General features: G+C 32.4%; 44 protein-coding genes and 1 non-coding gene across 70 annotated transcripts in view; 25 read left to right on the top strand and 20 right to left on the bottom strand.

The window, feature by feature from the left end:
* The window catches only part of LOC114174122 (aspartic proteinase CDR1-like), a 1,443-nt gene extending 3 nt beyond the window's left edge, over positions 1-1,440 (bottom strand). The window contains exon 1 of the mRNA XM_028058883.1: positions 1-1,440. This exon is cut by the window's left edge and continues 3 nt beyond it. Coding sequence (XP_027914684.1) covers positions 139-1,401 — 1,263 coding nt within the window. The 5' untranslated portion in view covers positions 1,402-1,440 and the 3' untranslated portion in view covers positions 1-138.
* Positions 1,441-4,078: 2,638 nt separating this feature from the next.
* On the bottom strand, positions 4,079-5,556 carry LOC114173291 (aspartic proteinase CDR1-like). The gene has a single exon (XM_028057580.1). It carries the CDS (start codon positions 5,512-5,514, stop codon positions 4,267-4,269), a length of 1,248 nt encoding a protein of 415 aa, XP_027913381.1. The 5' UTR covers positions 5,515-5,556; the 3' UTR covers positions 4,079-4,266.
* A 2,304-nt stretch (positions 5,557-7,860) lies between these two features.
* On the bottom strand, positions 7,861-9,405 carry LOC114173188 (aspartic proteinase CDR1-like). The gene has a single exon (XM_028057444.1). It carries the CDS (start codon positions 9,239-9,241, stop codon positions 7,991-7,993), a length of 1,251 nt encoding a protein of 416 aa, XP_027913245.1. The 5' UTR covers positions 9,242-9,405; the 3' UTR covers positions 7,861-7,990.
* A 6,947-nt stretch (positions 9,406-16,352) lies between these two features.
* LOC114173384 (late embryogenesis abundant protein At5g17165-like) lies at positions 16,353-19,865 on the top strand. 2 transcript variants are annotated; one of them, XM_028057742.1, is made up of 2 exons: positions 16,353-16,609; positions 19,278-19,865. In XM_028057742.1, exons 1-2 carry the CDS (start codon positions 16,413-16,415, stop codon positions 19,573-19,575), a joined length of 495 nt encoding a protein of 164 aa, XP_027913543.1. In that variant the 5' UTR covers positions 16,353-16,412; the 3' UTR covers positions 19,576-19,865. The 2 variants fall into 2 exon arrangements, with proteins under 2 accessions (XP_027913543.1, XP_027913542.1); XM_028057741.1 differs by having other exon boundaries at positions 16,387-16,609; positions 19,275-19,865.
* A 2,301-nt stretch (positions 19,866-22,166) lies between these two features.
* Positions 22,167-24,257, bottom strand: LOC114171074. The gene is made up of 5 exons (XM_028056330.1): positions 23,841-24,257; positions 23,676-23,755; positions 23,161-23,236; positions 22,805-22,930; positions 22,167-22,716 (listed from the first exon to the last, which is right to left on the bottom strand). Exons 1-5 carry the CDS (start codon positions 24,156-24,158, stop codon positions 22,567-22,569), a joined length of 750 nt encoding a protein of 249 aa, XP_027912131.1. The 5' UTR covers positions 24,159-24,257; the 3' UTR covers positions 22,167-22,566.
* Positions 24,258-26,029: 1,772 nt separating this feature from the next.
* Positions 26,030-29,094, top strand: LOC114169620 (protein PLANT CADMIUM RESISTANCE 10). The gene is made up of 4 exons (XM_028054858.1): positions 26,030-26,157; positions 26,572-26,759; positions 28,099-28,325; positions 28,659-29,094. The coding sequence occupies exons 2-4, from the start codon at positions 26,579-26,581 to the stop codon at positions 28,827-28,829; spliced, it is 579 nt and encodes a 192-aa protein (XP_027910659.1). The 5' UTR covers positions 26,030-26,157; positions 26,572-26,578; the 3' UTR covers positions 28,830-29,094.
* An 879-nt stretch (positions 29,095-29,973) lies between these two features.
* Positions 29,974-32,809, bottom strand: LOC114173219 (pentatricopeptide repeat-containing protein At1g71420). Its single transcript, XM_028057484.1, has one exon. It carries the CDS (start codon positions 32,673-32,675, stop codon positions 30,372-30,374), a length of 2,304 nt encoding a protein of 767 aa, XP_027913285.1. The 5' UTR covers positions 32,676-32,809; the 3' UTR covers positions 29,974-30,371.
* Positions 32,810-32,924: 115 nt separating this feature from the next.
* Positions 32,925-38,283, top strand: LOC114173787 (pentatricopeptide repeat-containing protein At3g18110, chloroplastic). The gene is made up of 4 exons (XM_028058388.1): positions 32,925-36,788; positions 36,859-37,059; positions 37,166-37,256; positions 37,487-38,283. Exons 1-4 carry the CDS (start codon positions 33,214-33,216, stop codon positions 38,072-38,074), a joined length of 4,455 nt encoding a protein of 1,484 aa, XP_027914189.1. The 5' UTR covers positions 32,925-33,213; the 3' UTR covers positions 38,075-38,283.
* A 646-nt stretch (positions 38,284-38,929) lies between these two features.
* LOC114173992 (succinate dehydrogenase assembly factor 1, mitochondrial) lies at positions 38,930-39,859 on the top strand. The gene is made up of 2 exons (XM_028058710.1): positions 38,930-39,109; positions 39,316-39,859. Exon 2 carries the CDS (start codon positions 39,363-39,365, stop codon positions 39,672-39,674), a length of 312 nt encoding a protein of 103 aa, XP_027914511.1. The 5' UTR covers positions 38,930-39,109; positions 39,316-39,362; the 3' UTR covers positions 39,675-39,859.
* Positions 39,860-40,699: 840 nt separating this feature from the next.
* On the bottom strand, positions 40,700-49,689 carry LOC114173803 (far upstream element-binding protein 2-like). Of its 2 annotated transcripts, none has more exons than XM_028058415.1 (8): positions 49,331-49,689; positions 48,630-48,940; positions 48,386-48,466; positions 45,835-46,020; positions 45,640-45,741; positions 45,466-45,540; positions 44,532-44,648; positions 40,700-42,178 (listed from the first exon to the last, which is right to left on the bottom strand). In XM_028058415.1, exons 1-8 carry the CDS (start codon positions 49,530-49,532, stop codon positions 40,904-40,906), a joined length of 2,349 nt encoding a protein of 782 aa, XP_027914216.1. In that variant the 5' UTR covers positions 49,533-49,689; the 3' UTR covers positions 40,700-40,903. The 2 variants fall into 2 exon arrangements, with proteins under 2 accessions (XP_027914216.1, XP_027914217.1); XM_028058416.1 differs by having other exon boundaries at positions 45,469-45,540.
* Positions 49,690-56,078: 6,389 nt separating this feature from the next.
* On the top strand, positions 56,079-62,164 carry LOC114173680 (protein phosphatase methylesterase 1-like). 4 transcript variants are annotated; one of them, XM_028058201.1, is made up of 7 exons: positions 56,079-56,161; positions 57,305-57,399; positions 57,557-57,607; positions 58,012-58,090; positions 59,132-59,204; positions 59,299-59,376; positions 61,834-62,164. In XM_028058201.1, the coding sequence occupies exons 2-7, from the start codon at positions 57,381-57,383 to the stop codon at positions 62,146-62,148; spliced, it is 615 nt and encodes a 204-aa protein (XP_027914002.1). In that variant the 5' UTR covers positions 56,079-56,161; positions 57,305-57,380; the 3' UTR covers positions 62,149-62,164. The 4 variants fall into 4 exon arrangements, with proteins under 4 accessions (XP_027914002.1, XP_027914004.1, XP_027914005.1 ...); XM_028058203.1 differs by lacking the exon at positions 61,834-62,164 and adding an exon at positions 61,669-61,799; XM_028058204.1 differs by lacking the exon at positions 61,834-62,164 and adding an exon at positions 60,659-60,855.
* Positions 62,165-65,263: 3,099 nt separating this feature from the next.
* Positions 65,264-68,129, top strand: LOC114173682 (cytochrome c). Of its 2 annotated transcripts, XM_028058205.1 has the most exons (3): positions 65,324-65,566; positions 66,742-66,875; positions 67,638-68,129. In XM_028058205.1, the coding sequence occupies exons 1-3, from the start codon at positions 65,455-65,457 to the stop codon at positions 67,731-67,733; spliced, it is 342 nt and encodes a 113-aa protein (XP_027914006.1). In that variant the 5' UTR covers positions 65,324-65,454; the 3' UTR covers positions 67,734-68,129. The 2 variants fall into 2 exon arrangements, with proteins under 2 accessions (XP_027914007.1, XP_027914006.1); XM_028058206.1 differs by lacking the exons at positions 66,742-66,875; positions 67,638-68,129 and adding an exon at positions 65,779-66,061 and having other exon boundaries at positions 65,264-65,566.
* Positions 68,130-70,032: 1,903 nt separating this feature from the next.
* Positions 70,033-71,039, bottom strand: LOC114173164 (ethylene-responsive transcription factor ERF021-like). The gene has a single exon (XM_028057411.1). It carries the CDS (start codon positions 70,933-70,935, stop codon positions 70,282-70,284), a length of 654 nt encoding a protein of 217 aa, XP_027913212.1. The 5' UTR covers positions 70,936-71,039; the 3' UTR covers positions 70,033-70,281.
* A 17,817-nt stretch (positions 71,040-88,856) lies between these two features.
* On the top strand, positions 88,857-90,271 carry LOC114170752 (ethylene-responsive transcription factor ERF021-like). The gene has a single exon (XM_028056307.1). The coding sequence runs from the start codon at positions 89,120-89,122 to the stop codon at positions 89,669-89,671; it is 552 nt and encodes a 183-aa protein (XP_027912108.1). The 5' UTR covers positions 88,857-89,119; the 3' UTR covers positions 89,672-90,271.
* A 191-nt stretch (positions 90,272-90,462) lies between these two features.
* LOC114170738 lies at positions 90,463-91,839 on the top strand. Of its 2 annotated transcripts, none has more exons than XM_028056297.1 (5): positions 90,463-90,971; positions 91,062-91,176; positions 91,255-91,336; positions 91,474-91,525; positions 91,705-91,758. In XM_028056297.1, the coding sequence occupies exons 1-5, from the start codon at positions 90,561-90,563 to the stop codon at positions 91,732-91,734; spliced, it is 690 nt and encodes a 229-aa protein (XP_027912098.1). In that variant the 5' UTR covers positions 90,463-90,560; the 3' UTR covers positions 91,735-91,758. The 2 variants fall into 2 exon arrangements, with proteins under 2 accessions (XP_027912098.1, XP_027912091.1); XM_028056290.1 differs by having other exon boundaries at positions 90,464-90,971; positions 91,672-91,839.
* Positions 91,255-114,536, top strand: LOC114170714 (abhydrolase domain-containing protein C22H12.03-like). Of its 2 annotated transcripts, none has more exons than XM_028056269.1 (13): positions 91,255-91,336; positions 107,046-107,180; positions 107,470-107,496; positions 108,393-108,483; positions 109,666-109,709; positions 110,076-110,174; positions 110,699-110,756; positions 110,832-110,884; positions 112,027-112,128; positions 112,686-112,751; positions 113,524-113,645; positions 113,887-114,058; positions 114,236-114,516. In XM_028056269.1, the coding sequence occupies exons 2-13, from the start codon at positions 107,118-107,120 to the stop codon at positions 114,302-114,304; spliced, it is 966 nt and encodes a 321-aa protein (XP_027912070.1). In that variant the 5' UTR covers positions 91,255-91,336; positions 107,046-107,117; the 3' UTR covers positions 114,305-114,516. The 2 variants fall into 2 exon arrangements, with proteins under 2 accessions (XP_027912070.1, XP_027912062.1); XM_028056261.1 differs by lacking the exon at positions 91,255-91,336 and adding an exon at positions 106,337-106,737 and having other exon boundaries at positions 114,236-114,536.
* On the top strand, positions 92,701-96,954 carry LOC114170706 (peptidyl-prolyl cis-trans isomerase FKBP53). The gene is made up of 11 exons (XM_028056249.1): positions 92,701-92,830; positions 93,038-93,111; positions 93,502-93,737; positions 93,885-94,024; positions 94,621-94,978; positions 95,129-95,320; positions 95,731-95,977; positions 96,101-96,188; positions 96,269-96,310; positions 96,388-96,436; positions 96,656-96,954. Exons 1-11 carry the CDS (start codon positions 92,818-92,820, stop codon positions 96,735-96,737), a joined length of 1,521 nt encoding a protein of 506 aa, XP_027912050.1. The 5' UTR covers positions 92,701-92,817; the 3' UTR covers positions 96,738-96,954.
* Positions 98,664-101,710, bottom strand: LOC114170728 (succinate dehydrogenase [ubiquinone] iron-sulfur subunit 2, mitochondrial-like). Its single transcript, XM_028056279.1, has 2 exons — positions 100,925-101,710; positions 98,664-99,099 (listed from the first exon to the last, which is right to left on the bottom strand). Exons 1-2 carry the CDS (start codon positions 101,590-101,592, stop codon positions 98,928-98,930), a joined length of 840 nt encoding a protein of 279 aa, XP_027912080.1. The 5' UTR covers positions 101,593-101,710; the 3' UTR covers positions 98,664-98,927.
* Positions 102,782-105,394, bottom strand: LOC114170701 (pentatricopeptide repeat-containing protein At1g71490). The gene has a single exon (XM_028056237.1). It carries the CDS (start codon positions 105,088-105,090, stop codon positions 102,913-102,915), a length of 2,178 nt encoding a protein of 725 aa, XP_027912038.1. The 5' UTR covers positions 105,091-105,394; the 3' UTR covers positions 102,782-102,912.
* Positions 114,537-116,556: 2,020 nt separating the features above from the next.
* On the top strand, positions 116,557-123,425 carry LOC114173459 (light-mediated development protein DET1). Of its 5 annotated transcripts, none has more exons than XM_028057888.1 (13): positions 116,557-116,712; positions 117,621-117,724; positions 118,269-118,696; positions 118,813-118,843; positions 118,952-119,041; positions 119,771-119,914; positions 120,631-120,699; positions 120,782-120,838; positions 121,457-121,543; positions 121,633-121,797; positions 121,899-121,994; positions 122,735-122,834; positions 123,034-123,425. In XM_028057888.1, the coding sequence occupies exons 2-13, from the start codon at positions 117,653-117,655 to the stop codon at positions 123,171-123,173; spliced, it is 1,479 nt and encodes a 492-aa protein (XP_027913689.1). In that variant the 5' UTR covers positions 116,557-116,712; positions 117,621-117,652; the 3' UTR covers positions 123,174-123,425. The 5 variants fall into 5 exon arrangements, with proteins under 5 accessions (XP_027913689.1, XP_027913688.1, XP_027913687.1 ...); XM_028057887.1 differs by having other exon boundaries at positions 119,741-119,914; XM_028057886.1 differs by having other exon boundaries at positions 118,813-119,041.
* A 379-nt stretch (positions 123,426-123,804) lies between these two features.
* On the bottom strand, positions 123,805-125,144 carry LOC114173460. The gene is made up of 2 exons (XM_028057889.1): positions 124,815-125,144; positions 123,805-124,653 (listed from the first exon to the last, which is right to left on the bottom strand). The coding sequence occupies exons 1-2, from the start codon at positions 125,043-125,045 to the stop codon at positions 124,039-124,041; spliced, it is 846 nt and encodes a 281-aa protein (XP_027913690.1). The 5' UTR covers positions 125,046-125,144; the 3' UTR covers positions 123,805-124,038.
* Positions 125,145-126,933: 1,789 nt separating this feature from the next.
* Positions 126,934-130,203, top strand: LOC114174318. Its single transcript, XM_028059150.1, is given in 4 exon segments — positions 126,934-127,425; positions 129,426-129,683; positions 129,784-129,804; positions 129,806-130,203. Coding segments are annotated over 4 exon segments (708 nt in total). The 5' UTR covers positions 126,934-127,035; the 3' UTR covers positions 129,845-130,203.
* LOC114174317 (probable acyl-activating enzyme 1, peroxisomal) lies at positions 127,307-137,138 on the bottom strand. 5 transcript variants are annotated; one of them, XM_028059148.1, is made up of 6 exons: positions 136,867-137,138; positions 135,223-136,702; positions 135,049-135,134; positions 134,203-134,452; positions 132,141-132,326; positions 127,307-127,457 (listed from the first exon to the last, which is right to left on the bottom strand). In XM_028059148.1, exons 1-2 carry the CDS (start codon positions 137,107-137,109, stop codon positions 135,248-135,250), a joined length of 1,698 nt encoding a protein of 565 aa, XP_027914949.1. In that variant the 5' UTR covers positions 137,110-137,138; the 3' UTR covers positions 127,307-127,457; positions 132,141-132,326; positions 134,203-134,452; positions 135,049-135,134; positions 135,223-135,247. The 5 variants fall into 5 exon arrangements, with proteins under 5 accessions (XP_027914949.1, XP_027914946.1, XP_027914947.1 ...); XM_028059145.1 differs by having other exon boundaries at positions 132,141-132,310; XM_028059146.1 differs by lacking the exon at positions 127,307-127,457 and adding an exon at positions 129,356-129,555.
* On the top strand, positions 133,009-134,196 carry LOC114174319 (ethylene-responsive transcription factor ERF020-like). The gene has a single exon (XM_028059151.1). It carries the CDS (start codon positions 133,062-133,064, stop codon positions 133,590-133,592), a length of 531 nt encoding a protein of 176 aa, XP_027914952.1. The 5' UTR covers positions 133,009-133,061; the 3' UTR covers positions 133,593-134,196.
* Positions 137,139-140,895: 3,757 nt separating the features above from the next.
* Positions 140,896-145,055, top strand: LOC114174202 (probable serine/threonine-protein kinase At1g54610). The gene is made up of 8 exons (XM_028058993.1): positions 140,896-142,122; positions 142,212-142,496; positions 142,632-142,949; positions 143,238-143,465; positions 143,679-143,779; positions 143,996-144,110; positions 144,208-144,483; positions 144,781-145,055. Exons 1-8 carry the CDS (start codon positions 141,670-141,672, stop codon positions 144,916-144,918), a joined length of 1,914 nt encoding a protein of 637 aa, XP_027914794.1. The 5' UTR covers positions 140,896-141,669; the 3' UTR covers positions 144,919-145,055.
* An 894-nt stretch (positions 145,056-145,949) lies between these two features.
* On the top strand, positions 145,950-148,815 carry LOC114166703 (exosome complex component RRP45A-like). The gene is made up of 5 exons (XM_028051477.1): positions 145,950-146,677; positions 146,760-146,948; positions 147,059-147,315; positions 147,984-148,042; positions 148,274-148,815. The coding sequence occupies exons 1-5, from the start codon at positions 146,039-146,041 to the stop codon at positions 148,477-148,479; spliced, it is 1,350 nt and encodes a 449-aa protein (XP_027907278.1). The 5' UTR covers positions 145,950-146,038; the 3' UTR covers positions 148,480-148,815.
* Positions 148,816-150,618: 1,803 nt separating this feature from the next.
* Positions 150,619-156,169, bottom strand: LOC114173757. 2 transcript variants are annotated; one of them, XM_028058341.1, is made up of 10 exons: positions 154,967-156,169; positions 154,708-154,817; positions 154,546-154,611; positions 154,336-154,422; positions 153,874-154,039; positions 153,417-153,609; positions 152,169-152,980; positions 151,364-151,945; positions 151,194-151,259; positions 150,619-150,913 (listed from the first exon to the last, which is right to left on the bottom strand). In XM_028058341.1, the coding sequence occupies exons 1-10, from the start codon at positions 155,525-155,527 to the stop codon at positions 150,797-150,799; spliced, it is 2,760 nt and encodes a 919-aa protein (XP_027914142.1). In that variant the 5' UTR covers positions 155,528-156,169; the 3' UTR covers positions 150,619-150,796. The 2 variants fall into 2 exon arrangements, with proteins under 2 accessions (XP_027914142.1, XP_027914143.1); XM_028058342.1 differs by having other exon boundaries at positions 154,546-154,608; positions 154,967-156,166.
* A 2,920-nt stretch (positions 156,170-159,089) lies between these two features.
* Positions 159,090-162,693, bottom strand: LOC114174697 (porphobilinogen deaminase, chloroplastic-like). 2 transcript variants are annotated; one of them, XM_028059524.1, is made up of 5 exons: positions 162,459-162,693; positions 161,245-161,650; positions 160,025-160,231; positions 159,587-159,764; positions 159,090-159,485 (listed from the first exon to the last, which is right to left on the bottom strand). In XM_028059524.1, exons 1-5 carry the CDS (start codon positions 162,626-162,628, stop codon positions 159,373-159,375), a joined length of 1,074 nt encoding a protein of 357 aa, XP_027915325.1. In that variant the 5' UTR covers positions 162,629-162,693; the 3' UTR covers positions 159,090-159,372. The 2 variants fall into 2 exon arrangements, with proteins under 2 accessions (XP_027915325.1, XP_027915326.1); XM_028059525.1 differs by having other exon boundaries at positions 161,245-161,655; positions 162,459-162,660.
* Positions 162,694-168,656: 5,963 nt separating this feature from the next.
* On the top strand, positions 168,657-171,825 carry LOC114173816 (RNA-binding protein Y14). The gene is made up of 4 exons (XM_028058442.1): positions 168,657-169,010; positions 169,106-169,242; positions 170,678-170,829; positions 171,381-171,825. The coding sequence occupies exons 1-4, from the start codon at positions 168,737-168,739 to the stop codon at positions 171,424-171,426; spliced, it is 609 nt and encodes a 202-aa protein (XP_027914243.1). The 5' UTR covers positions 168,657-168,736; the 3' UTR covers positions 171,427-171,825.
* A 2,832-nt stretch (positions 171,826-174,657) lies between these two features.
* On the top strand, positions 174,658-179,999 carry LOC114174072 (zinc finger CCCH domain-containing protein 55-like). Of its 3 annotated transcripts, XM_028058818.1 has the most exons (10): positions 174,658-174,919; positions 175,048-175,949; positions 176,048-176,227; positions 177,593-177,772; positions 177,850-177,947; positions 178,548-178,802; positions 178,885-179,029; positions 179,192-179,387; positions 179,491-179,548; positions 179,664-179,999. In XM_028058818.1, the coding sequence occupies exons 2-8, from the start codon at positions 175,060-175,062 to the stop codon at positions 179,367-179,369; spliced, it is 1,926 nt and encodes a 641-aa protein (XP_027914619.1). In that variant the 5' UTR covers positions 174,658-174,919; positions 175,048-175,059; the 3' UTR covers positions 179,370-179,387; positions 179,491-179,548; positions 179,664-179,999. The 3 variants fall into 3 exon arrangements, with proteins under 3 accessions (XP_027914619.1, XP_027914621.1, XP_027914618.1); XM_028058820.1 differs by having other exon boundaries at positions 174,690-175,949; positions 178,548-178,766; XM_028058817.1 differs by having other exon boundaries at positions 174,697-175,949.
* Positions 180,000-184,858: 4,859 nt separating this feature from the next.
* On the top strand, positions 184,859-190,801 carry LOC114174071 (dnaJ homolog subfamily C member 7-like). Of its 2 annotated transcripts, XM_028058815.1 has the most exons (11): positions 184,861-186,124; positions 186,346-186,582; positions 187,368-187,497; positions 187,602-187,754; positions 187,867-188,111; positions 188,260-188,329; positions 188,642-188,848; positions 189,198-189,433; positions 189,795-189,873; positions 189,952-190,089; positions 190,173-190,801. In XM_028058815.1, exons 1-11 carry the CDS (start codon positions 185,190-185,192, stop codon positions 190,356-190,358), a joined length of 2,616 nt encoding a protein of 871 aa, XP_027914616.1. In that variant the 5' UTR covers positions 184,861-185,189; the 3' UTR covers positions 190,359-190,801. The 2 variants fall into 2 exon arrangements, with proteins under 2 accessions (XP_027914617.1, XP_027914616.1); XM_028058816.1 differs by lacking the exons at positions 189,952-190,089; positions 190,173-190,801 and having other exon boundaries at positions 184,859-186,124; positions 189,782-189,826.
* A 1,046-nt stretch (positions 190,802-191,847) lies between these two features.
* TRNAA-CGC lies at positions 191,848-191,920 on the top strand. The gene has a single exon. It is a non-coding gene; the product is annotated as a tRNA-Ala (tRNA).
* A 604-nt stretch (positions 191,921-192,524) lies between these two features.
* LOC114171309 (GDSL esterase/lipase At4g10955-like) lies at positions 192,525-195,452 on the top strand. Of its 3 annotated transcripts, none has more exons than XM_028056430.1 (3): positions 192,525-192,678; positions 193,220-193,287; positions 194,177-195,452. In XM_028056430.1, the coding sequence occupies exons 2-3, from the start codon at positions 193,226-193,228 to the stop codon at positions 195,144-195,146; spliced, it is 1,032 nt and encodes a 343-aa protein (XP_027912231.1). In that variant the 5' UTR covers positions 192,525-192,678; positions 193,220-193,225; the 3' UTR covers positions 195,147-195,452. The 3 variants fall into 3 exon arrangements, with proteins under 3 accessions (XP_027912231.1, XP_027912233.1, XP_027912237.1); XM_028056432.1 differs by having other exon boundaries at positions 192,530-192,678; positions 194,158-195,452; XM_028056436.1 differs by having other exon boundaries at positions 192,531-192,678; positions 194,151-195,452.
* Positions 195,453-195,537: 85 nt separating this feature from the next.
* LOC114171322 lies at positions 195,538-196,511 on the bottom strand. Its single transcript, XM_028056437.1, has one exon. The coding sequence runs from the start codon at positions 196,310-196,312 to the stop codon at positions 195,698-195,700; it is 615 nt and encodes a 204-aa protein (XP_027912238.1). The 5' UTR covers positions 196,313-196,511; the 3' UTR covers positions 195,538-195,697.
* A 1,288-nt stretch (positions 196,512-197,799) lies between these two features.
* Positions 197,800-200,591, bottom strand: LOC114171306 (phosphatidylinositol 4-kinase gamma 4-like). 2 transcript variants are annotated; one of them, XM_028056428.1, is made up of 3 exons: positions 200,377-200,591; positions 198,690-200,109; positions 197,800-198,554 (listed from the first exon to the last, which is right to left on the bottom strand). In XM_028056428.1, exons 2-3 carry the CDS (start codon positions 200,001-200,003, stop codon positions 198,177-198,179), a joined length of 1,692 nt encoding a protein of 563 aa, XP_027912229.1. In that variant the 5' UTR covers positions 200,004-200,109; positions 200,377-200,591; the 3' UTR covers positions 197,800-198,176. The 2 variants fall into 2 exon arrangements, with proteins under 2 accessions (XP_027912229.1, XP_027912228.1); XM_028056427.1 differs by having other exon boundaries at positions 198,690-200,591.
* A 1,604-nt stretch (positions 200,592-202,195) lies between these two features.
* On the top strand, positions 202,196-204,491 carry LOC114174645 (GDSL esterase/lipase At5g08460). The gene is made up of 5 exons (XM_028059473.1): positions 202,196-202,508; positions 202,660-202,787; positions 202,894-203,133; positions 203,723-203,978; positions 204,073-204,491. Exons 1-5 carry the CDS (start codon positions 202,196-202,198, stop codon positions 204,303-204,305), a joined length of 1,170 nt encoding a protein of 389 aa, XP_027915274.1. The 3' UTR covers positions 204,306-204,491.
* Positions 204,492-204,629: 138 nt separating this feature from the next.
* On the bottom strand, positions 204,630-207,082 carry LOC114171302 (SUN domain-containing protein 5). Its single transcript, XM_028056425.1, has 4 exons — positions 206,859-207,082; positions 205,377-206,593; positions 205,219-205,304; positions 204,630-204,990 (listed from the first exon to the last, which is right to left on the bottom strand). Exons 1-4 carry the CDS (start codon positions 207,013-207,015, stop codon positions 204,756-204,758), a joined length of 1,695 nt encoding a protein of 564 aa, XP_027912226.1. The 5' UTR covers positions 207,016-207,082; the 3' UTR covers positions 204,630-204,755.
* Positions 207,083-210,485: 3,403 nt separating this feature from the next.
* LOC114174237 (cytochrome P450 97B2, chloroplastic) lies at positions 210,486-219,243 on the top strand. The gene is made up of 14 exons (XM_028059033.1): positions 210,486-210,679; positions 211,179-211,359; positions 211,670-211,777; positions 212,884-212,968; positions 214,242-214,480; positions 214,901-215,074; positions 215,197-215,244; positions 215,360-215,419; positions 215,578-215,664; positions 215,789-215,877; positions 216,226-216,317; positions 218,046-218,107; positions 218,563-218,712; positions 218,790-219,243. The coding sequence occupies exons 1-14, from the start codon at positions 210,549-210,551 to the stop codon at positions 219,012-219,014; spliced, it is 1,731 nt and encodes a 576-aa protein (XP_027914834.1). The 5' UTR covers positions 210,486-210,548; the 3' UTR covers positions 219,015-219,243.
* Positions 219,244-224,331: 5,088 nt separating this feature from the next.
* On the top strand, positions 224,332-227,058 carry LOC114174232 (scarecrow-like protein 3). Its single transcript, XM_028059026.1, has one exon. The coding sequence runs from the start codon at positions 225,270-225,272 to the stop codon at positions 226,719-226,721; it is 1,452 nt and encodes a 483-aa protein (XP_027914827.1). The 5' UTR covers positions 224,332-225,269; the 3' UTR covers positions 226,722-227,058.
* A 2,947-nt stretch (positions 227,059-230,005) lies between these two features.
* Positions 230,006-241,560, top strand: LOC114173886 (magnesium-chelatase subunit ChlD, chloroplastic). The gene is made up of 15 exons (XM_028058546.1): positions 230,006-230,312; positions 230,851-231,029; positions 231,584-231,668; positions 231,792-232,108; positions 232,578-232,701; positions 234,553-234,645; positions 235,591-235,686; positions 236,949-237,086; positions 237,740-237,940; positions 238,204-238,359; positions 238,829-238,936; positions 239,393-239,527; positions 239,938-240,099; positions 240,990-241,110; positions 241,186-241,560. Exons 1-15 carry the CDS (start codon positions 230,064-230,066, stop codon positions 241,269-241,271), a joined length of 2,250 nt encoding a protein of 749 aa, XP_027914347.1. The 5' UTR covers positions 230,006-230,063; the 3' UTR covers positions 241,272-241,560.
* An 829-nt stretch (positions 241,561-242,389) lies between these two features.
* Positions 242,390-246,877, bottom strand: LOC114169000 (THUMP domain-containing protein 1 homolog). The gene is made up of 7 exons (XM_028054009.1): positions 246,738-246,877; positions 246,526-246,642; positions 245,655-246,101; positions 244,846-244,985; positions 244,639-244,759; positions 243,218-243,358; positions 242,390-242,718 (listed from the first exon to the last, which is right to left on the bottom strand). Exons 1-7 carry the CDS (start codon positions 246,813-246,815, stop codon positions 242,644-242,646), a joined length of 1,119 nt encoding a protein of 372 aa, XP_027909810.1. The 5' UTR covers positions 246,816-246,877; the 3' UTR covers positions 242,390-242,643.
* Positions 246,878-248,807: 1,930 nt separating this feature from the next.
* Positions 248,808-252,991, bottom strand: LOC114174675 (hexokinase-3-like). The gene is made up of 9 exons (XM_028059502.1): positions 252,444-252,991; positions 251,503-251,653; positions 251,231-251,410; positions 250,752-250,826; positions 250,238-250,393; positions 250,061-250,159; positions 249,862-249,989; positions 249,430-249,511; positions 248,808-249,355 (listed from the first exon to the last, which is right to left on the bottom strand). Exons 1-9 carry the CDS (start codon positions 252,713-252,715, stop codon positions 249,002-249,004), a joined length of 1,497 nt encoding a protein of 498 aa, XP_027915303.1. The 5' UTR covers positions 252,716-252,991; the 3' UTR covers positions 248,808-249,001.
* Positions 252,992-260,366: 7,375 nt separating this feature from the next.
* On the top strand, positions 260,367-267,589 carry LOC114173345 (beta-adaptin-like protein C). Its single transcript, XM_028057666.1, has 15 exons — positions 260,367-260,453; positions 261,573-261,770; positions 262,083-262,196; positions 262,352-262,602; positions 262,788-262,923; positions 263,015-263,194; positions 263,318-263,410; positions 263,777-263,988; positions 264,108-264,171; positions 264,256-264,435; positions 265,202-265,294; positions 265,518-265,915; positions 266,173-266,362; positions 266,438-266,641; positions 266,848-267,589. The coding sequence occupies exons 1-15, from the start codon at positions 260,367-260,369 to the stop codon at positions 267,145-267,147; spliced, it is 2,700 nt and encodes an 899-aa protein (XP_027913467.1). The 3' UTR covers positions 267,148-267,589.
* Positions 267,590-267,858: 269 nt separating this feature from the next.
* Positions 267,859-273,800, bottom strand: LOC114168774 (dynamin-related protein 5A-like). Of its 2 annotated transcripts, XM_028053715.1 has the most exons (16): positions 273,555-273,798; positions 273,386-273,449; positions 273,177-273,284; positions 272,950-273,051; positions 272,799-272,849; positions 272,600-272,661; positions 272,019-272,109; positions 271,750-271,814; positions 271,311-271,505; positions 271,040-271,159; positions 270,817-270,887; positions 270,459-270,684; positions 269,836-269,886; positions 268,525-268,753; positions 268,319-268,458; positions 267,859-268,210 (listed from the first exon to the last, which is right to left on the bottom strand). In XM_028053715.1, exons 1-16 carry the CDS (start codon positions 273,681-273,683, stop codon positions 268,082-268,084), a joined length of 1,833 nt encoding a protein of 610 aa, XP_027909516.1. In that variant the 5' UTR covers positions 273,684-273,798; the 3' UTR covers positions 267,859-268,081. The 2 variants fall into 2 exon arrangements, with proteins under 2 accessions (XP_027909516.1, XP_027909524.1); XM_028053723.1 differs by lacking the exon at positions 269,836-269,886 and having other exon boundaries at positions 273,555-273,800.
* Positions 273,801-275,620: 1,820 nt separating this feature from the next.
* LOC114173779 (UDP-glucose 4-epimerase GEPI48) lies at positions 275,621-279,697 on the bottom strand. The gene is made up of 9 exons (XM_028058372.1): positions 279,268-279,697; positions 278,688-278,737; positions 278,373-278,508; positions 277,685-277,786; positions 277,253-277,480; positions 276,844-276,922; positions 276,632-276,714; positions 276,084-276,175; positions 275,621-275,976 (listed from the first exon to the last, which is right to left on the bottom strand). The coding sequence occupies exons 1-9, from the start codon at positions 279,592-279,594 to the stop codon at positions 275,880-275,882; spliced, it is 1,194 nt and encodes a 397-aa protein (XP_027914173.1). The 5' UTR covers positions 279,595-279,697; the 3' UTR covers positions 275,621-275,879.
* Positions 279,698-279,924: the final 227 nt, after the last annotated feature.

Raw genomic sequence — 279,924 nt, 5'->3', positions numbered from 1 at the left:
AATGAAAATAGTACATAACATTGCAGATTCAATATTACACGCATACTAATAGTCTAACTGATATGTTCTTACTCTAACCTTACATCACACTTCAAATCACATATAAATATCAGAATTACAATAAGATGAGATGATGGTCTACTGATTAGCGCAATCAGTTGGTTTAAAAGAGACTAACTTCTTATCTAAATCAAATCCAATCAAAATGTTTGATTGAGCAAAGTTGCCAAATATATATTCTCCGTCGGTAGTGGCAGCCATTGCAAAGCAAAATACTCCATCTTTTGGTGGGATGAAGGTTTGTATTGGCATCAATGGCACATCTGCCCCTTGAAAATGAGCGATCAAGGTTGGCCCTTTTAAGTTTGTCTCACTTCTATAGCAAAGTTGTGTGTCCAAGTCTGGGTCATCATCAATGGGTAACATGTCACTCTGCACCTTCAATTCCCCCACTAGACTGTCATAAAGTTCTTGTGGTAAATATGTTGCTGGTGTACCTGAATCAATCATTATATTTCCCTTGGCAAGCATTTCTGAGGAATTAAAGGGCATAAATGTGTCTCCAACACTTATGCCTTCAAGTGTGACCAGATAAGAGGACTCACCTTCCTCAGATACCAAAGGAGTTGTCACTACTCCTTCACCAGAAACATCACTGGCATCACCAAAACTAATGGTACCAGAAGTCAGAGGATCTGCATGAAAAGGAACCAGACACTGAGAAAACCTTCTACTCCCATAAATGCTACCAATCTGTGACACGAGTGACAAAGGCCCCCCACCTAGACCAATGATCCCCATGTCGTTTTCATTGAAAATTCCAGAGTTACTGTGTCCACACCCAAATACAATGTCTCCAACAACAACCGGTTCTTCATCGGTGGAACTGAATGTGATGGTTTCCCTTGCAAGAACCCCTTTTGTTACTGAAGAATCAGCATAACCATAGCTATATGCACACAGTTTTTTAGGAGAGCACGAATGACCAAAGAGTGAATTACACTCTTCTGAATTGCATGGAACAGGGGTGTATGTTTTGGACCTTAGAGGTTCAAACATTGGACTTTTTTGCTTATAACATCCTCGGCAAGGTGTACATTGTGCCCACACGAGGTCGCTGCCTGTGTCAACCAAACCATATACATCCACTGGTGGTGTTCCCAATGTGAGCTTCATGAGATAGTCACCATTGTTGGATGTGACTCTAGTGAAGGGACCATTTGGGGTATATGATTTCTTCGGAACTTGGTAAAATGAGCCATGTTTATGCATATGAATCACACTCTTCTGATTTGGTGAGTTGTGGCGGATTAGTTGAACACTGAACCCAGAGTTGTAAGCTCCTGTTAATGTTTGACATAAGAATGTATACAGTACAAAAAAGCATAGAATGTTGGCCATGAATGAAGCTTTTAGCAAGAGACAAAATCATGTGAAAAGTAGATGAATTCATTTCATATATATATATATATATATATGAAATGCATTTATAAGTGTAACATTCATGTGAATGAGAAAGTTGGTGAGGGTTAGTCACAAGAAATGGATAGTAGCAGCATGTGAGTGATTTCTGTGACGAGTTCTAGAATGGTCCGTGAGTCACTAATGTATAAATGATTTGATTTAATGTAAAGAGATAAAATTCAACAAAATCTCGAAAAATTCAATTGTCTCCGCACACATATTTATTTCAATGGATTGATTTTAATGAATTATGTTAAAATAGTATAAGTTTATGCATAAATATATAATTTATATGTATACATTGAAAAAATATGTTTTTAATTAATTTATGGAAAAAATTCAAATAAACAAGTATTTAACTCAAAACATTTGATTTATTAATTAATTGAGATAATAGAATTACTGTAATAAGAAATGTCAACAATAATAAATTTGTAGACGCCTTGCAATTTATTTTTAAAGATATTGTAAAAAGTAGTAATAATAATATTATTTTCATAAATAATCAAAAATGAAAATAAAATAATCAACCGTCAATTAATCCAAATCAATTTATCTAATTGAGATATTGAACCTAACTAAATGATTTAGTGATATACTAATTTATTATAAATCATAGAATTAGGTTGAATGATTTTATTTTTTTGTTAAATTCTAAACTATTTGAGTTTTTATATTTTGAGTCTTTTAAGATTATTCGGTAGGTAGGAATTAAGAAATATGTTTTTATTATAATAAAATAGAGGTGTAATTTCCTATTTCACACGTTTTTCTTTTCATCTAACACTTGAAAATTATTTTAATGAAAATAATAATAATAATAAACATGTTATTGAAATTAAAAAAAAAACATATGAAAAGGAATAATCTTTTCAAAGTTGAGAGAAATAAAAAAGAATAGATGAATTATCATTTATTTACTTATTAATTAGCAATTAAAGTTTTATTATGAACATGCATATTAAGTACCTACTTTAATATGATATCATTTTTAAAATGTTATTAATCTAATTTGGAATGATGTTTATGATAATCATCTCCCAAAACAAATTCTTTGGCATAGAAATACATTAACATGATATTCAAATTTATACACCTTCACTTTAGTTCTTAAATAAAAATAAATACAAAATACTTCTCTTTAGATTAAGATATAAAAGTGGGTTATGATTCACATGCTATAACCTATTATCCATAGGTTATGATTCACATGCTATAACCTATTATCCATCAAAATTCGATGGATTGAGTTGAAGTTTTAAATCCACCATTTTATTTTGTTTTATTCTCTTAAATTAAAAATTAAAATAAAAAATAATTTAACAGATTACCTTTTATATATAATAATATTGTAATTTAAATTATTAAATATTTACAAATTAAATTTTAATTATTAATCATAATAAAATAATTTAAGATGTAAAAGTAATAATTATTTTAGTTTATTCAATTAAAAATATTAATTAATCTATTAAAAATATATAAAATATTTATATGATAAAATATATATATATATATATATATATATATATATATATATAAATTTAAAGAAAATAAGAAAAAAAGTAATGAACTGGTCCATTCATTATTCATTAACAAAACGGGTGAAAATTTTCAATCCGTTTTACTAGGTAAGTCAACCCTATCGGTCTTATTTTTTACACACCAATAACGGAAGGGTAAATATCACACTAAAAATGATAAATAGTGAAAATCACGGTTTTTTATTGTTACGACGCATCATTTAATTTTGATTTCATTGAGTCAAAAAAAAAAAAAAAACTTCATATAGTGCTGTATTTAGTTTTTGGAAGATAAATATTTATTGCAGTCTTTAATTAACTTTAATGTTATAATTAATCTCGCTTATTGTAAAAATTAATTAGACCTCTTTATTAATTACAATGAGTATTATTCTGTTTTATACTTATTTTTTGAGCAGGATGAGATCACTTATTCTGAACCTCTTATTTAATTTCAAATTAATTAATAATAATGAAATGTATTTAATTTTCTCTTTTATGAAATAAATAACATTCCTTAAATATGTGTATCATCAAGGGTATATATTGCAATTTAATATTTTTTTTCTACTTGCCTAATTGATATATATATATATATATATATATATATAATTTTTCAAAAAAATATAGAAGAGTTGAAAAGATGAAATTTTCATTGACATATGTAACAATTATAAAAATAAAAAATTATATTACATAGGAAAATAGAAAGTTCATTACCATGAAGAAACATATAAAACAATTTTCCTTCATTCATTTTGCAAATTTTTTCTCATATTTTTTTATTCACATCTCACAAACCTTTTTAATAAATTGTTACTATTTTAAAATAAATACTTTAATTCCTTCTAATACTGAATAATAACTTTACATATATGTAAATTACCTATATTTTATGAATTAAGAAAAATAATTATATATATATATGACATATTATTTATAGATAATATAAATAATTTTTTTTCTAAAAAGTCCTGGTATGTTTTTCATATTTTTTTTTCTTTTTTACTGTTGACTTATGGTTTTAAAACGGTCATTTAAAATTAATTCAGCTTAGCTATTAAAACAAACTACTAGAAACAATTTAAAAATACTAAATAATAACTCCTAAAGAGTTTCATTGATATCGCTGACCAAACAAGGGTTGACTCTGTCGTTGACTTAGGAAACAGCAATCCAGTTTTACAATTTCGCTTTCTACAGAAAACGAACACAAAAATTTATTTTCTTCACTGTAATTTGTATACAAAGAAGCAAACTGAAACTTCTGTTTGAGATTCTATGTGTTTTTGGTACAATCTCTTGCCTTGAAAGAGACCATTTTTGCTTCAAGATCGAACCCAATCAAATAATTTGACTGAACAAAGTTCCCATAAATCCCCACATCGCTGCTGGTGTTGGTGAACCCCAAGCAGAAAACACCATCTTTTGGTGGAATAAAGGTCTGAATCGGTTCCAGTTTCACATCTGCACCTTCAAAATGTGCAGTTAAAACAGGACCACCAAGATTGTTCTTCGTTCGATAGCAAAGTTGGGTTCCCAAAGAAGGATCATCCACCACAGGTTTCATCGGAACCTGGTTCTTCACTTCCGCCACCACTCGATCGTAAAACTCTGTCGGCAAGATCGTTGGAGGTGTTCCTGAATCAAGAAACACGTTACCCTTCGCAACGTTCTGTGAAGAACCACCACTATAGGGCAAATACTTGTTTCCGACACTGATACCTAGTAGCGTCACAAAATACGGTGTTTTGTCTTCCTTTGTAACCAACGGTGTCGAAACCACTCCACTCCCAGATACCTTGCTCCCTCTGCCAAAACTCATTTTGCTGGAAACTCTCTCGTCGGTGTGGAAAGGGACCAAACACTGCGAAAACATTTTGCCACCAAACGATGAACCCATCTGAGAAATCAATGATGCCGGTCCTCCTCCTAGGCCTATGAGACCCATCTCGTGGTCGTTGAAACCGTTTTTTGAGTCGTTGTGTCCGCAGCCAAAGACGATGCCTTTAAGGGGGACGCTTGCCCCTGTGGTTGAGGTGAATGTCACTGTTTCTTGCGCCAACACTCCTTGCGTCATGGACCCGTCTCCGTAGGCGTAGGTGTAGTTGCATTCCTTCTGGGGAGAACACACACCCGTGTCGAGAAGATGGCACAGGTTTGAGCTGCATGGTACGTTTGTGTACGAGGAGGATTTTGTGGGATCGAACATGGGGTTGATTTGTTTGTAGCAGTCGTTGCATGGGACACACTGGGTCCACATGAGGTCGCTGCCCGTGTCTGCAATGGCGTAGATTTTGAACGGTGGAGTTCCGATGGAGAGTTCCATGAGATATTCGCCGAGGTAAGCACTCACTGGGGATTGTGGAATCGTTGACATGGCTGAGAAACCTTGAGGGAATGAGGGTTGGAGAGAGGTTTTTCGAATTAGGTTAATGGTGAAACCTTCTTCTGTGTTGCCATGGATGAGTGAGAAATGTAGAGGAAGAAGAAACAGCACACAAATGGTGAGATAATAAGAAGCCATTGTTAGAGTTATTATTGATGGAGTGTTTTTGTAAAGGGTGAATATATGCTTAATTTATAGGAAAAAAAAAAGGATGATTGACAACGTTTTAGAATGGTTATAAAAAAAAGATAAATTTTTGTATTTATAAAAGATGAAGAAAGTGAAATTAATGTGTAGAAAATTAGTGTTAAATAGAAGTAAAAAAGTTAGTTCTGAATGTTTTTAGGTTGTGTTCATAGTGGTGGGTTTAAGAAGTTGTGATTGTGATGGGTTAGAAAAATTAATTCAGGAATTCAGTTACGAGTGAGTCAAGAAATTAAGTAATTAATGTGATATTAAATTTTGAAAAGAACAGTTAAGTAAAATGATATTTTAGAGAGTGTAATTAATGTTTTTTTTTTCTATAACATTAACTTTTATATTTATTAGCTTTAAATATTTCAAGGCTGGGTTTATTCAATAAATTCTATATTTATTGAATAATTTAAGAAATTTATGTAAATAAAAACAATTGTAATTAATACAAATACATGAACAAAATTAACATTAAATTACACATTTACATCACAAGAGTAAGGGTTAAGTATGTTTTTAATCATTCAATTTCGATGTCAGATTAGGATTTGTTATTATCCTAAACTTACTACATTTAATCTATGAACTTTACAAATAAATAGTTATAATCCTCTAAATTACCTATTTAACTCAATTACGTAAAATTGTTGTGATGTGTGATGTGTTAAATACGTTTTTTAGCAAATAGTAAGACAAGAATGTGTTAGATTGTAAACAATTCAAATGATAGCATGAAATGTGTTTGACACTTTAAAAACATATTTGGGTTAAAAAGACTACATTCATTTATTTTTTAAATTTGGAAACAAAAATTTATTTAAATTTTTAATATGAACAAATGCAAAATAAATATATAAAACTTTTGAAGATATCAAATGCATAAAATACATTAAAATTGAATATATATATATATATATATATATATATATATATATATATATATAAAGAAAACAAATTGGGGATGGGGCCGGTGCTCTAAGGTCCACCCCTTGTCTATATATATATTTGACTAAATTTGTATTTAAATTGATTATTAATGGAGCAAATTTAGTATCTAATTTTATTTTTTTTTAAACTTTCATAGTTAATGTTACTAGCAAATTTAAACATTAATTGGAAAATTTAAACATTGTTTCACTATATGATCAATTTAGAAACTATTTTAGTTATCAATCATTTTTAATTTATAAATTGGTATTTAAATTGATCATTATAGTGACTAATTATTTTTTATCACTAATATTAGTCATTAATTAGATATTTTGTTATAGTGTTAATACTTTGAGTGACTAATTTTTAAAAAGATTAAATTTAGGTAACCCAAATCAATTGCTTATTAGTTAATACATTATATACTTTTACATAATGTAAATTATAAAATATACAAATAGATAGAAGTTGATTTTTTTTTATTTCATTAGAATTTTATATTTTAAAAAAACTGGGTTTGTCTTAATTATATCTAAGTTTTAAAGATGATTAAGATAATGTTGTGTTGTTAAACTACACTTTTGAGGTGGGAACAATCGAGTTTGACCAACAAATTTGTATTTAGGTAAATAGTTTAATCTTTACTAATGATTTGGGTGTTGAAACCCCAAAAGAAAGTCCGTGTGATTTTATTGGGCTTCTAAAATTTTATCAGGGCATTTCTTTTTGTACCTCCTTAATTTCTTCCTCACCTCCGTAGATAGACTGAAAATACACAGTGATAATGTTTTTTCTAATATTAATAAAGAGTGTAAATTTTTGTTGTGGTGTTTATATTTCATTATTTACCTTTATTAATATAAATCATTTTATTCTTTAAATTTTATAATTATTTTTAAAAAGTTAATTAACTACTTATTATAAAATTATAAAATTATTTATTTCTTCAACAATATTGATAAAAATTAATTTTATTTTTATCTTTGAAAAATTGAATACACATGTGACTATGGACATGTGTTTGCATTAGTTAGTTATAAATAAAAGAAATCCTCAAAAACTAAGGTTCAAATAGAGTATAATTATATTAAAAATATTATGAACAATAACTCATAATGAGTTTCATGGTTAGAAAACCTGTCTCCGACAAAGTTCAAAATAACAATTACAAATAAAATTTGCATTTAAAAAGAATGTTAAAAATCGTGTGTGTGTATATATATATTTTTTATTTTTTTATTTTTTTTCAATCATAAATGTATTTCCTTTCTCCTTTTTTCAGACAATTTTATTTCCAAAAGAAATCATTCACAAAATTTTGATCTTGAATGTATATTCCTTTGAAATACTCACTTCCTAATGAAACAAAGACTTTTTTTTTTTTTCAGTTGCTATTTGTTTGTTTAGGTATAGTAAAGCAAATACATATCTTAGAACTTTTGAAAACCTTTTCTTTAAGCAAAATCCACACACATTGATCAAGCAAAATCTACGCGTTTTTGGTACAATCTAGTGGCTTGAAAGAGACCACTTGTGCTTCTAGATCAAACCCAATCAAGTAATTTGACTGAGCAAAGTTACCATAAATCCCCACATCACTACTGGTGTTGGTGAACCCCAAGCAGAAAACACCATCTTTTGCTGAAATCAACGTTTGAATCGGTTCCAATGTTACATTTGCACCTTCAAAATGAAAAATTAGCATAGGACCACGAAGATTGTGCTTTGTTCCATAGCAGAGTTGGGAACCCAGATCAGGGTCATCCACAGTAGGTTCCATCGCAACCTGGTTCTTCACCTCAGCCACCACTCGATCATACAACTGTGTCGGTAAGATCGTTGGAGGTGTTCCCGAATCAAGGAACATGTTACCTTTCTCGACAACATTGTCCGAAGAACCATTATAGTGCAAATACGTGTTTCCCACACTGATACCTAGTAAGGTCACGAAATAAGGTGTTTTGTCATCTTTTGCAACCAAAGGCGTTGAAACCACTCCTTCCCCTGATACCTCACTCCCTTTGCCAAAACTCATTCTGCTATAAACGCTCACATCAGTGTGGAAAGGGACCAAGCACTGTGAAAACCTTTTGCCTCCAAAGGAGTGACCCATTTGAGAAACGAACGACGCTGGTCCTCCTCCTAGGCCTATGATACCCATCTCATGGTCGTTGAAACCACCTTTGTTGTCGTGTCCACAACCAAACACGACACCTTTAAGGAGAACACTTGTCCCTGCGGTTGAGGACAGTGTCACTGTTTCCTGTGCCAAAACTCCTTGTGTTATGGAGGCAGATGCGTAGGCGTAGGTGTAGTTGCATTGCTTCTGAGGAGAACACACGCCGGTTTCAAGTAGATGACACAGGTTTGAGTCGCATGATATGGTTGTGTACGAGGAGGATTTTGTAGGATCAAACATGGGGTTAAGTTGGTTGTAGCAGTTGTTGCATGGCACACATTGTGTCCATGTGAGATCACTGCCCGTGTCTGCAATACCATAGATTTTGAATGGTGGAGTTCCGATGGAGAGCTCCATGAGATAGTGGCCAAGGTTAGCACCCACTGGGGATTGTGGAGTTTCTGACATGGCTGATAAACCTCTTGAACGTTGAGGGAAGGTTTTTCGAATAAGGTTAATGCTGAATCCCACATCGGTGTTGCCTTGGATGGATGAGACGTATAAAAGAAGAAAAATATGGAAGATGTTAATAACTACAATGATTGAATAAAATGAAGCCATTGGATCAATGTTTGATGAAGAATCCTTGTGAAGGATTGGTGCTAATTTATACAAGTGTTAGCTGGTCTATGTTTATCGTTGGTTAGGTGTATCTGTGTCTTAGTGTTGATGACCTAATATGATTAATCATTCATATGTTATTCATTCCACTTTTGTATTAGTTTTTAATGTAATAAAATTATAAATGTATACTTAATAATATTACTGTAAAAAGTTAGATCCAACACCGTTGATGATTTAGTAAGCAAATTTAACCCGGCTTATTTTCTAGCGAACAAAAAAAATTCAAATCCAGTCTGGTTTACCACGGATTAAACGAGTTGGCTCACGGATTTATTTAATTAAAAAATATTATTTTTTATTTATTTTTCAATCAAAACTAAATTGTAATTTTAATAAAAATCTAAATAAACTTTAATACGATCCAAATACAAATCAAAATAAAAAAAAATACAAATTAGTTATATATTGGATAAAAAAGAACTTAACGTGACTCAAATATAAAACCTAACTTAATAAAAAAATAAGAACACTTGTATGACCTTTTTATCTGCGGGTTGGTGAGCTAACTCGGTTCACTACGGGTTCAACCCGGATGAGCCGGGTCAAAAATCAACCCGTATTGAAATTTGTAAAAAAATTTCAACTCAATCCGACTCGAACCCGTGGTGAACTGGGTTGGCTCGTGGGTTCCAACCCATTTTGACAGCCGTAAATATTAATAGTTATTCAAATGTATATTTACTTTTTTTTTTCCTCTCTCTTGTTAAGAAATTTTCTATCAAATTAAATGAAATTGCTTTTTTTTAATTGGTTAACTCACTTTTTAAGGTTCAAACTTACTTGGTGGTCTTAAATACTACCTCTTTCTAAGCTTTTGGCCCAATTAACGACATTGGATCGATCTGAAAATTATTCAAGAAAAGTTTTTATATTCCAGAAGTCACCTTCACAAAAATAAAATGGTTATTTTAAAAAGTTTAGGACACGCACGAAGAAATTGTGTGGTTGCAGGAAGTAAAAAGCCCATTGGATATTTTTCGACGCTTCAAGGTTCAAATAGCGTGGCTTTTGCCATCGTTATAAGTTGTTCATACAAAAAATTATATATATATATATATATATATATATATATATATATATATATATTACATTTTTTTTCTTAAATTAGTATTTTACAATGTAAAATACATTTCTAAATGTTTAATTTAAAATGAAAAAGGTTGGAGGAGATTTTTATTTTCATGTGTAGGAGAAACAAATATCAGAAAATTTCATTTTTATTTCGTATGGCTTCTCCATCCAACTCCTTAGTTGGTGGTTGGTAGTTGGAAAGTCAAGTTGTGGAAATAGCACATTCTCCTATATTCATTAATAATTAATCATAAAAATAAAATAAAAAAGCATTATCCTATGAAGATTAGTTTGAGTGAACAAAACGGAAAAACAGAGAATTTTGTGTGACTTTCTGTTATCCTCTTTGAATTCCAAACAAGTCTTAATAATTAATTCCTTTCAAACATTTTGAATCAATTAATATATACTTTTGCATTTAACTCACAAATATAGAAGGAGATGAAGTCATGAAGAAAGGGACTTACAATACTTTTTCTTTTTTTTAAAAAAAATCTTGACATTTATTTGCTCAAATATATTAATGCAAAACTGCCTCAATTTGCTTAGCCTCAACGCTGAAACTGAAAAATGATGGTCTGTTTGGTGCAAACGCACTTTTCATTGCACTTTTTAAATCTTGCGTTATTGTTCTTCTACAACGTTCCTTAAAATTTAGGTTAAATATCTTTTTTGTTTTTGTGAATTTTGAAATTAGTCAATTTTGAAATTTTGAACTAAATTAGTAATTTATTTTTTAAAATACGTAAATTTAATCATTTTAATCAAATTTTGTTATATTTATTTGATGTTTCGGACTTATTTCAAGATTTTATTTGAGTTATTTATACGATTTGACACATTTTCGCTTTAATGTTAAGTCAAATACTATTATGAAACGTATTTAAAATATTGAATAAACATAACAAAATTTGATTAAAAATACTAAATCCACGTTTTTAAAAAATAAATAATTAAATTCATTCAAAATTTTAAAATAGATTAATTTTAAAATTTACTTGATATTACGAGAAAAAAACATATATATCGCCGTCAAATTTTGATAAGTGTTACAGTTTGATTTAACATAGTTTTTAATTACTCTATAAGAGATAATTATATAATTTTTCTAATAAATATTATTGAATAAATTCTGAATAATGGTAGCGTCTAACAGTTATGCACTCTTTTTTATTAACCGATAACTAATTCACGGAGTACAAATTCGCGAAACGTGTTTTTATTTTCTTTGATTCCGTTTGGGAATGAATGTTCAACGGTCTTTATCTCTCTCTCACACGTACCGTACGTTCGTACTTACACGTGGCAGGAAAAACTCGAATCAAACACACGTGAAATTTTGAAAATTTAATTTTAATTACAAAGTTGTGTTAGAATTTATTTTTTTAAAGTTTAAAACAAATAATAGAGAAAGAGAAAGAAGACACTAATGAGGAAAAGAAATGCGAAAGGATATTCCATTATTCCTTTCAACGGTCCGTGTCTGATACGCGTTATTCTTTTCTAATAATACTGCTTATTATAGTAAAAAATAATTCACTTAACATTATAGATAAATCTAATTAATTTAGTTGGCAAAGTTATTATTTTTTAAATAAAACATATAAAATCAATAAAAACTTAACATTCACAGATTTGAATTAAAAGAAACATCACTTGAACGATAATTTACACATTTTATGATTTTAATTTTAAATATTGACTTTACAAAATCAATCAGATGAAAATGAAAGTATCTTAAATAAAAATTTTAAAATTATTTATTATAAGAGTGAGCAGTTATCAATTGCATGATAATTCCTAATTTAATCATAATTTGTTAACTTGCCATTAGCATATTTTAATTAAAATCGAATTTTACGTTGTGTTTGTTATAATTTTTTTATTTTGTTATGGTAAAAAATTAATGTCCTAAATATTTGAAATATATAAATTGTTCATGTAAAAAAATTTGACACTATTTTAATATCATATAGTAATTGATATTTGTGAGTTTTTTTTTTGTTTAAATTTTATTATATTTACTTGATGTGAAATTTTTAATCTATACTTCTAATAATATTAAAATCATTTAAATGAAATTTTCAATATAACAGTATACCAAGTGATCTATACATGATTTTTCTTACATGATAAAATACTTAAATAATTCATTGACAAGTTATGAATAAGAAAAAATAAAAAGAGAAAAACATTCTTATAATATATAGTAACTATTTATACATGATATTACTTAATAGAAGAGTCTTCTTTTAATTTTTAGAATTTATTTTCTTCACAATGTTAGGTGTAAATAATAATTGTAGGATTGAATTGAATTTTTTGAAGCTATGAAAGTAAGACTCACCGACAAAAAATGAACGAGGATTATAATTCAAGTGCAAACACAAACAATAGGTATATTAGATAAAAAATAAGTCAAAAGGAGACATGAAAAACATGATTTTCAAAGATAATGAAAACATGAACATGACTTCCACCTTTTGAAGAATACATTTTATTTTAAAAATTATTCTTTTTATCTATTTTGAAATTTTGGCTAAATATAGTTTACAATCGAGACGTACATTTCATTTAAGATTTATTATGTTTCGTAAATTTAATTTGAAATTTCTAATAACTTACCTTCAATTCTTTATTTTGTAATTCAATTTTCAGTTTTATATAAACTTTGAGAACTTTTAAGACATTTGAGAACTTTTTTCTTCTTTTGTCTTGTATTGAAGATGAAAATGATGTTCGATCTTGGATAGGGTGTCTTATTTTTCCCTATGTCCTTTTATATATATATTTTTTTTCTTTGATTCATGTTATTATATTAATTTTAGGACTTAATTAATAATTTGATTCGATTTTGTCTTCATATTTATTTTTTTATTTCTATCAATGATTTGAAAGTTTGAACATTTCAATATAATAAAAAGAAGTAATTAGTATTTTATTTTTTATATTTCTTTCTTTGAATTTAATTAAATTCTTATATTTTTTCCATAGAGATAATGTAGTTTTTATTTGTTGAATTCATTATTTATAAAATTTGGGATCAAATCTAAAAGTTACAATATTATACGTATTTTTAATAATGTATTTCTTGATCCAGTAATAATATTATATTTTCATCAAACATGGAACTGCAAAAGCAACAAAAGTAGTTATTTTGGACCACTTGACAAATAAAATAAATGTCAACGAGTAAAACGTGCATATATATGTAAATTATTACTAACAATTTATGTTAATTGTTTTATATGTATTTAACACTGTTTGACAAAAGAAAGTTACACCTTAGTAATACCAATTAATGAAACAATGTTAGATTCAATCTATAACTATTTCAACACATTATATTTATTTAATTTTAAAACAATAACTTAATTTGACTGAAACCTCTTAAATTTAACCAAAAACACCACTTTAATTGGAATGCATTTATTATAGGTGTTTCATTTTACTTTTCATAAAAATGTACACGGGTAATAATTACAAGTAATTTTTCATGAGTTCCAAAAATAGTCATCTGCTTTTTGGATTTTTTTTTTTTAACAGTTGAAAGTATTATTTTATCATGCATAAAGAACATTTTAATTTGTTATTATTCACATGCACGATCCATTAAAAAATAAATAAAATCAACACATGCAATAAAAGTTGACTCAGAGTTTAACACACTTGAATTGCTTAATTAGGGTTTGAGTTTCAATTATGGTTGGGAATATTCGTTTTAAAAATTCATATATATAACTCAATTTTGTTTCTATTGTCAATATTTTTTGAGTTTTTATTAATTTAATCTTTTTCTTTTTTATAATTTGGTTGTTTATTATACTAATTGAGGATTAATGATAGTTCTTATTGTGGGACACTAATAAAGTTTTAAATAGAAAATAATTTACGTAATGAACCCAAACTTTTCCGATAAGAGTAAAAGTTTAGGTAATAAAATTTATCAGTTTTAGTTAACCTTTTTAAAATAGAATATTCTATGTAAAAATCTTGTTTGTTTGCATTTAAGGTTAGAAAATTGATGAAAATATAATGTTTTAGAGCTACTTGATAGAACTAAATAACATCAATGCTTAGAAAATTGAAGATGCAAATTCGAGATAACAGTTGTGTGTGTGTTTAATATTCTTTGTGATCATGTTAATTGCTTATAGAATTAGAGTTTCTTCTTTTGCCTAAATTAATGCCTTAATTTGTTTTAACTTGAGGTTTAGGCATGATCGTTTCCATATTTGAAATGAATAGTTATATCAAAATGAAATTACTTTTTAAAATGCGTAGAAAGGTAGTTACATCTAAGTGTCAATGTGTTAATATAACAAGTTTTGTCTGAATTGTTAATTGAATTTATAGTATGAGTCACTTTAGCAAATGTATATGTTAGTTATATGTAGAAATCACTAAATTATATGCTTCAATGGTTATTGTTTTACTTTTTGTGTGTGTGATTTTTACATAACAAATTTGGAATAAAATATAAGAATATACTTTAAATTTATCCAAATCTATTTAGTTGATGTTTACGATCCTAAATTACTACAATTTATGATGCACCGATACTTCAACTTGGATCACGTATCTGTGTCTGACACGTAGTGTGTTTGATAGTTTAAGATATTTTATCGATACTTATAAATGAAGTATCTAATTTATAAAGTCATAATACACTACAAGAAAATATTTGAATAATGACCAATTTTAGTGACAAAAAAAATTGGTCATTATACAGTGACCAAATTAACAACTAAAATAGTTTCAAAAAATTATAATTGGTCTCTAAATTGATAATTAAAATAGTTTCAATTACGAATTGGTTTCTAAAATGGTGACTAACATTAAATATCAGGTTTTGGTTATCAAAATAATTGGTCTCTAATAAGAAAATTTAGATTTACACAATAACAATTATATAATAATTATATTTTTTAAATAATTATTGTATATTATTTAATATTCATATATAACGTATTTATCACATATTGTATCTTATTATTTTAGACATAAACATATTAACGTATTATATACGTATCATATCGTATATGTGCATCGTATGTTACAATGAATGATGTTTTACTTATAAAAACTTAAAGTTTGTGAAATTATTGTAATTCATGGGGAGAGTTTGTGCATAATAATTTGTTGAGAATATAAGGGAAAATTTTGAGCATTATTTATCTTTCATGATTGCAAAAGACACTCTTTAAACTATTTATGAGATTTTATGTGAGGAATGTCACAATACATATGCAAAATAATACTTTGATATGCTTCAAAAAAAACCTACCCGCCTTACAACTGACTGTAATAATATAATAATGCGCATTAAACTTTTAATTAAAAATTAAAATTAAATATAATTAAAATATCATTATTTTGTGATGTGAAATGAGTATATTTTATTTGGTATATACTAAAATATTACCTGTATATATTCCTTCTCCTATTAAAATAGTTCAATAATTTTATTACATAATATTTATAAAATGATTATAAAGTTATTCCACTTTAATTCATTTTTTATCTCGTCTTTAAATCAGTCATGCCACTACAATTAAATTATTCGTGTAAAGCTATGCATTTTAGAAGTTGTACTGAAGAGGTAATAAAATAAGATGTGGTTAAGTACGACTACTATTATTATTATAATAATTACAAGTATGGTGTGACGTATGCGAACATTTTTTTTAATTCAACTAAAAAAATAACCTAAAAATATTTTAGTTATTTTAAGAGAGGGAATTATATCACAATTGTATAATTATGTTTTTATAAAATAAAAAATTGTTTTAATAAAATTAAAAATGATGGTGAAGAATAGTTTATTATGTTTATACGATGTGAATAACGGCGTGAATGGTATCTAAAATAGTAACGGCGTGGGCGAGGAAATGAACGGGATTAAGGAACACTGTTACGTTGTGCGTACGTGTTAGGTACGAAAAGTTGAAGCGGCATTGGCACCATCTTTCTTGTGTTGTGTGTGTCTACCTTCTCGTTATTATTATTATTTAATTTAATTTTTGTGTATAAATATATGCATCCTCAACTACCACACAAACCAAGCTCAAGCTACTACTGCACACACCCTTTCTCTTTCTCTTTCGTTTTTTCTCTCTGTTCTTCTCATTGTATGGCCGCCAATTCGAGTAGCCGAGGGATCACCGCCTTGGGGAAGCGCGTCGCCAACAGGATCTGGACCTCAAAATCCCCTTCACCTCCTCCATCTTCCAGGTACTTTTTTTTTTAAATTTTTCTCTCTTTTTTCCATGCTGAATTGCTCTCATTATTTAGATTATGATGCTTAATTAAGTACAAATTAAACCTCAAACGGTGATTATGAGAAAATTTTGTGATCTGAGTTGTGGATGCTGGTGATTATTGATTTGCAGTTGGTAGTGTTTTTACTGTGTTGAGTAATCCGTGAATCTTTTGGAGATCGCTGTGTCATTTTCTAATATTCTCATGTTTTTGGAGTAAAAAATTAGTAGTATATTATTCTGGAAATCTCTGGATGAAACGCCTATTTTGTACTCCGTGTATATAATTTCCCCCTTTTGGTGGAAGATTTTTTTGTAGGCGACCGTGCAAAGAAGAGTTCCGTTTGGAAACTGTTACTGTCTTACCCCTACGTCTAGAATTGCTTTTTCTTGATCCCTATCACTGGTTTTCACTTTTTCATTGTTCTGTTCATAATCTTTCCCATTCCTTATCTGGTTCCTTCCCAAACTTTTTTTGGGTGACATCATATCTAGCCTTCTGGGTTTGTGTGCTGCCAATTTCTATATAATAATAATAATAATATTATTATTATTATTATTATTTTTATTATTATTATTATTATAATATTTTTAGTGGAATGTCTATATCTCCTTCCATCTTGGGTTGTCCTGTACTGAGATGATCTATCTTCCTTCCCCTTGTTCATAATTTTTTTTTTTTACGTTCCCCCTTCTGTGGCATTCAGCATAATATGAAAGGAACAAAAGTGAAAGGCATCTTCATCCATGGTCGCTATTATCTTTTATCTTTCTGGATGTGTACGAAACGTATGATTTGACAACGGAAAATATCAAGTCCATGGAGGCCAAAGACAAAGCAAAGAAAAGTGGATGAGGATAATTGTTTTCCAACTCATCCCCCTCAATCCCCCCACCATGTCCCTTTCCGTGAGTGTTTGTACCCTGGGAAACTATCAACTTGATTGCTTCTTTTCACTTTTCAACATTTTGCCAACGTTTTTTTTTTTTTTAATTATTATTATTATTATTATTTATGTTGTAAGTATATATTAATTATTTTTATTAAATCTACATTATATGAACTTTTCTAAATTATCTACCTTTAGCTTTCAAAAAAACTATGACTTGCAATTGGTTTAATGAAGGGCCTATCCTAACTAAGTCATACCCATATGATAATTGTTGTTGAGATAGACATTTTGGTCTATCATGGTTTTAATTTAACTTGAATGGAAAATATATCGACGTGGAAAATATATAAGATAAGATAAGGTTAGCCTCTGTGGGGTCTGATTTTTTAATTATTATTAATTGATGATGGAAAATTAGAAAAGGGGACCTGGGTTGTTTCTATCTGGCCAGGAACTTTTTTATCTTTTGTGTAAAAGGCCGTTCTATTCGTACTACTTATTAGTATTTTTAAGTATGCCCTTAAGATTGCAAAACCTGTTTTTTAACAATCTGAACGTCAATTCTTAATTAGGGGGAGTAGTTTTCTGATTAGATGGAGCTTTGGAATCTCAGTACATAGTGAGGGTAACTTTCAATTAATTTGAACTTTGTGATGTGTATTTTATTTAAACAAACACACACTTCAAAGTTTTGTATTCGTGCGACTAAAAAAATTAAAATAGCTCTAAATATTTTTGTCGTTATTACTTATGGTTCTATATTTTTGCAACTTTCATTTTCTTTTATATTCGGGGCCTTTTCCACTAAGTAATGTCTGTTGTATTTGTACCTTAGGTATTGGTATGTCTACACTGTCTGCCACTGTTATTTATGCACGCATATTTTGACACACAAGCTCAATTTTTATGTTTGGTCTTTTAATTCAATGGGTAATATTTGCTATCTAAAAGTGATACTTATTCTGATATACAACCACTATCTAAAAGAACTTTGAACTTTTTCTCTTTTTCTTTTCCCTTTCTTCATTAGAGATTGGTTTAAACACAAATTCGTAATTAATTAATTTTTGAATTATTTAGCTGTAAGAGCAGCTTAGCTGTAGTTTCCACGTACACATCAGACGCGAGTTCCATGCTTCAATAATTTTATGTTTTTTATTTTTATATGATGCCATTGTACTGCCTGCTAAAAAAAACATTTTTGATGGTGTTACTATTATCTGTATCAACCTGTCCAACTCTTACCTTCGGGTTGAATGATCTATAATTCGAAGCGTGTTTTTTTAATATCTATTTTTTCTTTATTCACCTACCAGCATGTAAAATTTATTTTACTTATCATGCATTTTTTATATTATTTTTTTTGTTTAAATTTACGAGTCATGTCCTACATTACAATTATGATAAAAGTTTAGAATGGGTCTTGAAGAAGAAGGCGTGGAAAATGCGTGGTGAATACTTTAATCGGGTCGGTTGGTGGTCCAAATCTTGATAGGCTCATATATACCCATCACGTGCTTCTCCACCTTTTTGTTTCGACACCTAACCATCGTCTACATACCATTACTGCCACGTGCTGCCTAATGTACTTAATGTACATTTACTACGCTGCTATGTTTCAAAACTGTATTTGTTTTATAAATTTAGTCACATTTATCATTCATTATTTTAAAAAATATTATAAAAAAAATCATTTGATACTAAATAACGTAATTTACGTAATTTGTATATTGTAATGCATGGAAGCAGGAAAGCAGGTGGAGGAGCAGCATACAGCAGCAGCTCACTATACGACAAAAACCCTGATGATCAGATCCAGTCTGGACCTGTTCCAGACGATGTGATCCACGCCACTCAATCCGGCAAGTACTGGGCCCCACACCCACAAACTGGGGTATTTGGGCCTCCCGGCGACCACCTTGCTACTCCTCCGACCTCCACCACCGGCGGCGGAGAACGCCCCTTCCACTCTGATGTGCTGGAGGAGAAGGCCTGGTTCCGCCCCACCAGTCTGGAGGACTTGGAGAAGCCTCACACTCTTCCTTGAACACCAACTGCACTCAACCGACCAACCAACCAAAACCTTTGTTTAAGACATTATATTATTAGTAATACAAAATAAATAAAAGACAGACACAACACAACACTTGTCAAGGTTGTGTGAGTGAGTGAGTAAGTGGTTGGTTTTGTAAATTTACCCACTACCTTCTATCTAGCTACCCATGAACCACCTTATGCATAATCATGTATGTTTCTTCTCTCTGTTTTCATGCTACTTTATATATCACACTTATGCCTATGCTTTTACTCATAAATATATCGTCTCATTTCCTCTTCTTCTTTTACAATATATATATTTTTTTCCACATCAAAGATAACATGAATTATGCTTCTTCGAACCTGTAACTTTTTCTTTTTTTAGCTAAATAATACACTTTATAAAATTGTTATATGAGAAAATTTTAGTTTATAAATGTAATAATCAATGTTGTATGTACCGAGTTGAAATAAAAGTTTGGAAGAGGAAGCATTTAAAGATTTTGTTGAAAATCTAGGTATCATTTAAAACCATAAAAGGTCAACGTTATCGGTTTTTGTTGGTTATCACATTTTGCATTAGAGTTACCTGTAACTTTCTCGGTTATCATTATAATAAATGGAGTTGAGAAGTCGAATCCCAAGGACCGAATAGAAAAACATCAACATAATATTATTACTCTCCAGTGTCCCCATTAAACAAACAAAAAATATGTTTGTAAGTAAATTTTAACTACTTTTTATTTTATGTAATAATTTTTCTAAAGTAGCCCAATTTTAACTAATCTTTGACCTTTGGTTACAACATTTTTCGACAATGACAGTTTAGAAAAAGAAAATATAGGGACCAGCAGCAAACTTTAATGAAATTAGTTAATGTTTCAATTTGTATATTGATTATGCATTTATTTCTTACTCTTATACTATTTTCTTTTCAATTTTGTCCTATTATTTTATAGGTTCTCAATTTGTTTTTTTTTTTTTTTATAGTATGTATTTTTTTTGTCAAATTATGTCATTTATTAGTATAGTATTAATATAATTTCTTGGGATATATAGTGGTTAAAATAGTCAAGATATAACTACTGCATGCTTGCTATAATTATAATTAATGGCTGTAAACAAGCCTAGGTTCCATTTTTACCTTAAATCCTATAACTTCAGTTAGCCACTGTAATAGTTCTAGGACTTTTAGTCCATAAAATGTGAAGAATAAAATTATTTGAAAAATGCTTTTTATTAAATTTATCTCTAAAATATTTTTTAACTTAGTTTAGATAATCAATATTGGTTAAAGTATGTTCAACTTTGTTTAATTTTTTTTGCAAGGTCTTATTTAGAGTTACTTCACTCCAATTTTAATGAAAACATCTTCAAGAAGGTTTCAAGGGAACACCTTCTATTTCACTTTAATAAGAATATATTCAACTCAGTTTTTGGTTAAATATATTTACTTCTGGTTTTCATCAAAGCATTGACCAAGACACTCTTAATTAGGGCATCTTATATATAGACTCAGCTAATTCTCTTTTAGCTTGTAAAAAATAAGTTCTTTATTCATTAAATCATTTTTTATAAAAAGAAAAAATATTAGACTAAGTTCTTATGTTAAAGACAAAAATTGGTTTCAATGACATTTTATGCCCTTAGCAAAAAGGAAATATAAATCTAATTTTGAAGGTTGGTCTGGGAAGTAGCACTACGTCGTCATCAACAATTTAATTTATCAATTGCTATCAATGGTGCTGTCATGCCAATTGTCTCATTCAAATTCATTCCCAATTTCTTATTCTGTACGTAAATTAAATATGGTGATTTTTTATTGGACATAATATTTTTATTTTAGATAAAAAAAATCATTAAACTAATGAATGAATGATTTAAATTTAAATTTAATTTTTAATATAATATAAAAGTCATTAAAAATTTATTTTAATTTAATTTTAAACTTATCGATAAGATTCGATCGATTTACCTTTGTTTTAAGAAGTTTAGATATCTTGATTTACATTTGTTTTGTAAGAATAAAATACGTTTATTCTCACTTTCTATTCTTTCTACTGTAATTTTTAACAAACTTTTTTCAATCATATTATTATAATTATTTATATGGAAACAATTATTAACACTATCTTAAACAGTCAAGATATTTTCATGCTAGATTACTTTTCACGCTAGATTAATTTTCATGCAAATACGAGATGAAAGGATTGAAAAATGAGAATGAAGCCAAAATTTGTCTGGTGGTTTTTTGTAAAATAACTTTACACTCAATTACGAAATTGACACAATCCATCATGAGTCTATTTTTCTAATTTTTCAAATATTTTTAAATATAACAATACTAATAATAATCTATAATATTATAACATAATCTACAACTAACTAAAGTCAAACACATTACACATCCAATGTTCACACTTAGTAAACTCTTGAGCTATAGCAAGATTAATAAAATTTAGATTTATTTAGTTTAGATCTGGACCCCAAATATTAAACCAAATGAAATCAACTACTTAGTTTCAATCGGATTTTCTTGCTCTGACAGATTGATACAAACCAATGGAAACCGCAATTATAACAGCTGGATATAGGATATAGTTGCAGTAGAAGAAAAGTACACGGCTTTTCCAATGCATAATCTCTGACATAGTATTATGTAGTCATCACAATAAATTCAACTGTTCATCACAATAAATTCTACAAAAAGAAAACTGTAAAAGACATCACCGAATTAATGAGACGAAAGAAAGGAAAAATTTTTGAGAAAAAGTGAGGTGGAAGAAGAATAAGTATACAATATTCTTGTTGTCTATATATGGCACCTTCAATATCATCCAGTAAAACCAGCCATGAAAGAATTCATCTCATGATGCCAACATGAAAACTGAGCAACATAAATTAAGACAATGCTATAGTTTCATTGAAACGCCTCAAAAAACTAAACAAACAGCTCAGGGGTACCAGAACTTGGCTTGATACTTGACTGAATTTTCCAAGTTCAGTGCTTGCTTCTTTCTTTGTCATCATCGTCCAAGTCTTCATTCAAGTGCTGACGGGGTTGCAAAGGTATCTGTGAATCTTCCCAACCTCCAATATCTCTTGATCGTTCTTGGGTATGTGGCAGGTTCTTCTTTTCCTTCTTGCTTCCCTTAATTCAGAACAATTGCAATCAATGTCAGTGAAAAATACACAACTTATTTGCAAAAAGTTACTATGTTAACACAGAAAAAGAGCACCTCCTCAGTCATTTCTTGATGCTGATTCACATGACTTTTTTTCCTATTATTTGATGATAGCTGATCTGCGACATTCCTGAATAGCTGAAACCCCTGAATATCTCCATTTCTAATGCTTGCTTCCAGCTGCAATGTTAATTATTCTAATCAATATGAAAACAACATGAGCTACAACATGGTTGGTATAAGCCAGAGTTTTAGCACTAGATATTTTCAAGTCTAGTCAAGTTCTAAAACAAATTTTTGCGGCCAAAATTTCAATTGTGAAATCAAATTTCAGTCGAGAAATCCAAGACTTGTAACTGGCATGGCGTGGGAAATGTACATAAAATAAAAGCATGATGATGAGCTCGAACCTGAATGTGAACGATGCAGAATAAAATGCTAGCAATAGGCAACCAACTTTCTTCAGGCGACAGTGATAGGTTTGACCTGATGAATTACAACCATTATCAAGTAAAATCAAAACCTCGCATAGAAGTAACACTACAAATCAAAGTAACACTACTAATCAAATGCTCTTTGGGGATACTAATTGTTCTCTGGCCATGCATCAAGTGAATAATACAAATATCCTGTTCGGATAAGAAGAGAAAAAAACAAGATAAAAATGAATTTAACTTCTTGCATAACCCGAATAAACTTATCATCTCAATTGTTTAACATAATTTAAATAATTTAAATTTGAAAGAGAAACTCAATTTCATTTTACCTTGTTATTTTTCTTCTTTAATAAAAGAGAAGTTAATCCACACAGAACCATAGAGTAAATGGTTAAAAGTTCTAATTAGCATTTGATAGCAATTGTAAAGAACAGAGTACGCGCAGTGTAAGAGAAAGAAATACAAGTTACAAGAAATGAGAAAGGAACCTGAGATAAGGAATCATATAAACAAGTGCGTAGACAGCATAACGTCGTTTGCCAGTATCGAGCCACGCGAAAACCCAACTCTGCAAAAAAAGTGAAGATTGTGATGACAGTATCACTGATAACGAAAAATGGAAGAATTGAGAAAGAAGAAAGAAGAGTGCATACGAGCCAATTGAAATAAGGGATGAAACTTAGAATCCCCATGACGGCGAGCCTTGCGTCGGTTGTGGTGGCGGCGGAGTCGGCGTCTTCGTCATCTTCCGGGGAAGCAGCGACGGGAAGAAGCAGAGAGGTGAACATGCAGGCGCCGATTGCGGCGGCGAAGGGGGCATCGTCGGTGAAGAGCGCCTTGCAGGTGTGGTTGGTGTTCCTGAAATTGGAAATGGGTGGGTAGGGTTTGAGGGGAATTGCGTGAGAAGGGTGTTTGAGAAAAGGGTGAAATTTGAAAGAGGGGTATGAGTGAAGAATGGTGGAAGAAATCATGGTGATGGATGATTCAAAATGATGCAGGTAGAACAAAGGAATAAAAGTAGAAGAACTACATAACTTTAGCGATTACAGTGAATGAATAAAATCCGAAAATATATTGATTTGAGGAAGATTTATAGAACTAAATGATACTATTTATTTATAATTCATGATTATTTATAGAAATGTATTATACCTATTAACTATCAACGCCATAAATAAAAATATGTTAATGGAATAATTAAAATTAATTCTGATTATCAATCAGGATTAAATCGATAGATTTAGGCTGTGTTTAGTTAAATAGATGGATTTGAGAGAGAAAGAGGAGATGAATTTGAATAGATTTGAGAGTGAATTTTGTATTGTTTTTTTTTTTAAGATATTTAGAGGTGATAGTGAGTAGATTTAATTGTAAAGTTTGTGAGTAATTTGATTGATGCGATAAATTAAAAAGAATGTTTTAATACAAGTAATAGATAAATTATTATATTGTCCTTTGTATAATAAATAATATAAATTGATATTTGTATAAGTTATAATTATTTTGTTATTTTTTACCATTAAGATTGAAAAATTTAATTATATAAATTAATAAAATAATATTTTTTGATATTATTTTTTAATAATGTTTGAAAACAATGAGGATCAAATTTTCGTAAAAATAGGATCGAATCCCTCTTTACTTTACACAGAGTCGATCCAATAAATATGGGATTTGATCCCTTCTAATGGTATGTACCTCATGGACTATTAGATTTGCAATACACCAAAGTAGTCTTCAAACATTCTCCCTCTGAATTCCGTAATCTTTTGTACTGCCAATACACAGTAAAGCAAGGTATGTAAAAATAAAAGAGTAAAGGTTAATTTAGTAACTGCAAGATGTTTATATTCAAATCTATTCAACTAGGAGGATGAAGATTTGGGTATCTCTCCCAAATCCATCGCAACATATGAACAATAATCTGTAGAAACGAATATGAGTATCACTCGCTCTCCCATCTGCGTCTATAGTAAGTCTTTAGAAGCGAACAGAGCGTTAGTGCGCTTATTCTGATTTGGTCGCGCAATTCACTCAAGCTTACTTCACCAACTGTTTGTTAAATCTCTACAAATTAGAACCGTAAAAATGGATATTTCGACCCCCGACTTGGCTCGATTCCTCAGGAGTTATCACTTAGGAAGTTAATTCAACTTGGCTTATTTATTAACGAGCCAACAAAATTTGAATCCGATCTGGTTTACCACAGATTGGTGAATTAAACGAGTTGGCTCACGTGTTCACTTAATTAAAAAAATACATTTTTTTTATTTTTTTGGTCAAAACTAAAATATAATTATAATTAAAATCAAAATAAATTTTAATACAATCCAAATACAAACTAAAATTACAAAAATACAAATTATCTATATGTTGGTTAAAAAAAACAACCTAATCTGACACAAGTGCAGAGTCTAATTTAAAAAAAAAAATATTTGTGTGATCCTTTATTTGCGGATTGGTGAACCAATAAAGCTCACCACGAGTTCAATCCGGGTGAATCGAGTTCTAGGTGGGTCGGGTCAAAAATCAACCCATATTTAAATTTGTAAAAAAGTTTCAACCCAACCAGATCTGAATGCATGATGAGCTAAATTGACTATCAAATTCTAAACCATTTTGGGAGCTCTACCAAAAATTAACATTTTGTATAAGAGAACTAGAAAAAAATAACTTTATAATGAATGAGATTTTGCATGTGTAAGTACACTTTTTATGATGATAAAAAATAGTAATGTAATTAAAAAATTGATATATCTATTATTACAATAAAAACCTAAATTAGACATTTACGTCAATTACACTTTCCTGGTACTTCTTTTAATGATAGTTTGTTTTATATACAAAGAAAAGAAAAAAAAACCATGCGGGTGTGAAGAAAAGACAGAAAGATTTGGGTTTTATCATCCCTGCAAGAAAAACTCACTATTTTAGTTCTACTCGATTGCTTCTCTTTCTCAACCTTCCAAGGTAAACCTATTTCTTTTTTTCTTCGTCAACGATTCACCCTTCCTTAGATTACCGATGTCTGTGTTTTGTAAGAACGAACATTTGGGTCAGATCTGATTTCGCCCAATTTTATGCCTTTGCTTTAAAATCACAATGAAAACTCAGCTTACAGTGTTTGTTCATTGTTGAGGTGCTATAAATCTGCAATGAGAACTAACGGGGCGCATTTTTTAATCTTTTATCGAAGATAATTTGAATTTCAACTGGGTTGATGCTAAATTTGTCTTTTTAATCAAATTTTGGAGCTTTTCGTCCTGGGTTGGATGCGATCGAGCTGGGGTTTATCGGTTTCACGCTGTCTTACCTAATTTATGTTGATAAAATGCTTTTAGAGAATTATTGGAAGAAATTTGATTGATTTGTTGATTTTTATAGAAGCAATATGAAGAACCAGCACGGTTATGTGCCACCTGCTTACATACCTTTGGGGCAGTCAGATTCAGAGGTAGTTCATGTCTCTCCGCTTCAGCGTGATGAACAACATCCTGATAGCAATGGATCAAACCAAATGCAGCCTCAGTGGTCTTCTGGAATCTGTGCTTGTTTCGATGATACGCAGAGTTGTATGCTACTTCCTTACCCTGTGACCTCATTTAATACAAAGGTGCCTCTTGACTATGTTTTGAGGAAATTTGGTTGTGTCTGTGTTCCTTTGATCGTAATCATGATAAGTATCATTTATTTTAAATATTAGAGAGTTCATTAGGTGGAGACTATTTTTTGCGTATCTTAACCATAAAATTAAAATGGAGTTGTGTAGTTAATACCACATAAGGCTGCTTTCTGTAACTAGCACATAGCATGAACTTCACAACATCATGTTTCTGTTGTTCTCTATGACAAATAAAAGGATCACAGCTGTTCTGTTACATAGTTCTAATTTCAAAATGCTGGTTTTGGGTTTTAACTTTGTATCATACTAGTATTTTGACCCATGCAATACACAGGATTTTTTAGGAAAATATTAAGTAAATGTTGATTGATATGGAAATTAGAACTAATTTAGTAATTATAAAATCTATATTGTACTTTTTGCAATGAATGAACAATTTTATTATCACAACATGGATAATAAATAACAAAACTTAATATTTGAAGATGTTGTCTACAATGATTTGTTGATAATGTATAAAAGACATCTATCTTCTAGTTTCAAAATGCTGGTTTTGGGTTTTAACTTTGTATCATATTCATTTTATTACACCCTCCCTTTGTTTTACTCTGTATATGTTCTCTGAATATGGAAATTTCTCTTTATTCTGTGATAAAATCATTTTCTGTATAGCTGGATAGTATTCTTTCTTCAAAACCCTGAGAGGATTATTTTAGGCTACATTATTAAGCTTTTATTTTCTATCTTTATTGGATTATTTTCATGTTATTTTTGTAGGTGTTCAGTTAAACTACTATAAATGTATAACAGCTTAACTGTTGAAAATTTTGACTAAAGGTAGAAAACATAAAAGGAATATTGAAGGAGGTTGAAGGTCGTATTAGGATACAATAATGAGATCAGTTACGGTTGGTTTATGAAATTATGACACATGATCTTAATTTTTGTTAGTGTATTGTCAATGATAGAAGGTTAATACTATTGTTGCTGCTTGTGATGATGGTTCTAACCAGGATGAGGGATTATGTCAATGAAATCTTAGCATCCAACTGAGAAATTAAGAACAGCACACAGGAAACAATGAGGATCATGATGAAAAAGCTCTTAATTTTTTTTGTTTGTAGCACAATGTTAACCTTTATATTGTGTTTGTTGTCTTGCCCACACTAAACATCATAATTATGTGAACTTTTAGTGTTGTCTTGCTCTTCATGAACTTTTTTGTACATTCATGATAATGCTATTTATCATCTAAATTGATTGGCTGCAAACATTTATCATCTGTGCAGGTTGTATAGGTTGTCTTTGTCCTTGCTTTCTCTTTGGGAAGAATGCTGAAATTCTGGGTTCTGGAACTTTCCTGGGATCATGTGTTACGCACTGTATATTATGGAGTGTGGTTAATACAGCCTGCTGCTTATTAACTGATGGCTTGTTTTTGGGTTTACCGGGATGCCTTGTTTCGTGTTATGCCTGTGGCTATCGCAAGGCCTTAAGATCAAAGTATAATTTACCGGTAATGCTATTACAACTGTGCTTTACATGAATTCTTATTACATTTTCTCCCATTGTTGTTAGTGTTTGAAACTTTTGACAATTCTCTGCAACCTCTGGCCTGGAATTTGTATTTAACTATATTAACTAGAGATCAGGCAGCGGTTGCAAATCTCACCGGTGGTCGCAAATCTTACCTTAAAAGTTGATTTTATAGAATTGAGTTATTGAATTAGGTTTAAAATTTACTTTTTAACACTTTTTGAAGAGACTGATGATTGAACATTTGGTTGTCTCATAAAACTAATGGCAGTGATGATTGTATATGCTATAATGATGTTCTTGCCTTGTGCAGGAAGCACCATGTGGTGATTTTGTTACCCATTTTTGCTGTCATCCCTGTGCCATTTGTCAAGAGTATCGTGAGATATGCGAAAGATCTGGGAATAGTGAATCCACAAACTTGAAGCTAGCTGTAGTTACAGCTCCACCAATCCAGACAATGCAACCTGATTCCAAACAGTGATGAAGTTATACACTATCGTGTTTCTTCTCAGTTTTACCTTCTTAGTTCTCTTCTGGAAAAAAAAAAAAACTAGAACAATAGCATATAGCCATTTGTATATAAAAATTGAGTGCTTGTGATGCTTAGTTACATTACTCTTTTTGTGTCATATGTACCCTTTTTACACATTGAAAGACCAGTGAAACAACATATGCCATGGCATTACCTTATTTGTCAATATTGTAATCATTCTTACTTACAATGGAGTGTGTTTTAATTTGTACCCTTCTGGATCTTGATTTGTGGTTTTGATTTACGTTATTCATAATTGCTATGTCTTTTTGTGGGTAAGTTAATGATGATTGCTGCTATACAATTTGTTTTCTAGTTGGGATTCAAGAAACCCCAAACCATAGTTTGTGTTAGAATGCATTCACCGCACCAATATTTCTTTGGTTTAGTTAGTAAACATGCATTGAAAGATGTTATCCGTCAAGATTGCGGTGGAAAAAAAAGTTAGACATAAAATTATTTTTCTAAACTATTTTTTCCCTCTCTATCTACAATATTTATTGTTAGTATTATAATGTAATACTAATAAAACAAAAAGGTATAGTTTAACAATAAATAGTAAATGATATTATAACGTTATGTATACGAGATGAAAAGTTTAAAATTAATAATAAATAAAATTTCACTATTTATAAGAAAATTTTAGTATTTTCTATACACTTAAAGGGAGAGATAATTAACAATTTGTTCTTTGTCCATTTTTCTCAATCATTTGCATGATTTTTCCCGAATATTTTCATTTTACATGTTTTCTCTTTTTTTTTAACTCATTTTTTACTCTATGTTTCCATCCATTTTAATATTTATTTGTCTGTTTAAATTTTCTACTCATTTGAATTTTTTTTACTGATTTTTCCACTTATTTTCAAGATTTTTCTACATTTCGTTCTTGCTCATGTGTGTTGGTTTTGATTTCTCGCACAAAGTTGTGCGTGTGATCATTCAAATAAAATTTATATTTTGATAGTGTTTTGATTGCAGTACTCACTACACTAGCAATTAAGGTTCAACAAACAATCATTAAAAAGTAATCAATAAAGTTAAATAGATGGTTATACCCCAGAAATGTACAACACGTAAAAAGTCTGCGTGTTAGCAATTTAAACAATTTACATTTGTTTTATATTTATTATTACAATATCTACAATTGAAAATCAGAAAGCAGCAAATAGGCACGTTTTGCCCATATGCTGCTGAGATCAATAATGTTCTAATAAATACACAACAAAACATCACTCTATTAAGATATTTATGACATTATTCGATTAAAAACTCAGAATAATCACCTTATGTAATTACTCCGTTCTGATAAATATGAGGAATGAAGAACTGTTTTTCGATGTTCTCCATACAATTGCATTGATTGCTTCCTCAACTAAAGAAACTAGACCCAAAGTTTCCACCATTCAGACACAGTTGGATCTAGCTGAAAAATGCAGGTATTGAGCTACAAATAGTTATATCAGTCATTGGGAAAATGCAGGCCGTATTTTACCAATAGTCATTGCAAGAACATGTTGCATATTTGAAGTGGTGAAATCGGTTTGAATCTCTAACAACAATCTCCTTCTGAAATAGATGTGATGCTAATTTCATGAAGTTGTGGCAGTCAACACAAATACGAATATTCTTCATTATCTTAATGACATTCCCACCACAAGGCAAACTTCCTTCATTCATTATGGCAAATACCAATGCCATCTTCTCACTGTGATGAAGCAACTGGTTTTCTTTGTGCTCAACTTCGGTGTCATATAAGGCTAAGCTAAGCTCCGGCACATAACCCATCTCTTTCATTTTTCCAATCAATATCTCAAGCTGGCTTAATATGGCCCCTTTATGCGGATGGTATTGAGCACCAGAGCCAAATTCATGAACCTGCTTCCCAATCTCAACCCAACTTAATCCTGGTTCTTTTCTTACTTTATAGTTACTCATTTCCTTCCTAATCAAACAAGCTTCTGTAAAACTACCGGCAGAGGAATATACGTTTGACATTTGCACATACCCCATTGAATTGTTTGGTTCCAACTCTTGAAATTTCTCAGCTGCTAATTTGGCTAAGAGAGTCTCACCATGCTTCCGGCAAGATCCAAGTAATGAACTCCAAATCACAGAATCAGGTTTCATTGGCATTTTACGTATCAACTCCTCAGCCTCAATTATCTTTCCAGCTCTTCCATAAAGGTCAACCATGCAGGAATAGTGATCTAGTTGAGGAGCAACACAGTGATCAACAGACATAGAGTTAAACAATGTCACTCCTTCATCAACCAGTCCAACGTGACTACAAGCTGAGAGAAGGGCAACGAAGGTAGCTGAATCAGGACAGACATCCATTTGCTGGAAGAGCTCCAATGCATCTTTAGCTTTCCCATGTATGGCATAAGACTTGAGCATTGAATTCCAAGAAACCAAATCACGGTAGCCCATTTCATCAAATACTTGTTCAGACAAAGCTAACGAGCCACACCTCGCATAAGCATGTATCAAGGCATTACAAAGGACAGTATCTTCCTGAAACCCTTTTTTAATTATTTGTGAGTGAACGGACATGGCATGTTGTTCTGTAACAAAATATGCACAAGCTTTTAAGGCAATGGAGAATGTATACCAGTCTGGAAAATAATTTTTACGATGAAGCTGACAAAAAAGAAGGAAAGCCTGCTCAGGATCACGTTCTGCAAACACAGAAATAAGTGCAGTCCATGACACAATATCCAGTTGGGTACTTGTATCATTGAAGATCCTATAACAGTCAGAAATGGGACCTCCAAGATTTGCATAGGATTTTATCAATGCAGTTATCACTTCAATTTCTGTAATGAGACCGCTTTTAACAGCCAGACAGTGCAATTGAAAACATTTCCTGAGATTCACGTTAATGTTGTCAAAAGCACCACATTGATTCAGTGAAGAAAAGACACTGAGCAGCGTGGCACGATCAAACCCAATTCCATTGCAGTACATGTGTGTAAACAGGCGAATGGCTTTGTCCCCAAGTCCACGAAGTTGAAAACCTGCAATCATTGAATTCCAAGATATAAGATTTCGGAATTCCATTGACTTGAACATGGTCCACGCATCATCCGCTCTCCCATCATAACCTGCGGTGGAGCCAGAGTGCTTGCTATACATTGCAATAAGAGCATTTGCAACATATACATTGGCATCCAAAGAAATTTTCAAAGCAACTGCATGTACCTGTGTGCCATATTCAATGTTACGCTCCTCACAGGCGCTAAGCAAACTTGCAAAAGCAAATTCGTTGGGGCGAAAGTGAGCCAGCAAACCAGAGAAGAGAGAGAAACACTCTCTGATTAGGCCAGATTGGGCATACCCGGAAATGAGAACAGTCCAGGAAACAATGTTTCTGCGAGACATTTGGTCAAACACGTAGCGGGCATAGGATAAGTGGCCACACTTGCAGTACATGTTTAGGATGTGATTGGTGAGAAAAAGGTCATTTTGAATTGTGGGGTATTTCTGCAGCATGTAATGGTGCAGAGCCATGCCATGTTGGAGGCACTTCTTCTGAGCACAAGCATGTAACAGAGAGGCATAGGTTTGAAGGGACAGAGAACTGTGTGTGTAAAGAAGTGAAAGAGCTTCTTCAATGTTGCCTTGTGTGGTAAGAGCACGTATCTTTGCATCAATTTTACTGGGTAAGATTTCTGGTTCTGCATTTGAAGTACAAAGATTCCGCAACAGACAACGTTTGAAAAACAAATAACGCACGACCTTTCTGGAGCATAACATCAATGCAGAGAGGTTGCTGGCACCAACAAAGACCATCGTGCTTAGTGTTGCATTGTTAGTTGTTTTTCTAATAATCTTTTTGGTGAATTCCTATCAATTTCATTTTTTTGGGTTAGAACTCATCTTCAATCTATTGTAAATGATAATAGTTCCGAAATTCAATTAGCAAATAACTAATGAACATTTTTTCATAATATTTAGATTTTTTATTTGATTAATTGTTGTAATCTATACATATTTTTAAATGCCAAATACTAAACATGTGAAAAACCTTTTCTAAAGGAGATTTAAATTTCAGTTTGTCATGAAGTAAAAGACTAACCTTTTTTATTAAACTCAGCCATTAACTTCACAAATATCAAAATATCTTTTTTCCTGGATAACAAACAGTGAAGAAGTGGTTCTAAAACTGTGATTCAGTTCTTCAACACATTTTCTGCTATTCTCCAATCTTTCGCATTTCTCATAACAACTCAAACCATAAATGTTGCATTTTACGAAACCCGAATGAATGTACAGTGTGTCATACATGACCTGAGTAAGTTGCTCTTGCAACAGACACAGTGAGACAAACATGTCTGTCTCAGTCTCAGGTTCTCAAGTTCTAAGTTTTCCCTCAATTCCACGACCACATTCGAACCCTCCGCCCAAACCTGCTGCACTTCCTTCCTCTTCTTCACCTTCTACTGCTTCCCGTGACACTGAAACCGATTCCTCTTCAGAACCCAACGCCGTTAAGGCCGTCAAGTTCGTCTACGCCAGAGCTTCTCCTTCAATCAGATGGCCCCACCTCAAACTTTCCGAAACCTACTCTTCCACGCACACCCAATTGCCCCCAGACGATATTTTCCCCGCCAGAACTCAACCTTTCGACACCCCAGAGGAACCCCCAAAACCGGGTCGCATTGTTGTGAACGACGACGAGGCCCAAGAAGCCTTGGGGAGACGCAGCAGGACGAGGGTGAAAAAGATGAACAAGTTGGCGCTGAAAAGGGACAAAAATTGGAGGGAGAGAGTGAAGTACTTGACAGACACGATTCTGGCGTTGAAGTCGGAGGAGTTTGTGGCCGGTGTGTTGGAAGAACGCAGAGTTCAGATGACACCAACCGATTTCTGCTTTGTGGTGAAGTGGGTGGGTCAGCAGAACTGGCAACGCGCGCTTGAACTCTACGAGTGCTTGAATTTGCGGCACTGGTATGCTCCCAATGCGAGAATGGTTGCAACCATTTTGGGTGTGTTGGGAAAGGCCAATCAAGAAGCACTTGCTGTTGAAATCTTCACGAGGGCCGAGTCAAGTGTAGGGGACACGGTTCAAGTGTACAATTCTATGATGGGTGTGTATGCGCGCAGTGGTCGCTTCGAAAAGGTAAAGGAGCTGCTTGATTTAATGCGTGAGAGAGGATGTGTGCCTGATCTTGTGAGTTTCAATACTCTGATCAATGCAAGGATGAAGAGTGGTGCAATGGAGCCTAATTTGGCTCTTCAGCTTTTGAATGAAGTGAGAAGGTCAGGAATTAGGCCTGATATAATAACATACAATACCCTCATAAGTGCTTGTTCAAGGGAATCTAATTTGGAGGAAGCCATGGCGGTTTTCAGCGACATGGAGTCTCACCGGTGTCAACCTGACCTGTGGACTTACAATGCTATGATTTCGGTGTGTGGTAGATGCGGGCGTCCCAGGAAAGCTGAGGAACTGTTCAAAGAGTTAGAGTCTAAAGGATTTCTCCCAGATGCTGTGACTTATAATTCCTTGTTGTATGCTTTTTCCAGAGAAGGGAATATAGAAAAGGTGAGGGAAATTTGTGAAGAGATGGTGAACAAGGGATTTGGCAAGGACGAGATGACATACAATACTATCATACACATGTATGGGAAGCAAGGCCGGCATGATCAAGCACTGCAGCTTTATAGAGACATGAAGTCTTTTGGTAGGAATCCTGATGCGGTTACTTATACTGTTTTGATAGATTCACTTGGGAAAGCGAGTAAGGTCGAGGAAGCTGCAAATGTGATGTCTGAAATGCTGGATGCGGGAGTTAAACCTACTTTGCACACGTATAGTGCTTTGATTTGTGCTTATACCAAGGCTGGTAGGCGAGAAGAGGCTGAAGAGACATTCAATTGCATGCGTAGGTCAGGGATCAAACCTGATAATCTAGCTTATTCAGTCATGTTGGATTTCTTTCTGAGATTCAATGAGATGAAAAAGGCTATGGGGATGTATCATGAAATGATTCGCGAAGGTTTTGCACCAGATAATGGTCTCTATGAGGTCATGGTGAATGCACTTGTGAAGGAAAACATGTGGGATGTTATTGACAGAATTATTGAAGATATGGAAAAACTGAGAGGCATGAATCCACAAATTATTTCATCTGTACTCGTTAAAGGGGGGTGTTATGATCATGCTGCTAAAATGTTGAGAGTTGCCATCAGCAATGGCTTTGAATTGGATCATGAAATATTTTTGTCTATCATGAGTTCGTATAGCTCATCTGCTAGATATTCAGAAGCATGTGAACTTCTTGAATTCTTGAGAGAACGTGCTCCAGATGATATTCAAATGATCACAGAAGCACTCATCATTATACTTTGCAAGGCTAAAAAGTTCGATGCAGCCTTGGAGGAATACAGAAGTAAAGGAGGACTTGGTTCATTTAGAAGTTGTACCGTGTATGAATCTCTTATTCAGGAATCTATACAGAATGAACTCTTTGACGTAGCTTCTCAGATTTTCTCTGACATGAGATTCAATGGTGTTGAGCCATCTGAATGTCTGTATCAAGCTATGGTGTCTGTCTACTGTAGAATGGGTTTACCTGAGACAGCCCACCAGTTGTTGTATCATGCAGAGAAAAACGGTATTATACTTGATAATAATGTGTCTGTTTACATTGATATCGTTGAAACGTATGGGAAGTTAAAGATATGGCAAAAAGCAGAAAGCTTGGTAGGGGGTCTCAAGCAAAGATGTTCAAAAGTGGATAGGAAAGTGTGGAATGCTCTAATACATGCTTATGCATTCAGTGGTTGTTACGAAAGAGCTAGAGCTATTTTTAACACAATGATGAGAGATGGCCCTTCTCCGACTGTAGATTCTGTAAATGGTTTATTACAGGCTTTGATTGTTGATGGGAGGCTGAATGAGCTTTATGTGGTAATCCAGGAACTGCAAGACATGGGATTAAAGATTAGTAAAAGTTCTATTCTTTTGACACTTGAAGCATTTGCTCAGGCAGGAAGCGTATTTGAGGTACAGAAAATATACAATGGGATGAAAGCTGCTGGTTATTTTCCTACCATGCATCTCTATAGAATAATGCTTAGATTGCTGTGCAAATGCAAAAGAGTACGGGATGTAGAAACCATGTTATGTGAAATGGAAGAGGCAGGTTTTAAGCCTGATCTTCAGATTTGCAATTCCATTCTGAAATTGTATTTAAGTATTAATGATTTTAAGAGCATGGGTGTGATTTACCAGAAGATTAAAGATGCTGATCTCAAACCAGATGAAGAAACTTATAATACATTAATTATAATGTACTGCAGAGACTGTAGACCAGAAGAAGGTTTCTCATTGATGAATAAGATGAGAAGCCTTGGTCTGGAACCTAAGCTGGACACATACAGAAGCTTGATCACTGCATTCGGTAAGCAACGCATGTATGAACAGGCAGAGGAACTTTTTGAAGAGCTTAGATCAGATGGTTATAAACTGGACCGTGCTTTTTATCATTTAATGATGAAAATGTATAGAACTTCTGGTGATCATCTGAAAGCTGAAAATCTACTGGCCATGATGAAAGAATCAGGGATAGAGCCCACGACTTCCACTATGCATTTGCTTATGGTTTCTTACGGTGAATCTGGGCACCCTGAGGAAGCTGAGAATGTCCTTAAAAACCTGAAAACAACTGGAGTGGTTCTGGATACTCTACCTTATAGTTCTGTTATTGATGCATATCTCAAAAAAGGGAATTTTAGTGCTGGCATTGAAAAACTCACAGAGATGAAAGAAGCAGGCATAGAACCGGACCATCGAATATGGACTTGCTTTATCAGAGCTGCAAGCTTGTCTGAGCGAGCAGATGAAGCCATCATTCTTTTAAATGCACTCCAAGGTTCTGGATTTGATCTACCAATCAGGTACTGATTAGTTAAAGAATTTACTCTTTCATATTTGTCCAGTTAATAATATATACTAATTGTTCTACAGGCTTCTTAAAGAAAAATCTGAGTCACTAGTTTCAGAAGTTGACCAGTGTCTGGAGAGACTAGAACCTGTGGAAGATAATGCAGCCTTTAACATTGTCAATGCATTGTTGGATCTCTTGTGGGCATTTGAACTACGAGCCACTGCATCATGGATTTTCCAATTGGCCATCAAGAGAAGCATCTACCGCCATGATATTTTTAGGTAGGTATTCATTATAGGTACTTCTGCATAATTCTTAGCTGCAGTACACATTGTGTATCTCTTGTCACAATTAAAGTTCCTTATTGCTTATATCAATCAATTGCAGAGTTGCTGATAAGGACTGGGGAGCTGATTTTAGAAAACTATCTGCTGGTTCAGCTCTTGTTGGTCTTACGTTATGGCTTGACCACATGCAGGTGACTTCTCTTTCCCTTTCAAGTGCTTTCAAAATTGCTTACGTTATATTTTACCAAATTATAAGGTTGACTTAGTGGGGTAAAGTAGAGATTTAAGGTTGGTTTGGTTTGGATAGAACGGTGGAAGAGGTTGTCGGTTCAACTTTTCTCCTGACAAATACAATGTTGACTGTTCAAGTATTCTAGCTTCTATGTTTGACCTTAACATTGGAATGTTGGTTTGAATGCAGGATGCCTCTTTGCAGGGCTATCCAGAGTCACCAAAATCAGTTGTACTGATAACAGGAACAGCAGAGTATAACATGGTATCCCTTGACAGCACAATGAAGGCATACCTTTGGGAAATGGGGTCGCCTTTTCTTCCTTGCAAAACACGACAAGGTGTTCTTGTAGCAAAGGCTCACTCCCTCAGAATGTGGTTAAAAGAATCACCATTTTGCTTGGATCTGGAGTTAAAAGATGCCCCAAATCTCCCAAACTCAAATTCAACGCGGCTTATTGAAGGATGCTTGATAAGACGTGGCCTTGTTCCAGCATTCAAGGAGATTACTGAGAAACTGGAAATAGTGAGTCCCAAGAAATTTTCCAAATTGGCTTTGTTACCTGATGATCAGAGAAGTAAGACCATTGAAGCTTATACTGAAGGGAGGAAAGAGAAAATGGAAAAAATGAAGAAAATTGTTGACCCCAGAAGGCTGAAGAGGATCATGAAGATCAGAAGCATTAAAAGAAGGAAATATTTTCGGGAAGCATCGATTCCAAATGCAATTGGGAAACAGAGGACTTTCAAACCACTTGGTACCGAACGACTGTCATAATGTAATGCCACAAACTCTGCATTTTGCAAGCTTACGTTGTACAGATAGCGCTCTACCTTATACAAACATGAAATGTTGACAAAAAAAGAAAAAAAAAGTTAAATGTTATTTCCATTCCATTACCCAAATGTTCATTCAAAGCTCATATGTCAGAAGAATTCACTCCTTCACCAAATAAGCTTAAGTGTTAATGGGAAGAGTTGAATCCATGAACTCTATCATTTTTCCTTCTAATTTTACTACCAAGTCTATCTTTCTTTTTGTTCTAGGCTCAATTCTTATCATTCTCAACTTAATATCCTAATAAATAATAATATTAATAGACTTAAATATATTTTTAATTTCTTAAACGAAAATGAATTTTACTTTATTTTATGGGGATTATTTATAGAATGGATAAATGTAAAGACATGACATCTCTAAATAAATGAATTCAAATTTTAGAAAACTGAAAATAAAAAATATTTTACAATGAATAAAACGGAAATATATTTTTTATAAGAATTCTAAATTCACAAAAATTAAAAAAAAAATAAATATATATATATATATATATATATATATATATATATATATATATAAGAACTAAATTCAAAATTCGGTCAGTTGTGCTTGACATTGGTTGAGAAATAAATATAAACAAATCAAAATGAGAAAAATGATAAATTGTTGGTTTAGGTTGATTTATAGCTGAAATTTATTGGAATTAGAAATCTTGGTAAAATTTATTTCTTGTTTAATAAGTTTTTAAATCTTCATAGTTTTTAATAAATTTTATTAACAAAAAATAAAGTGTGTATTGAAAATAATGTGTTAGAGAAACGTGTGTGTAGTAGTAGGCTTTTATAGTTTCAGTTGGACCCTAATAATCCAAATGGATTCTGAACTTGGAATAATAGTTAGCTCAGACCTACCTTAGCAAACTTCCTCTTTCCAAGACAGAACATCGACAACAGATGGGTTTGATTGCACCGCTTAAATTTCGATCTGAACAAATTTGTTTCGGATAATTGTTTTGTCCTGTTCGAGTTTGAGGTAATTCGTTTCGGATATTTGCTTACGAACTATTTGATAAAATGCCTAACATGGATTTGAATCCTTAGTAGGGTTTTTAGGTGGCTGATTCTGATATTCCAAAGGATTGAGATTTTTATATTGCTTATTGTTTTCACAACGTTCCAATCTGATGCAATAAAGTGTGAACGAACGAACTCACCAGCATCGTTGTTCTTTATGTGCAGAATCTGTGCCCCGAAAACTTGTATAGATTTGGAGAAAACAAGATGCGATGGGAAGCTCCAACGTGAAAAGGTTTTCTGGGATGCAGAAACAAGTACTCAGTCTTTTCAGAGGGTTTCTGCGTGCAGCACGTTCCAAATCGGAGGAAGAGCGACGCAAAATAGAGTCAATTGTATCGCAAGAGTTTCGGCGTAATGCAAAGAGTGTAGATCGGAAAAATTTTCTCTACATTGAGTACTTGCTTCGTCGTGGCAACAAACAGCTTGAACAACTAAGGAACCCTGGTATCACTGGCTTATCTTCATTGCAACTTCATTTCTCCAAAACTGATTCCAATGCCCATTCAAGTATTAAGGGTTGAAAATGTTTGTATTTTTACCATTAGATTTAGGGTTCTATAATTGCCTACAAGAAACCCAACGAATTCATTTATGTTTGGGTCATGTTTCTCGTCTATGACTATGATTCATTAACAAATGCTTGCTGGTTAAGCCTGCCAAACTGTTCAAATCATGAACATTCAATAAATTCAAAATTTCAATCAAATCATGCAAAGCATCTTTATTTTAATAATGCGTTAGAAAATGCACTGTTGAAGGTATTTTTATTCTATACATTTTAGTGAACTATTTCTATAGAAAACAATTAAATTGTGTTGAAAGCATGATTTCATGTTTTAGACTTAAGCTTCATTGAAGCTACTTTTGTAAGTTTCATGATTTAATTTTTGTTCTGTTCATGGTCCGTCAAGAATAGAAATCACTTTTTCTTGTGTATCCACTACGCGTACTATCAACTCAATCAAAATATATATATAAAAAAAAAAAAAACTAAAAAAAAGATTAACAAGAAAGTACGTGTTAATTTCTCGTCCAAAATTCAACTTTGATTACTAGTTTTAAAACATCACTATGTATCCAAATTAATTTTCTAACATCTATTTTCTAAACGGAAAATCACGTGACACTACACCCACATTTTATTTTGAATCAACTTTGTTAAAGAAGGTAAATTTAAAATCAATTCTACAAATAAATGTCTAGTCCCGAACTTAACCTACTTTGGACATTTAACGCGATCCACATCTCGTCTAACATGTTATGATGTTATTAAGGGTAGCATGTTACTAAGGGTAAAATAGATGGTGCAAGTTAATGAATTCTTCAACCCCTTTTAACAAAAAATTATGCTTAATTTAACAAATAACGCACGCTAATTTATGAAATTGAAAACCATGTTTACACAGGATTCATGAAACTAACCGGGGAATATTCGGCGGGAAGCACTGAAGTACTAAAGAGTCTGAGTGGCGTTAAATGTATTCAGCAGAACAGAAATAGGAGAGATGCAACAATCTCGACTAACTTCCTTATAAATCCTTCGAAGAAGAAACAACAGCCGTAGGCAACTTAGATTTTTAAGAATTTGTAACATGAGAGCACAGGGGCCTATTAAAATTATATTTTCATGTTCCACGTTCATAATGTAAAACAGTACATATTACAGGCAATTCCAGAGCAGGATACACCAATAGGAGCCATAAAATTAGAACATGCTAATACTAGAATTTGGTTGTTAACATAGAAAACATCATCGAGGAGCACCATAAACCTGGGTGGAGTCATATTGGGGGTAAGCAGCAGGCTGTGGTGACAATGTCTTGCCATACGCAGCCGGAGCAGTGGCCGGTACAGCCCCATAAGCTGCGGATTGTGTGTTGGATTGTTCATAACCAGTTTGAGCTTGAGTGGGTTGAACATAAGCTGGTTGCCCACTTGGTTGGGCTGTACTATATGCTGGTGCGGCAGCACTGCTATAAGCAGGATCTTGGGGTGCTTGGTAGCCATAAACTGCATTGTTGGGAGCCTGCTGCTCAGGGTAACCTGGCTGTGAAGATGGGTATGATGCATAACCAGTGGGCCCGACCTGTGCATAACTGGCAGCAGGTTGGGCAGCTGGCTGACCATAACTGGGTTGTGGCTGGGTATAAGGTGCACCCGATGCAGGTTGCGGATGACTGTAGCCATCTGCAGCTGGTGCAGACCCATAACCAGGATATGCTGTTTGTGATGGCCCAGATACAGCATATGGGTATGGTTGTTGGGTAGGCACATTGGTCCCATATGACTGGGCAGGAGCAGAACCCTGATACGGCATTTCTCCTGGTTGAGTAGCTCTAGGATGACCATATGATTGTTGTGGCTGTCCCTGTGATGGCATGCCATACAGTGGAGGCTTGCCGTATTGCTGAGGTGCAGGGTAATTAGGCTGAGCACCAGTCTGAGGGTATGTCGTTTGAGAATTTACATGTCCTGCATACGGATGTTGAGTAGGAGCACGATTTTCATACTTGGAATCCTCGTATCCCTGTCCATAACCTTGTTGAGGAAGTCCTGCCTGAGAATAAGCTGCTTGATGACCATAATCCTGACCTTGTGACTGTCCATAGTTGTAATTCACCTGAGTCGGGGCTGGACCCATAGATGGTAGAGGGGAAGGACCAGTACCATGTGGTGGGGCTGAACTAGGAAGCTGTGTGGATGGTGGAGCATCTGATAAATGACCCCCTTGTCCTCCATAATAATCATAACCACCATTGTGTGGGGGTGGAGCTTGAAAGCTGTGGTGAGGCCTTTGTTCCCAACCAGAACCATAGCTGCTTCTTGGAGCCATATGTTGAGGGTAATTTCCATATGGAGGGGCATACGGTTGATTATGAGAAGGATATGGCCCACGATGCTGGTAATCATATGCTGAGGGGTGGCCGAAATGAGAACCCCTCTGACCCCATTGGGGTGGGCCACCAGATCCACGTGGTGGGCGATAGGCCTGCTGACCAAAGCCACCAGATGATGGCCTGATGGGCTATTCAACCAAAACACAAGATGAAGTAAGTAAACAAGAAAATTCTCTTAATCAGAACAATATCGTACGCAGAGCTAGACCAAAAGCAGCTTTCAACACCCATATTTTGATAAGACATTTAAAATTCATGAGTAGTAGTAGTCAAATTCAATGTTAATGGATGTGCCACCCAAAAAAGTTTTCGTCGGAAAGTTGGAGTTACATCTATATCATCGCATAATTATATAAATGGCACGCAGACTAAGTCATCAGAATTTGATAAGGATATACTGAAACTGCATGGGAGCCAACAGAATAGTATGTAGCAGGTTATAAATATAATGTAATATCCATAGCATGTCATATCATCATGCGCTCAAAAAAAGGCACGCAGACTATGTTAATAGAATTTATAGTATGACCAAATCTGGATGGGTTGTAACATTAGTATGCAGCAGATGTAAAAATAATGTATATACGTAGTATGTCAATCATCAGATGCTTGACTACAGTAGGTAATCCAGTATAATACACTACATAAATAAAATCAAACCAAATGCTTGATGTTATCACGGGGATAAAAGATCTCACCTCAGGAAAAGGAAGGAGCCGGACAATGACAAAGCAAAACTCATAATGCTCTATGAGCTAAATTCAATCTATCAATTCAACGAGTGGATAATCTTACAAGTGATGGCACATTGAAGTTTAACATCTTTAAACAAACGTATAAATGTGTTCTAAAAAATGCTCAAAAGATTACAGTGAAAACTAAAAGCAATAAATACTAGGTTGATATTAAAGGGAACAATAAATATATTGAATATGTCAATGTTGCTCATAACCACTAATCGGTGATGAAAGGTTAAGATTTTACAGGCAAAAGGCAATGAGAATGCATGTTTGTATGCTGAGGACCGAACACAAAAGACTTCCACTATGTTATGAATATTCACAAAAGCAGACTTAAGTTTTCAATATTCAAATCCATGTTTTCATCAACAAACATGATCAAGTAGGTGTCCTTGCCCTTGTGTATTCACAACACCAATTGAACACTCATCTAACAGCATGCTATGCTAGTACTTTAAACCACAACTATCATTAGGTTCAATATATGATAGACAGCATGATAATGAACACGTTATACTGGGATTGACACCTGGTCATATGATTTACGTTAATTTTAACATCCCCAACCTCAATACACACCATATGATATGAATTACTTATTAAATATTTGAGTATTGAACTAGATAAAGAAAACACAACCCTAACATAGTTAAAATCATCAGACTCCATTACTTCACCAGGTATGACTTTCCTTCCAAAAGGTCTCATGCAAATCACACAGCAGCTCTATTTGAGCACCAAGGCCAGCACAACATATTCTTACTGAATCATGATTTTTAAGTCTTGAAGCAATCTTACCAACCATTAAACATCCTGCAATCTGAGGTTTTAATGCCAGCCACCTCTCTTCAGTGGATGAAAGTGAATATGTTGTCTACGCTACATCAAGAAAGCAATGCTGACCCCAGGGAAAAGACAATAGCCAAATCTGCATTTTTAAAGCCAACCAATTCGAAATTGGCACCTTCAAGAAAAATAAATCATTGCAACTGACATCTTGGTTTACATATACGATCTTCTAAGAAGATTTAATTGACCTTGGCATGGATAATTGTTCATTTCCCAAACTCATGAACACGGTTTCAGGTTATCAATCTCACTTCTATGGCAGCAATAGATACAATACTTCCATAAATGGTTCATACAGGCATTGAATACATGGGATACTTCCTTGAACACAATCAAGATTTCTATTGCTTTCACAATACAATTGTAGGGTAGCAATCAAACCCAAATAAAACAAGCACAGATATATGAGGATTGTCTAGATCTGTATTCTATACATGCACACTACATGGAAAATGTCTAGATTCCGATTTACAATGATAGCTATATACAACTAATAACTTTTGGTATTTTTTTTGTTTCATTTTTGCATAAAATTTTTAATGAAGTAATAAATAAAACTCGTGATTACAATGGGAAATTCAACATCAGTGCATCCAAAATTAACAAGCAATATTTGGTGGCATTACCCCAATAACAAACATGGTTATGGACACAGATTACACAATAACCATACCACCCACAATCATTAAAAATTACTGCAATTTGTTCAGCCAAATTCAACACATGGATATTAACATAAAATCACTATACATAAAATTTGTCAATAAATCAACACCAATGCAGAATAATGATCATTAATGTAAAGACTATACTAAGATAAACAGGCACCAATAATATCCGAATATTAAAATTGTAAACTTCCGCAACATAAGCCATGTATAGTCACACACACCTGATTCATAACTTCTTTTATCAATTCTTGTGCAATTTCAATTTGCCTCTTATCACCAGTAACTTGAACAGTTCTTTCTTTAGAATCATCCCCTTCTGGAAGATGTTGAGGAATCAACTAAAACGTGAAAAAAAGAATTTAATCAAAATTCACAAGGTAAAATCGAAAAAGGAGAATGAAGAGATTATAAAATTGTGAGTTAAATATACCAAAGATTTCAATTTCAAGTTAAATAATTCAGTATACATATACATGAAGACTAAAAGATATGAAAATATTATTTCAAGATCAAAGACAACTATAATTAACACTCAAATGTGAGTGTTCAGCTAAACACACAAGTAACAACAAACATCATGAAATATGTTTAAGTCTCCAAGCCTAAAATAAACTCAATATACAAGAAACATCCTTCTTATCAGATTCAGCAGTATGCATTTAGATGACATTTAGCTTTAGGACACACATCCCTTCATAATGATGATCAATGTTCAGGCAAGGACCATAACGATCTCGGCAGGAAAAAACTAAAACTGCACTCAAGTACAAAACTTTCATATAACTAAGAAATAAACTAGCATTGAATAACTGAATTTAACTCATAAGAGATAACTAAGACACATTGGTTTGACAATGAGTTGGTCACCACTGGTTAGTTTACATAAAATATGCAACAAATTCACATTTCATAGATCTATTCATTAATTTACAATGAGATGTATTTCAAAAATCAGAATGATTTCAAGAAACATGACAAATCAGGATGCACTCCATTATATTATTCTTTACCGTGCATTCAGAATCAAAGTATTACAGTTAAATTTTTAAGCTTTGATATAGAGCTCATTATTAGCAGTTTAATCCTTTACAAATTTGGATACAATATTGACTACACAGATTTAATACAAAAAGGTTCAAGGTTAACGATAACAACTACCTGGATCCGTGCCCCAGATTTGGTCTGCAGGCTTTTAATTGTTTCTCCACCTCTCCCAATGATTAATCCAACCTGTATAAAAGAAACACAACACTCTTAAGATACAATAATAAAAAGAACGAATAATGATTTTTTCAAATAAAACAAATTTATAGATTATTAGTCTATCACCTTTTCATTTGGAACTTGTATCTGAATTTGTTCAGATCCAACAGTAGCTTGAGCAGGGGAGAGGCCGCGTGCTACAAGTGAAGGAGATCCCCCAGCATCAGCCTGCCAAATATGAAAATGAAACAAGCATAAGAATAAAGACAAGAAAAAAGTAGACAAACAAGAGCAAGATGAAAAACGGATATGATATCAAACCTCTGCAATCACGGCATTCATTAGTTTTTCTGCCTTATCAATACTTTCCAAACTTCCTATCAATTCCACAGACCTTGTTGCACAGTGGGGATCAGCATCAGCATCCCTAGTGATCTGAATCTTGGCACCTGAATTATATTGTAGGTATCGTATAGTATCCCCAGCCTTCCCAATAAGTACACCAACCTGTGCATAAAAAAGTAAATCATTAGAAAACAAATCCAAGACAGATGTTCAATTAATTAGAAAATAAGACAGCTTCAAGTGAGAATGTAACAAATGCGCGTGCAACTAACTTCATTGTTGGTACCTAAAAGGATTAAAGAAAGCATAGCAAAATAGAACAAATTTAAAAATAATAACTCTTGATTGGTTCAGTACAAGTTTCTATATTTCACTCCTGTACAGTTTTATACATAGCATTACACGTGTCAAGTTTGTTATGTACATATAATTCCTTCATCCTTGTATAAATGGCTAGAGCCTTTACTGTATTGACGGGAGAATGATGAGGTCAATGAGATATTCATTCTGAGATGGTATCAAAGCTCCTTTGGGGACTACGGTGGTCAAAACACTGATACGAATATTTGTTGCTCTCTTCTTGTAGATGGCTAATCAGAGCTCCACTTATGGTGATTACCTCACCAATCCCTCACAAGCAGTAGTCTCACCGCTCGCCCTCCCCTCCAAGAATAAGTTGAAGCTTGTAGATGGCAGCACTCTTCCTCCGTCAGCAACAGATAGGCATGGGAGTGATGATTCATAGACCCATTGATGATTCTGTTATGCAATCCATTCTCCGGATTGATCAAGCTTCAGAGGTATGATAGGATCTCCATGACCGTTTTTCTCAAGCTAATATGTTTAGGGTTTCTGATCTTCAGGAATGAAAATAACAAATGATAACAACTTGTACTAAACCAATCAAGAGTGATTATTATTTGGTAATAGACTCTGACCAGTCAATAAATATGATATAGAACCAAGAACCATAACAGAGAAACCCCAGAACCAAAACAAGTTGAACAAAGGATCGTTCTTTACTTTTCATTGTTTCAAAGAAGGAACATGGTAGTCCGAGGAGGAAATGGACAACTACTGCATCATTCTTCACTCCATTTAAATGAAAAGGTGTGTAGTAAGGTTACAATTTAATGATCAGTGGCAATGAAGACAGGGTACAGCCTAAGCAGCAATAATACAAGCAAACCAAGCAAAAGCAGGTGAAGCTTCTTAAATCAATTATAAATTCCCTATTAAAAAATGTATCTTATGTGTGGGGATTAAAATAGAAAAATGATATATTTTAAGCAGAGAAAAAAGTATATTTTGACTACTACTGTGAGATTTCGATAATGACTGGTTCCCGATGACTAATGTATAATGACTAGTTGCAGTATCAAAACCACATTGACAATAGGAGAAGCCCGCACCCGTGATACAGAGGAAGGTACTTGTAGAAGGACGTAAAGGGTGTGACAGGCATGGATGCATAGGTCGTAACCCCAAAATAAAAAACAAGGAAGTTGCAGCAACGCAATAAAAAAAATTTATATTTTTGTTAAGTGGAGGAATTATTATATTTAGTTTATTACTGTGAATTTCAAATGATAATAACCATTATGGTTGTTGAATATGACGAAAGAATTAGTAAAATATGTCACTTAATATTTAACTCCCGTGTAAAAACATTAGCTTTGGTTTTTAGTCCTTACAAATACGATATTTCTCCTCTAAGTCCCCGGAAATATTTTATTATTTAATTTTAGTTCCTTAAAAAATATCAAATAATGTACTTGTTTTATTTTAGTCCCTATAAATGTACCACATTTTAGTCCTTGATTTATGTTAACAAGACTCTTTTTGATGATGTCACCATTGCTCAGTTGGCTATTTTGTTGACATTCCATGTGATGTCATCACTAAATTTACAAATAACGCTAAAGGCAGGAACTAAAAGCAAAAAAAAAAGAGAGGAAAACTAAACAAAAAACTAAATAGGAACTAAAATCAAAACATCCTCTATTGTGACCATTAAAATGTTAATTAAGTCATATAAATAAACTACGCAAGTGAGTTTTTCATAATATAATATGGATTAAACCTAACTAAACCGATAAACTAGCTCAACTAGATCCACCCTATGATTCCCCCGTTTCCTCTTTAGTCCCAAACCAATCATGTCGATTGTCACTGGCAATTCATGAGTAAAAATACAGTCAGACAAACACAAACATGACTACTTCAACTACAACAAAAATCAACTGTTAGTGCTCAAACACAGATGCATATTTTGACTAATATTTTCAAACTGAGTCCCAATTCTAACAATACATTAGAGCCCATACAAGATGCAAACACATGTGCAACAGAACTGTTAATTGCAGAATACCAAAAAGAAGCAAAACTACAAACCATGACAGAGAGAAAATTTCTCAATTGCATTGTGTGCTTCAAAGTAAATGATCAGTACCCACAAAATCTAACACCGACACAAACATGTAATATAATAGAGCCCCATAACATGCATCCAAGAGAATCGAAATACCTTGTTGTTAGGAACCTCAATTCTCCGTGTTGTTACCTCAGCCTCGGACGCGGATTGCTTGTGTTCAGAAGAAGCGTCTTGCTGAAATCAAGTACAGTAAATTCATAGAATATAAATAATATTTTAAAGCAAAATACAAATAGGTAAGAACAACTACGGTGTTCAAATATACAGGAATCCAAAATAAAATATTTTCACAAGCGCACTTAATATAACATAAAAATCTAAGCTACATAATATACACCTTATCATACGGAACCTCCACACTGGGTTGGTTGTCTCCAGAAGTATCTTGCTCAGTTGCGTCCTTAGACTCTTGTTGAGTTTCTTTAGAAGGCTCCTCGGCACTTTCATGTCCAGCGTTCTCGACAGGAGATTCTCTGGCATCAGCTTGCTCGCTATTCTCACCGGATGTTTGTTGAACAACAGTTGCCTCAGACGGATCTTTGGCAGTAGATTGATCAGGCTCGGGAGTAACATCCTCCAAAGCCGATCTTTCCTCGGTTTCATTCCCTTGATCAGCATCTTGCTCATCTTGATGCCCGTTTGTATCAGCTGTTGACACCAAAACCGGAGTAAGATTTACACAAAAAGGTCCTCACAAGAAAAGTACCATGGGGAGTGATAGAACCACACTCTTTCTAAACCACACCCTATTACACGCTGGAATGTATTCAGAGTCATAAAATGCGAGCAAGATTCATTAAAGAGAGTGTAACCCACGTAATTCCATGATACCCAGTAAATTAAGCCGATAATGCAATTTAACTGCTGTGGCGCTAGCATTTAATATAAATCATTTCTCCTCTTTCTCTCTTTCAGACCTAATATATATCATTCTCGAGGATTATTTCACTAACAATATTCTAACGAACAGAAAAAATCATTACCGCCATTGCAAGACACGAATAATTGAATTGGAAAACAAATTGACGATTACAGTACCGGGGACATCCCGCTGGTCGTCGAGGCGAGGACGCTTGTTCTCGGTCTCTCCGGGAACCGCCGCATCGGCCGTTTCGCCGTCGAGGTTGGAGTTGGAGATGGCATTAGATTCGGTGGTTTCGGGCTGCAGATCTTCGAGTTTGCGCTTGTGATCGGAGGGAACGGGGCTGCCAGCAGGTGCCGCAACTTCTTCCTCCGCCATGAGCTGTGAAAGATAAACGTGCGAGCGGGAGTGTGTGGTGAAAGAGAGAGAGGGGTGGAGGGAAATGAGGTGGTTCGAGAGGAATGGATATTTATTGTGTCACTGCCACTCGCTGGTTCTGATTTTAGGGTTACGACCTACGCACCCATGCCAGTCACACCCTAGGCTTTTAGTACAACTGGTACCTACCTGTTTCTCGCGGGCCGTTGGGCTTTTACTACTGTTAATGGGCTCTTTCTTCCTGAAGGCAAATTCTTCCTGCACCCCATGCCCTTCACAGTACCAATATTATCCTTTTGAGAATCTATTTATAATCCCATTAGCACAAAGTGCAAAATATTCAAACAATCACAACAAGCATCTGTTTTTCTATTACCAAAATAGGAGATTTTAAGAGTGTCGTGGGATCTATTCGCAAATTTTTTAAATTTATCAGGGACCTACCTGCAAAGTTTTTAAATTTATCAAGGATTTACCTGCAAAATGTTTCAATTTATCAGAGATTTATCTGCAAAGTTTTTAAAGTTATGAAGGACTATTTGCAAAGTTTCAAAAGTTATGAGGGACCTACTTGCAAATTTTTAAATTTATCAGAGACTTATCTGCAAAGTTCTTAAATTCATCAAGGACCTACCTGCAAACTTTCTAAATTTATCAAGAATCTACTTGCAAAGTTTCTAAATTTATCAGGGACCTAATTGCAAAGTTTCTAAATTTATCTGAAACCTAATTGGAAAGTTTATAGATTTATCTTGGACCTAATTTCAAAATTTCTAATTAGGGACCTATCCGCAAACTTTTTAAATTTATCAAGGACCTACCTGCAAAGTTTTTAAATTTATCAAGGATCTACTTTCAAATCTTTTAAATTTATTAGGGATCTACTTGCAATTTTTTTTTTAATTAATGAGGGACCTACCTACAAAGTTTTTAAATTTATTAAGGACCTACCTGCAAAATGTTTAAATTTATTAGGGACTTATCTGCAAAGTTCTTAAAGTTATGAAGGACTATATGCAAAGTTTTTAAAGTTACGAGGGACCTACATGCAAATTTTTTAAATTTATCAGGGACTTACCTGCAAAGTTCTTGAATTTATTAGGGACCTACCTGCAAAATTTCTAAATTTATCATGGACCTATTGCAAAGTTTCTAAATTTATCAAGGACCTAATTGCAAAAGTTTCTAAATTTATCTCGGACCTATTTGGAAAGTTTATAGATTTATCTTGGACCTAATTTCAAAATTTCTAATCAGGGACCTATCCGCAAATCTTTTAAATTTATCAAGGACCTACATGCAAAGTTTTTAAATTTAACAGCGATCTATTTTAAAAAATTTTAAATTTATTAGGGATCTACCCACAAAATGTTTTAATTTATCAGGGACCTATATGCAAAGTTTTTAAATTTATCAAGAACCTACCTGCAAAATGTTTAAATTTAACAGGGACTTACCTGCAAAGTTCTTAAAGTTTCAAGGGACTATCTACAAAGTTTTTTAAGTTATGAGGGACCCACCTGAAATTTTTTTTAATTTATTAGGGACTTACCTTCAAAGTTCTTAAATTTATTAGGGACCTATCTACGAAGTTTCTAAATTTATCAAGGATTTAATTGCAAAGTTTCTAAATTTATCACGAACATAATTATAAAGTTTCTAAATTTATCTGAGACCTAATTAGAAAGTTTAAAGATTTATCTGGGACCTAATTTCCAAATTTTTAATCAGGGACCTATTCGCGAACTTTTTAAATTTATAGGGACTTACCTGCAAAGTTTTTAAATTTTTCACGGACCTACTTGTACATTTTTTAAATTTCTTAGAGTTTTACCTGGAAATGTTTTTAATATATCAAGGACCAACCTGTAAAGTTTTTAAATTTAGTAAGGACCTATCGGCAAATTATTTAAATTTATCATGAACTTACCTGCAAAGTTCTTAGAGTTATGAGGGACCACCTGCAAAGTTTCCAAAGTTTAAAGTTATGAAGGATCCACCTGAAAAAATTTTAAATTAATTATGGACATACATGCAAAATTCTTAAATTGATGAGGGACCAACCTGTAAAGCTTCTAAATTTATCAGGGACCTAATTGCAAAGTTTCTACATTTGTCAAGACCTAATTGCAAAGTTTCTAAATTTATCTGGGACCTAATTGGAAAGTTTATAAATTTATCTAGGAACTAATTTCAAATTTTTTAATCAGGAATCTATTTGCAAATTTTTTAAATTTATCAGAGACCTACTTGCAGAGTTTTTAAATTTAATAGGGACCTACTTGCAAATTTTTTAAATTTCTTAGGGATCTACCTGCAGATTTTTTTAATTTATCAAGGACCTACCAACAAAGTTTTTAAATTTCGAAAAGACCCATCAACAAATTGTCTAAATTTATCATGTTTAAAGTTATGAGAGACCCACCTGCAAAATTTTTAAATTTATTAGGGACTTACCTGCAAAGTTCTTAAATTTATCAGGGACCTGCCTGCAAAGTTTCTAACTTTATCAGGGACCTAATTGCAAAGTTTCTAAATTTAGTTGGGACCTAATTGGAAAGTTTATAGATTTATCTAGGACTTAATTTCAAAAATTTTAATCAGGGACCTATCTGCAAACTTTTTAAATTTATCATGGACCTACCTACAAAGTTTTTAAATTTATCAGGGACCTACTTGCAAATTTTTTAAATTTCTTAGTGATCTACCTGCAAAATTTTTTAATTTATCAACGACCTACGTACAAAGTTTTTTAATTTCGCAAGGACCTATCTACAAATTGTTTAAATTTATCATGGACTTAACTGCATAGTTCTTAGAGTTATGAGAGACCACTTGCAAAGTTTTCAAAGTTTAAAGTTATAAGGGATCCACCTGTAAAAATTTTAAATTTAGTAAGGACTTACTTGCAATGTTATCAAATTTATCAGGAACCGGCCTGCAAAGTTTCTACATTTATCAAGGATCTAATTGCAAAGTTTCTAAATTTGTCAGGGACCTAATTGCAAAGTTTTTAAATTTATCTCGAACCTAATTGGAAAGTTTATAGATTTATCTTGTACCTAATTTCAAAATTTTTAATCAGGGACCTATCCACAAAGATTTGAAATTTATGAAGGACCTACTTACAAAGTTTTTAAATTTATTAGGGACCTACTTTTCAAATTTTTAAAATTTTTTAGGGATCTACCTGCAAATTTTTTTAATTTATCAAGGACCTACCTGCAAAGTTTTTAAATTTATCAATAACCTACCTGCAAAATGTTTAAATTTAACAGGGACTTACCTGCAAAGTTCTTAAAGTTTTGAGGGACTATCTACAAAGTTTTTTAAGTTATGAGGGACCCACCTGCAAATTTTTTAATTTATTAGGGACTTACCTTCAAAGTTCTTAAATTTAATAGGGACCTATCTACGAAGTTTCTAAATTTATCAAGGATTTAATTGCAAAGTTTCTAAATTTATCACGGACCTAATTATAAAGTTTCTAAATTTATCTGAGACCTAATTAGAAAGTTTAAAGATTTATCTGGGACCTAATTTCAAAATTTTTAATCAGGGACCTATTCGCAAACTTTTTAAATTTATAGGGACCTACTTGTACATTTTTTAAAATTCTCAGAGTTTTACCTACAAATGTTTTTAATATATCAACGACCAACCTGTAAAGTTTTTAAATTTAGTAAGCATGTATCGGCAAATTATTTAAATTTATTATGAACTTACCTGCAAAGTTCTTAGAGTTATGAGGGACCACCTGCAAAGTTTTCAAAGTTTAAAGTTATGAAGGATCCACCTGAAATTTTTTTAAATTAATTAGGGACATACATGCAAAGTTCTTAAATTTATCAGGGACTTACCTGCAAAGTTTCTAAATTTATCAGGGACCTAATTGCAAAGTTTCTAAATTTGTCAAGGACCTAATTGCAAAGTTTCTAAATTTATCTGGGACCTAATTGGAAAGTTTATAAATTTATCTAGGAACTAATTTCAAATTTTTTAATCAGGAATCTAGTTGCAAATTTTTTAAATTTATCAGAGACTTACTTGCAGAGTTTTTAAATTTAATAGGGACCTTCTTGCAAATTTTTTAAATTTCTTAGGGATCTACCTGCAGATTTTTTTAATTTATCAAGAACCTACCTACAAAGTTTTTAAATTTAGAAAAGACCCATCAACAAATTGTCTAAATTTATCATGTTTAAAGTTATGAGAGACCCACCTGCAAAATTTTTAAATTTATTAGGGACTTACCTGCAAAGTTCTTCAGTTTATCAGGGACCTACCTGTAAAGTTTCTAACTTTATCAGGGACCTAATTGCAAAGTTTCTAAATTTATTTGGGACCTAATTGGAAAGTTTATATATTTATTTGGACCTGATTTCAAAAATTTTAATCAGGGACCTATCTGCAAACTTTTTAAATTTATCATGGACCTACCTACAAAGTTTTTAAATTTATCAGGGACCTACTTGCAAATTTTTTAAATTTCTTAGTGATCTACCTGCAGAATTTTTTAATTTATCAACGACCTACTTACAAAGTTTTTTAATTTCGCAAGGACCTATCTACAAATTGTTTAAATTTATCATGGACTTAACTACAAAGTTCTTAGAGTTATGAGAGACCACTTGCAAAGTTTTCAAAGTTTAAAGTTATAAGGTATCCACCTGTAAAAATTTTAAATTTATTAGGGACTTACTTGCAATGTTATTAAATTTATCAGGAACCGGCCTGCAAAGTTTCTACATTTATCAAGGATCTAATTGCAAAGTTTCTAAATTTGTCAGGGACCTAATTGCAAAGTTTCTAAATTTATATGGGACCTAATTGGAAAGTTTATAGATTTATCTTGGACCTAATTTCAAAATTTTTAATCAGGGACCTATCCACAAAGATTTGAAATTTATCAGGGACCTACTTGCAAAGTTTTTAAATTTATTAGGGACCTACTTGCAAATTTTTAAACTTTTTTAGGGATCTACCTGCAAATTTTTTTAATTTATCAAGGACCTACCTGCAAAGTTTTTAAATTTAGCAAAGACCCATCAACAAATTATTTAAATTTATCATTTTTAATGTTTTGAGAGACCCATCTGCAAAATTTTTAAATTTATTAGGGACTTACCTGCAATGTTCCTAAATTTATAGGAACTTACCTGCAAAGTTTTTAAATTTACCAGGGACCTACTTGAAAATTTTTTAAATTTCTTAGGGATTTACCTTCAAATTTTTTTAATTTATCAAGGACCTACCTGCAAAGTTTTTAAATTTAGTAAGGACTTATCTGCCAATTGTTTAAATTTATCATAAACTTACCTGCAAAGTTCTTAGAGTTACGAGGGACCATCTGCAAAATTTTTAAAGTTTAAAGTTATGAGGGATCCACCTACAAAATTTTTAAATTAGTTAGGGACATACCTGTAAAGTTCTTAAATTTATCAACAACTAACCTGCAAAGTTTCTAAATTTATTAGAGACCTAATTGCAAAGTTTCTAAATTCGTTGGGGACCTAATTGCAAAGTTTCTAAATTTACTTGGGACCTAATTGGAAAGTTTATAAATTTATCTAGGAACAAATTTCAAATTTTTTAATCACGGATCTATTTTCAAACTTGTTAAATTTATCAGGAACCTACCTGCAACATTTTAAATTTATTAGGGACCTACTTGCAGATTTTTTAAATTTCTTAGGGATATACCTGCAAAATTTTTAATTTATCAAGAACCCACCTGCAAAGTTTTTAAATTAAAAAAGAATCATCAACAAATTGTTTAAATTTATCATGTTTAAAGTTATGAGAGACCCACCTGCAAAATTTGTATTTTATTAGGAATTTACCTGCAAAGTTCCTAAATTTATCAGGGACCTACCAACAAAGTTTCTAAAATTATTAGGGACCTAATTGCAAAGTTTTTAAATTTGTTAGGGACCTAATTGCAAAGTTTCTAAATTTTTTTGAGACCTAATTGGAAAGTTTATAGATTTAACTAGGACCTAATTTCAAAAATTTTAATCAGGGATCTATTTGAAAACTTTTTAAATTTATCAGGGACCTACCTGCACAGTTTTTAAATTTATCAGGGACCTATTTGCAAAGTTTTTAAATTTATCAGGGACCTAATTGTTATGTATTACCGCTTTAATTTCACATCTGCATTTACTCTTGCAGATATTTGTGTTTCTTTTTCTATTTTTGTCTGTGTCTGCACCACTTGTCTTTATTTTTCACTTATTTTCTTTTCTGAATTTTATTCCTATGAATATGTTTGGTGTACTGAGCATGACCAATTTTCCACTTATATAAATTACATTTAACTTCGTTGTATATTATTGTTATTACCAGTTATTAAATTTGTTTCATTATTAAAGCATGGGAGGATCAATTGCCGTGCATGTTGCTGTAAGAAAATCATTGTCCACCTTGGCTGGGTTGGTTGTCGTAGATGTTGTAGAGGTTGGTTTCTGTAGTTAGTTGCCGCATTACTTTTGTGATTACTTTTTTCGTCATTGGAACAAAAATGTTGATTGTCTCAACAATTTCAGGGAACAACTATGGCTTCACTCATTCATATGCAGAAAATTCTATCAAACAGGATGCAACATTTTTCAAGCATTGAAAAAGCTGTGAGCCCTGCTCTATACCTTCTTTCATTTGTGTTTCAAGTTTTGTGTTATCTGTTGTGTCTACTGTTTCTGATTTTGATCTTTTTTATTTTCTTTTTGTTGTCATTATTAAAGCGGTCTTTAAAAATTATTTTTGAATGTCATCCCAATCCCAGTTTATCATATTCCTCTTGAATATTGAGTTTTGGTTAGAAATGCACTTGAAATTGGTTTTTAAAACTGATTTATTTTTTTTGTTGAAATATCTAACAAAGTTATAACGTAATCATTGTTTTTGAATAAGAGGCACTAGTGCAAATTATCAACCTCTAAACCGACCCACTAATTTACAAGCTTCATGGCACGAGAAATTATTTGTTAGTGCACAAAGTTCGTGGAGCCAAGAACCAAGAACACTAAAAGTATTTAATCGAGGGAGGTCTTGAACGTGAAAAAAAAAATAATGTATGGAAACATAGAATGAGTACCTTTCGATTGTTATAAGCCATAGCTTAAGTTTGCTAACATACATTATTATATTTGTACATGCCAAGTGGTTTATTTTTGTTTTGGGCTTAAATATAATTTTGACCCCCCTATTTTGTTTAATCTTCACTTTCAGCCTCTCCCGTTTTCCATTTTAAAATTGAGATTTGGTCCTATTTTAGGAAATCCAGAATTTTGGTTCAGTCCACAATTTTGTTTGTGTTTGATTTCTTTTATTATGGTCCGATTGAATCCTAGACCTAACATATTCATTTAAGGTCCAAAAAAATATTTAACTAATTAAAATTAAGAAATACAAAAAATAAGTGTAGACAAAATTGAAGATTGGTCTACAATTGTGGATTTTTTTTTTTAAAAGAGGGGGACTAAATATCTATTTAAAAATGGGAGGACTTAAATTGAAACTTGAACAAAATAGAGGGATCAAAATCGTATTTAAACTTTTAATTTAATTGATCTGCCTCTGTCATTCACCGGCCAATGGCACCATCAGTACTAAAACATCAATTGAGATTTTCCTTTGGAGGCATTTTTTTTCCATGTCATATCATGTGGCTATGTTATAAAACCTGCAGAAGCTCTAGGTTTAAGTGAAGGCTCACTGTTGTTTCATTTATTCTGGTGAATTTGACGTCAGTTGAAATTGCTTCTGTTCAGATTGAATGGAGTGTCAGGGCGGGGTCTGTAAGAAATATTGATTTTGCTCGTGTATCCATCCCTCCCACATTAAAATATGATGAGTCAAAGAAATGGTGAGTAGTAATGCTTCTCTTAACTTTCCATTACATTGATAGAATAATTCAAAATATAATGTTGTTCACCAGTTCCTATATGCATTCTAAACATCTGGTTACATATCCTTTTGTTTTTAGTTTTATGCTTGATTAGTATGAAGCTGATTTGTTGCAGTTATCTTTACCGGACTGAGCTGGAAAAGACTGAACAATATTGGAAAGGCTGGTATGTTTTTATCTTAACTTTCATGCCAGATGTTCACAGTAGTTGCAAATTGTGTATATGTGAATGAAACCAATTACTTTCTATGTTTTCTAACTTCTAAGTAAGAGGTGGATTGTGTGGGGTTCACTTTTGATTGTTGTTGGGTAATTGCTTCATATATTGTTCTTGTGTAGATTTTGGTTGAGTCTTTACGCAGAGAGGAACGTGTAAAAACAATGACCGTTGGGTCCTTTCTTTCCACAAATTTTCTTCACTTTTTTCTTGAAGAATTTTATGATATATACTTCCTTGTAATGCAGAGCATGATTACTTGATTCTAAAACAACGAAACTAGGCTAAGTTTTCGTCAAAAGCTCTTATGGTATCTTACTATCCCTTTAAGGAGTTAATATTTTTTCTTACAGGTATGAAGGACTCTGATAAATTTTTGTCATCTCCAGTTCCAAAGTTGTTGTTATTAGCAGGAACAGATAGATTGGACAGGTTACTCTTTTTGAATTATTTTAACTTTTGGTGGTACCGTAAAATTTATTTGTTGGTTTTCAGTGAAAACATCTTTTATAGCTTGCCAATTTCAATGGTTGAAATAGAATTTGAAACAGTTGGATGCAAATCTCATTCCAACTTTATGTGTTACTACTATATGTTTGAAGTACCATGGCAGGTTATGATCCGAGATTAGCTCAATTCTTAAGTTTCTTTCTTTCATAGTTATACATCTCTAACTATACTCTAGGTTAGTGAACATTGAGCTTTTAAGAGACAATGGGGAAAAGGTGGGAGTAGCAAGAATGATAATGTTAAGTTGGATATGTGGTCTCCAAAGAAAGGGTACCATATGAGAAGATATTGGTGGGAAACCGATTGGGAAAATATAACATTAAAATTGTTTAATGTGATATGAACATGTTCAATGGTCACTGAAAGCAATTGTGAGGAAAGGAGATTTCATGGTTTTTTGCTCTAAGAAAAGGGAGAGAGAGGGACTAAGAACAACACCGGGTGAGTTGTTAAGAGGGATCTCATGGTGAATAATATCTCTAAAGATTTGGTCTTCAACTGAGTGGAACGGAGTTGTGTGTCTTGTGTAGCTGACCTCAATTTGTGGGGTAAAACTTTGTTGTTGTTGGTTCATTAATAGATATAACTGAAATTCATAATAAGGTAAATTTAGTTGTCTAGCAGCATTTAGAAGCGCAATCCTGATTCATATTAAAATTCACGACAACAAGTAAATATGTTCTATGTTTTTTGAAATTAAATTTAGGCCATCTTGGTATGCACCACTATATAGATTGTAACATATTTATTTTAGATTTATAAGAAGGATTTATATGATCCTAATACGAGGGTGATAATATATGTTTGTGATACTAATGTGAACTTTTTATGTGAACAAATAAAGTTGAATTAAATAGCATTGTATACTGTGTAATTCTGTTTCTATTATTCTTTCTCAGTTGTGAGAAAACAGAATTGTTGAAGTGGAGTTCTGATATTTTCTCGGAATTATTCCTGTGACAGGTCTCTCACAATTGGCCAGATGCAAGGGAAGTTTCAAATGGTAGTTGTAAGGCATACAGGGCACGCTATTCAGGTTTGTACTAGCCGTGTCTTTCTGCATTCATTATGCTGTTTCTGGTTTTCTCTTACAATTTGTAATTTAATAACTTGGTTCCCAATATTTTTAGGAAGATGTACCTGATGAATTTGCAACTCTGATTGTCAACTTCATTTCTCGGAACCGAATAGGCCCTCATGGAGTTGAGGTATTTCTCATGGTGATTTCTTTACAACTGTCCCGATCGTACTAATATTACTGTGACATTTATGAGAGGGTTTTTCCGTCATAATAAGAATGTTTTTATTTTTATTATGAGTACTTCAGTTGGGATCATCAACCTCAACTTGGTTGAAAGTATTGGTTTTTGGTCCCAAGAGGGTTAGGATATGGTAAGGATCAAGTATGTGTTTTGGAGCAATTGAAAAATAAGAAGTAATTGAGTTGAATGTCATCATTACTTTCTTAAGTGCATTTATATGGCACTAGAAGGTGTGAATCAAGGATCCTAACACCAAGAGAAATTTAAAAAGGACAAGATACATCTAATTCAGATTGAAAGAAACAACTTAACACAAGAACTGAATTGAAATAGGAAGAAGAATTGCAGAAGTAGACAAGAACATGAACTAGAATTGAAACAAGACAGCAAGCAAAGAAACAAGAAAAGGATGGAGAGAGTTGTAGAGAAGGAACAAGAGTGTCACTTGAAGATGGAGAGAACTTCATTTTTATGATAAGCCCAAAAAAGAACCGCCACTTGTCTCCTAGGAGTCCAAGATAAGATCCTAAGTAAGTAATCTCTCACAAGTGGTCTCATAACTCAAATTCTCTTAAATTCTAAGTGATTACAATAGGAGTAAATGGCTATTTATTGCCTAATACCATTATAAATTCTCATCCTAATTGTCGTCCAATGAAATGGGAAGGAGATTGGAAAAGCTTAACCCAGGTCAAAATTCAAATACAAAATGGGAGGGAGAGATTTGAAAATAAAATCAAAGGCAATCTTGGGAGTTGGTTGGAAATAGAGACACTCTTCCCTTGTTTGCCATGCCTCTTTGGAACGTGCTTTTGTTGAGCCTTCCTTGGCCTTGATTATGATCATTAATTGGGTTTGAAAAGGCCCACCTAAACCTGTTCTTACTAATTATACCTTAAAATACAAGTATTAAATCTTGCATATTACAAGTCCCAAAGGATACAAAATAAAGAAAAAATGTTTTATTGAGCAAGAGCAACTTGTCTTGTCATGCTTCTTGTAGATATGTTATGTTGTTGCTAATTTTCTTTTTACTCATTCATGCACTCATTGGGGTAGGTGGGCTGTTGGGGTATATTGGAGGGAAAATGAATTAAAACTAAGTTGATACAAGAGTCATTGGGCACATAGGCCATTGAAATTTCAGAAATCTAAAGCAAAGATATATCCATTAATGTGGTCGGGAGTCATGATACAGTGTCTAATTTGGCAACTAGTATGTGTGCAGTGGCTGCCTTGTTAGAGGGTATGGACGAACCTCAACTCCCAATCTTTGTTTCTTTAGTGTATGATTCTTATGAGTATTCAGTCCTAGGGTGCTCAAGGACAACTGATTGGTCAAAGAAAAAGCAACTTTTTAGTCACTCAATGATTTTATTGTGCACATGATTACCCCTGAAATACCCAAGTTCAACTAAAAGAGCCATCTTATGGATAATATGATGAGTAAATCCTAGCAGCCACTGCCCAGTTTCATCCCTCAGCAGCTTGACAACTAGATTCGGTAGGATTACCTCAAGAAACCTCATCTGGTCATTTTACATCAGTCCTTATGCTATTTCTCAAAATTATATTAGTTTCAGTCTCACTTTCACATTGGATGGTATCAATGTAATTGGAGGTAACGTTTGTTTTTTCATGAAACCTTTCACATAACAGCTGTTTGCATGAGTTGTGACTGTAAAAAGATCCTTCCATTTTTAATTTGCAAGAGAGCCATAAATATAACGAGAGGTAAATTATTCTGAATCCCAAACTGTATGGGATGCTAATCAACAAATCCGAACACTAGAAGCTATTAGGTGCTCACAAGTTATGTGCAAATGTTTTGGCAACATCCGAACAGAGGAGTTTTGGGCTGTCTCCTCTACCCCAATAATTTCTCAAAGCCTTATCTGGTAGAAAGTTAGGTATCCTTCAGTTCAGGTCCTCCCATTGTTTGATTCAACACAAACTACCTGTCCGTATTTGAAAACGGATTTAGTTGTAATCAATGGATCTTTGACAATGTGCTGTACTCCTTTCTGTGCACCTGAGATCTCTTAGTTTTGATGAATAATTTAAATGCTTTGCAATTCATTTAAATGCTTTTATCAGTAATTTAGATGAAAGTAGAAATTAAAATTCAATGTGCCATGCACTTTACCTTTAAATAAATTATACATAGTTTAGATTTCATTTGATTGTCAGAATACTTAGGATTTGGTTTGTATGATTCTTGATAAAATTATTTTGCAGATACCTGGCCTTCTCAAGCCAGCCTTTTCAAAACCTTGAATCTGGCTGGTGCTTAAGTAACCCGAGAATGACCACTCTGCAAGATGACGATGATCATGGATTTCTTACTTTTTTTATTCCTTTACTTTGGATATATAATTATGGATACAATATTTATGTTGATAGGGGAGGAGGATAGGTGAAACGATTATACATCTCAGATTATTTTCAAATGTAATGAGCTGTAGGGGGAAGATGAGGAAGGGCATAGATTTACGCACTCAGCTAAGCGAAGTTAGTATGGTCATCGGTACTATCCTTAGTGAATTTTACGAATACGAGGAAGAAATGTTGATGCAGTGTGATTTTAGATTTAGTTCTCATATTATAATGTATCAGTTTATTTTACAACCTTTTTACCTGTTTTTATCTTATAAAAACAATCAACTTACTAACAAAACAAGGAGTAGTTATTTCAGCCAAAAATTACAACTGCGTTGAATACGTGATTCTAACATTGTCACAATTATTCATTTTTTCTGTTTATGATTATTGTTATTAATTATTGTTCATATTTTCAATCTAAATTTTAATAAGTATTCTTTTTTATATTTTTATCATAAAAAATTAGACATACTGTTACTACGTTCCCACTATATCTATAATTTATTAGTATTATTATTTATACCATTATATAAAAAAATATATTTTTTCTAACTTCATTTACTGTGATGAGGTAAATTTGTTTTTTAATTAAAAAAAATTTTATACCTTTAATAAAATAACTAATTAACAACTTTTTTCAACTTCAAAAAAAATAACTAAGAACTTATTTACTTCAAAATAACAGCTTTTATAAAATTATATATATAAATTATATTCTTCTTATGTCTTTAAATATATATATATATATATATATATATATATATATATATATTATTTTCATGTAATATTATAACCTATTTTATTATTTATAAAACAATTGCAGTACATAATAATTACTAAACCTCAAGTGTGAACTTCATTTACATACTATGAAAGGACATATAGGTAGGGTTGGATATAATTTACTAAACTATACTAAACTATAGTTAATTGTACTGTATTAAACTAAAGTATGCTAAACTATTCATAATAATAATTGAACTGTACTATAAAATAGTTCAGTTTTAAGAAACTAAACATAAGTTAACTAAGTTAACTATTGAACTATAGTAGATTGAAATAGCAAAATACCTCAAATAAAGTATTGGTATTAGGATAAGAATTGGACTTATGTGTTTTATGTCTTACATTCTATTCTTTCTCTTTCATATTGAAATATTTATTTTATTTTGTCTTAATTTTTTTCTTTACTTTTTCTTTGAGAAAAATATAAAATATTTATAATTAATTTATTAAAAAAAATTATAAATTAATTCAATATCTTATTTTATTTTGAATGAATTTTACTATGTAATGTTATTTTTCTGTTATGATTTTACAGAAGTTATTTTTAAAAATTAAATTTTATGACAGCTAACATTTTTATAATTTTTTATTTATATTAAAGTTTTTTGTAACTTAAATATTGAAATTAGTATAATAAATTTAAATATTGATACTAACGTATTTTTTTTAAATCTTATGTAATATTATTTTTAGTTTTAAAATATTTACTATGTGGCATCAATTTTTTTGAAGAGAATTTATTTTAAAAAATTCTTAAAATATTAATTTTTGAACTTCATAAAATTTTTATAACATTTTTCACACAAATATTAATGAATACAAATGTTAAAAAAAATATTAATTTTGAGAATTTTCTAAAATAAATTCTTTTAAAAAATTTTACGCAACATAATAAACATTGTAAAAGTAAAAAGTAATATTACATAAGATTTTAAAATATAAAAAATAATTTAATACCGATATTTATATTTATTATATTAATTTTAATATTTTAATTACATTTTAAGGTACGGAAAACTTTAATATAAATAAAAAAAATTATAAAAATGTTAATTGGTGTATTAAAGTATGATGCATATTTCAAGTATTATTTTCTAAGCACTTTCAAATTATAAACTTTAAATTATTATTGTGTAGTACAATCATATGTAATTAGTGCAATTCGATTCAAAATAGTGTAATTTAGTTCAAAAATAATGTAATTCAATTCAAAATCAATGCAATCCGGTTCAAAAATAGTACAATTCAGTTCAAAAAGAGTGAAGTTTATTCAAAATCAGTGCAATTCAGTTCAAAAACGGTTCAAAAACAGTGTAGTTAAGTTAAAAATTAGTGCAGTTCAATCCAAAAATAATGTAGTTCAATTCTGACGTAGTGCAGTTCATAAAACAGTTCAGTTTGTAATAGTTCAGTTCAGTTTATATTATAGTGCAGTGCAGTTCAGTGCAGTGCAGTTCAGTCCAGTTTATTTTTAATAATAACAGTTCAGTTCATCTGAATTGTTTTTCAGTTCAGTGCAGTTCATGCGAACAATTTTTTAATTCAGTACAATTTTTGGTAGTGTAGTGCAATTTGATTTATTTTGTCCAACTCTACATATAGGGAATGTATGATAAGTTTTTTTTTTCTTATCTGTTCTTATAATGTATTAAATTTAATGTACTTATGTCGTGTCTATCTTTCCTATGCTATGTTAATTTAATTGTGGAACAAATTTCTTTTGGTTGCCGGATAAGTTAAGAAACAAACAAAACCTTATGAAGGTGAAATTAAAGTGGTAAACTTAACACCCAAAGTGTTCTTTTAATCTTTTTGGTCATGCTCACACAAATATTTGAAGTTGCTAAAAATTTTACAGAATTTTCACCTCCCATTTAACTGACATATGCATTTTCCAAAATTTTGGACTGTGTTGTGTATTGAAACTTTAAAGCCACCAATTAAACCTTTTAACAATGGAAGGAAATGCGATAGTTTGACCATCGTTACTTCCTTTTGATATTTAAATAAATTAATATTTTATTTAAATAATAATATTTTATTAAAAAAACTGGTGTTAAAGTGGAAGTTATTTGTAAATAGCGGTGTCAGATAATTTTTTCCTTTAACGATCATCGTCAAACTAATCAAACAATACTTAAACTTTACCCAAAAAAGCTCTTTCTATTAAAATATTAACGTAAAAATCCCATTACAATCTTAATATGTTCTTTTCTTTTTTTCAGTTCCTATATCAGAGAAAAAAAGGTTGATAAAAATTTAATTTTCAATTATTGTTTTAACCATTGAAAATAATAATCCTCGGTGATTGTTTTAAACGAAATTTGTCTTTGTCTGAAGATTGGGAAAATTTTGAATACACACAGAGAAACATGATTATATGTGCTTAACACAATAGAAAAAAAAAACACAAAAATGTTAGTTTTTTCAACTCAAAAAATTAATTTAAAGTTGAGAAAGTAATATAAAGTTTGGATGTAAACCTAATATCTCATAAATTATTCAAACTTTTACCACTTTAGTGAAGTAGTAAGTTTGACCACGCAAATCATATGCCAAACTTGACTTTGGCCTCAAGCTAACGCTACCAGTGATATAAAAAAAAAAAAGAAAAAAAAAAACGGAGCGCTGTAAATTGTCCACGTCAACGAAAAATGTTAGGGCTGGCCAAAGTGTCCCGTGGCGACCGCGTTCCACATTTGCCACCTTGCCGCCTCTGTCTCTTATATATATAAATAGAGTCATGCATTACGCATTGCATGTCTTCAGAATAGTTCATTCCTCTCTACTTTTCCGCGCAATTCTCGTTTTCTCTTCGATTCCGCCAAACCTATTCGCCTTCGCCTTCCTCTCCGAATGGCGTCCTTCGATGAGGCTCCTCCCGGCGATGTCAAGTCCGGCGAGAAAATCTTCAAGATGAAGTGCGCTCAGTGTCACACCGCCGAAAAAGGTGCCGGTCACAAGCAAGGTTAGCGCTCTTTGTTATTATTATTTCTCCTTATTAATGCCTTTTTTTTTTTCAAACGCGCCATGGATTTCTTCGTTTACGTGTTATTATTGTTTCGATCTATGTCTGTTATGTTTAGTGTGAGCGTAATAAGGCGTAGATCTAGAAATCAAGGTGTGTATTTATTTTGCTGGTTGATTCATATCTTTTCACACGTTATGTGACTTGTGTAGTACTCTGTAATTGTTGTCGTGCCTTGTGGATGTACGTATACTCTGTTTCGTATGAATCAATCATGCGTGTAAATATTCGACCTGATTCTGCCTGTTGCCTTGTGGACACCTTGGTGGAAACCGCGCAGAGGCAATTTACTGCTCGTTGGCGAGTAGCGATAATAACCAAGAATGTTGTATAATTGTATTGGATTCCCCGATTGAAAAAGTAATTATTCCTATTTGATTTAAGCTAATGGTGGAATGCTTGTTGATTCTCATGGATTTAGTGGATTTTTACATGGAATGAATGTATTATTCGTCCTTGTTGTTGTAGAAATATGAGGGAAATGCCTGTGTCCGAAGCTTAGGAATCGAAGATGAGTCCTCCTATTGTTTTTTACTTGTTATTTATGAGACAATCTTGTCGATCTATGAATTTAACGGCGATTAGAGCAAGTAATTGAGACATTTAACATTGATTTCTTTTTTTATTTACTGCTACTAAGACAACGTGTATTTTGGTTTGAGAGATTTATTAGATGGGCTGTGGGCTATGTTAAACATGCGAATATTTCTTACGACTTTACACATGTCCAAGTATGTTTTCCATGCCTAACGAGGAAACTTCCCACTCAAAAAATTTGGTTTCCCTCGTTCATGATGTGGCTTTTCACCAAATTTCATTTCAATGGGTGGCCTAGGACCTGTAGGTGATATGCTCACGTAGTTTTTAAAACAAAAAGGAGAACGAAAATCACTTGCAGGGACAAAATTGTTGATACATTTATTGCTTTCTAGTTTCAGTACTTGTGAATTCTCTTTTTTAAAAATCTGATTATTGTCACTGATTTAAGCATTGCTTCCTTGGCACTCATCTCATAACAATCTGTTACCGGTTTTTTAACTATTTTTTTTGTTGCTTTGGTCACACTTTGGAATACTGTTATTTATGCTAATATTTTCCCTTTCGGACAATCTCAGGTCCCAATCTGAATGGGTTGTTTGGAAGGCAATCAGGCACTACTCCCGGATATTCCTATTCTGCAGCTAATAAGAACATGGCCGTAACTTGGGAAGAAAAGACACTATACGATTATTTACTTAACCCCAAAAAGGTAAAACAAAAACTATAGTATTTTTATATATGAACGGCTATTAGTTACTGATCATCCATATGTGAGATATGCTTCACCAACGTTCTCCTTGAACTGGATGGATAGAGTGGTGGGCAAGGGTGAACTCTGACTCCCTCAATAGATATCTCGTTTAAAATCAAGTGTATAAATTTTATTTTTTATTTAAAATTACAGACTATATTACGTTGATTCAAACTTTTTACCTTTATAAATATGCAATGATTTTTGACACAGCGTATCTTTTAAATAGTTGTTTCGAACAAATTATTTCTGTAATTCAATTCTTAATTTCAAAGTTTTAGTATCTTTGATTCGTATATATGAAATAAAATCAAAATTATTACAATGGGTATTTTCTATTGTACTGTGTTATTTATTAATTATTTGGCAATGCGCTATTTTTCTTTAATATATTTTTCAGTTTATTCGTTTTAAAATTATATTATATCTAAATTTAAAGATATATGCACAGGGCATTGTGTGCATTGAGAAATTGATGATGGATGGTAGAAGTTACTTATAATTTCTGTCCTTCCCTCATTTATATATTGGATCCCTTTCTCTGAATAAATTGTAAATAGCAATCACGTACAGACTACATAGTTTTCATTATGGGATTTAATATCTTCTATCGTGTTGAATTAGTTCTGTAATAAACTAATATTGCACAGTGACATTGAAAAGTCTTGTCCCCATCCAATTATGTCACTGACACTCCTTGTTGTGTTGGTTCTTGTGCAGTATATTCCAGGGACTAAGATGGTATTTCCTGGTCTCAAGAAGCCCCAGGAACGTGCTGATCTTATTGCATATCTGAAAGAAGCCACTGCACAGTGATTATAGGTTTTCGTTCATTCAATTTTGCAGTGTGTTTTCAAAGTGCTGGAGGTGTAATTTTCGGACGTTTAGTTTTTGCAGGAAGTGCCGTTTCCTTCGGCAAATAATGTAGGCTACATTGGTCTGCAATGCTATTTTGTTCATTTCGCATTGCTTTTAGAAAAGCAGCCGAGCATTGGCTGATGTAACAAATTATCTCTTGAAAATTTAAACATTCTTTTCTTCAGCATTTTATGAGCTTTGTGCTTCGCTGAATTCATTAGTTCTTTTAACGTTGTGCCTTGATTTGCTTAGCTGATTACGGTTCCAAGAGCGGGGAGGGTAAGCTAAAGTTCAAGCAAAACATAATGAGATTCTATCTTAAGAATAAGCTGTCTTGGAGAGTTTTCGACTGAATCATTTTGCATACATTTAATCTTCCTCACATTCTTAAATTTTATATTTTCAACTGCAAGAAGTTGGATATGCCGCATAGTTTGATTGAACTGGATCTGGAATATAAGTAAGAAACTACTGTTTAAATATTTTTCCCTTCTCTCCCTTATAAGTAAGTAATGAGTTAGGAAATGGTTATAAGATTCATCAGCTGTCTCCTACTACTGGCCCAGGCCCTGATATTTGATTCCCTGTAATCTTCTGAACAGGCACCTCTTTCAAAGAAGAGCATCGTTTGAATGTTGATATTTTAGTAGAGACACTGCAATTGGTACCCCGACCAATGCTTAGGTTTGATACTTGCAAGACAGAGAAGATCTGTGTGAAGGAATGTCCACAAATGTGTGATGGTGAGCTTTTTGATGGGCATGTAATTAAGTTTAAATATACATTGTTTACAAATTTATTCAAACCATTATAGTGATGAAGTAATAATGAAACTTCTCACCAAACAAGAGGTAGTCTTTAACCGTTTAATATTTTTTTTTTTTTGGGCAAATAGTTAGGTGTCACAGTATTTTAAATGTTGTGCAACTTTAGCGTGTTGTATGACCTTTTTCATTATAGAATAATTATGCAACCTACAAATAATACCAATAATAAACTAAAAGTATTATATATATATATATATATATATATATATATATATATATATATATATATATATATATTAATGATGGATGTAAAGGTATACTTATAGACTTAAAAACGATTAATATATACTCTTTTTATTTATAGATCATGGCTCTTGTCAAATAAACATTGTACACATAAATAAAATTCTGCTAGACACAACACTTCTTATGATTAGCTATCATTTGTGAGTACATTAAGATTTGAATCCTATAAGAGATTTGAATCCTAAGTAAGCAAGGTGTCTATGTCGTCTTATTCCCAATGTAGGAATGACCAAGATTAAATATCTATGTTCAATCAATAACTCTTCAGATTTTAGCGACTTTAAGATTTTATCTTATTTCCAATATAGGAATGACCAAAACTAAATATCTATGTTCAATTAATAACTGTTCATATTTTAGTGACTTTAAGATTTTATCGTGTTAGACCAATTTTACATATGTTTTTCTTTTAAATTATATAATAATTTTTTAATTAAAAACCGTTTAACATCTCAATATAACTATATTTAAATATTATCTGAAAAGTTCTATACTCATTCACGAACTCCTAGTTTTTCTATGGGGCCGATATTTTAGGATGTGATCCCTAACAAGCAACTAATTTCTCCCAAAAAAAAGTGGGAAAAAAACTTACATGTTTAATCCCAAAACATTCACAAATTAAAATATAAAATCTCGTATAAGTAGTAGTACAATTCTGCATGAATTACTTTATTATTAATTTGTAAATATTTCATAAAAGTTGTGTTATGCGTTCAGATGGCACACTCTAGCCACACAGAGGTAGTTAATCTTATTAATTATTCCAAAGAGAAAAAAAAAACACCTTTCTTTAATTTCAAAAGTGGTGTTGGTTAGAACATGGAAAATAGAAATGTTGTTTGTGAAGGTCAAATGTGAATGTTAAATTCCTAACACGAAAGTCATGCCGACTAGGTCATAATAGATTTGTCCTGCTTACGATTATGATTGCCATATTATTATATTCATCGAAAATTGTATTTTGACACTAAAGTTTTCTCTTGCTTCCCACTCTTATTTTTATTAATAAAATATTATATTTAATGAATACAAATAAATATAAATGATATTTTGAGGTAAAATATAATATTTACTAGTGTCAAATGGTGTCATATCAGGTCCTATATTCATTCATTCTTCTTTTCTTTATCTCCATTTTTGTACATAGACAACACTCTTTATTTACTCACATTACATAAAAATTAAATAAATAAGATGACCAACACGTCGATTTATTCAGGAACTTAGATGGATAATTAAAACTATAAACCAAAATACAATTGAATCAATATAGGAGAAACAAAAATGGGTGGTGATGAAATTCGAAATTGACAACATTAAATAATCCTATTGCTTCATTGAATCAGTCTCACTAAAACCACATGATTCTTTAATCATTCATTAATAAATAGAATGCCCTAAATCAAGGGTGCATTAATTGAATATATCAATCACATATATTCAGGAGAGTCCCATAAGGATTCATGATGCATTTCTTCCCATCCACTCAACTCCATGGCATAATCATCATCACCATCACCATCACAAGACACCATCATCATAGAGTACTCATCACCAAACCCAAACCTAAGTGTCTCTGCCATTTGCATCATCCACATCTTCGGTGACTCCAATGGAGACTCATTTATAGCTTGAATCTGTGTAGCCGAAAGCCCCACTTGCAGAGGAACCACACTGTTCCTGTTCTTGTTCCTGTTACTGTTACTGTCACTAGTTTCACTGACACATATCTGATCATGTGACATTGTTGGTGACCTAGTGAACCTCAACGCCGCTTGTTGTGCTGCCACCTGTACATCCTCGGCTTTGGAGCTGGCGGGACGTGGCAGTGTCTCCGCCAGTTCAGGAAAATTGAGTCTGGCGGCGCGTCCTCTGAGGTGCAACGCCGCCACGTCATAAGCTGCTGCTGCCATCTCCGGCGACTCATAGCTCCCCAACCATATTCTGCTCTTCTTCCCCGGCTCGCGGATTTCCGACACCCATTTGCCCCATTTTCGTTGTCGAACACCACGATACGATGATGATGTTGTTGTCGGGGCTGTTCCACATTGTTGCATGGTGCTTGTTTTTGGTTCCTGATCCATGAAATGAAAAGGAGAGTTTTTTTTTTTTGCTTTGTTGTTTGTAGTATATAGTGTTTGATGTGATCTTATTGGTGAGAGTTTTGAGAGTGAATTTATATGGTTGTGATGTGATGTTATTATATAAGGCTGAAATGAGATGAGAAAGAGGTGAGTTTCTTCGTAGTTACACGTAAGTGGAGAACATGCTGTCAGTGAGAGAGCAATGGGGCACGTTTACTACTACTACTACTTACTCTACCATGCTTTCTTTTTGCATTATTATTCAATCTATGTGATGTCACAACAAACACTTGGATTAATTTATGCCACTAATTAACCAAAGAAAATCTCATTCTTTCAAAATCCAAAATTTCGTTAAAAAATAGTTTTAAATTTGTTTCGGTACACCTAATAAATCTTACATTGAATAAGAATCAAGGTCAAGCGTAGTTTAAATATTTCTTCTTTCCTTCGCCCTTTGACATGTTTTTTAAAAACAAAATCGTGACGGAACTATCTGACCTCATTAATTTACTCTCATCTATTTGAATAATTGGTCTCAATTTGGGAGGAAAAACCCGTAAGAGACATAAAACTATCTATTCTGGTTCTGTATTTGTTCGTATAAAATGCTTAACTAATTCTATACATTGAACCAAAAAATTATTTCTTCTTTCAACTTTTCGATCTTTTCATTCGTTTTCATTATTCGAGCATCCTCTTTCCCTAATTCTTTCCATTCTATCAACAATTAATCCATAATAATTCTCAAATTCAAATCGGTTAATTGTTTTCAGACAATAACAACGCTCTAAAATGAAAATATCTCTGAAACACGGTGATTATTTCTATCAATATCTGCCTAGTTATAAATGAAGGACATCTTGTAGTTCAAACTTGTTGGTGAGTGTAAATGAAGTTGGCATAAAAGAAAAAGAATCTTTGCTCGCATTTTTCTTTGGTCTGAAACTAATATTTTTATTTTAAAAAATTTCGGAACTATTATATCTATATACAAGGGATAGAAAATAAAATAAGAAAAATGATTATGTTTGTTACTAAAGTAAAATGGCGGTGCCTGGTGGTGTACTTATTTTACCTACCACCAACCCACATGCAGGGTGGTTATGCTTATGCTTTAATTTCTTCTTCTAGAATCAATATACAATTTTTTTTTTCACTGCCATAGTTAATTGCTGAATTAGTATATTTGTAGAGAATCATTCACTTCCAACAGTAATAATAACAGCTGTTAATTAAAACTCGTTTTCAAGGACTTGTACATGTTTTTGTTTATGTTAGATTTTTGTTTTTCACTTGGAATATAAGAAAAGAAAAATACTCGTTGGATAATGAAGAAAAAATGAATATAAAGGTGGGTCCAAAATTATTAGAAAGATAAGGCAAAGGATAAAAAGAATGAGACAAAGACAGGGACTGGCTTTGTTGAAGAGTACAGTACCTCATTCAAACACGCGTTTGTGTCATAAACTATGAAAATTAAAATAAAAAGCTTCAATAAGGAAAAAAAAAAAACTACACAATTTCCAAATTAAACAATTGGGCATGTGAACAAAAAATTAAAGTTTTCATCTTTTTGTATGACTTTTCATGGTTTAAATATGTTTTTATTTTTTAACTTTTAAGTGAATTTTAGAATTAGTCTATTTTAAAATTTTGGATCAATTTAGTTTTCTATCTTTCAAAATATGTGGATTTAGTTCTTTTAATTAAATTTTATTAAGTTTATTTAACATTTCAAGCGAGTTTTATAATAGTATTTGACTTAACATTAAAGTAAAAATATGTCAAACAGTATAAACAACTCAAATACAATCCTGAAATACGTACGAAACATCAAATAAATCTAACAAAATAGACTAAATTCACATATTTCGAAAGATGAATGACTAAATTGGTTTAAAGTTTCAAAATAACCTAATTTTAAAATTTACTGAAAATTAAGAGACAAAAAACATATTTAGTCTATTTTTCTCGATGTAAACATGGGTAATATTAACCAAGATTATTAGTTTGAGATTTTTTTTTAGATAAGTGAAGAAAATAGTGAATTGAAGTGACGGTGTGTGCGCGTAGGGTTGTGTTATTTTATTATATGATATGATATCTAAGTTTGTTTGCAATAGAAATAAAAAGTTTGCTTTGAAAGTATGAAAATGGAAGTGTGCATGGTTCCATCTACTTCCAGCTGTTACCCTTTTTCAAAACATGATGTTCATATTACACTAAACTTTCAATTTTCAGTGTCATTCAATCACGTGTTAATTAAAGAATAAAATGTTGTAATATTCAACTTAGGGTTTACGTTTTGTTTTCTTTAATAGACTTCTAACAGCTACAACCGAAGGCAATTTCCATGTCTTCTGGTTAATTTCATACATTGTTCAAAGTTAGAGTTTGTTCAATCCGTAGTCGTTTTACCATAAATTTTTCTTTCTTTGTACTCTTATAAATAAATAAATAAATTTACTGTTTTATATTTAAAAAAACATCATTTTAGTTTCTAAACTTTAACGTGACATTAAAATTCGTTTTTAGTCGAAATTTTGATATATTTTAGTCTCCAACTTTCAAAAGGAACAGATATAATTTTCTTAACTAATGATATTAATTTTTTTGAATTTGTGAAGTAAAACGGTGTTTCAAGTTTATATTTGAACTAAATCGTGTCAAATTTAAAGAACTCAAACATTATTTTAAAATGTGTTTAACATAGTCATTATAACTATATTAATTCATTTTCTAAAGTTTAGAAACAAAAATGTATCAAAATTGAGAGAGACAAACTCTAATTTTAGATCAAAATTTAGAAACTAAAAATATATTAATATCTAAAAAAAACTAATTTTACTCTTTTTCACACTGCTCAATTTAAAAATAATTTTCTCTTTAAAATGGTTTTCGAATTGCACCATTAAAAGTTAAATATGTACAATACGTAAATTAAAAATGACTTCAAAAAGATGACGAAGGATAAAAAAATAACTTTTGAATTATCATTTAGGTTCCATATTTCACGATTCAGAGTAGAGTTGCCAAAACGGGTAATCCGGCTCGACCTACTATGGGTTAATGATTTAGTGAGCCAACCCAACCCGGCTCACTTTTTAGCGAGTCAAAAAAATTCGAATCCGGCCCGGCCCACCACGGGTTGACGAGTTAAACGGGTTGGCTCACGAGTTCACTTAATTAAAAAAAAAATATTTTTCTACTTTTTTTTTCAGTCAATACTAAATTGTAATTTTAATTAAAATCTAAATAAAATTTAATACAATCAAAATACAAATCAAAGTAAAAATATATATAAATTATTTATGTATTGGATAAAAAAACAATCTAACATGACTCAAATGTAAAGTCCAACTTATTTATGTGAGTTGGTGAGCCAACCCGGCTCACCACAGGTTCGACCCGGATGAGCCGGGTCAAAAATCAACGTGTATTGAAATTTATAAAAAAATTTCAACTCAACCCAGTCCGAACCCTGACGAGCCGGGTTAGCTCGCGGGTCTCAACCCATTTTGACAACTCTAATTCAGAGTTTATTTTGGATTCCTGATTATACGGTCTAAAAGATTTTTAACTTTTGAATTGTATAATTCAAAAATATTTTATTTTCAGAAATAAATTTTAGATTGTATAATTTAAAAAGAATAAAAAGATAATTTCATTTATGTAGAGGTGCCGGGGAAAATTTATGGAGGTGTAGGAAGGAGCAGTAGTTTTATAACATTTTGAAAGCCCAAAATGGTTGAATTGATAGGCCCAAACCGGCCCAAGAATGAACTACTTATTTTAAATTTATAACGTTCTAACATTAATAAAACACACTACTACACAATATTTTCTCGAACAAAAAATAAATGGTTGAACAAAAATTCAAGTCAACTTAATCACACATGAGAAAAAAGAGGCTTTAACACTGAATGAAGTTGATTAGTTATTTTACAATGCATGTTTCCATAATGATTCCTATTATTCAATTTTGATCTATAAATTTAACCAGTAATTCAATTAATAAATACTCTTCAAAAGTGATTCTACTAATGAAATTAACAATATATATTTAACATTGTATCGTATAATAATGTATTTATTACTTTAATTTAATCTATATTGTTAAATCTTTCTTTATTTGAGCTGTATAAAAAATTAAAATTCAGCTCAATATATTGTCTCTATCAAATTGAAACAACTAATAATACGCAAAAAAGAAAAATAACAGAAGTAATGGAAGTAAATCAGATAAACTACATATTCGAAGTTAGTTAAAGTAATTTACAACTTATAAATCACAAGTTCACATAATAAACTATATTCAAGTAGTACTTAAACATTTTTATTTTAGTCAAACTAATTTACAAGGTTATAAAATGAGTAAACATTACCTTTTTCACTTTACCAAAAAACTGTTCCTTTATCTCATTGGTTTCTTTTATTTTATTTTGTAAGCATATTATTACCTTACATTTTACCTTTTTTAGGACTTAATACATATTATAAGAGCACGAGTGGATATTTTTTTATCATATTTTTATATAATTATTTATTGAGAATTCAAATATTAGTCTAAATCTTATAATATATAAAAATAGAAAAAAAATTGAGTAATATGTAATGATGAAAATTCTATAATCAATTGTTTTAAAACTTTTTCTCGATGTAGTATCAATAAGTTATATCTTGCCATGAAGACTTTGGTTTTTATAATATGAGTTTATTAAGAGGATAATTTATTGAAAAGATGCAAAATTAATGAGATTTAAGTTAAATCGTATAAGGTATTGATTATTTTCATTTTAGAATCTTTAAATAATGAGTTTATAGTTTTTTTTATCTTATATAGTGTTGTAAGACTCAAATTTACTTAAAACCAAACATTTTTAACATCATATAATTTTTTATTTGAAAACGGTTGAAAGTCTCATATTCACTAAAGATAAGGTCAATTCACAACATATAAATGAATGCAATCCTCACTTTACAAACTGATTTTGTAGAATTAAGTTAAGCTTAAAATTTACTCCTAATATGAGATTCAAGTACTTCTAAATTTGTTGTTGAAACAAAACGTTAATTCAACAACATTATCATTTTCATAAATATTTCTTAGTTTTGAAACTGCTTGGAAATGCATGGTACATCATGTGCAATGGGGGTTTATATAACTCTGCCTAGAATCCTAAAAGCTTAACCTTTTTGTCTTCTTTTTGTCCTGCAACACTTATTGTTTCATCAGACAAAATATGAAAGTCAATTTGCTCAAATCTCTTTTGACTTCATATGTCAACCACAAGAACAACATAAAGAAACAGTAACACACAAAAAAAGAAAACATCAATTTTTAAAATAGATTTTCAAATCGAAAATGTAGGACCCCTTAATTACACTAAGTTATTTATCTAATACATAAGATTCTGTCTGCAATCTAAGATAATTCAAAATTTGAAAATTCTAGAATGGGGAAATAAACTAATTAAACTATATGGTCTCGGTTCAATTTAGAACCGAGCCATATAACCCCTTTTAGTCTCGGTTCCTTAACACCCGAGGCCTAACACCCCTTTTGATACCGGTTTTTTTTCAACCGAAGTCTATAAGTCAAAACGAGAATGGTATTTTTGAAATTTTGGACAACTTTTTTGGCTTCGGACCTTCTTAACCGAGGCCTAACACCCCTTTTGACATCGGTTTTTTTATAACCGAGACCTATAACTGCTTTTGGCTTCGGGTTTTATGTGAACCGAGGCATAAAAGTTGCCTGTAATTGTAAAATTGCCACCGCGTTAATATAGGCTTCGATTTCTTGCCAACTGAGATCTATAAGGTAAGGTAGAAATGCAATTCTGCACTAGTGTCTGTTTTTTTTTTTATGCATTATTTATTATCACAATTGACTTTTGAAGATATTTGAATGGATGGAGTAAAAGTTTGATGAACTCAATAAATTGGTTGAACTTTATAAAATGATGGCAGAAAAATGATTAGAAATGTTGAAAGTAGAAAAGTTTATATAGTACCAACATACGTACCAAGCAAGCTGTCTTCAGTTATATGGGGAAATAAATGGAAGTTGAAACAATGCTTATTATCATCACAACGTCAATGGCTTGGACGCGCAGTAAGAAAAAGTTGCATGTCACTGATTATGTGTAAATGGTTTTCAGAATTGTTTATTTATCTTTGAAATATGTAACTCCTCTGATAATTTTTATATTACAATCACTCAAAACTTATAAACTTATTTTAGTATTTAATTTCACGCTTTAAATATACATGTTTAGAATAGAGTTATCAAAACAGGTAATCTGATTTGATCCGGTTTGATTCACCACAAATTTATCATTTGGTGAATCAATTAAACTCGACTCATTTATTAGCGAGTCAAAAAAATTTAAATCCGGTCCGACACATCACGGGTTGGTGGGTTAAACAAGTTGATTCACAGACTCACTTAATTAAAAAAAAATACAATTTTTTTATTTATTTTTTTGGTCAAAACTAAATTATAATTTTAATTAAAATCTAAATAAACTTCAATACAATCCAAATATAAACAAAAATCACAAAAATATAAATTCTCTATGTGTTAGCTAAAAAGAATAACCTAACGTAACCCAAATGCAAAGTCCAACTTAATTAAAAATACTTTATAATCCTTTATTTGCGAGTTGGCTCACCAACTCGGCTCACCACGGGTTCAACGTAGGTGAGTTGGGTTCTAGGTGAGCCAGGTCTAAAATAAAATTCGTGGTAAACCAGGTTAGCTCGCGTATTACAACCCGTTTTAACATATAACTCTAGTTTAGAGAAGTTGATTTATTGAAGGAAAATAATATTATGACTTTCTTCCTTTATTCTCTGATGCATCGGTGTCTTTTCTTATATATATATATATATATATATATATATATATATATATATATATATATATATATATATATATATATAAAATATGTATAATCTAAATTGAAGATGTTGTGAAAATGTTGAAATTTACATTGTCCATTATTTAAGGAGCTGAATTTACGGATACGAGGTTGGTGTTTGTGTGGTGATTAAGAGGAAGAAGCGGGAAAAAGAGAAAGAAGAAGATTTGACCATTCATGAAAAATTAAAGTTTGGGCATTGCCTGTGTCTGGTCAAATAGTCAAATAGTCAAATAGTTGAGAGAAGAAGACAATGTTTGATCCCAACACCGCCATTTCCAGCATTGGGTCCCACAAGATCCTCTCAATTACCACCGTCGACTCCTTCTTTTGCCCAATCAAATTTCGTCAATACTTATATTATCTCTTTTACTCACTTTTTCTTTTTTTCATTCCATTTATTACAACAAATCACACTCTCATTAATTCTTAGTCAATGTTCCTCATTTTCTTAACTTATGTTTGTTGCATTGCAGCTGTTTCCCTCTCTCCTTTCGTCTTCTTCTCTTCTCTCTTTCTTCATTTTCTTTAATCAAATCAAGACTACATGTATTTCTTGAGTCTAGATTTTTTATTACGTTTTTTTGATGTTGTCCTTTACTGAGCATTAAAAATATATTATATTAATATTTTAAATATCTTTTTAATATATTTTAAAACGTCAAAATTAGTGGTAATCAGTGTATTATGAAGGCACAGTAAAGGAATAACACAAAAAACCAGCAAAGAATCCAAATTCGTATTTCTTCCACTATTTCATAAGGATAGTCATGGAATTTTTAATAAAAGGGATGAAGTTGTTAAGATTGATGACAACTTTTAAAGTGAAATTGTATGGAATGTGAACGATTTTTTAAGTATTAATCTCTCTTTCTTAAAAAAGTTCATGATCGGAAGTTTCACATCAACTAAAGATAAAACAATTTCATAATATATAAGTGAGTGTAAATTTCACTTTACAAAGTGATTTTGTGAAGTTTAATTAGGTTTAAAGTTCATTCCTAACATGATATCTGAGACATGACTTCAAAAATTTATCTTAATAATATTTCTTAAACATTTTGTTTCAACCGCTATCATTCTTTTCTTTTTTTTTTTTTATATTTCATATCTGTTCATTGCAAAATCAAAATGGATTTCGGTTCTCAAATGTTTTTTCAATGTAAAAACACTCGCTCCGATTCACATTTAACAATACATTGTGAGTATTATATTTATAGAAACGAAGGTGCTCTAGAAATTTGTCAAAGATATAGATGATGAAATCGATGGCTTTATATCCTAAAATATTTTGAAAAAACTCTGGGATGATGTAGGTGAGATTATTATAATAATATGGTTTGTTGAATTTATTTTATTTCTTTATTGTGAGGCAAATATTTGCTTTGAATTGAATATTCCAGATTCCATGTAGAACCGATGTTACTTCTGGTGGGGCACTGGATTTTTCCCTTAGGTTTATAAAATATTTCGAAAAATATTAAGGAATGTTTAAGAATCTTTGGTTAAAGTTAATTCATCATTTACTATTGTTAATCGTAAAGCAAACACTGTCGGTGGAACCTAAGATTCTTCCTTTATCCACTTCAAATTTTAAAACAATATTATGATGTACTAATTAACTATATTGTTAGGAATATAAATAATGGTTAAAATGTTATTTATTTACTTTTTATACTTATAACTTTTTAAAAGTCTTTCATATACATTGACTGATAATTTATATTAGTGGTGAATTTCTCCGACAAACTTCTTTTAGAATGATCCCGTATAAATTATAAGTGTGAGAGAATGAGTTATAAATTTATGATAAATTAAAGATAAAATCAAATTAAGTATATAAATGAATACATATATCACGTTAAATTAGATTTAAAAGAATAAAAAATTTTACATAAAAAACAAAAAGTGAATCCAACACATAAGATTGGCGAATCCCTTAAAAAAAAAAAACAAGTCCTTTCCGGTTAAAACATATGGATCCAAAGTGTATTAATTATTGAGTTGACTAAATAGAGAATTAGGAATGAAAAAAAAAAAAAAAGGGGTAAGAAATTTAACGCGGAGATCGTATATGATGTTAGTGTATATGTAGAAGAATAGTATACGATTTTTATGTGTGTGGATAGTGCTGAAAATGAAGTGTGTATTAATTTATTGAAGAAGATGGTGAATCTTAGCATGATCCAGCTGTTCCCAAACTCTTGTTGTTGCAGCCACCATCTTCTTCTTGCTATTCATTTGGTTGTTTACGCATAAACATACCACTAATCATAAAATTTAGATTCTCTGTTATATTTATATGTACTAATTTTTTTGTCGTACATTTTAAATACATCGATGAACATTTTTTTTTTATGTTTTATCTATTAAAAAGTTCTTTAAAGTAAAAACACCGATATATTTCGAAGGTACAACAGAATAGATGACAACACTAACAAATCAATATAGAATCTGGACTTCTAATCATATGTATAAACTACTACTTTTGTCTAATTATACATTTATTAAAGATATAAATATCCACTTAATTTTTGTTGGCTTAAATACTTTTTTCGTCCTCATTTTCGTAGTGTTTGTTGCGGATGGTCCTCATTTTGACAGAATGTTTAAAATGATTCTCATTTTTATGGAATGTTTAAAATGATCCTCATTTTCGGAATTCGTGTTTTATTTGGTCCTCTTCTGTGACGCTGTTTAAATAGTAACGGAATACTATACAGTACACGTAACACACCCCAATACAACATAATACCAAAAAGTGTCACCTGTACAGTGTTTTGTTACTAATTTAAACGGCGTCACAGAAGATGACCAAATAAAACACGAATTGCGAAAATGAGAACCATTTTAAACATTTAGTGAAAATGAGAACCATTTAAAACATTATGTCAAAATGAGAACCATCCGCAACAAACACTACAAAAGTGAGGACGAAAAAAATATTTAAGTCGCTAAATATTAACTGCTTCTGAACATTTTTATGAAATGTCAATTAAGACTGATTAATTTATGTTAGTTTGACTTACTTTGATTATGAATTGTAATGTATAATATTTCTATTTATTAATTCTCGCTGTTTTTATTGAATTTGGAAAAAGTATTTTCGAGGGGCAGTATAAAGTTTTTAAGAATCAAAACGATATCTCTCATGGAAAAAAATGAATTTTAAAGAGAAACAAAAAGGAGATTCACTCGTAAAAAAAAATTCTTAACATTCAAGCCGTATAGAATATTGTATAGTATAATAATAGTGTATGGATTTGTTTATAGCTTTTTGGATCAGTAGATGTAAATATTTTAAACATAGAACTTTAAGTCTAACTCAATCCTATAAAATTAACTTGTAAAGTGACATTTGCACTTCATTTATATCCTATAAAATTATCTTATTTCTAGTTAATGTGGACCTTCCAACACACCCTCTCACGCCAGTGTCTATATATCTTGTGCGTGGGACTATAAATTAATGGGCAGGGCGGCCCGATAGCGGGTAGAACAGAATGTCCAAGAAAACTCACTAGGATATACTTTTTAACCAGGCTCTGATACCATGTTAGAAGTGAAGTTTAAACCTAATTTAATCTCACAAAATCGACTTATAAGGTGAGATTTGCACTTTATTTATATAATATGAAATTGTCCTATAGAACTTTGATCAAGTAATATCATTTGAAATATAGTTAATTCTGAATATTTTCACAATTTACATCCAGTACATTTGGATTTATTTGGACTAAGTATGTGCATTTTGGATTGAGTATATATAATCATTGCTCATGGTATATAATAATTTACCAACACATTTTACATATTTATATAAAATCATTTAAAGAAGTGGACAAAAATGAAAATTAATTTTGATAACCAATTATTTACAATCATTATTTAAACACTCATTAGTACTAATTTGTTTTTATGTTAAAAGAAGAACATTCCAATATTAACAAAAAAACACGAAAATAGACACACACAAAAATTATTTGCAATGGGCTAAGAAGCGTCACCACTAGTGATAGTTTATTTGTTCTCACAAAGTGGACGAGCAATAATGGTTTCGTATTTCAAATTTTTCGAAATGTAAGTGAGGTGTATGCTGTTTGTATCCTTACAAATTAATTTAAGTTCGTATACTTTTTTTTTTGTATTTGATACTTATTACAAACAAACTTTTGAATTTATTTTACAATAACTTATATGGTGAGATGATTTTTGGAAGATTCATTTACATAAAAATAAAATTTTGGTATAATTAATGATTTACTTATCAAATTTGTTGGTTTTCTTCGTTTTTTATCTCTTTACTATTATTATTTTTTGCAGTTTAGTCTTTCAAAGTAAACCATTTATGTCCACCGTTAATATTTATTTTCTCTGTCTTTTTATCTGCTACGTTTTCTAAAAAAAAAAAATCAAAATATTTATTAGTCATAAGAAATTCTTTTGGTTTCCATAAAGAACCTTATGAAGCGTTTAAAAAACGTGCGGAGCGAGTAATTCAATTGTTAGCATCTCTATTATCGTAACAACTAACAAAAATTACAGTTAATTGTGAAATATATAATTAATACTTACGGTAATTTATACACTTATTACTTCCATGCCAAATATTTCTTGTCACTAACTACAAGAAGTCTTTAATCAATATAAAAACAAAAAAAAAAATGTAGAGACATTAAAATAGATTGGAATCCTTAAGCCAACCTGGCCGACCACGGGTTAGGATTGGATTGGATTAAAATTTTCTTACAAATTTTAATACAGGTTAATTTTTGACTTGATCTACTTAGAACCTGACTTGTCCGAGTTGAATCTATGATGAATCAGGTTGACTCACAAACCGGAAATAAAAGGTCACATAAGTGTTTTTTATTATGTTGAACTTTGCATTTGGGTCGGGTTATGTTCTGTTTTTAGCCAACACATTGGTATACTTGTGATTTTAGTTTGTAGTTGAAATTTAACATATTTTTGGATTACATTTAGATTTGATTGAAGTTTATTTAGATTTTAATCAGAATTATAATTTAGTTTTTTGAGATTGAAGAAAAAATTGTATTTTTTTTTAATTAAGTGAGTCAATGAGCCAACCCGTTTAACCTACCAAATCGTGGTGAGTCGGGTCGGGTTTGAATTGTTTTGACTCGCTAATAAGTAAGTCGAGTTAGATTGACTCACTAAGTGACCAATCCGTGATGGGTCAAGTCGGGTCAGATCGGATTATCCGTCTTGACAACTCTAGAAAAATCTATAAGCATTATGTGATAAGACGTAATTAGGAAAAAGAGTCTCTATTATTATTTATTAAATTCTGACATGAATATTATTCATGATAAATTAAGCAAACATTTTTTTTTATCAATAACATAATTGTATATGAAATATACATTTGGACTGAAATTTTGATATTTATAAATTATACGATGAGTTAAGTGCATGCGCTGGCATAACGGAACATGGTAATTTGTTGTAGTCCACTAAATTGAGTGGGTTTATTCACTTTGGTTTCACTTCTATCATAGTATCCACAATCTTAAAAGTTGACACTATTAGAAACCAACAGCATAGGCTATTTTAGTTGTGTTCATCATTTGAAGCACACATTATTAATTATTGAAAGTACTTTCTTAGGTTATTTTGAGGTTAGGTGTTGTGTTTTTTTTTTTCTTTTTCAAATAAAATTGATACATATGTAAATGCGTGGAAGAGAGTGTGTGCATGCTCCCTCCACTTTGTATGGACAAGGAGCCACAAAATCTAACGCGCTTCTTTCTCACAACAATGCTTCACATTAACGTATGTGAATTTTAGTTACGTGTGTTCAGACAATCCTTAATGGATAACACCAATGCTATACCATAATCAATTTCATATAAGATTTTTTCACATTTTCTTCTTTAGTTTATGGATAACTTTGGATATAAAAAAATCTTGATAAGTTTGCTGGAAAAGGAAAAGCTGGTTGCAATAATTAATTGAAACTTATTACAAATATTTTAAAAAATTGATAAAATCACATTAAAACAGTTGCTTATTGAAGTAGGTGACAATAGTGAATTGATAAAATTGAAAATTTATGAAAGGATTGATTATGTGATATTTTGAAATAATTTCAATTTCACTACATGAATGAAAGTATTGTTATATTACTTGATCACCATCACGTGTAATATTCGATCAATCTCATCCTAAACCATCAACTTTTTCAGACTTTGATATTACTAATGAGTTTATATATATTTTCTTATATCTAATGTTATAGTTATAGTGTTATTTGATATATATATATATATATATATATATATATATATATATATATATATATATATATATATTGGTTTTACACATAATAGAATTTTTATACCATATAAAAAGATGAAATTTGAATTAAATTTAACACTATAAAATTGATTTATGAGATAAAATTTTTATTTATTTATATACTCTAAATTATTTTTATTTGCAAGTCGTATGATATCTTCAATAATTTTTTATTTTATTATATATATATATATATATATATATATATATATATATATATATATATGAGACGTACAAGAATACTTCTTTCTTGTCCATCTTAATTACACCTACATCTTTAGTACTTTGAAACGCTACACCCATAAAATGTCTTGGGATTAATAATATTAACAAAATATACATACATGCAAAGTATACTCTATACTTAAGTTTGCATTTTAATTTCTAAAATATTCAAGACATTTATAAATTTTTAAAATTAACCATCATTGCATGAATAAAACATGTAAGCAGTGTTTAGCTATTGTTTATATTTGAAAAAAGAAGAACGAAGAATTGAAAAATGTAAAATATGATTATGTGTAATAGAATATAATTTCACCAATATTCAACCCAATGTATTTTAATATATGAGTGAGATAATTGTTTTATAAATATATCAAGACTTAAATACCTTTTTCGTCTTTATTTTCGTAATGTTTGTTGCATATGGTCCTCATTTTGACAGAATGTTTAAAATGGTTCTCATTTTCGTAATTCGTGTTTTATTTTGTGATGTTGTTTAAATCAGTAAAGGAGCACTGTACAGGTGACACTGTTTGTATTACGTTGCATTGGGGTGTGTTACGTGTACTGTACAAATGTGGTAATTTAGAAACCATGCAGAATATCACAACAATCAAAGCACAAACAAACCTCAAAATAGAATTACGAAAACCTTAATCCACGAGCAAATACAACCCAAAAAACCCTAAATCCACTTACCTCGTTGATGATGATTAACTGAAAATTTGAAATGAAGAATGCGACTCCAATCCAACAATGAAATGACAAGTATTAGCTGCTTTCTCTACAAATACGAGATCAAGAAAGACAAAGATGAAGAAATCGCCTCCAACGATGAAGAGTGCGACTGCAATCCAACTCAAGCCCGAATTGCAAAATTTTTCCCAGATTGAAAAGTTAACGTTAAGTAGCCATTTGTAAGTACACATAGTACACCCCAATGCAATTTAATACAAACAGTGCCACCTGTACAGTGTTCCATTACTGATTTAAACGGCATCACAAAAAAGGACCAAATAAAACACGAATTGCGAAAATGATGACCATTTTAAACGTTCGGTAAAAATGAGGATCATTTTAAACATTCTATCAAAATGAGGACCATTCGCAACAAACACTAAAAAAATGGACGAAAAAGGTATTTAAGCCATATATCAATTACATTTTTTATTATATCATACATAATCAAATCACTCTTAACTTTTTCTTCATTTTTTTATCTTTTTATCTTTTTTATTTCTTTCCTTAATTCAAAGACTCTTCTACCTTCAACTTCTTTCTCTTTCCTTTATTTTATATTTTTTTTTCACTTACCCATTTCCATTTAAGAAAATATTTTTTTGACTATTAAATTTTGACAACTTTCTCTTACAATTTTATGTGACATCTTTTAAGTAGTTTTTTATTTTATTTTCTCATTTTCAATATTTTAAAACCACTCAAAAAATAACACATCATATTGTAAGAGAAAGTTGTCAAAATTTAGTAGTTAAAATATCATTGTTATTCCATTTATTATCCAAACTCAACCGAATCCAAAAGTGAAGAAGTCACTATCCAGTAGAAGGGAAAGTGTTTGGTTGTTATAATGGTCATTTGGACTTTGAATGAGTCAATCTCATATATGTATTAAAAAATAATTATCATTATTATAAAATTAATAGTTTTTTTTTTTTTTAAAGTCCTTGTCCCTACGTGCATCCTATTCTATGGCCATGAGTGTTTTCTTTTAGTTTTCCTGGTTTCACGTGGGATACATATTGGGTAGAACCCATCCTTTTTATGATGATGATGACCAACATTTATTCATATTTTACTTTATTATTATTATTATTTTAAAAACAAAAATAATTTAACCACGAATAACATCAAAATTTAACCCTTTTTTTAAGACTCCATTCATCTTGACCTAATCTTTAGCAAACCCTGATTAGGTGAAGTTTAGGGATAAAAAGTTAGTTTAATAATAAAAAAAAACATGAAATGAGGTTGTCTAAAATAGTAGATTATACTAGGTCAATTTAGACATTAAGAGTGGTGTTTAATATGAGAATGCGTGTTATTGTCTAGCTGCCAAGCAATAAAAGCACGCCATATAAATAAAAAAAAAAAAAAAGGTACAAAATAGTAACTTCCACCTTTTCATCCACGATCATTCTCATTTATACAATTTTGATTCTATGGTCATTTATTTGTAACATTATTTATGAACTAAAACTTGCATTTGATTTTTTGTTTTTATAATATATGAAGTATCGATTTAATGAAAATTAGTATCTCTTTAAAATTTTTGACCAATTTAGTTTTTCATATTTAAAAATGTGTGAATTTAGTTATTTTATCCAAATTTTGTTAAGTTTATCTGATGTTTCAAATGCATTTCATGATAGTTTTTGAATTGTTTATATCGTTTGACACATTTTAGCTTCAATGTTAACTCAAATCTTATCATAAAATATATTTAAAATGTCAAATAAACTTAAGAAATTCTGGTAAGAAGGATTAAATTCACGCATTTCTAAAGATGAATGACTAAATTGACATAAAATTTCGAAGAGGTACTAATTCTAAAATTCACTAAACTTAAGTATCAAAAACATATTTAACCTTGAGCTAAAAATTTTGTATTTGGAAAAAGAAAAAGTGAGGGAAATAGATTTTTTTTTCTTAAATACCAACCAAAATTTCTCATATAAATTCATTGTTTAATTATTCTTATTGTGAAATCTGAATTCAGTACTATCTGTTTTTTTTTTCTTTAAAACAATCAAGTTGTATGAGTGGTATATTCTTTTTCTCTTTTAAAAAATATATATATTTTCTGTTTGGTTCTTTTAGGAATCACTTATCTCAAGGGAAATACAGACTGTGTTGAGAACTTTTATATTGTTATAAACAAATGGCAATTTATTTATTTTATTATGTTTGTTTGTTGCATGTTTTATCACTTAAATGACTTTTAGGATATCTTCAATGGATCTGGAAAGAGTACTTTATATTTTGTAAAATATTTAGCATATTAATTTAATTCATCTTATTATTTTTGAAATATTTTGTACATATAAAACAATTTAGATTTGTTACATTTTTATTTCTAATTTAAATAAACAATGTTAATTGTTGTAAAATAAAAGCAATAATTAAAAATTCAAGAATATTGATATTGGGGATTCTTTTAGTTGATTTTGATTGATGTTAATCTTTAATAAAAGTTCATTCAGATTTTTTTAAATAAATTGATTTTTTTAATTTATATTAGAGAAGATTATTTTTAATTGACGTATATCTCATTATTTAAGCCGACATCAATTAAGACTATATTCACAAAATTAATATGTTTAAACTATATTTTTTTTTGTCAACTCTTTATTAGTGTTGACCGGAAAAAATTACAATGTGACATTGACAAAAAAAAATGTTCTTAGTTAATGTTTGTCATAAAATCTCTCCATCAATATTAGAAAGACAAACAATTATGACATATTATTGACAAAGAAAAACGATGTCAACGAAATGAAATATAATTTAAATATGTGAGAAAAATAGCCAAACAAAACCTTAACTAATAAGGACAGTAAAACAATAACAATTTATGAGTTTAATAAATTTAATTAATAGGATGATATTCACTTTTATTTAGATGTATCAATTTGACAATCATTTTTAAAAATGTGTCAATCCAGTGACAAGATGTCTCAATTAGGTCATTTTCAATAAAAAATATTAACACCGTTAACGGTATTGATATTTAAAATGACTTATAAAATTAAGTATTAATATTTGTATTAAATTTAGTGGTAAAAATCATGAATTAAGTTAATGACTTTAATAATTTTTGTCTGAAAGAGACTTGATTAAGATATTATTTCAAAAATTAAGACTATATTGATACATTTTTAAAATCGGATATCAATCTGACACATCTAAACAAAAGTAGTTACCATCCAACTAATTAAACTCGATGTATGTGAACTATAAAGTTTTTATCCGCTACAAGATGTAGACACTCCTGAATAAACTAAAACCTCATTAACAAAAAAAAATACAAAACAAAACATTTAAATAAACATGTACATGCCCATGCTGATCTAACATATCCAAAACCTTATATTAGATTCTACGAATTTGGAATTGTGATTGGAAAAACCATTGCCACCTAAGTTTTCAAAACGCGTCCTAAACAGTCACTCTTTTTCACTTAATCTAATCCCCAAATTTTCAACCTCAAAAAGTTTGCACAAACACATGGCACCACCTCCATAACCCTTCACTTCCCAATCTTAACAAAAACAAATACTCACAAAAAATCTTCAATATTTAATAACTACAACATCACCAACACTTACAAAAAACATTATTGTTCATAAAGCAAAAAGTATCACCCAATCAAAACCAAAATAAAAATAACAAGAACAATAACAAAAAAAAAACATAGACATAGATTTTGTTGGAAAACTTGTTGGAAAACAAAGGGCAAAGGAAGCACCTACGAGGAAGGTCACCAAAATCAAGATGTTGCTGATGCTCCCACGTTTCGCATCCACATCTATAAATACCAACGACAATGTTCCGCACATCACTACCGCTACAACAACAACAGCATCAACAACAACAACGTTAGCTATTACAATTCACAACACTGCAAAAAACATTTTATAATTCAAGTGTATAACGTTACTCAAATTTCAAAGCTTGGACGCTGATTTTGCATGGACATGCCGTCTTCGAGTTCAACCCATGTTGGCGCTGCGTCTTCTGCGTACAGAGGAGTGCGCAAGAGAAAATGGGGCAAGTGGGTCTCCGAAATCCGCGAGCCCGGAACCAAGACCCGGATTTGGCTCGGCAGTTTCGAGACGCCGGAGATGGCCGCCGCCGCCTACGACGTGGCGGCGTTGCATTTCCGTGGCCGCGACGCCAGACTGAACTTCCCCGAGCTCGCAAGCACGCTGCCGCGCCCCGTCAGCAACAATGCCGACCACATACGCATGGCGGCGCACGAGGCGGCCCTGCGGCTCCGGACCAACCCCGCCCCGCCGGAGACCGGAGGAGGCATTTCCCCCACGGCGGCGCCGCTGACGGTGAGACTCTCCCCCACTCAGATTCAGGCCATCAATGACTCCCCCATGGACTCGCCTCAGACGTGGATGCAAATGCCGGACACTTTCATGATGCACGATCAATCCATGATGTTCGCAAATGGTTATGCCTTTGAAGACAACGAGTGGGAGCATATGCAGAATGATTCTCTCTGGGATCCTTAGATACACATATACATACATACATATACATTATACATACGTACATTCACACGGTATACCAACAGTGAAGAAGAATACGAATACACCACATATACCATATACCAGTATTGCTATTAGTTTATTGTGGTTACGTTACGTTTCGTTACATTATGACTAATGAATTAATTAAGGTGAGGTGACAAGAACGGTGACACTGACGCCATGTCTCTCTGCATTTGACCAGTCCTAGGTTTTGAAAATAAGAGGCGTGGAGGAACATGCGAACATGCCATTGCTTCCTTTTTCTTTTTGTTCTTTCCTCCATGGATCATTTGGAAGTACCTAGACTATAGCTTATGGAGATGAATTAGCAAGAAAAGATCACACTTTGGAGGGTCCCAGTAGAGATTAGTGTAACTATTTGTTGTGGGAGAGATTTGTTTAATCAAAGATTTTTGATTTAGTATAGTGGGTGGGATTTGTTCTGTGTACCAGATAAGCCACGAACTCTGTTTATTGGCTGTGTTTTATAGGCTGTGGAAGAGTGTGGTGTGCTTTTATTCTATTTTAGTAAATAATGATGTATTGGAACTCCATTAATATAATGATTTCTTCTGAGATTTATCCACTTCTTTGCTTTGTTTTTCATCCAAAAAAAAGACACCACCTTTTATTTTCTTTTCACAGGCTTTTTAACTTTTGGGCCAATGGGTTGGGCTTTTTTTTTTATGTACATGGGTTGACCCAAACCGAAGCAAAAAAAGACATGAAAGGTTTGCTGTATCAGATAACCTCTCTGCATAATCAGTGGTAGTTGGTGTTCGTGTTATGTCAGTTAATAGAAAAAAATGGAGAAAGTGTGAAGAAGAGCGATTGATTGTGCTTGTATTGTAGAGTGAAGTGTCTCTGGAAAATGTTTATCATCACTTCAAATTCCACTCCCACTTGGTTGTTTTCTAACTCAGTTTCACCTTTGTCTCTATCTTCTCCATATTCCTCCATCAAAATCGTTAAAAGCTTGAAGCTTTTGAACATAGTTGACGCCCCGTTTGCTGTTCCAGAAAAAATTGGAAGCAAAAGAAGAAGAAGAAGAAGAAAATGGGGAGCAATTGATGGAAGTGGCGAGAAGCAATCCGTTACTGTAGCAATTGATGGAAGTGATGATGATGATGATGATGATAACGGTGTTGATTCAGCTTCAGCTGTGGTGAGGAATTTCTATGGAGGAATCAACGCGCATGACGTGGATTCTGTTGAGTACCTTATCGCAGAGAATTGTGTGTACGAGGATCTTGTCTTTCCCCAACCCTTTGTGGGTCGTAAGGTAACTTACATATTTACATCAGAAATCAATTGTAGTAGTTAAGACAAGATAAGTCATTAGTTTTATTTTAGGGTTCACTATATTATGCAGGAAATTCTTGAGTTCTTCAAAAAATTCACCAATTCTACCAGCAAAGATCTGCAGTTTGTTATTGATGATTTGTCTACCAAGGACCCCTCATCCGTTGGGGTGATATGGCATTTAGGTGCATTACACAGATTCTGTTGTTCTTTATTTTTCGATGTCTTTTGAGATTAAATTAAACATTTGAAAATGTTTTCAGAATGGAAGGGAAAACCTTTTCCCTTTAGCAAAGGTTGCAGTTTTTATCGTCTGGAGGTGATCAATGGCAGAAGACAAATAACGTGAGTGATGATAGTGTCTTTCGTAATAGCTTGCAACATTTTCATCTTTGATTGGCTAATGCTTATTACAAAGTTGTTTAATTTTCTTTTCTACAGTACCAAAATTCACAGATAAATCTTACATTTTGTGAAAACAGATATGGGCGAGACTGTGTTGAACCTGCAATCAAACCTGGGGATGCAACATTGGTACGTGAATTTGACTCTATCATCGGAATGGATAAAAAAAAAAGTATGAACAAAGAGAAAATGGAAAACCAGAAAAGAATTTGTGTGGATGAGTGTTTTTATCTATTGACTTAGTTTGATTCTTTTGAAATACAATTTATATGCAGACACTGATAAGGACTGTGACATGGCTTCTGCAGCAATTTCCTCAGTTGGCAAATCGGTTTTAGTCAAAATTTCTGCACTGTTTTGGAACTGCAAATGTTCTCCTTTCACAATTGATATATATATATATATATATATATATATATATATATATATATATATATATATATATATATATATATATATATATGTATGTATGTATGTATAGCATCTTAGGATCCAAACTAAGAAGTTCGATGGTGTACTTTTGTAAGTTTGAGGTTTTGGAATAGTTAATTTCTAGAGATATATTTTTATTATCTTTTTCTTTTGGAATCACTCACTCACCTTTTTGTATTGCATTTTTAAGTTGAGTGAAAAATTTAGCTTTATCTTGTGAATGTAAAGCTATGTTTGTGTTTTTATTATAACGGTTTTTAAATGTTTATTTTTTATTTTGTGTTGGAATACAAATATGGATCTAAGTATTATATAAATAAAAAAGTTAAATATAGTATCACAATAAAATTAGTGTTAACCTCTTGTATAAATTAACTTATATATCATTAATGCTATGTTTCTTCGTAAATTACACATGAGAATAAATATTGAAATAAACGTGTTGTAGCCCAGTTAAATATAATTGAAAAAAGTTACGCAAGAAAAGTTATAATTTGGAAAAAAAAAGTGATGAAAGAAAATAAAATAGAGTTTTAAAAGTTTAAGCAAAATACATTGATAAAAAAATTCACTTTCAAAAAGTTCACTACCAAAATGTCAAGTAAATGAACACCGTAGAAAATATTTTTTGGAAGTGTGAAACTACCGAAACACGTTAAAAAACTATTTCAAAATAGTACTTTTATGAGAGTGTGAAAAGAAATCAACGTTGTGAAATGTTAAAATTTAAGTTATTTAAATTCTAACAATTACTTTTGATGATTATGGGAGTGAAGGAAGAAAATTTGGGAGTCCACCAAGAAAATGCCCAAGAATGAAATTGGACCAGTTAGCGAAATCCGAGATATTAAAAAGACACCAATCTAGGTTTCTAGGGTTCGTTTGTCTGTAAACGGCAGCTCCGTAACCAAAACGACACTCGCCTTTTAGGGTTTTTGTATATTTATACAAAGGTGACGTGGATTTCATTTTCAATTCAGAACTTGACAATGGGGTTTTGGGGTTAGTGATCTTCATTCTCCTTTCTCTTCTTTCTCCTTCGACCTTCGACGTAGTTCTAAATGCACAAGCAATCAACTCTTTCACTTCTTATTCTGAAATTTTCTTTTTAGCTTCTAATAATCTGTTTCTTCTTTTTCATTCGTTTTGAACTCTTCTATGTGTTTTTTCTATTTTGCGTTTTCGTTTTCATTTTCTTTGTGAACTCAGGGATTGAAGTTAAACCTGGCAAACCGTGTCCTTATCACTCTGACAATGTGCGAGGGAAGCTGCACGTTACTCAGGTTCTTCATTCATGACTCAACTTTTTCTTTCCAACATCCCTGCGATTCCAAGATTTTTTTTCTTGTATTGGGTTTGTCTTATGCAAATAACTGTTGCTCTTGTTTTCTTTGATATTAAAGTTTGGAATGTAATTTCATTGTGGGGTTTTAAGCTTGGACTCTTGATAAATTTGCTTGACCTTGTAATGCTTGATCGGTATAGTTCTTTGGGTCGATATAACATATGCATTGCATTTAAATGTAATTATATATGCATTTAAATGCAATTATATAGGCGGTGTGAATGTAATGACACTCAGGGAGTCCAAAGTCTGTTAATAATTTTTCAGTTGGATATAAAATGTCATGGTATTATGTATGAACTATTTCATTGTTGCCCTAAAATTTCAGGCTACTCTAGGCATTGGCTCATCAAAGGATAAAAGCATTCTTCAGTGCGCTTCTGGACATAAAAGTCCAGTTTTCTTGTGTTCACTGATACCAAATAGAATTGAGTCATGCCCTTTGAATCTTAAGTTTGACATTGATGACTTAGTTGCGTTCTCAGTGATTGGTTCACGAAGCATCCACCTTTCTGGTTTTTTCGCGGCTGATGATGGAGATGAGCTTAAGGATGACTATGAATAGTATCCTTCTGGAAAACTTTCATTTGTTGACTTATTTGCATTTCAATTTAAGTTTTTATTTATTTATTTTGTATAGTTGTCACTAAGACATGATTCTTGGTGCAAATTCTTTATCTTCTTGATTTTCTTACTACGGTATTGTGAAAGTGATTCATGGGGAGAAGATATTGAAGGAACTGACACAGATGAATCATCTGAATATGATAGTGAAGATGACTATGATGATGGCTTTATTGTTGATAGTGATGTTGACATGTACCAGTCTTCACCAGTCCCAAATAGTGGAGGTATTTTCATTCTATTATAAAATTTTCTTGAGGTCATGAAACAATTATACTCATTTTTTTCTCTCGTGTCTATTTTTCTTTTAATTTTGTAGTTTTCTTATTGATGTTCACATGTGTATAGAAATGTCCAATTTATAGTAAAATAGAATATGAAATGTCATGAAATACTCACATTCTACCACTATATTTTTTGTGAAAAATAACAAACTGTCGAAGAAAATTTGTGTATGATTGTTATTGTGTACATCCATATACATTGTTTCTGGCACGTGTTCTGCATTCTCGTCATTTGACGATTCTTCTGCCATATATAATTGATATACATCATATTTCAACTGTCTGGCATGTGTCCTGCATTCTCGTCATTTGACAATTCTTGTGCCATATATAATTGATATACATCATATTTCAACTGTTGTGTGATAAGCCTGGGATGCTATCTGCTATAGCAGATTGTTGGGGATGCTATCTTCTATAGCATATTGTTGGCTTTCTGCCCTTTTCCGCAATCTGCAATTTGTTAACATTGTGAGTGTAGGAAAGAAACTGAAAAAGTAAATTAATGACTTGTGTTTTCATTTCCCCTTTTGTTTCAGTTATAATTGAAGAAATATTGGATGATGAAAAACCTACAAATGGAGATGATCAAAATAAGCAATTAAAGAAAAAGAAACAGGTAGCTAAGTTGAAACCAACAGACAGCAAAAATTTCGAGTCTGCAATTGTTGCTAAGGGTGAGACTGATCTTGTGGAGAGTGATGATGAAGATGAAGATGGTTTTCCAATTTCCACTGCTGGGAAAGATGTCTCTGTATCTCAGAAGGCAGATGCAGAAATGAAAGAACACGCACTTAAGAAAATTGAGAATGCCAACAAGAAGGGAAAAGATGTCGATCATTCTGCTGGAGTTAAACGGAAGGTTGATAGTACTGATGAAGATGTGCCACAGGATGGGTGAGAAAGATTTTCCAGTTTAATTACTCCCGAGAAGCAATTTCCATCTGATATTTGTTTTGCCCATCCGATTCTTTTCGAAATACTTTTAATCTATATTGAGCTAGATGTTTTGTGCTAAATCATTTCTGACAATGATAAATTGTTCAGGAAAAAGAAGAAGAAAAGAAATAAGTTAAAGGAACATATTAAAGGGGAAAATGCTGATGCATCTGGCAATAGCAATGAGACAAATGTTACTGCCCCAGATGAAAAGCATCCTGAGGCTGTCAAAACTACAACAAGCCAGAGTGATGTTTCTCATGCAAAGGATGAAAATGAGGGAAAGTTGGTCAATAATGAGTAAGAACTGTCAAACTAACTAGAATCAGTTTCACTCTACTAGGTTTTTGTTGTTACTGGCAGTGATTTTCTATTTAAATAGTACATACATATTTAACTTTCTATCTTTTCAATTGATTTTACTATCACAAATTTTTTCTTTGACTAAATCCTCAGAATATCTGGTACCAAACTAAAAAATTGTACTGGAAATACCACAATTGGATATCAACTATATAAGATGTGTAATTGTTGGGTCTTGCTTGAGTTTGTGGTGAACTTTGCTCCTGTGGAGTCATTTCTAATAACCTTTTCTATCCTTGAGATATTGAAGATTGGAAATTAAGGGGGTGTGGGTTTCTTTGCCCCCTTTTTCACTTTTAAGGTTATGTACGGTTTTCTAATTATTTGTTTGTGATATTTGTTCCCAGGGTCAGTGCTGAGAAAAAAAACAAGAAAAAGAAGAAGAAAAAGACCAAAGAGCCGGAAGGGGCAGCTGCTGTAGATCAAATTACTTCAAGTGCCGAAAAGCAGAATTTGCTTATCACCTCAGAAAAAAAGGGGAAGAAACAAACTGAGACGAAGGCATCTCAAGTGAGAACTTTTCCGAACGGATTGGTTATAGAGGAGGTCCTTATGGGTAAACCTGATGGCAAAAGAGCTGCTCCTGGAAAAAAGGTTACACATCACCCACAAATTTTCTGATGGTTGCATTGGCGTAGTTCACTGAAGGATATCTGTCTTCAACCAATGTTTTTATATACTACTTTATTTTAACAGGAACTTATTGTTTGATTACAGGTCAGTGTTAAATATATTGGCAAGCTGCAAAAGGGTGGGAAAATATTTGACTCAAATGTGGGAAGAGCACCCTTTAAATTTCGCCTGGGTATGTAATCTGCTGATGTGTTGAATTTGCTGTGATTTTCCTTTTTGTGTATGTTTCACTATTTCATGTTGTATTTGCAGGTGTAGGACAAGTCATCAAAGGGTGGGAGGTTGGGATCAATGGTAATATATAATAAGATTTTAAGCTCTCTACTGGTTAATTCTTTATACCAATTAAAGTTTTCTTGTGTTTTCGACAGGGATGAGGATCGGGGACAAAAGAAGAATCACAATTCCACCATCTATGGGGTATGAATTTCCCAGTTTTATCTTTTATTTGTTGAATTCGTTTTCTCTACATTGATCGTGTGTAGCTCGTGTCGTGAAGTAAAATATATTTTCCCTTTGTTTTGAAATTAAAAAAAAAAATCGTAAATTTCAGTAGAAGCATTTGCATATTTTGCTTTTTTATTACAGTTATGTGGGAGCTCTGTTGTTTATGCCACAAGTGTTTGTTTTGTTGTGCAGATATGCAGACAAGCGCGTTGGGACTATACCACCAAATTCGTGGCTTGTATTTGATGTTGAGTTGGTTGATGTTGATCGCTAATTTGCAACTGTTGCAACTGTTCCGGTCCAAATGTTCTTGCATCTTTTTTCTCATTGTTTGTCTCGGGAAATGTTAACACATTTACCATTCTTTGGTTGGGTCATCTTAAGATAGAAGCCAAGTTTTGTAGGAAATTTTGGATTGTATGAAGGAATCACACAGATGAGTGTACAATTTTATTATTACATTTTATAACGGAACAAGAAATTATGTGTTATGTTGTTTTTTTTTATAATTTTTTTTAGATAACTGTCTGTTTAAAACATTATATTTTATCCGTAGCTATTAAATTCTTCTCTTTCATTCCATTTTTCAGTAAATTAAATCGATTTAAAATTTTGTGAATCTAAACATTTAGACCATCAGCTTATATTAATTTTTTCAAAATTCTAAGTTTCCGTAAGATGTAGCGGGAGTTTTAAAATTTAATGAAAAAATTAAGTTAAAGTGACAATTCGAATTCAATAAACTTTAAACACTTAAATGATTGTTTCCAAAATCATTTCAGAGTATTTATGCAGTTTTGTTTTTTTTAATAAAAAATAATTATATTTAGGCTTAAATTAGCATTTGGTCTTAATTTTAATTATTTTTTTCAATTTGATCATATTTTAGTATTTTTATTCAATTTGATCTCATTTTATAATTTTTGTTCAATTTGGTTCTAAATTTCAAAAATATTATTCAATTAAGTTCTTTTATTTAACTATAAGTCATTTAGGAACTCTTTTGCAAATCATTTTTCTAAGATTTTTAGGTCATCTTTTGGAATGAATAATAGCAAATCCTATCCAATTTTTCTTCTACTAGGAAATCTTTATTCAGTTTCAATTATTAGATCGCATTCAATTAAACGTCAGGATACAAGTCACATTAAAGAAACGGTCACGTCACTGTACAGTACATCATGTCATTGAAAGAGTGACATGTGTACACCGTTTTGTTATCAATTTTAAGTAAAAAGACTTAATTGAATTATATTTTCAATATTTAAGATCAAATTGAAAAAAAATTTAAAAGTAAAACCAAATTGAAAAAACTAAACCAAAACATCAAATAACTATTTAAATTTATATTTATTTTTTAAAGAGGTAGTTATTAATTACTGTAATTAGTACGGATATAATTATTGGCTAAAAAGTAATTTAGATGATAAAAAGTTAGCTTTAAAATAATTATTATTAAAATCAATAATTTAATCACTGAAATCTATTTTAATAAAATTAAAATTTTAAATTAAAAAAAAGTGAAAATATAATTTAAAACTTATTTTAAATCATCAAAAGGCTGATTTTAATTTGATAGCTGTAAAATATATTACACATTCCTTTTCAACACCCTCCTAGACGCTTCCTTCCACCTACTCGTAGAGGCATGACACACATAACAGCTGATTACAGTATTATTACAGTGTTCCACGAAACAGCATCTCTAACTGTCATATTGTCAAACAAGTGATGCGCAACTTCCAGATTCCCAAACCTACTATACATGGAGACCAAAGCATTGCGTTTTAAAATTCTGTAATCATCATTTCGTTTGATTTTAATTCTTAAGGCTATATTTAGACATGAATAATAAGATAAGAAGTATTATTTAGAATAATATATATAGATTAATTAAATATTAAATTTTTGTATTGATTTTCATTATTCAGTCAGCCTATTTAACTCTGCATTATTAGTTTATATATAAAAAAACATTTCCTACTCTGGAAATACATTTGAATATGCACTCAACTACTATACTCCTAACATAAGAATAAAAATCATGATATTGATCATCACCTTGACCAAGAATTTAACAAGATTGGAGAGAAGCAAAAGGTTAAAGTGCCCTATACATTTAACAAGCATAAAGTCACCTCAAGAGACAGTCATCTCACAAGGAAACCTTTGGAATTTTTATTTTAGACAAAAGAACCAGTTAAAAGTGTAAACTATCTTTTAGTTAAAAATCCCTTGGAGAATAATCCAATATAGTTACAGCCAATTTATGAGACGGGGTTCTGTTTGCTATTAACATTTATTTCAGGAACACAAGTCAATAGATACTAAAAGCCCAAGTTTCACAAAAAGGGGCTCAGGTTTTTATCAAGAATGTAGCTAAATCATCCCCAACTTTAAAGAAAATACAAAAATGACAACATAAAGGATCAAATGCAAACACCATCATGCTTCTAATAGAATTTTAGGCTTTAGGCTGAAGCGACTTGATATGTGAGATTTGCTTTCCTGGGTTCAACCCCTTTGGGCAGGCACGAGCACAGTTCAATATGGTGTGACAACGATAGAGCTTGAATTCGTCATTAATGGCATCCAATCTCTCTTTAGTGTACTCATCACGACTGTCACTTATCCACCTGCAAATATCATCACAAACAATATCCCAGCTTTGAGAATAACCCAACTGCCAAGGTAATCTCTATCTATAACAGCCGATCAAAAAAATCTCCACCTATAACAGAGACACGGTGCACTAGATCATAAGCAATGAGTTTAATAAAAATGAAAGTATCTTCTAACGTGGAGATGAACTCGTTCTTTCCTATTCTTGACCAAGACGAACTAAGATCAACGTAGGCTCCTCTAATTAACTCATTATTTAAAACTGTACCACCGACAAATATAGCTTACGGTCAAGAAAAGAAGTTGAAAGTTAATGTCTAATATAAAAGGAAGTTAATATGAGGCAAGAAGAACAGTGAGTGAATACTTAGTCATAACAAAAGAATAACTCCAAAAAATGGTAGTATTTATGGACGAAAAGATTTGAAGTAATTATTGCCTTCCTTCTATAGTTCGGTAAATATCAGCTATGTTGGTTAAAAGAGTCACCCTAAGAATGCGGGGTATTGCAGTTTCAAAAACAATACAGATATCATTCATTTGTCACATTCTTAGTAGAAGAATCTCGAATCAACCAAAATAAGTCACATACACAACAATGGACAGATTGTTATACTTGTAATAGATCCCCAAGCATTCAAAATAAAACCTAAAAAGAACCAAACAAATAATAATAAATCAATTCAGTGAAACAGAAACAGGCAAACTATGCCCCATCTCTTGAAGATTCTATTTAGCATAAGTACACCATGAGGCAGCATATTATCCTAATATTAACTTAAGAAAATCCATAAAGCATCATGCATATTTCATGGCAGGCGTATTATAAACCTTTCTCAACCCAAGCTTAAAATCAATACAGCAAAATCATAGAACCCACCCAAAGTATAACCATAAACCAACCGACAAAAACAACAAAACAAAAACACACGCATGCTCACATACTCCTAATCAATCTCCTCTCGTACCCTCAATTTCAACCAATACCCTCAACTTCAACCAATAAATCAATGTAAACACATTCATACTTGGTTGGACTCATGCTCCAGAGAAGGTTAGAAAATACTAGAAATTTCATAAAGTTAGTATATGGTAGTTAAGAGTCAGCTGGAATAGACTACACTTCAAGTATGTAAGAGAGGAGGAAAAGTATATAAGAGGCTCAACAAAAGCACCTCAAATATTACAAAAAGCTCTTAGTGGTAGAAGTCTAGAATACTCTAGCTTCATTTGTATGCAATTTAGCTTAGATTAGCATTTGAGTTTCATTTTAAGATAGAGTACAAGAGAAGCTATCCATAAATAGTCTTCTCTTGTAACTTGAAATCATTGTGAATTATAAATGCAAATCGCAAGAGTCCTTCGTGATGTAGTCTCTCCTTCTTCAGTTAAAAGTCAAACAAAACAGTGACTGAAGGACGCCCTACCCAGGCAAACAAAATGGCTTTTACAGTTTCACAATAAAAAAATATCAACACCTGATTTTCAGAGTTTCACAAGAACTCAACAGACAGTCATCAAGTTTTCAAGACATCTTCCGATTTAGGTAACCAACCACATGTAGAAAAAAAAAAAAAGCTTCCACTGTGGTCATTGTATTACACAGCACTCCCAAACCACAAAACCAGTTCCAAAAATAATTCCCAAACTCAATTCCAATTAACAAAAATGCACAGAACCCAACAGCATGTACCAGTCACGACAACAAGACAACAATATAACTCAGTTACAGTTCTTCACAGTCCTTGACTACTATCCTCTGATCAAGATTATAAATTCACCTCAAAAACCTAAATTGATTGATTTTTTTCTTTATGTAAGCCTATGAAACCGAGTTACCTGTTGGCGTGGAGCAAGGCAGCGGGTCCGAGATATGACTCGGGGTTCCACCAGTAGCTAGGGCAGGATGTGCTACAGCAGGCGCACAGAATGCACTCGTACATCCCGTCGAGCTTTTCGCGGTCCTTCTTGCTCTGCAGGATCTCCTTCCCTGGCACTGGCGGAGGGTTCTTCCGCTTGAGCCAGGGCTCGATGCTCTTGTACTGGTTGTAGAAGTTGGTCATGTCCACGACCAGGTCCTTGATCACGAACATGTGCGGCAACGGCGTTATGGTGGAGGCCGTCGACGCGGACGGAATCTCGGTGAGGCAAGCAAGACCGTTGCAGCCGTCAATGTTCATGGCGCAGGAGCCGCAGATCCCCTCGCGGCAGGAGCGGCGGAAGGTGAGGGTGGGATCGATCTCGTTTTTGATCTTGATGAGCGCGTCCAAGACCATGGGCCCGCACTCCTTCAGGTTGATCTGGTAGTCCTTCAGCTCCGGTTTCGACGGGTTCTCAGGGTTCCACCGGTAGATTTGGAAGGTTTTCAGGGAGGTTGTGTCGCGGGCCTTCGGCTCCGCCTGCTGGGCCTGGGCCTCCGACGCGTGGGCTCGGATGAATGCCAGCTTGAACGCCGGCGAAGACGGCGCCCGCTGCGCTGCTCTCTTCAGCAACCCCGTCGCCGCCATCGAAAGGAGAAGGTTGGAAGTGAGGAGAATGTGATGCGTGGAGCGTTGTTGTTCTTCCGATGTTATTGCTTTGTTGTTTTTGTTTATGCTAATGCGCTGTTTTGTTGGAAATGCATTGGGATGAATTTCTTGCCCTTATATATATTTTGTTAATTTATGACTTATAATATGTAAATTAATTAATTGATATCAAGTTATTAGGGACGTTTTATCTGATAACGTATTTAGACACTTATTACTCTTTTCTAATTCGTGCATTGGGTGGGGAATTGTAATTTATTTGCTTGTTGTACTGTCATTTTTAATGTTTACTTTATTGCTCAAAATCGGGCATTATATGTTATGTTTTACTCAACACCATACCATATTACACAGTTAAATTTATCCAGTATAGTACCCTGTATTAAATATTATTAAATATTAGGTTAAATTATACTTTGATTTTTATTTTTTTAGCAAAATATTAATTTGTCCTTCAATATTTTTTATCTTAATTTGATTTTTAATTTGGAAAATTTGATACAATCAAATCATTTTCGTTAATGGTGTAATAACTACATTAAATAGGGTGTTGATTCCTGAATTTTTATTTATTTAAAAAAAATTATCACATGTCAAGTTGACATCTTGTCATGTGATAGTGCCACGTGTTACTATAATGTGACATCTTGTCTTTTTCTACCTCTAATCCTAGTATTTTAATTTTTATTTTAATTTAGCCTTAATTTTTATAAAAATGGTACAATTTTGTCCCTTTCCAAATTGAAATCAAATTTAATTTCTATATAAACGTGCACAAATATTTATATCAAAATATAAATTTTATTTTAGACTATGTATTTAAATTAATACATATGAAATTTTATAAATATAAAAAAATTTAAAATTGATATAAAATAATAAATAAATTCATTGAAGCCATCTTAACTAATATAAGAGACTATCAATTAATTACGACGAAAACCTCTAAAAACATAATCTTCTTCTTATTCGAACATATCATTTGTTATTTTCCATTAATCATATATAACACTGAATAATAATTAAAGTAAGAAATATAAAATCTTGAATATTTTTTTCATAATTCTTTAAATAAAGAACGCATTCATTTCTGTCTTTTTTGGTAACCGACTGTGAGAGTTCAAGCACCGATCAGCTTTCTGATTTTATTTATCTTGCAAACTCTAACTGATGTGTGAAATATCTCTTGGAACAAAAATTTTGCAGAGTTCAATTTTTTTTCTGCTTCATCAAGCAAGTTTCTGCTCCAGGTTGAAACTGCAGTATCCATGTATAAATAAAACATATTCTAACTTCTACTTAGTATACATTCCCTACTATATTCATTTCCTCAAATTCTTCCTCGGATGAAACAAACTCCTCTCTGGGGACATAACCAGCATCTTTCATTAGCTGATTCAATCCACCCATCAAAGGGTAAATCTCATATGAATGAGGGTTAGAAGTGTCCCCCACCAAAAAGGGAGAGAACTCAGTGCCAACATCAACCCAAGCACAACCAGGAGTCTTTCTCACACCCAAATTCCTCATATAAGTCCTCACCTCTGCTAGTTTGCTCCAACAACCAGCAGCAGCGTACATGTTGGCAATCAACACATAATAACCTGAATGATCAGGTTTCATCTCTAGCAATTTTCCTGCTGCCCATTCCCCCATCACTGTGTTTCCATGAATTCGACAAGCCCCTATCAGAGTAGCCCACATTGACGATGTTGCTTTGTATGGCATCCCTGTGATAACCTCCTTCGCTTTGTTCAGAAGACCAGCCCTCCCATAGAGATCAGCCATGCACGCATAGTGCTCAAGGCGTGGAACTATCCCATAAACATCTATCATCCTTTTAAACAGAAACTGCCCCTGTGCTACTAGACCAGAATGGCTACAAGCTGTGAGAACTGCAACCATAGTTACTATATCTGGCTTAATCTCCAACTCACACATCTGTTCAAACAGTTTTAGAGCTGTTCCTCCATCACCCTTCATACCATATCCCAAAATCATGGAAGTGTATGTAACTTCATCTCTTGTGCTCAATGAATCGAACACTTTTCTGGCTTCTAAAACCTTGCCAGACCTTGCATACATGTCCACCAGGGCATTCCACAGTAATAAATAGTCCTTAAACTGTTCACGCTTCATAATGTAGCAGTGAAACTCTCTGCCATGCTGCAGGTTCGCTATGCGAGCACATAGGGGAAGAACGCTTGCAATGGTCACATAATTAGGTTCAACACCCTTCTGTAACATCTCTCTGAAAAGAAACGATACTTCCTCGGTTCGATCCACATGTGCATATCCAGAAAGAATGGCATTCCATGATATCAAACCTTTCTCTTCTATTCTATGAAACACCATAAATGCATGCCCAAGATCTCTACACCTGGAATACATCGTAATCAATGCATTTTTCACATTCTCAAACACGTCAAAGCAAGTTCGCACAGCATGACCGTGCATCTCCTTTCCCAATTTAAGGGCTCCAATGTGGGAACACGCATTTAATCCAATGACCAATGCAACTGCGTCCAGATGAATGAATGTTCTCATCTGGGAAATCAGCTTAAGTGCCACTCCGAAATTGCCCAAATGCAAGCACCCTCCGGCAATGGTGTTCCATATAATCACATTCCTTTCAACACCCTCATCCTGCATAGTTCCAAACAGCTGAAACGCTTCCTCCCACATACCCCTAGAGGCATAACAGCTGATTATAGTGTTCCACGAAACAGCATCTCTAACTGGCATATTGTCAAACAAGTGACGCGCAACTTCCAGATTCCCAAACCTACCATACATGGAGACCAAAGCATTGTGCACAAACAAACACCACTTCATGGAGCTAGCCTCAATAGACCTGTGAACCTCCACCCCAGTATTGATATCCAACGATTCACCACAAGCCTTGAGAACAGAAGGATAAGTATATTCATCCGGTTCAATCTGCTTACTCAACATTTTCTTATACACAGAAAGAGCCTCCCCACAGAGCCCATTTCTAACGTACGACGATATAAGCATATTCCAATGCAAAGGATCCACAGTACAAGAGCTCTCAGTGACAAATTGGGCATCGCCAATGAGATTAACATTTGTGTAAAAACCAATAAGCCTTGCAACCAAGATAGGATTTTGATGAAGACCCAGTGAGATGATATGAGCATGAAGCTGCTTACCCTGTGACAATGACTTAAATTCCGCGCAAGCAAAGAGAAGAGAGCTAATGGGGTGCAAAAGAAGGTGTGAAGAAGAAGCATGGTGCTGGATTTGAAGGAAGGTTTTGAAAGCATTTGGTAGGTGGCCATTGGTCACAAAGTCCTTGAGGGAAGCAATGAGAACACCAACCATGGATGCATTGCTACAGAAGATGGGATTGAACAGTGGTTTTTGCGGGGTTTGTTTCCATGGTTTTGGGATGCACTTTTGAATACGAGACAAAAAGAGGTGTGTGGGGATAGAAGAGAATGGGGAATATGGCATAAACTAATAGCGATGTGTGGGTTATGATCATGGCAAACGAGAAGAAGCAACCACATGTCTTCTTCGCCAAAATTCCTAGGGTTTGATTTGGTAACTTCTCCAACATCAAGACATTGCAGACAACGTGGGTTTCTACGACAGTGAATTAAGAAATGAATGGTGGAGAAGCTGCGGCCAAACGAATATATCTTGATTCACATTACTTCAGCATCCCAGTATAAACATAAGATAAGAAAATCCGATTGAATTGAATCGAACTCCTCCCAAATTACCTCTACTACACTCTCAAATCGCTCACCCTGAGTTTTTTTAATACACATTATTTCCAACAAATTATTGTTTCGGCTAGGTTTTAAATTTTAATTTTTTTTTTCAGAAAATACAATTTTAAGAATAATGTGAAAGCACCAAATTTCTAGCAATAAGATAAGAATTACTTTTTTCACAAAGATCAATTATTTTGAAATTTATATTGCAAAATTTATCCGAAGTGTAATTTAGGGTTAAAAAATATTTTAATCTTTTGTAATCATATCTGAAGTTATATATATATATATATATATATATATATATATATATATATATATATATATATATATAAGTAAATAAAGAGGGGAGAAAATTGAGCGCATTTAATTTTTTTTATTAACCGAAATTTTCAACCCGTCAATCTCTTGTGGTCTGATTTGCCTAATCTACTAAACTGTCCAAAGACAAGTCAGTCCACCATGACTCGTCAATATGTTTTTTCTTTTCTTTTTTTATTTTTATATTTAAAAATTAAAAATAATTAAGTTTTTTATATTATATAAACAAATATATATACACATAACTAGCTTAGACACAGGCGCTATCGAACTTGTATACGTATTTTTTAAATAAGAATGATAGTATGTTAGTAGGTGATAACAATGTAATGTTATTAAGTTAATATATAAAATAAATTTATATTTATTAAAAATAAAGTGAAATGAATAAAAAAATTTATTGATGAATAAAAAAAATAAACAATTTTATAAAAAATAAGTAAAAATAATCGTTAATTTTAAAAAATTTAATAAATAATTATATATTAAATGGTATAATTGGTATTATAAAATATGGAATAAATTTATAAAAAAATTTAAAAATTAAAAGTAGTATATAAAAAGGCTAAACACAAAAGCGGGCGAACAACACTACTGATATATAATCATCAAACATATCATTTGTTATTTTCCATTAATCATATATAAACAAGTAAGATGTAAGAATAATAATTAGAGATAGGAAATATGAAATCTTGAATATTTTTTTAATAATTCTTTAAATAAAGTAATCGCGCATTTATTTTTTCCTTTTTTTGGTAACCGACCGTGAGAGAGAAAGAGAGATATTGGCGCCCCTCTCTCTTTCTTTCTTTCTCCGCCAAGGCGCCACAACATTGTGCGCTGTCTACCTCCGCTCCTTTCTTTCTTCTTCCACTCTTTCTCCGATCTGCATTTCTGTATTTGCCATTCTCTTTAGATGCCGCTTTTCTCTCAGTCATCGCCCTGCTGTACCGCCGCGGCGGTGGCGGCAGTTAAGTCGTCGGACCGGAAGACGAAATTCGTCTCACCTGCATTGAGGAATTGCAAGTTCACATCTCCAGTTCTTCGTCTCTCTGAGGTGCATTTCTTGGCTTCATAGTTTCTTCGATAATTTCAATGCGTTGCAAATTTAGCATACGTCATATGTCATAATCGCACTTAGGCTTCGAATCTTTCAATGCTTGAGCGGCGCAGTCGCTCTTTTACTGCTGAATTTGATTGGAACTTGTATGAACTTAGAAGCAAATACGTTGATGCTAATGTTGCCGTTTGAGCTTTGTATTTAGTTGTGCAATTGTTAACTGTCTGTACCGTGGTACGTTCATTGCGTTGAGTCGTTGAGACGGCGTACTCTCACGTTCTGTATGGGTTATTTTTTTTGTGTAGAATGACAAATTCAACGTTTCTCGGTTAGCTCTTTGCCACTCTAGGCGGGCAGTTAAAGGCCAGACCATAGCAATGGCATTAGTGGGCAACACTGTTGGAGAAAAGGGGGAGGTGGCCACCTCCTCTAGCATCTTGGTAATCTGAATGTTCATTTCATGTGTTTTTTTGGTTAATTAATTTGTTTCCATCGTGTGTTTACACTTGGCACTCTAAAAAGAGTAGAGACGTTTGTTGTATTTTCTTAGTTGCAAAGTCAGTCAACTATGAAGTTTGTTTAGTGCGTTTAGTGAACAGATAATAAAAAATAGAGACAAGTTCTAAATTCTAATTGCAAAATGCATCTAATGCTTTCCTCTATAAAGAAGTATTACCTAATTTATCCCTGTTTATTATAACTGAGATTTTTGTGCGTCCTTGTCTGCAGGCATATGATTTGATTCAGGGGGAACTTGTAAGTATTATTTATTGCCTCGCCATTTCATCTAACGGGATTTAGTTTTCAGATTCAAACTTGTAAGAATTAACCTTTTTACTTTCTAGATTCAGAGTCTTCCATTCAATCCATTAGAATATTTATGTGCCTGAAAGAGTGATTGTGTTCATTTTTAAATTCAAATCTTGTTTAGTTGTTCTTTACTGACAATGCAAGATACTCCCACATTGGCCTTTAAGTTACTTCGTGTTTTTAGTTGGGCTGATTTATGGCAGAGTGTCAGACATGTATTATATAAGCTTACTTGTTATGCAAAAGATTATTTTTTTCAATAGGAAACATAATTTTGCCGAAACTAAACTGTCTATTTTCAAAAAGCCAAAGTTATGAACTCAAGTCATCCAGTTCTTGAAGCGGTTCTTACTTTTTGTTGGATTTTACCTCATTTAGAAGTGAATCATATTAAATCTAATAACAGCAATCACTACTAAGCATTTTCCCACAAGGTGGGGTTGGCTTAAGGGATGTCTGGAAGAGTTTATGGCTTTTGGGCATCTAGTTTGACTCCCATAAACTTCTTTATGTTTCTATCATAATAAGCTCATTTTAACTTATTCCAATAAATTCCATGGCTAAATTTATGGCTTAAGCCCTAATATTATGATAAGACAAACACACCCTTAATGTATTAAGCACCGATATGGAACAAAAAGTTGTTAACCATACAAATCCATTGATGGCTTCCTCACAAAATTGATTTGAAACTATATGAGGATATTTAGACAAAAGTTTGTAATATAACATTGGATTGATTGCTGCAACCCTCGTGTATTTTCATAAGTTAATGAATCTCATTAATATGAAGTTGTGTAAAGCTATAAGAGACTAATATGCCGGCATAATTTCCTATACAGGTGAGATGGAGTTCAGTTATGGACAGATCTTTACCTGATCCGCCTACAGCCGTTTTTCTGCATGGGATCCTAGGATGCAGGAAAAACTGGGGTGGGTGATTCTGTGTACATTTTTTTTTTTTGCAAGCCTTTGGTAATATAAATTTTATGCATGGCCTGAATTGTTTTATGTATTGTGCATGGTTATGATTTGGCAACAATGTGGTCTTCCTTGATCAAATCATTTTTCAGTTTTACATGCTCCCAGAACTGAACAATAAATTTAGAGTAGCTAGGCTGGAGATCTGGATATTTATGGCTATTAGTTACTACGTGACTGATAATTTCAAAGCCCTTTTTTGTTCAGGTGAAATGACATTATGAATTAGTATGTGCAAGTGTATAAGTTTGACTTGGATAATTTCAATGAAAAGGGATATAATCCCTATCATTTTGTTTCATGTAACTTTTTGAGAAATGGGCTTAGATACACTTTTAAGTTCATCTATTTGTACTTTCTACATAAACCCATTTTGTTTCTTATATTTCCAATTCAATACGTATGATTCCATATTCTTGGTTTCAGTACTGTTTCTCTTGCTGATGAATATAACTGATAGGCGAACATATGTCTATTTTCGTTACTAGTGCAGCCATTCATCAGAAATATATTGTAGTATTGCATGAAAATCTAATGTTGAGTTGAATGAAATTATAGAGACTAAAATGAGAAAAATTAAGTTCCCTAAAACATAAGAAGTTTAAGCTTTTTCTGGAATTTCTTGTGGGTTATGACTATAAGGGCAATTTGTAGGATTTCTTTGTTGGTGGACATTCAGCCTATTAGAGAGTTGGTCCTTGGTTGATTATTTTCTCTCTGAGACTTTTCAAGTTTTCTTGATATATAAATAAACTAAATTTAACTTATTCAACCTTTAATTTCACAAGAAGCCTTGTTGGGTGGAAGAGTGGAAGTCTAAGCCAATTTAGATGTATTTATACATTGGGTAGTTAAATGCTGGTATCCTTATGTGGTAAGGAGAAATATCTGTAGTGTGTTAATCGAACAATAAACGAGTCACTTACTCTTTGCTTTCTTATTATATGAAGCTAAATCTTTATTTTTCTTTTCTTGCATTTTTTCTTTTTGTTGTAGTTTTCATGTGGTTTCTGATATTTAAGTTAGATATGTTATATTTGCGAAGAAGTATTTTTGGTTCGCAGTCAAATATATCGAGAAAGAATACATTCTTAGTTAGTTTCATAATTTGCTGCTGAAAGAGTGATATTGCAGGAAGTTTTGCTAGGAGATTGGCTCTAGAGTTTCCTACATGGCAGGTATTTTACTTTAAATTTTTATGCTGAGTTGTGTATGGTACTGTTTGACATGTTAATATTTATCGTTATTAGCAGGTATTATTCATATGGAATTAGTTTTAGTCCTCTGATAGCATGGAAATACCTGCACTGTCAACAAACCAGTTATAGTCACTAATTTAAAACTTTGTTAAAAAGATTTTGTTTAAAATGGAGGATGCAACACTTTCTGGTTTATTGTTGTGTGATAAGTTTGGATCAAATTATTTGACTCTGATTAGGTAATATTTTATTTTTTGGATATCCTAAGTTTTGACAGTAGGGGTCCAATAATTTGGATTTACAAAAATCTGAATCCCGTTTTTTTCTTTTTGTTTGCATTGACAGTTCCTTTTAGTAGACCTTCGCTGTCATGGTGATTCAGCATCAATGAAGAAGAGAGGTCCCCATACTGTAGCATCTGCTGCTAGTGACGTTCTAAAACTGGTGCGCTTTCTTTATTATGTTTCTTTAATCATTGTCATATATATGTGGTAGGTTTGCTAAAGAATATGGGAGAGGGTCTATGAATTTCACTCCACCTATTCCTAATGAGATTTAAACTTTGGTTCTACTGCATGGAAAACCCAGTTTTCAACCATTTGGATTTCCTTGGGGACTTGCACCTCACCCTGACCCTTCCTTTGTCTTTCATGATTTACAGTCTCTCTCTTCTCTCTAGTTTGGATGAATTCCTCAAATGTTTATTGGCTTTGCCGCTCTAGTTCCCTTAATTTTAATTGCAATATGTCGTCCTTTTTAAATGTTAAAATGCTAAATGATATCAATTTCTGGGAATTAAAATCAAAACATTTTTTCTGAGTTCGGGGAATATTTTACTATAGATAGAAAACCTTGGAATGTTTAAAATGTAGGTCAAACTTGCTTGTTGATTAGATTCCTGCTGTTCTGTATACATATAATTTATTTTCCCTTTCTTGTAATTACTTCCTCTTTGTTCTTGTGGATAGGTTCGAGATCTAAGAATAACACCTCGTGTGCTAGTTGGTCATAGTTTTGGGGGAAAAGGTCAGTCGCTGATTGTTTGATAAGTTAATTTTTTTTAAGTGCCTTTTTTTCAGTACACATTCGTCCATTTTTCAGTTGTTTTGAGCATGGTGGACCAAGCTGCAAAGCCTCTTGCTCGGCCAGTTAGAGTAAGTCCGAATTCCATTTGTGTTTGCTTTTGCTGGATGAAGTATCAGCTTTCAACTATTTTTATGTGTTAAAAATATGCAGCATGTTGGTTTTTAAATCCCATTCCCACTGTAATATTTAACAATGCTTTAAGGATGAAAATATGGATAATGGAGGATGTATAGCAGTTTCCCTTAATCGTGTTGACACTAGAATATATGCATGAGGCTCAGATGGAGAACTCCTATGATGATAAGAATTTTATTGTGCATAAAATATTTTTTTGCTATGACAATAAGTGTGGTTGAATCTGTACCCAAAAGTTGTCTTGTCTCTATGTATTATACTATTCATGAAGATGCTAAGATAGAAAAGTTTTTATAATAAATTGTCTGGTAGGATAAAATGCATGATAAAATGCTTACTATGAGTATTGGATTTAGATGATCATTTGATGTTTAAGTGTGGACAGCCCACACTGGTTGGTAATTATACTCTAAAGAGGTTCAATTACCAGAGAAACTAAACATCAATTGAATACACAGCAACCAACCTCCTGGAGTGTGGACTGAAAAATTCTGTCTAAATAAAGAGAACACCACGGATGGAGTAAGTGGCAACTTGTTACTGTAGTATGTGAGAATGGAAATCTGATTAAGGATCAGTGGAAAAGATGCTAGAAGATTATGGTGGTTGGAAAAAGCATCACGCTTACATTACATGTCCTTCTGTGTGGCAAAATGAGCAGAGGAGAGATGCATGCAAATGACAGAGATGATGAGTCTTAGTGTTGGGGGAGGGGGATTCTTCTGATCAGAGGTACTCAGCAGGGACTGCAGATGCCAGAAAACGGGCTAGGTGTCATTACTTATCATTACTTAACTGTGTCTCTCAAATATAGTCATTAAGGAGGTTCTCAAAATAATATTGGTTCATATGTGAGATCTATTTTCAGATTGGACCGCTCTGAAACTCCTGAAAATTGAATACATATTAATTAGGTGGGACTTTAAAAAGCTGAACAACCTAACAATAAGACTACGTAAAGAGATCAGCAAGGTGAAAAAGTCAGACTTGACAAGGATTTAACTGTAGTTTCTGTTTTGTTTGTCTGTATATATGTATGAGTGCTTCTGAATACTTGTTACTATGCTATTTGAAGGCTTGGGTTCTGGATGCAACTCCTGGAAAAGTTCGAGCTGGTGGAGATGGAGAAGATCATCCTCCAGAACTTATATCCTTTCTAAGAACACTGCCAAAGGAGGTAGATCCTTATTCTTTTTTCTGAGAGAAACAAATATAGAAGAAGTTAATTTGATTAAATGTGTCAATTTTGTTCTAATTCCTAAACTTTAAGATTTGGTTGTTGAGTTTAATCAAAATTCATGTTTTTATAATGATGTATGAAAATCACAAGTACAAAATTGTTGTCAAGTACATGATTGTCAAAGCAACCAACCGTGTGTTCAAAATTGCTTTGGCACGTCACTATCAAAATCATTACGATTCAAAATTTAACTCTCCCATATGAGATACGGTTCGCGATTCAACTGCAATGTATAGAGTATAAAGAGGGGGGAAAAGAAAAAAATAGAGGGAATTATGGAAACAAAGCTTGCCACTATTGTAATTACTATATAAATTTACTTTCATTATTTACATTTTATGTCCTCTTGATTGGCATCTCAGTAGCATAATAACTATCTCCCTTTACACTTTAGCTTCTTTTATATGTATAAATAAATTTACAGAATGCTTTCAATTTTGGTGCTATATTGTGACCTAACCTTTTATTTTTCTATGATCATTTCCTCAAGGAAGATATCTACAAAGCAGGAGGTTGTACGAGCTCTTATTCAACAAGGATTTTCCAATGATGTGGCACAGGTACAACTATGGTATACTTTGATATTGGTTGCTGCTCAATTTGTGTGTATTCTTGCTTTAAAGTGTCAGAAATTTTTGGCGTATCAATTGTATAGTGTTAGAAATATCATGTTTATTGAGAGTATGTGTCGGAAATTTCGTGTTTAGTTGGATACTGTATGCTTTTTCTGAATTCACTGATGATATATAAATAAGGCCATTATTGGTGAAGCTCATGCCCAGTAAAGTATTTGGTCACTACCCTGTTTGCTCCTTGACCCTTCAGGCTTCAACTCATTTTATGCTAGAATGGTGTCATAATAGTTATAGAATGCATGATTCATGGTAAATTTTGGTGCCTTGAAGGCACTATAAATTCTAAAGTAAAAAGTTTATAATGTTGCCATCAAGTGATGAGACATGTTTATCATACTGCAACAAAATTTAAGTCTGCACATAGCCCGTACCTGTAAATTGAGTTAGAAAATCAGTCCAAATGTAAAACTAATCAGTAAATCATGAACATATCTGTATCAACTTTTCATAGATGAACACTTGGGTTTTACTTTTGGAAAGTTCAGTTTTCTTGCCTATCTGATTTGTCACACATTTATAATTGGTTCACCAGACGATTGATTAAACAAAATTTTAAGAGGATTGTTATCTTGATGAATAAGTTGGATGCTACAAAATTAACACAATTCACTTTAAAATAAATAAAGATAAAAACAATAGATTTTTTTGGCAATTTTTGTCTCTATTAATTTTTTTTTTCTTTTGTTATCATGTCTAGTGGGTTGTGACTAACCTGCGACCTTCCAGCTCTGGTGGTTCACAATCATCTAGCTTCTCATGGGTGTTTGACCTAAGGGGGATTGCAGAAATGTATCAATCCTATGAAGAAACAAATTTGTGGTACATACTGTTATCTATGGTGACAAATGTTAGATGTGATATATTGATTTATCTGTCCTACTTCTTTGGTTGAGATGGGTCCTTCCTCCTTTCATTATGAATTAGAATGGCAGTGTCAGGTCCTATATAAGTATGATTGTTAATTTTATAATATGCTGTTTGCTGAAGAAGGAATCACATTTAATTATGAACTTAATCTTTCTTGTGTGGAACCAATAATGCTTTGTGCTTATGTTCGTAGGCAACTTGTTGAAGATGTACCTCGTGGAGTGCATATGAACTTTTTGAAAGCAGAAAGAAGTTTGCATAGATGGGCTCTTGAAGATCTTCGGCGGATCCATGCAGCTGAAGAGGTTGCAGCTGAGGAAGGAGGTGGAGTTGAAATGCACGTCCTTGAAGACGCTGGCCACTGGGTATGTTATGTCATTCAATTTTTTTTTTTATATAATGATCTCCTCCCGTATGTGTCTCTTTCACCTTCCGAGATCTATGCTATCGTCCAAAAAATACTTTCAACGTTAATACCTATGGCATTTGGATTGTTTGTGACACCATTTAAAAGAGGATTGATTTACTTTGTCTATGAACAGGTGCATGCAGATAACCCGGACGGACTCTTCAGGATACTGTCATCATCTTTCCAGGGAGGCAAGACCTGAGTTTGCAAATGTCTACTAGATGAGATTTTGCTTTCGAAGTTTGACGCCATTCCTTCTTCCCATTTTCTGTCAGTTATTCCTTTTGTACATGCTATTTATTTTTTTCACGATAATAATTTTTATGGTTACCCTATTCATTAAATCTCCTCCCCATGTTTTATGTCATCTGCGAGAGCAGCGTTGATGTTTAATTGTACACGGTCGTTGCTTTAGTTGCTTTGTCCGCAGGTAATTCTCCACTACTTAAATATGTTTTATGGCTTTAAATTCCAGATAAGTATTTTTCTTTGAATTTATAAAACAATCTTTTTAATCACTAAAATTAAAACAATGTTGTAGTCCTTTCATGCAAATTTTTTTATTCAAAATGTTGTAGTCCTTTGATGCAGTAAAAGGTTTGAAATGAAAATGTGGTAGGATTTTCAAAAGTAACAGTGTAAAATTCAAAGAGATCGTTACGCTAATGATGACTGTTCGTTCGCTAGTAACGTAAATGAAATCTTTAACCATATTTATTTGAAATTAAAACTAAACTACAGAAAAATTGTTTAAATCAGTGAGATATTGAATATCTGTATCATAATTCATAACAATTTTTTTAGTCCCAGTCTCTTTTAATTCTTTTCTTATCATGACAACCCATTTAATTATTAGCATTGTGGCCCTCTAATTATTAGCAGGATGAGCACTGCAATTGGGGTTGCAGTCAGTGGTGCTTTCCCATGCCACGCCACCTATCACCACAGTGAGTGTGCTCCAAATCGTTGATAAACAAGTCCTCTCATAATTTGAATTAAACAACGCTTTGCTATCTCCTATCATAATTGCCCTAAACTTCCCAACCAAAATCTCAGAGTTATAGTTTCTTGACTTTCTTCATTTTTATGTCACCCTCCACGCCATGCCTCGTTTCGCCTGGAGGAAAAATGTGTTTCTTTACCCTTAGACTTAGACATCACTTGACTTTTTATTCTTAGACTTAATCAACAAAAATATTCAATGCCCATCACTCATGGGAGTGTCTAATTTTATACCAAAGAACAGTAAGAAAAGACTCAGTCAAAAATTTAAATTTGTAAATCACTAGCTTTTTCAAAGTCTGTGTAATTTTATTGGATCTTCTGAAATATCTTTATTAAAGAGATACAACACCAATGAAATTTAAGTCCAACTCATATAAAAAAATTAATACTATTTTTAATTTAAAATCTTAAAATAATAAATTTGAGTCTTCTGCCTATGTTGGTTAACTTTCATATTTCTATCCAAGGACACTTGAATTATCAAAGCAGGACTCATTTATAAAATCCAGTGCCATGATTGTCAGTTTCGTCTTGTATGCTACTTTCACTGATCATGCGATTCATGGAGGTCAACACTAGGCCACATTCTATGTACTATCAATAATAGCACCATTTCTACTGTGGTGCAAATCATTTTCCAATATGAAAACTATAATTTTCATGCCTTCAGCCAATTAATGATGTTAGCACTTTTAATTATTATTTTTATATATAATGACAATGCCAATAACATGATATTATCTAATACACTTGTTTGTAATGTATTCTTTATTATTGGTTGAAATTTGTTAAAAATACATTTTTTTTAAAAGGCTAACTACAGGATTTTTATCATCGAAACTAATGATTTTATATTTTTTTAACGATAGATTTACTAAAAAAATAATTGTATACCGTCAGACAAAAATAATCTCAATCCTTTGATTTAATTTTAACAAATTGTGTAATGATATTTTGTATTCTTTTAACATGACAATTACTAAATACAATAATAGTCTAAAATGAAAAAGGTTCTATATAATATGTATAAATATTCATAAAATAGATGCATGCATGTTAAAAGGATCCTTGCTAAATACCTTGAAATACTCCTTATCACACTACATTTTTTTTTTTCATAAAAATCCTTTCTGAATATTAGTTATGGCTGATCCATAATTGCATTTGACTTCTTACTATGATTTTGTGATAAACAGAAATAAAAATAAAAATGTCGATCCAGATTTAATAAATTTTTTTTATTGTTATCATTATATGATATTCCCTTTCTATCAAATAAAATTACTATTATTATTATTATTCCCATGATATAATTTTGTGGTGCACCTTATCCTAAAAAACAGAGAAAGAAAAGGAAAAAAGGAAAGGAATGAAAGGATAGTTGTGGTGCTTAATCCATTTTTGCAAGTTGCGAAGGGAAATAAATAGAGATGAAGGCATGCATGTGACGTGGCATCTCCAAACTCACTTTTTATTTACCCAAACCCAACCCCAACCCCTCAAAAACAACACAACACAACACAAAGCAAATTTCCCTCATTCTCTCTCTCGATTCTACTCTGCTCTCCTTTCTTCCGTCAACGGCGCTTCTCACTGTGGCCACCGGTAAGCTCTTTCTTCTCAGCGCGCAATCTCTAATTCTCTCTTTTTCCGATTATTGCTTTAGGTTCAATTTTCCGAACGCTGATTTAACTCGCTTTATCCGTTCAACTTCTTTGTTGAATGTGTGAAAATGTAATTGTATCACGATAATACCGACTTTTGAACTAAGACGGGTTGACTGTTGAATCTGAATTCTTAACTACAGCTAGGTTTCATTTCGTTAAGATCTACCTGAGGTTGAAACTAAATAGTGTGTGCTGATGTTACGATTTAGGTGATGATAGCGTCAATTTATTTTTAGCGAAAGAATTATAGTTGTGATTGCAACACACTCTAGGATTCGGTTTGAGGTTCCTCAACCCTAAACTATAGCCTGTATAATTTTTAGCACTCCTAGCACATGTTTCGCACACTGTATATGACTTAGATTGGCCTTTTCTATTCCTGCTTTTCTCAGTTCCAATTTTAGACGAGCTTCTCAACAAACACGTGTATAAATCATAGCCTTGTCATAATTTGAAATGAGCTCATTTTTCAAAAGTTGAAGTGCATGACTTGATTACAACTAATTGTAGAAGTTTGACTGATTTTATCTTCCTATTTCTTCTTTTGTACGTGTTTTCCAAGAAGTTTGCAAGTGTTTGTATATTATTTTTCAATCTTATTTCGGTCCTCATTTTTTAATTCCTGAATATTTTTTACTCTCCCCTCATATTATGTACTTGCGTACTCGTCATTTTTGTCATTTCTTAATCAAGCATTTGCAGATATATAAGTTAATTAATTTTGATTTGAATATGACGGCCATAACCATTTATTCTTAGTAAAACTTTTATGAAAATAGTATTAGAAGTATTAATTTTGTAGAGATAACTTTTCTGACAATGAAGAATTCGTTTCTTCGTTTCCAGGGTGAACCTTTTCGGTTTGTGGACACGCTTTAATGTACAGAAGCAGCAATATTGTGGCTAGGGTTTTTAATCGTCAAATTTGCACTCCTCCTCCTGGCACTAGTGTAATTTCTTCTCACTACCAATAGTATTTATTGTTGTCTTTTCTGATAATTATTACATGTGTTGTCTTCTTTTAGCCACTTTTTTGTTTATCATGCTGAGCGACATTAGTTTTTTAAGTACTTCAGAAACAGGGATATTTCCTTGTAGTTCCTTTTTTTGGGGTAGGGAGTGTTAAGAAGAAATTGTACAATGATTGGGTTGTAAGTTGTAATTGTAGGAAATGTGGACATCCCCGGTGAACTATCAAAAACATGAGTGAGGGAACACAAACAAGGTTTTGCTTTGTTACATTTTTTGTATTTATAGAGGTTGGACAATTTATTTGATTCTAGTTGTGTTAAGCAGTGTCAAGTATAACCTGATGTTTTTAAAGTGGAAGCTTCAAATGTAAAAGATACATATGATGTGCCAATTTTGGAAAATTTGCTTTCACTTTATCAGATGGACATGCTAGTGCGAAATTTATGAATTTGTTGTCTTGTTCCTCTGTTGAAGGAACCTGAATCGAATTTAATTTTTGCAGGTGTAATTTAATTCTTGCAGGTTCACCATGCTCGGTGTTTCTATGAAAATTTGGTGCCAAGTTACACTATTTATGAGGTTGAGTGCCCAGACCACTCGTTTCGTAAATTCACTGATGATGGACAGTACCTTATAAGTTTCAGCAGAAATTATCAGGAGCTGATCATTTATAGGCCTAGATGGCTTTCGTTTTCATGCAAAGATGAAGATTGTGATAAACATGATTTGCCATCTAGAGCTAAAAGATTTGACAGTTTTTTCACCCAACTGTATTGTGTACCACTTGCTTCTTGCAATGAGCTTATATGTAAAGATTTCTTTCTTTACTTGGAGAGCCAGCAATTTGGACTGTTTGCTACTTCAACGGCCCAAATTCATGATGCACCTGCTGTTGGAGGAGCTGTCCATGGTGTTCCTTCAATTGAAAAGATAACTTTCCACCTCTTGAGGTGCTTATTCATCATTCTTTATATTCATTTTTTTTTATCTTCAAAATAACAAGACCAATCATACTCTGATCATTCTGGGTTTATATGTTTCCCTGATTTCTCACCTGTTGAAATAGACTGGAAGATGGAGAGATCTTGGACAAGAAGGTCTTCTGTAACGACTTTGTTAATTTAACCCATAATACCGGTGTCTTCTTGTATGATGACCTTTTGGCAATTGTATCACTTCGCTATCAAACTATACATGTTCTTCAGATTAGAGATGCTGGTAACCTTGTTGATGTACGGGCTATTGGGGAATTCTGCCGTGAAGATGATGAGCTTTTTCTCAATTCCAATGCTCAGGTCAGTAAGCTTTTGGCATTTACTTTATTTTAATGCGTTTTGTTTAGCAGACCATTACATAGATCGTCATGGATTTTGAGAAAAAAAAAATTGTAACATTTAGTGGAACTGGGACATCCAACAAGGGTGCATGGGTTCAAACTTCACAGTTCAATCCACCTCATTTTCTGTTCCCTTACCCTCTCCCTCTTGGGGCTTTCATTAGCCACCCTTACGCTTCAATAGTGGGTCCTCCCTTGAACTAAAATAGTTATTTTAAGGATACTTAAACTTATACAATTCATTGGCATGACTTGGCGTGACAACAAGGATGCTGGCTTATTACTTAGAGGTCATGGGGTCAAATCCTAGAAGCAACATATCTGCTTGTAGGGTTAAGGTTGTCTACTTTTACCCTCCCTAGACACAGCTCTGGGTGAGAACTCTTGTCCGTGTACATTGGGCTTTCCTTTAATACTTTTACAGTTGATTTTTTTTCAAATCACTGGGATGGGTAACATCTTGGGAATGTTTTTCAATTGTGCTTCAGTGGTTCAAGTTAATAATTTTGTGGTCATCTTTAATTGTCACTGCATCCCAATCATCCTTTATCAATTATGAAGCCATTCAAGCTCAATATTGATAATTCTGATGGTTTTGTGGCATATGTAAAGAGCTAAACTCACAAAAATATAGGCCAATCACCAATCATTCTGACAGGGCATGGCATTTTCTGACAAAATTAAACAGCACCAGTTTCCTGGGAACCACATTGAAAATCACATGCATCAAGGCCAGACTAATCCAGAGAATTCTTTCCTGAGTGGAATAAAACAGCGGTTGCTTTCATTCATATTCCAGGGACTATGGAATGAAGAAAGAGATGAAACATCGGTTGGTCTTCAAAATTTTCTTTTTATTGCTGTACAATATTCTCCTTCTTTAATTTTCATAGCTTATATTGGAAGGTTTTCTCCCTCCCCATCTTATACTGAAATTTCTTTCCTTTTGGTCTTCATATCAAATCATTTTAAGATCTCACATCTTATATAGTGTCACTTACATTTGAACATTGTTTGTTGCTCTACATCCCTATTTCTGTGTCTTCGCATGAATATAAATGTGTGGGAATAGGAATGCATGGCACTTGTTTAATTGTTGTCCGACACAGTCATTATTACACATACACACACTTTTTGCATTAATTTTAAAAGGAGAAATTACAATGAAGGATTGTTGGTAAAATTATTTTCATTTCAAGAACAATTAACCAGACAACCAGTTAATCATGTTCCAAGAGTGGTTACTGAATGATAACCTATTGACTTTATTAACCACTTGTATGCTTAATGATTCCTGGACTGTAAACACTTTCACTATTCCTTCTCTCTAATTTTTCGTTGTCTGCATTTCCACATATCCCATCACTATTAGGACAATTTCAAGCATGAGTATGCATATGGATAAGAAAATATTCTAAAATGTTAAATGCCAGGCATGCATATTGCAGCAGTGGCTGCTGTTGTGTATATATGACTTGATCTTCGTATCTTTCCAATTTTGTTTATAATTTAGAAATTAATTTTTTTTATTTCCCTCCCATCTACCAGAGGATTCAAGGGCTTAGGAAGAAGTTTTACTTCCACTTTCAAGATTATGTTGATTTGATTATCTGGAAGGTAGGGACTTTGACACAGCTTTATCATCTCGAGAACATTTGACTAAGGAATGTAACTTTACATCTGTTTAACTCGTGGGCAGGTACAATTCTTGGACCGACACCATTTGCTAATCAAGTTTGGTAGTGTAGATGGAGGGGTGAGTTCTCTTTGTGCCTTTTCCTTTGCAATCCTTATTCTTATTGTACCATTCACAGACTCCCTGAGTAGAAAGCAAATTACTTCTAAGAATCTGAGGAGTAACCAAAGCCCAAATATGAAATCAAAAGGATATGGCATTTGTTGTTTCCTTTAGCTTGCATATGCAGCCGTCCTACTTGAAGTAGAGTAAAGGTCAACCTATCTTGTTAAAAAGTATGTGTCAAGGATTAATGCTTAAATCTTGACACTGATAACAAAAATGGTAATTTTCTTTTAACTTGCCCCCTCAAAACATAGTTTCACCAGCCTATTAAAGTTTAATTTAGTTATCAGACTTGGTTAACAAGGATGGAATTCTTTATCACTAGGTAATGGAGATCTCATGCAATCATACCATGTTAGGGACTGACTTTATAACGTTTTACAGTTTAAGTGTCTCCAAGAATGAATTTTTGTATGTTACAAATGTGGTACAGATAGTAAAAAATGGGTCAGGGCTCATGTTTAGGTGTATCTGATTAAACATTCCAGAAATTTTCAACCTGGAGATTCAAGTTGAATCATTAAGCTCCATCGAAGTAATATGACAAATGTGTTAATCTTTCATGCTTTCAAGCCTCAGGTGTCACGAAATGCTGATCACCACCCTGCATTTGTTGCTGTATATAACATGGATACAACTGAAATCGTATCATTTTATCAGGTACGTTTGTTTTTTTCTTCTATTTTTTTCTTGGGTTCTATGTGTTGGTCTGTTGGAGTTTTTAGTGACTCGGTTTTAAATTTTATCAGAATTCTGCAGATGAGCTTTATCTGTTGTTTGAGCAGTTCTGTGACCACTTTCATGCAACATCAAGAAATTTAATGTATATGAATTTCATATCATCTCATTCAAACAATATCCATGCACGGGAACAGCTACGGAGCATAAAAGATAAGGCAAGCAACCCTTCACAGGTAGTGAGGTTTTGTTGGTTGTATGTATCCCCTCTGCTCTCCCTTCCCGGATAAAGGAATGCTAATGAGCTCTGAATATGTGTGTGTGTGTTGTTTTGCAGTTTGTGAAGAAGATGCTTGCCTCTTTGCCTTTCAGCTGTCAGTCTCAGAGTCCTTCTCCATACTTCGATCAATCTCTTTTCCGGTTTGATGACAAGGTTTACTATAGATGTTTCTATTTTCCATCCAGTGACCAAAATTATTTTTAATTAAATTTTATATATTTGGGACAAAGTTGGGTATATGCTTGTGAAAGTGGATTTCCAGCTGTTAGATGACCATTATCAAATAATAATTTTGTTGGAATGGGGGATCACATTGAGGTCCTCCTTTGGATAAAGGCTATAACATCAGTTGGACTTATTGATTAGGGCCTTTCTTTTTATCCTGTTTGGTAAGGTATCATGTTGAATGCCCATTTTTTCAATGTTAAGGCTTTTAGATGTGTGGAAAGAAATTTGAAGCTTAGTTTGTTTTGGTGAGATGTCGCCAACCCTTGCAACACTGATATTGCCACCTAGTATCTTAAAAGTGATACTGTTATTTGAATATGGATTTAGCGGCTGATTACTGATGTAGAGATTGCAATTTTATTGAAAAAGGAGGGGTGACCGAAGGTGCAAGATTTTACTCTGAATTACTTTTGTTTTTCAAGAATGATTTTCTATGGTTAATTTATGTGTGAGAAAGGGGATTTGGGGGGAAGAAAAATTGACATGAAATAGGAGGTTGCTTGTATACACGCATTAAGCATACGCACATACGCAACTATCTGCAAGATTTGCTAAATAATAGATGAGAAAATTCCGTTGTTTAATTAATTTTTATCTCTCCTTTATAGTCCACACAATTTATGTTTTTTCACTTGTGTATTTTTAATTCTTGCCCGTCATTGCAGCTGATATCTGCAACTGATCGACATAGGCAGTCAACTGACCATCCAATCAAGTTCATTTCAAGGAGGCGTCCAGGTTCTCTCAAATTTAAGATCAAACCAGGTGCGCTTTTTCTCTTGTTCAAGATTTTATTGCTTTCTAAACTTAAAATTGACAAGGTTCCCTCACTTTCGAAAGTAAATTAAGGGATAGGATGTGGGTTTTCTCATATGGAGTATGCGTGATAGAGTGAAATCAACAAGTTTTACACTCAACTTTCACCTGCTTTCTGAACATGAACTCAACGATCTTCATTAATTAGGTCCTGAAGCTGGTAGTATGGACGGTCGTGCAAAAAAGATCTCTTCGTTCCTTTTTCATCCAATTTTGCCCCTTGCCCTCTCCGTTCAGCAGACTTTGTTCTTGCAGCCTTCAGTTGTAAATATCCACTTTCGAAGATGAGCGTAGAATTATAGGTTAAGAAGAAAAATGAGTGTAGATTTACTTGTCTTCCACTGCTGGATCAAGAGGATGTATATTCAGTCGGTACTTCGAAAATGTATTTCAATCAGATTCTAATGATTGCCGTGATAGTACTTTTAAATTTTGGTCTTTTTATTTTAAAGTTTAATTAATGGTTGTCTGATGCCAGAAATAGCATTACACTCGCTCAATCCCTGTTAAGATTTTCAAGAAAGCTTTTTCACCTGTCTACGATATCACTATTCATAATTTATTATTTGATGACAGCAATGTATATTATTCTCGTGATTTTATTTAGAAATGTTAAACTGATTACAGGAAATTTTATTATCATTTGAAGAGTATTGAAAAACACTTATGGACAAGAGAAGGTTGGTTGCCTCCACTCCTAAGCATTACAAGATTTCTTTATACGTCACTGAAACTTATCGTGTTACACATGATTTAAAAAAAGATTATATTGCCTTAATATTAAATGTATCTATTTATAGGTGGATCGTTTTCTTAGATGGACCACACTTTATAGTTTATTTTGGAATAATAATATTGTGATTTTTAGACACGTTAACATTATCACAGATTTTAAAAATGTGATTGAAATTGAATAAAATTTACAAAAAGTAAATTAAAACTCAGATTAGTGATGAATATATTCCAATGAGTTGCGGAATAAACACTTCTCCTCAACTGTATTTATGAAAGAACAGGAGGACAGTGAGAATATATGATATTATAATAGTCTACGGCTAGGCGATTATGTTACATCATAATCTCGGACCTAAAGTAAAGGACACTGAAATGGGAATGATCTAATGACACATTGCTCCTCCTACTACTAATTAACTCAGGTGACTACCACAGGTGTAGGAGCTGCTGCAATGGTGAGGTAAGATCGAGTTGAATGTTGAGGGGTATATGTGGTATGTGTTTCAAAGGATGTTGTTTGATTGAACCCAGACCACTTCATTTGCATGAAACTACTCTTCCTCCACGGACCCACATGCATTTTCTTCTCCTTCATTGATTTCTTTGCAGCATTGCACATTACTCGAACAATCGCACATAAGTTCTCCGCTTTTCCAATATAAAACTCAGGCAAACACGACACCAGATGCTGGTAATTTTCACCCGCTTTTGCAATCTGAAACTGCTCTCTCAATTCCAATTCTATCAGTATATGAATCTGCTTCTTCCTTGTTGATGTCTTTGCAATCACTTCAATATATTCGTGACAACCTCCTGGATACTTTTTCGTCGTTCCCCATTTTGAAATGCAAAGCTTTGTACTGAATCCTCTGTCTCGGAGCTCCGTCACAACTTGTCTTCTCAGACAGCTCGTGCAATCCATAGGGTTTGCCTTCAAGCAGCCGCAGAAATCCGAACCCTTCACCTCTTCTATGATTCGACCAACCTCTCGTCTCAATTTTGACCCACTTACATGGTAACGCTCCAATGTTTCCTGAACAACAACAAATCATTTTATCAATATTCACTGTTCAAAGTTCACACGCAAATTTAAAAATCTCATCTTACATGTTGAATTTATTGTTCCATTATATATTTTAAAGATATCCTATCTAAGAACACGAAAATCAAACGAAAAAGGAAGAGTATTTGTACCTGAAGCAGTGAGACCTGAGATTCCCAATACAAAGTGTTATCTGGTGAGCCATCGGAATGGGTGTTGTCTTGGCACCATAGATCTTCATGCAGCTCTGATTCATTGGAATAATACTCTTCATCATTGAACATAAACACACTCTCTTCTAGGCTGTCCATCTTTATTCTTTCACTCTTCAACCAGAGAACAACTTCACCTTTCCTTTCTATCTTATTATTCGTGTGCACCATGCAATAACAAATTCATGAACAATATATTTTTTTTTAAGTTGGTGGAAGAAGAGATCATAAATTCACAAACAAAGTTATGCTCTTCTTACAAAAAAAATCAACATCTCCTCCACGTATTTATAGGCACACATCAATGCATGTGGCGTGTGTCTTTCATACCATCAAAATAATGGACATGCATGACGTTAGGTTAATTATAGTGTTACCATCCAATTTCTATTTCTTATTGATGCTTAATTGCCTATCATTGTTTTTGAGAAAGACTAATTCAGAACACAAACTTATCCACCAATAATTTAGCAAAATGTCTCTTCAAACAAAAGATTTTTCATAACCACAATAATTTTTGTCACCATGATTCAAACATTTAGTGATGTGTCCGTATACTTTACCATACTTTTTATTTTTTTTGGTATTAAAGGAAAAAAAAAATACATGACAATCTTTTTTCCTTACTGCTATTATTAGCCAGAAATATTTAGTGGTTGTTTCCTCGGATATAAATGATTCTATATTGTTTCTTGGTTTGTTTCTCTCTCAAATGGCCAAAAGTATTTAATTAGGGAAGAAAATATCTTGCACATTTTTCTTTGATTAAAATGAGGGCTCTGCATCAATATCTAATTGTGTGGTGTAGCTGTAGGAAGTGATCATCATCAACCACCGATCATAAACCAAAATATCTGTTATATCAATCTCAATTTCAGGACCACTTTGCTTTTTCTGGACTCTGAAATCACGTTAACATAATAAACATACGTTTGCCATATTCGTCATTTGAAGTAGGACGATAATATTTTGATATCCAAATTTGTTTACACAAGTTCATTTTTATTATGATTGTTTTATCTTCAAGTAAGTTGTCAAATTGTAGTTATCGGTGTTAAATAAATTTTTTCCTTTAAAATATTCAACCCTACGTTCTTGTCTTAAGCCTTGTTGAAAATAGAAAACAAGTTTATCACTGAAGTACCTACCAACTTCTTATCTTAACTATTGCCCTTACGAGAATTTTTTTAATACTACTACAATCCACTTTTAGAAATAAAACATTATTAAAAATCTAAACTTTTGTATTTATAAAAAATAGATTAAAGAGTAAAAAAGTGAATACAAAGTGTGTGTGAAAATTTGTTGAATATCAAAATAACATTATCTTTTTAAAAAGTTGTTTATGGATTTAAATTTATCATTGGTCCATAAATATATATACTCTTGTGTTCTTCTGCTACGGTTGATCATCAAACCTAGTGTATCTCGATGAGACTTTATAAAAGTATAGAGTTTATTTTAATAAATTTTAAAAAAATATAGTTAATTTGTTTAATAAAGTTTTATATTAATTAGAAATAATTAAGATAATTAGTATATAAATGAAATTTCCATAAATCAATTATTTTAAAATTTTGAATTAAAATCTTATTCTAATCTTACACATGAACATTTGTTTACGATCCGAATTTTTCCGATATCCTCTTAAATAAACTCTCACAATAAACTTACACAAACCGATACAAATTATTTCTAGCACTTTTAACATTTTGGTGGAGACTGATTAAGCATTAAAATATATTTTGTCCTTGGGTGGCAAGTTAAAATTAATTGTTACCCAGAGAATAATCTTGTGATTTATGAAAGTTTCTCTTCTCAAATTAGTTATTAGTCACTTATTGTATTAGCTTATGTCTTGTGAGTTTTTCCTTTTAAATTTTCTTTTGATCTTGTTGAATTGAATCCACACACCAAAAAAAAAGACACTAATGTGATTGATTAAAGCTATTTAAGAAGATAAACTTTTGTTGCTATTTTTAAATTTGAAATATTTATTCTAATTATATCATTGTTGTAGGAGAGAGAGTTATGGTGCAGTTCGTTGAGAGAAAAGAGATGTGGCTAATAAACTCACCTCATTATCCTCTCTTATCCACACATGCAAATGCAACGATGACGCTGCAACACATTTCACTTTCTCTCTCCAAACCCAAAATCCATGGCTGTAAACCCTTTCCCCCTTTCATGCTCCAAAACCCCCATTCTCCGTCTCCCCGCCCCTCCCAAACCGCCGCTTCTCTGCCACCGCCACTCTCTGATCTGTCGCCGTTACGGTTACAGTTACAGTTACAGTTACCCTTCTTGCGCTCCCTCACTCACATGTAAAGCCGCCCAAGTTTCTGTCGCAGAAGAGTCATCGGCGTCCGGTGACAACTGGGTTCCGGTTGTTCCACTGGCGGCGCTGCCAAGGGGGGAGCGGCGCGTGATCCTTCAGGACGGCGAGACCATACTGCTGCTGTGGTACAAAGATCAAGTTTTTGCCATTGAGAATAGGTCCCCTGCTGAAGGCGCCTACACTGAAGGCTTGCTCAATGCCAAGCTCACCCAGGTCACTTTCACTTCCTAATTTATGCAAATTTCCTGGGAAAGAGGAAAAATATAATCAGCATCACTCACCAATTAACCCTAAAAAATAAAGATTCTATTTTACATGTAACATATTCAAGGTTATAAACTATTGACTTGGTCCTTATTATAGTTACCCCCCATATTAAGTTGTTTTAGTTATATTTCTAGAAAAATTTAAGTTTTAGTCTTTATATGACAAAATTATAAGTTTTAGTCCTTGCACGTGAATGAAAGTCAATATATGAAGTCCGAATTCTTCAAAATTTGAAATGTAGTATCCATTTCTAATACCGATTCTCCTCAAATAGTTCCAAATAGGTTTCCATTTTTTTTTTCCTAAGGTATGGTTTGAATACTTTTGAATAGTATATGAGACAATCATATTCGTACGTAGGTCACGAGAGAAATTGGAGTACATACTCTTTCATTCATTCTTTGAAGAGATCCAAAATGGATTCAAAAAGGGCTGAATATTAGATTTGTGGACACTGCAAGCTTCGATTTTTGTATAAATAATGAGAGACAAGGTTTTGGAACATTAGTGGAGATATGAAGGTTTGAGCTTCTTAAATTGGTTGATGAACTAAACTTAGAAGTTGTGTTTTTTTTTTAGTTCTGGATGATAACAAGGCATCTATAATGCAAGACTCGTAAATTTAAAACCTAGATCTTATAAGAAGCTCTTAGTGTATAACGTTGATGTGGTATGGTACAGGGCTTAAAATTAAGACCTGGGTTTTTTAAGAGTTAAAAAAAAAAACTAATACCAACGTGAACGTGACTTCAAACCAACATTAAATTAATATTTAACTAGAATAAGTAAATTAATTTTTTAAGTTGTATAAAGTTGAAGTGGGAATAAAAAATTAATAAGTGTGGATGTTATGAGGTCTCACCATTGGAGTAAAACTTGTAAAAGTTATTTAAAAGTGATGTGAGATGGTCGGATCCACTTAAAGTAAAATAAGATTGCTTGAGAATTTCTTAGAAAAAAACCCTTGCATTGTAGATGCTCTAACGTGAAGGAAAAATTAGCGTTAGATGGTAATGTAGCAATGCTCTTGAATGGTAAGGTATTATATATTAGGAATCTAAGTGTGAGTCTAAGTCCCACATTGAGTAAAAATGAGAAAGTTGAGCATCATCTAAGGATCAAGGCCCATAAATCCATCGTCTTAAGATTTTAGGTTGAGAGTAGTGTCAATGTCTTATGTGGTTGGGTTCAGGTCTCATTGATGTTATATCTTTCCAGTAAAACCTCCTCTGTAAACCTAACATTATATAGAGCAATACTTGTTTTCAGTTTTACCATGAATATTTATATTGATATAGTTGATTAATATAAACAAAAACTGTATTTTTTTATGATCACATATTTCTTTTTGTAAATTGTGATCATCATAGTTATGAATTAACGTGAAAGGTCAACATCTCTTTATCAATATTTTGCATCTATTTTATATATTTTGGTTCACATATTCATGATGTATTGTGTCTTAAATTTGAAAAAATTTATTTGTCCCCATATTTGTATCTTATCGTATCTGTGTAACCAGGCTTCATAGAAGTTAAGTCCCGATTTCCCCTGTAACATCGAAAAAACTCATGCTAAAATTCCCCGCTAAAAATAATTGTTCAGAGAGTAAAAATTATAGTTTCCTCATACAGGAACTAAAGCTTAAAATGATGGCAATCATAGGGACCAAATGAATAGTTTAACCTTTTATAACCTACACTACTTGCTACTTGTAAATTGGGATACCAATTCCCTGCCCTGGTAGCATGATCGTAAAATGAAACATGAGATTGTGAGACAGTTCTTTGTGTTTCCAGTGTGTTGTGTTTTTTTTTTCTTTCTCTTATTTTTCAAATAAAAAATCACTTTTAGCATTATGCTGAAGCAGTGGCTATTGAGTTAAAAGTTTAATGATTTAGCATATTTGAAAATCCTATGATGAATGTGTTACAATTATTATGCAGGATGGATGCATAGTTTGCCCTTCAACTGATAGCACATTTGATCTTCGAACAGGAGATGTCAAAGAATGGTATCCAAAAAATCCTGTTCTGAGAGTTCTCACACCCGCTTTGAGGAAACTCTTTACCTATCCTGTGAAAACAGATGAACAAAATATCTACATCAGCCTGAGAGGTGGAAAAACCGATGCTTCTGCAGAAATTGTCTTTAGTGGGAAGGCTCAACCTGGTGTAACTGCAACTGATGTCAATGTTGAAGAGGTAACAACTATAACAAACTGATAATCAATCTGAACCTATGCTATTACATTACATAGCTGCCCTTTTGACTTATTTCACTAGTTTTGTATGACATGATTAGGTTAGAATGGTTGTTGATGAGGATCAAGAGGGATTTGGTTTTACTGGGAAGAATGAAATAATAAATGGGAGAGCAGCAGTTATTGGTTTCCTCCTGTTGTTGGATTTTGAGCTCTTAACAGGTAAGGGTCTTTTAAAGGGAACAGGTTTCTTGGACTTCTTATACTCTGTCTCTAATGCTTTCAATTAGACATCATCTGTGTTATATCAGCTACCAAAATATTCATCTGATCCTCAGCAGGGTAATATGTCCTGTTAGTATTCACATTTCCATTTTGTAAGTTCTGTATCTAGTGTTGTATATCGTGAGTTTAGATCTTGGTAAATGTACAACCTTTTGTTTCGTGTTTTTGATGTTACTCTCTGTATACCATACACATTTTTAAAGGTCATAATTCACAGTGACATTTTTAATGTTGTCTTCTCCCTGCATTTGGGGATAGTTGATCATCATCAAGTTCTTGTTTGGTTTGTGGTATAGAAAATATAACTCAACCCATTCATGTGTTTTGACCCAACTGTGTAAGCTTTGGAACTTATGGTTTTTATTCACCAACAACCTTTTTCACTTTCAGTATTTTCTTTACAAATTTTTCAAATGGGAAAATATATTGAAGATATGGTGACAATGTTTTATCAATACTGTGCATTGTCTATACACAACATAGAACAGTCTTAATTGAATTTAAGGTAAAGGAATAATAATCGTTTAGAAAAAACAAAATCGTTAATAAATTAGTACATAATGTATTACGCAATTTAATTAGTTTTATTAGACAATTTAATTGTCTAACAAAGTACTTCACCAATTGCTAAATTTCTTGATCCAACAAGTGGAAAGGTGATATTTTTATGAAATCTTTTTTAAGCCACGAAAGGAGAATTATTTTGTTGTCAAAATGTACACAAGTTGCTGATTGGAATCAACCCACGAAAGGATAAATTTACACTTTTTTGCGTCTACTGCATTAGATATTTGTTGTTAGATGTGGTTCTCATTAAATTTTGGAACCCAGGTTGAACTCTTCAACCAATATTCTCTTCACACAAATGCCTCTAGTTCCAGGGATTCTCTTCAACCATTAATTAAGTATATAGATTAAGGTTGACTTTTTAAGATACTCTTTTACAAATTTTTATTGAGTTTAAGACAACACGCAATGAACTCTGGTTGTCTGTTGTTTCCAATACGATTCTGGGTTGTTAATGAAACATCATTAATGTCATGGTGTAAACAGAAAAGAACAAATTTTCACTTTTCAATGTCCACTTTGAATTCCTACTTAGGCTTTTAAATGAAAAATGATTTTTTAATATTTGAAAACTTTTTCTTACAACCTTAGATGTTATCTTCTAAGTGATTTTTTATTATTTTATATTTTTAATATTCAAAAACTACTTAAAAGATAACACATCATGTTATAAAAGAAAATTCTCAAAATTTAGTAGTCAAAATATCATTGTTGTATATTTGTTCTTTATTGAATGAATGGATCCCAAATCATTTTTGTACTATTTTGTTAACACAAGTGGCTCTACTTGCAAACCTAATTTTCTTCAACTTCTTGTTCTCATCATACACACACCATCTATCACCATCATTTTCTTAACTCTCGCAACTTTTATTTAATGAAGAAAGCGAACATGGTATTACTATCCTTGTAAAACAAATGAAACATTTCTGTCCAAACTTTTGCATCGGTTCTTGGAATATAGGTTGTATACAAAATGACATAGCACATGTGGACATGTATAACTTGCATTTGGCATGAAAATTCTTCTTTTTCTTTCCACCATTGAATCACAGTTATGTAAATCGTGTTTTTCTTTTTGTAAAAGCACAAAATTCGTGCAGTTTTTTTTTTTAATTATTAAAATGGGTAGTTTTAACAATAAATATACAGTTATCTAAGTATGAATTAAAAAAAAAAAGTGTTTTTCAACACGGTTTTTCTTAAGAAATTGTGATGATTAACACAATTTTAAAGTCTTAGGGTTTTACTAAGATACACCACTTTATTGAGTGCATTTGAAGAAAAAACCTTACCGATACATATTTTATCAAAATCATATTTGAAAGAATTAAAACATGATTTTTTAAATAATATAAAAAACGTGTACGGTTAAAAATATTTTAGGAATTTAAGATTAGTTAAAAGTTACACACATCGAATAAAACAGATAATATAAACAATTTTTTCTGGTAAAAAATAAATTTTCAAGTATTTTTAAAATTATATTTTGTCAAATAGTGACTAATAATAAAGTGACTTGACAAGGTTAGACATTATTTTGTTCACATTGAACATATCTCTATTATTAAATATTATGAAGTCGGCACGTGCTTATTCTACATACCTTAAGAAGAAGAGGTCTAAAGAAGGGTCCAACACGACATTACGCCAAACTCTATCTCGTGACGTCGCTTGTTACTCTCCACGCGCTAAGCATCACACCCACTCATTCACGCGCACACTTCTGGCTCCAAGTAGTTGTGTGCATTCTCATCCCTCGGAGATGCGCGTGGGCTTCCAAAGAAAAAAACTGAGCAAAGTTAATCAATTCACGTGTCACCGTATTCCCAACAAGTGGAAGACTCATTTCGAATACAAAAACATTGATAACGAGTTCAAATAAAATTTATTAACAAGTCAACAAAAATTAATTTTCTTAATAAAATTACGAAAATTGTGATAAAAATTTTATAAACGATACTTTCCCACAGGGATTTGATCATTTTTCATGATAACTAAGAAAGTAAAGTTATCATTTTTTCATTGATCATAGTGTATTTAATAAAAAAAAATCTTAATTGTATGAGTTATAAGAATTTCTATTGGTATCTACATGAAAAAATAATTAACATTTAAATTTTGACAATGTTTTCTTAATTATTCCACTTTTTATTTTTTTTAATTTTTAAATTAATTAGAAGATAACACTTTAACTTATAAAATAAATTGTCAAAATGTAATTATTAAGACATATATTTTGTTATATATATATATACGGTGTTGTTAGTATTCCTTTGTCCCTCCAAGTTGGTTGACTTTAATTAAGTATATGCATTTGCTTTGCTTCTGCTCTTTGGTTTTACTTTGACCTTGGAAAATTTTGACTTTCGATGCTTCCACCGTCCTCTTACTACTGTGTTGCCTCTTTCAATCTCTCTGACTCTTAAATTCTTCAACCTTATATAAACCACACCATCTTCCATCTCTTCTCTCACAGATTCAACAACCTCAATAATACAGATACCATAATCTCAGTTATACCCAAATGAGTAAAAGTTCAGCGCTGCATGCAACCAGTCCAAGTAGGGACAACAAGTTTAAGGGTGTTCGCCGTCGCAAATGGGGCAAGTGGGTGTCGGAGATTCGAGTTCCGGGAACCCAGGAGCGGCTCTGGCTGGGGACCTACATCACGCCGGAGGCGGCGGCGGTTGCTCACGACGTCGCCGTGTACTGTCTCAGAAGGCCTTCTTCGTTGGAGAAACTGAACTTGCCAGAAACCTTGTGTTCTTACAGTGGTCAGCTGAGGGACATGTCTCCGAGGTCTGTTCAGAAGGTGGCTTCCGACGTTGGCATGGATGTTGACGCCAGAAACATTGCCGCCGGCGGAAGTTCAAGTGGGGTGGCACAAAATCAGGAGAGTGAGAAGAAAATGGAGGAGATTGGAGCAGGTGGTGATCATTGTGATGAGTTTTGGTGGGATGGTTTGGAGGGTGGTGATTCTGGGACATGGAAAGGAAATGGTGAAGATTGTACAGATAGGAATGGCTTGAACATTTCCATTGAAGACTATCTTTAGGTGCAGAAATGAAGCAGAAACTTTTCCCTAGCCGTCAGTAACGAAAGAGAAGACGAAGAAGAAATGTTCAAGTGGTCAAGGTTTGAGCTACAGTGATGGTTTTTGACTTTGATGTGAATAGTCTAGATAGTTAAACTCACAAATCAAAAGAAAAGTAATTTCTCTTAGCATTTCCTCGTGTTTACATCAGCTGATGTAATTTTAGCTTTCTTTTTGAAGCAAAGAAAAAAGAAACTAAAAAGGCCAGAAAAGGAAGGTTATCCACTCAAAAACCAAAGAAAAATGAAATTGGTCAACTTGACACTTTCACACACATTTGCATTTGTGCAAATTGCTATAATCCCTGGAAAACGCATCAAGACTTGAATGCGTTTACCTTTTGTTTTTTAACCACAGACACAGTTCAGCATTGCGGAAAATATTTCTTCATAAGAATGAATAATTACCATTCAGTGTCTCCTGTTACCAGTAATTTTTCAACCTATAAATTATATAAATTAAACTAAACAGGTGGAAATCACGTTTTGTGTAAAAGTTAAAAGTAATGGTTCAAACTGATTATGAAAAAGAGAAAACTGGTTATGTAAGTATTTAAGGAGTGAAGAGTTACCTTGATTAGTTGGCATTTTTGTCGAATAGCTGGTGGGCACACAAAAGTAGCAACCAACTGTAGACAACTACGGAGCACGGAGACAGAATCGCTACGCGTCATGTATGCACAGCGAAATCAAATACTCCCACTAAAAGTCAGAGTACGCTCATAATATTTTGGAATTTTGAAATCAGCAGATCAGCGGAAAAAACAATTCTCTAAATTTATACTTCAGTTTTGACCTTGTAAAAAAGCGAGTTAGCATCACCTGCACGAGTAAGCTTTTGCAAGTGAGGAACAGGACAATCGTAAAAGACTAAAAATTGATTGAGTTTTATATACATTTTTTAAAACAAAATACAAGTTCGTTTTATTAACTGCCAGCATTAATATTAATTTTTACAATAGTGAATTGATTGCAAGTATAAATTTTCTTTCTTTAATTCTATAATTTAAAAAAAAAATCTAAATTTAAAGTGGTCAATTATTGGTAACTAAAAATGAGAATCACTTCGAGCCCAGGGCATGTCTCACCTAGCGATGCAGAGCTTACAAGGGACGGGTCAGTTTCGAACTCCAATCTCATTGCTATATTCATAACTTCTAAAGTTTTTTTTTTTTTCCTTAAGAACAGAGATAGAAATAAGTGTTTTGTTCTTGTGCAAAAGGTAGATGTGATGTCATGCAATAAAAAAAAATCGTCTAACTTACTCTATTATTGATAGAAAATGAATTTTAATAATCTTTATTTAAAAAGTTATTACAAACTACAAATAATAAGACAATAATCTCTTAATCACACCTACAGATAAAAACATAAATAAAAACACAATATACATTTAATATGTTAATATGGTTTAGTACCTTAAAACCTATATTCTGACTGAGGAAAGATAGGTGGTTCATTGGACTTGTCATAAGTATCTTATCTTTGTTGCAGCATTGAACAACTGTACATAAATCACACAAATAGACAGATTTTATTTTATGTATAAATAAACATCACAACCTGAAAGAACAAGAATTAAGAGACATCACATTCAAGTTTCAGAATCATCATGCTTTATAAACGGCTAGTGTTCTTAGTCAAGCTTCCCAAGGCCCTTGCCTTCTCCCTCAGAACAAATTTCTGTGTTTTCCCAGTTGATGTCTTTGGCAGATCAGCAAACACCACAGTTCGAGGAGCCATATAATGAGGCAAACGATTCCGACAAAACTGGATTATCTCCTCTGCTGTAGCAGTGCAACCCTCCTTGAGTTTCACAAATGCACAAGGTGTCTCTCCCCAATACTCATCAGGTCTCCCAACAACAGCTGCTTCAAGAACTGCTGGATGACTGAAAATCACTCCTTCTAACTCAATTGTGCTAATATTTTCTCCCCCAGAGATGATGATATCCTTTGACCGATCCTTAAGTTCAATGTATCCATCAGGGTGCTTCACTCCCAAATCACCACTCCGAAACCATCCACCTTTAAATGCTTCTTGTGTTGCTTCCAAATCTTTCAGATACCCATTCATGATAGTGTTGCCTCTGAACATCACCTCACCGATGGTTTTTGCATCAGCTGGCACACTCTTCATTGTTTGGGGATCTTTAACATCTAGATCCTCCAATCCAACATGAGCCACTCCTTGTCGGGCTTTGAGTTTTGCTTGTGCAACTCGAGACAGATTGTTCCATTCTGGTTTCCACGTACAAATTGTCGATGGACCATAAGTTTCTGTCAAACCATAGGAATGAGTCACAACAAATCCTAGCTCTTCCATCCGAAAGATCACATCCGGCGGAGGGGGTGCAGCACCTGTCATCACTTCAACCTTCCCAGGAAGTGGCTTCCGCACTTCAGGTGGTGAATTGATTATCATGTTTAAAACTGTGGGTGCACCTGCCATGTGTGTAACCTTGTGCCTAAAAACATTGCCAAATATCCCTTCAGCAGTCACATTTCTTTGGCAGACATTTGTGCCACCTTGAACAGCAATTCCCCAAGGGAGGCACCAACCATTGCAATGAAACATGGGAACACACCACAGATACACCGGCATAGACTTCATCTCGTTGAGCAGAACAGTAGCCAGAGAATTAAGATAGGCACCTCTGTGACTATAGATCACACCCTTAGGTTTGGATGTAGTCCCAGAAGTGTAATTGAGTGAGATTGGATCCCATTCATCTTTTGGCCTCCTCACCTCGAATCCAAGGTCCCCTCTTTCTACAAGATCCTCGTATATCAAATTGTTGCTAGCATGGGGAGGTGATCGGTCACCACACTCCAAAATCAAGACCAATTGGGGAAGGTTAGTGGTGGTTTTTGAAAGAATTTGAAGTGCCCCTCGAGCAATATCGAGTAATTGATAATCAACGAAAATGAGTTTAGCCTCAGAATGTTTGAGCAACAGTGAAACCATTGCAGAATCGTGACGTGTATTTAGGGTGCAGAGAACAGCCCCTGACATGGGAACAGCAAAATGTAGTTCATACATAGCTGGAACATTAGGGGCCAATACAGCAACCTGATCAAGCTCAAAACAATCAAAATTAGTTCGATATGCAACACGATCCACTAAAAACAAACGAATCAAACCAAACATAACAAAAAATAAAAAAGTTTGACTTTTTATCCAATCGATGTAAACGGTGAAATTGAGGAAAATGGTTGGGAGCGAAAGAAACAAACCACATCGCGGGGAGCAAGACCAACACCGAGCTGAGAAATGGAAGAAGCGAGTTTGACGCAACGCTGGTGCGTCTGTTGCCACGTGTAGGTAACGTCACCGAAGACGACGGAAAGTCTGTGCCGGTAAACGACGGCGGCGCGTTCCAAGAAGGTGATCGGAGTGAGCGGAACATAGTTGGCAGAACAGCGGATACTTCCTTCCATCTCTCTCTTTCTTTTGGATTCGCTGATTGAAAGATCCATCTACCAGACTTATTTATGAGTCGTGACGTGATTCGAAGAGTAATATCACCATAACTCATTTTTTAGTTACAGTTCACTCTAAAGTACTATTGTTTTTCCAGTAATTATATAATTTAAATATATCTTTCGTTTCTTAATTTTCTATGAATTTTAAAATTAGTATATTTTAAAATTTTGAACTAATTTATTTTAATCAAATTTTATTAAATTTATTTTATGTTTGATATGTATTTTAGGATTGTATGTAAGTTGTTTATCATATTTGACATATTTTGTTTTAATGTTAAGTCAAATACGCGTCACTTATCAAATAAACTTAACAAAATTTGATTAAAATGATTAAATTTACATATTTCGAAAAATGAAAGACTAGATTGATTCAAAGTTTTGAAATAAACTAATTATAAAATCTACTGAAAATTAAGAGACCAAAATCATATTTAACTCATTTAATTATTATTTAATTCTAAATAACTATATTACCATTTATTTTAAAATAATTATATCATATGATTTATTTTTAAAATATTATTCGTTTCTCATGTAATTAACACTCATTTGGAGGGATTGAAGTTATGATTAAAATGTGAAAGGGTTATAAAAAGGAGAGGTAGGAGGTGGAATGAATTTATTTTGATACTCACAAGATAAAAAGTACATTCATTTAATAACTCAATTTAATTATATTTGTTTTATTATACTTACCTTTTTCTTTCATTTATATTTTACGATCTATTATAATAATATAATATTGTGTGTTAGAATTTTAAGTTAGAAAGTAAAATAAATATAATTAAATAAATGTATTTTATTCGGTGAGCAACATCACCGCCTATAGAAAGAGTCATGTGTGGGATCAAGTAATCAAATAAATTGGAATAGGATAAGGTAGTTGCTTTTGTTTTTCTTATCTTTTCTCAAATTTTTATGCACGTCCAACACCATGGTTCTTTCCTCTATGCGGCAATACGACAAAAGTTATTAAGAAATAGGATCATACAAATTAAACAAAAGTTAAATATATTTTATTCTTTAAGTTTTGTTATGAAATTAAATTCTTTTAAATTTTCCTGCACTTTGATCCTTAAATATTAAAAATATATACATATGATTATTTTAATCAACCAATTTAGCCTCAGTATAAATAAATACATAAATATATACATTTTATTTATAGTTTACTAATTTTTAAATATTGTCTTTTAAAAACTTTTACAACATGAAGAGGAATATAAAAACACAACTATAAAAATACAAACAACTACTATTCATGAAATGCTATATCAATATTGTTCACTACTCTCATGCAACCTTATCTACTTATGTTAACACATGATCAGTGATAGAATTTGAAAGAAAAAAAATTGTCAATGTCAAATTAATTTTTTTATATATAAATTATTATTTTTAGTTAAAAAAATTATTATACGAAATAAATGTAGTCCAAGACACATCAATCAAATTTTCCTGTATGGAACAAAACAACAAAATATTTATATCTCACAATTTAGAATTATATTAGGTTTAATTATGTCATTTTGGAGTCAAAATCTTAAAATGTTATCTAAATTTTTAAAATCTTAAATTGGTCATCTTTTTTTGTTAAAATGCCTCACGTTTGCCCTTTCTCTTAAGTCAAGGTTGACGCCGTTACAGAGGGAGTATCACGTGTCAGTTCCTCGATTTTTTGAATTTTTTTAAAAAAATCAAAAAAATTGCCACATGTCAAGCTGTCATCGTGCCATGTGGCAGTGACATAATGATGTGACAGTAACAGTGACACGTGTTAGTATTATGCCAGGTGTCATTTTCTTAGTCTCAATTTGGTCCCTTTATTTTAATTTGTCTCAATTTAGTCCCAATTTTTGTAAAAATTAACAATTTTGTCCCTCTCCAAATTGAAATCAAATTTAATTTCTATATAAATGTACACAAATATTTCCATCAAAATTGATATTTCAAGTAAATATTTTTAACCAACTTAAGTTCATTTAATTAATATTTTACATTGAACTTTATTTTAAATTGTTTTAAAGTTGTTAATAAAAAATAATGTTAATAGAAAAAAAATCATAAATTAACTAGTTCATGTAACAATAAAACACATATAAATTTAAAATTTGAAAACAATTTTAAGTAAGTTGAATGTGAAACACAATTTTAAATAAACTTAGCTATGTTACAAATATATAATAAAAACATCAATTTGAATAAAAATATCAAATTTCATAAAAATATTTGTATAACATTTATATAAAATTAATTTTTGTTTCAATTTGGAGAGGGACAAAATTGTTCATTTTTACAAAAATTGGGACTAAATTGAAACAAATTAAAATAAAGGGATCAAATTGAGACTAAAAGAATGACACCTGGCATAATACTGACATGTGTCATTGTCACTACCACATCACTTTGTCACAACCACGTGGCACGATGACAGCTTGACACGTGTCAATTTTTTTGATTTTTTTTAAAATTAAAAAAAATTTAAAATTAAAAAAAAAAATTATAACAAAAATTCAAAAAGTCGAAGAACTGACAGTGACACTCTTTCTAACGGCGTCGACCTTGACTTAACAGAAAGGGCAAACGTGAGACATTTTAACAAAAAATAATCAATTAGAGACTTTTAAAAATTTGGGTATCATTTTGAGATTGACTCCAAAATGGAGACCAAAGACATAATTAAACCATTATATTAATTTGGGAAAAAATATGATCAAGGTCCATACTAATTTCATACAAAAATTTTTAAAATCATAATTATAATTTATACTAATTTGAAAAGAAAAACTTAAATTTATAGAAACATCGTAATAGGAGAATTATAAATGTAACAAACACCATAAATCATAATACGATATTGATCTTGATTCAGGAGACATCATTCTTCAACTTATTTGTTTTTTGATCTTTGTTTCACAGTCTATTTTTTTTATCCTTTTGTATATTTTAAAACTTTCTTGATAAGTTAACGAGAAAGAACTTTATAACCAAAGACAAAATCCTGATTACTTTTATTAATAAATATCTATAAATGTTTTTATTTAATTTTTAAATAATAAAAGTATAAATAAAATGATTTGAGGATGATTTTTTTAACTTAAATATAAAAATGATATATAACTATTATATATATATATATATATATATATATATATATATATAAATAAATAAGTAAAAGTAAAAAATAATTGGGAATCATGACTACCCTATATCGTGTCTAAGTTCTTGATTGCATATCAATTCAGATAAAAAAACACAAATCAAACTATGGTTAAATTTGTTTAAACTTGAAAATAATTATAATAATAAAAAACAATGAAATTATTATTATTTTGATTATTAAAGTAAATTTAAATAATTTCTACAATTTTAATGTCTGTAATGTTTACATTTTTAGATAATTTGTTTATAATAATAAATATTTTAATTTAAAAATAAATATATTTAAGAAAAAAAGTTAAATTAGAAAATAGTTAATTTTTTTAAAAAAGTTACTTAAAAAAAGAAAATTAATAAAAAAATTAATTTAAAAAACATTTAAAGAATAAAATTAAAAACAAAATATAAAATTCTCTTTCTTGTGGAATATTAACAAGTAGTACAGACATGTTATCTTGAAATGACCTAACAATCAAAAACAGAAACAGAAACAGAAACATAAATATATTTAAACCTTAGATGATAGATGATATGTTATTAACGTTAATTGGATGTTTAAGTTGGTTTAAGAGTGTATGTGAAAAGAATGGAGAGATTCCAGCAAGGTTGAACGTGGAAGGCTGGGTGATTCGCATTTCTCGCACACAACCCGAAACTCTCTCGTCTCTGTTTTCATCCCTCCAACCATTTTTCCCATTATCAAATAAACTCTTTTTTCTTTTTTCAATTTTCCCTTAATGTCCTTCACTCCCTTCAACCCCCAGCTTTTCCTCTGTACACAACATAACAACAATTAAAAACATTTTCTTTTTCTTTCCATTTCAAGAAAAAGCCAAGAAAATTGTCCTGCATTGTTGTTGTTGTTATTGTTGTTGTGCCCTGTTTCCGTTGCAGCAAATTCTCCACATGGTTTTAGCCTTTTCACCCCTCAAAGGTCAAGGAATTTGAGCTCGTTTCCTTCATTCCTATTCATCCACCTCCTTTTTGATTCAATTATCAACCCTCTGACTGGGGAATCCCTTCTTTCGTTGTTCTTCCGTGTTTATACATTCCTTTATTCATTTCCAGCGCTTGATTTTCAAAATATAAAGCCATTTGAGTCCTTGTTAAGATTGCACAATCTGGGAGAGGTGTAAAGCATTGAATTTTGAAATGCACTGCAAAATTTCTAACATCCATTCTGTATGAATTCTTGTTACGTGTGATGTAAGTTGATAGACACATTGCAACATTGATTTTGTTGGTGGATTTTCCACTGGCATGATCGTCTTTGTAGTGGGGTGGGAGCTTCTGGGTTCCCAAGAAAATACCCAGTTGCTCAACAAGTTTCACGAAAAGGTAGTGATCTATTGATTGATCGGAGAAACAAAGCAACACCCCTTTTGTAAGAATATGGGGTGCATCTGCTCAAAAGACTCCTCAAACAAAGACAGAGTTGATGAGTACGAGAAAGAAAAAGAAAAAGAAAAAGAATCGAACAAGTCTTCGGTGCAACTTGTTGCTCCTTCTGTCTCAACTGCAGAGTCAGACAGTGCAAGAGGCAAGGATGGTTCGGTTCCCCGAATTGTTGACTCATCATCACAAGCAATTAAAGGGTCTGTCATAGTGGCGACAGAGGATAAAAGCAACCACTCAGATGCCACAAAAAGCCAGCTCCAGCGGCGCGTGACAGTGACGTGTGGTGTAGATGACAAAATGCCGATGATGAGCAGAATACTTAGCGTGCAGCATATTGCAGGAGAACAAGTTGATTTCGGGTGGCCAATTTGGTTATCTTCTGTGGCAGCAGAAGCCATCAAAGGGTGGGTGCCTCGACGGGCAGACTCTTTTGAAAAATTAGGCCAAGTTAGTTTCAAATATCACTTCTTCATGGCACCCCTTTTCTTTGAAAATGTTTCAACCAGTTTACATGCTAGTGAATGCTGTGTGTGCAGGTTGGACAAGGGGCTTATAGCAGTGTGCATAAAGCTCGTGATCTTGAGACTGGTAAAGTTGTGGCTTTGAAGAAGGTTCGGTTTTCAAGTGCAGAGGTGGAAAGTGTAAGGTTCATGGCAAGAGAAATCTATATTATGCGTCAACTTGACCATCCTAATGTCATGAAGCTCGAGGGTCTTGTCACTTCAAGAACGTCTACCAGTTTGTACCTTGTTTTTGAGTACATGGAACATGACCTCGCTGGGCTAGCAACTGCACATGGCTCGAAGTTGACTGAACCACAGGTACATGCCCTGCATGTTGAGACTTAAAAGTACTTAACAAATTTCTAAGGAGTTAATGATGATTACCTCTATAGAAAAATGAGTGGTGGGTTTTTACCTGTATGTTATTCAATTATCTTCTTGTTGGCTTTGCAGATAAAATGTTTTATGCAGCAACTGCTACGTGGGCTTGAACATTGCCACAGTCGTGGTGTGCTGCACCGTGACATCAAGGGTTCGAATCTTCTTGTTGACAACAATGGAAATCTTAAAATAGGAGATTTTGGTCTTGCAACAATATATGATCCTAAAAAAAAGCAGCCATTGACTAGCCGTGTTGTGACTCTGTGGTATAGGGCACCTGAGCTTTTGCTGGGTGCTACAGAGTATGGAGAAGCAATTGACATGTGGAGTGTTGGTTGCATTCTAGCCGAATTGCTAGCGGGGAAGCCAATCATGCCTGGAAGAACAGAGGTCAGTTTCATGAACCAATCTTCATAATTAGCTCTTGTACTGAAAAATGGTGTAGTTTTTCTAAATTCTGTCTACTTCTGTCATTTGATTTAACATTGTCTGCTTATTTCTACTGTGTTTTAGTTTATATGTTCAAGTCAAATCTGAGTGTAAAAACTGTACTGATTACACTCTAGAAATATCCCAAACCAAGTAAACAGAAGAGCATAATAAGCATGGAATTTCTATTACTACTAAGCACAGACAAAGAGTTGCAATTTAACTTTGAGAGTGATTTAATTTATGCAGGTGGAACAAATGCACAAAATTTTTAAACTTTGTGGTTCGCCATCTGAAGACTATTGGCAGAGAACAAAGTTTCCTCATGCAACAAGTTTTAAGCCACAACAACCTTACAACCGCCAAATTTCAGAAACATTTAAAAATTTTTCTTCCCCGGCATTGGCTCTTGTTGATAAGCTCCTGACAATAGAACCAGAGGGTCGAGGATCAGCAACTTCCGCACTCGAGAGTGAGGTAATGCTGTGAACCCCTTTATTCTTTTTTTCAAATATACTTTACATGGAAATTAATTCTGTTTTTATGCTGTTATATAAGTACTTTTAGTGCTTTATTAAATGAAAACATGTGACAGCTATTAAAAGTTTTGAATTTTACTTATGTTCTATTTACGACCACTGTTTTGGATATCCTACTTACCATATTATATTCATGTTGCACCTTTGCTAGTTCTTCACAACAAACCCCTTACCTTGTGATCCCTCAAGTTTACCAAAGTTTTCACCAAGCAAGGAGTTTGATTCCAGGCGTCGACAAAAGGAAGCTACAAGGTATAATAAGTTTTATTTCCCTACAAAGTAACATAGACATATGATAACAGTGGCCAAACTCTGTGATGGAGATACATGTTATAGTGGAGCCAAGACTGTGTTAAAACATTTGCATCCCATTAAAGATTACATTGAACGTTTTGTTGGTACCGTTTAATGGTGTGATTAAAAGTGCCATATCCAAATTCATAGAACTTCACCTTTATTTTCAATCAGGAAAAACCAGGAAGCTGTTAAAGGACGTGCACCAGCATCTGTTTTAAGAGGAGCAAGAGATACCAAGGCACTGGGTTCACCACATTATAACGCTCAGGGAAATATATCAGTGCTGGTATGTTTATGCTTCTAAACATATATTTCCATGGTGATTGATTATTATCGACAACTTTATTCGATTCTGACGGCCATGAACACTTCAACATTGGCAGAGGAAACCAAATAGCATAATGTGCCGTCAAAAATATCCGTGCCAGGAGAATAGGGAGGGCAAGGAGAACGGTGAAGGAGGCAGAGTAAGTGTACACGGTGGCTTCACGCATGCTGCTACAATGACACGCGGCAGTGTAGCAGGATCATCCATATTCTGTAAGAGAGTAGAACCATCTTTGAAGAATCAGAGGTCTCATTTGAATCCTGCAACAGCAGATTTATGTACCTCTGTCGTCAAAAAGGAACCAGACTCGTCTGCTCTTGAATCCACCATGGTAAACAACAATCTTGCTTCTCTTTATTACCTCATTTCTGGTTTGCAACCTTGTCAGTAGTCACAGAACCTACCATACAACAACCTTAAGATTTAAGGTTAGAGAGTACTGTGAATGTTAAAAACCAAGTTAGGAAAGAAGATCACACAAAAAGTAGTGAACTTTTCTATAGAGACTGATCATTGATAAAGGTTGTGAATATTTCATACCCCATAACACAGCTATTAAAAGAAAGTAAAATTGACATAGGCACATAACACAAGAGTTTTTTATATACCTGTTGTGGTGTGATTTCAGGGTCATATGCCAAAGAAAAATAGGATACACTGCTCTGGACCATTGGTGCCTCCGGGTGGGAACCTCGATGACATGCTTCGAGAGCATGAGAAATTAATGCAAGATGTTTTCCGTAGCGTCAAAAAGGCCAATCCGTAAAACCATCCATTCTACTCAAAAGGGACTGCAATGTAAAATCTTTAAGGAAAAGAGACTGGGTTGTTTCTAGGACAATAAGCCAAACATGTACCATGCATTCTTAACGATGCATTATTGATGATGCAAAGGTATATAATTTACACACGCAGGTCCATCGCGTCTTCAGCGCAACCAATGATTTAACCAATGAAATGGCTTACATAGAAAGAACACACAAAAATAATCTATAACAACATAAACAAACTTAAACTCTATTAATAAGCACGTTACACAGTGTCACTTCTTTGCACAACTCGAAACTTATTATACTTTTTCTATTTTTAATATAAATGAATTCCTGATTTTGGTGAAAACTGTGCAATAGTTTCTTGGACATTTTTTTTTCTTTTTAGTTTTAAGTGTCACAGATCGGCGACTGAATTAAAATAGCTTTCTACCAATTTTAAGCTTTTACAAGGTGAGGTTTTAAAATAATTTATTATAAATTTTGTACAACGATAATACGACTCTTTTTTATTCACATATTTTATTTTCTATAATAACTTAGTGTAAATTATTAATTAATAAACTATTATTTTTTATTTAAAAAAATTAATGAGCACGTCAAAAAATAAATTATAAAAGTCAAAATATAGAAAAAAAAAAATAGGAATGTATAATCTTTCATAAACTTTACTCACTTTATTTTATTTTGAAAGTATTAATTATGTTGACATTACATTCCGATAAAATAATTAAAAAAAAAAAACACTCCTTTGTATTGATGAAAACTAAATTATAACACAACTTTATATTTAAATTATATATATATATATATATATATATATATATATAAACTTGTGTATGGTAGCATAATTCCTATGCATTGTATATTTTCTTTTTAAACTTGGGTAAATTAAATAATATTTAGAATTTGAAACGACTAATTCAAATAAATAAGTGGAAAATATAAGTAAAAGAAGTTCATATAATTTAGCCTACTTTGAAATAGTTTTACACTATAAAATAGTTTGATTTTAATTTCCACTCAGAGTGAGTGATAGTGTTGTTAGTGTGAAGTAATAAGAATAGGTTTGCCCTAAAACCCAAATATTGGGAAGCAGAAGCAGAGGTAGCGGAGATGGAGCAGAGGCTAGCAAACAGCTGGCGAATGCCTCTCAACGACAACAAATTCATCGAAGCGGCGCTCCTGTCGGACCTCCGTGTCGACGGCCGCCGCCCCTCCGACCACCGCAAGCTCACCATCAAGTTGGCCAAGCAAGACGGCTCGGCGGAGGTCCATTTGGGCCACACCCACGTCGTCACCTTCGTCACGGCCCAACTCGTTAGGCCCTACAAAGACAGGCCCAACGAGGGCTCCCTCTCCATCTTCACCGAGTTCTCTCCCATGGCCGACCCCTCCTTCGAACCGGGCCGCCCGGCCGAGTCAGCCGTCGAGCTGGGCCGCGTCGTCGACCGCGGCCTGCGCGAAAGCCGTGCCATCGACACTGAATCGCTCTGCGTACTCTCCGGAAAACTCGTATGGGCCATTCGCGTCGATATCCACATTCTCGACAATGCCGGAAATCTCGTTGACGCTGCCAATATCGCGGCGCTGGCTGCACTGCTGACGTTCCGACGGCCGGAATGCTCGCTGGCCGGGGAAGACGGCCAGGAAGTGGTGGTGCATCCTCCCGAAGAGCGCGATCCGATACCGTTGAGTATACATCACCTCCCGATTGCCGTTACGTTTGGATTTTTCAGCACTGAAAATCTCCTTGTACGGATTCCTTTTTCTCTTTTTTTTTTGTCTGATTTTGGTTTTGGAGGTTTTAGTTAGGGTTTAGGGTTTATGTGTGTAGGTGATAGATCCGACGAATGAAGAAGAGTGTGTGATGACAGGACGCATGACTGCGACGCTTAATTCAAACGGCGACGTTTGTGCTATTCAGAAGGCTGGTGGAGAGGGTGTCTCTCAGAGATTTATCATGCATTGCTTGAAACTTGCTCATGCTAAAGCTATTGATATTACAACTAAGATTAAGGATGCTGTGAGTTCTCTTTTTCTTGCGTGCAACATTGCTACACTTGTTTAAGTGTCATATCAATTGTGTAGTTTATGCTGTTTGGTAAATTGCTTGTTGTTGCGTGTTCTGATTAGGTTGAAGTACACAACAATGAAAGGGCGTTGCGGAAGATTAAGCGGCACCCTGCGTCTGTTGCTATGGATGTAGGTGATGCTCCATCTGGAATAGGTGAAAAACAAAATCAATTACTTGGTGATGAGGATGGTACCGGTTTGGACAAATTGAAGCTGAAAGAAGAGGAAAATTCTATGGAATGTGAAGCCACGCCATCAGGACAAGAACATAGTAAGGATGGAGGCTCCAAGAATTTCAGTGGTGGACCTTCAAGTTGGTATGATATCAGCTAGTCCAAGAACTAATAGTTTTCCTTTTATTGATTTTTAGATTTGAAATTTTTGTATAGTCTACTTGGTACTGATCAATACAAAAGAAAATGAAACTTGTGATCACTATTACAACTTACAAAGTAAGGTGTCAAATTCAAGAGTTTATGTTTCATGGATTCCACTAGACTAAACTAGTAAGAGTCTATCATATACAGAAACCAATGTTAAAACGTTGTTTCAATGATATATATATATATATATATATATATATATTACTCTTTTGGCAAAAATAATTCAACCCTATGATAAAGCAAAGTAGCAAACCACGAGGATGAAGTTTGATATTCACTGCTCATAAGATCAAAGTACATAAATGGTTCATAAATAAATTTATTAAAACATAAAAAAGAATTAATTTCTTTGAAATATTTAAGTCTTGGTACAATATCATTTGGGGTCAATGAGGCAATAGTTATATTTTATTTCAAACTTACTGATTCAGAGTTGCACGAATTTTAAAGACTTCTCTCCTTAGAATAATAAACTTATTAATTTTATATTCTTCCATTTTGAATTTTGTCTATGTTAAGGAGATAATAAGTATATTTGTTCTTTGAAATTTAATTAAAATGCATTTTATATCTTTCCACCACTGTTCCTTCATTTTCCTCAGGGATCCCTACTCAGAGTCTGTAGATCCAGATCTTCTAAAAGCTTCTCTAGCTTCACGGGGTAATAACTGCTCTTTCATCTTCAATTATGAAATTAGCTGTTATGTGGCTTATGATGGAATCGGTGGCTTTTTTCTGTTGTATTCATCATTCTCTTTTTTCTGTTTCTTCTATTCATTTTTTTATTAGGATTCATTATAATTTCATATTATAAGTTGGTATCTATCAATTTATCAACGTATATGTGTTCTAATGGTGTCTCCACTTATTAGAATAGCTTTATAATATGCAGGACCATCAGTAGCTCCTAGTAAACCAAAGGATTCAAGCCGTGAGACTAAGCCCCAGGAACCACCACAGGAAATTAAGACAGATTTTTCTCCAATTGACAAGTCTCTAACTGGTGGACAGAGTAACGAAGGTAAGACTCTGAAGGATGCCGTCAAGCCCAAACATAAGAGGAAAAAAAAAGTATCATCCAATAACGAATTAAATTAGTTAATGAGTTTTTGACTTATCGCCGTTCTTCTTCTAAGCATGTGTTTGTATACCAGTTGAAATTGAGAATTGAGTTCCAATGTTCCCAATTTTGGTAGAAGCAAGGGTTTCATGTTCTGGGGAAAATGTCTGTTTAGTATTACAAATAGGAACATGCACATGCATATGCATGCACATGAAGTTGCCTGAACTTTACAGCCTGTACTTCATTTTTGTTACTTCTTGTAGGTGATAGATCTAGGACGTTGTAAACATTAGATGGACAATGGAATCTCAATTATTTTTCCGTGATAGAAATTCCTAATACTGAGATAATAATATATGGGTTTTGTAACATTTTGGCACTTGAAATTCCATTCTTTGCTCTCTTTTGTGCATGCATGATAGTTTGTTATTTCCTTCTAGTTTCTGAAATCATGATTAAGTGTTAGATTGTTTAATTATGAGAATTATGAGTTTTCATTCCATTTCCATGTTGAATTATGAGATTTTTATAGTGCAAAATGCAATTATGTTTACGTGACTTTGAGATAGAAGATGGGCAAAATGGTTTACAAAATATTCGGCCCAGCTTTGCTGAATAAAATTGGGCTACATGTAGGGGTGTACGAGTAAACTGAATGGAAATAAATTAGAACATTTTTTTAATGCATATAGTATTTTTCTATCCAGATTAATTTGATTATGGACTAATTCAAAATTTAGAACAAATTCTGCAGTGGTTGAAGATCAAACTTTTTAAAAAACATGGTATTTTTGTATTCAGTTTAGTTGATTATAGTCTAATTCAATTTAGAATAAATTTTGCCCACCCTTACTCAAATGTCATCGTTATCTTGAATTTGATTCTTTAAATTGAGGAGAATGCATTGCATTTTACAAGATAAATTATATAGTTAATTACAAAACAACTATGATTATTTAGTCTTGTCATAGTTTTAAATTGTTAACTTTTTAGTATTGTTCTTGTCTCACTTCAAAGCAATCAAATAATTTTTAAATTACATAAACGTTAAAGTGGTTTAACTTCTTAGTTATTTGTATTTTCTTTTAAAAAAAATATTTGATAATAATTGCAAGAAGTTTAAAAATGTCTTAAGTATTAATTTAGCATTGAGTTTATAGCACGGGTTTAAATTTAATTTGAGCTTTAAAAATTATTTTCAAAATTACATTCAATTTTTCCTGGTTTTACTTGAGAGTCAAATCTTTTTAAATTACATTAAGTGATTTAATTTCTTAATTACTTTTGTTTTCTTTAAAAAGTTACCTAATAATAATTACAAGAAAATTCAAAATGTCGTCAGTATTAATTTAGCACGTCAATTACAATTTGGGCTTTAAAATTTTCAAGATTAGATTAACAATATCATGAAATTAAAACTAACTAACTTTAGACTTCTGTAATTCCGTGTATTTTCTCTTGCTTGAGTTAGAGGAATAGATTATCAGAAAACATAAAATGATGTTTTTTAAAAGGAAGTATAAACAGTACACTTTCATATACTGTTTTTTAATATATTTTATATTACTAAAAAATAATATGAAAGTCATTAAATAGAAGATAAATGACGCAGATGAATATCATATCAATTAAACCTAATAATCAAAAGGGCATAAATAATATTATCTGTCTTTAAAATAAGACACTTTAGATAAAATCACATACACCAATAATAAAAATAATTAATTTTATTCACTTTTTAAATATTACCAATGTATTAAATTTACTCTCATTAACTTGAGGATTACCTTCTGCTCTAAATTTATATTTGAGAATTTTTTTTTTTATATAAATTACTTCACTTTAACCTCAATTTTTACGAAAATTCATTAAGAACAGCTAAAATTAAGTTTACACACCCAATTAAGTCATGCATGTAAACATTAGGGTTGGTAATTCCTTCATTTTCCCTCGACTAGGATACAAAGGTGAAGTTACATACTGCACAATTTCTTACATCATCAAATCCATTACAATTTTTTCTCTGCCATTCCACTTATTTTCCTCCAATCTAAATGACTTCACTTTTCATTCTTTTTCCCTTATTTTCTTACTTTTTTTTCACTCTCAAATTCACTCTATAATCCAAACAGATCCTTAGTGACTTTTGAGGCTATTGTTTATCACAATCCTGATTGCAGCAATGGAAAGAGAGACACATTAATAACATTACATATCTGATACTTCCTCGTGCTTTGAATCACTGAAGCTGTGTTTGGAAAAATAATCTCTTCTTTATTAAAATAATGTAAGAATGCATAATTGAATGACAGTGTAGATCTTTTTCACAGCAATAATGCATTCGAATTAAATTCATGAAAGCTTGTACGGTTCAGTAGTCCAATAATTCTCTGAGCAAAGAGTAGCTGGAGTTCCAATGATCTGGGACCACACCCATTCTCTCTTCTCTACCAATTCAATTTCTGCCAACTGTCATAATAGATATTGTCAAAAATATTATGATGATGATGATGATGATGGCTAATAACTTTGCCTTTTAATAGAATCTGCAGAAGAAGTTCATTATATCTGATATTGCTGCTCTATGTTGAAAAGCTTCAGCAATTTTAGTGAACACTGATACATGTTAACTTCAAATCATACAACCAAATGCTAGAAGCATTGGCAGCAATTTGATTGATCCAAAAAAAGTTATATTAAAGTTTGACTTAAGTAATGTAATTTGTCATCACTGAATTCGAGTTCTTACCCTGCCATCTCTGAGCTGAAATATGACAGAACCTTTGGAAAATTGAATTGGTCTTGTAGCTGCCACCTGTGTAGTATCAGACTCAATCAATACCATGTTATGATGTGTTGTTTTCAGCATTCAATTCGATGTCAATTATTCTACAAATTATTTTAGACTGCAATATTTACCTTTGAGTCACATCTAATGTTCAGGTATGATGCAGAATCTTCATCAATGCAATCTACTTTCTCTTCTTGGAATCCTCCTTCTGAATGTGCTTCTACCAGTTTCTTTCCCACATGGGGGAAACCACAGTCCTTCCACTTCCATGACTTTTTTTCCATGTATCTGAGATACACTTTTCCATCAGAACCAATGAAAAATAATTGATTGCCTTCAAAACTTGGACCTGGTGAACCTACTAGTGTTACATCTCTGTTGGGTGTTCCATGTTCCACCCAGTTCCAACCATACATTGAGCTCCATTGATACTCAACAAGGCCACCTTCTCTTGAAACCATGAAGAGGGAACCTGAGAGTGATTTCAATGATGATCTTATAACAGTTCCAGGAGACTGTGATAGAACCAAATGCTGAGAATGGTAATGCTCATGCCACAAATCAGTCACTTTGTTATACTGATATAGTCTCCCATTTCTTCCAATCACAAATACTATATTTTTTCTGAACAATTCCTGGTCTAGTATACATGCAACCTTAGCATCTGGAGGGTTTCTGCAATCTTTCCATTTCAACTTCTTCAAAGAAACCTGGGAAAAGTATGCATAGTATTACCTTCACCAATTATTGCATATCTGGTTTTGGTGCTGTGATTGATTCTGATGCCTCGGGAATTTACTCCCAAGTAATTCTATCCATATGAATATGATTGGCAAGAATTTTCAATTAAACATAAACAACTTTTTAAGAAAAAATCTATGCACTTATGTAATACTGCTGCAGGATCAATATTCTGATCCTGAGTTTACTTACCACTAACTTCATTAATCTTCCAGTTTTGCTCACAAAGAAGAGTGTGTCTTCATTTGTAAACTTCCTTTCTTGGCCTGTTAATCCATCCCAAGGTCGACCTCCAATAACATTTTTTCCTCTCCTCAGAGCAGTGCAATTCCTCCATTCTAACTCCTTGCCTCTTCTTTCTCTGAGTAGCAGACTCCCATGTGTATCAACCATGAATAAGCTTCCATTATAGCTACTCAATATACCTTTCATAGGTGTAAAACTCTCATGCCTCAGCCATATCCATGCACTCTCAATGCAAATGTATTCATAAATCAAACCATCATCTGTTACTAAGAAAAATGACTTCCCTGCATCCACCAATCTCAAGCGAAAGTTACTACTAATCCAGTTATCTGGCACATGATTGTGTTCTTCTGAAGATTGAATCAGTCCAACACCTGAAGTACTCACAGATAAATACTGATTCTGTGCTTGGCTTTGCTTTCTCCTACCTGTTACTGAACTTACTACTGATTCCTCTGTCTCATCTTTTATGCCAGTGACACAGTTTCTGAGACCACGTTCTTCTGTGCAATATTCTGCATTCCATCCCTCACTCTCTGGCACATCTACTATTGACCAAACATATTTGGTTGGTGATTTCCTTCGAATGTTTTGTGGCTGAGATGGTCCTGAACTTTCACCACCTAATCCTAAAGGATGTAATTCGCCAAGTCTTCCATCATCTAGTGGAAACAGTATTCTGCCAACGTACAATTGCAAACCTGCTATACCTCTTGCTGCTTTTGCATGGAGAGGATGCTGGTGACTTTTCCATACTTCTGGAAATTCATGATTTGGAAATGTTAAATTAATTTACTGTAAAACTCTTGTTCTTGCTACTTTAATCATGTTTAGTCAGTTTGGTTGTATCAGTGATGATGTTCAGTTATGGATTTACTCCGATTTTGGACAGATTTGTATTTTGAATGTTGTAGATTGTACATGATCTTTATTTAACATGTATGACTGTGAGGAGCTATCTTTTCTCATGTATTTGACCTTCAATATGATTCAGAGTATGAAATAAAAAAAAGCTGTGTTTCTCTTCATCACTCACTTCCTTACACGTTATGATTCTGTTTTATGTTTTTTAAGGAAACATTATTAATAGAAATTCTTCATGTGTGGTAAAAGCAAGGTAGAGACTACTGATATAGCAGAGAAAAAAACCAGACATGGAAACTAAAACAGTTTTTGCATTATGGGATGACAAACCTGATTGTTTTGGAATTCGATATTCAAAGACAAATCCATATGATGTAGTGAAGAACAAAGAAGTGGAGGATGTTTCAGCTGATTCATCTTGAAGAGCTGGTGTAATAGATGTTAAATTTTGATCTTGGGGTCTTCCATGAACTACCCATTTCCACTTCCTTTGATGGAACCTTCTCTCTACCAAAGAGCCTTCCTGCATGATCAACCAAAGACTGATCAGAATAAATTCATCAAAAAGCAATGTTATCCGTGTTCAAGTGATGTGCAAAAAGTCATTGCATTTTTAAGAAATTCAATGTAGCTTCTCCTTGGCCACTTTTTTCTTCAACCAAATTCCATTATACAAACTATCTAAAGAGGGAATTTCACAATGTTCTGATGTTTCTAAAGGGTATCTTGGTGACACTTATTTCTGCAAATGATTATAAGCTTCATGAAATACTTGTACACAACAGACCTTTGTTAAAAGGAACAGAGATTCTGAATGATCATCACTTAAACCAGGCAAACTGCAACCTTTAGATGGCATCAGAGGAGCAGCTTGTGATGTTTTATCTTGCCATATGTGCCTCTTCCATGATGGTTTCGATTTTTTGTCATATTCATAAAGATCTCCAGCAGAACTACAGCACCACATCATTTGTTAAGTATGTCAGAATCGAAAGATGAATGAATAGTGCATTTTTATTCTCACTAAAAAACATGACCTTAAAAGAGAGTAATAAACTATAATGCTTTATATTTATCTGGTGCAACAAACATTCTATTGCATTTTCCAATGCAATCTCAACTTCAAATTTTGTACTTGTTGACTCCTTGATCAATGTATTTAAAGGCATGGCACTGATCAGAGACCCTTTATCAAATATGAAATTGAAAACAAAAAGTTCCTCAAGAAACACAAACACAAACCACCCACCTCATGGTATATACTACTTCTCTTGTTGAAGCAGCATCAGCAATTGCTACTACATTTGCTCCAGCTGGTTGGCCATGATTTATCCATCTGTTCTATATTGTCAAGATTAAGGTAAAATTAGCAATACCCTGGAATCCATTTATTAAAGGATAAAGAGTTTAGGATTTAACATCCTAGTTACTAACATTTTCACCAAAACTTGAGTTTTACCTCGGAGGCTCAACCCAAGCAAGTTCTACCAGTGTTTCATTCTTTGTACAGAAATAGGCTCTCCTGCTCCACAATGCAACAACACAACAAACATCAAGAGACTATGCTTTAGCAATGTTCAAGGTCTATATGTTTGATCTCAGAAATTAAAACTTCACTTACTGTCCATCACGCGAAGCAACTCCAGACTTTATCAAAAGATTTTTCTCAGGATAAGTAAGTGTGAATTCAACCCAAACTGGCTCAGAACTTTCACCATGTTGGCTTCTTATCTGCATAGCAAAAGCAAATTTTTGCAGTTCCAATTTCCAACACGTTTTACATTTGAATACTTATCCAAGAGTTGAATCTTAACATAATATTTAACATATGATGCATGGCATGTATATGTATATTCTAACTTAAATGGATGATTCTTTACCTGGTATAATTTCCCTGCTTCTGATAGAGCAAGAATCGTCTGATTGATGACAAAAACCGATACAGCACTTCCTGCTGATACAGGCAAATCATGAGATAAAATCACCCATTCCATTCCATTCCAAAACCTCTCATAGATAGACCCACTTTCACCAGTGACCCACATAGATGTCTCAGATATTTTGGTCAAGGAAATTCTCTTCCTTTGTGGCAGAACCACATCCTCTGATTCCATTTTACTATCCTTATTTTCATCACTTATCTTTTGTTCATCAAGTTTGTCTTCAAGCTCCAACACTTGTTGTGTGGTCTTCTTCTCCGACTGAAGTATAGACCCCACTTTTCTACAGTCACCATCAACACAAGAGAGGAGGTCATAGGGAAGTTTTGCCTCAACCCATGTCTCAGTTTGTTCACTGAACACCCAAAACTTATCTGTTTTCTGCTCAAATCGTTGATTCAAATTTTGATACGGGCACCATGAAGCACAAATCACAACCACAAAGAAGCAGGTGAAAGACAAAAGTCCCCAGATGGCATATATCAAATGGAATATTGACATGGTGATGTTGTCATTGGAAACCAAACCAGACAAAGAGCAGAGATAAACCAAAACACTCAAAACATAAATACTTGTTTTGTAAGTTGCTCTAAAGACAAGGTTGGTTCTTTTTGAAGTACCTGTACCCCAAATGCACCATTTTGTTCAATAGCTTCGATATCACTGTTATCTGTTCATGGCCAAACTCCATGGAAAAAATAGTGTTGTCATGGTACCCAAGACCAAGAGAATTTATTATGTGGAATGAATTTGAGAAGTCACCATGACAAAAGAGGAGAGAAAGGGAAGGTTTGATAATTGTTGGACCATACTAGTACTATACAACTATTATGATTCTTAGAATTTAACCACTACTACCTCTACAATCACCACAAGATAATAATAATAATATCAGAACATACATGGCCTCAGTTTCTGAGCTTTGGAGGTAATTATTGATACCAAATTGCACTAGTGGTGGAAGTGTCTTTCACCATATGCTTTCATTTGTAGCTCCCTTTTAAGATATCTCCTTTTTCTTTCAATCGTTTATGCATGCTATTTTAATTCCACCAATATCTCTTTATATCAAAATTTGAACTCAGACACTCTCTGTTCATCTTTAGGATTCAATGCATACATTTTTTCAAGAAAACGATATATTTTACAAGAAAAGTTATACTGGTATTACTGATACTACACTATTGAAACACTTCAAACTTTGTGACATTTATTTTTAGATTAAATAGAATATGTTTTTAATCTTCAAACTTGGACCTAAAAATAGAATTTCACAGTCAAACTAGTTTGGTTTTCAAACTCTAAAGATAAATAGATATAATCCTTATAATTTAATTAACACTAAAACTTTTTTGAAGTGTTAAACGATATCTCAAGTTTGTGTTTGAACTGTTTTTTGACAGATTCGGGCTTAAATATCACTTTGAAATACCTTTTAACACCATAAGAAACGTTGAGATTGTTAAGTTAAAACGATTATAGACCAAAATGTATTGAAATATGCATCAAGAGACCTGTTCCAATTTGTAATTTAGGGATTAAAATCATCTTCAATCATCTTCAACCCTTTATTTTTTATGATTATCTTGGTTTGTGTGCATGACTGTGTGAAGAATAGTGGTGAAACATTTGTTAAGATTCTTGATTCGGACCAAAAGTTGATATGACACAGAGGCTACTTTATGAATACTGTGATCAGTGGTTGTGTTTCCATTAATTAGTCTCCTATTCCTATTCTACTTTTGGACTCTTTCAGTATAAAGTCATCAAAATATCGTATCAGAATAATGAGTAGGGGTTTTTCTTTCAGCCACAGAAACATTGCAGCTTATTCCACATGCCACCAATTTTCTTTTGAACCAATTAACCAAGAAAATGACATGGAACACATTCACAACTCACTCCTCTACATTCTATTAGTGCCAATAATTTTCTGTATGTTTCTGCTCAGCCTCAAAATTTCATAAGTATATTATATTGAGTGACAGTAATGTTAATGATAATTGCTTGTGCTTAAACAACTTAGTTTTCTTTTTTTAATGAGAAAATAACTTGGTTTCCAGGCTTATGTATAGTTGTTTAATTTATTCTGTTCAATAATTCAGTTCACCTTTTCAATTATTAAATTATAATTTTTTTAAAAATTCAAACAGTTTTAGTATAAAACTAAAGAAATATAGATTGTATGATAATATATATATCAACATTTAATTTATTTAAAAACTAATATGTGTATGTATCTATCTGTAAAGTAGAGTGGAGTGAAGTGCGAATAATAGTTGAAGTCTTTGAATGTTTAAATTTTGAAAAACAAAATTACAATAATAATAATAATAATAATAATAATAATAATAATAATAATAATACATTATGAATTTTGAATAGCACTTTCATGAAAAAAAAAAGAAAAAAGAAAAAAAAGGTGGTAGATGATCATCAAAGAATCCATATCTAACTCAACCCGAAAATAATATTTGGTGGTGACATGGGAGCTTATACAACACGACAAGACTGAGTTAGATTCCACTGGACAAAGAACTCTAATTATTACATAGAATTTCTAAGAGTGGACACTGATGTTTTTTTTTTCCTTTTTATTTCATCTTTTCAAAAGACCTTATTCTTTCAGAATTTTGTTTGAACTTGATGTTAATTTTTTTTTTAATTCAAGACTGTTTTAAAGATTTGAGATAGTACTCATGTTTATTAATTTCAAAAATCTAAAAAATCACAGTACGTGCTTTCCAACTTTAATAAATGGGTATTAAGTTTTAAGATTTTATAAAGATTTAACGTCTTTTCAGTCTTGTAGTAATAATTTAATGTTTTTTTACTTAACATGATTTTAACATTTACTAAAAGGAATAACTATGATCACTTTCGTGAGATCAATGGTCAGAGGGAGAAAAAAAAATTGTTCATATCATTATCATCTAACGAGTTTAATGTTAATCTAACATAATAAATCGTATTGGTTTCTTCTAACAATTATTAACACTTTATGAAATAAATAAAAAGTAAACATTTATCGATTACTATAAATATTGAATAAAATACAGGTAATAAGCCTTTTTTTTATAAAATGATGCAATAGCTTTAAATATTCCTTGTTGGATTGACTTTATATATGAATATGGTATTAATTAAATATGGTGTGACATGACAAAGACCTAGAAAGGCATATTGATTGAGATTTGAAATGGTGAGGAGAAACAGAGAAGTTCAACAATTGGGATAAAAGCATTGCTCTTTGTGGTTGATGTCATGTATATGCTCAACAACAAACTCATTGCTACTGTAATCATTGGTTATGTTATGTAATTCATACTCAACAAACTTATTTTAGGATTACAATAAATAATGGATTTATTACTTTTTCAAAAATTATTCACCACATACGAATTGCAACCTTATTGTGTAAGGAACCAAATAATTGCTTGCTTCACGTTGAAGGAACAAATCATTTATACAAAAAAAAAGTTATAAGAATAAATGAGGATACAGCAATCATAATAATACTCATTCCAAAGCTTTTTTTTTTTTTTCAAAACTTGTATACATATTAGAATTATAATATCTTACCAACAACTCATTTATGATCGTCCTACTTAGATGGTACCTTCCAACTCTCAAAAAGTGTCTCAAATAGATCTTTTTCAGAAAAAAAAATTATTAACGCGATTAACTTTATTCATGACTTTTACCACTAAATTTTAATATAAATATTAATACTTAATTTTATAAGTCATTTTAAATATCAATATCATCAATGACATTAATAATTTTTTTTTCAAAGGAACCTAATTGAGATATATTTTCAAAAGTTAGAACTTAATTGAAATCTTTTTAAAAACGAGTACCAAAGTAACACATCCGAATGAAAATGGATATCATCCGACTAATTAAACCTAATTTTTAACTTAAACCAAATCTTATATTGGTCTAACTCGATTGATCGGGCAGAATGTACAAATTATTGTAAAAGTTTGTACATGACTTCAAAGTTTCGCAAGATCCACGCAATCACTTTGTTCACTGTATGAACAGAATTAGAGTTGGGCACTTACTGTGTTAACCATTTTATTTCAGAGTGGCTTGTAAGAAGGCAATATATAAAATATAAGAGAATTTGAGGAACACCGGTGGTGTTTAGCATGAACTCTCAAAAGTCCACCATCGTGGAAATTATACAAACTACCTAAATATCTGTCACTCTAATATCCTCAAAATACAACAATTTGACCCTTAGGTCCACTTTCCCAAACTCGATTGAACATTTAATCTACTCTATAGCTACAAAACGTCAAAGAATGAATCATCTGAAAGTTGAGCATGAAACCTGTGAATTAACTACTGAAGAAGTTAGGTCCTGCCCGAGACAGAAGCTCCTTGCCAGCGTCCTTACCCATCTCAATCATGTCTTCAACAGCATATGGACCAACCCTGGACGTCTCTATAACTGCACAGAGGAAATTGCAGAGAAAAGTTACTTGTGTTGTGAAGGATTAGAAACTATACAAAAAGTCGAATAAACATAAATATATGACCAGATGTTCATACCACGGGTTCCATCAGGGGAAGCAACCAATCCTCTAAACAAACAATTGCCATCTTCGTTTCTGCTAGCATATCCTGCAATAGGAGTTCGGCAAGACCCATCCAAAGTCTGAAGAAAGGCCCTTTCACAGACAACTGCTAGTCTTGTTTCTTCATGATTCAGCGAAGCAATGTATTCTGCCTGATGAAATCACTCAACCAAAAGTCAGAAATACTGAGAATCTAAAATGAGTCAAAGTAAATATGTATTATTATCCAATTAAGTTTAAATGCTTCTGATTCCAAATAGAAATCCATTTTTTTCTGATTTGAGAATGATTTTTTTCAGTTAGGTATTTAATGATGGACGCTCATATGATCTTACATGGCACTGTTATCCTCCTCCCCTACCCATAAAAATCAGCAAGTCTAATACGATTGTGCACTAAATTAATCACTTACCATTTTATCGTCATTACTTCTACAGGCTATTCCAATAGCACCTTGGGCAACAGCTGGAAGCATATCATCGATTGATAGGATTGAAGTTACATTTTCTGTCATGCTTAAGCGTTTGAGCCCAGCTAACGCTAACAGTGTAGCTTGGACAACCCCATCACTGAGTTTTCTTAACCTTGTTTGGACATTGCCCCGGAAATTTTCCTGCACCTGAGTCCAAAAATTCCAGAACAACATAATATCAGAGATATAGAAATTTAAAATTTCACAAAGGAAGTAGCACAAGACTAGTTAAACAACATGGACAGAGAAAGGAAATGTCTCGAGAAAGACAACGAAAAATGTCCATTTGAAACTGCAAGAGAATAGAGACTATAACTTTCTAAGAAGGCCAAATTTTAAAGTAGACAGACAGTGGCCATAACGCAGAGTAAGTCTCACAAGGATGACATATTACCCATTACTTTATAGTCACAACCATAATTGTTAGTCCATGTCAACAAGGTGTTAAGATGGGCATACTTGTGATAACTATCTACTAAATTCAACCATCCACAGATGATTTCAATATGACATTATATTATTCGATCACAAATCACAATGCATAACTGACATCAATTATGATAGGAAATGATACAAGTTCATGTTACATACTTCCATAAGCATTTTAAAAAATTGATATCTATAACAATATAAAAAGGTATATGGAATTTTGGTGTACACATTTTTGCGTTCTATGCTGTCCCTATAACCTCCTCCATAGATCTCTATTGTATCCCCATAACTACGCTCTTCAAACTACCCTTGCCTAATTGCATTATGCAAGTCACCCATTTCTATTATTTAACTCTTATTAACTCCTTTTACTTTTCAAAATGTGGAGAGATGCAAAGTGCTTCTTTTCAACGGCTATGCATTAGGCTTCACCCTACACAGTTCTAACATGACCATTTGTCAATTTGCTTTTTTATTTTACCTTAAAAATAGAGATTGAAACTTCAAATGACTTCTCATTAACCATAATTTTCTATCTTTTTACATTATATTGATAATGTATGCAACAACAACTTTGATAACATCCTGCAGTCAGAAAAGCGAATTAGAAATCTTATACAGGGGATATCCATTTAAATAAGCTAATTAAGTAAAACAAATGTAGGAAACAACAATTCTCTTTATTTCAGGCTGTTAGATAATAATGAGTTAAAAGATAGCTTACTTACATTAAGGGATGGATATCTGTGGAGTATCTGTGACTTTCGTCGAAGCGAAGCAGTACCAATAACACTTCCAGGGAGAAGATCAGCTAACGAGGTTGCACTCAAGGATATAAATGCATCTCTAACATCCTCTCGCGGGAGGTTACACGGAAGAATTGTTTTATCAGGTAAGTAAGTGGGAACATCCTTCATTGAATGGACAGCAATGTCGATTTCACTATTTAAGAGTGCCTCATCTATTTCTTTTGTGAACAAACCCTTCCCACCTATGTCTGCAAGTGGTTGGGAGAGGATCTTGTCACCTGTTGTCTTAATTATCACAATCTGAATAGCCCCCTCTTCAGCTAACTCTGGGTGTGATGCCATGAGTTTGTCTCTGGTCTCATATGCTTGTGCTAGAGCTAGTGGACTGCTCTACACATGAAAAAACATATAAGAATTACCAAATTTGATAGTAGGACTATGAAAATCTTTGCTAAAACAAAAATGGAAGTATGCATGAACATCCACCTAGATATAATTGAGTAACACTGACAAATAATTACAAAAATCCATAGCAGAAGAGAAGACAGATTTCTTTCCCCCTAGATATCTCTATAGTTCAAAAGCAAGTAACAAATAAATATGAACCTCCATATCAGAATAATAGACATCTTTCTTTTTCTTCCCAAATAATTATTAAGTCTAGGCTCAACATCTTTAGAGTCTAATTCAATACGACCTCACCAAGATTATTACAAACGTTGCACCTATATATTGTTCCGCCAATTCTTTCTACATTTTCCATTAAGAGATTGAAGCCTTCAAAGCTCTTAAATAATATCTATCGTTAAATTCCCTTAAGAACTACCACCACAACATCTAAAAACCCCACGAAAAATAACAGAAGCATCAGACCACAGTAAAAATGGGCATTTCCGCAATTGCAGAGGCATTTTCTTAAAAACAAAAGCAGAACTACATATTAAGATGACACATCCACTCCAATGGCAAAACAACGACAAAATCATCACATGAAATGGGGTGTTGAGTCATTTAAATAAAAATAAATAAATAAAAAGTAGCATCATAGAGTGCAGACAAGTGAAGTGTGGAGTAATTGTATAAGATCGGGCGAATCACAAGAAGAAGGCGTTGACGTTCACAGATAAACCCTTGAAAATATGGCGAAGCCCACCAATTAGAATAGAGGGTTTACGAAAAGGGGAAAATGATACCTTCCCCTGGTGCCAATTCTGATGAGAGCGACCTTAGTTTGCTGCTCTACGGCAATGGAAGCCTTGACGCGATGAAATCTTGTGTGGCATTTGGGAGACGGCGACGGCGGCGACGGTGCACGTGGAAGAGGAGGGCACGCGCTGTGGAGCGTGGATGAAAGAGTATTCATGTCAAAGATAAGAGAAAGAGAAGAACAGCGAATTGTTGAGTGTGTTGATAGAGTGTGATATGATATGATAAGATAAAGTTCATAAGGATTAATAAAAATTTATTTTCTTTTCGGAAATTACACGCTTTCTTATTTTAATTCGCCTATGCTGTCTGTATAATAATAGGAAAATGATATTTTAATCTACTTTTTTTGACCCACTTTTAATCCATTGCTTTAATCACCATTAGATCATCTTTTTAATGATGTGATATGATGATCTAGTGATTGAAGTGATAGGTTAAAAGTGAGTACTATAATTCAAATATGTATCTAAATAATCACTTTATGTATAACAACTAAAGAATTCCTGCATTAGATTTACATCTCATTTAATCGGTGTTTATTATTTATTATTTATATACACAGCTACGTTAATTAAATATTAAAAAGTAACTTTTGTATGTATTTTATAGTCAAAATATATTTTTCTAGTTTTCTTTTCTGTTTAGTTATGTTTTTTAACTTTATTCATATTATTTTTGTTTTACCTTTAATTATTACTTTAAAAATTATTTATTTTATAAATAGTTTGTTTTAACCTTTAGTTTAAAAATATCTTTTGTTTTTAACGGTTGTTTAAAAAAAATTTTTATGTACATCTTTTATTTTTCTAATTTTACATTTAACAATTATTTTAAAAATTTATTATATATTATTTATTAAACTAAACTGAATGGAATTGATTTGAATCGAACTGAATCCAATTGGACCAAACCGAATCGAATTGGACCAGATCGGACCGAACCGAACCGCATTGAACCAGACCGGACCGAATTGAACTGCACTGAACCAAACCGAACCACAATGAACCGAACTGAAACAAAATTCATTGAACCAAACCGAACCGGACCAAACCAAACTAAACCTAACCGCATTGAATCGAACCGCACCGAACCAAAACAAAATGAACCGAACTGGACAGTACCAAATTGAACTGAACCGGACCGAACTGAACTGGACTGGACCGAACCAAACTAAACTGCTCTGAACCAAACCAAATTGTATTGAACCGAACCGGACCAGACCGAACCAAATCAAATCGCACTGAATCGGATCGGACCGAACTGAACTAAACCTTATCGAACCGAACTGAACCTAATCGACGAACCAAACTGAATTAAATTGAACTGAAATACTCTTTAATTGTGAAGAATTTTAAAACACCTTCACAAAAAAAAAGAGAAAATTTAAAGAAAATTTTTACACTTTCATAATTAGTTAAATATAGAGCAAAAGGAGAGTCACTTTGTATTGTGTGTAAAAAATGTCACATCCAAAAGTTTTTTAGCACCAACAAAACAATTGTGAGGTCCCTCTTAAACAATTGAAACATAATGTGTTTTCCCAAATTAAATATAACAAGTGTATAAATAGTAACATAAAGAAACTGTATATTTTCAATAAAAAAAAAAAATCAAAGGACAAGTTTAAATTATTTACTATTCACCTTTCACACAAATAACTATTTTGTCAAAGTGGAGAACATAGAGTTCCGAAATTGGTAAAATCCTAAATATTTAAGAAAAATATTATAAGATGTTGACAAAAAAATGTGAAATGGGAGTAATGAAGCATTGAGTATAAAAAAATGAGAAGAATGCAAAAGATATATAAGAGGAAGATAAAATGTTAGTTAGGGTTAAAGTTAAAAAATAGACATATCAGTTGGATAGGGTGTGAGGTGTTAGAATTATAGTGAAGGTGGCAAGGTAGGACGACGAGAGCAAGGCGACATGGCCTTATATAGTAGTGACGGGGATGAGAAGCTCACGATCATTGTTTCAATGGTGGTGATTGAATTAAAAAATGAAGTGTGTGCGATATTCCTGATAAGAGGCCATTGAAGAGAAAGGAGAAAATAAAATACATATTCCAATGAGCAGTTAATCGATAGATGTTCAATTTTTAAAAAATGAATGATAAAACAATATTGTTTAACTTTTATTAATTTTTTTTACTTTAATATTTAATTTTTATTATAAATAGTTTAGTTTTTTTGTTACTTTAATATAATACAGATAATCATAGTTAAGTTTAGTTATATTAACTTCTTTCATTCATAACAATATATAACATATATAAAGAGATAGTATCTTTTGTGTCCATATTTCGTTATTCCTATTTTACCCTTAATTATTATTTTAAAAACTATTTATTTTATAAATAGTTTACTTATAACCGTTAGTCTAAAAACTAACTTATTTTGTCTTCAACAGTTATTTTAAAAACTTCTCTTATGTTCATCTTTTATTTTTCTAATTTTAAATTTAACAACTATTTTAAAAATTCATTATATATTATTTATTAAACTGAACCAAACCGAACAGAACAACACTGAACCGAACTGAACCGCACTAAATCGAAACGAACCGGACCAGACCAAATTAAATTGAAATGTACTAAACCGAACCAGATCGAACCGAACTGAACATAACTGAACTGAACTGAACTGAGTTGAAGTACTCTTTAGTTGTGCTGAATTTTAAAACACCTTCAAAAAAATAGGATAAAATTTAAAGGAAATTTTAACACTTACATAATTAGTTGATATAGAACAAAAGGAGAGTCATTTTGTAATGTGCGTACAAAATGTCACATCCCAAAGTTTTTTCAGCACCAACATAACAATTGTGAGGTCCCTCTTAAACAATTAAAACATAATGTTTTTTCTCCAAATTAAATATAACAAGTGTATAAACAATAACATAAACAAATTGTATACTATAGTAAATTAAAATCATCTTTTAACTATTTGATTAAATGATTAACAAATAATTGAAAACAAACTTTTATTGGAAAATTTATTAACAATAAATATAACGAGGATAAAGTGGTAATTTTTATCCATTACTTTCTAATCTCTTTAACAACAGTGGGATTGAATTTTCAACAATCCCTCTATTATTCCATCTATGTCATTCTCCTGCATCATCTAAAAAAGAACAAGGTGATCACCCTTTATGCATTCCTCTCAAATCCTTTTGAACAGTAGATTCACTCAAAATAACAAGACCTTAAATTACGTTTGACCTCTTTGATTCCTAAACAATATGAGACTTATCTTATTGGATGTACCATAACATGTTATATCATTTTATTGTTATATCGTCATATCGTGATATCATCATATCTTCGTATTATTATATTGTCATCGTCATATTATTATATCATCATATTATCGTATCATTATGTTATATTATCATATCATATCGCTAATTTTATTGTTATATTATGTTACATATTATATTGTTATCTGTATTATTGTTATACAATTGTATTTCGTATCGTCATATTATCATATTTATAAAATTATCAGATGATAAATTTGTAAATTATAAAATCATAATTATATAACTGTAAAATAAAATTAGTAATAAAATTATATATGACAACAATTGAGTAAGGTAACTTGACAAAATAATAATCACGTCATTTGGTTCAAAGTTATATCACTAAGTTGGCAAGTTTATGAGAATTTAATTGATTTTTTTTTTATTGATGTTGTATTTGCTGCAACAATGACTTGTGACGGAGAATATAGAATGATGCATATGTTTGCCTCAAAAGATTCATACTAATTTATGATGATAAATTTAAAGGGATTTCAAGATTTTCATCCCCGATGAATAGAGAAATTAGGAAAATAATACATATAATTATGTGCACTCCCACATTTTTGTCCATTACTTTTACATTAACATAAATACAGACGACTATCATGTCTATTTGTATGTATTTTTTAATATATTTAACTTATTTAAATTTTTAAAACAGTAATTAAAAGACAAAAATTAGAAAAACAATATATATATATATAAATATAATCATATAATTATAGATAAAATAAAATTTAGTTATTAAAATAAAAAATATTAAAAATAATATTGTGTAAATAATATTACAAGTAATTATTTAAATTTGAAAAAATAATTACTAAAATAGTAAAAAAATAAACAATTATTTTATAATAAGTAATTATTTGAATTATGATAAAATTAAAAAACAGTTAATTATTTATATTTAAAAAGTAATAATTAAAAGAGTTAGATTGAAAGAATAAAAAAAGATACAAAAAAAGTATAACCTCTTATATATAGTTAAAGATAAATATTTTTAATTTTTTTATTTTACACATGCTTTTAGTATACTTTTACAAATAACTTTTATGTTATGATGTGTTACCATCAGTTATAATTATATTAATAATGCTAATATTAATATAATATATATATATATATATATATATATATATATATATATATATATAAATAAAAAGATGATTATATATTTTATGTACCCATCTCATGATTTTAATTTTATTTTTTATAATATTTTTAACTAATTTTGAATAATAAATGCTAGATTGATTTTTTTAAATAATTGTCATAAATTTCATTTTTTTTCTTTTTTTTTTCTCATCATATTTATAGTTTCTCTATCGTTAATATTAAACAACTTCTTACTATTATTTCAAATTTTCTTTTAAACTTAAAAATTTAGATACACACTGGATTCTAATAATAATAATAATAATCCATCACAATAAATAAATAAAGAGAATTTTCTCTTTTGTATCCACTTTTCTTAATTCTTATTTCACTATTTCTAATATAAGTTATTTATTATTTTTAAAATTATTTAACATATAACCGTTATTTTACAATTTGTTTTTCTATGCAACAACATCATTTCATTACTGTTTTTTCGTTGAAGTTTTCTTTTCTTGCTTATTATCTTTACTTTCACATTCACTTTGTTGATGCTATTTACTTTCATTAGACAAAACAAAAAGGGTATTTTCCATTGTTTCTATGAAATAATTATAATGTCAATGGTAATAAAAATAATGATAACATTTTTCAAAATAGTACTAATTGTAATTTTTTTTAACAATAAATAAAGAGGATTTTCTCTTTTGTATTCACTTTTTTTAATTCCTATTTCACAATTTCTAATATAATAAGTTATTTATTATTTTTAAAACAATTTAACATGTAACCGTTGTTTTACAGTTTGTTTTTTCTCTGCAATAACATCATTTCATTACTTTTTCTTTGTTGAAGTTTTCTTTCATTGCTATTGTCTTTACTTTCACACTCACTTTGCTGATGTTATTTATCTTCATTAAACAAAAAAAAAATATTTTCCATTGTTTTTATGAGATGATCATAATGTCAATGGTAATAAAAATAATGATAACATTTTCAAAATAATACTAATTGTATTTGTATTTTTTTTAATACTATTAGAAACAATTAATAATAACAATTACATTTTATTTTATAATTTATCAATTTTATCTCTTAAATTATTTTTTCTTTATCTATCACCACATTTAAAACATTCACAAACTTTGTTAAGTGTGTTTAATCATCACGAAATAATTACATGACAATACATAAACACGTTATATATATATATATATATATATATATATATATATATAACAATGTCAATTACTATATTAACAAATTCTTAACAACTTTTAGTAACAATAACTATATCAATTTATTTCAGTTTGGAAACCGACCAATATAAAACTCTGAGAGGATGATGTCATAATTTGGAGACACAAAATATCTTCAATCCTATTTGTTTTATAGATAAATATTTATATCCAAATATAAATATGTTTTAGATAATAACACGATATCACGGAGTTTAGATGGTTAGTTTGGTTCAACTAATTCTAGACTAAAATTCCCAACGTTTATTCTTTTATTCATTTTTATTTCTATTTTAGTTTACAAATAAAAAAAATTAAGATGTAAAAACTGTTTTTGAAATTTAGAAGGATAATTAAAAAAGTTTCTTTATGGATATGATTTATTGGGTTTTTAAGGTTTATCTCAGGTTATTGACAAGTAGTAAAAATATGAATAATTTTTTTTTTCAAGAAACAATATATATAAGTTTAGGAAATATTAAAAAAAATATAGATAATGATTTTACCATTGCAAGCATATAAAAGGGTTCTCTCTCACTCTCTATCACTCGCAGAAACGTGCTCCAACCCACATAGAACTCAATTTTACTGTGGGCGTTGAGAAAGAAGCGGAGGCAAAAATGCAAGGTGGCGCAGCCGACGGAGAAGCCTTGGATTTCGAGCCCGAGGACGATGACTTGATGGACGAGGACGGCGCCCCCGACGCCGACGCTTCTCCGCCTCACCCGAAACTTAAATCAGCCATCACCGCCGCGGCCACTACCTCTCTCTCCGCCCCCAAGAAGACCAAGGGTCGCGGTTTCCGTCAGGACACCGACGCCAACCGCAACACTCGCCTCTCTGGCTCCGACTTCGACTCCCTCACCACCGAGGGTGGCCCTGGCCCACAGAGATGTCAGTCCCCTCTCCCTCTTAGGGTTAGGGTTTTACTTTTTATTTATTTAATTTAATTTAATTTAATTATTTATGTTTTCTTTCACTTCTTCTAGCCATTGAAGGATGGATCATTCTGGTGACCGGCGTGCACGAGGAAGCGCAAGAGGATGATTTGCAAAATGCCTTTGGTGAATACGGAGAAATTAAGAACCTGCATTTGAATCTCAATCGCCGCACTGGTTTTGTCAAAGTAACTCATCGTTCCTCTTTTCGTTTATTTTCTTTGTTTCCTTTTCTTTGTCTCCTTCTTTGTTACTATTGATTTATTGAGTTTCGTAGTCATTAGGATAATTCATTGGATACACATACTATATAGTCACTGTCTGGTTATATAAAGCCTTTCGAATTTTTCATTGTCTTTTGTTACTGTGAAATTTAACTGTACTTTGACATAACTTCGTGACTGTTTTCGTTTCAATTAACACCCTTTTCATTGTAATTGATCTTGACACCATGACAACTATATGCATGGTTATAACCTAAGTGGAACTTGACAAATGTTTGATCTACTAGGTTGTGATTGTTTTGTATCTGGCATTGTGTTGTCAGCGTCCTGATCGCTGATCCATTTTGGTGATTTGAGTCATTTGACTCTTGATGTTCTGATTTTTCTTTTACTTTGGTTCCTATTTTTCTTGTCGTGACTCTTGGTTTGAAATTTGTTTCACTCGGTGGATAATTACTGGCCCAGAGCTGATATTTTGTGGGAACAAATTACAACCCCACCTCCCCAGTTGGAGTTGTGTTGCAAGTATAAGATCAATACCATCCTGATGTCTGTACTTTGAGAGAATGTGAAGGACGAAAGATACAATTCTTCCTAACCCTGTCTAGGTTATTGTCATTTCTTCACCATTTCTGTTGCATTGTATCCTTGTTTACTTCTGTCCCTTCATTCAACTACTTCATTTAATTAAAAAGACAAGTCTCTTTTTAGACTCTTTGTAAATCATAAGCACGGTTTATTGACTTAGCAAGATTTTCTACCATATGGGCTTTTATGTACATACAGCGTTGATTAATTTTTTTAAATCGCGAATTCTCTATCCTTCTTCCCATAACTTTGCTTACCACATTTTTCTATCCTTATACTGGCATTAATTTTGTTTGTCTTGGTGATTAATTATTGGCCCAAATCTGTTACTTTGTGGAATGCTGTTAATATGTTTCCCATTGATAGAAAAAGATTTGAAATTGGGTGACCCTCCATTATTTTCTTATAAATTGATGGTACTGCAAGTATAGCATCTTCACGTCTTGAGTTTGAAAGACTCCGAGGTAAGAAAGATACAGTTTTCCTAGCCATGTATAGGTTACTGTTAGTTCTTCATCTTTATTATATTGTATTCTTGTACACCTCTATCCCTACTGGTCCATTTTATCAGAAGACGGGTCTCTTTCTGTAGAATATTATTGAGCAGGGTTAATTCCCGTCCAGCAAAATTTTCTGCCATCTGTGCTTTTGTGTACAAACAACATTGATTGCCTTTTGATTTAAAAAAAAAAGGGTAAGGAATGCAAATTTGCTATCCTGCTTCCTATAACTTTGTTTATCACATTTCTGCATCAGCAACTTTATCGTGTGAAAGTTTTGGTTTCTGGACTAATGAACATTTTTATTTTAGGGTTATGCACTGATTGAATACGAGCGTGCTGAAGAAGCTCGAAATGCAATAGAGAATTTGAATGGATCCGAGCTTCTTACCCAAACCATTTATGTTGACTGGGCCTTCAGCAGTGGACCTATTAATGAGTCAGTCAGAAGGAAGAATGCTAGGTATATTATACATGTTTAATGATACATAATATTGACAGAAATTTTGTTGTTTTGCAACATTAAAAAAAAGTCCCTTTTGTATGCGGTGTTGGTCTTAGTGTCACTTTGTTTGGTTTGGTATTTCCCAATGTGGAATTTATTTCAGCCAATCTGAAATGACTTCTTAAAAGTTTGTAAAGCATATCTTTGTTTCTTAGGTTCGACAGAAATGAAAATGGATATTTTATATGTTTCTAAAGGATAGGAAAAAAAAGAAGAAAACATGGTGTATTTTCCTGGACGGTGGATAAGTGTAAAACACTTTGTTCCAATTTTGAACTTGTTTACTACAATATTTAAAAAAAACTTCCCCATTTTAGTTGTGTTAGGCAGATGCTAACCCTGTGTTTCTTCCCCTTGTGTGAACACTCTGTTGTATACTTGAATTGCTCTTAAAACCACGGGTGAGAACTACGGGTAGCTAGAACTTAGTCATGTGCTTAAGGTTTTCTGGAATGATACTCTAAATATTTTCAGTGTTTAAGAATGATTTTAACTTTATCATTTCGCAGAGCACCTCGTGAACGGCGCTCCAGGAGCCCCAGGAGGAGATATTGACATGTTTATTGAGTAAATGTTTGTGTTGATGTGTGTGGACCGTTAAATAGCAGCTTGGTTTTATTGCTATGGCTGTGGAGGATTTTTCTGAAGTTGTGCTTCCGTCAGGCAAAATACATATTTGATGCTGGCGATTTTCATCGGATACATCCCTTGTTGAATGCTTTAAACTTTTAGCTAGTGTATTTTGGTGTTTGCTGTTTAACACTCAATTGTTTCATTATAGTAACGTGTTTTGGATATGCTTTTTCTTACATCTAACGTTGTTCTGTTGAGGAACGTAGGGTCTCTTTTCGTTTGCAGCTTGTTTCTGCTACATGTTAAAGTTTGTGTCGGAGCCTCTTTTTTCCCTTTTTTTTTGTTTTTTCAATTTATGGATGTTTTTCTCATATCTTTTTATTTACCTGTCCGTGCATATACATGAGTATTGGTATTTGTTACGTGTAAAGGCTTAATAAAGTTAAAAGAGTTATGGAACACCTATATTTGGGTTTGGTGGATGTTTGTCGTTTAGTTATAAAACCCGCGTGTGATTCACACTTCTTAATACTACTCAAATAAATGGCTTCCTTCGTGCGCATGCATGTTAAATGTTAACATGGTGAAAAGGTTGTCAATTATTAATTGTTAATTGCGCACGAAATGCTTTTTTTTTTGTTTATAAATATAAATATAAATGTCCCCTCCGTTGTTTCATATTGTTTAGATTTGACACTCTCAAAAGATTAATAAACATTGATTATTCAGGTACTTTTAATAAAGGAGTTGAGTCACACACCTGAAATTGTAGGCCTTGTCTAGACTTTCTTTCTACATTTATTACTTGATTTATTTATTTTGATTTGATTAATATAAATGTGGAGTCTTATCATGATTTTTTTTTTAATTTTTGGTCTTGTGGACATTGGAGGATTTTCGGCTACATTGATTCATGAATGTTTCCTTTTCTTTCTTTGTAAAGTCTCTACAACGTTTCTTCAAAGTTTTCTTAATCTAACTAAACATGACAACACTTGTTCGTGTAGATCAATCTTACATAATTTATAAATACATGTCTTTTATCTCTTTCAAATTATATATCTACATTCACTCTTCATTTTTACAAACTTTTTAGTTCTGGGATCATCAATTTATTTGAGTGATATACTACAAATAAATTCTTAAAGACGATGCTTATCCACGTCTCACAAAACAATCTTATTCATTTTCTAGTCAACTGATAATACAAATTATTCCGTAAAAAATTCTAGTACCAAATGTTACAACTCTCCATAAATATTACTCTAATTTTTGTTAAACCATTTTTCTTCGTTTTTAATTGATTTAGGTGAGGAGAAACATTATTCAGCTAAATAAAAAAGTGAAGAGTTGGGAAAATGATTTTCCCTCCTAGATAAAAATAACCAGTTGGAATGTTTCTTCTGGATTATTCATGTCGATCTTTTTCTTTTCTTTTCTTTTCTAACATTGCAATGAGGATAAACAATGCAATATTTTTCAAGGATATTTAATATATATCCGAATGAAATTTTCAGTGAGTATTTTTGTGGGAAAAATCCGAACGATATTTTTTTTATAAACTAAAATAAAATTGTATACAAATTTGATTCTTGGTGGAAACAATTTAGTAAATCAGTAAACCAGTTTTTATTGAAAAATATAATATATTAACTGAACTCTTAATATAACTTTATAGAAAATGTAGATTTCAAACATATTAGTTAAAAAAGGTTAACGTAATTTGATCAAAATGACTATATTTATTTATTTTTAAAGTTTAGGAATCAAAATTTATCAAAATTTCGACTGAAGACAAATTTTAATTTTTGGTCAAAATTCAAGGACTAAAAATATATTTAACCCAACTATTTAAGTTAAGTAAGTTCTTAAAATAACAAATATTTATCAATTTTTTTTTTTATAATTTTACTAATGTCAAGGGGATTAGTTTGAAGACTATTTTTAATATTTAAGAAGATATTAAATTTATATGTAATGTTCTAAAGTATAATTGTATAATTTCATTAGTTTAAGGAGTAGTTGAGAGAGGAGGTAAAGACTCCAAATATTAACTCCATTGTTTATGGATAACCCTGTTGTGATTAGGAAGAATCACATCACCCCGCACTGTTTTGGGCTTCTCCAATTAATCTACATAAAAAAAAAAAAATCCTCAAACTGACTAATTTCTCACTAATCACGGATTTTTGTTTTTTGTTTTACTTCTCTTGCATTTATTCAAATCAACAAATTTAATTAAACATGACTTATAGTTTAGCCTAAATTTGATTTCAGTTCATCTTTTTAATGTTATATCGAGAGAATTCAGTTTATATACAGTGAACTACTATTAATTTAAATAATAATGATAAAACTAATACCATTACTAATTTCAATGTATATTTTCTGATGAAATGTTGCTAATCAATCACTTTTAATTAATTTGTGCATAGAAACTAACATTTGTCTTAAATGCAAGCAATTACCCTACAATCATTGATTTTTTTTTGACGAATAGTCATTGATAACATTAAGAAAAAAAAAATTACACACAGTAGCAAAAAGTGGGCCATTATTCCACCCTCTATAAATAAAAGAAAATAAAAAACTTAATGCACCTAAAAAAACAAAAGAAAAAAAGGTGTTATAATGAGTTAACATTTTTTAGTACGATAGCGTGTTTAGCTATATTACACGGTTGATAGGTTGTAGCTTAAAACAACTTTTTAAATTCTGACTAACTCATAACTACACAATTTCAATCATCGGATCTATTTATTTCAAAAGGAAAAAAGGTCGCATTTTTTTTTCTTCTGCCCAATCATAACGTTCTGTATTCCAATATTTAAACTAATATCAATTGGTTATTTTCTCATATAATAAGATTTTTTTTTTTTACTGTTTTTAAGTCCCAACAAGTTTAAATCCCAACAAGTTTAAAATTTAAAATATTTCTGTTTGGAATTATTTGTTTCAGAAACAACTATTCATTTATTTTTTTCAAAATACTTTCTTGGAAATGGATAAACCGATTACTATTTTTCCAGTTTAAACAACCATATCAAATTCACAATCTTGATAAATTTCTCTCCTTTCTCATTCTGCACATATATACATTTTAAATTAATGTAATACTATACATATATATATATAGATATATGTATGTATATGTATATATATATTTCCACTTCTGCAGAACATTCGATAAAATGGGGTGTTTTTACTAGGAACATTTCTCCGATGTTAGAAAAAAAAATGAAAAAGTTGTTTTGTTTTTTGTTTTTTTAAGAAAACCCGGAGGCATATTGTAACTTATGTTGTTGACGATTATCCATCCATTCCTGTTGTGGATCTGAGAAATCTACCGCTCTCACCCTCCGAAGATAGGAGAGAGATTACAGAGAGAGAGAGAGAGAGAGTGAGTGAGTGAGAGAGTGAGTCTGTTGTTTGTTCAACGTATGCTTAGACTCCAAAACCTACTGCTACTGCTAAGGTATGTGGTAACAGACAACAAAAACATCATCTTCTTCTGTTCTTTCTTCTTCTTTTCTTCTTCTTCTTCTTTTTCCGCAGTCTTCACCACAGTTCCGCCATTTCATTTCTTGTTGACTACCTTTGAAGGTTTGGTTAGTGATGGGTTCGTGCGAAGCCACAAATGTGGTTCTTTCCAAGATTAAAAATTTTGATCCTGAGAATGCTTCAAAAATCATGGGTTATCTTCTGATGAACCTTGAAGAGTCTGAACTCATTCGTGTGGCATGTAGCCCTGACCCTGTGCTCCACACTCTCATTCTGAGGGTGAAGACCCACATGGGTCTCGCACTCTCAACTCCGTCTTCTCCTTCTCTTCCTCCTTCCCCTCTTAACCCCATAGCAAGACTCACTGCTTCCTCCACCAACCCGTTTTCCAGAGCAGGACCCACCAACGGTTTTGACTTCGCCAGAAACCCATCTTCACCTTCCTCTCACTCTCACGCTTGGAACTTCCCAAACAACAACCCCATTAGTCCAAAGTCCACTCCTTTACTCTCTTACGACAACATCCGAGCACTCTCACCGCGTGTCAACGGTGATTGTGATTTTGTTGACGAGCAGCAGGTGAATGAGTACTTCCCCTTCCTCAATGACTCCTCCAAGAACGAAGATTTGGTCGATCCACGCCTTGAATTGGGTGTCGGGGCTCACAATTGGCACTCCGGGGACTCACATTTGCACCGGAGGAGTTACTCGGCGAGTGATGTTGGTTTTGGGTGTGAAGAAGCTGCCCCTGGACTTGGGTACAAGCCCTGCCTCTACTTTGCTAGAGGGTTTTGTAAAAATGGCACCAATTGCAAGTTTCTTCATGCTGCTTTCACTGATTCACTGGATGCCACTGTTGGCTCTCCGAGTAAGCTTGAGGGGATGGAACAGCAGCGTGAAGATTTTTCCAGGTTCAAGGTTCCGCAGCTTCAGAGACTGGGGTCTGGACCTTCTGCAACCGCACGTGAGAAGTATTATGAGTTTTTGATGCAGGAGTCTCAAAGGTGTAGCACAGTTTCGAAGAGATTGTGTTTATTTTTGTTTTTCCTTTCTCGCTGTAAAGTGATGTTTAACTGTTGAACATTCTCGTTTTGCTTTTCAGGGCAGCAGCAGCATTCATGATGGGGGAAGAATTCTCCAACTTTGGCTGGGATAGGCCTGAAAGGAGCGACTTTTTAGCCGCAATTTCTGGGGACAAACCCAACTCGGCCTCGCGACAGATTTACTTGACGTTTCCTGCGGAAAGTACTTTCAAAGATGAAGATGTCTCGGAGTACTTCAGGTAGAATATGCCATAACATGTGCACAAATGCGGTGGCACCGAAAAGTGTCAAGTTGTGAAACATTCATTGTACTGCAGACGTGTAATGTGTCCGGTCTCCATTGTTGCTATTAACTAATCCAGGTTTTCGACCATTTTTGTTGTGTGCACGTCTCAAATATTTTTGGTTGAGTTCCTTATGTTTTTCTGTTTGTTGGAAGCTCCAAAGGAGATGGATTTTGGTTGCCTCTGATACTGATTTAACTCGCAATCCTTTATTGATTTGTGTGTGGCAGGGGATTAAGGGTCTGTTGCATTTAGACTCAGTAATCATTGGTCATGATGTTACTGAATTTAGAATATCAGTTTCAAGTCATATGTTGTATGTGTAACATTTAGAGTTTGTCTTTTATAGGCGATAAACTTTCCAGACCATGATGTGTCTCCCATGAGGAGACTGGGTTAATCCCATATTTTCAGGTATCACTTCAATGTGTTTTCCCTTAAAGATAAAATGGCTCAGTTTCTCTTGTTAGGAAGCTTTGGCGAATACGGAAGTTCACAGCTTAATAGTGATTGATCACTTATCACAAGTCATGATCAGTACCGAATGATGTGCATGCATGTCTCGATCAACATAGTTGTGCAGTTTTTCAGCTTAAAAATGACCATCGGTTTGTCAAAGGAAATAATCTACATCAATCTTCAATCCATATTTAAATAAAACAATCTCGAATATACTAATTAATAATTAGTATGTGTTGTTCAAACTATAAATTTACATCTTTGGTTGGTATACATGCTTTTACAATTAAATTTAAACTTTAGTTTCATTGTATGAAATATCTGTCATAATCTGTTACATTGTAATGTATCATATTGTGTTTGAAAGAAAGCTTGAGAAGTGGTTTTCTTAGACTTGACATTGATTTAAAGTTTGATGTCTGATGTAAAGTTATACCGTTGCTTTATTATAATCTTTTGCATGCCGAATGACAGTGTTTGTTTAAGAAAACTTAGGATTTAATTTAGATTTTTTTTTATGTGAAAGATATGTTAATTGATAAATGGTTGAGTAAGATAAATGTAGGCATGTGTAGAGTATAGGGTTTGAAACTGGGTGGAGAAGTTTGCAGTTTAAAAGTAGTGATATTTTGTGCTATTATTATTTTAGATTAAGTGTCTTTGTAATGGTGTGGACTAACTTCTTAGTAATGATTGGATTGTCATTACTTTTGCGTAATGAGTTAATATTTGCAATTACATATAACACAGTAGTGGCTGTGCATGTGCAAGTTCTTATTGTTTCTGTACATTTTGATGCACACATACATTGGGATCCAAATAGAGGGAGTTCATTGAGTGGCTACTTTTGTTCCTTTGTAGCAAATTCGGACCTGTTCAAGATGTGAGAATTCCCTATCAGCAGAAGCGGATGTTTGGGTTTGTTACTTTTGTCTATCCGGAGACAGTGAGACTCATATTATCCAAAGGGAATCCTCATTTCATCTGTGATTCACGTGTACTTGTCAAGCCCTACAAGGAGAAGGGAAAAGTCCCTGACAAGTAAGTAGGCATCATGTTTTTACTCTGTGTATATCTCACTATTCTTAAACTTATACTGTTTTGACTAATTTATGCAGGAGACAACATCAACAACAGCAATTAGAGAGAGGAGATCTTTCACCGTGTTTGAGCCCTTCTGGATTTGGCTCTAAAGAACCATATGATTTCCATCTTGGTAATCAAATTTCTCCTATTGACATTGTTGAAATCCTACAATGTCGCACTTTTAAGGCTTAGACCATTTTCACCTTCCAAGTTAGTTTTGTAGGATTGATTGGGTATTGCTGTCTAAATTCTAACATTATATAAAGGCTATCATCCTATTATTTGTACATGTTCTGGATGTTCAGTCCTAGTTATTTGGATGTGTTAAGATCCCACATCAATTATAAACTGATATGCGGCCAATGTAATCCTCACAATGCTTGGGTAATCATTACCTTACAAACCAGTTTGTCGGATATAGTTGTACCCTAGGCCGCCCGAATATTAAGATGTTCTAAGAGTGTTTGTAGATCTTTCATTGAGTTACCTGTATTTTATGCTTTAGATGTCTATTCTTAGGTGGGATCGGGTGTTGTTATTGGATCACTCACATTTGTCTCTGTTCTAGATGTTTGGTGAGGGTGTTTTGACATTCTACATCAACTTGATATATATAGTTCTTATATCAGGCTTGGACAATTCTTGCCTTATATGTGGATTTTGTAAGTTACACCTTAAATCTCTCATGCTCCTTTCATTTTATATTATTGCCAACTTTGTTTTTATGCAGGGTCAAGGATGTTGTATAACCCACATGATATCTTATTGAGAAGAAGAATTGAAGAGCAGGCTGAATTGCAGCAAGTCCTTGAACTTCAAGAAAGAAGGCTGAAGAACCTACAGCTACCCGACTTCAAGAACAATCCTATTCACCATCACCAACGCAGTCTTTCTGTTGGCAATCCTCTGGTCTTGCCCCATCAACTTCATGGTCACACTAATGATGCAGGTCTCTCTCCTGATAGCATTAAAGGAGATATTGCAGGTTAATCAATTGATGGTAGCCAATGACACATTCTAGTGAACAAGGTTATAGAAAGTTTACATCTTTGTTGTTTTAATGACAGGCTATGGTGGCAGCTTCACTTCTACCAATTCTTTAGGTGTTGCATCTGAGCAGCAGCAGTTGCAGAAAGAAGTTGAGCTAGATGATTCTGAGAGCGCGAATATAAAGGATAGTGGAAATACCAAAAACGTGGATCTTAGCAATAAGTATGAGCATACTTTGTTTTAGATCTTATCTCTATTGATTGTGGTGCAGCATTTTTAGCATCATTTCCTCATTTTTAAATCTTTTCTGCTTGAGGGTATGTGCATTTCATTTCAAATTTTGATATTGTGTTCTTTCATGATCCTCTATTGGCCTTTGAGAAGTGTGGAGCAGGCTCTCCCTGACAGTCTCTTTGCTTCACCAACAAAAGCAGCTGGAGATTATCATGCTGACTTCTCTACATTGGCAGAGGTGAACCACAGTGCTGCTTTTTCATCTACCTCATCTTCTTATGACAAGCTAGAACCAGCAACCTCGTCTAGCGACTTGGCTTCTCGTTAGTTTTCTTTACAATTCAAGGTACTGCTGCTAGTTGCTCTCTGAATAATGTCAGTTTCCTGCATAATAATGTGGACAGAATTGTTCTGTTCTGACAAAGTTGTCTTCTTTTTTGTTCTTCAAGATTTCGAATTGTAGGTAATAAGAATAGAAATGGCCAGCTGGAGATAATTTTTATTAGGGTAAGTTTCTGGTTTCCTTCTCCTGTCCTTGGAAAAATGGTTTGCTCTTTACAAGTAAACATCATCTCATGATTTTTCTTATGGTCTGATAAGGATTCTGTTTGTTTGTTTGCAGATTTATAGAAGCTTATAGAAGAATCTTCTAGATGTATAGCCAAATACACCTAGATCAGAAGATTAGATCCTCTAGAGAAGAATCAAATGAGATCACCACCATGATCAAATACATACTACTAACAGCAGGCGATACATGTTGCATACTTGGACAGACATATTAGTTTATAAGACTAGTTTTTCTTTTCTTCCTTCCTTTCCTTTTTCTGTTGTACTCCCATTCCTCTCCACATAAATTATCTATAGATGTGTATGTTTCACCAGACTCAGGCAGAACAAAGTACTGTTGTTTTACTTTAGCTTAATGTATAAAACTTGGTCTACCATTTAGTTCCTATTTTCTACTGCTTCTACCACTCTTCTTTTTTTTCCCGGTTTGGGAAGAGTGCTTGCTCCCTGTAGCCCCCAATTAGTTTTCACTATTGCCTATCACTTACCATTAATGCTCTCAAGCTACATCATGTACAAGATTTAACACCTGCTCCTTCTAGTCGCTTTCACTTCTTTAATACCACTCACCATAAGGGACCATTGTTGGTTTTGTTTGCCTTGCATAATGCAATATTTAAAACATGTCCTTTTGTTGACTATACTATACCCATTTGCACCTATCAAATTACAAAAGTTCGAATCTGGTAAAAAATGAACTTCAAGTCTAACTTAATTCTATAAAATCGATTTCTAAAATAAGATCAGATAAGGATTGCATTCACTTATATACTGTAAACTGTTATATACCGTAAACTGATAAGATACCGTTCAGTTTAGTATCAAACTGATGAGATAGTACTGAAGATAGTTGAGTTAGTTAACCTTTAGATAGAGTTGGAATATGATATAGTCCCGGTTCATTGTAGATGAGTTAAGGAAAGTATTAAAGAAAGAAAGAGAGAAGTTGGAAATGGAAAGAAATAGGATTTGTCTGGTATTGGTAGTGGAAGACCCACATGTGAGGTGGGGATAAGAAAGAGAAGGGTTCACCTGTGCTGTCACATGGTGGTGACTGACATTGAACAAAATATTGTACAGAGAGCATTACACTCCTTTCACCATCAAACTCATTGAAATGTTTGTTTCTCAGTCTTTCAGTTTTATGGATGGCAGAGCCTCTTTGTCCTCGCATACCCTTAAATTATGGTAGTTTCTACGCAGTGCTCATTTTGTTTTAGCCTTGCATTGCAGCTTTTCTAAAAGCTTCTGCAACCCTTTCATGGGTTCAATTTTATTTTACTGCTAATTGCCCTAATCATCATTATTTTCAATTTTTTTTTCTCTCTCTGGTGCAGTGCAGAAAAGAAAAGAGAAATCACTCCATGGAAACTCACTTCTAAAAATCTTACTCCCAGTGATCACTTTGATCTTGATTCCTTTGGAAGTCACATCATAAAAGGGATAAAATATTAAGAGAAAATATAAGTGATGTGTTATCACTCAATCAAAAGATAATAATGTTAGATTTTTATTTAAACTGTTATTTTTAATGTTTTGGTAAAAAATAGTTTTAGGGTTCATATTATTTATTTGATTTTTGTTATGTGATAAATTTGTCCGGACTAAAATCAATTTTTTTTACCAAAATTAGAGAAGGAAAATATATTTAATCATATTTTTAACTACATTCCATCACGTATTTTTAAGCATATCATTTGTATCTTTTATTCATTAGGATATATGTTTTTCTTATCTCTAATTTGGCCTCATTAAAGAGTTTCAACTTTATCTCTATTTTTTGTTACTGTTTATTTACTCGAAAACAAAACCTTTTTTTTTCTTTATGTATTTTCTAATAAAAAGTAAAAAAAAAAAGAAGATAACAATTAATTATTACTTATAACAAATTTGATGAGTCAAAAATTTTGAAACTTGGTTGGATAAAAATAATTAGTAAATAATTATTGTTCATGAATTATGAGTTAACTATTTTTAATTTGATTTAAATATTCTTAATCCATAAATTAATTAAACTAAGTCCAAATTGACTTATATTTGAAAATATAAAATTTTAATCAATTCAATGAGTGTGACGAGTTGACGAGTCAAGTTGATTATGGTCAATAATATTATTTGTCAAAGTATTTTTCGTGTAAAATAATTTGAAAAAAATTCTAATGACATTTTTTAGTGGTGTGTTTTGAAAAAATAAATTATCAAGTAAAAATAAGAATTGAATTTTTGTAGAGTAAATTTGAGTAATAAATAGAAAAATATTTAGAGTTGTAAAGTTCGATTGATCTGATCAGATATAAAATAAATGAAAATTGATAAAAAAATAGTAAAATTAATTCAATCATTTACAAAAAAATTAATCCTCCTTTTGTATTAGGATTTATAACTCTATTCAGTTTTGAACTTTGAGCCTCTCAATGTTTGACCAAGGCTTTTATCATATGTAGGGCCCAATAAATGTGAAAGTGTTTGATATCATGGCCCAATAAATATTTCCCTAATTTGTGTACACATTACTTTTATTATATGATCACTTAAAATTTTCTAAAAAAGAAAAATTATATGAAATAGATAAAATTTGAACACAGCAAGATTTATTTACAGAAAATTGATTTATCAAATTCACTCCAGATGAACAAAAAGGTTAATTGTAGATTAATTAATTCAGGATTTTTATTCACATATTAATATAGATAGTGAAATTGCAAGTGGGATCTTTATCTTTACCTAACCTAATTATATTTAATTACTTTTATGTCAAGCTTAAACAGTCACTTAAGGGTCAAATCATCAATGTTAAAAATAAAGCTGCAATGATAGATAATTGTTACTGAATTGAAATGATTCTAGTTGAGTGTGTTTTGTGTTTAAAACTATCTTAACTCTAAAATCGGATGAAACATTGCATTAAAAAATAGTTTCAAAGGAAAAACCAAGTATATAATGTCAATTCATATTTTCACGATAAAATATTTATTTATAAAGCGAAATTTTTATTTTCATGTACATAATTTTGTTTAATTTATTCTTTAAGTGGTAATATTTTTTAATTAAAACAATTATCTTACCAATTTTACTTTTAAAATAATTGTCTTAATATTTTTAATAAAATTGAATTTTAAGTTTAACTCAATTTTACAAAACTGACTTATGAGATAAAATTTGCATCCCACTTATATATTATGAATATTTTTCATATGAGAACAATTTTAATTTTTAAATAACTACATATTTAAATTTAATAATTTTTTAAAACTAAAATACTTATTTACCATGAAAAAAAAAACACACACACACATGTAAAAAATTAAAATGACTAAATCTAAAAAAATGTGATATCCGAATTATTGATTGAGCAATTATATTTTGAGGCAAGTTTAAAATTTGATTTGGTGTTTTCCAATTGTGAGTGAGTGACATAAGACCTAAAAATTGATGTGTATTATTATTATTATATGATATGATGATGAAAATGGGTCCATGTGAATTATATTTGTTGGTGTGATAATATTGAAATGCTTAATGACATGAAAATTAAATAAAATTGATGAGAAAAGTATGATGAAAAGTGAAAAAAAGTGTGAAGCCAAAACTAAAAAGCAGCCTAAAAAGGAGACAAACACGTGATAATATAATGAAAGTTAGAAAAAGAAGATAGAAGTACCCTTTTTTCCACCAACCTCTCTTTGCCCCTCCACACTTCGTTAAAGTGCATCATATCATACATTACAAAAACTATTTCTAATACTTTTTGCAATTCAATTTTTTTTTCTATAAAGAATGTTTTTATGTCTTAAATAATAATTTATGTAAAAATAATTATATATATATATATATATATATATATGTTAGGTTTTTAAGAAGGAATATCATTAGGGAAGAACAAACATAAATAAGACCTGAGCCCAACTATATAAAACATTGATACCACTTTTAACAAAAAACCTTAAAATAATGAGTTTATGAGTCTTTATTTTTATATAATGTTTTACTTTCTTATTTATAGTCAATGTGAAACTTAGATTCATATATATATATATATATATTCATCACTCTTTTTTAAACCTGACACAATTATATACATATGGACAACTTCTCTTTGTACATATGTTTATTGTATTTATTTTAAACAAAATTATGAAGACATTTGTTTAAATTTAAAACTTATCAATCTCAAAATTTATAATTAAACTTTAACTAAAATGCTGCAACCAATCACCTCAGTTAATAATTATAATGATTTTTTAATTAATAATAAAGAGTTTTAATAATTAATATCCTAAAAAGACTGATTAAATATAATTAATATATATTAAATTTTAAAAAAATCATTATTAACTGAAATATTAAATAGATTTTGATTTAATAATTATTAATTTAAAAAATATTTTTGTATTCATAAATTTTATTATATAAATTTATAATATAATTAATTAATAGAATCAATTATTTTAATTTTCAATTTAAAAATAATAAAATCAACTGTTATTCATTATATACTTTTAGGATATCGGTTAACATTTTCCGGTAATAAAAAAATAATCTGACAAGTACAGAAAGGAGTTTAAGAATTCCTCTCATAGTTAAACTTTGTTTGGATTTTGAGCATATTTTTTTAATTAAGTTATTTTTCAAGGTTTAGTTTTTAAAACTTTTTTCCTCTGTGAAAATAGTAAGATATATTTAATTATCATTCAATGTTTTAAATAATTTTTTATTTTTAGTTTTATTAAAAAATAATACCTTATAACTATTTTTTTCTAGTCAAGTTTACACGATGAGGTGTTTTTTTTCTTCAAAGAAATATTTAAAAATTATACATAAATTATTTTATTCATTTTTAAATATTTTTTCACATTTTTTTGGAAGATTAAAACCTTTTGTATTGTGTTAAAGAAAACGATTACTAAACCCATATATAATAAAAGAAGTGACTAAAAATCATATTTATATTAATTATTAGTCTAAACTATGTACGTTATTATTAAAAATATATCATCATCATATAATAAAAAAAGTCTTGTTAACTATAAACCCGTTTTTGCAGATATATATTTATCACCAACTGGTATTAAGTTATTACACTGTTTTAGTAATAATTTTCAAATTCCGTTGCATTTTATTTTTGAATTCACATCTCATTACACATAGATTTCAGACAGAAAGTGCTTATTTTTAGGTTAACGGTTCTTAGATAATTATCATTATATTTTTACTATTAATATACTACTAACAATGATTTTATGATTGAATAACATCGGAACATACCCTGTCTGTTCAAAAAAATTGTACTTTTTGTCTTTTCATCTTCATTGTTATGGTTGGCAAAAAATCCTAATAGCAGTTTTCGTTTGTTCTTTGTTGTGAATGATTGCCATCAAAACTCTGATCAAAGGGAATGAGCACAGTTAATTGTGCCTCCGATTTTACCCTCGCCGGAGCTCCGATGACCCGCCCGGTGTGGCCCCGGTAACCTCTCCGCAGATTCACGCGCCATGGAACCGATTCGCTTCGCCACATTTCAATCGTTTCAAATTTGGAAATGAAACTTTAATTGTGATCCCCAAAGGCGGTTTTTGAAATGGAAAAAGAACCGAACTTGGCTTCGGAGGGTATCGCCAACTTGAAAATTGAAGAGAGCAAAGACCAAAGAGATTATGGATTTGTGTTCACATCCAAACAACGCAATTCTTTTTCAGGGTCATCGTTACCTGAGTTTAGGGCACCGCCAATCAAGACTAATCTCTTTGGTGATGCTAATGATAAATTCAAATTCAGTGCAAAGAAGGAACAAAGTGGCACCCCTAGGATGAATAAAAGTAGAGCAAAACAGAAGTTTTCCACCCCTCTCCAGGGACATGACTTTCTTTGGAAGACAAAGATGGGCATGTCACCAAAAAGCTATGTGACATCCCGAGAATCATCTGGTCTTGGTTTGGATAGGATTGGCAACAACACACGCATTCATCAGTTGTTGAATAAGAATGAAAGTGAAGCTGTAGGTACAGAAACAGAGACAAAGGAGGATGTTTCAGAGTGTAAAGATTTGGATAGTAATTGTGGTGATGATGATCCGAATGATAAGATTGAAAGTGAAAGCTTGAAGTCTGCGAATGATGAAGAGGGTATAACAAACAATGGTGATGGCTCGGTCCTTCTTGATTGTGATTCAGGTTCAAGAAATACGAGTGGGATTGGTTTCACGTTTTCTGCTGAAGTGCAATCACCTAGCCAGAAACGTCCTCCCAAAAAGATGAATTGGGCAAAAGCTGGCCAAAGTTATCTTGATTCTTACAGCTCCTCTCCTATTTCATTATCATCGGTGACTGGCTCACCATTTTCTGGAACTCCCTCTCCTTTCACACCCGAGCAAGGTCAGAAAACTAAAGCATCTTCTCCTCATTATAAAACAAGGGGTTCAGAGGTGAATAAGGAGCAAGGGATAAAGGAGGTACTTGCTACCATTTCTGCTTCAACCATTGCAGATGAAGAGGCCTGTGAAAAGTGGCGACTCAGGTTAGTTTGTACATATATTTTTAGTTTGCTTGTTATCACTTGGTTATATGATATGTTCTTAGTTTTAAAATATTTGTATCAGATAGACATTACATAATGGATTTATAGGGAAAGTGGACACTCAGGAAAATGGGACTTGCATGATGCAAGCAAACAAAAAGTTTAAGTAGTTACTTTCATTTTGATAGCATACTCACGATACTGGATATGCTTTGTAACAGAGGAAACCAAGCCTATAAAAATGGGAATTTGTCTGGGGCTGAGGATTGTTACACACAAGGAGTTAACTGTGCTTCTAATGAAGCATCTCAGAAATGTCGCCGGGCGTTGATGCTATGCTATAGCAACCGTGCTGCCACACGCATGTCTCTTGGTAGGATGAGAGATGCGATAGAAGATTGTATGCTGGCTGCTGAAATTGATCCAAATTTCCTCAGGGTGCAACTTAGAGCTGCAAAGTAAGGTCCCATTTTGATTCAAATCTTTGTGGATAGGGATTTAAGTTGTATGTAATTAATTATTTAGGCTAAGGCATATCGATATAACATTTAAAAGTAGTGTTTTCTTGAGTGAATCTTGGGTAGAAAACAGTTGGATTGAAGCTTCAATGGGGGTATGGTTGATGGATGGTAATGGTGATTTACAGGCAATAGGTGATTGGTGTCTGTTTGCCTGCTGAGCAGAGTCTCCGGATTAATGATTTATGATGTTGTATTCATTATTATAGGGTAAATTGAAGTAGGCATCAACTAGGGTTTTACAATGTGAAAATTAATAGTGTGTCAAAGGAAATTATTAGATATGAACAGGCATTGTAAAAGTAGAGAAACAGAAAAATGCAACTAGAGAGAGGAAAACAAACCCAAGTTTTGAATGTAGGAAAACATAATCAAAAAGATACAAAATGGTAATATTTCTAAATAAGTAATATGCATATCGATATTGATACCTAGTTCTTGCATTCCAGCCATTACATTGTTTTAATTTTTATAATCTTATGTTGGAGATGTTCTGGCTGTGGTGGAAAGTTTCATAAAATTTCAAAAGGACTTTTGGTTAAATGTTCTATTTAGTCTATATGTATCTCTGATATTGTGAAAATTGTATTATGCTGGTTTGCTGTAGGATAAAGCATGTTGGTGGCGTGTTTAAGCACATTGCATTTGTCAACTAAAATGCTCAATATTTAGTAATTAAAATAGATGATGTATCCCTCAATTCGTTTCTTTTCATCATTTTTAAGTTGTTTCCTTGCTTTGGGAGAAGTTGGAGATGCGTCAGAGTATTCCAAGATGTGCATGCAGTCAGACACTGATGTTGGTGTAGATAAAAAAATTGTCGTGGAAGCCTCTGATCTCTTGCAAAAGACGCAGGTTTGACAGTTTACAGTTATTTCGAAAATGGATGGCATTGATCATTAGCTTTTCTTTTTCACCTCTCTCTTCCTGAACTGATAACAACCTTTAACTGATGGCAGAAAGTGTCGGAATTAATCAATCATTCTGAAGAACTTATGCAAAGAAGAACAGCTGTTGATGCAGAAAAAGCTTTGGAACATATAAATGAGGCATTGGCGATAAGTTCGTACTTTGAAAAATTGCTTGAAATGAAAGCAGAGGCTCTTTTTATGGTCTGCATTTCTGTCTTATAATATGCTGGCACTTTACTAAAACTGTCAAAGTCAGCGTTAAGCTGTTTGTGCAGTTGAGCCTGTGTTGGATAACTTTTGCTTTAACTGTCAGCTATGTAGATATGAGGAAGTGATTCAGCTGTGTGATGAAACCTTTGGTTCTGCCGAGAAGAATTCATATCCTTTGGATGCTGATTGCATAGTGACAGATCTGGACAGTGCACAGCTTTCAAAAGGCTTCTATTTCAGGTTCTGGAGGTGCTCAATGATGCTCAAATCCTACTTTCACCTAGGAAAACTTGAAGAGGGTCTTTCTTTGTTGGAGGAACAAGAGGACAAGGTATCAGCCATGAACAAGTAAGTATTATTAACATTGAAAACTGATCCATTCACCTTTCTACGGTCGATCCTCAAAAGTACATTGAAAAGGAATAAAAAGATGGACATATTTTGATGGTGATACCTATTTTTAATATGGATATCAGCTTTGATAATGTCCCTGCAGGAGTGGAAGCAAGGTTTTAGAGTCCCTAATGCCACTAGCTGTAACTGTACGTGAGCTCTTGCATCATAAGGTTAGCTTATTCTGCATTTCGTGATATCTCTTACATGATTTTTGTATACCATCATCTTGTTTGGTTAACATGGAACTGTGTCACAACTCATAAGTGTCAGGGAAGTAATAACAGAACTTTTTGCATCTCTATTCTTGTCTGATACAACTTTTCCCTTTTGTCAAAGGACACACAAGAAGTCATTTATAAGCTACAATGCTAAATTTGTTATCTTCAAAGCACTCGTTCTCTGTAGTTGATTTGTTTTTGTCGTTTTACTGTAGCATGAAAATTTCTTATGGTAGGACTAATGCAAAATGTATTCAAATGTAGACTGCAGGGAATGAAGCATTTCAGACAGGAAAACATGAGGAAGCTGTCGAACATTATACAGCTGCTTTATCAAGTAATGTGGAGTCTCGCTCATTTACAGCTGTCTGCTTTGGTAACCGTGCAGCTGCATATAAAGCATTAGGTCAAATTACTGATGCCATAGCAGATTGCAATCTGGCCATAGCTCTTGATGGAAGATACTTGAAGGTTTTCTCTCTTCAAGTGAAACTAATTTTTTTTAGATCAGAGAATGATATCACAAGGAGAGATAAATTGACATATACAGGATTAAACTACATAGGGTTATCTCCTAACAAAAATGAAAAGTTGTCACTTGTTATGATATTGCTTTCTCATTGGTTATATAAGTGGCACATTTGCTTTTCAAAAGTTAAAGCTTCCTCAATCTGGCTCAATTGCTGTAACATTTCACTTTTAGCATTTTTCAAATACTAGTTTTTTACAGGATACTAAATAACTTGTTTGGATTAGTACTTCATCTTCACATTTGTTAAAACGATTTGAGGATAATGTATCTATATATATACTGTTCCAGGCACTTTCCAGGCGTGCAACTTTATATGAGATGATCAGAGATTATGACCAAGCAGCGAGTGATATAAGGAGAGTTATCTCTCTTCTCATGAAAGATAATGGGGATAATAGCAATCAGCATGGCATATCTGATAGATCTGTCAAATATACCAATGATTTGAAACATAACCAAATTTGGCTTTCCGAAATAGAGGAGGAAGCCAAAAAGGGGATACAACTTGATGTGTACATCATTTTGTAAGCTCTTCTACTAATAATTATACTTCTTTACCATTACTTAGTGTCTCTAATCAGTATAGCTCCATTCTCTTTTGTTGATTCAATCATCTGTTTGTGAGAACAGAAGTGCCAGCATTTTTGTATATGTAGGGAAATCTTTCTTCATAATTGCCAGAACATCAGAGAATCAGATCTTCATAAACTCAATGTCTAGGTTGATAAACTAAACAAGTTTTATGTTAGAATTTGTCATCAGTGGAAGTAATGTTTAATGTGTGACAGAAATAACATGCTGTCATTAGAGAGCCTTGTCTGTTGCAAATTTATCTTGATATTATCAATCATTTAAGGCATCTGCTGATTCAGATTGTGATGGCAGAGGAGTTGAGCAACCTGTTTCGTCATCTGAAATCAAGAAGGCCTATCACAAAGCCGCACTTAGACATCACCCAGACAAGGTTGTTTGATTAGTCTCTTCTCTTTGTTAATTCCTCATATACATTAGAAATCATTTTAACTATTTAAGTACCATGTAGGCTGTCCAATCTTTGGCCAAAAGCGACAGTGGAGATGATCAGATATGGAAGGATATTGTTGAAGAAGTATGCAAAGATGCTGATAGACTTTTCAAAATAATTGGAGAGGCATATGCAGTCCTCTCAGATCCTGCCAAGGTATTTTCTGCATTTTCATCTGACTGGTGTAACTCTACAAACTTTTGAAGAGTATTTATTTCTTCATTATTCCCTTTTTGCAGCGATCACAGTTTGATTCTGAAGAAGAAACAAGAAATTCTCAAAAGAAACCCCAAGGAAATAGCATGACTAGAAATAACACCATGGATCAAACTGAGAATAGGAGACACCGGAAAGGGGTTTGGAGATCATATGGTAACACATCTTTCAAAGATTCTGAAGCTGGCCGGTCAAGTAGGCAACAATAAGAAAACAAAAGTTGAAAATTTTAGTCCATGGCTGCATCTTCACTGCAGTCTGACTCATTGAATGAGGTGAAGATTGGTGGTTTGTTTCATCTTTATGCATTTTATACCAACATGCACGCAGATTTGAGACTGAGACCAATGACATTGCAGTTGGAGAAGCTTGGTTCTTGGAATTTCTTTGAGATATTGGAAGAGTTTTTCTTCTGGCATGCAGAAGAAGATATCATGGTTGCGCTCTATATATTTATTTTGCTTTTTTCTGTTTTTAACTACTGACAAAATGCTTGGATGATAACAAGCAAATGAAAAGAAAGTCTGAAAATTGTTTGATTTTTTTGAGGTGTGTAAAGATCTTTTACTATCAGAAAGTTTGTATACCCACAAACAACCAAACAGACTACATTAAATTGTGTAATGTAATTCCACATGAAATTTTTTAATGACCTAAAGATGTGTTGTCCTTGGATCTATGCAAAGATTGTACATTTACATTTTCTCCTAAATATGTGTTGAATTTGCAGTTGAATTTATGTTTGGAATCTCAAGATCAGAGAACCAATATATAAGGGTTTTTTTTTTTCTCTGTATGTAAGATATATTTCAATATACTGTATTTCTTATTATTTTATACTAATATTCTTTTTACAATTGAGTTATCATAGATTCAAAAGACTTAATAAATTCTTCCTGATTTTTATGAAAATACTATAATAAAACTGATGTGTGTAATTTATTTATTATTTATTTGATACTATATTAGTTTTACCATTTAGTTATTATAAATTTAATATGGTCGGCCATATATTTATAAAATTATTATAAATTATGGGTATTTATAATTTATTTGCTATGAATACTATTTCTACTATTAACTTGTGATAAATTTAAGAGATTCATATCTTATTCCAAATATTTATAGATTTTGTGTGTGAAGAGACACTGAAAGTATTATCCAATCCTATATTACATAAATATAACACTTTTGCATATCAGATTATATAATTCCAAACATTTCCAACTAGTTTAATCTACTGTATCTTTAAATTCTGTAATCGGAAACATCTCTCAGATTGTAGATTGTGTAATCCAAGACATATCCAAAACTTAAAGTGATAAAAAAAAAAAAAAAGTCAACCAAAATAATGAACTAGAATCACCATAAGGATATAAATAGTATTTCAAAGAGTATGGGTTGCATGCGGAAAGTATGAAAGTGCTGAAAACACCTTATTTAGAAATTCACTGTTCTTCTTCCTCCTCTTCGTGTTAGGGTTTTGAAGTAGATTCTTCAGCTACTGCTATCCTTACTGTCACATAGATAAATTTGGATACCATCTACACAAAATTTAATGTGAAAATAATATTTATTTTACTTTCTCTGTTAATATTAATATGGGTTTATATGTTCTATGGAGTACAGAAAAACATAACACTTGATTTGTTTGAAGTTTGAAAATAAATAAATAGCAGTTAAAAGAATTAACAAAATGGGGATGTAGCTCATATGGTAGAGCGCTCGCTTCGCATGCGAGAGGCACGGGGTTCGATTCCCCGCATCTCCATTTTAGCTCTTTTACTACCATTTTCATCTCATTTATTTTAACTTTCACTAACTATAACTTATTTATTTATTTCATTCACTTTTATTTATGCAATTATCTTTTATATTAATTAATATTTTTGTACATAATATTATAATGCATACGTACTTATTTATTTAAAATCATTCTTGGATTTTTATTTTAGTTTATTTAATATTTATTATATATATATGTAAAATAAAAAATTTAGATGAAAATAAGCATCGTTTTTTAAGTTTGATGACAGTTTAATTGAAAACAAGTTAATTATATTTCTATTAAAATATGTATTAACTTAAATATAATGTGATTGCATAAAGATAACATTTTTCTTGAAATAAATTACTTATAATTATATATAAATAGAAATACAAAGTAGCGTTTTATTTTAATAGAAGCTAAAGTTTCTGTCCTATATTTTTATTCTGCTGTTTCTTCGTATCGAATTAAAATTTAATTTGTTGCGATAATTTTTTATTTCGTATATTAATTTAAATATAATATATTTTTAATACATATTTATTTATATAATTAGTTAGCACAGTGCCATGATGAATTATTAAGCTAGTGAGTGTATATATAGATTGGTTCATGTTTCGCATCAGAAAGCGACCTCAGTAATTTCCTGGATCTGAAGTTTTCTGCTACCAAATACCAATAAACCACTTCGCCATTAGAGCTTCATTTCCATCTTAATTAATCTCTTCTGGGATCTCTTCCCTGATTTTCTCTTCTCCAAGGTTCACACAATTTCCTTTACCATTTATTCCTGCATTTTATTTTATTTTTCTTCTTCATTATATCCTATTTTAGTTTTTTAGCCCTTTTACCTTTATTATATAAGCTGAATCTCAATTACAAATAAAATTTTTGGGCGAATCAAACCGTGGAGAGTCAAATGCTGAATGGGCATTGGCATGTGTTTAATACAAAAGATGGTTTTTGCCTCTAAATTGTGTGTGCGGAAGGTTATTGATTGAGCAGGAGTACATACTTTGCTTCACAAGAGTGAAGTTTGAGTGCCAAAAAACTTTCTTTGTGTATTCTGGGTATTTGTTCTGTAGGGATCTCAGTTTTCAGTTTTTCTTAATCTTCATTTATTTTGCAGCTTATGTATGTAATGCAGCCATTGGGTTGTGGATAATGGTTTTTCAGTTGTTGAATTGTGTTATTTGTTAACAATTTGAACCATAAGATGTTTTTTTTTTTTTTTCTTTCTCTCTGCTGTTTGGGAGATTTCATGGACTATTGGTCATACTTCTTTTTCTTCTTGAACTGTAGGGTGTAATGGCCTCTGAGAGGGAATATTTTGATAGCTCTGGACCCTTACATTTAACATGTGTTGACTGGTAAGATCTTTAAACAAATATTCTAACTAGTCTTTTCTTTTTTTTTGTTCCCATTTTGTTCTTACATAATCTCAGTTGTTCAGTGTTGTGCATTTGTTCATTTGCCTTCAGTGTTATGCATTACTGCAAATTTTATGTTTACATCAAAATATCTGCAAATAAATTGTGATATCTGTATCTTCTTTGGAGATTTTACAGAGTACATAGTATAGGCTGATCAGATGACTAATTTATTACACAATAGGGATGAATTCGTCAGGACTCTAACCACATACAAAGTCAAATCATGCAACGGTTTCTTCATAATTTTTTTAAAACTAGAAATTGACACAACTAATAAAGACTTCATCTTTAGAAGTCATCAGAGTGACATCCAAGTAACCATGAGATTTCCTAGATGTATGAAATGTGTTTTGGAATAAGTTTTTCTTTGGAATGTATTTTCCAAAACAAATATAATACCTATCAAAATGTGTTTGTCGGAACACCATGAAATATAAAAAAAAGGTTACTATAAAAAGAAAAAATAAAACACCAATATCCTTAGATTCGAAACGGTTTTACTTGGAAGTCGGTACACGACGACTCTTAAAGCTGAAATTGTTATTACTCGTGCTGATTTTTAGTTTTAAAAAATTTATGAAGGGACTAATGCATAGTGCCTTTACTTTAAATGTCTGATTTTCGGTTTTAAAAAATTTATGAAGAGATCGTAGCAATGCATAACGACTTCACTTTATATGTATGCTAACGACTTTACTCTTGCTATGTAAAAAATTAGTCTACTTACCCCTTTTGTAATTTATGTGAATTCCAAAAATTCCATCACTGTTTTCTTTTTGGCTGGTGGGTTTTGTTAATAGTCAATAGAACATTCCATTATGCATAGGGATAATGCATATCATCGAAAGTCAGTTGCTGCTAGTTTGGTCCAAGGTGTTTATGTTCTAGAAAAGGACAGACAAGATCGACGAGAAGGTCCAAATGCTCTTGCACAGCCTTGGTGGGCGTTCTTCCATTTTCAGTTGCTTCGAACACTTGTTGACGATGTTGATTCTTCCATCTTTGGCGCAATTTATGAGTTCAAGCCTCCAACATCTATATGCAATGACACTTCACACAGAAGTCCATGTTATGTGATTGCATTCCGAGGGACTATAACCAAAGCAGACTCAGTTTCCCGTGACATTGAGTTGGATATCCACTTTGTGAGAAATGGACTTCATCAGACATCACGCTTTGAGATAGCTATCCAAGCTGTTCGAAACATGGTAGCTACTGTGGGTGGTTCAAATATCTGGTTAGCTGGTCACTCTCTAGGATCAGCAATGGCAATGCTGATTGGGAAAACCATGGCCAAGACAGGCGTATTTATTCAGTCTCTTCTGTTCAACCCTCCATATGCATCTGCTCCAATTGAGAGAATTAAGGATAAGAAATTGAAACACGGGCTTCGATTTGCTGGCAGTGTAGTAACAGCAGGACTTGCCATTGCTATGAAGGCTAAGCAGAAGAAGAGTCTGTCCTTTGATCCATTTTCTGCTTTGTCTGCCTGGGTTCCATGCTTATTTGTGAATCCATCTGACCCTATCTGCTGTGAGTATGTCGGATACTTTGAGCACAGAACAAAAATGGAGGAAATTGGTGCAGGAACCATTGAAAAATTAGCCACCCAAACCTCCCTTGGTTGTCTACTGATGGGTGCTTTGGGGAAGGAATCTGATGAACCTCTTCACCTCATTCCTTCTGCATCTCTAACTGTTAATCATACTCCTTCACAAGATTTCAGAGAAGCTCATGGGATTCACCAATGGTGGAAACCCGACTTATGCCTGGAATCCAAGCTCTACCAATACTAATCATTCTTGTAGTTGTAATATAATGCTTGGTAGATGTGAATTGAGTTGTGCTATCTCTGGTTTTCCATTTCAAGTCAATTTTTTAAAGTGTGGAATCCTAGCTCTACTACCAAAACTAAATATTCTTGAGATTGTTGTGATTTATTGGTGGATGCATATAGAACTATGTGAAAGCTTGGATTCCTAGCTCTACCAATACTAATAATTCTTCTGGTGGTTGTAAAATATACTGGTATTTAACATTTGTATTAGTTTAATCTGAGCTTTTACGCCATTTGAATAAGATTTTTCTTTCTCTCGTTAAAATTACTTGCCATCACTTTAGGAACATATTATATATCTTTAAGTTTTCCGATTATATTTATGTTGTAAGAAAAAAACACCTCGACAGTTGTTCTTTTAATTATATTTACCTGATCGAATATATTGTGAAAAAAATAAGTTCAAGGTAAAATTTGGAAGATGAATGAAGCTCCTGATACTAATGTGATTACCCTACTGTTACAATAGTTTTACGGTTACAAAACAAAATGAGAAGAAAAAATTAGCAATTAGCAACGAAAGCCTAACACGGATCCATCGGTGAGGGCGATGACGACCCTGCACTCAGCTTTGGCCTCCACGTGGTGACTGAAAAGGTGCAACACTCTCACGCGCCCAGCCATCTCTATTTTCGACTCCATTTCCAAAGTGGGCCCCACATTGCCGGGCCCGTTCACCAAGGTGGGCCCGGGGCCTAAGGGGAAGGACTGGACGGTGAACGTGGCGGCCATGTACTGAGTCCTGCCGGCGGCGATCTTGCCGGCGGGGACGAACATGAAGCCGACCTGTGCGCCGTGGTAGAGAAGCTGGAGCGAGCTGTCGTAGTGCGAGAAGGTGCCACGGTTAGGGTTGCGGACGGAGGCGTACTGAGAGAAGGTGAAGTTGACGGTGCCGTTAGTGGCGGAGAAGGAAGGGATCTGGACGGCGCTGACGGCGATTTTGGGGTCCTGAGGCTTGAACAGCGTGAAGTAAAGGAGGAACACCACGATGAGGAGGAAGATGAGGAAAATGGTGGCCACAAAACACGACGCCAGGTTCGTGCGGTTCTCGGGCTTCGCCATGGCTCTCGGTGTTGGACTTGGAGAGAGAGGAAGTATCTGAGTGATGTGATGAAGATGATGCATGCACCAAATCAAAGCAACACAAAACAAAACAAAACAAAACAAAAGCCAGAATCACATGGAGTGTGTGTAGAAATTTGCAGCGTGTGAAGAGGTGGGTAGGACCATAGCTCATGCTGGTTATTTGATTATTTGTTTTTTTGCCTTCAATCCAATTCTATTTGCGTGGAATTTTTTGTCTTGCAGTGGACCCTTCATTTTTTTAAATTTATGAACTCACTCATGTTTCAGTACATGACAAAGTGTCTATTAACTTTCTCTGGGTTTGAAGAAGTTTATTCATTACATTGATCTCAGGTAGTAGTGGGAGATAGTTTCTCATCAAATGTGATCAAAAGAAGATGAACAATGGTTTTCTTTTTGGAGTGGTTATGAAGAAGAATTACCAAAGGCCATTTTTATCAGACATGAATGAACAAGTGAGGTAAAGATCTGGTCCCATTCCTACTGTAACTTGTAAGCATGAAAGTGAATGATTATGGTTGATTATTTGATTCGAATCTAGGTTATTGGATCGGTTCATTTGATTTATATGTATGGAGTGGCCGATTCAGATCTTAGGGTCATTCATATATTTGATTTGGGGGATTTGTTAGAGTGGTCCCATAGTTTTTTGTCAACTTCATTTTTGAGAAGGTGATTATTTTGTAGTAATTAATTTACTTCTATATTTTTTTTATCTTAATGACCCATTATTATTATTATTATGGATAATATTTATTTTAGAAGAATTCAATTTAAATTGAACTTATACAATTAAAATTGATAAAACAATATTTATAAAAATACTTTAGAAGATTATATATAAAAACAATTTATAATCTAAAATGTTATGTTATGAATTTCATAGATAAACTAATGACAAAACACATGTAGGTTAGTTAATTACTACAGTTATTGAGCCTCTCGCTGTGATTAAATATGTTTATGTTTTACTTGTATGTAATGTAATTTTGAATATCTATGTTTCTGAATCACATTTTCTTTAAATCTCACAAATATAATTCAGTTTCAGTTTCACTTCAATCTTTATAAAAATCAATTCAGATGTTTTAATTAAGCTTAGTAATCCAATTATTTTTAACCACTCTATTAACAATTAGTATTATTTAGACCATCCCATTATATCCCATGATGCAAAAGGTTTAATCACCACTCTTGAAGTTTCTTTGATTTTTAAAAGAACCGACAAGTGTTCTCTAAATAGATGTAAGTTTTCAAATTTTGAATCACAATTTCGAAAAATTCTCTTTTAGATCCTGAAAATGACTAATGGTTGTTAATATGAAGCACTGCCAATCGAAAATATAAAATGTTTTATGAAGGACAAGCGAGTGCTTTCAATATTATAGTGTCTCTATAGTATGAACTGAACAAAATGAGTAGAAATTAAAAAGATAAATGTAGAAAACCTAAAGAAGATGTTTTTTAAGTTGATAGAGAAGAAAAGACTTAGCATAAAGAATAAATAAATAATTAGACAGAGGAAATATGGCAAAGGCAACTTCAGACAGTAGGATGTCTGGTTCATAACTAAAATATGACAAAAATGAAGCATATTTTTGAAAAGTAAAATATGCTAACATATTACAACTATGTACACAAGTCATGCAACTTCTGTTAACCCTCGCAGAAACCTAGAATATATGAAATTTGAATAGAATACATGTTATTGAGACCCTTCAACCTCTGCAAAAGGTCAATACAAGTAGTGAAAAAGGGATGAGAGGAGATGAGAAAGAGGTTCAGTTGAGACCTATATGACCAGAACACCCGAGTCACATCCAAATATGGAGTGCATACACAGTTATGATGATGCAAATATATTTATTGTTATTACATTATATAACTATGAATCCGAGAGAGTCTATTTTGAAAGCTTGTCAAGGCGAGAATCCATGATCTGGGAGACAAATTCAAGAAACACAGATTCCCCCATACCAGGTTCCATTGATTCCTGAGCTTCACAAATAATCTCCTCGATTACAGATTTCTTGTTCATATTTTCCCTACACATAATGCTTCCAATGTCATAGGGACTGAGACCTCTCTCAACCCCTTTCTTCAATAATATTGTGGAGATGCGGAGTGTTCGAGCACACTCTACCGGAACATCCCACCCATAATATTTCAGAAGCTCTATATCTTTCTCAGCATTCAGAGATTTTATATAATGAACTGTGTCAGGAGAATAAGGTTGTCGTGCTTGTGGCCAGTAAAGCCAATCAAATGTGCAATCCTCAAACTGCACCACACACAACACAACAAACATTATAAGATTCTTTCTTTTCTATCAAACACATTATGTTGTATCAGATATGAGAATGAAAATAATGCAGGAGGGGAATGAAACTGTGAAGAAAAGATGAAGAATGTTTACTTTCTCTGGAAGACAGTAGCCATGATCAATGGGAATGAGGGTGATGCGGCCATCAGAATCTTTCCTGAATAATATATTCCCAGCATGTCTATCTGCATTAGCCATTCTGAGATCGAGCACGGTGATCTTATGCACCTCCTCCACAGAAAAATACCTTGGACCAAGGTCCTCACAGTTACCATCATTCTTCATGAAAGCCTGCAATGAACCCACCTTTGAATGCTTTGGGGAGCACTCAAACCCGTCTGGATGGTTAAATTGTTGGTGTAAGCACTGGACCATAACAGTTGGGGGAACCCCGGCAAAGCCTATTGCTTCTCCAGACACCAACCTTGGTCCAGACCTTGGATGATCCAATATATATGCTGCAACTTCTCTCATCGCTCCTTCTCCCACCCTTGTCCCTATTTTCAAACCTTCACCATTGGATGAAACTGGTAGGCCTTGTGGGTTATTCACCGCATTTGGCTCCTCATCAATGGGCTTGAAAACCGAAACATACTCCATACCTGTTGAATCCTGCATGAAGTAAGTCCCACCAGAGCCCTCGGAGGACCTGATAGGGTGATTCCTTTGTTTCAAACCATTGAATGTGGAGCCAATGATGTCCCAAAGGAAAGGAAAAAAATTGACATTAGGATTCACAAAAGCTGGTTCCAACCAGAAATCTCCACTTGGTGGTTCTGTCTTTTGCGTCACCTGATTCCCCCCCACATCCGAGTCATCAGCAACAACCGAAAGCTCCAAATCCTTGTGAACCGGTTTGGCATCAACCTTTGCTGATTTCTGAGCTACCAAATGAATCACACCATTATCAGCGTTGCAGAAGTCACGGAAGAGGCTCTGGTCTTGGAGCTCTTCTCCGTCGCAGAAAAGATCTTGACAACCCTCGAGATCGATGAAATCTTTCCCCTTCTTCTTAATCCGTTGCTTAAGGTACCCCACATTTCTATGTCGATCAATCTGAAACTCAAACTCCTTCCCACCGGTGGTCCTCACAACAATGAAGACCATGTCAGAGAGACGGAGAACCAAGTGAAGAACATTGCTGGCAGTGACACCGTAGTCCTTGATGAGTGCATCCTTGCGTGCAAGCTCTCTGCCATCATGGACCAGCTTGTGCTTTTTCCCCGGAATTCCTTGGCATGTCTGAATCCTCATTTTCACAGAAGCAATCGAATCAGACTCCGACACACGCATCGGCGTCACAGCACCGTCGACGGTTATATATATAAGGATAGATTCGCCGGGGCAATGCCCTTGCCATTGCACCGATTCTTGCAGAGCCGGTCTCACAGCAACATCAGCCGACATCTTTCAAGGTTGTTGGTTTAACAGTTTATGTTTATTTACCTTTTCCCCTAAACTCAAGTCCTTCTCGCTTGAGTTGTTAACGCTAACGTTAGCGGAAGGAACCCATCTACAACGAAGAAGAAGAAGAAGAAAGAAAAAAAAAAAAAAAGGTCTTCCAATCAAAGTGATCGAAAAGACCCAAATAGATGAAAATAAAAAACGAAAAAGAAGAGAAAAAACGTATTTTTTATGGAAAAAACGCCATGCCTACGAGGAAATTCAGGTGCTGTCTGTCGTATAAAATGTATGAACAAATTAGGGTGATGGACACTGAACGAATCTCTCGTAGGAAAGGTTGAATTATGAATGGTAGCGATCGAGAGTGGATTCTTACCAGAGGGAAAGAATCAAGGAGCAACGTCAGAGGCCTGAGAACTTAAATGGAAAACCCAGGAATTGATTCAACTAATTCCTGGCGATTTTTTCGCCTATGTTATCTCCTCCAATAAACTCCTCACTTTCCAACAACAACAAAAGAAAGGGAGAAAACGGTATTCTAACCGTTGGCCTTTTATAAATTTTTTCACCTGTGACACGGAACATTTTTAGATACTGCACACTCTATTTTGTAACCTGGAGCGTTTTGTTTACTTTTCTCACATTAATTAATTCAACATTTACTAATACCAACGATTAAAATTATATATTAAATGTATGAAAATTTGAAAAATACAATACCATAAATCATGTTTGAGCACGTTCATCGCTTGCAGTTTGTAAAGTAAAAAGTGTTTTGGCGTTTGAAATAATTGGAATAAATCATGTTTCTTGGTGTTCCATGATACCATGCATTATGACTCATAGTGCCGTTTAAGGTACACTAATAATGTGATTTAGTAACATAAATAAGTATTCATTAATTTTACTCTGTAGCATCGATCATTGCAACTCATGTGCCCTTGGTCCCACTGGTCTGCCCCCATGTCTCAATCATCAACCATTTGAAATGAACCAAACTTTCGGTCTCTATGAACGGTCTTATTATTATTTTTTATTTTATTCATTTATTTTTTTTAAAGAGATAGAAAAATTATTATGAAATTTGATTAAAAAAGTATGGATTTTCCTTACACAACAACAGCACCAGAAAAATAAATGGCATCTGATTATTATAATTCTCTTTGGGGTAACACCGACCTTAATGTGTTTTTAGTTTGCGGAGCAGTTATGGTCGGTGGACCGTTGCACACGTGTCATGTAGATACTGTTATACAGTGTATCTTTGTCTTTTTTTTTATGTAAATTATTAATTAATTTGAATAAAAATATGTTGTTCTGTATTATTTATTTAGTCCCGTTGTTGCTTTGTATATGCCTTTTCCCTATGTTACCGAAAAAAAATGTCACATTGCTTACATATAGGGGTGATAAAACGGATCAGTCTAGACTGTCCGGCCTATACGTGGTTCGTAAAAAACGGGCTGGGTCAGACTGGTTCGTTAAACAGAAACGGATCAACAATCACAATCCGTCCTGTATTGAGTTGAGTCCATCCACTTTTTTTTTCTTTTTTTTTATTTATTTTTTTAACTTTTTAATTTGTTTCTAATTTTTTAAAATTTTTATTTTTAAAATTTGATTATATTTATATATAAATTATTATTAAAGACATATTTAATCAAATAAAATATTTTTAAAATTTTTAATTGATTAGTTAATATTTTTAATTAGATAAATTAAAATAATTATTAAATTTACATATTAAATTATTCAATTATAACTAATAATTGAAATTTAATTTATAGGTGTTGATGATTTAAATTATAATACTGTTATATATTTACATATTTAAAAAATATAATATAAAATTATTTTTTTTAATTACTTTTATTTTATTTTAATTTTTAAAACGGATGAACGAGTCATGACAGAATAGACGAGACGGATCAAAATGGGATGACGAATTAAAATCTTCAACTCAATCCATCTCTTTTAATACGGACTGACTTGTTGGGTCCAACCTGCCATCCCTACTCATGGGCCGAAGAAGTTGTGTGGGCCGGGTTAATTATTGTAGCGGGCTACCTTGCGGGCCTGAGATTTATAAAGGGTGTATTGAGATTGACATATATTATGGTTACCCGCCAAAATAAGAGAACATTGGAGAGTTTGAATGCTTAAATTTCGATCTCTGCATGGGAAATTGAAGGATAATGAGTATGAACGTTATTGTGTACTTTTTAGTATCTACTGTAATACTATCTTCTACCTTTGTAGAATCAAGAACACTGTTCCCGTTCCAAGATCCTCCTTTCCGGCAACAACTCAGTCTCAGCCCCTCAACTGCACCTTCTTCTTCTCTGGTGCCGGCGTTGTTCGTCATCGGAGACTCCTCCGTCGATTGCGGAACCAACAATTTCCTTGGAACCTTCGCACGTGCCGATCATCTTCCTTATGGAAGAGATTTCGACACCCACCAACCCACCGGAAGATTCTCCAACGGAAGGATCCCTGTCGATTATCTTGGTGAACAAAGATCCTTTCTTTATCACTCACAGCCTTCTAATTCACGCATGTTTTATTTTCCCCTTGTTGTGCTTGATTCTTATTGAATGTTATATCTGGTTTAAAATTAAATGTTATTAGATTGATTTATTTGTGATAATTTTTGCATCAGCTCTGCGTCTAGGGCTTCCCTTTGTGCCAAGTTATCTTGGGCAGACAGGGGCAGTGGATGATATGATTCATGGGGTAAATTATGCTTCTGCAGGGGCTGGCATCATTCTCTCTAGTGGCTCTGAATTGGTTTGTTTCATTCAATTTTCTACGATTCTTGTTCTTTCTGATTAATCATGATCACGCAATTCAGAAGATGTTATTAGTTCAAATTCTAATGTGTAAATTGGTTCAGGGTCAGCATATCTCCCTCACTCAGCAAATTCAGCAATTTACAGACACTTTTCAGCAGTTCATTTTGAGCATGGGCGAGGATGCTGCAACCAATATCGTATCCAATTCTGTCTTTTATATTTCTATTGGAATCAACGACTACATTCATTACTATTTGCTCAATGTATCCAACGTCGATAATTTGTACCTACCCTGGCATTTCAACCACTTCTTGGCATCTTCACTCTGGCAAGAGATAAAGGTAAAAACAGTGCTTAAATTTAACTTCTCAGTCATTCATTATACTTCAAAAAAATCATGATATTCATCCATGAATGCATTGTTTTGGTGTCATGTTCGCGTGTCAGACATGCAGGACTTCTATGGTGAAACATACATAAGTCTGTACTTGCCCATGGTCACCGCCAAAGAAAGCAAGTCCATTTAAATTTTAAGAAATAGGGAAGTTTAGTTTATTCATTACTTTATGTTAAAATGTTATGTTTTGTAATTGAAAATAGAAAATAAGGTCATGATACATTTCTTACGAAACCAATTTTTCATTTCATTCTTCACCCTACCTCAACCCAGTCGTAGTACCAACTCTTTACCTTTCTGTTTTTTAATACTAAATTTTAGTTAATTTTTCAGTTTTACCTGGATTGTTCATACCTAGTTCAGTCAACAATTTTTGTTCTGAATAATAGCGTGATTAACCCGACACTTGTTTTTGTGCACATGAGACGTTCAAAATTTCATGTAATTTTAATACATATTTCAAAATTTTCTTGACTCTTTTGCATACAGTAACTGAAATTGACCTATCTGATATGTTATCCTTGATGACACAGAACTTGTACAACTTAAATGTCAGGAAAGTGGTGATCACGGGACTTGCCCCAATTGGCTGTGCCCCTCACTACCTGTGGGAGTACGGTAATGAAAATGGAGAATGTGTTGAGCAAATAAATGACATGGCTGTTGAGTTTAACTTCCTCACAAGGTACATGGTTGAAAATCTTGCTGCGGAGCTCCCTGAGGCCAATATCATCTTCTGTGACGTGTTTGAAGGTTCCATGGATATTTTAAAGAATCACGAACTTTATGGTACTAGTATTCGTTTTTATACCTCTCAGTCTTTTATGAATTTCAATTTCTGTAGCATTTAACATCACACATCTGCTTTATGTTCCCTAATTAGGCTTTAACGTCACAACTGAGGCCTGCTGTGGAATGGGGAAGTACAAGGGCTGGATCATGTGCTTATCACCGGAAATGGCGTGCAATAACTCCTCCAACCATATCTGGTGGGATCAATTTCATCCAACTGATGCAGTGAATGCCATTCTGGCAGACAATATATGGAATGGCCGCCACACTAAAATGTGCTACCCTAACAACTTGGAGGACATGGTTATTAAGATGGCAAAATGATATTCTGGTGTTAGTTTACTCCTTTTAGCAGACAAGTATTTGATGACTCTACGTATAAGTAGGTAGTTTTTTGCACATGTTACTGAAGACAACTAGGCATATACATATATACACATACATATACATATATACACATATATATGTATGTATATATAACGTTGTAAATGTACAATGGATATCAAATATTAACACTGACAAAAACTTGGTCATGTATAAAAAATCTATTCGACTGTTCGAACAAATAATGGCCTTAATAGCCACTGAAGAAAAGAGTTAAATATCTAACTGCACAATTGCAACCTATGGAAGTGAAGCTAGGATCTGGAATCACTTCTTTTATATGCTGCAGTGCAGTAACAAGAAACGGTTTACTACGTGACAACTTTTAACAGTACTATGTATGGAACAAGTTTCTACAATGATCCAAGTCTATACAGCAGAAGCGAACGCCTAGCTATGAAACAAGATAATGAATATTGTTATACTACAGCATACAAATAATGTAACCCATCCTCTAATTGTCTGGAGCACCTTATTCGCATTATATGATGCAGAAAACGTCAACATGTGTATCGAAACTATCTTGAGAACTGCAAGGCACACAAAAACAAGACTCGTTGCAAACACAGCAAGTTCTTTGGTTTCCATATTTGCTTGATTACTTGCAATCTTTCTAACATCTGATCTGAAATGAGATGTCAATTACCATACCGCAGAAAAAGAGAGAAAAGTCACTAAAGCAAGCAGTGGTAAAAGCAATCTTCTACTTCAAAATGCAATGTTAGCGGCAACAAAATGAGCAAGCAGGGTTGGAAATGACTAAAATGAGATGATTTCAAGCTTCTCCAATGAGACAACATGATGGAGTAGATAGATTTTAATCAAAGTTATCAAAAGGATCTACTACACTAACCTTAACATGCTGTTTTCTCTGGCTAATTCGTTAAGCTGAGATGAGACAGCATCTTTCCAAGACTCAACCTCAGATATTCCTTTTTCCTGGTTAAAGAAAAGACATGATGAGAAATTTAAAGAGGAATGAAACAGGCACTGCGGCATAGGGTTACCCACCAAATTTGTGTTCCAGTGCCAGAGATCTCTAATCTGTGACTTGCTTTGTCCAAGACTTTCTGATAATCTGGACAACTGTTTCTCAAGATCCGGTATTTTAGCTCCTTGTCTTCTGTTCAATTCTTTGAGGTAATCCTCAAGGGCTGATAAGTTAACCTCTACTGACCTCACTTTCTTCATCAAAATCTTCAGAACAGTGTCACCAGCCACCCTACCATTCAGCTGTTGTCTAAGTTCTAATACAGGATCTGTATTCAATTTTGCGGTCGTTGTCATTTTTGCCGCTTCTGCATCATATTCTCGAGTGGTATCATTGCTTGATACCTCAGCAGCCACGGTATCATTCTTAGTATCAACTTTCTTTCCATTTTTATCATTTTGACCATCTTCTGATTTCAGAGAAGGGGTGTCGCTGTTAGTATCCACAGGTGGCTTATCAGGAATAGATCCCACAGAAGCCACAATAAGATCCTTAAGCATTCGCTCTATTGCATTGATCCCATAAACTTCTACAACACTCAGTGTGCAGTAAAACTCAGATCCATAATGACTCAGCAAGGTCAACTTCAAATACCTCACCCACTTGGGCTCAGACAGTTTAAAGACCTGTGCATGCTTGACATTGGCAGCAACAAATTTTCCCAGAATGCTCCATTCTTCAGTTGGATAACTCAAACTTCCAGCCAATTCAAACTCCTTGAAGTTGGAAGAATAATGCTCAAAGTTCGCGATCTTCACAGAATCAACAAGGGTCTCTTCTGAAAGCTCAATAACAACAAATTTCCCTTCAACAGAGCAAGGGTTTCTCAGGTACTTGTCATGGTCCTTACCGAGTATATTCGTTGCCCCTTTGGCCTCCTTATTATGGGCCACCACCTTTGCACCTTTGGAATCGGAGGCATAGTTGTACACAGAGCCATCAGATTCTAGCCTGTGAGTTATGTTAACAAGCGCTGAGTCCATTCCCTTTGTTTTTTCTTGTCCTTCTGTCATGTTCTGGAATTCATCATAATGGGGTTGGAGTTTCCCATCAGATATTTCTTGCAGCTTATTTTCCTCTTGCGGAGGATGCACTTTGCACACCAAATTACTACCATTTCCTAAAACGTGCAAAAACACTTGTTCTATACTAGTTGTTTCAGGAAGTGAGTACAAGGGCTTTGTAAGTTTCTGACTAACATTGTTGGAGCTACCTGATTCATTTAACTCTAACATAGCTGCAATTGTGAAAACACATGCAAGATCAGCGAGCCACACATGAATATGTACGCATGCACATGATCATCATTATTCCAGATATGTAATTGCACAACAACATCAACAATAACAAAAAACAAAAACACCATGAATGAAATTCCAACAGAAAACATCCAAGAAGAACATATTATGTTGATGTCTCGTAAAAAAATATTGATGGGCATGCAACGTAGGAAGATCAAATACGATGGTTGCATAAGGATGAGAAAAAGGGTGGACCTTTACCTCCAGTGCCATGAACGAGGCGAAGCTTGATGTAGAAGAGGAGGCACCATAAGGAGAAAATGAAAGAGAAAGAGATGCCAAAAATGCTGGTACTGCATTGATTCCTTGACGTGTGGAATTTGATGGGTGACGATGATTCTTCATGTTTCAGTCTCATCGGCTCATCGATGATTGAATACCGATTGATGGAAGCCAGTGCAGAAGAAAAATCAGAAACGAACAAAGAAAACAAATTTGCGTGGCGAAAAGAATGAGTGAAAAACTGAGCGCTTAAATAGAATAGGCGCAGAAATAGGACTTAACGGCCACTCCCAACAATTACTCTTTTATCTTCAACCGCACCATCTTAACAAAACTTCTATTTTCAGTAATTTTCCACTTCTCTTATTTCCTATGCCTAATACCTCATTAATTCATTTACTCTACTTAACTATCATTTTTACTAATCATAACCATTTTCAGGGTCACTTGCTCCACTTCCTTCTTATTTTGTATAACTGACATTAACCGTACTAATTTAAATGCTTTTTTATTGGAGAATGGGAACAATTAATTGTTCTTTCTGTTTCATAAAAACTATACATTTATTTTAAATATAAATAAACAAAATAAATAACTTTTTTTTTTTAATTAGAGTTGTCAAAATGGATTAGAACTCGCGAGTCAACCCGGCTCGTCACGGATTCGGGTTGGGTTGAAATTTTTTTACAAATTTCAATATGGGTTGATTTTTGACCCGGATCACCTAGAATCCGGCTCACTCGGGTTGAATCCGTAGTGAGCCGGGTTGGCTAACTAACCCGCAAATAAAGGGTCATACAATTATTTTTTGTTAAGTTGGGCTTTGCATTTGGGTGAGGTTAGGTTTTTTTCATTAGTCAACACATAGATAATTTGTATTTTTGTGATTTTGATTTATATTTGGATTATATTGAAGTTTATTTAGATTTTAATTAGAATTAGAATTTACTTTTGATTGAAAAAAAAAAAACTTGTATTTTTTTGTAATTAAATTAGTTCATGAGCCAACCCGTTTACTGAGTTCGGATTTTTTTGACTTGCTAATAATGAGTCGGATTGGATTGACATCAACTCGTGATGAATTGAGTGAAGCCGGATCAGATTACAGGTTCTAATAACTCTATGTTTAATGATGCCATTGCTTACCATTTATTTAATTAATGATGTTTCTATTACTGATATTTCAGAAGATAATTAAGTTTGAATATTGAGATTTGTGAAATTAAGTGAATTTTATCTTCATTGCGGATAATAATAATTTCAATTTTATTAGTGACCGATCCACTATAAATGAAGTTCAGTCATGCCTCATGAATGCCCATGTATACTATACTTAACATCAATATTCATACAACATATATAGGTGTATCAACTTTTTCTAATAACAAAAAAATTAACTATCATTTTATTGATAATATATATATATATATATATATATATATATATATGTATAATTTTCTTAAATACTCACGAACTTAAAAATTTATTGTATAAATTTCTATTATAATTATATATATATAATATATATATATATATATATATATTATCGCAATTTTTCATTTTTTAAATATTAAATAGATGAATTAAATCCATTTTTATATTAAGTGATAATACTTTTAAGTTATTATATTTGTCTAAATTAATTTATAGATAAATTAGAGTAAATAAATATTAGTTTTTAATTTAATTAATTCATAATAATTTATGGTGTCTTAAGACACTAGTTAAAGAATAATTAATGTATATTAATTTTATTTTTTTTACATTCAAAGCTAAAACAATTAAGTCCACTAATTAAAATAATATAAATATACATAACAAATTTTATAAAATTGTTCTTCAAATTTTTAAGATACAAAATAAGCAATTTGAAATTTTTAAGATTTTTACTAAAAGTTTAAATAATTAATTTTTTTTATACTAAATTTATGTATTTATAATTAATAATTTCAGATATTGAAATATTGTTTGTTTTTCTAATACAAAGATTTGTTGAGTTAACATAGATGTTATAAAAGATTATCAAATTAGAGTAAAAGGAATTTTTTTTTATCTTTAAAAATTTATCACTACTTTTAGGTTTTTATATTAATTTAATTATTTTTTAATTTTTAACAATATTAAAATATAATTATTTGATTTTTTTTAATTTTTATGGATAAATATCAAATAAAATATTAAATATAATCGTATAACATTTAAAAATATTTGTATTCTTTAAATATAATAAAATTATGAACAAAAATACTTATTAGTTATCAAAATTAACTAAGAATCTTTATAAAATTTAATACTTATTAATTATCCTTCACTAATATTTTAAATATTCTAAGGACACCTATTAACCTCATCCATACTTTAATATATAGATTTGAATCCTATATCTTAGAAGCTTCTATAGCCGTACGTGTCTATGGTATAGTGATCCACCAATATTGGTTTTGTTACAACCGTGTTACAAGCACAACAGATTAAAAAATTAAAAATCGTTCGTCTGATCCGGTCTTCGATGAAGTGATTGAACCGAACTAACTTTAGAGACATGGATGGATATGCACTAATCTTGAAAAAAAAAAAAACTAATTGGAAACTATGTTTTATAAGTAAATATTTCAAATTTTTATTTTATCTGTAAACTATGTTTTAAAATTAAAAACTAAAATAACATAATTTAAAGTAATTAGACATGCAATTATCTTTTTTTTTCTTCCTATATAACCAGTATTACTATTTCTTTTAGGGATAACAAACACTAAATTGCACTTCCCCGGAATTCTAAATAAAGGAACTGGTTGATGTAATTTATTTGTATCAGTTACAGTTTAGATCTATTTATGTTCTTAATGTCAGTTCCTTTAAAAAATTAATAACATATTTAATATTTTCCAATTAAAAATTTATAATTTATTTATTGTATATTCAATTATAATAAATATTAAAATTTATTAATTACATATACCAATAACTCATTGAAATAAATCATTAATATAATTATTAATTACAAACACTCCTGCATCTTCCCTTAGAAATCAGATAATGGTTATATCAGCCATCCAGAATTACTTAATTGTAAAATATTACAGGATCAATAGTACAGTTCAATTTTTGAAACTAATAAATTGAAATCCAAACTATTGCTCAATGAAATAAAAAGTAAAAAAATATTTTAGAAAAAAGTGAAATTAATTGATTTTTGAGTTAAATAAGTTTTTAATTTCTTAACTCTCACTAAATTTTAAAGTTAATCTATTTTGATATTTTGGATCAATAGATAAATACGTAAATTTAGTTTTTTTAATCAAATTTTGTTAGATTTATTAAATGTTTTGTACGTATTTCAGAATTATATTTGAGTTATTTATATTATTTGACACATTTTTATTTTAATATTAAGTTAAATATTATTATAAAATATGCATGTGAAATAAACTTAACAAAATTTAATTAAAAATAATTAAATTCATATATTTCAAAAGATGAAAAATTAAATTGGTCTAAAATTTTGAAATTGACTAATTATAAAATAATTTTTTAATATTAATTTCCATTGAGATTTTTTTTTCTTGTACTGGACAGACACCTTTTTGTTTATATTATAGACTGCGTGTGAACCAATTGTGTTCTCCATTTACGGTTCCTTCAGACAGTCGCAGTAAACAACGCTCCGCCATGAGCGCCACCACCCCAGCCCTCTCCACCGTCACCGACGCCAAGTTTCATTCTTGTTTTAAGCCATTATCTCTTTTCCCTTCTTCTCTTCATTTTCGCACTCTTCACTCCCAACAATTTTCTTCAATCAGGTTCTTCTGCAACCAAAACTCCTACTCCATTTCTGTTTCTTCGCTACTTTTTCATGTCCGAGTGCTCATACATGAATGCATGCTTTAACCTCCTTTTCTTGTGAAATCAACAAATATATAATTATGCTAGTTCATTACTTTCATTCAAGTGTTTTATCCACTGTCGCCTAGTCGTCAACTTGAACTCCAACCCAAGTTTACCTAATTTTCGACTAAAATGAAACTCAGATACTCTTATCCTAGCTCGTGTATTGATTTCGCTTTCTGTAAGATGTCAATGAGTTGTTTCGGATTCCTTTTGTTCGAGTAAATAATGAATGTGAAACTAGCACGGATAGTAGTACTTGGAAGTTTAAACTGTTTAGCAACTAAATTAATTTCTAATGTCTTAATTTGTTTGAGTTTTTCTTTTATTAGTATTAATTTTATGTTCCGAGCTTGGTAGGAGCATATCATATGTTATTACTCTGTGTATAAGCCATGTTTGTGTTGAATGTAGATGCCAATCGATTAATACGGATAAGAAGAAATCAAGTAGAAATATCCTTGACAATGCAAGTAACCTCCTTACAGACTTTTTAAGTGGTGGAAGTTTAGGGTCTATGCCCATAGCTGAAGGGGCTGTAACAGATCTGTTTGATCGGCCTCTCTTTTTCTCACTGTATGATTGGTTCTTGGAGGTACTTACCTTTTTATCTATCATGAATTTCTCGTGTCCTGCTTTACATAAGTCGTATATGTGGTATTTTTTTCTTCATTTTGGCTTATCATTTTTGTTTTCATCTTTGGATGTATTTGTTTTAATTTTTGACTTTCAGGTGTCAGTATTTTTACTTCAACGCTCCTATAGCTATAGTTAATCAAGAGAATATATAGTTTGTTCATAAATTGGCTCAAATTGTTTGTTTTACTTTTTCCATCATAGTTTCCTTTACTCAGTCTGTCATATTTTAATTATCATCTGAGGATATTATTTTTAACCTGGCACAGCATGGCGGAGTGTATAAACTTGCCTTTGGACCAAAAGCATTTGTTGTTGTATCAGATCCCATAGTTGCTAGACATATTCTGCGAGAAAATGCATTTTCTTATGACAAGGTATGGTCTCAGCTCTCACTTGAATTTTGTTACACTTGGTTCAGTCCATTTTCATATAGATTGTTTGTCCGTGACATCCTTTGAAAAAGAAAAATGTGAACTTTGTATTAATTGAATTATTCCTCTCTGGATTTTTACTCATGAAGTTTGTACCTAAAAAGGACTAAATGTTTTTTTGGCTATTCCAATAACTGGAATGAAATGAAGAGCGGAGTTCAGTGCCCAGCATATTTACCCTCAATTAATCTTATGTTCACATGTACGAGATAAATATGAAATAGAAAACACTGGAAAAATTTTCAGTGATATTTGATAGCTAAATGAAAGTGGATTTAATTTGTGAAGAATGTGGTTTTACTCTTACTGACCTACATTTTATCTAGTAAAAAACTGTCCGACTTCTCGAGTTTTCTACTGCAGTTTCCTGCATCAAAACTATAACTCTTTATCCTCGGCTTCCTTCTACCCTGTACCCTCTTTCTAACTAAGAACCTTCATGATAAATTTAACTCCTCCCTTGCTAACCCCTCATAGTTTTATGAAAAATGATAATTAAGCTTATGAAATTAACAGGCTAATTAACCCCTCCCCTGCTTACCCTCATCAGTTTTATGAAAGTGACATTGAGCTTCTGAAGTTAACAGGCTAATTAACTCCTCCCCTGCTTACCCATCATTAGTTTTATGATAGTGACACTAAGCTTATGTACTTTTCAGGATAATTAACTCTATCCCCTGCTTAACATTCATTAGTTTTATGCATGCTTCTGAACTTTATAGGCTAAGTTCATATGGTCCTTACTGAACAGGTTGAGAAGCCTTGTAACAGTGGAAATTGGTACGTTATTTTTTAGAATAATATAATAAATAAATGCAGTAACTAAATCCTGTTAAAGTAAATGTATTCCTTTGTGAAATATTTCGTGACCAGTGGGCTACCCACTAAAATATAGCTAAATGTAAAACATGTTCTGGCCGTAGATTGTAAGCTTGGATATGTTGGTTTCCTGGCAAATCTACGTGCCTATTTCATTGAATTGTGTCTATTTTATTTTACTTCAATTTCATCTTCAAAATGTCTCTAATTTCTGCTAATTAAAAAACTAGGGAGTACTTGCTGATATCCTAGAACCAATAATGGGCAAAGGACTCATACCAGCAGACCTGGATACTTGGAAGCAAAGGAGAAGAGGTGTACAAACTTTATTTAATATCTTTGTCATTTTCGTCCCTTTTTATGTCCTTGATTCTGCATCTGATCCTTTGTACAATTTACAAATCTTTTTCTCTGTTCATGAAGATTTAGGATGTAGAAGGTATAAAAACTAAAAGCGGCTTCTACACTAGGTTCTTTTCATTAAGTTTGGTTTTTTACTCTTCCGAGAGCAATTCCAGTGCACATTTTATGAGACAGGCTTGCTTTTGTAGCCTCTTTATGGTTTTCTTGTTTTTACTCTAGGAATTTCAAATGATAGATTTGAAAAGAGATTTGGATGCTTCTTTGAGCTGATGTATTCTCTTCCATTTTATCTTTGTATCTTATAGAAGATTTCTCATCCTCCATTTTCTCTTGTCCCTTTAATGTCCAACACTCACCCTATGGAGTATAATTGGATGTATAGCGTGATAAAACTTTCCTTTGAGCTGGCTAGGTACGTTGACGTTGCTAGATATTTGTGTTATGACATCTTCAATTTAAACTTTAAAGTCATATTCCTCTTGTCTTGAAAAAAGTTGCAATTCATTTTTTCCTCATTCCTACTTGAGTGGAAACCCTTTATTTCCAAAGCTTGTATCTAAAGCTCAAGTGCTAAATTTAATTGCTTCCTTTGATTCCCTAATCAAAATTAGATCATCCGCTAAAAGCATTCAATTAGGAACAATCTTTTGTGTGTCCTTGGTAAGCACGTCCTAGACTAGATTAAACATCCATGTTCAGTACATCAAGTTTTATGTTGGATGTTGAGGGCCAAATACAACCGTCTTTCTTTACTGGGTCTGTGACCAGGTAAATAAAGTGCAATACCTTTTACTAAAGATCTAATGAAATATCCATAAACATTTTAATTTGGAACTGCTAATGATATTTCCCTGACCTATATTTAATTTTTAAAAGTTACTTATAGTTATCATAGATCTTCTATGATAGTGTCTTGAAGTGTTTTCCATTAGAACTAATGAAGAACCTCAAACAGTCATCTTTCGGGGCCTATGTGTTCTCCCAAATGTGTTGTCAAATATCATTTTCAAATCAATAAATGGAGTTCATCATTCCAATTTTTAAGGACTGCAGTAATCAACCAAATTAATACAAGAAATCAGTTACAACTTATTAGTATGAAGAACTTTTAAATCATCAATAGTTTCTATAGGTTGTTTTTGCGGTGGTGGTAATAATGTTAAAGGATTTCATGATTTAACCTAATATTAATTTTTTCTTCACTTTGTATTTCTAAAATATGCAGTCATTGCTCCGGCTTTCCATAACTCCTACTTGGAAGCTATGGTAAAAATATTCACAGCTTGTTCAGAAAGAACAATATTGAAGGTTAATAAGCTTCTCGAAGGAGATGGTAATGGTGGACCTAAGTCAGCTGAATTGGATCTTGAGGCAGAGTTTTCTAGTTTAGCTCTTGATATTATTGGTCTTGGTGTGTTCAACTATGACTTTGGTTCTGTCACCAAAGAATCTCCTGTTATTAAGGTTTGTCTGAAAGGTTATGCATTCCAAGTATACAGCGATGTTGGATTGATTGTAAATGGAAGTAGACATGACAATTTTCTTTCGTATATTTTGCCTCCTTAAAAGTGGTTAGCTAAGTATTTATTTACTATTTATCTAAATTCAATCTCTAGTGTGTTACATGTTGAGAGATTTGTGCGGGTAAAAAATAATAGGACTTTTCATCATTAATATAAGTAGACAACACACCTTACATGTCTGCAAAGCTTCTCATCTTGTCAGTAATAAACTGCTTGTTTATTTAATCATAGTTTGTGATGAAATGCAAGTCTCGATTGTAGGTCTTATTGGAAAATGGTGTCAAGACCATAATTTTTTATTTGCTTCTCTAACCATTGGTTAGGAGAATTCACATACTCTCTGCTCTTAAGTCTCTTATAGGCAGTCTACGGCACTCTTTTTGAAGCTGAACACAGATCCACGTTTTACATTCCATATTGGAAAATTCCATTGGCAAGGTGGATAGTCCCAAGGCAAAGAAAGTTTCATGATGACCTAAAGATCATCAATGCGTGTCTGGACGAACTTATTAAAAATGCAAAAGAAAGCAGACAGGTTAGTGATACTTTAGTTTCATGATTGAATATTATGATTGATTGCAGGAATCAGTCTCTTTGTTAGACTGTCACATTATTTTGACTGTACATGACATGGTCTTGAAATGATTCTATTTGCAGGAAACAGATGTTGAGAAATTGCAGCAGAGAGATTACGTAAATTTGAAGGTGTGTTATCTTGATGGATTTAATGCTAATAGCTTATGTTAAACTATCAGAATACTTACCTGAAAACTTGGAGTTCTTCAAATACCACTGAGTTTATTAATATAGGAGTTTACAGGATGCAAGTCTTTTGCGTTTCTTGGTTGATATGCGGGGAGCTGATGTTGATGATCGTCAGGTATATCTAATCCTAACCCAACATGCTTACAAAAGCCATGCTGACTGAAATTTGGATGCTTTGGATTAGCGGCAAAGTTGCTTGTGTAGACAATATATTTCATTTCAGGTAGTTGTTCAAAGTAGGCTGTGCTTCTTACTCTTTTTGTGTCTGGACAGTTGAGGGATGATTTAATGACAATGCTTGTTGCTGGTCATGAAACAACGGCTGCAGTTCTTACGTGGGCAGTTTTCCTCCTAGCTCAAGTATGTTTGTGTAGCGTACCTGAATGTGCCACGATAACTTCAATTGTTGGTTGTCATGACTTTTCTTCAGACATTCCTGTTTTTGCAACACCATCTTATTGTTTTTCCAATTTCCTTGTTACAGAATCCTAGTAAAATGAAGAAGGCTCAAGCAGAGGTAGATTTGGTGCTGGGTACAGAGAGGCCAACTTATGAATCACTTAAAAAACTGCAGTGGGTTCTTATTTCATATTTACCTTTATGTTCACTGGAACCTCTTTGATGACCATTATTTAATTCAGAAAGATTAACTAAAGTTATAACAAATTGGCAATAGTTTTGTTGTCTAACAAAAAGGGAACAGATATGTCATATCTACATGAAAGACAAGCATAACAAGTAGTTACTTTCAATTGTTTTTTTCATGATGTGAGCTTTATAATCAATCAGCTTTCTTGCAAGGCAAGGTTTGCAATGAATATCAGAGTTCACTGTAGGGTGTTTTGGGGGAATATCACATTCTACTGTTCCAACTAAGCAACAAGAGTAAAATAGTTTGTTAAATACATCGTATGCTTTCAGGTATATTAGATTGATTATTGTTGAGGCTCTTCGTTTATACCCACAACCACCTTTGCTGATTAGACGAACACTCAAATCTGACGTTTTACCAGGTATTGATTGCTACTAATTACTTGATAAAGATGGAACGGAAACAAATTACATTAATTGTTTTTGTTGCTTGGTATCTGAAATTTTAAATTAATATTAAATTTCTTAATGTGTTTAAAATCCCAACCATCAATACACGGCATGAAAATAATAGAATGTTGATAGGAACTTGGGTAATATGGAGTGCATGAATCCTACGTCGAGTAGAGTGAGATGTTCAGTGGAGTATTTAATTGTTTGGTTCTTCCTTCTTAACAGTTGTTTAGTGTGGTTTTCCAAGTGATTAGGTGTTTATAAAATGTTTTAGGGAATATTAGTCTTGAAGAGTGAACGTGTACACTGTTTGGACTTCATAGTTGATATACTTCACCCAATTAATTAGCACGGGAAACATGGATTGCAAGTCTCATGCATGACATAACATAATATAGAATAATTACAGAGATATAGAAAGTAATTTGTAGTAAAAAAGAATACATTGCTGAACAACCAGAACTCAGAAATCCTCTGAAAATCGATAAGAAAAATGCAGAAAATGCATCAATTCGAAAGAGCTAATCAGTTTCCTATGCTTTTGGAACAAGTAGACAGAAGAAAACAAGCATATTCCACAAAGGGATAAGGAGGGATAGATTTCTGGCCTTGCACTCTTGCCAAATGGACTACACTCTAGACACAAAAACACAATTCCACAGCATCTTTCCCTTTTTTTATCAAACATTTAGCTGGATTGAAACAGTTCAAAGCTAGGTAAACAGATACAACGTTCCCCTAATAGAAACTAACATGCAATAAGGGGCTTGATATTTGCTTCTTCTCTCCCGAAAACGGACTTTTAAAGTCGATCTATCTGTTGATGGATTATGAATCAGAAACTGAAATAAGGATTCCCTTATGAATGAACAAAAGGGGTTACTTTCCAAAACTGGAGGAATCAAGAACACCTAGAATAGAAGCTTAGTAAAGATGGGTAAAGGAATACAAAGAGAATGAGTTTCCTTAGATTAAGGTCAAATAGTTTTTGTTGAGATATGTGGTGAATACAAAATAACATTCTGTGTATCTATTACAACGGAGGAGCATGTATATGCAAGTGTTTCAATTACAAAGAGATGTGTCAAGGACCATATATTAGTTACATTTAATAGTTTTAAATTAGAGTTTCATGACCATATAAATTATAAATCTTCTTAGATATTACTTTTAAAATAATTATTAGAAAATGACACTTGGTAGAAGGTGATAAAGATGGATAAAGGAATACAAACACAATGATTTCCTTAGATTGAGGTGAAATAATTTTAAACTTGAGTTTCATTACGACGTAATGTTAGTCCAGAGATATTTAGAATTAGAAATCATCTTTAGAGTAATCATTAGAAAGCTCAATAATCTTAACATACATGACAACCTGTACTGGGTCATAGTGTACCTTTTTAGTGTCAATTCATTTTAATTAATGTCTTTAACCTGTATGCATTAACTTAATTTGGATTTAAAGATATACATATTTGGTCAATGAAGGAGGTCAGACAGACTTCTTATGCATCACCTTCAATAACTAATGTAAATGATTACTTACTAGGAATCTGTGTTTCCAGTAACTGATATTTCGACGATCTACACTCGACTAATGTGTCTGTTTCTTTCTTGTCTAGTTAGTTTTGTTAGTTAATTTTTATTTTTTGTTTCCATTTGCTTATATCCATGAACTTTTGTGATGCTTCCAGGAGGGTACAAAGGTGACAAAGATGGTTATGCAATTCCTGCCGGGACCGATCTCTTCATTTCTGTGAGTACAAACATACGTGGCTCCTTGTTTCTTTTATGAACAAACGCATGGATTTTAAGGACTAGAATTTCCCAACGTTCATGACAGGTTCCCTTCATTGAACAATTAATTTGCAGTTTCTTAACAACCAAGAGAAGTGCACCGAGTGGGAATTCCCCACACTGGCAGTTTTTTGCTTGTAACCTTTTTCGTGGGGAAATAGGCTATCCTGTAGGTGGGGGCATTGCCTTCGGGATCCAAGACATGCCATTAATAGTTTTTTAATATTGGAGTAACCTATTCTCCCCCTACAATGACCTATCCATACTAGCCTTTTTGTTCTAAAAAGAAAAATGAATAGTACTCATAATTTTACCACTAACACTTCAGTCTGGTTATTTTGTTTTTGCAGAATTTCACTTCATATATTTAAAATCTTGATATTTTTATTTCTGCTTAAATATTCGTAAATCCAGGTATATAATCTCCACAGATCTCCATACTTTTGGGATCGCCCTCATGAGTTCGAACCCGAGAGATTTCTAGTGGAAAACAAGAATGAAGAAATTGAAGGATGGTCCGGTTTTGATCCATCTCGAAGTCCCGGAGCCTTGTATCCGAACGAGGTTGCTTCCTGCTCCTTTTTATTTTCCTTTGTGTTGTCTCATTCCTGAACAGTGACAACAAATTTTTACCTGATCAGATTATATCGGATTTTGCCTTCTTGCCTTTTGGTGGCGGACCACGAAAATGTGTCGGAGACCAATTTGCTTTGATGGAGTCCACTGTAGCGTTGACTATGCTGCTCCAGAATTTTGACGTGGAACTGAAGGGGACCCCTGAATCGGTGGAACTAGTTACTGGGGCAACCATCCATACCAAAAACGGACTCTGGTGCAAATTGAAGAAGAGATCTGATTCACATTGACATACAAATGGTGTACATTTTTCTTATTCAGAATAATGTATCGAATTTGGGACAGCTGAAATTGAAATAATTTCAGCTGTTTTGTAAGGAAATAAGTTATTTGAGAAATAATTTTTGTGAGGAGTATGCCGAAAAGCATTTTGAGAAAAGAAAAAGTTTTTACGTAGCAGATAGGGTATGTATTAACTTGAAAAAGTTGTGCTTGAATGAAATTTGTGAAATTTGTGAAGGTATTTGCTAATTCTAATGCACAAGTGAAGAAGAACCCATATTTTTGGGATTGAATAGTATTTGAGTTTTTCCAATTTTGGTCAGAACACGCATAAAAAGTTGTCGGAAAGTTTTACGATAACTTGAGAATGACATCGTGGGAATAGAAAAACCGTTGAAAATAATTATCAACGTTAAATTTTCTAGTACGTGAAACAATTTGTTTTAAAATAACTTTTATGGAAAACTTTAGCCATGGATGAATTTGAATTTTCTAGTGATTTTTATGTACTATATTTTTCTGTTGTATGATATATCGATATCACTGATTTTAAAATTTTAAAATATATCAAAAATATCTTTAAAATATTAAAATAATGTATTTTTAATATTTAGTAAAAAATAATAAAAAAAATTATAAGAGAAACTAGACTCGTTTCAGATGTATTCATGCAGTCAAAATCAAACTCGCTAACAGCTAATTTATCGAAAATTTAACACGAATACGTTAGTTAATCTAAAATAAGTAAAGAAAATTTGAGTAATTGCACGGTAATATTCATTATTTCTTATTTTAATTTGTTAAATAGGAAGACTTAGCTTTTTTTCTTTTTTTTAACTAATGGTATTTTTGGTAAAACAAAGTACGGAGTAATTTTTACAGAAAAGGATATATGTTTAATGAGCTAATATTATTTTCAGAAATTTTTATATACACAAAAATAAAAATTAATCCTTAATTATAAGCAACAAGGTTATCATTTTCCTTTTTTTAATTGACACTGTTAGACTTATTTTAACAGCTACTTTTTGCTAGACAAAAGCTTCCAAAAGAATTTCAAGTATGTTAGTTTTTTACTCCCACTTTAAAATGTAAGTGAAACAATTAATCACAACTATTTATCAGAGATGAAAATAAACCAAATTAACTCACGCTACAATTCAGGATTCGATGCATAAATTATGTGCAATTTTTTAACCCAACCAATAAAACACGTTTCATAATACAATTTAGGTTTAAAATACCTTTCTAAAACAATCATGGTTATAAAACAAGACAAAAAATAATTAGGACAGTAAAAATGTATAACTACTCTTACACATTAACTTTTATTAAATGATAAAAATCCATGATACCGAAATAGTTTCACATTGTGAATGTTTAAACATAAGTCTGGATAAAATAGATAGAATTTGTAAGTGAAAAAATGTTATTTATGTATGTTAAATTCGTTTTTTTTAACCATTTATAATTTATTGTAATAAGTTATTTATATTGGTACTTTTGAAATAACTTATCATAGGAACAGTGTAATTCTTCGAGGTGCCTACATGTTCCAAATCAACACCATCTATTTATCATTCCTCTGCACTTGGTTGTCATTTTATAAGATTTGATGAAAAAAGTCACGAAAAATATCAACGTATAACCTGATGAATTATTTTATTAATATAAAAATAAAATAAAAATAATCAACACAAGAATATAATTTAAAAACTCTAAAACTATAACATGTTTTTAATGATAACTACATAATAACATTATATAAAAAAAAATTACAATAAATCACTCTTTTACGTCCTTTGACTCTAAATACAGTGACATTTTCTAAAACAATAATTTAAATTAAACCTCAAAACATTATACTACAATAATACAAATTAAAACAAATTATTATAAGACATTTATTGAAATGTTTAAACATCATACATGGATTTTAAGTCTATTATATAATTATTATTAATCACACCATTATTTATGATAAATGATATAAAATTTTTCAAGATATATTATTTTTATCAACAGATCAAAATTTTACATGAATATTTTATAAGCACTTCTAAAAGAGTATCAAATTCTTTTATCTCAAATAAAATTCTCATGTTAGAATAACATTTATGTTTGGCCTCATCATTATCAAACATCATAGAAAAAAAAGTTTCATGTTCCATTGCTTCTCACTAGACATTAGCATATCATATACCCTTTGTAACATCATATACATTATTTATTACAATAATAAGTGTGACAATATTTGATACAAAATCTAGCTAACTTGATAAATATTCACATGATCACTGCATAAGTGTGTAACACTAGGTTTAATTAGAATTCAACATAGTCATAACCGTGATGGAAGATTTGTATTAGATTTAGATTATAAATATGTGATTTATAGAATATGAATTAAAAAAGGTATTATAGTTGTATATTTACTCAATGGAAGTTTTATATTGGCAGATTTGTTACGATGTTATCTTGTCTCAACATATAACTGGAGTACAATATATATAATATAAATTCATAAGAATGAATGTAATATAATTTTATGACAATTAAAACGGGGTAACTTTATTACTATTTATAAAGTGATTTTACTTGTTTATTAGAGGAAGTGTATAATTATATTAAATTTTATAATTAGTATAAAATTTGGAATTAAGTGTATCAAATCTCAAGGTGTAACATTTGTAAGGATGTTATATATAGATCATTTCACAATATAAATTCAAGAATCATAAATATAATATAACATCAAACAATAAATAAAATTTAATTTAATTTAATAATAATAAATACAACATAACTTCATTATTTATTATTATTATTTATAAAGTAATATTAGTTATATAGAGAAAATATGTACATGTAACTATTTATAAAAAAATGGGAATTAAGTTATAAAATATTAAATTTTTTGCATTAAATATGTTTTTATCCCTTAATTTTTTTCTAGTTAAAGTTGGATCACTTCACACAACATAAATTATAAATAATAAATATAATATAACATAAAACAATAAATGAAAATTATTTAAGTTAATAATAATAAATACAACATAACTTCATTAACTATTAATATTTATATAATAATATTATTTATTTAAAACAAATATTTACATGCAACTATTTATAAAAAAAATACTTAACTTAAGTAATAAAGTATTTTTTTTTAAATATGTTTTTGATGTCTTACTTTATAGTGGTAAAAATTGGATCATTTCACACAATATGATTTGAGAATAATAAATATAATATAAATTAAAACAAAAAACATAATTTATTTAATTCAATAACAATAATACAACATAATTTCATTATTTATTACTATTTATTAAAAAAACTGAAATTAAATTATAATATATCATATTTTTTTGTTAAATTTGTTTTCATCCCTTATTTTACAGTGAAATTGAATATTTTACACGAAATAAATTGAAAATAACAAATACAATAAAACATAAAATAAGAAATGTAAAATAATTTAATAACAATAAATACAACATAACTTCATTAATTATAACTATTTATAAAATAATATTTCTTTTCTAGAAATAATATGTAAAATAATTTAATAACAATAAATACAACATAACTTCCTTAATTATTATTATTATTTATAAAGTAATATTCCTTGTCTAGAACAAATATGTAATATAATTTAATTACAATATATACAACATAACTTTATTAAATATTAATATTTATAAAGTAATATTCTTTATCTAGAACAAATATGTACATGTAATTATTTATTAAAAAAACTACAATTTAGTTATAAAATATTATATTTTTTGGTTAAATATATTTTTATCTTTTATCTTATACTGAAAATTGACTCATAATATAAATTGAAAATAATAAATATAATATAACATAAAACAATAAATGTAATTTATTTAATTTAATAATAATAATAAATACAACATAACTTCATTAATTATTACCATTTAAATAGTAATATTTTTCATCTAGAACAAATATGTACATATAACTATTTATAAAAAATATGAAATTAAGTTATAAAGTATTGTTATTTTTTGTTAAATATATTTATATCTCTTATTTTATTGTAAAAATTGATCATTTCACATCTAAAGAAAATATGTACATGTAACTATTTATATAAAAACTAAAATTAGGTTATATAGTATTATAATTTTTTTTAAATATGTTTTTGTTTCTTATGTAAAAATGACATCATTCAACACGATATAAATCGAGAATAATAAATATAATATAACATAAGACAAGAAACATAATTTATTTAATTTAATAACAATAAATGCAACATAACTTCATTATTTATTACTATTTATAAAGTAATATTAAGAACTGAATTTAAGGTATAAGTATTATATTGTTTGTTGCATACGTTTTTTTATCCCTTAGTTTCTAACAAGGAATCAGTCTTCATCAAAATTTTTGGTCTAATTTATTTTCACAACCTTAGAGATATGTAAATTTATTTTTTAAAATAATTTTTTATTAAGTTTATTTAACGTTTCAAACAAGTTTCACACTAATATATTTCACTGTTTGACACTTACACTTCAATGTTAGTTTATAAACACTTGAAACTTAAAGTAAACTTAATAAATTTTGGTTAAAATAATTAAATCGACACATTTTTATAGACAATAGACTAAATTAGTTAAAAAGTTTCGAAAAATAAGTAATTTTAATTTTCACTTAAAGTTAAGGGATTAAAATCATATTTAATCTTACTTTTGTTGTATAACAAATAATTGGTCCTCAAACTTTAAAAAATATTAATCTAACAATGTCATTTTCTTTATCTATTAAACAACTCAAATGGTCTAAACCGTTCAAATAATCTAAACAACTCATATATCGTTCTGAAACGATACTTGTCACATTTAACTAATTTAACACAATTAACTTAAAAAAATTTATATTCATTCATTTTAAAGTTTAAGAATCAAATTATATCAAAATTTAAAATAAAAATAAATTATAATTTTACTTAAAAATTAAAAATTAGAAAGTAAAAATATATTTAACTCGTTTATTTTCAAATAAACAATAATAAAATTATCTTTGGAAAAATTCCCCCACACCAGCAAAATATTAAAGAAGTTCCTTACAATAAACATTACTTGCATAAAGAAAAAAAAAGTTTTGTAACTAGAAAAGAATAGAGTTATTATGCAGTAGTGATTTGATTAGACGGCACCTAAGGAGAAAGTAAGGTGGCGTTTGGTAATTTGCAAGAAAAAAAAAAAGGGTTTGGAAGTGCCACCTAAGAATCCACAAATAGAGATAAATGAACAATCTACTTTTGGAGTCTTCCTTAACATCCTTGTCTGTTTGTCTTCGATAGAATAAGATATTAGCCATTGTAATTCCATGGCAAAATAAAACAAAACCCATTTCTTGGAACCATTTTAACACTTTTCTTGCCCTTCTCACTCACCCCACTAGGAGACAAATCTGAGCCCAATGTTTGTCTTTGCTAAGGCATGTTTGGATTCTTGCAACCTTAGGGAATATTTTAAACCCTCGATTCCCCATCCACCCAACGTCAAGACAAACACACCACTCTAAACACAACACACAAACCTTAACCTTTGAACTCTGTTCTTGCGTTTGTTTACTTGAGTGATCAAACAAACACACACCTTCTAGAGTTTCCACACACACAAACGACAGTTTTCGGAACATAAAGACAGAAACAACCGAACCAAGACTCTCACCAATTCCTCACTCCATCCACTAACCACTCAACGACAACAAAACAATAAAGACAAGAGAACCCCTTCACGCATTCTCTTCTCTTCTTCTTCCCATGAACCACTCCTTCAATCTGCTTCTTCTGCTGCATCGCTCCAAACTTTCAATTTCACTCTCAAACAAACTCATTCGGAATGTTCACACCACCAAGCTTCGCCATTTTCAAGGGGCTTCTTTTCCTCTCTTCTTCAATTGCAAAACCCATCAGCGGTTTCGGTTTTCCTTCATCAATTCTCAAAATGCGGTTTTTGTAGGATTTTTCTATCGGTTTCGTTTCTCATCACCGCTTCCTTACTTTGCTCCGTAAATATTTCCTGAAATTCGTCGGAAAAGTCCCTTTAATGCATTCATGACATCGTGATTTTTTCGCTTGCATTGTTAGTTCTATAACTCAGGTTTTTGTTCATACCTTGGGGAGGTTTGGTTTCATCAAACCTGTGTGCCTCTTGATAATTATTACCATTCTACCATCTCTTCCTGGGCTATATAAGATTGTTGTGGTTGGGTTCATGGAATCCGTGTTCCAAGAAGAAGGTTCATCTTCTGTAACTTCTTCGCCCCTTCAGTTCTTTTCCATGATGTCTCTTTCACCTGGCATAGGATCCCCCTATCCCTGGCTTAGAGAACTGAAATCTGAGGAAAGGGGTTTGTGTTTGATCCATTTGTTGATCAGTTGTGCCAATCATGTGGCTAATGGTAGTCTCGAGAACGCAAACATGTTGCTTGACCAGATTTCCCAGCTTGCTTCCCCTGATGGGGATACTATTCAGCGTGTTGCTGCATATTTCACCCAAGCACTCGCTGATCGGATACTGAAATCATGGCCTGGCCTCCACAGGGCACTCAATTCCACCAGAATAGCCATGGTGTCTGATGAAATTCTTGTTCATAAGCTCTTTTTCGACCTTTTCCCGTTCCTGAAGATGTCCTATATTCTGACAAATCAGGCCATTGTTGAGGCCATGCTGGGGGAGAAAATGGTGCATGTGATTGATCTCAATGCTAATGGACCAGACCAGTGGATTGCGCTCCTCCGTGTTCTGAGTGCACGCCCTGGAGGCCCTCCTCATTTGAGAATCACCGGTGTGCATCACCAGAAAGAGATTCTGGATCAGATGGCTCATAAACTCACTCAAGAAGCAGAAAAATTGGATATTCCATTCCAGTTCAACCCTGTTGTCAGCAAGATAGAAAATCTTGATTTTGACAAACTTCGTGTGAAAACTGGGGAGGCACTGGCAATTAGTTGCATTCTGCAGTTGCATTCCCTCTTGGCCTTGGATGATGATGCCTCGAGGAGAAGATCTCCTCTTTTTTGGTCGAACAATTCAAATGCAAATGCAAATGCAATTCAACTGCAGAGAATCCTGCAGATGAACCAAAACACACATTTGGTTGAAAAGGATATGGTTCACGGCTATAGCCCAAGTCCAGATTCAGCCTCAGCCTCGGCCTCGGCCTCATCCTCGCCCGGTTCTTCATCTGCATCGATGAAATCTGAGAGCTTTCTGAATGCCTTGTGGGGGTTATCACCAAAGATCATGGTTGTGACGGAGCAAGACTTCAACCACAACAGTTCAAACCTGATGGAGAGGCTGCTAGAATCTCTGAATTCATATGCTGCATTGTTTGATTGTTTGGAATGCACTGTGTCCAGGGCATCCTTGGACAGAATGAAGATCGAGAAGATGCTTCTGGGTGAGGAAATCAAGAACATCGTAGCTTGTGAGGGAGCTGAAAGAAGGGAAAGGCATGAAAAGATGGATAAGTGGATCCAGAGGCTTGATTCATCTGGTTTTGCAAGCGTGCCTTTAAGCCGTCAAGGTTTGACTCTGGCAATGAGGTTCATGGAGAACTATGGTTGTAATGGGTACAGAATGAGAGAGGAAAATGGCTGTGTGATCATTTACTGGCAGGACCGTACCTTGTTTTCTGTGACAGCATGGAGATCAAGAAGGTGAGGTAAGAAGATTCTTGAAGCATCATAAAGAAGAACAAGAATAGTGATGTAGTGATGAATAAGTTTTTCTTTTCTTTGTTTCTAATTGTATGAAAGAGTTTTACCAATATATATGGTTTCGTCTAGTGATGAAGATCAATTCAGAGATACTAAACTCTCAGAAGAGGGAAATGGAAAAGTGTGAGAGAGAGAGAGTGAAACAATTATCTCTAGTTGTGTCCACCATTCCATTGTTTAGTTCTGTGTTCATTTTGTTCTTCACTAATCCCTATACTGTAACCTCTCTGTTGTGTAAGACCTAATATAAGTTTCTTTTTAGCTCAAATTTTGTGTTGAAATTTTTTTCCCTTCTCAATTTGCATGTTTAGCATAAGTTGGTTTTCTCAAAATTCAGACTTTGGTCGATTCTCATTCCCCCATTTAGCAAATCCCATAGCCCCAGACACACGCGTCTCTTTCGACAATTTCTGCATAATCTTATCAGATTGTAACGGTTCACTGGAACAGAAAAAAAGAACGAGATAGGGAAAAAACAGAAACATGGCCCTCGTGTTTGTCATTTTTTGAGGCATTGGGAGGTTTATTCTGAAAAATATTTTAAATCATCTGATAGCATCTTCTTAGAAATTCTCTTAATAGCTTAACTAAGAAAGGTTAAATAACTTTATGAACTACTTGCTGGGGTTTCAAAATAAAAGATCATGATTTAGGAAATTATAATTAAGTTAATGAACTTGTATGTCAGTTTTAACTCAAACTTGGACTACTTTTATGTTGGTATTTAAAAACTCTTAAATATATCAGTTTTAACTCGAATTGGATTATTTTTATGTTGATATTTAAAAAGTCTTAAATAAATTAGGAATTTACGGTTTATTTTAAACAAGAAAAAAAATAGTAACCTGTGAATTTTTTAACATATTTAATTTACTTGTATAATTGGGAAAAAGTTGTTCAACATCATTTGACAATTTTGTAAGTGTAAAATAATTTTAGAAAAAATTAACTTTTATATTTTTAAAAGGAAAAAAAAGTAAATAATAGTGAGAGACAATATCAAATAATCAAAATATCGATGTTCTTTATAATTTTGAACTGTTTAAAATTGAATTGTCTTTATTTGTTATTTTACCATCACCAACACTAAATAAATAGACATCCTTTTAATCATTCAACTTTTTAAACAAGAGCATAAAACATCACCAAACATAACCTATATAATTCTTGAAAAATAATATTTAACGATCAAATTTTGATAATAACTTTTACAATTTGATGTCTTATTTTTCATATGATTACGGTAGTGGTTAAAATATTATTATTCTTGATTTCATATTTTTTAGGTTTTTGAACATCTCAAGTTTCAAGTTAGTTTCTTAAATTCCATAAATTTCATTAAAACACACGAAAAAAAAAAGAGTAAGGTTTCAATCGCACATCAACGACATCATGTTTCAATCATGCTAAAAAATGCATATTTCCATCCATTTTAAATTTTCTTTTCTTTAGTTTTTTTTTTTCAAGATTTAGAAATACATTTATTTTAACTTTCTTTCCCACCATGAGTATATAATATTCCATCATTGCTCCTAGATTTGCATGATTCATTGGATTTCATTACTCACACTTCAATGAATAGGAATTGCATGTAATAAAACATGTTAAATAAACTAATTGGTTAACTCTGAATCTTTGGTGACGAAATAAATAGATTGAAAATGGAAGTTTATTGGAGACAATTTCAATGTAAGGATCATGAACTTAGAGACAACATGGTTGCAAAAGTCATAGAAGAAACAAAATAGTTATCTCAAAAAACAAGTCTACACATTGAAAACATCAACATGGTTGATTATGAAACCAAACCAAAATACCAATCAATGAAGATTATGATTTGTCATTAGTGTTAGAGAAAGAAGGCTCCCCACAACATATGTTTTTACAACATATTTATATTTATAATAAATTGATTGAGTTTAGGTGGAGACATAATCATTATAGCACTTTAAATTGTGTCTCCTAGATATTATTCATAAAATATTTAGATAAAGATTTTTTTTATCATGGTGTATTTTTTTTATCAATAGTATCTAACTAGCATTGCACACATAATACTTGGTCAAAATTCTTTCCTCATAGTGAGTACGATTACAGTAAATTTGATTTTAATATATATATATATATATATATATATATATATATATATATATATATATATATATTTATTGCCTTTTTAGATAGCTATCAAGTTATAAAGATGATTTTATCTCTCCATACTCATTTGTGTTATATATTAAATGCCTTCTTTTTCACCTTTTAAACTTGTAGGTTGAAAACAAACATTGAAAGTCTATAAGTAATTTATCCAATATCTTACTCTGTTTTATTTATTATGGTCATACATCAAGTTTATGCTTTAACCTCGTCAATATTTGAAAACATTTATAGAAATTAACAAACATCTATTTTAAGAAAGTGAAGATATGAAAACTCAGTTGTCTACAAGCTAAAATCTTAAGCTAAATACAACTTCGGAAATTCAATCATCACAATTGATTAGTGAAATATAAATTAATTGATACACAAATATAAACTTTTTTATAAGCCATTCATTTGATATTCACGTGCTAAACAATTTTTAATTGTTATCTCCAAAGATATAGGAGTCCCATTTAGCAAGGAAGTGTGGCCTGTGACTCACTAATTAGAAATGTGGTTCATGCAAAAATACCATTCTCCATCAACCAAACTTTCACTTATAACAACATCTAACATTGTCAAACTGGGTCAAAATTCGTAAACCAATTCAATCCACTACAGATTTGGATAAGATCAGGTTGAAATTTGTTTATAAATGTCAGTATGAATTAATTTTTTATCCAATTCACCAAGAACTCAACTCATTTAGATTAAATCCGTGGTGAGCCGGATTAACCCACCAATCCGTATGATCAATAATAAACAACAATAATATTTACAAATATTAATAAAATAAAATTTATGTAATTTTTTGTTGTATGTAATAACTATGGCAACCTTTCTAACTAATTTCCGTGAATTAGTTTTTCAATTTTTTTATTTACAAGAGATTATTTATAGTAAGTATACTGTGATGGCGAAAGATCGAAGAGTCTTTGTTATACAATGGTAACCACGGACAAAAAATATTAATTTTCATAATATTTGCTTCCTATTTTATTTTTATAATTGATATTATAATTATTTTGTTGTCCTTTTTTAACATGATTATTTATTTTCTATTAAATTAAAATAACAGAAGAAGAGGAAGGGATAAGATTGAATAAGAACGTTGGAAGAGATGTGATGAGGGAGAGTCTCTGAAATGGGTTTCGCTTTGGCATACACAGCTTCAACCACCGCTAATCTTCCGAACCTTCAATCTCACTCTCTTTTTGCTGCATTCAGATCCAAAACCTCTCTCTCTCTCTGCAACACGTTTCCAACGAAACGCATTCGAAAACGTTTGCCACATGTTCGTGCTGAATCTGAAAATGGAGCTCTGGTTACTTCTGAGAAGCCACTTCAAAATTACGGAAGGCAATATTTCCCCCTCGCTGCTGTTGTAGGCCAAGTAATTTATGATCTCTGCTTCTTTCGTTCATATATTTTGCTTTCGATGTTCATTTCTCGTTGGAAATTGTAGTTAGATATTTCATTTCTTTGTTTGCTCTCGTGTGTTTACTTAAGTGTTTTCTTATCTTATTCAATGCGGCATTGCCTTCTAAGTATAGTGCGATTTATATATTTTCCTTCTGAATGTTATTTTGTTACGAAAGCATACGAGGATTAAACTTATTGTTAGTTCGTGGAAGGTGAAAAGGTATACTCTGATGTTTTACGTAGATAGGAAAATGTAGCGTACGTACGATGGATTATTCAAAAAGGATTACAGGTAGTTTGGCTAGATAGTTCATGGAATTTTGTTTTTTATTTCAAGAAATGATCGAAGCGGAGAGAAAATTGTCAGATAGGTAGCTCTAAATTGTGCCGTCTTTATCCTTAGAGTATTTTACTACTCAATTTAACAATTCATTGCTAAATATGCAAATGCAAATCAAATTTGCTCTTCTATTGAAGGATGAATCTTACAAGTTCCACTTGCTCTTCAGGATGCTATAAAAACTGCTCTTTTACTTGGGGCAACTGACCCTGGGATTGGAGGAATTGCCATATCTGGAAAGCGAGGAACTGCCAAAACTGTAATGGCACGTGGATTGCATGCAGTACTGCCTCCTATTGAAGTAGTAGTAGGCTCAATAGCCAATGCAGATCCATCGTGCCCAGAAGAGTAAGGTCACTTGTTTCTTCCATTTATAAGAAAAAGTTTACAAGTTTTGAGAAGATAAAAGATTTGACTATTCTAACGCACAAAGACAAAACCAATATGAAAAATGTGACATTGTTTTTTATGTCATACAAGTAGATATGATCTTAAAGGAGGAACGCATCAGCATTCTAATCTTATGGCGTGATTTTGTTTGTACTGTTTCAGTGGAGCATGATTTGGTCATTCGTAATTGATAATGTTGTATTGCTGTTATGGTTCTTATTGTATGTCGACTTGCTAAATTTTCACTTGTCATCTTTGAGATATGCCAATTAACCCTATTGATAGAACTAGCTATAGTAAATTCACAGGAAACGTTGCTTTGCACTCTTTTGTGGTGAAGAGTTATTAAATCGATCCTAGGTAATCCTGATTGACATAACATCTTTCTGATCAGGATGAGGCAATCCCTTTTTTTCTTTTATCCTTGAGTTTTTGACTTAATATATCTTGGATTCCTCTCTTTCCTTTCTTCCACTATTTTAAATTTAAATCAGGAGGCTTAATTTTTGTAGGTGGGAAGACGGTCTTGCCGAGCGCCTGGAATATGATTCTGCTGGAAATATTAAAACTCGTATTGTCAAGTCTCCCTTTGTTCAGGTACTGTTCAGCAAGTTTGCTTTGCGCATATTTTATTTTGTTCAGCTACCCAAGGTTCATTTTCTTTTTACGCAGAAATTCCTTTTCTATTGAAAAAAAATCACGTGTTCATTTGTACATCAGATTCCTCTTGGAGTAACGGAGGACCGACTGATTGGATCGGTTGATGTTGAGGAGTCTGTGAAAACAGGCACAACTGTTTTCCAGCCAGGCTTACTTGCAGAAGCTCATAGAGGCGTTTTATATGTTGATGAAATTAATCTTTTGGATGAGGGTATCAGTAATTTGCTCCTCAATGTTTTGACTGAAGGAATAAATACTGTTGAAAGAGAGGGGATCAGCTTCAAGCACCCTTGCAGGCCCCTTCTCATTGCCACCTATAACCCAGATGAGGGTGCTGTTCGTGAACATCTGCTGGATCGCATTGCAGTTAATTTAAGGTACTGCTGTAATAAACTTTTTGAGGTTTACGCTGGTTCTCAAAGGATGTTGGCTGTGGAGATAGGGAGAATTGGATAAAGCATTTAAAATAGGAAAATTTTCACCTAGTTAAACACCAAATAAACAACTTTTAGAGTTTGATTGAAAATATCACGAAACCATCATCTGTTACCATCTGTACATACTGAAGCCATCCTCAAATGATGAAATTCTTTTACATGTTTTCTGCCTCTATTTCCTGCCCCTTCCTTGCTCCTTGATCTTTCTTTCTTTTTTTCTTTTTTTTTTGTTTCTCTCTATTTCTGGCATCTGACACCGTAAAGAAGACCCATTGAAAAGGTTTTTAAATTATCATGACTAGAAAAGACTACATGGGCAATAAAACCCTGACCCAAATACATATTCAATGGAATGAATTGTCAAAATTTTGATCACCTCTCTTATTTCTAACTATGCACCCTTCTGCAGTGCAGATCTTCCAATGAGTTTTGAAAACCGTGTTGCAGCTGTTGGAATTGCTACAGAGTTTCAGGAGAACAGTAGCCAAGTATTTGAGATGGTTGAAGAGGAAACCGACAATGCAAAAACTCAAGTATGTTTAACAGGGAAATAATAAAAACTTGATCAGAAAGGGGAAGAACAAATAGAGAAGATTAGAAATTTGTCTGAATATTTATCTCCTTGAATCAGAATCAAGTTGATTAAAGCATTAAGAGAGAAATGGAAACACATAAGTTACAAATAGGCATCTCTCACAACCCGAGGAAATCTGAGTTCTTTCTCTCCTGCCAACATCTACTCCAAATCCAAACCCATTTCTATTATTTCCATCCAACTATTTGTTCCTTGTCATTTCTCCCACTCCTAGTATTTCTAACTAACTAACTAACTAACTAACTTACTGTAATTTAAGTTGTCGAGGACTTGAACTGGGCCTAGTTTTCTCCTAGCAGAAACTGACCCTCCCAATTTCTCTTCCCCTGTAATCACTCTTATTCATACTAATATATAGCTTTTTAATTTTGGTCTGCTAACTTAAAAATAAACAGCAAAGAAAGTATTTGTTAAGATCTCTCATATAGGCTATTAATGTTGCGGTAATACTCCTTATAAGGCTTGATGGGCAATTCTCCTCCATTTTGCTAGCTTATCAAGTCTTGATGTTTGCCCACTTGTAGATATCTAATCTTACAATTTTCACGCTCTGAATGTTCACTCCTGCAAACTTCAGGATCTTCTTATCCTAGTTGGGTAATATGGTCAATACTTCTTATAAGGCTTGTGTAATTCTCTTTTCTTTTGAACTAGAAATTGAGTTAGGTCTGATCTATTTCTATTACAATACTAGAGCCTTTCCAATTTTTATGTTGTGTCATCCACATATGTCCATGTGCATGGGTTGTAATGTACTGACTTACGAAGCAAATTTCTGTCAAGTTTTTTTGTTATACAAGCTACTGTATTATGTATAGAAGGAACTTATCGTATAAGATTGTAAACAAGGCAAATAGGTTCATTACATGATTTGCATAAAATGAATGGGGCTCATGATAGACAGCTACTACCTTTGGGCAACAAAGTCAAAATCACGATTATGGTTGGGATGGTCAAGGACTCAAAATCATAAATTGTGAGATCGTAATACAAATTGTTCCTAGTACTCCTACATAATTATGAGATATATACTCATACAAGTAATAATTAAAAAAAATTGGTTACAATGTCACACTTTAAAATACTTGATCAAACTTAAGTTCATCAAAAACCATAAGAAAGAAAGCATGTCAACCACGTCATAACTCCTGAGTGCAAACAAAACAATTGAAATACCTAATTACTTAAGTCTAAGTAGCCTAAACAAAGTACCAAACTATAAAATAGCTAGTCCAAGACAAAGAAAAATAATTTGAGTTAGTGTCCAGTTTCAGTTCATTCTAAAAGGTGTAATCCAAAGATGAAATTTCAATTTGAAGATTATTTCCTCTTTTTGTCATCATTAAAGTCTTTTTGTATCTTCTCCTTAACCGGATCCATTCCCTTGTAGATGAAACCAATGGCTGGTTTCGCATAAGAATCTACCATTCTAGATACTTGCTATAAGAAAAGCACCCGTCAAACATTCTTTGTATAAAACCACATCTTCAATTGAACTTCCATCCCTTGTATTTGCAAAATGAGAATTCTTCCATTCGTCACTAGTAAACATTCTAAAAGGGCTCCTATGCTCCAAAAGACACTCTAATGTTAAGTAAGAGGTAGCAAAGTGAGTAAATCTTGGCCTCATGTGGGAATGAATAATAAATCTGTGGTTATACATTGAGTCTCACATGAGATATTGTACGTCAATGAACATTGTTGTATGTTGGTCTAGTCTCCACTCCCTTTGCTGTTATAATTTATATATTCTTTGTTTAATTAACTGCTTAATATTTTCCTAGTGCAGATCATATTGGCCAGAGAGTATCTAAAAGATGTTACTATTAGCAGTGAACAATTAAAATACCTGGTCATTGAAGCTTTACGAGGTGGTTGCCAGGTAAATTCTCTGCAATTCTTTCTATACTTACGCAAAACCTTTTGTATGGTACATTTGGTGTACGTGAGAGATATTCTGAAGTTACAAACCATCAAAGTGAATGCGACAAACGTTATGAGAGAATGATATAGTTAATCTGGACTGTACAATACAACCATATATGACTGGTTAGGACTAAAAGTTAATGATCGCCCCTTAGCTCTTAAAAAGTCACATGGCTTTATCTTTTAATCTTTAATGATTTAACTGAATAGCCACGATTCGCTCTACTCACTCATAATAAAAGTTCTCTCTTGATATGCTCCCTATTATAGCTTGCACCATATATTTTGTTAACAATCATCTCATATACTAATTTTGAAGGTTTTACTAGTTGTTTTTATATTGATTCATACAGTTTAAATTATGGGAGCATAAGAAATTTTTTGTATGCCTGGGGTCAATTAAGGATTTTAAATTTTGTGTGTTTTTTCTGTTACCCTTCACTATACTGAATACTGATTACTGAATTGAGGTTATTAAATAACACGTCTTTATTATCCCATAATAAAGTCCCCCCTTCCCTTAAACTGATTTATTGTTTTGGCGTTAATTCATGAGTATATTTGATGTCGTATATTTGTGATAATGGTGGGCATGTAAATTATACTTGCCAGAGGTAAGAGCAAGAGCGTAAGAACTAGGCTTTTGTATAAAAGACCTAGGTCAATGTATAATTCCAAAATTTTGAATTGGTGATACCAGGCGAGAGTTAAGCTTTTTTTGAAACGTTGTGACATGACACTGTCCCATCATTCTACAAATAGTCTATTCAAGATAAAAGAAATGAACAATTAATTTGTTATGTGTAGTGTTTCAGTCATTGCAGTAGTTTGGAGATGAAAAGCCAATTTGCAAATTGTTGTCATGTTGATTGATATTTTGAATACTTGTGATGAAGAACAGGGACATAGAGCTGAGCTATTTGCTGCCCGTGTTGCGAAGTGCTTAGCTGCTCTGGAGGGACGTGAAAAGGTTTATGTGGATGACCTAAAAAAAGCTGTAAGCTTCCGTTGAAAATTGAATACAAGATTTTTGTACATCAGTTACTCCTTGGTCTGTTGGCTTTACAGTTCTTTCAGCCTTCTCTAGGAACATAACCAATTAAGTTGTTAGTTTAAATTTGAATTATGGAGTTTTCTCCACCACCTTTCCTTTTTTGTGAGGATACCTATACCCCTTATCAATTAGGGTCAATATCTAGCCTTGCTTTGCACTTAAAATATAAAATTCAGCCACTTATTCACTTAAGAAAAATATGTCATGCACTAACAGTGTTGATGAGACTGTCATCAAATCACAAATTGTCATGAATAGAATTTTGGACTTTAGCATAACTGCTTTCGAAGTCATATTTACCATGATTTCTTATTGCTTGACCATACTTTTTTCTTACATTGATAGAACACAAATTAAATTTCACTCCTGTATTAATTTGTTTCAATAAAATATGATTTGTCGCTAGATATTTCCTGCTAATTGTTGAGGACATACATGCCCCTATGATAAGAAACGTTTACAAAAGAATTTCCTTGATTCACACTTTCCAAAAGGATTCGTTCATGTTTATTTTCTTACCATGGTCTTTATGTTGTCAAGTTTAATTTTGTGTTTCTATGAATTGGAACCATGATGGAGAAGTTTTGAAAGAATTAAATGCTACTCTAAAATTATCAACTACATGAATCAGACCATCTTTGGCTGATATTGCTAATAGGTCTTTGGCACCTGGTAGCATCCTTCTTGGTAGTCGTCATAATTCATTTTTTCTGTATTGAAAACAGGGGAAAGTGGGATTTGAGTATTGATTTAAGTGTGTGTAATGGTATAAATAGAGTGAAACTAGACAATAATGTTGACTGAAAACAGATTGGTTGTTCCCCAGATTGTGTGATTTCAAAGTAATCTAACAATTTGATCTGCAAATCCTCATGAAAAGGACTAAGGAAAGTTATTCAATATTCTGTGGCATAATTTCAGTATTTTTTCATTATTTTGGAAGGAGATGTTGGGGGTTAGTATTTTTATCCTAGCTTTATAATTTAGCTTTAATGCTTTGTGTGTGAGAGAGAAGTTTTATGAAAACTGATTGTTATACCCTGACTTGATCATCTTCATTCTTTATGTATACATTTATACCAGTTATGAGTTATTCTTAGGTAGGTACATCTTGTAAAATAATCGGTAGAAATTGTTATTTTACTTTTTTTAAAATAATAAAGAACCTATACAGTAAATTGTTTATCATACATTTTCTGATACAGGTAGAATTGGTCATTCTGCCCCGGTCAATTGTTACTGAGAGCCCACCAGATCAACAAAATCAGCCTCCTCCTCCTCCGCCTCCTCCGCAAAATCAAGAATCTGGCGAAGAACAAAATGAAGAGGAAGAAGATCAAGAGGTTGAGTTAAACCATCGTTCAAGTTAATTAACTCTTTTAAAGACAAATCCTTTTTGAAAGTAATAGATTTTGGACCATTTACTGGAGAATATTATTCTAGTCATGTTGTGACCTTATGATTTCCTTTATTTTAAAATGAATGTTTGTATATGGACTTATTTGCATAAGATTTTATAAACAAAAAATTATAGATCCTATATCGATTGAAGTTGTCTTGTGGCCCAAATAGAGGCCATAAAGGCTTGGGAAATCTCCCCTTAATGACTAAACTTTTGGGGTTAAATTAAGCTCAACCTGAATCAAGATGGTGTCATAACCTATCATAGATTTGATATTGGGTTACTATCAAATGTCCAGAAAATGTACTTAGCACAGTTTTCCTTTACCAATCCTAGCCACAACTTTCTCAGTGCAATGTAAAAAAATTAAGTCCCACTGTCTCTATGATCCAGATGTCCATTCTGAGTGTGAGGAGAGCCTTGAGATCTAACATCCACTATATACCAAGCTGGAGTAAATATTATTATTGAATTGACAATTCGCACCTTATGAGCTAGCAAGTGGGGTTCAGTTAGGTGCAACCTAAATTCAAGAGCAATGTTCTTGATGTTATTAAGTTTTAACGTCCACCTTCGTGTACTTGTAAAATTCAGGATGACAAGGATGAAGAGAATGAACAGCAGCAAGAACAATTACCTGAAGAGTTTATCTTTGATGCGGAAGGGGGCTTGGTAGATGAAAAACTCCTTTTCTTTGCCCAACAAGCACAGAGGCGCCGAGGGAGGGCTGGCAGGGCCAAAAATGTTATATTTTCAGAGGATAGAGGTCGATACATCAAACCAATGCTTCCAAAGGTTGGTACTTCTAACTCCATTTGTTTGTCCTAGAATCAAAATACATAGCATCAAATATACTTGTTTACTGTTGAAAGTTTTTCAATGGAATTTTGATAAACACTGTTCATTTATCTACTTGAATGTTTTTATCTGTGTATGCATTTGCATTTTTGTCATGGCTTTCAAATTTAACTATCGTGATGCTCATTGACTAGTAAACTTTAATTGCCATCAGTATTGGATATGCTTTTTCCCTCAACAAATGCTCTCACTGTTTGCAGGGGCCTGTAAAGAGGTTAGCTGTTGATGCAACCCTCAGAGCTGCTGCACCTTATCAAAAATTGCGAAGGGCAAAAGACTCTGGAAACAGTAGAAAAGTATTTGTGGAGAAAACTGACATGAGGGCAAAGAGAATGGCACGGAAAGCAGGAGCATTGGTACATGTCTTCTCATTCAGGATTTCTATTCACAATAATTAATTTGAAATCTAAATATAAAGAAGGATAAAAATGGTTTTGGTTTCTTCAAAATGTTGGTTTTTGTGCTATAAGAATTTAATTCATTTCTAGTCCTTACAGTTACTTAAAAAAGGTGCGGTTTTAGTCCTTCATCAGGAACTAAAATCATGCTAATTAAAGTTCTTACTGTCAATATGATTAGTAACTAAGTCATTCTGATTTTCTTTTTTGTAGGATTTAAACGTCAATATTTTTTATCTGTATTCAACCAGAGGAATTGATTTCATAACAAAAGCTTGTCTGACTAGGCTAGTATGGAATCTAATTTAAATCACTAAGGTAGTCTGATGTGATATTTGCTATGAAAGCGGTTATTAAAGAATTATTGAACTTGTTTGTGGTAAGCTTTTATGCATTTTCTTTTAAAGCATCTTAATAATCGCCGCAGGTAATATTTGTGGTTGATGCAAGTGGAAGCATGGCATTGAACAGAATGCAGAATGCAAAAGGTGCAGCACTGAAGCTTTTGGCTGAGAGTTATACAAGCAGGGATCAGGTGCTTAGGTCATGTAAAGTTTTAACATCTATGAATTTATTTATAATTGAAAAGGAATCAAAATTATTTTCAGAAATTACATATGCCAATCCACCATGTAGTTTTTAACGAATGAATTCTCATATTGAAGACAGAACTAGTAGTTGGAGAGAGAAGGCATACTCAATGAAAGAACTAGTGCGTGCGTTTGTACTTGTTCAGTGTTAACCTGTGCGTGGCTCTGTTTACAAATAACACCATGATTTGCATATTGGTTCCGTTGCAAATCCTTGAACCAGAATCACTGTTAGAATGAAACAATAAATTTGATTTTCTCAGGTCATTTATCGCATGCTGCTAAATCCAAACATACAAAAGTTTAATTGATGATATGCTGGAGTAAACAGAAAGCACGGCTCATTCTATGATGCTGTCTAAATAATCTTTTTTAAAATAATTACTGCTCTTGTTAAATAGGTGTCTATAATTCCATTCCGTGGAGATGCAGCTGAAGTTCTCCTGCCACCTTCTAGATCAATTGCAATGGCAAGGAAACGTCTTGAGAGGCTTCCATGCGGTGGAGGGTCCCCACTTGCCCATGGTCTAACAACAGTATGCAGATTTTTTTCATGTCAATTTTATTTTATTCAAAGTTTTGAACGAACAGAAGTTTTACCACTGTCAAAATTATAGAACCCTGTACTTCTATTTAAATTACTCAAACTGTTCTCAATGGTTTAAATGATTTCCAACTATTGACATTTTTAAGCTAAAAGGGGTTTCCAGTTATATGAAAATGACAATGTCCATAGACTCTAAGAAGAAGAGAGATGGATAATGTCAGTTTTGATCGTTGGTGGTGCAGTATTTTCTGATTTAGAATTCTTTTTATAATTTCATATAAAATTCCTCTTGATGCTAGTTTCATCTTGCTTGTGTCAGGACTTTCTTCTATAACATTTTAATTGGATTTAATTAAGTTTTTTTTTAGTTTATTAATTCGTATTTATGAAAATATTTAGGCTGTTAGGGTTGGATTAAATGCGGAGAAAAGTGGCGACGTTGGACGTGTAATGATTGTTGCAATCACTGATGGAAGAGCCAATATATCGTTGAAAAGGTCAACTGACCCTGAAGCAGCAGCTGCTGCTGAGGCTCCAAAACCTTCAGCTCAAGAATTGAAGGTATGATTAAGCTTTGTAATTGGACTCGTAATTACTTTCAAGTGACACAAACCTAAACTGTCATATTCTGTTTTGTCATTTTTGTGTGTGGTGGCATGGGCGGATGCACATTATGCTTCTTATTCTTACCACAACGTTTTTTTATATGAAAAAAAAAAAAATCCCCGTTAAAATTTATATTTTGCCCCCATATTGCAATTTTGGTAAAGCTCAAACATAATATGATATGCAAACTAAATTATTTTATATTTCTTTTTCATGAGATATGCACTTTGTAACACCTTGTGATTTTTACTTTTGTGAAATTATTATAAATTATTTTTTGGTCCCACTGAGAAAGTTTTCTGGACTCCCCATTGGTGGGGTTGGTGAGGAGTTGGATCCATGAGGGTTAAGCAGTTGGGCTCAAGGAAAATGGGTAGCAGGGGGAGGGGTCGATAGAATGAACATGCATCCCCATTAAGGATCAGTCAGGCATGTGGGTACCATCATGACAAATCCCAATGGCACATGGAAGCCATTTCCTGACACCAAAAATTTAGAACATGTTATCCATTGCAGTGAAGAAGCCAATTATATGTAGTTCAAGTAATGCTCTTTCCAATAATACTATATTTAGTTTACATCGTTCTCTGAGCTTTCATTATATATTTTCACCATTTTTGCAATGCGGAGGCTTATTAATCTTAATGTGAGATTTCTTTATCTCCTTTATTTTAAGGCAAAACATTATTTGTTATTTCACTAAGCTTTTACTCCCATGATCTTTTGAATCCTGTTATGTGTGCATTGGCAAGATTTACTTACATACATACATATATATACATCACAGGTTCAGTTCCTTGTACTTGTCCAAGTCTGAACTAACCGTTAAGTTTGTTTTAATAAAGGATGAAATTCTTGAGGTCGCTGGGAAGATATATAAGGCAGGAATGTCTCTGCTTGTCATCGACACTGAGAATAAGTTTGTGTCAACGGGTTTCGCCAAGGAGATTGCTAGAGTTGCCCAAGGTTTGTGTACTACAATTTTACTGAATCGAACTGTTAGTTTGTGCAATATATTCATAAAATAACTTCATACTGCAGGGAAGTATTATTATCTTCCAAATGCTTCAGACGCTGTTATCTCATCGGCAACAAAGGAAGCTTTGACAGCCTTAAAAAGTTCATGAAACCTTTTAAGAATTAAGCAGACAAACTGGGTTCCTTCCCCCTTTTGTCATAAATGTTAATGAAAATAATGCAACTATCTATTATGATGGGAAGGAAGCATAAAGCATATTGTAATAGCTAGTTCCATTATTTTTTTTCATGAGTAAATTTCTCGTGGCCATTTTCATATACACGGGAGTCTAGCTGTATCTAGTGTCTGGTTGAGAAATGCATTTGGATTAGGTTATATTTAAGTATGTATCTTAGGAAAATGAAAAATAAAATCAATCAAAAATAGCATCTGCTTATTAAATTATTTCTTTTAATACTCTAACTGAATTAAGGTGTACAATAAGTCATTTAAAAATGATGAAAATTCTTTAAAAATCTAAAATTCGAATTCTCTTTTATGGGGAAATGGTCAAGTATTTTTTTTATATATATACCTGATTTTCCTTTAGGAAGGTCGTCTATATTTAAATTTTCCTAGATGGATAAGTTTTGAAAAAACGCCATAGCCGGGTAAGTAGTTTATTTAATGTGATCAGAATTTCTTGTATAATTTTTTTTTTTAATTGAAAAGTTTGCAAAATTCATGTGCAGTGATTTTTATCATATCATAGTATGTCAAAACAATCCAAGTCTTACTGTGCATGAAGATAACTCTAAATAGATTCTAAAATATTTATTATGCAAATAATAGCTAATCTACCCATTATCTATCAACAGATTATTCTATACTAGTATTCATAGATATCTATTTGTAATTTTTTTAAATAAAAGCATTTACAAATTATTCTTTAAAACATAATTTTAAATAAAAAAATTGAAACTTAATATATAATACATACATTTTTTTATAAAATATTAAAACAAATACAATAAATTTCCCCACACTATAAGTTTAAACAAAATCAATTATAATTCCATATTTCTGAATAAAAATCCAATACAAAATTAAATTCTAAAAAATATTTTAAAATAAAAATGGTTATAAACGAGTAACAAATATTTGCAGGCATGACTACTATAATACCGTATTTACCACGTCAATAAGTAGATAATTAAAGTACAAGTTTCCATTACCTATAAATATTCATTAAAAGTATTTGCTTTATATTATCCATTGGAAATTTTATACCCGCGCAAGAGAGCCTATATTACTCCAAACTGCTGCATAACAATTTTTCGTTTCGTTAGTGAGAACTTTCAACAGTAAGTAGTCAAAAGGACTAGCGGCAAGATTCATCTAACACCCAGCAAAATGACAAGAGTAACAAAGACAAGAAGAGTGAACCAGAAAACATAAGTTAAAAGGGTAAGTCAAGATATGATAAACTATTATAATGCTGCAATAGGAACAAGAACACAAGGTACTAGAAGACTCATTCTTTATGATGTTAACTGCCTCAGATTGTACTTGGAAAACTCCTTGTATTTCTCAATCACCCCGATCAAGCACACAGTCTGCCAAGTGAAAGAGGATGATGCATTAGTTCTATGCCAAACTGAGAAAAAAATTACTTACTATGACCGACAACTACAGCACTTCAGAACAAAATTCAGCATTCAAATAAGAAATGCACTTGTAACTTTTTGAGGTGACAACACAAAACAAGGCAAAATCAGAAAAAACCGCGAGAGAAGCCAGAAATTGGTGGTTTAGAGCACTGGTGAAAGTACAGGTAGAGATTTTTATCAAATTAGCTTTATTTTCCAAATAGTCAAATTTAAACAGTTTTTCAAGGAAGTCAATAAATAATGGTTCAACAGCAACGTTAAGCGGAAATTTTGATGGGGGCAGTTAAGCAACTAAATAAAATAGCAGTCAATTTGAAAGAAAAAAAAATGTAGGACCATAATGTGGCGCGTCATGACAAGTACTTCACAAGATTGCTGAAGCTAATGGAGAGAAAAATGAGGTGACGAGTACACAAGATAAGCTGACTGACCATGGCTTTCTTACCTTAGCAATTTCAACTACTATAGTTTTATCAGGATTTTTTAGATCAACTTTATGGGGTCCAGGAACTGACTTTGCCACAGCATCAATGATTTCCATCCTGTCAACACCCGTATTTGCCCGAGCCTCGTACAGTACAGCAAACTACATACAAAAAGGCATGTCAAGTATTTAAAAGTACAGCAGACAAAAGGACCCAGCCATAGAAAGAATTGCGCATACTTAGTTAACATTTGTATCTTGCAGACAACATATATATAGTACACAAATGTGTATATCTCTACACTACACTAATGAAATTAGTTTTCCAGAGTGCTTGAAAGCAAACTCCTCTTATGCATCCCACTGTTGTAAACATAATGCCCGTGCCAAATTTCATCTTGGATAAATTCTATACAGAGATAAGAATTGGAATCAAGTTTAAAATATTCTTTGGAAAGTTGGATGCATGCTATTTGGAAATTGTAAAGCGTGATTCATTAGTGTCAAATTTATTGATAAAAAATTTATTCGACAGTACTATCAGATTTATGCATGCATCTGTATAAGCATACCATCTATTAAAATAATTTCAAATCCAATTCTGACAGTCACCACTGTTATTTTTGATAATAATATATCTCCATTGCTTCTGTAAAAAACAAGTATCATAATTGCTATGATTGAACTTTTAGTAGATACAAATAAAATGGTTTCAATATAGTAATGGCAGCAAGGAATAATGGTGGTAAGAAGCATTAATTAATATTGGAGACCACGAATGGAAACAATGATGCAAAGGTAGCTTTTGCTACAGTGCCAAAACAAAAGGAGAGAACATAGACAGTGCTGATGGAGACAACAATGAGCACAGGTGATATCACGGGGTTATATCAATGATAGGAATGAAAACAGTGGTAACAGCATTGAACTTAACCAGCCATGTGAAGGATTTTATTTTGTTGTTTTCAAATCAAAAGGAATTGGATCCCAATAGTAAAAACCACAACAAACATGAAAAATTACAATCTGATAGCTCAACATCTAACTTCAAATTAAGATCCCTAGGCACCCAAATGTAGCTCCAGTTATTTCATTCACAAGATATCGAAACGAAATAACCTTCGCCCCTGCCCCCCTTCAACAAAAAAGAAAAAATAAAGAAGGTTGGCTTTATGGTGTTTCAGAAAATAAGTTCTTGAAAGCCAGATACGTATAGAGTTTCAATTAATTTTGAAGGCAGTAAAGCTAGCTTTGCAAGCTTGCAAGAATAAACATAACTGAGTGTAGAAGTTGGAGCATTAGGTAAAAGAGGAATTGTAAAATGGACTACAAAATACCAAGTACCTACTCAGCTATATTAATTTCAAAATATTTACAATAAAAACATTTGTGTAGTTTGGAATGCAAGTTCAAAAGAAAATGTAATACAAGAACAGTATTACCTTGTGTGGATTTTGAGTTTCCTCAGGGAAGTACTGTTCCACAAGAGGCTGCATTGCTTTTGAAATTTCCTCCTTTGAAGCGTAACATGAGACTTCAATTGGCAAAATTCTCAAAATAAACCTAAAAGTAGTCAACACTGCATCGGTTTTTTTCTGTGCTTATGTTATATACACACACACACATAAAGAGAGAGACTACAAATATACCTAGACATATGTTTCCTTGTTGATGCAGCTGATGTCACTATCTGATGAACGATATCCTTGGGGCTTCTATCTCCATCTTTCTTCCTCATTTGAATAAATACCACACCATTACAACCAGAATCAAGCTTGACAAACCGTCTCTGTTCGGAAAAAAAAAAAATCACCTTAGCAAAACACAAATTCACAATTGAAAGTTGAAACAAATCCTAGGGTCAGATGTCTGCCACAGTACCCTCAAATCATACTCCAACACACAATGAACTGAAGAATTGAGCACAGTGCTTTCTACAATTTTAATTTACTCTTCTCTTCACCCAAAAAATAAACTCTACCAAGGAAAAATGATAAATATAAAAGCTGATCCTAATACTACTTGATAAAAAGTCATAAGCAGTAATTATTTTAGATATCCAGATAATATAATACTACTCTTGAAGTCAGTTTTTGCCCCAAAGCATCTTATGTTTTTACATTTTTAATTACAAAAAATGTCACTTTTTAATTTTCAAAAGTTAATACAAAAAGTAGCAAAAGCAATAGAAGTTATTTTCTTTCGAACAGTAACTGGTACTTATATAAGGTGGTTTTTCTTCATTAAAAGTAATATAAGAATGAAAGTAGAAATTTTATAAAAATAAACATGCCCCAGATAGAGACCTCAGCATTAGTTGCACGAGTACGTGCATATGCTCATAGACAACAAAAAATGATTGGGTGAACCCGTAAATATAAGAAACATAAGTTCTGTGAGCCAAGTTTTTCAGTGACAGAATAAAATAGTATACAGAACATTAGTCTTATGAAGTCACCTTATTCTTGTCTCCCAATTCTTTCAATTCTTCATCAATTAACTTATCAATAGACTTCTCTACCACGTTTGTTTTGCTGCACTCTTTCACAGCTGGTAGTTCATCCACTACCGCTTCTGCAGTCTTAATATTATCTATGTCTCCTTTACCCTCACTAAGTTTATCTAATGCCTGAGTGTGTGGTTCATCAACTTTACAAGGATCTGATTCCCCGCCAGTTCCACCATCAAGACCAACATTTTCATCCTTTAAAGTATCCAATTTGGGCTTTTTGTCCGCCTTTGCCTCATCCTCCTCCTGCCGCTCCTCCTCCTCAGCATTATCATCATCATCATCGTCCTCACTACCAGAAGAGTCAGAATCTGCAAACGTGATTTTTTTATTTAAGGGTTTGCTGGGTAATTCCTTTACACTTGAACGTTCCCCACCAACTAGCTCTTCATAAAACTGCATGACAAACAACCGAAAGCATGATATAGTTTCACAAAGCAAAAGAAACCAAAAAAATAGTGCCCACTTCAAAACAAAATATAATTCAACTCAGATTTTAGTAAGGTCACGTGTTTGAATGTTGTGAATGTTGTGCTCGGAATAAACAAACATTCAGATAGCACCTAAAACAACTCAGATTGACCAACCAGGGCCAAAGTGATGGGAACAACCATACAGTGTCTAGGTTCGATAAATGATAAAATAAACTAACAACAGAAATAAAACCCTTGCTCTAGTGGAAATTTGCATTTGAACAAATGGCAAAACTAAAAGTTAAGCGGTATCGGTATCTCCTTAAAATTGAAGGTGAAAACTCATATTCAGAAAACTCTACCCATAAATATCGTGTTTAATTCTTAAATATAAATGTATATCATACGGAATCAAGAATATTGAGAGCTTCCCGAGAGGCTTGGTGTTCCCTTCCGCCGTCGCAAGTGATGAAAAAGCCTTGCACGCCAGGCCGCAGAGGATACGAACCCTTCTTCACTGTTTTCTGGAAAAACTCACGAAAACAAAAACTCAGCCACAAAATAAGAGAAACTTGGAAATGCAAAAACTACGTAAGAGAAGAGACACGAGAAAACAAACGTTATGAGGAAGATAGCGTCTTCTTTTTCGGCCGTTGGCAGCGGCGGCGCCTGCATCGGATTTACCTTGGGACGCCATTGCATACAAAAATACAAGTTCGTAACGCTGAGTAGCGGTTTTGAGTCACTTTATTTTACGATAACTGTTATTTTCTCCTTTTTCTTTTCTGTTCAAGAAGATAATAAATGGATTAAAAATATATTTGATATATTTATTTATATTAAAAATAATATTTGTTCTGGGCATATCAGTTACTATATTATTCTTGAAATATTGGAAAATAGTACTGATTTTAATAATTACCAGCGAACAAACGCTGCTATTCGTATTTTTTAATTTTTAAAAATATTAATATCAATAATAAATATATAATTAAATATAAAATTAAAAAAATAAAATATATAAAATAATAATTTAAATAATAATTTAAAATAAAAGAGATTTGTAAAAAAATATTAAAAATAAATTATTTATAAAATAATTAATTTTTAAAATAATTAAGGATACGTGAAAAAAAAAAGAAATCATCTTTATTATTATAAATAATGTATATTTTAATTATTAATATATTTTTCACAGAATACATATTTTTTACTCGATACCATTTATTGATATTCTATTATCACACACTTTTATCTACTTAAGTTTTTAAAGATGCTTTCATTTGTGTGAGTAATTATCATGAATAATTATTTAAATTTTAAAAAATAATTATTAAAAGATAAAATTAAAAAGAAAATCCTTAAATTTAGAAAAATAATTTTTAAAAATTAAAATTAAAAAAAAATTATATATATATATATATATATATATATATATATCAAGAGTGAATCTCTTTATTATTAATTTATAAAATATTTTAAAAATAATTTGAATTGAAAATAAAATATACTACACTATAATAATTTAAGTTGACTTAAAACATCTACCTAAATAAATAAATAAATAAAAAGTGTTTTAGAATTATTTTTTGGAAATAAAATAACTAGAAAATTTAAGAATAAAATCAAGGAAAAAACTGTATCTTTACTATAGTATTTATTTTTCAGTGCTATTTTGATTGTACCAGATGAATGATTTTTCTGCATACGAATACAGCTAATAAAATTGTATCTACCTTATGAATAAAAATGGGATAGAAAACTTGAGAGGACCACGTGATAACGTGGCCTGCTTCACTCATGTATAAAAACATTATGCTCAAAATGTTAAATAATTGTATTTAACTAAAAGGATAAGCTGTATGGTTTATTTTAACATATATATAATATAAAATATATCAGTATTTTTACAAACTTTTATCAATAAAAGTGAAATTGCGATTAGTGGTACTAAATGACATTGATAACTCTCTTTTCATAGTAGATTTTTACCACCTTTTAAACAGGCCACTCACAATTTTTAGTTGTTTCAATAAATATTCATAATTTTTATGTTTTCAATAATAAGCCACGCCATCCCTTAAATTTTAATAAATGAGATTTTCTTTCATTGTTTTATTTTAAAATACAAAAAGTAAGTACCTTTTATAGTAAAAATTGAATGATTTAATTATTACATACCAAAAATATCATGAAAAGCATATACCCATACAACATAATAAATAAATTAAAGCTTAAAATGATTTAAATGTTTATTAATGTAAACTATTTCTTCATACGTGAAAAATAAATACAAAAGACAGTTGAGAATAAAGTCACTAAACTAAGAAAGGATTATGAGAGACAAAGAAAAGGGAAGAAGAAATTCAGAAAGACTGCGACCTAAATTATTTATTTAAATAAACCTGAAAAAAGTGGACGTTCGAATAAACATTTTAATATGGTAAACTCATCACAACAACGTTAATTGTTGGGCTTGTCATCGACAAAATCATTGTAGGCTAGTTAATAGGTAACTGAAAAAGCATTCAGATATAATAATTTGTTAACAAGAAAACAAGACATAATAAGCAAACTTCAATCACAAAAGATATCACTCCTTCCTAGTCACAGGCGAGACATCAATGCCATAAACACACTGCGTTAAAAAAATAATAATCATATAAATGAAGATAACTTGGTCAAAGAATAGACGAAACCTTCCTTTATACAGAGATATTTAAAATATGGAGAACAAATTCTGATTTACATGGCTATACGTGTGTGTGTGCCTATATATATATATATATATATATATATATATATATATATATATATATATATATATAAATATATTAAACAAATTATATATATATTTATGGCAGTGTACCCTTTATGGACAGTTTAGGATGAATAGGAGGCAGCAAGCAGTGCAGACCCAATGCCAGATCCATCTTCGGTGACCTTTAGAATAACGTGCTTGGCAATATCTTCTCCCAATATTTCATTTAGAGCTTCACGCAAGTACTCCCTAAACAATGCATATTTAGAATACAACCCCCCTTCAATTGCCACCACTGTTCTTTTCATTTTCATATCACTTCTACTCCGTCCACCTGTGATGCCACCACTACCGTCCCTACCAATCTTTTTCAAGATTCCAACAATACCAGCAGCTGCCAATCGAGCAGCTCTACGAGTCACCACATCACACACCTTCACCACTATTTTTCTTGCCTTCAAAGGAACATCAGGGATCTGAGACACACACCCAAATACAGCAAAATATTAGTATTACACTACAGCACCCAAGGCCAAAACATATTTTTTACCTCAAATATATCATTAAGGATTCTTGCTACTTCTCTCAAGTCAGGCGAGTTATCCTCATGCATGGCAGCCATCAAAGGAGTCCTGAATTTCCATCAAGAGACAAGAATGGGTAAGTCACACCATTTCAGAAATTAAGAAAAAACCATCATACCCTCACCATCAGTATAACTTCTAATACTAAGCAAAAAGTTTGCATCAGGCGATCAAGTCAGGATCAAATAAATCATTCTAAGTTCACTTAATAAATATATAGCAAATTTACTCTCCAGAAGTAATGGACAAAAATAAATGATCAACCATCTTTAAGACATTGAAATTGATCGATGGCAATCAAAATCTAAAATGGAATTGAACCGTTACAATAAAAAGCAGACTTTAAAAACAAATGAATGGATAATACATTCAACAAACAGCAAGAACTCAGTACTAACCTCAGTATGAAAGGCATTGAAAGCTTTGGAGAGATAGGTCCAAACATATCGGACTCTAATGTCATCCTGAGAATGACTCTCCTCACTAAATCACCAAGATACATTCCAGATATCATTTTCTCAAAACCCTGTATCCAAATATCCAATATTTTAGTCACGACAAATCAAACAACAGAAGTCATCTGATGCAGAACCCCACCTGATCATTTGGATTAGGGCTAGCAGCATCCAAATCAATGTCATACGATGTTCTTGGCAAGTGAGATGACCAAAAGTTCCCCCATTCCATATTGACAACCTAAAAACCAGAAGAGTTAAACTTGCTGAAATTTCATAAGCAACAAAAGACAGAAGTGAAAACAAGAAAAAGCAATACCATGCGCCCAGATGACATAAGAAGACCTTGGCACTTGATAATAGCATCAACTCGTTCCAAATAACAGGCATTTGTACCAGTACCAATTATAATTGCAGCAACAGTATCAGGATCGTGATAATGTCCGACTGCTAATGTTCCAACAGTGTCATTAACCTGTTGAACATGAACATGAAATCATGTTTCCCATAATAATAATAATAATAATCATAAATAAAACATAATGCACAATACCAAGGCAGCACAGTTCTCCACATAATTAGAGTGCATTAAAAAAATAATTTCACTGCAATGAAAAAATGCAACACAATTTCTCAACAAAAATAAATCTACCACCATTTATCCTTCATTCAAAAAAACGTAGAAATAACTGATAAAAATGACTTTGGAAACGTAGCAATTCATTAAACAGGCATAATACCAAGTTGTGTAATTATCAGACATTGTTCTGGGCAACATTCTGGAGTTGGAGGATACAAATATAACTGGGGGTTAAAAGAAAGTACTTCCTTACCAAGGCAGCTACCCGAACATCTAGGCCATTCCGGATCAAGGCTTCTTGCAAACATGCTGCAACATCTCTTCCTACCTGACAACCGACAGCTGTTCTTAATATAACATGGTCATGATATTTACACATTGTTATTATTAGAGCTTCTGCAAATTGAGAAGGTTCTTTACTTCCATTTTGTAACTCTTAAAGGGGGAAGCACAAAAAGCCATTAAAAAAAACTAATTTGGCCTATACAGTTAAAAGGCTGCAATGAGATCTATATGAAAGATAACCGAACAAGAATTATATTAGCGACACAACTAACTAAATGCACTGGGCTTATAGATAACTTTTTATATAAAGTATAAAATATAAAACTAAACAAACTATTACCCTATTCAAAATCATGATACAAGAATTTTCCACATAGCATAATATTCCCTAAGAGTATAAGCTTTTCCAATTCCCAAAAAAAAACTCTTTAAAGTCACGTGACTAACCATGTCTACAATGGAAAAACCTTTCGTCCATTTGATTAAAATGCCAGAGGAAACAGACATTTGCTTCACGGGAAAGGAGAATGTAAATCCAAGTTCTCTTCTTCCCTGTGAAATATTGGAACCGTCTCCTTCTTTGACAATGAAATCCTTCAACGAAGATGCAATAAAATCAAAGAGATCCTGCAGGCAACAAAATCAGTCAACCTCTACCATGTTAAAAGACCAAGCAAAAACCACGTAAGTCCAAAATTTTAGTGTTTTGGTCAAGTCACCTCGCTTGTGCTGGTCATTACATTTTGGGGAATGGGTTGTCGTTCTACTTCATGTTCCAAGTCTGAAGTTGGTTGACCACTTAATTGAACACGCAAAACCCTAAAATTTGTACCGCCGAGATGAAGTGCATAATATGTTCCTCTCTCTGTCCTGATAATAGAAGTAGAAAAATATATAAATATATCACATTCATATTGAACTGAACATATCAAAGCGGAGACAAAGTTATAGAATCAAATTAATTTAACAAATACCACTCTGCATTCCAAAAAAAAATATGCTCAGGCATCGTGTGCGATCGTGAGCAACGCTCAAAACAGATATAGATACGATGGCAGTCCAACATTTAGATTCTGTAACTCAAATCATGTGTCATAGTAAGGAATTCTCAAAATGGTACACTATAAACGGGCAATGCAGTGGATGTTGCAAAAGTTGTAGTTCAGCAGAAACCCCAGTTCAAAGAGGAATTTAATTAAAATACGATGACAGTACTGTTTAACCAGTCATGAATCACGAATTGTAATATCATTGATTTCTACTAAAAATATTCTAAAAATCATTCGAAATGTTATTTAAAAAAACTTAAAAGTTCCATCATATCAAATCAAGAACATAAAAAAGAACGCGATTGACATATTTGAAAACAATATATACTGCAACAGATATAAATGCACGTGGGTAGAAAATATGCACAAATCATAAGAGTGAAATAGAAATAAACAGTATCTTGATGTAATTAGACCACAACTACACACAAGAATGACGACGTAAAAAGACAAAAATGAGAAAATGCTGAAAAAAAAGAAAACAAAGATCAAAGAAGGGGAACGACACATTGACTTCCCAGGCAAAGAAGACTCTCAATGGCACAGTTAAGGACAGCATAGGGGCAATGCAATCGGAACCTAACGAAGGAAAAGAAGAAAAAGATTATTACCCATTTGGGAGATTATCGACGAATGTGAGAAGCATTTTGAGCTTGGAGCCACCTTCAGATGCCAACCCGGCGTGCATCTCCACGGCCATGGCATCCACCACTTGCCTCAACCTACCAACCCTAGTGTCGCACCCTTCCTCCAGTTCCCTCACCACATTCGCCACTTTCTTCCACTTCCTCCTGCTTTTCACTCTCCGCCCCACCACCACCGCCGCAACCGCACACGTCGCCACAGCCACCGTCACCGCCACCCCCACGACCACTCTCCCCATCTCCCCCGATCAACCAAACTACATCCTACCCCACTCTCTCCCGATTGCTCACCACCACCACCAAACGCCGCCGTTTCAACATGCACGAAACCAAACTCTTACGAACCACCGTCCGTAGATACGATTGCTCCCCGGCGAAGCCCTCCAAGTCACCGGCGATTGCAGCCGTGGTTGTTCTCCGGCGAAATACGCCGGAAAAAGCCGTTGAGAGAAAGTGAGATAGTGAGAGAGAGACGGCGGCTGTGTACGCAGTGGTTTGGAAATTAGGATGTGCTGGAATGGAAGAAGAACCGATATCGAAACTTTTATAAGCTCTGCGTAAAGACAGATTTGCCCTCCAACTCCTTCCGATATTTCGGATTTGTCACGGTATCTCTTCGCGATCTTTTTACCGTTTATGACAGATTTTGAGGTTAATGACAACTTTGACTTCTGCTCTTCTTTTCCTCTTGCTTTTTTTTTTTTTCACCTATTTAAATAAATACTCTTTATTTTCCATTCTATTCTTTTGTCATTATGTATTACACCCTTAAATATATTCTAAAAAATATGAAGGAAAATAAAATAAATTAAATAATTTGAGCAAACTGCCCAAAATATTTTCTGGCTTTTTCATTCACTAAAACTTGCATGACAATACTAATTCTTTTGTATTCTGTATTTTATAATTTTAGTAAGGAATGATCACATTCACGTCCATCACAAATTTTAGTTTGAAATTTTAATCAAAATAAATACTTAAATGATACAGACTAAAATTATACAGATTAGTTAAAGATATTATCTTGTGTTTAGTTTTACCGATTTATTCATCACATTATTCACTTTATTAATATTCTTAGTAGTTTAAATATATAATTATATTTAAATTTAAATGTTATTTTATTTTTCAGTATTTATGTATGTTTATCCAGATTAATTTTATTAGAAATTCACGGAAAATAGAGTTGAACATATATACTTAAAGGCGTTTTTGTTTTCATTCTTTCTAAACATGTTTTCTAAGTAAAGTAATTTAAATAAACTTTTTTTATTTTGTCTTGAAAATAGTTGTTCATAGTTACTGTAAAGTACTATTTTTGAAATTAAAAATCAAAGCACTAATATAACTATAAAATTTTCAACATACAACTTTTAGCTGGTCTTTGGATTAATACATGGAACTAAGAGATTAAAAAAATGAATGAAATTCTTTATTTTCTTGTTCACTCTCTCCCTCTAAACAAAGCAGAGAAAAGAATAGGGAAAGTTTCTCCATGATTTAATTAATATTAAAGATTAAAAAAACTATAAAGTGATATTTATAAAATTAACTTTTATCCATATAAACTAGTTTTGATTAAATATTTAATTTTAATTTATTTAAATAATTAATGGTATTATTTATTACCTATGATTAATAATAAATAATGACATTATTGTTATTAATATTTAATTTTCATTATTATTATGCCTCTTGTGTCTATATATTGGCATTTTTATTTAAAAAATATAATTTAAAAAAATCATTTAAAAATAAAAATAAAATGTATATTAATTTTATTTTAAATAGAAAAATAACATAATTATATAATGGATTACTCTTTGTCATCCCAATAAATACTTCTCAAACTATAAGAGTGGAATAAGAGGAATTTAGATTATTTATGTTATTGTATCTTCAAAATACATAAATAAATATTAATTTTAATATATAAAATTTTAATATATTAATATCAATTTCTTTAATGTATTTTTTAACCTCATAGAGAATATAAAATAATCATCAACAACAAAAATTAGACTAAAATATGACTCATTTTTGTCTTTATTACTCACTATGTGTTAAGTTAAAAATATAACCAACTTCTTTTTAGTTCATTTTATTTTCGATATTTTTATTAATTAACACCTTGAATCAAATCTAAAATATTTTAACAATGTTCATACATTGATAAATATCTACTTATATGAATTTAAAGTTTTGGAATAATATAATATTATTCATATCTATCTTTATTTGTAAGGACATTGACACTTATACCAATTTTTTATTCAAATATAATATTACATATTTATAGATTATACTTATCCTATATTATAATTCTATATTTATCTAAATAAATTAAATATATTTTTAAAATAAATAATAATTATAATATAAGTTATTGGTGTGTTACCACGAACAAAAATAACTAGTTCTTAATATTTAAAATTCAGAGAGTTATATAAAATGATGAGGTAAAGAGACACTTGTCAAACAAACATTAAAGCCCAAAAGTGAAAAGACAAAGGATATCTTGGTAATCTCGCACATTTTACTGGTTGCAAATCCAACACACGCAAATCAAGAAAATGATCGTGGTTGAACGTTCAAAAGGGCAAGACTGTAATTTTCCAATTTTTATTGCGGGTCCTACTCTTCGTTTGGCACTGCACCAGTTTCACCACTTCAACTAACTCATTTTATTTATTTTTAATTTTTTTAAGAAAATATAAATACCAAATCATTGCATCATATATTTTTTAATTCTTACAATAACTATTTAAATAAAGTTTTTTCATATATGGAGAGTAACTAACCAATCTTTCAAAAATATATATGGAACCATTTTATTTATAATTAATGCATAATAGGAATAATAGGAAGTATCAGGATGGAGGTACACTTTTTTAATATTAAAAATATTATGAAAAAATAAATAAAGAAAAGACAGAAACGGCGACGGTAGCTGCGTATTTGATCCGTACAGTACCAGCTGGAATCCGCTAAGTCCAGCTGTGTTTGCTCACAGAGGCACAAAGCAAAACCAACCAACTCATTATTCACATTTCTCACGAAATAAATAAATAAATATTATTTTTATTTTGTTATTTTTGTATATCTTAAATAGTAAATTTATCATTTAAATAGTTTTTATATATTTCTGATACAATAAAATATTTTACAGTGCATAATTCAAATTACTTGAATGATGAGAAAATTTTTGTTTTTTCGGAATGGGTGCAGTAATTGAAGAGGGAGGTTGGTAAAAGGAATGATCGTGACCGTACATTTATGAACTGTGTTCATGGGACAACCAAATTGAAACCGGTTGACTTCAATATTCACTAAATAAATATATAAAATTTTAAGTTATTTTTTTTTCTTCTACCAATGTGTTCTCGATATAAGAATCTTATTAAGTTTTCAATTAATATTACACGTGCTGAAAATTAAGTGTGTCCTACATCTAAAAAACAAAACTGATTAGACCATGGGTGACCTGTGCCCCATGTGACAGTGACACATTTTTTTCTTTTATCATCACTTCACACACTTATTATTATTATATTATTATAATGTAATATATATATATATATATATAATATAATTAAAATTTATTTATGTTTTAAATTTTAATATACTTTAATCTTCTAATTTTTATATGAATTAATATAGTCTTTTAACTTAATAATATTAAATAATGTTATAAACTAATATTTGAGTTAAAAAATCACTATAAACATTTTAAATGTCAATCTCAAAAATTATTTAAAATATAAACATGATTATATTTATATTTTTTAAATTTTAAAAAATATAAAGACAAATTTAAATTTTATCTTAAAATTTATGAATTAAAATATATATATAAATGGAAATAGGTTAAATATGTTTTTAGTCCCTTAAGTTTCAGTGAATTTTGAAATTAGTCATTCTTTCACATTTTATACTAATTTAGTCCTTCATCTTTATAAATGTGTGAATTTAGTATTTCTTACCAAATTTTATTAAGCTTATTTAATATTTTAAACGTATTTTATTATAATATTTAAATTAACGTTGAAGCAAAAATGTATCAAACGGTATAAATAATTCTAACACTATCATAAAATGCGCTCAAAATAGTAAGATAAAATTAACAAAATTTAATTAAAATAATTAAATTTACGAGATTTTATGAAGGACAAATTGATCAAAAAATTAAAAAATTAAATTTTACTGAAACTCGAAACATATTTAATCTTGTATAAATTCTTTAATATAACCACCACCACGGGTTAATTAATAATAATCAAACCCATAATATTCATGTTAACTTTTATTTCTTTCTCTGCATCTCCACTAGCTATGTATGTAAATTTTTAAATGCCAAAAGCATTGTTGTGATTTGACTAGTTTTTAGGTAAGCAAGCTTTGTTTTGTTTTATGAAAATAAATTGCTTATTTATTGGTTGGTTGTTAATGCAGTTGATTATTTTTTATAGATGGAAATATGATTATGTTTTTAGAGTTTGGGTTTGTAATGAATAATTGTGTTTAGGAATTTAAAACTAACACTTTTCAGCTTGTGGGCCACAACATACAGCTTGGTTGAAATGCATAAATGTTATTTCTTTCTCACACCATGGTATCGTGGGTCCATCTTTGTGGGATATTTTAAAAGTTTAAATAATTTAGGAATTACGCTTTGGAACACATAATGTTAAGACAATATTATGTTACTAAAATATAAATATATTGTTTGATTTTAATTTTTTTTAAATTGTATAATTTAGAATATACTTGTATGTTTAAAATTAATATTTTGAATCATACAATTTAAAATATATTTGTGAATCTAAAAATGTATTTTAAATTATACGAACGAGGCCTAAAATAATAATGACATTCTATTTTTTCTATCTAAAGTTTAATTAAGATTGTTATTTTTGACGCATAGGTTATCACTTAAAGTTGTATGTTTATGGAAGTACAACCAGATTTCAAGAAATATAAAAAAAAAGTATCCTTAATAAGCACATTATTTATGGGTAAACAGCATTTACTTAATATAATATTGTTTATAGTGATTCAATTGAGATGTAAGCTAAGTGATATTGTAAAATCGGTTATAACTTGTCGGAAAATGAACCTAATCCATTAAGAACCCGGCTTATTTGGGTTGAACACGTGATGAGCCGGATTGGCTCACCAACCTGCCAATAAATTTTAAATATTAAATTAATATATATATATATATATATATATATATATATATATATATTAATATATATATATATATATATGTATATATATGTATGATTTTGAATTAACATGTAACATTATTGTTAGTATTGTAAAATTAATTTAATTATTTAATACTTAATATTTTAATATTATTAGTTAACATTATTTTTTCTTGTTTTATTGTAGATGAGGATAAAGAAGATGCTTCAAGAGATGAAAATGTTGGGGATTTATCCATTCAAGACTCTAATACTATAGTTTGACAAGTGATAAGAATGATTTGCTGTTAGATAGTAATTTATATTTTTGTGATTTTAGTTTGTATTTGGAGTTTAACATAATTTGAGATTTTATTGAAGTTTATTTAGATTTTAATCGAAATTATAATTTAGTTTTCTTGAGATTGAAGAAAAAAAATTGTGTTTTTTTTTCTAATTGAGCCAGTGAGCCAACCCGTTTAACCCGTCAACCCGTGATGGGTCAGGTCGGATTCTAATTTTGTTGACTCGCTAATAAGTGAGTCAGGTTGGATTAACCCACTAAGTGACCAACCCATCACGAACCAAGCTGGGTTGGATCGGTTGGTCCGTTTTGACAACTCTAAACATATAAATAATTATATAATTTCGAAGTATCTCCAGCCTTGTTATTTCATAAATTTAATTAAGAATGTATTAAATAACAACTAATACATTATAATTTAAGAGTTTGAGTATGTTTGTGTGAAGTGCAGGTAAGTTACAGTGGACTTTAAGAAGTAAAATCCTTTAAAAATTGTGATTGATTTTGTACCTTGGGACCTTTTGTTCTTTTGCACTTACATAATCTATAACTACACCTCATAAAATTTTAAATTACCACTTTAACTTTTGTTAAAGTGACTTATAGATTACTTTTTACCTTTTTACCGAGTTTTTAAAAATTTCCGGTGATTTTTAGAACGTGTTTTCAAGAAAACATGAAATGTATTTCAAAATAAACTTTGAAGAACATAAATTGTGAAATGAACTTTTTGAAAACTTTCTAAAACACAAACGTATACATAGATATCATAGCGTCTGTGTTATGATAGTATGTTAGTAGATAATAATATTGTAATGTTATTAAGTTAATATATAAAATAAATTTATATTTATTAAAAATAAAATAAAATTAATAGAAAAATTAATTGTTGATGAATAAAAAAAACAATTTTATAAAAATAAGTAAAACCGTTAATTTATAAAAATTTAATAAATAATTATACTGTAAAGAATATAATTGACACTATAAATTGTGAACACAAAAAAGAAAATCCTCTTTATATATTGTTATAGATGTATGATAAATTATAGAACCAACCTTTTAGAAGAAACTTTCCTAAACATATGAGTTCCAAAATGGTTTTCTAAAACAAAATTTTTTGATCGAGTTTCTCAAAATTTATAATAATATATAAAGAAAATTTATCTTTTGTATTCACATCTCATAATACCAATTATACCATTTACAATATGATTATTTATTAATTTTTTTAAAATTAACAGTTACTTCTACCTATTTTCTATAAAACTATTTATCTTCTTTTTTTATTCACCAGCAATTACTCTCTATATTCATTTCATTTATTTTATATATTAACTTAATAACATTACATTATTATCACTTATTAATATAATATCATTTATATTTAAAAAATACATAACCACATGCACTACAATGTATATAATAATTTTCAGAACAACTTTTTTTTTTCCTCCTCTCAAATAATGCTACTACAATGAAACCGAAGGTGCAATTTAGAAGTAACGACAACAATAGAGGTGACATGATGCAACAAGCACAATGTTTTTATTTTCTGAAATGAATGGTAGGTGCAAAAAGAAAAAAACATATTGAACATAAGTAAGAATATAGGCAAGCCTGTTAAAATTTTGCTTTACGCACATCCCTATTTATTTCTTGCATTCCCCTTTTTTTAAAATTGAAATTTGTTTTCTACTTCTCACAATAAAAAATGAAAACTTAATTTTATCTACTTTAAAATTTTATCTTATTATATTTTTAATTTATATGTTCTATTTTAAAAGTATGCTTACATAAATTTATATTTTTTATCAATTAAATATTCCTAGTTCTTAAATTTTGAAATGAATTAAAATTAATTCATATCTTAAATTTTAGTACATTTTTATCATAAACTTTACGATAGAATGAATATAACTTTTTAAATTCAGTCATGTTAACACTTTAAACACGACTTGTTTGACAAAAAAAAAAAGTAACCCAACTAATTAAAAGGACAATATCTATTTTATTTTTGAGACCAAATCGTTGAAAGAAGAAAATTTCCACTTTTATATCAAATCGGCACTAAAATCATATTTAATATTTTTTTAATTAATTAAATTAAGACTAAAATAATTTTTAACATTTTTGAATTAATTAAATTAAGAATACTCGTAATATAGGAAAAACAGTTGTTAGTTTACGATCATTAGAAGGAGTATGTTACTTGTCTTCCCCCGTTACAGGGAAACGAGTTGCTACGACGCCGTTCTGTGTTTTCTCCCTCCCCGGTCAAGCCAAGCGTAGCGGTGTTGTTTTCTTGGTTCAGAATCGGAAATCAGAAATCAGAAATCAGAAATTGGAAGCGGAAGAAGAGAAGAATAGTATTGGTGACGCAAAAGATAAGGGAAGATGAGTAGGAACGATTCCAAGTACTTCTCCACCACCAAGAAGGGTGAAATCCCTGAGCTCAAAGAAGAGCTCAATTCTCAGTACAAGGTTCCTTTCGATTTCATCGTTCCCCTTTCCGTTTCTACTTCCATTTCATTGTCGTTTCTGGATCTGATTTCAATCTTCGCCGCGCAATTTCACGCGTCTCGATTATGACTTGACAATTTATACAAATATTGATAGGCTAATCACTCTCTCGATTTCTCTTTTGAACATTCACTCGATGATCTATGGCAACGAAGCATCAATTCATTGGAAGTTGAAGTTTAGGACTGCAGTATACATATAGGGATTGAAAAAAATTAGACAATTTTTTTTTTTTGGGAATTCGCTTGTTAGCACATGTGATGACATCAACAATAACCAAGCCTTATTTTTCTAGGTGGGATTTCTGTTGGCTACATGGGTTAAAGGATGTCGCAAAGTTCTATCATGAATCTTGTTTATCGAAAACTTGTTGACCATTTAATCCTTCACCGTGGCTTTGCTTTTGAATATACTTTTCTCGGCCTTCCTCTACCTCTTGCCATAGGACCATTCTTTATTTGATATGCTCTTCTTACTAGGACTTCTACTTGTCTTCTTCTCGCATGCCCAACCACCTAAGGCCAAGTTGTACCAATTGTATGTGATTGGTGCTACCTCAACCTTTTTTCTACAGCATTAATTCCTAAATCCTATCTTGTTTAGTGTGTTTGGAACAGTCTTTACGACACGCTAATATCCACATTTTCATGTTGAATCAGATGTCGGAGTTATACCGAATGGCCTGTAGACGCCAAAATTTGTTTCATGATGAGTTAGTACTACTAGACACGCACTTAATATTAACACTTGTTTAATGCATCATTTTTATCTTTGCTGCATTCTCCTGTCATATTTTACTTTTCCCTTTTGTTTATGCAGCTCAATATTTGACCACCTATGAGGCAATTTAGATATATTGTTACACGCGTGTCTCTTCTGTAATTTTTTATTTTCTTCAATTTAAGCAGTGATCGCGTGTGGTGATCAGTTATCAGCATTTCAAATTCTCACGCATATTTTCTTGGACTCTTTGTCTTACCTCTTTACTAAGACCTCTTGTATTGATGTGCCAGACATAATAAATGTGAAAAGTATGTGGAATGTGAAGCTTTTGTTTTTTTTTTTTTTCGTGTTTTGCAGGACAAAAGAAAAGATGCTGTCAAAAAAGTTATTGCAGCAATGACTGTTGGGAAGGATGTCTCATCATTGTTCACTGATGTAGTGAATTGCATGCAAACAGAAAATTTGGAGCTCAAAAAGTTAGTGTACTTATATCTGATAAATTATGCAAAGAGCCAGCCTGACCTAGCAATACTTGCTGTGAATACATTTGTTAAGGTAAAAACTGAAATAACTGCAATTTCCTCATGCTTTGTTGTTTATTACTTATTTTGTTACCCTTCGCTATTGTTTATTTCTTGGCATTTTGGGGTTTCTTGACTATATGTTCCTGCTCGCCCCACCATTGTTATACCAATTTTTTATTATCCCACTTTTTGAAATTCTTCCCAAATCCATATACAATGCTGTTGAGGGTGTTGGTTTACCCAGGAAATGAGTATCTGAAAGGATAGCTTACTATTATATTGTAATATTTGTAGTCTTGAATCTGATTCATTTTTCTCTCCTGTCATTTATAAATACTGGCAGGATTCACAAGATCCAAATCCTTTGATACGTGCCTTAGCTGTACGTACAATGGGCTGCATTCGTGTTGATAAAATTACTGAATATCTGTGTGATCCCCTTCAAAGATGCCTGAAGGTAGGTACACAGCACAGTTACAACTTATATATATATATATATATATATATATATATATATATTGTTAAATTTTAAACACAACATTGCCAAAGTTTGTTTTTATTTTTCTTTTTTGGTCGTTTTTGTAACTGATATTTTGTATGATATTTTGACAGGATGACGATCCATATGTTCGTAAGACAGCAGCTATTTGTGTTGCCAAACTTTATGACATAAATGCAGAGTTAGTTGAGGACAGGGGTTTTTTGGAGTCTCTGAAGGATTTGATATCTGATAATAATCCAATGGTTGTTGCTAATGCTGTGGCAGCACTTGCTGAAATTCAGGAAAACAATAGTAGACCTATTTTTGAGATTTCCAGTCACACTCTGTCAAAGCTCCTCACAGCTTTAAATGAATGTACTGAGTAAGTTTGTTGTATATTTGCTAACACAAATAAAACTGGAAACAATACTGAATCCTGTTTTAACAAAATTCCCTTCCTTTATGATTGTTCATGTGGTAATTATTTTATTTGTCATCTTGGTATTTTGTCGTTGATCTATGATCACATATTGGTTAACATGACGTTACTTTTTCTTAACGCGCCAGATGGGGTCAAGTTTTCATATTGGATGCTCTTTCTAGATACAAGGCAGCTGATGCTCGTGAGGCTGAGAATATAGTAGAAAGAGTTACTCCTCGTCTACAACATGCCAATTGTGCAGTTGTTCTGTCCGCTGTTAAGGTGATTTTTTCCTTTTATACCTTTTTACTTTACCTCACGACTTTGTTGATAATGTTGTATTGGTTTACTAACTACTAATATTGACCATTAGATGATCCTTCTGCAAATGGAGCTCATCACCAGCACTGATGTGGTTCGGAATCTGTGCAAAAAAATGGCCCCTCCTCTTGTGACATTACTCTCTGCAGAACCTGAGATACAATATGTAGCATTGCGGAATATCAATCTTATAGTACAAAGAAGACCGACAATTCTTGCTCATGAAATTAAGGTAGTGATTTGAATATTGTATTATGAACTTGTTGGTGCCATAAAACCCTTGGGCGTTCTTGAAGAACTTTTCTATTACTTTTGGGAAGATGGGTTGCTTATGGAGTTTATATTCTATCCGCAGGTGTTTTTCTGCAAGTACAATGATCCCATCTATGTAAAAATGGAAAAGTTAGAAATTATGATCAAACTTGCTTCAGACCGAAATATAGACCAGGTATTGCTTGCATGTATTGTTAGTTCCTATTTTCCTCCCCATTCCAAATTTATTTCATGGTTGGAGTTAATTTCTGTTGTAGTGAGCATTTTGTATTTTTGTAACCAGTTGTCCTTTCATATGGATGAGACTCACACTATGAGCCATTGAACAATTTTATACTTTATATCTTTAGATGATATGTTATGTTGGTAGTTTATTCATGTGAACAGAATATCTTCTTTTATTGAAAAAGCAATTTGACCTGTAATCTTTCACATGTATGAGATTCACTTATGTGCATTTGGTGCATTGCTTCATTACCACTTAGTTGAGCCAATCTAGCTGAATATGTTAAGTTATGTTTGTTTGTCATACTGTTTGCAGGTTTTGTTAGAATTTAAGGAGTATGCTACTGAAGTTGATGTGGATTTTGTAAGAAAAGCTGTTCGAGCAATTGGTCGCTGTGCCATCAAATTGGAGAGAGCAGCTGAAAGATGTATTAGTGTTTTGCTTGAGTTGATCAAGATAAAAGTAAATTACGTGGTTCAAGAGGCAATCATTGTTATCAAAGATATATTTAGAAGATATCCCAACACGTAATGTTATGATATATATTTATTATATGCATTTAGTTTTTGGGTAGGAGATAATACATTCAGAGATTACATCTCATCTCACTCTAAAACTTCGATTGAATATTTGTACTGCTTTGTAGTTATGAGTCCATAATTGCAACACTTTGCGAGAGCTTAGACACCTTGGATGAGCCAGAAGCAAAGGTACATTTTTTCAAGGTCCTTTGTTACTGTCATTATGCACTAGCATGTCTGCTTATCCATTCAAACCTTTTCCTGAGCCGATAGGCATCAATGATCTGGATAATTGGTGAATATGCGGAAAGAATTGACAACGCAGATGAACTTCTTGAAAGTTTCTTGGAAAGTTTCCCGGAAGAACCTGCACAAGTCCAACTACAGTTGCTGACTGCTACTGTCAAACTTTTCCTAAAGAAGCCTACTGAGGGCCCCCAGCAGATGATTCAGGTCGTACCTCAAGATGCTTGTTTTATTCATATAGATATGATTAACATGCCATGCTACTATACAAAATGGTTTGATATTTCATGTTGGACTAATGTATGCAAATATATTCTTCTCCTTGTATTGAGTGACATCATAAGCAATGTCTAATTTTAATATCAATTGTCAGATATAATAAATAATTGTGTGTATTCCTTGCCTTTAGCACCGTTTTATTTTTCTACTACAATGTTCAAGCACGAATCTGTGTTATAGTATTATTTTGTAAATGTTTACTGATGGATAACTTCTCTTTAATTTCTACATTATTTTTAATTCCTTGATCAGATCCCACATTAGCTTAGTATTTTTGGCAAATTAACCCACATTATATGACTTGTGCTAGCCTTGTTAGTTAGCTTTTGGGTTTGAGATATGGCTAATTAATTCTCAATTCTAACAAGACATTAACGGGCCCACTACCCCTTATAATGGACTTGGAGCAACCTTCCCCTTGCATTTGGGGTTTAGGTCCACTCTATTCTCAATTAAAAAAATCCGTGAAAAGAGAATTCCTTGTGTTATTAAAGAATGCAGATTTGAGATTATTTTTGGAATATTTCAAAATTTATTGCTTTTAGAAGATATATCTGAAAATCTATCTTTAGCTGTCTTCTTAAGACTAAAAAACCCTCCCTCTTGTATTGTTTCATCTTTCCCAGCGCAACAGTTTTTAATCAAGTACTTCAGACTTGTATGCTAAGTTTCATTCAATTCTGTATCTCTACAGGTTGTTTTGAACAATGCCACTGTGGAGACAGATAATCCTGATTTGCGAGATCGTGCATACATATATTGGCGTCTCCTTTCTACTGATCCTGAGGTTTCATTTCTTGCACTTGAATCCGAACTTGTTTGTTTGCAGTGATGTATAATGATTTAGCTGCATATTCAGTATAGTCACCTGAATCATTAACTATTTATGGCGGACTGCTACGTTTGTGCTATCTCTAACCAAATTGAAATAGTGTTTTTTACACCTTTTCTTAATTTCTTTGGACTATTATGGAGCTGTACGTTTGATGCATCTAATATGTTTTCTTCAGGCTGCTAAGGATGTTGTGTTAGCTGAGAAGCCTGTGATAACTGATGATTCAAACCAACTAGAACCTTCTCTACTTGATGAGCTTCTTGCTAACATTGCTACACTATCCTCTGTTTACCACAAGCCTCCAGATGTTTTTGTAACTCGTGTACTCTCTTCAGCTCAGAGAACAGAAGACGAAGACTATGTCGAGGGAGGTGAAACAGGGTTTGCTGAGTCACATGCAAATCCTGCTAATGGTCCTGCATCACCACCTACTGGCAGGCAATTAGCACCTGCATCTGCAACAGGTGCACCAACCACACCTCCATCTGTTGCACCTCTTCCAGATTTACTTGGCGATTTGATTGGCATGGATAATTCTATTGTTCCCGTTGATCAGCCAGCTACTCCTTCTGGGTGAGTGCATCTGGTCTGATCAATTCTGTATTTTACACGCATTGCATATAATTTGTTTTATGATTAACAGAATGGCACTTTTCGTATAGAAATTGTGATTAATGATAAACTATGTTTTTCTGATATAATAAACATTACAAATTTCTTATATTGCAACGTGTGTTCAACCAGTCATCAAGATCCTGAAAAGTTTATGACACCTTCATTAGCTCTGCTTGTGGAATCTTACCTAATTCGATATCATGCCTTGGGTGCAGGCCTCCACTACCTATTTTACTGCCTGCTTCAACTGGTCAGGGGTTACAAATTAGTGCCCAGCTGACTAGACAAGATGGTCAAATATTTTATAGTTTGTTGTTTGAGAACAACAGTCAGGTTGCTCTTGATGGCTTCATGATTCAATTTAACAAGAACACATTTGGTCTTGCAGCCGCTGGACCCCTGCAGGTTTGTTATTTTCATATTTGGCTTTTATTTCAACATCTGTCGAGCTATGTTTTAATAGATTACCCTTTTGTTCAGGTTCCACAGCTGCAACCTGGAATGTCAGCTAGGACACACCTCCCTATGGTTACATTCCAGAACATGTCGCAAGGTCCTCCTAGCTCACTTTTACAGGTTGCTGTAAAAAACAATCAACAACCTGTGTGGTATTTCAATGATAAATTCTCGTTACATGTATTCTTTACCGAGGATGGTAGAATGGAACGTTCAAGTTTTCTAGAGGTATGTCTTTCTCCCATTTGTTTGATCCTGTGACATAACTGCAATAGATTTGCAATTCATAAATTTTCAATTTGTATTGCATAGTTTCATGGACTCGGTCAGTTTAGTCATCTATGTTACACAGAATTTGTGAAACCTTAATTAACTTTGTCAGTTTTGTTATTAATGCATAAAAATGGAGGATCTGATTGTTTACTCTGCTGCAGACATGGAGGTCCCTTCCTGATTCAAACGAGGTTTCCAAGGACTTCCCAGCCATTGTGATTGGCAGTGCAGAGGCAACTCTGGAACGACTGGCTGCGTCAAACATGTTCTTTATTGCAAAGCGCAAGAATGCTAACCAGGACGTGTTTTACTTCTCAGCTAAACTCCCTAGAGGGGTACCATTCTTAATTGAACTTACCACAGTGATTGGAAACCCTGGCGTCAAATGTGCAATCAAATCTCCAAGCCCTGAAATGTCACCACTTTTCTTTGAAGCCCTTGAGACTCTTCTCATGGGTTAATGGGTTTTAAATTTTGCCTTTTCTTTTAGTTTTTGTTTATATATTGTTTTTTGTTAGCATATTTGATATACAGGTGTGGTATATCTCTTATCTGGAAAGAAAAATTCCACTGACTCTTTTTGTCGTCCTGGCTGTATTTCACTACTGCCATTTTTGCCCTAATTAGCACCATGGATGCAGTTGTGCTCTTTTGGACCCTTTTATTCTTCAACGGCTTGTAGTATTGCGTTCTTTGTAAAGTGATTAACTTTCTCATGCTTTTAGCCTTTTTCTAGGGATTTCCATTTTTTACATTTTCATTGGAGATACGAGCATTAAACAGGGAGGGGCAGTGGTGGATGTGAAAATCAAACCAATGCCATCACACCTTAATGTTGAAAGTAGACTTCTGGCAATTAAGCCATATTTATTCTAGAGATTGATTGATTCGGGTTTTACTTAACAGTTGTACTAGTAATAATCTCTACCATTGTGTGCATTCTATGTATGAATTACTAAGGATTATGTTATTCAACTACATATTATAATTTCATACTATTTTAATTAATTACATTAAAATTGTATTAAAATTTAATGACCAAATGATTCATATTTTAGTATATTTTAAAAATATTAACTGTTTGTTTGTATTTATTTTGTATATGGATTCATCTAAAAGAAAGTCTCAATTAAATTGAGTGAAATATCTACAAAGGGCGTGAGAAGACATTATTTATTGAAGGAATTATTAGCATTATTTGTTTTGATCTGCTAAGTAATTTTGTTTCATATTTGGAAGATTTATTTTAAAAGCAAGAATGAGTTAAATAGAATTACAGAAATGAAATATGTACAAAGGGCGTGAGAAGACATTGATTGAAATCATCTCATTTTAATTAAAGATGGCAATGAAAATAATATCTATCGCTAATAGATGCAGCATGCACATCTACTTCTACTTAGACCATGCAACTGCATCGATCTCAGCTTGTGCACTCCGATATAACTCAAGCCTCTTTGCAAGAGCACTTCGTCTTTCCATTATTGCAGGATCCTCATTCAGCAATGAGGACAAACGCTTGGGCTGCAAACAGAATTAATTTAATTTATTAGGAAAAGAAAATCAGCCAAATATAAAAAAAAAAAATGTTGATAAAATGCCTAAAAACATACAACACAGATTAATTCTCACCTCAAATTTGCCTAGTTCAGTGAAGAAGTGATCGAGAAGGCCCCGTTTGGCTTCCCGCACTTGACAATAGACAATTGACTTGGGAATTGAATGCCGAAGACTTGCACAGACCATATTGACATAAGACAGAACATTGGTTCCTGATAAATTATGATTGTTAGTAATTCAATTATTGACAGTACGAAAATGCATTTTGTAAAACTTACCAATTCGCCTAAGATATGAATCGTTATATCTATCAAAAATTGAATGTGTGGGATTGCCACCCTTGTCAACATCTTGAGGAATCTTTCGGAAGAAATCAACCGTCAAATAGCCACACTCCATATCAACTAGCTGTAGCGCTGCTTTTTTGCTTTCCTCCCTAGTTTTTTCTAATGAATCGATGGCTGCATTCCCAACTTCAACACGTAGACCAGGATATTGCTTTAAGTCCTGTGAGTTAATAAGTTTAGCTAGGGCAGTGATCATAACGCCGGAAAACATAGGATTAAAAGCAGAGAAGAACGATATTAATGCCCTAAGTGTATTAGAACACAAATTCAAAAAATAAATTCCAAGTTGTCAATATGAAATTATAAATTACATAAATTTAGCCATCAACCTAGACCATTATCATACATATTGTTTTCCGATTCTGCACAAATAAATCCAAATATGAATCTATGTCCCACGTTGAATAGAAACGAAAAAGCGGAGCATCATATATAAAAATGAAGATCCATAAACTCATTGTCTTAAAGGTTTTGGATTGAGAGGGATGTCAATCTTTTATGTGGTTGGACTTAGGTATCATTGGTGTTGTATCTCCCCAATGAACCTCTCCCCTCCTTAGAAAGTAAAATGACGGTACGAGAAGAGGTACTCAAGGGGAGATTGTTGAAAATCCAAGTGTGGGTCTAAGTTCCATTGGAGAAATGAAAAAGTGGAACATCATATAAGAATGAAGACTCATAAACTCATTGCCTTAAAATTTTTTGGTTGAGAGTGGTGTCAATGTCTTATGTGGACGAACACAGGTCTCATTAGTGTTGTATCTCCCCAATGAACCTCCTCCCTCCTTAGACCTAGCAGAAAGGAACCAGATCATTGACACCAAAGTGCCCAATTGTTGCCTTTTACTTTGAAATTTTCAATACTATCAATCAAAGTCACAACCCATACAAAATCTTCAGAACCAAAGATGACATGTTACTTCTCATAGTAAAACTAGAATAGGATTATATTCTTAGAAAAAAATCAGACAATGTACTTACAAGCATTTCCTATTACATTGACAAGTGGAGCTAATAATTAGTCTTTGATGGAAGTGTTAGTCTTTCGGCTATACACCTCTTTAGTTTCCAGCAGCTTTACGTAGTTCAAATATAAAGGTTAAAGTTTAATCTATTGACAGAAACTAGGTAAGGCATATATGAACATTTTATTTCCTTAACCGCGACGAGGATCAAAGCAATTGAACTTAAACACAACAGCAGAAGAGAAAGCGCAAAATTTCTGTGTGACCAGGAACGTACCAGAGTCTCGCTAATAGCTTTGTGAACTAAATCTTTTAATAGGGAGTGAACCTAGAAACACAAATCCGAATGACATTAATAAATATGAAAATTGAGACCAGTAAAATAAAATCACCGGATTAAATTTCAGTATGCTCATGACATGAGACCATACAAAATAAATTACCAAATTTGTGAATAAATTAACTATGACAAAAGTACATGACGAATAAAAATACCAAATTTGTAAATTTCCCTGTTTTAAAAGGCTACTTCTGATAAGGTCTTAATTGAGGCTAAGGTCTTTAAATCAGTAAGGAGGCCAATTTATCAGCTTGAACAATTTTCACCGTGTCCTTTCTACCACACAAGATGTCAAAAAAATGCTTTTGGGAACAACTAATAGAGAGGAGTGATAACCAAGTGACAAATTATTATTATTTGAAAACCATTTCCTGACGCTTCTGAAACATTTCTAGCTGGAGACCAAAACTGAACTCATAATTGTGAATAATATTAAGTAGCAATACTAAAGTAGTTCTTAAGTAATTTTGCTGTGTCATTTGCAAAACGAAAAAGACTAATTGCAACAGGATCACTGAAATGAGCTTTCTAACAATAATTTTCATATCATTTATGCATACCGCATCAACAGCTGCCTCAGCTGGACCCCTGATAGTAATTAGAGAAGATTCAATGAGATGGCGGTATCCTTGTTCTGGAGCTATCAGATGAGGTTGATACCCATCAGCCTCTGTAATACGTTTTCTTATATTTTCCATTGAAAGTTGTTTATCAAACTGCAGCCTTTTTAAAGCAGCAGGCAGCTGATTGTCAAAGACATTATAAATTCTATCACCTCCAGGTCGCCTGTAATGGATTAACAAATTATTGTTGTTAGTTGGAGAAAAGGAATGAAACGCAAGGATAATTAAGAAACAAAAGGGTTAAAGGCCGTGAATTATTTTAAAATAAATAAGAGTGCAAAAAGGTAATACGTACACGCCATCAAGATGTTCTTTGAATATTTGATCAAATGAGCGGCATATTTCCATGATAGAATACAGCTTTCCCTACATGTGATTTGCAATCAATCATTTGAAAATTCAGATATAGAATGTTACATTAGGATGAAAATATAAGGCCTTTTTCAACAGGGGACCATATAAAATAATCTTCAGAAATTTTAACTTAAAATTGGTTGTGATATGAAGAGTACAATTACCCCTTCATCAGCTGCAATAGGCTTTCCCAGACGACTCAGTTCAGCTTCAAGTTCAGCAATTGTTTTACTAATAAGAGACTGAATAGCAGGAATTTTGGACTTGATTACTGCCTCCAATTGCTGATATAAAAAAATTATGATTTAGTCATTGAAGCAAGTAAAATAAAATATTCCAAGTAGTATTAGTAATAATACCAATGTAAAATAAAAAGAAATAATATATATTTCATCCAATTAATGCTCTGTAAGGATATATTGTTATATCGGTTACCTTTGAAAGCATCTTTGCTAGATGCTCAGAACCCATTCTGTGAGCAAGGTGCTTATATTCAGGGGTATTAGAAAAATATTCACGTTCTCTACGTCTAGCAGCAATCATGTCAACGTTCTTATTAATATCAGCTTGCGATCTATTGACAACACCAACCCAGGGATATTTTAATCTATAAGCTCTCCCTTCCAACATCTGAAGAAGAAATATCCATAATAAAGATCAGTACAAAGTCAAGTGGCCAAGTGTTGCACTTGTGGAAGTGAAATAGGTGCCTGTTTTTCATGTCTATGTCATTAATTAGAAATAAGATAATTGAAGTAAGCTTAACTCTCGAGAAGAAAAAATGTCTTAAAACACAAAAAATCTTTCGCGGTGCCTTCCTTATCAATAATTAATAAGATCCTTGAAGTTTTATAACTAAAAATGATTGACTTACATCCACAGCATCAGTACCCTTGTCCATAAGATCAATCTTTGTCAAGACTCCAAATGTTCTTTCTCCTTAAAATTAAATCAACAACCATGTAATCAGAACATCTATAGACTATTTGCTTCAAGCTGTTCAAAACAATTGAATTGGTCATCCGTAAGAATCTGGATCGTATGTCCATTTTCTAACTCATTGAGTCTGGTGAACCAATGAACAACACTAAATTGCAAAACAAATAGTAATCAAGATTACAGAAAATAAAATGACTGAATTACCGGTGGGATCCACTTCACGGGATATTTTAATTGCATCGGATGTTGCAAGATCTTGATTGGCTGGTGTAATTGCCAAAATTATACAGTTTGGCTGCAGATTAACGTCAAATTCAGTATACCACATTTTGAAAAATGTAGAAACTTTTTTAAGTATGTTCCTCAAATTGAGAAATCTTTTTAACTAAATTGTGGCTAGCTGTTGGACAAACGACAAACTAAACAACATCAATATCATACAAGTTTGTTGGGAATAATCTAAGTGTGAATCAAAGTCTCACATTTGATAAAATAGACAAAGTTAAACACTATACAAGATGAAAGACCAATAACCCCATTGTCTTAAGGTTTTGAGAGTAAAAATGGTGTCAAATGTCTCATTATGTAAAACCAATGTCATATATATACATATATATATATATATATATATATATATATATATATATATATATATATAGAACCACAATCTATCAATGACTACAATCTCCATGTGATGAAATATAAACTCAATAGTGATATCAGAGTCACATTCGCTATCTTGCAAATTTGGTTCCAGCAGGGTCCTATTTCAGAAAGGACACTACCTTCTCAATGTAGGATCGAACCATATTCTCAATATCTTGGACTATGCTATCTGGTTGACCCTCTGTATTTTGAAAAAAAAAAAACATTTGTTAGCATGTCACTTTTCAATCTCCATAATAAAAATCTGACCATTCCCTAATTTCCACAGGGTTGTCACAAAACAATAAGGACAAAAAAGGCACGTCTAATATTGCTTACCTACAGCTACCTTTGTAAGGCCAGGAAGATCAATGAGTGTCAAGTTAACAACTGCACGTCCAAGGGATCACAGTAAGTTAAAAATTTAGATGAAAGAAAGCACGTGGAGTGCAACAAGAAGACAATTAAGAAAACAGAAATTCAAACATACCATTGGGAGAATATATACTAAGATGAATGGGGACACTTGAAATCTGTTTTGTTCGTCCAGTCTCCCTATCGGTTTCATCTTGAATTTCCTTTCTCACAGCAGCTGCAAAAGAACATAATCATCGAGAAATAAAAAAAGAAAAAAGAAAAAAAAGACACCAACTCACCAACGATAGCAAGTAATGAGCAATGACAAAGAAATAACAATTAGGACATAGTTAATAGTACCGAAATCGGTGAACCTCTTCCTTGGAAGGTGAAGAAATTCAGCATACTCTCTGCCACCCTCCTCAATCTTGTGAAGCTGCAAAACAAGGGGTCGCCGGGTAACAATTCCTGCACGTGTGTTGCATGCACCACATCACATGAATTTGCCAACACAAGATTTAACTAGAGTTTAATTAATTGGCGAATGTAGTTTGTTTTGGCATAGTTACCCGATCCACGAGGTAAGAAGTCCTTGCCAACGACACTTTCAAGCACTGAAGACTTTCCAGAGCTCTGAAAGAAACAACGGGTGAAAAAAAGAAAGAAAAAGAACTCAGATTAAAAGACATTATTAGCCAAAAATTATAATGAATTGAATTGAATTTGACATTTGAAAACCTGGCCACCGACGACGGCTATGGCGGGGAGAGAGTCCCAGAGAGTGGGCAACGCACTTGCTTCGCCATGATCGCCTAAAGCCGTGCAAGCCCTCTGGATTTTGTTCACCAAAGAAATTAGGTTATCCATTCACCGATTATTTGTGAATTTGTGATTATTGCACGTTCAGCGTTTTTCTTTCAGTTTCAGAGAGAGAGAGTTTGTCTTGTAAGAAGGAGTTTCTGTCTCGTTCAGTCGTATTCTTATAGCTTACTTCACTCAAGTCTTAAACTCGTGAGTTCTTCGTTTCTTTGCCGTTGGATATTGTTTACCGTTGGAACATTCTTTTGATAAATTGTGATTAACTAATTAATTAATAGATATTTAGATTTTTTTTTTTCTAACTTAATGTGCAAGTAATGTCAAATAAGTATTTATTAGTGAGTATGAGACCTTATTTATTATATTGACTGTAATATTTTTATATCTAATAAATGTTGGTGCGATGGTTTAAATTTGAATTCCCACTTTAAACTGTAGTGACGTGTGGTGTGGGTTCGTTTGGTTGATGGAAAGTGTACCGTTGGAGCTGCGAGAGTGTGGTCAGTTGCAGTTTTGTCTTACATTAATATTTTATAACGGATTAATCACTTTTTTTTTCAATTTTTTTTTTCAAACCTGGACGAAATATTATTCTTCACTATTTTGTTTTGAAAATTAATTTTGAGGAGAAAATTAAATATATATTTGTTTATGCTATTTTTTTAATTTTACTTGTTTTTCTAATTAATATGTCCATCTTTTAATTCAAGATGTTGGAATATTGTTGTCGGAACGTCACCCCTTTCTTCTCTTCTTTTCTCTGTTCTGAAGTTTTAACTCGAAGTTGTTCTGAAATAACCAAGTCCAAGAATTTCTCCAATTTAAGAGAATAGTCAAAAAGATTTAAACAAAACAAAATCTAATTCTAGACAGATAATAGATGTTTTAGTAAATATAAAAAGTACAAACAAAAGCATTTATTATATGCCTTTAAATTCATAGAATTAAAAGAATTCTAAACTATCCAAAAATAGAATCACATCTTAAAATACTTTGACAATATTAAAGAGAGAGAATGCTGACACTAACAAAAATTATATCGGGTGTTATTCAATTATAAATATTTCTAAATATTGATTTCTGCCAGCAAACTACAACTTCTATAACTTCTATAATTCAGAACGTACTTTTACGATCCACAGGATTTTATTTTTCATTTTATTTATCTGAGATAATTCTATAAGAGAGAAAAAAATGATAAATGATTGGTCGAGAGAGTTCATGCTAACATTATGCCAAGAGAATAGATCGTTGTAGAATGCATGTGTTCCAAATTTTGGAGTTAAGATTCCAAAACTATATTTGGTTGGTTGTATTAGAACTGTAATATTGATGTCTGCAAATTCATAGTTTCTGGAATCTCAATAATACGTTCATAAATTTCTCCTCACACAGTTTTTCTCGTTTTCTTTGGTTACTTTTGCAACCCAGCATCAACCAGATCCAGGAGATACAAGTTTTCTTTTTCACTGGAAAGGTATTTTTTATGATATGTTCTTTTGTTGTTTTGTAGGCAAATACAAGTTTTCTATATTATTTGTAAGAAAAGAAATACATGAATTATGGTTGGCATAAAATATTGATATAGACAAAGTAGATATAGATACATACAAACCATCCTAAAAAACGATGAATTTAATAATAGGAGAACTGTGAAGGATGTTTAAGAGATTAGTCAAAAAGTGATGTGTTCAGAAATATAGATCTCTCTGTCATGCACATTTTTATATTTTCATCAATTGAAGACTTCACTACGTGTAACTTTTTCTTTTTTATTCATATTTTAGATATGCTGTCTTGTTTTTATTTTATATATCCCTGTTATGATGCACTAAATAATCTTATGTTACTTATAATTGAGGACAGAGTCTAAACCATGACAGATTGATGATTTGAGGTTGAAACAATTTTATTATCCAATGATTAGTAAATTTGTCTGAATGCACAAAATCATGTGTTAGAGGTAAGCAACAAAAGAACTAAAATTTTGATATAATGCTATTTTATTGGTAAAAGTAGTAAATAATGAGGTAAGAATACATTGTTAGTCACACTTTAAAGAAACATGAGATATTAGATTTACAGAACAGGAGGCATCATCTCATGTGGAAATGAGTGAACCTGAATCTAATAATCAATAACCTAAAGAACTTTTAAATTACAGTATAGTAAACCACTACTTATTTACCATGTAACTATGAATCATAATAATGCAATACCTACTCAGAAAACTATGTAGTTAATTTAATCAGTGGAGTCCTCCTGATCTTCATAGCCGTAAGGGTTTTTGCTAGCCCAGTTCCATTGATCACGGCACATCTCATCAATACCATATTTTGCCCTGTCATATAAGACAAATAATTGAGGACAAAAACAATATTAGAAAGCAGAACCTAAAAGATCAGTTAAATGTTATCAACATTCATTAGAAAGCCAATGAAAACTTACTTCCATTTAAGCTCTCTTTCCGCTTTTTTAGTGGATGCATAAACAATTTCAGCATCACCAGGTCTACGGCCAGCCATCACAAGAGGAATTTTCTGAACAAGTGAATGAATCTTAAGGATTAGTTATATACATGCACTGGAGAATGGAAACTAAATATGAAATGGAAACAAACAATCTTAGAGGAGAAGTATTTGAATTTTATGATATTTGTTGTCTATATCCATATAGACACTGAGATAAACCGATTGAAATTCCAGAAGCTAGTTATCCACAACTTAAGATAGAGTAATAATTTTAGATCACTTTCAAGTCAAAAAGTTTATCCCACTGCAAAACGAATAGATTTCTGAGCACACAGCACAAAAAATACATTCAGAATGTGCATGAAGCACCATATTGAGTGCACTCTCAGAAAAATTCATAGTGTCCCCTCCCACAAAAGGAGAAAAACTACAAATTTTAAGGTATGACACTAAAATTAACAGCAGAGATTGTATAGACAGACAGATACAGATACAGGACCAGAAAAATAAACACGATTCTATTACCTTTCCAGATGCAGCTTCAAAAGCCCTAACCATCTCCAGAACCGATGTTCCCTTTCCTGTTCCCAGGTTATAAACCTCACAACCTGTAAAAACACCATGAAAATTAAGCTAAAATTTAACCACCATAAATTTTCGACAATGTCACTGCTTGAGAATTAACCGGAGCTGACAGAGTTAGATATTGGAAGATAAATAAAATGTTGGAGTAATACCTATATTAGGTTCGTCTAGTTTAAGTAATGCAGCAATGTGCCCATCAGCTAAATCAACAACGTGAATATAATCCCGAACCTGGGAGAAATGAAAAGAACCATCCCATAAGATCCTTTGTGAAATTAAAAGTAGATCTCTAAAAATGGGAAATAAATGTAAGCACCCAACAGAAACTATTCAGCGAGGAAAAGTTGTTTCCTTCAGCATAAATTTTATCATGGGAATTCAAAAGAGAAGATGGGGAGAAGATGTACATGTAGAATTATGTATATCACACATGAAGTGTGACCATATAAGGAACAAAAAAATAAATAATCAGAGGAAACAGAGGACAGGATAAGATTGAATGATACTTCATGCAATTTTCTCTTTCCAAGGAAAATTTTCAGAGGAAAAGTTAGAGCTTACCCCAGTGCCATCAACTGTATTATAATCATTTCCAAAAACTGTCAGAGCAGGTCGTCTGCCAACTGCTACTTGTTGAACAAATGGCATGAGATTGTTTGGAATTCCACGAGGATCCTCTCCAATATAACCACTAGCGTGTGCACCAACTGGGTTGAAATACCTTAACAATATTATTTTCCAATCTGGCTCCGCTTGGTGGACATCACGACAAATTTCTTCAATGATAAGCTGAAAGACAAACATCTTATCAGATATCAATGGAAGACACCTGGAAAAGCTTGTCTATAGAATTCAAGTTTTTCTTTTCTAATAAAGGGAGAAATTTGTTAAAGACAAGCGGATTAAAGGGGATTTGGGGGATAGGGAATTGTTCTTAAATGAAAATAATAGGGGAAAGTAACAAATTATATTTTGTAGAAGTCCTAGCCATACCTTAGTTCGGCCGTATGGGTTCATCGCTGACAGAGGGAACTCTTCTGTACAGGGAACCTCCTTTGGCCAACCATATACAGTTGCTGAAGACGAGAACACAAGCTGAAACCATTTGAAGAGATAGAAAATGAGTGAGCAAGCAGAACACAACGCAATAAAATGCAAATTTATTGCAAAATGAACTTCGCACGACACTTCAAATGTGTAGAGGCTTAATTCTTCCCCATTAACCCAACTAAATGAACAACATGACAACAAAATTATAATGAGAAGTTTAAACATTCTAGAAAAAGAATATAAACTAAAGCAGCAAAAGCAATAACAGCTAGAATAGACATTCTCCTTAACAATCATTAATTATCTTGTTTTACTTCTGTGGTCATTTACTTTGAACATTTCCATTCCACCCCAAAGACTCTTTGTCTATTAGTCTAAAAAATCTTCTGATTCACCCGTAACTATTTAACCTTCCCAACCTTCTTGGACATCTCATCCCAAGTGAGGCTAGAAATACCTTGAATCAATTTAAATTTAAATAATATGCAAATAGTTTTGCGCCACTCTATTCAAAAAAGCAAATAATATGACCGGGATTCATAGAAGAAACTTGAGAATATTAAGGATACTCTTTTACTACAGTTAAAGTCTATTATGGATGCATGACTAAAAAACAAGAAGAATTTTTTACCTTTTTGCATCCATGGGCAGCCATGACTTCCAATAGAGTGATTGTCCCAGTCAAGTTGTTGTTGTAGTATAGTAAAGGCTTTTGCACACTTTCTCCCACTGCTTTCAGTCCAGCAAAATGTATGACAGCATCAAACCTGCGAAAAAAAATAATAATTAGAAAAGGGTCCTAGATTAAGGATTAAAGATGTCCCAAAGAGAGCATGAAGCACCGACATATGAATCTTTTTATTATTATTATTAAAGAAACTTCTGTCATACTCTACCTAGAGTAAAAAAAAAAAAAAAACAAAAACGCTTCGTCCATAATACTTACTGTGTGGAAACAAAAATTTGCTCTAGAGCCGCTCTGTCCCTTAGGTCCACCTGTAGCAGCGAAAATACAACAAAAAGCGTCGGTCATCAATTATCGCCATAATAAACTAAATATTCAACAAGCTGTAAAATTAAGCAATTAAAGTGCTAGGTCCCTCTGGTTTCCTTTGCCATAATATTTGTGAAAAAACACAGATTTTGTAAAACTGAATAGACATCGTCACCGAAACCACCACAACAGTCTAGAACAACAACATCCCTCAGGGCCCAACAACAGAAACAAACCATTAGTTCCCAAAAATCACATCATAAAAAAAAAGCACATCACGAACTCCTCAGCTGCTTTCGAAACCGACATAGCGCCAAATCCAATTCCGCTTAAACAAGAAAAAACTCAATCAACCAGACACCGTCTAGGCCCAAAACAGGCCCACCGCAATCCCAAAAATTTCACAAATCTAAACCTAAATCGACGAAATTCTGAATCCCAAAAACCCAAGCCACGAAGCAAAACGGTCTCGGATTACGACAGAGCGAAGGAAGCAATCGAAAGCGAATGAAAGAGGCAATAGAATGCACACCTTGTGGAAGAATAGGTTATTCCCAAACTCGCCGGCGAGCTTCCGGACTCTTTGGAGGGCAACCTCGGAGGAATTGTCGAGGTTGTCGACGACGACGGTCGTGAAACCGCCGAGAAGTAGTTGAAGAACGGTGTGGCTTCCGATGTATCCGGCTCCACCGGTTACAAGAACGTTTCTTTGGAGCATGATGTTGTTGTTGTTGTGTTGCGCAGCGTTTTGGTGAGAAGGAGCGTTAGAAGATTTATGCGGTGAACAAAAACGAGGTGAGTTAATAACATACGGTGGTTTGGTGGATGTGAGGTTGCCAATGCTGACGCGCGATGCCATGTTCGGAGAAAGCGAGAATTGTGTGACAAGTTCTGAAAGCTACGTGCTGTTTTGTGTTGTGTTGGGTTTGGTTTGGTTTGCAACTTCTATGAAATGGGAATGTGAATGGTTTATTATGCGAATATTTATGGAGGGAACAACAGATCAGCCACGTGGATTTCCAGTGTGGCCGTTTCCAATAATCATTGCTTTCTTTTTTCTTTCACAACTATTTCCGTTTTAATCATTGCTTTCTCAAAACTAATACCGGCATGCCTTAATTAAATCTTATTTAAACAAATCACAATTACTTTTTTTTATCCTAACTTTACCCTAATTGTTTATTTCGTT

This window comes from Vigna unguiculata, chromosome 2 (assembly GCF_004118075.2).
Source record: "Vigna unguiculata cultivar IT97K-499-35 chromosome 2, ASM411807v1, whole genome shotgun sequence".
Lineage (NCBI taxonomy): Eukaryota > Viridiplantae > Streptophyta > Magnoliopsida > Fabales > Fabaceae > Vigna > Vigna unguiculata.
This window is presented reverse-complemented; position numbering and strand designations above follow the sequence as displayed.

Coding starts and splice junctions, on each gene's coding strand:
- LOC114170706 (XM_028056249.1), top strand. Junction 96,189..96,268: donor ACCCTTTAAATTTCGCCTGG/GTATGTAATCTG, acceptor TTGTATTTGCAG/GTGTAGGACAAGTCATCAAA. Junction 96,437..96,655: donor ACAATTCCACCATCTATGGG/GTATGAATTTCC, acceptor TTTGTTGTGCAG/ATATGCAGACAAGCGCGTTG.
- LOC114173164 (XM_028057411.1), bottom strand. CDS start 70,935: ATGGATCAGGAACCAAAAACAAGCACCATGCAACAATGTGGAACAGCC.
- LOC114174072 (XM_028058818.1), top strand. CDS start 175,060: ATGGGTTCGTGCGAAGCCACAAATGTGGTTCTTTCCAAGATTAAAAAT. Junction 175,950..176,047: donor TTGATGCAGGAGTCTCAAAG/GTGTAGCACAGT, acceptor TTTGCTTTTCAG/GGCAGCAGCAGCATTCATGA. Junction 179,030..179,191: donor AACGTGGATCTTAGCAATAA/GTATGAGCATAC, acceptor GCCTTTGAGAAG/TGTGGAGCAGGCTCTCCCTG.
- LOC114173291 (XM_028057580.1), bottom strand. CDS start 5,514: ATGGCTTCTTATTATCTCACCATTTGTGTGCTGTTTCTTCTTCCTCTA.
- LOC114174675 (XM_028059502.1), bottom strand. CDS start 252,715: ATGGGGAGAGTGGTCGTGGGGGTGGCGGTGACGGTGGCTGTGGCGACG. Junction 251,654..252,443: donor GTCGATAATCTCCCAAATGG/GTAATAATCTTT, acceptor TTCTATTATCAG/GACAGAGAGAGGAACATATT. Junction 250,394..250,751: donor ATGTTCGGGTAGCTGCCTTG/GTAAGGAAGTAC, acceptor CATGTTCAACAG/GTTAATGACACTGTTGGAAC.
- LOC114170714 (XM_028056261.1), top strand. CDS start 106,597: ATGCCGCTTTTCTCTCAGTCATCGCCCTGCTGTACCGCCGCGGCGGTG. Junction 110,757..110,831: donor TCATAGTTTTGGGGGAAAAG/GTCAGTCGCTGA, acceptor TCCATTTTTCAG/TTGTTTTGAGCATGGTGGAC. Junction 110,885..112,026: donor CTCTTGCTCGGCCAGTTAGA/GTAAGTCCGAAT, acceptor TGCTATTTGAAG/GCTTGGGTTCTGGATGCAAC.
- LOC114174317 (XM_028059148.1), bottom strand. CDS start 137,109: ATGGATCTTTCAATCAGCGAATCCAAAAGAAAGAGAGAGATGGAAGGA. Junction 136,703..136,866: donor GTCTTGCTCCCCGCGATGTG/GTTTGTTTCTTT, acceptor GAGCTTGATCAG/GTTGCTGTATTGGCCCCTAA.
- LOC114173680 (XM_028058201.1), top strand. Junction 59,205..59,298: donor ATACAGGGCACGCTATTCAG/GTTTGTACTAGC, acceptor CAATATTTTTAG/GAAGATGTACCTGATGAATT. Junction 59,377..61,833: donor TAGGCCCTCATGGAGTTGAG/GTATTTCTCATG, acceptor TTATGTTGATAG/GGGAGGAGGATAGGTGAAAC.
- LOC114171309 (XM_028056430.1), top strand. CDS start 193,226: ATGGCCTCTGAGAGGGAATATTTTGATAGCTCTGGACCCTTACATTTA. Junction 193,288..194,176: donor CATTTAACATGTGTTGACTG/GTAAGATCTTTA, acceptor CATTATGCATAG/GGATAATGCATATCATCGAA.
- LOC114173682 (XM_028058205.1), top strand. CDS start 65,455: ATGGCGTCCTTCGATGAGGCTCCTCCCGGCGATGTCAAGTCCGGCGAG. Junction 65,567..66,741: donor AGGTGCCGGTCACAAGCAAG/GTTAGCGCTCTT, acceptor GGACAATCTCAG/GTCCCAATCTGAATGGGTTG. Junction 66,876..67,637: donor ATTTACTTAACCCCAAAAAG/GTAAAACAAAAA, acceptor GTTCTTGTGCAG/TATATTCCAGGGACTAAGAT.
- LOC114168774 (XM_028053715.1), bottom strand. CDS start 273,683: ATGGATAACCTAATTTCTTTGGTGAACAAAATCCAGAGGGCTTGCACG. Junction 271,160..271,310: donor TAGCAAAGATGCTTTCAAAG/GTAACCGATATA, acceptor TTTTTATATCAG/CAATTGGAGGCAGTAATCAA. Junction 269,887..270,458: donor CTGAGGCAGCTGTTGATGCG/GTATGCATAAAT, acceptor TTGTGTTTCTAG/GTTCACTCCCTATTAAAAGA.
- LOC114173460 (XM_028057889.1), bottom strand. CDS start 125,045: ATGGTGCACACGAATAATAAGATAGAAAGGAAAGGTGAAGTTGTTCTC. Junction 124,654..124,814: donor CTCAGGTCTCACTGCTTCAG/GTACAAATACTC, acceptor GTTGTTGTTCAG/GAAACATTGGAGCGTTACCA.
- LOC114173787 (XM_028058388.1), top strand. CDS start 33,214: ATGTCTGTCTCAGTCTCAGGTTCTCAAGTTCTAAGTTTTCCCTCAATT. Junction 37,060..37,165: donor TACCGCCATGATATTTTTAG/GTAGGTATTCAT, acceptor AATCAATTGCAG/AGTTGCTGATAAGGACTGGG. Junction 37,257..37,486: donor TATGGCTTGACCACATGCAG/GTGACTTCTCTT, acceptor GTTTGAATGCAG/GATGCCTCTTTGCAGGGCTA.
- LOC114169000 (XM_028054009.1), bottom strand. CDS start 246,815: ATGGCGTCCCAAGGTAAATCCGATGCAGGCGCCGCCGCTGCCAACGGC. Junction 246,643..246,737: donor GACGCTATCTTCCTCATAAC/GTTTGTTTTCTC, acceptor GAGTTTTTCCAG/AAAACAGTGAAGAAGGGTTC. Junction 244,986..245,654: donor AATTGGGAGACAAGAATAAG/GTGACTTCATAA, acceptor TTTTCCGAACAG/AGACGGTTTGTCAAGCTTGA.
- LOC114171074 (XM_028056330.1), bottom strand. CDS start 24,158: ATGATTTCTTCCACCATTCTTCACTCATACCCCTCTTTCAAATTTCAC. Junction 23,237..23,675: donor TATATGATTCCTTATCTCAG/GTTCCTTTCTCA, acceptor GTAATTCATCAG/GTCAAACCTATCACTGTCGC. Junction 22,931..23,160: donor TCTGCATCGTTCACATTCAG/GTTCGAGCTCAT, acceptor TTAACATTGCAG/CTGGAAGCAAGCATTAGAAA.
- LOC114170701 (XM_028056237.1), bottom strand. CDS start 105,090: ATGCCATATTCCCCATTCTCTTCTATCCCCACACACCTCTTTTTGTCT.
- LOC114173384 (XM_028057741.1), top strand. CDS start 16,413: ATGCATCCTCAACTACCACACAAACCAAGCTCAAGCTACTACTGCACA. Junction 16,610..19,274: donor TCACCTCCTCCATCTTCCAG/GTACTTTTTTTT, acceptor AATGCATGGAAG/CAGGAAAGCAGGTGGAGGAG.
- LOC114171322 (XM_028056437.1), bottom strand. CDS start 196,312: ATGCATCATCTTCATCACATCACTCAGATACTTCCTCTCTCTCCAAGT.
- LOC114173757 (XM_028058341.1), bottom strand. CDS start 155,527: ATGTCAATATTCCATTTGATATATGCCATCTGGGGACTTTTGTCTTTC. Junction 154,423..154,545: donor GCTTGGGTTGAGCCTCCGAG/GTAAAACTCAAG, acceptor AATATAGAACAG/ATGGATAAATCATGGCCAAC. Junction 153,610..153,873: donor CTCTGTTCCTTTTAACAAAG/GTCTGTTGTGTA, acceptor TTGATCATGCAG/GAAGGCTCTTTGGTAGAGAG.
- LOC114173779 (XM_028058372.1), bottom strand. CDS start 279,594: ATGGCATCGCGCGTCAGCATTGGCAACCTCACATCCACCAAACCACCG. Junction 278,509..278,687: donor CAAATTTTTGTTTCCACACA/GTAAGTATTATG, acceptor TTTTTTTCGCAG/GTTTGATGCTGTCATACATT. Junction 276,176..276,631: donor TTGAAGCTGCATCTGGAAAG/GTAATAGAATCG, acceptor TCACTTGTTCAG/AAAATTCCTCTTGTGATGGC.
- LOC114170728 (XM_028056279.1), bottom strand. CDS start 101,592: ATGGCGGCGACGGGGTTGCTGAAGAGAGCAGCGCAGCGGGCGCCGTCT. Junction 99,100..100,924: donor GCCTTGCTCCACGCCAACAG/GTAACTCGGTTT, acceptor TGATATTTGCAG/GTGGATAAGTGACAGTCGTG.
- LOC114174232 (XM_028059026.1), top strand. CDS start 225,270: ATGGAATCCGTGTTCCAAGAAGAAGGTTCATCTTCTGTAACTTCTTCG.
- LOC114173345 (XM_028057666.1), top strand. CDS start 260,367: ATGAGTAGGAACGATTCCAAGTACTTCTCCACCACCAAGAAGGGTGAA. Junction 262,197..262,351: donor CCCTTCAAAGATGCCTGAAG/GTAGGTACACAG, acceptor ATATTTTGACAG/GATGACGATCCATATGTTCG. Junction 265,916..266,172: donor CAGCCAGCTACTCCTTCTGG/GTGAGTGCATCT, acceptor CCTTGGGTGCAG/GCCTCCACTACCTATTTTAC.
- LOC114171306 (XM_028056427.1), bottom strand. CDS start 200,003: ATGTCGGCTGATGTTGCTGTGAGACCGGCTCTGCAAGAATCGGTGCAA. Junction 198,555..198,689: donor GCTACTGTCTTCCAGAGAAA/GTAAACATTCTT, acceptor TGTGTGGTGCAG/TTTGAGGATTGCACATTTGA.
- LOC114174319 (XM_028059151.1), top strand. CDS start 133,062: ATGAGTAAAAGTTCAGCGCTGCATGCAACCAGTCCAAGTAGGGACAAC.
- LOC114173219 (XM_028057484.1), bottom strand. CDS start 32,675: ATGGTCTTTGTTGGTGCCAGCAACCTCTCTGCATTGATGTTATGCTCC.
- LOC114173188 (XM_028057444.1), bottom strand. CDS start 9,241: ATGGCTTCATTTTATTCAATCATTGTAGTTATTAACATCTTCCATATT.
- LOC114170738 (XM_028056290.1), top strand. CDS start 90,561: ATGTTTATCATCACTTCAAATTCCACTCCCACTTGGTTGTTTTCTAAC. Junction 90,972..91,061: donor AACCCTTTGTGGGTCGTAAG/GTAACTTACATA, acceptor TATATTATGCAG/GAAATTCTTGAGTTCTTCAA. Junction 91,177..91,254: donor TGGGGTGATATGGCATTTAG/GTGCATTACACA, acceptor AAATGTTTTCAG/AATGGAAGGGAAAACCTTTT.
- LOC114171302 (XM_028056425.1), bottom strand. CDS start 207,015: ATGAGACTGAAACATGAAGAATCATCGTCACCCATCAAATTCCACACG. Junction 205,305..205,376: donor GGCACTGGAACACAAATTTG/GTGGGTAACCCT, acceptor TTCTTTAACCAG/GAAAAAGGAATATCTGAGGT. Junction 204,991..205,218: donor AGAGAAAACAGCATGTTAAG/GTTAGTGTAGTA, acceptor ATCTCATTTCAG/ATCAGATGTTAGAAAGATTG.
- LOC114174237 (XM_028059033.1), top strand. CDS start 210,549: ATGAGCGCCACCACCCCAGCCCTCTCCACCGTCACCGACGCCAAGTTT. Junction 211,778..212,883: donor ATGCATTTTCTTATGACAAG/GTATGGTCTCAG, acceptor TTAAAAAACTAG/GGAGTACTTGCTGATATCCT. Junction 216,318..218,045: donor CAAATCTGACGTTTTACCAG/GTATTGATTGCT, acceptor TGATGCTTCCAG/GAGGGTACAAAGGTGACAAA.
- LOC114173886 (XM_028058546.1), top strand. CDS start 230,064: ATGGGTTTCGCTTTGGCATACACAGCTTCAACCACCGCTAATCTTCCG. Junction 234,646..235,590: donor CTTTACGAGGTGGTTGCCAG/GTAAATTCTCTG, acceptor GATGAAGAACAG/GGACATAGAGCTGAGCTATT. Junction 237,941..238,203: donor TCAAACCAATGCTTCCAAAG/GTTGGTACTTCT, acceptor CACTGTTTGCAG/GGGCCTGTAAAGAGGTTAGC.
- LOC114173459 (XM_028057884.1), top strand. CDS start 117,653: ATGTACAGAAGCAGCAATATTGTGGCTAGGGTTTTTAATCGTCAAATT. Junction 119,915..120,630: donor AAGAAAGAGATGAAACATCG/GTTGGTCTTCAA, acceptor CCCATCTACCAG/AGGATTCAAGGGCTTAGGAA. Junction 120,700..120,781: donor TTGATTTGATTATCTGGAAG/GTAGGGACTTTG, acceptor ACTCGTGGGCAG/GTACAATTCTTGGACCGACA.
- LOC114166703 (XM_028051477.1), top strand. CDS start 146,039: ATGGAGCAGAGGCTAGCAAACAGCTGGCGAATGCCTCTCAACGACAAC. Junction 146,678..146,759: donor TCAGCACTGAAAATCTCCTT/GTACGGATTCCT, acceptor TTATGTGTGTAG/GTGATAGATCCGACGAATGA. Junction 147,316..147,983: donor AGTGGTGGACCTTCAAGTTG/GTATGATATCAG, acceptor CATTTTCCTCAG/GGATCCCTACTCAGAGTCTG.
- LOC114173803 (XM_028058415.1), bottom strand. CDS start 49,532: ATGGCGGAGGAAGAAGTTGCGGCACCTGCTGGCAGCCCCGTTCCCTCC. Junction 45,541..45,639: donor TACAAGTTCCAAATGAAAAG/GTGATAGACTAA, acceptor TCTTTTATACAG/GTTGGATTAATCATTGGGAG. Junction 44,649..45,465: donor CTGGGGCACGGATCCAGGTA/GTTGTTATCGTT, acceptor TTCACGTTTTAG/TTGATTCCTCAACATCTTCC.
- LOC114174202 (XM_028058993.1), top strand. CDS start 141,670: ATGGGGTGCATCTGCTCAAAAGACTCCTCAAACAAAGACAGAGTTGAT. Junction 142,497..142,631: donor CGAAGTTGACTGAACCACAG/GTACATGCCCTG, acceptor TTGGCTTTGCAG/ATAAAATGTTTTATGCAGCA. Junction 144,484..144,780: donor CTGCTCTTGAATCCACCATG/GTAAACAACAAT, acceptor GTGTGATTTCAG/GGTCATATGCCAAAGAAAAA.
- LOC114173992 (XM_028058710.1), top strand. CDS start 39,363: ATGGGAAGCTCCAACGTGAAAAGGTTTTCTGGGATGCAGAAACAAGTA.
- LOC114174645 (XM_028059473.1), top strand. CDS start 202,196: ATGAGTATGAACGTTATTGTGTACTTTTTAGTATCTACTGTAATACTA. Junction 202,788..202,893: donor TCTCTAGTGGCTCTGAATTG/GTTTGTTTCATT, acceptor AAATTGGTTCAG/GGTCAGCATATCTCCCTCAC. Junction 203,979..204,072: donor AAAGAATCACGAACTTTATG/GTACTAGTATTC, acceptor TTCCCTAATTAG/GCTTTAACGTCACAACTGAG.
- LOC114174697 (XM_028059524.1), bottom strand. CDS start 162,628: ATGAATACTCTTTCATCCACGCTCCACAGCGCGTGCCCTCCTCTTCCA. Junction 159,765..160,024: donor GAAGTAATGACGATAAAATG/GTAAGTGATTAA, acceptor TGATTTCATCAG/GCAGAATACATTGCTTCGCT. Junction 159,486..159,586: donor TTCCCCTGATGGAACCCGTG/GTATGAACATCT, acceptor TCCTCTGTGCAG/TTATAGAGACGTCCAGGGTT.
- LOC114169620 (XM_028054858.1), top strand. CDS start 26,579: ATGAAGAACCAGCACGGTTATGTGCCACCTGCTTACATACCTTTGGGG. Junction 26,760..28,098: donor TTTCGATGATACGCAGAGTT/GTATGCTACTTC, acceptor TCATCTGTGCAG/GTTGTATAGGTTGTCTTTGT. Junction 28,326..28,658: donor GATCAAAGTATAATTTACCG/GTAATGCTATTA, acceptor TGCCTTGTGCAG/GAAGCACCATGTGGTGATTT.
- LOC114170752 (XM_028056307.1), top strand. CDS start 89,120: ATGGACATGCCGTCTTCGAGTTCAACCCATGTTGGCGCTGCGTCTTCT.
- LOC114174071 (XM_028058815.1), top strand. CDS start 185,190: ATGGAAAAAGAACCGAACTTGGCTTCGGAGGGTATCGCCAACTTGAAA. Junction 188,112..188,259: donor AAGGTATCAGCCATGAACAA/GTAAGTATTATT, acceptor ATGTCCCTGCAG/GAGTGGAAGCAAGGTTTTAG. Junction 189,874..189,951: donor TTAGACATCACCCAGACAAG/GTTGTTTGATTA, acceptor AGTACCATGTAG/GCTGTCCAATCTTTGGCCAA.
- LOC114173816 (XM_028058442.1), top strand. CDS start 168,737: ATGCAAGGTGGCGCAGCCGACGGAGAAGCCTTGGATTTCGAGCCCGAG. Junction 169,011..169,105: donor TGGCCCTGGCCCACAGAGAT/GTCAGTCCCCTC, acceptor CACTTCTTCTAG/CCATTGAAGGATGGATCATT. Junction 170,830..171,380: donor GTCAGAAGGAAGAATGCTAG/GTATATTATACA, acceptor ATCATTTCGCAG/AGCACCTCGTGAACGGCGCT.